The sequence below is a fragment of the Pyxicephalus adspersus genome, chromosome 11, assembly GCF_032062135.1.
Source record: "Pyxicephalus adspersus chromosome 11, UCB_Pads_2.0, whole genome shotgun sequence".
Lineage (NCBI taxonomy): Eukaryota > Metazoa > Chordata > Amphibia > Anura > Pyxicephalidae > Pyxicephalus > Pyxicephalus adspersus.
The window spans coordinates 42,051,163-42,302,177 of NC_092868.1; the positions used below are offsets into that span (position 1 = coordinate 42,051,163).

General features: G+C 38.4%; 8 protein-coding genes across 25 annotated transcripts in view; 4 read left to right on the top strand and 4 right to left on the bottom strand.

Annotated features, from left to right (window-relative positions):
* MIB2 (MIB E3 ubiquitin protein ligase 2) overlaps positions 1-47,040 on the top strand; it is a 69,627-nt gene extending 22,587 nt beyond the window's left edge. For 3 of the 7 annotated variants that reach the window (XM_072427145.1, XM_072427146.1, XM_072427148.1), the window contains 18 exons: positions 14,505-14,850; positions 17,026-17,197; positions 21,230-21,336; positions 25,705-25,899; positions 27,064-27,206; positions 27,690-27,809; positions 28,922-29,026; positions 31,053-31,215; positions 31,544-31,677; positions 33,167-33,315; positions 33,948-34,104; positions 34,559-34,713; positions 38,651-38,777; positions 40,001-40,219; positions 41,541-41,719; positions 42,913-43,097; positions 44,632-44,697; positions 45,990-47,040. In XM_072427145.1, the coding sequence (XP_072283246.1) occupies positions 14,604-14,850; positions 17,026-17,197; positions 21,230-21,336; positions 25,705-25,899; positions 27,064-27,206; positions 27,690-27,809; positions 28,922-29,026; positions 31,053-31,215; positions 31,544-31,677; positions 33,167-33,315; positions 33,948-34,104; positions 34,559-34,713; positions 38,651-38,777; positions 40,001-40,219; positions 41,541-41,719; positions 42,913-43,097; positions 44,632-44,697; positions 45,990-46,231 (2,865 nt within the window). In that variant the 5' untranslated portion in view covers positions 14,505-14,603 and the 3' untranslated portion in view covers positions 46,232-47,040. Of the gene's footprint in view, positions 1-3,437; positions 3,893-14,504; positions 14,851-17,025; positions 17,198-21,229; positions 21,337-25,704; positions 25,900-27,063; positions 27,207-27,689; positions 27,810-28,921; positions 29,027-31,052; positions 31,216-31,543; positions 31,678-33,166; positions 33,316-33,947; positions 34,105-34,558; positions 34,714-38,650; positions 38,778-40,000; positions 40,220-41,540; positions 41,720-42,912; positions 43,098-44,631; positions 44,698-45,989 lie in introns of those variants that run through there. The other 4 variants (XM_072427147.1, XM_072427149.1, XM_072427150.1 and 1 more) reach the window with 4 other exon arrangements.
* A 24,572-nt stretch (positions 47,041-71,612) lies between these two features.
* On the top strand, positions 71,613-93,116 carry MMP23B (matrix metallopeptidase 23B). The gene is made up of 8 exons (XM_072426839.1): positions 71,613-72,120; positions 78,912-79,030; positions 80,211-80,350; positions 82,605-82,772; positions 85,093-85,257; positions 87,274-87,384; positions 88,159-88,285; positions 89,291-93,116. Exons 1-8 carry the CDS (start codon positions 71,986-71,988, stop codon positions 89,463-89,465), a joined length of 1,140 nt encoding a protein of 379 aa, XP_072282940.1. The 5' UTR covers positions 71,613-71,985; the 3' UTR covers positions 89,466-93,116.
* Positions 93,117-95,492: 2,376 nt separating this feature from the next.
* LOC140341254 (cyclin-dependent kinase 11B-like) lies at positions 95,493-118,127 on the bottom strand. 12 transcript variants are annotated; one of them, XM_072426830.1, is made up of 21 exons: positions 118,006-118,127; positions 114,873-114,995; positions 113,856-113,971; positions 113,251-113,369; positions 112,201-112,339; positions 111,274-111,410; positions 110,494-110,613; positions 108,082-108,201; positions 107,089-107,184; positions 105,311-105,481; positions 104,656-104,721; positions 102,020-102,213; positions 101,831-101,921; positions 101,473-101,594; positions 100,852-100,957; positions 99,516-99,637; positions 99,191-99,298; positions 98,369-98,485; positions 97,754-97,902; positions 97,147-97,336; positions 95,493-95,817 (listed from the first exon to the last, which is right to left on the bottom strand). In XM_072426830.1, the coding sequence occupies exons 2-21, from the start codon at positions 114,978-114,980 to the stop codon at positions 95,725-95,727; spliced, it is 2,484 nt and encodes an 827-aa protein (XP_072282931.1). In that variant the 5' UTR covers positions 114,981-114,995; positions 118,006-118,127; the 3' UTR covers positions 95,493-95,724. The 12 variants fall into 12 exon arrangements, with proteins under 12 accessions (XP_072282931.1, XP_072282928.1, XP_072282932.1 ...); XM_072426827.1 differs by having other exon boundaries at positions 111,274-111,428; XM_072426831.1 differs by having other exon boundaries at positions 111,274-111,380; positions 113,242-113,369.
* Positions 118,128-120,984: 2,857 nt separating this feature from the next.
* Positions 120,985-166,262, bottom strand: SLC35E2B (solute carrier family 35 member E2B). The gene is made up of 9 exons (XM_072425246.1): positions 166,001-166,262; positions 147,513-147,994; positions 145,221-145,356; positions 140,035-140,162; positions 138,954-139,074; positions 138,079-138,132; positions 136,444-136,516; positions 127,785-127,930; positions 120,985-127,520 (listed from the first exon to the last, which is right to left on the bottom strand). The coding sequence occupies exons 2-9, from the start codon at positions 147,844-147,846 to the stop codon at positions 127,286-127,288; spliced, it is 1,227 nt and encodes a 408-aa protein (XP_072281347.1). The 5' UTR covers positions 147,847-147,994; positions 166,001-166,262; the 3' UTR covers positions 120,985-127,285.
* Positions 166,263-172,757: 6,495 nt separating this feature from the next.
* Positions 172,758-188,164, bottom strand: UBE2J2 (ubiquitin conjugating enzyme E2 J2). The gene is made up of 7 exons (XM_072425695.1): positions 188,073-188,164; positions 182,658-182,788; positions 178,226-178,266; positions 177,142-177,244; positions 175,237-175,375; positions 174,103-174,183; positions 172,758-173,183 (listed from the first exon to the last, which is right to left on the bottom strand). The coding sequence occupies exons 2-7, from the start codon at positions 182,786-182,788 to the stop codon at positions 172,899-172,901; spliced, it is 780 nt and encodes a 259-aa protein (XP_072281796.1). The 5' UTR covers positions 188,073-188,164; the 3' UTR covers positions 172,758-172,898.
* An 11,939-nt stretch (positions 188,165-200,103) lies between these two features.
* On the top strand, positions 200,104-215,044 carry SCNN1D (sodium channel epithelial 1 subunit delta). Its single transcript, XM_072426578.1, has 12 exons — positions 200,104-200,420; positions 202,778-203,033; positions 203,595-203,782; positions 204,305-204,411; positions 205,651-205,814; positions 206,257-206,355; positions 207,001-207,118; positions 208,238-208,316; positions 210,372-210,429; positions 211,116-211,171; positions 211,717-211,792; positions 212,486-215,044. Exons 1-12 carry the CDS (start codon positions 200,104-200,106, stop codon positions 212,825-212,827), a joined length of 1,860 nt encoding a protein of 619 aa, XP_072282679.1. The 3' UTR covers positions 212,828-215,044.
* Positions 215,045-227,427: 12,383 nt separating this feature from the next.
* On the top strand, positions 227,428-232,242 carry LOC140341142 (phospholipase A2 homolog otoconin-22-like). Its single transcript, XM_072426697.1, has 4 exons — positions 227,428-227,505; positions 229,064-229,208; positions 229,503-229,612; positions 230,603-232,242. The coding sequence occupies exons 1-4, from the start codon at positions 227,466-227,468 to the stop codon at positions 230,749-230,751; spliced, it is 444 nt and encodes a 147-aa protein (XP_072282798.1). The 5' UTR covers positions 227,428-227,465; the 3' UTR covers positions 230,752-232,242.
* Positions 232,243-243,239: 10,997 nt separating this feature from the next.
* The window catches only part of ACAP3 (ArfGAP with coiled-coil, ankyrin repeat and PH domains 3), a 115,233-nt gene continuing 107,457 nt past the window's right edge, over positions 243,240-251,015 (bottom strand). Inside the window, exons 21-24 of the mRNA XM_072426642.1 lie at positions 250,209-250,426; positions 249,310-249,419; positions 248,475-248,585; positions 243,240-247,626 (exon numbers count right to left, since the gene is read on the bottom strand). Of these exons, the coding sequence (XP_072282743.1) occupies positions 247,479-247,626; positions 248,475-248,585; positions 249,310-249,419; positions 250,209-250,426 (587 nt within the window). The 3' untranslated portion in view covers positions 243,240-247,478. The remainder of the gene's footprint in view (positions 247,627-248,474; positions 248,586-249,309; positions 249,420-250,208; positions 250,427-251,015) is intronic.

The following is a 251,015-nucleotide window of genomic DNA, read 5'->3' on the forward strand; positions in this document are numbered from 1 at the left end:
GACGACACCGACTGTACACACGGCAGATTTTCGCCCGATAATTGGCCGATGCCGATTATCGGGCGATAAAAATCTGACATGTGTACGTAGCTTAAGACACAAATCATTGCAAGACTTTTTATATACACCTTAGAAGTGCTGTCTTGTTTTGTTACTAGCATGCATAATGCCTCTGCCAGTTTTTGCAATCTGTGATGGTGCCTCTTCTATCTGCAGACCTGGCAGGTGACAGAACCCAAAATGCTTCCTTTCTCCAGTTTAATGAAAACAGCCGCGCCATTGTTTAATATGTGCTGAGAAGCCAAGCACTGTATGGTGGCACATCAAGGATGTTTTTGACTGAAAGCAGTTTATGCACTGCTTATGATGTTAGCTTCCTTCTGGCACCACAAAGTGCTTTGCCAATATGTCCTGGAGGAAGAAGAGAGATGTTTTGGAAGCTGGTTCTGGCCTGCATATTTGGCATAGCATTGGGTAAGCTTATGCAACTTGGCATCAAGACATGGTATAAGGACTTAATTCGGACTCCAGTGTCGAGCACGGGTAACACTTTTGGTCAGGGACAGATTTGTACTTTTTTCTTCCCTAAGCCAGCCAGCTTGTTCTAGAAGGACAATTATGGTGGGGTGACCATGATGATCGTGGGAGGTCATTGGTGGGAGCCAATTGGCTTTGGCAGAACAGCCCATTGCTAAACAGTTTTATGTATTTAAATGCTATTATTACAGCTATAGTAGCACTAAAAATGCCACCCTCACTGGCCATGGCATCCATGGGTGGCCTTGTGAGAAATCTGGCCCTGCCTTTTGTACAGGGGCATCATTCAGACGCTGGTAATTGGCAGTGTGTTTGTATTCAAACATAGTAAGTCCTACATTTATTCTACTTCCTCCTTTAGGTGTCTGGATTTTTGGTCATGAAAAAAGGTGTGGGTTTCAGTTTTGTAGAATTATGTATAGTTTTGCAGCAAGTTTCAAGTGAACCTGGCTGATGTGGTAAGATTGAAGGCTCTAGAAAGAAATAGGTCCCATGTTGTAACCCGCGATACTCGCCTATCTCCATTCCCTTGCTGGATGCTGCTATCTGTCATTTTTTCTTCCTAGAGAGAATCTTTGGGCACCTTAATTGGCCATGCCGGGATGTCGTAACCCCTGCGCAGGCGTGCGGGTGTTCATTCATTCCTGAAATGTGCAAGGGAAGCCAAGATTGCCAGGTTTTGCTTGCAACCACAACTGGCAGTGCGCAGCTCAACAAAATATGACAGCTGGTCAGCAATCAGACCATAAGAGTAGTATGGTACCACCTCAGTTTTACATAACAGTAAGTAAAGATATATGAAGCTCTCTGAACGGAAACATGTACTGGGAGAATTGTATATGGTTGTCAATGCTGATTTCTCAAAAGTGCTAGTTTGCTTGCTGCCCCTGGTTTGGATTTCATGGTAGGTCAGTGACCAAAAGCATTGAAACCAGGAGCAATATGGCACAGGATTTACTGACATCTTTAAAAGAAGAGGTAAGCGGTGATGATATTTCCTCCAGTTCAGGATTTCTTTAAATTTGCAGATTAATGTGAGCCCTGCTGTCTGTGGGTTCACATGGAGCAGTTGCATTGACATATGGAGGCATTTTATATTCATCAGCACAGCCCGCCCACATCTTGATCTGAAATTAAAGTCCACAGTGTACCAGGGAAAGAGGTAAAGACGGGTTCCAACATAGTACAGAGCCCTAGGACAGTTAGCATTTAGTTTCCTGCATGGGGGGACAAATGCTGCTCCAGGATTCCAGGCAGACACAGGACATTGGATTTTTAATTCTTTAGTATGGTTGTTCATAGCTCAAAGTAGACTTAATCTGTTTTTTTTTTTTTGTGTCCAGGGGTTTCAAATTGCACCACGGGTAAATGGTGCTATTTAGGCCATTTTTAAAGCCGCAGTTGATGGCAGCATTCTCCCACAGGCTCAAACACTGTTCCAATTCATGTGAATGAATGAGTGATTGGTAACCATTTTGCACATGTGTTTTTCTTATAATGTGGAAGTATGCTTTAAATATTCAGACATTAAGTGCCCCCCTCCTCCAGCATTGCAATGTCTCCCATGATGCTCCATCACTCGCTGTATTCTTCCTGGGTCAGAAGTCTTCAACCACCTGGGCCAGGATGAAGTAAGAAAATTCTATAGGCAGCACAGTGGTTAGCACTCTGGCCTTTGCAGTGCTGGGTCCCAAGTTAGAATCTCAGCCAGAACACTATCTGCATGGAGTTTGCAGGTTCTCACCGTGTTTCCTCTCACATTACAAAAACATGCTGTTAGGTTAATCGGCGACAACCCTCTCCCCCCCCACCTCCCAAAAAAAAAAACAATTGACCTTAGACTGTATTAAAAAGACATATGACTATGATAGGGACATTAGATTGTGAGCTTCCTTGAGGGACAGCAAGTGACATGACTATGGGCTTTGTACAGCGCTGCGTAATATGATGGCTCTATAAAAAATACTGTGTAATAATATTATTATTAATTCCATGTATACAGGAGTTTATTCTTCACAGGACCCAGCACTCACTCCCAGCATCTTACAGATGTGCATGTGTGGCTGTCTGTGTGCTACCTGTCTGCTTTCTGCTACCTAATGATCCTGCCAGTAGTACACTTTCTGTGCAAGACAGAGCAAGAACATGTATTTTCTATACTTGCTTAAAATGTTCTTGGCTTTACAAATGAGAAGAGATACTATGAAAACTGCCACCTCCTACCTAGTTTTACAAAATACTGCATTTGTTGTATTATCTCACATAAAATGAGTATGCAGCTCAGGTGCCAGCTAATTGCCATACAGCCAAATGTTTGTTTCAGGTGTGTGACAATAAAGCAGCTTTACTGCAATACTCAACTGCTGTCAAGTGCTGCCACTTGCAGTAAATCTTTTCCATCACTAGATGTCCCCTTTCAGTTGACTTACTCCCAGAGTTGTTTAACCTGGAAAATAAAGATATATTGTAATTGCAGGATTTGATAGACTCGCCCCCGAGCATGCGTCACTATAGTGCTTTACACTCCAATACAGGACCTGTAAAGTGAGTGTATTAAAAAAAAAAAATCTGCTGAGGGGAAGGAAGGTAACTGGGGGTCCCCAAAATTGGGCTACAAGTAAATCCTAAAGTGGAAATTGTAGTACGTATTTCTCAGATGAATATATCACTCAGTTTGTGCTGCACCATATTCGTTTAGGTCCATTTAGAGAAGATTAATAAATGTCTCTTATCACATTAGTTGGGACTTGCAGCTTCCGTCTGTCTCTCACACACACACACACACACACACACACGTCTGTTAATGCTGCAGATTTGCATTGACAATTAGAGGAGGCGTCAGTGTGTGTCAAATGAACGTCCCTTCCTACTGTGACATCTGTGTTGTACAAGCCTTATGTACCGTGCCCGGATCTCTCACCGGGGGTAGCCAAGTCTACCACAGTCTAGTGCGCCTTCTTGATGTTCCCAGCTACAGGACAAAAGCATGAAATGCCCTGGGGTTATGTCACTTCTGTGCACAATATCTGCCCATTCACAGCCTGATTAAGGACCCTGCTAGCTTCACTGAGGCTCACATTTTGCTTGCCCAGTTTTTTTGGGGGGCTTTCCCAGGGTGACCCACAACAATCAGCTAATGGTAGTTCACCATGGTAGAATTATAGGAATTAATCTGGCCAAGGGGATCATATCTCTCTGCTGTGTCCTGATCCGTTCTCTAGGAAGTCCAATGACAGCGCAAAAGCCTATCCTCGTCATGACACCTTAGGAAATCCTCAGCAACAGCACAGCAATATTGCTTTGCTTTTTTCCTATTCGCCCGTGCAGTTCCAGGGAGACGTTAATGGAAGATAAGGTAAGAACAGGAAACAGCAGACCGCCGTAGCTGACGGTGACACTCGTACCAGCTGTTTTTTTTAGGAACATTATTGCATACATGTATCTGTCAGTTTTTATGTTGTTGTTTCTGTAGGTGATAGACTTAAAATGCAAAAATATCTCATCAGAAACGGGGAGGATTAAGAAACGTTCTCTCCAGCATCACTACATAAGGATTCTTTCCTTTCTGAATTTGGGAAAGGAAGCAAAGCTTAAATATAATTGCAGAAATTGTATGACCAGCAGGACCATCTCTACAAGACAGAAAAGCAATATATGCATGATGGCTATCTGCTCTAATTTCACAGTACTTCTCAATGCCGAGATCAAATTTATTCTACATGCCAGGTTATCCATCAGTTTATTTACTAGTTAGACCCCTTTAAAGAATGCAGGAAGTGTGTGTGATATACAGGACAGCTGTGACATCTGACATGATATAACAACAAATAATTTCATTTTGCACATACTGATCAGTGTTAACAAAACTATGAACACAAGGTTAAAGTATTTGCTTCAAACATTTACCTATTAAACCAGGAAACTTTGTCCCACATAATTATTGTAGTTACTAAATGTTTGTATAAGAAAACGATCATTTTAGTCATTTGACTATTTTTTTCTCTCTTCACTATTTTCTGTTTCACCTTCTTCATTTTTGCAACTCCTTGTTCCTTGCACATGACATTGTCAGGTATTCTTCTTTCCTCACCTAAACCAAAAAAGCATTCTTTTCTTATGTGTTTGATGGTCTCATGACTTCATGGCTCCCCCATTATTTATTGCTTACGTCCTTCAATAAGCTCAAGAATGGTGACTGATTCTGGTAGCTGTATATCCTTCTGTCCTCTTCCCTGATTGTGCTGCTAAATCAATACTGTCCTCGTGACTTCACTACATCTACATGGCACACTTCCTCACCCACTTTGCATCCTCTAGGCCAGTGTTCCTCAACCTTTTTTTTTTTGTTTCAATCATTTTTATTTCAAACATAAATAACAAATACAATAACAAATGTTTACAATACACGTACGTATGAATAACAAAAACAATCCAAATGAGTACATCCGAAATCTATGAGCAAACAGCATTACTTGTACAGATTTATACCCTTAAGCTAACCTGCCCTTAGCATCTTGTTAGCTGCCTGTATACCTTGTCATGTATCACAAAAAACCACCGTACACTGCATGCACATGGTGTACCAGTAACCTAAGAAAATATTATACCCTTTGGATAAAAACATTTTTATATAAAAGGGGTAACAGACAAGTTTCTCGGCCTTTTTAACGTGGAGGAGCCCTTGAAATAACTTTCAGGTCCTCTGGGAATTCCTGCTATAATTACAATATCCACAGCTCCTAGTACATTTGCAGTGCTCAAAGAATTTGTAGCCAGGTGGTGGCCCCTGTATTGTGACCCAACTCATCAGTAACCACCCAAAGACACCCGTGTGGTTACTGAAAAGTGCCAGGTGGTGCGCCCAGCTAAAAGGGGCCGGGGAGAACACTGATTAGTGTAGTGGTCATTAGGAAGAATGCCTCTTGCATTTCTGGAATGTCACCCTTACAGATAACCAAAATTATAAATGTTAGCTCCTCATCCCCCACTTCTTGTGGTTTTTCTTCTGAAGCTTTTAATATTATGATCTACTCCATCAAAGCCAAAAACAGTGACAATATAAGGTTTTTCTTCCATGATTCCTAAAAACAATACTTACATTAGTTTACATTTTTAATACTTACAATACTTACATTAGTCAAACACATGCGCATAAAAGATCCACAAACTGAAGTTACACCTGCTACCTAAATTATTCCAGTAATGGATAGGCACAAAATTACTAGTCTGAATGCCAAACACTTCTAAAATCTTTCCACGTTTTCATTTATAAGTAGATCCCAGACTCGATATCTTGTGTGTCCCCAGTGCTTGTTGTACATGGTGTTTGGGGATTACAGGCCTGCACATGGACACAAGTATTTAGATGTTACATCACATAAAACATAACAAGTCAGCACATGGCAGAAGCTTAAGCATCACAGTCCATTACTGGAATTCATCAGCCTAATCCTAATGGTCATCGCCTTATTGTGGTTTCCAGTGATTTTATGGGTTTCTCTGCAGCAATCGGTAGCTGATGTCTTTAAATCTGGTAAGATATGCTCTCTCAGCATCTTGTTGTCTGTTCCTCCTATTAAGTCCAATGTAAACCTTGCTGTCAGATTTTCAAATGATGTTTAAACATTAATGAGGAAACATTAGTAATGTTATACTTTATTGTATTACGGTATCATTTCTAGTAGGTCTGAAAGTTGGAGTGGCAACAGACAATGATATACCTTACCGGCCTTTCCCAACCTTTCTAACATCGGGGAACCCTTGAAATAATTGTCAGATTTTGGGGAACCCCAGCTTTAAATACTATATCGGCTAACAGTACATTAGTGTGGTGGTCAGTAGGAAGAATGTCGCTGATACTGGCAGCCAAAAAAGTCATTGGTGTCAATGGTAACTGACTTAAGAGGTTTGCTCATGGCACAGGGAACCCCCAAGCAACCTTTGGAAGAACCCTAGGATTCTATGGAACCCTGGTTAAGAAACACTACTATAAAGTAGAAGTTTGGTGGATATATAGGAGTATAGAATGTAAGGCACATTACATGCAAAATGGAAAAGTATGTAGCAAGGAGTACGCAACAGTGCCAAATCCAGAAACAACATATCATGGTAGGATAGTGCTGTTCTACACTAGTTTTGTATATTTTCCGATGGCAGTTTACGCAATGTCAATGGGAAATCTTTATATAAATTAATAGTGCCATTCTGAAATTACTATTATAGGTTTGCATTGTTACAGTAGAAACAGAATGCATGTTATTAAAAAATAAAGGTGGTATGCATGAAAAAAGATAATGAAAAGAAAAGGAAAAAAACACTGGAGGTAAAAGATAAGAAGGGTGTTGAGGGGAAAAGGAGAGTGGATGTAATTTGAGTTCTTCAGAGGGTCAGAAAGCAGAGGTCAAAATCTGGGCATGTGCTTTTTATAGACTGGATATTAATGAAACCCCTTGCTGGTCGTTATTGATGGCTATGTTCCTATTGGAATTATTCCCCCCCTGTCCTATTGACCATATTTAGCCACTACATAAAACTATAAGAAACTGTAATCCTTCACCTCTTTATATAAAGCTAGTCATTAAGATTTGGTTGTAAACACATTTTACTATGTCTGATTTCAATATGATTAATAATTTATTTTTAAAGCTTATTTACAGAAGGTTGTGTCTCTAGGCAAAGCCTAAGGAGTACTGTGAGAGAGTATTATAAGAATTAAATGTTTAAGTTGCAAGGGATATTTACATAGATTAAAAAAAAAAAAGAAAAAGCAAATGTTCTTAATGCTGCTTCTGAATAGGTGTTTTGTTCGTCTAACGTTAACCTACTTGTGATTTATTAGATTTAATATTAAATGACTGTATAGTTCAGTGTTTCTCCACCTTTTTAACATGAGGTCTTCTGAACATTGTAATATGATCACAATGTCCAGGTTATGATTGGGCTGTAGTTATAATAAATGGTTGTGTCATACTGAGGGATTTGTATTCTGCATCTATATTGGCTTCCATTTCACCTTGGAATCAAATTCAAGCTCCTGTGCTTTGCCTTCAAATCCCTCCACAGTTCTTTTCCCACTTACCTTTCTGAACTGATAGAAAAATACTCCCCTAGCGGCTCTCTCCGTTCCTCCAATGACCTACTACTGACTTCTTCACTCATAACCTCATCACACGCACGGCTCCAAGACTTTTCTAGAACTTCCCCAACTCTCTGGAATGGTCTTCCTCGACCTGTTTGGCTTGCTCCTACTTTCTGCTCATTTAAAAGAGAACTCAAAACCCATTTTTTCAATCAACCCATTTTTGCCTACCCGTCTTCTTCTGTCTTTTGAAACGGTCATTACTTCCCATCACTACATATCTCCCCTTCTATAGTGTGTTACTTCCCCCACCTACTAGATTGTAAGCTCCTCTGGGCAGGGTCCTCTCCTCCTGTGTCACTGTCTGTATTTGTCTGTCATTTGCAACCCCTATTTAATGTACAGCGCTGCATATTATGTTGGCGCTATATGAATCCTGGATTAAAAATAATAATTATAATAATAATATTATAGAAAATACAACAATTGTATTATGTTCATGTTCTGTAGTCAGATGACATTAGTCTGATGGCCAACCTACTACCTTTTGGTTCTTGTTGTGTGCTTCTTAGACTCTAAAAGACATTAGTTAAAGTGGGACCATTGATTTGTAAAGGACTAACAACAATATCTACTACTGTGACATGTCTCATGCTGTGCCTTCTTAGAAGATATCCAGAGAGAAGGATGAAACACATTAGGTAAGGGATGGTAAGACAAATCCCTGGCAGTATAATACAACCATAACTATTGCCATTTTCTCCTGGACTTTGCACATTTGCTGGAACCTCTAGCACTATATTTACACTTTGTTATGGCTGACCTGACCTGATGGTATTGCTGTAACTTTCGTAAACTTTATCTTTGACGTCAATGTTCATTCAATATTGTGACAGTATCCATATTAAGCCAGATTAGTAAGAACATTCTGTATTCATGCTGAAATGATGGTTTCTTCACCAGAGAGCTTGTTGTACAACAGATCCAACAGCAAACATTTGTAGATTTAGTGTAAGAAACCTGCCATCTAACAGAACTATTGGACAGGAGGTATTCATTTAAACGGGTATTTGCATTAACACCGAGTAGAGAATAGTATGGAAACTCCCAAACCCCATGCAGGTAGTTTGCAAAGGTCAGAGTGCTAACCACTGAGCCACCGTGCTGCCCATAATTAAGCGTGATTGTACTCGAGATCCATTAATAATGCATGGGGAATGTAAACAAGGCAGATTTGACTGTGGGAAATTGGCAGGAAAGCTGAAATATATATTAAACATAGACATACACACATAAGGCCTGATTTTTTTAAAGTTCTCCAAGACAGACAAAGTATTGAATGATGTGTAGTGCTAACTTTAAGTTATGTCTATGAATTTTACAAGCGGCTCCAGGTTTTGTCCAGTCTTCTCTCCTGGGCCAGACGGTAGCTGAGATTTCCAGTTTTTGTTGAAATAAAAATACACTTCCATGTCCCTGGCTGGGGGAAATTTCCTTGTATTGTTGTTTATTGATTGCAAGATTAGAAGCCGCTTTAAGTTGTACATTTTTCTTGTAATCCTGTAGGCGTTGTTTGGCTCTTGCTAAAGTTTTCTTTTAGCTGCAAATCTTTGTTTTCAATAGATAAATGCAATGTGTACGAGAAACAGATTTCTCAATTCATTCCACAAACAAGTAGGTCAGCAATCTTTCTTTCCAGTGAAATTCTAAAATTGTTTCCTTCTTCAAATAAATGCAGCTGTAAACTACAATTTACCAGTAACCTTAAAACGTCATAGTGATTCATGAAAGGTGCTATACAATAATATCCTGACATTTGTCCCTCACACCACAACACTAGACATACAAGGATTTTAGTTTCCCCTAAAAGTGGAAAATATTGGAAAGCAATCTAGTACGAGGAAAAACTAAAAAAATTTTAGAAAGGTGGCCGAGTTTCCATTTCATATCTTAGTAAATTGGGTCACAATGATATTCTAATTCTGAATTCTGTCCACTGTCATAGTACCAGTATAAAGAAATGAGTGGAACTGGTGGGTATTCCATCCTAGGTAGCTATTCCAAATCATCACAGGGGTTCCGTCTACATACAGACAGCACTCTACAATCTGGGATTAGGCAGGTTTTGATGTTGCGGAAGTGACATACAATATCTCTCAGTGTTAATGCGCAGCTTGGTGCACAATTTTCGCAAATGCCAAAAAAGATGGCTGAATATCCCTAACCCAGAAGTCCAAGTGAAGATGCCAGTAAGCTTGCAGATGTGACAAATGACTATAGTATTGTGGCATACACTAGGTCCTTGTACTACAAAGTTTTAATAACCCAGTACTTTATTTTTTCTTTTGATGAAATGCAAAAATTTATGTGAAAGATGTCAAGGCTTTTGGAGGATATACAACTATCCAACTTCCCCCTTCAGAAGGGGCTATCTTTTCTAGCTGTGTGGAATCTGGACTCGAGAAAAGTTTTATTTAGCAATAGCAGGTAACAAAGGAGACCCCCTTCAATCACTGGATCAGCAGGAACCAGAGCCTATTTCTGAAAATAGTGGTTACCTGGCTATTAAAAGTTTGTCATTCAGACATTTATCATGTTCAGTTAGACAAAGCAAGTCCGTAAGAAGATGATATTTTAGTATATAGTTCATGATTTGAGGCACCACAGCACTAGGGGTTTAGTTCCATTATTTTATGAAACGTGTGTGTTTTTTTTTTTTTTTTTACAGGTTATCCCAATGACTGGATGATTCTCACGGCTGTAATCATGACATGAGCACAGCCATGGGACTCCTCCCGACAGTGAGGGATCCCCGGGCACTAGGGGTTAAATGAGGACAAGGCTCTCCATTCACCACTAGTGCTCTGTGATTGGCTAAGAAATAGGAAATACTAGTGACAGCTCAAACATCATCAGGATTACTCTTTCCCCAGCCAATCAGGGAGCAGAGCAATCAGCTCTGCTATGCTGACAGCTCCGCTCCCCTGATTACTCCCGCAGCCCTAGAGGAGCTATGACATGTGTTCTGTATCTGTAGCACATACTACAGCTCCTCTAGGGCTGCAGGTCCAGTATCGTCCCGGTATATGTCTTCGGCCCGGCGCAGAGGGAGAATCAGGCGCCGCCATCTTCTCCTCTCTTCTTCCTACATCACCCAATCTCTTACTGTGCAGGCGTGAGATTGGGTGACGTAGATTGGGGGAAAAATCTTGCTGATCACACTGTGCATGCGTGAGATCTGCAATTTTTTTCCCTATTGATGAAAGGGCTTTTTCTGCAAAAAAAGTCAGTAATAGGTCAGAGTGCTGTCTGGGGTTATGTTAATCTCAAAACAGGTTTAACAAAATGACATATCCTTTAGCAAGTAAAGCTGCTCCCATATATATTTTATCTATATATGTAGCCGTTTACCTGAAGTTGAGTTCTGTATATAATATACAATATTATAATAAATGAGTCTCCAGCTGTATTAATTGTGTCTGATAATATTGATGCTGGTAGCTGTATAACAGAGTTATAACACCCCATTGCATTTGTCATAAAAATTCACAAATAGGAAAATGTTTTTTCTTTTTTATTTCCTTATACCCCTTAACCACACATAGGATTTATATGATAGTCTGCTGTACTGCAGATTATAAACAGGAAATCACACTGAAATGACATTGCTGGTATGGTCCTGCCTGTGTGTATTTAAGCCTTATTGCTTCAGTGAAATGTACACTGTTTAATCTATCTCTGTCTATCAGTCTGGTATTTGACTTTTGTGTTTGCAGGGATTTTGATGTCATGCGAAGTGTTGCAGTATTTCCAGGGTGGAATACAAGAGTAAAACCTTGGCATTTTCTGTATGCCGTATAGTTCATCAGAGATTTCTTTAAGGATTTAAAGGGAACCTCTGTGCCTTAACCAGACCAGTTTGTTATTTGCAGGCTAGGCTTTTCTTTTCCATGTTCATTTGTTACCCTGACCTGCTTCTGCAACACATGAAAACTACTGCACTAGTTTTGACATTGAGAAACCTGAAACTCAGTCAAAGCTCAGCGCAGTGGCATATGGCAGTGCAAAGGCCTGGCAATTGGCCCGTTGGGCACCAAGAGGCATCATATCCTGCCCTGTGGGAAGCGGGGTGGAGCAGCCTTGTGTACTCTCAAATCTAGAAGTGTCCTGTTTTTACCAGACTGTGGAGGGGAAGAACAATATAGATGATAAGTGGTGCTTGTTCAAGTAGTAGTGCCCACTTCCATGTGAACCAATTTCTTTTACTTAGTAAAAGCTAAAGTACAGACTTATTTTTGGCAAACTCTTCACCTATTCATGCCCTACTATTTTTTATATGTAGTAGTGGTGGCACAGCATTATCATCAGTATTTCTGCCACAATTATTTAGTTCAGTCTTTCTCAAACTTTTTATTCCTGAGAAACCCTTGATATAATTTTCAGGTCTTGCATACTGAAACCATTGTTTTGAGGATCTCATTGAATACATTGTTAAAATCAAATATTTGAGTATCTTTAGGGGGAATAGAAAGCTTCTAAAGTTGGTGGGCATCAGAAGGAATGGTTACCTTTATGATGTGGGCTAGAAAACCCCCCTTATTCACAAATAAAATAAGCATTAGGCTACGTACACACGTGCAATATTTATCGTTGCAAGCGACCGAACATTCGGTAATCGTTAAAAGAACTGCACAACGACAGGCCACCGACACTGATGAACTAGGAATGTCCCTGTAAACAAACAACCGTCCTGGTGGATCTGTTTGGGTGACAATCATTCATTATCTATTGTGTGTACGGTCGTTCAGTGAACGTGGATTGTTCTGCGGTACCCTTTCTCCAGTACACGTCACTTGCTGCATCGTTCAAACGAACGTATCTAGTGTGTGTACATTATTGGTTGATTATATTTAAACAATCGTATCGTTAAAGCATGTACAGAATCCTGCACTATACAATCGTTCAAATTAATTGTGAATAATCATTGATATTTCGTTAGTCATTAGTTTTCTTACGGCAACTATTGCACGTGTATTTAGCCTTAGTGTCATGCAGCTGGCTCTACCAAGTGACATCAGCTCCAGATCTATGCAGGCATCATCAAATGGGATATCAATCGATGACACTTCAAGGAACCCTTGGGAATCTGTTGTGTAACTCTGGGTTTCTATGAAACACTGGTTGAGAATGGCTGATTTAGGTGGTGGACTAAAAGTGGAACCCTTTGGAACTACTTCTTCTCGCTCTCCTGCCTAAAGAGGCTGATTGACAGCAAACTCATATTAATAATAATTTGTAGAGCAAATCCCCCAGTGTCTTACAATACATCACATTTTACAAAGGTAATCAGTTGCAACATTCTCTCCTTCTACAATGCATCACTTGAAATGCGACCAAATTTTAGTAGACTGTTTAATGGTCCTGTCACTTGGGGTTTCTTTACTGATTTGTACCTTCCTGTGTGGTCACTAACCAATTCCCCCACCAACATCTCTCCCCCCCCCCTCTACAGACCCAGAATTTTCACCACTGTTTGCAGAATATCATTCACCCCCACCTTGAAAGTTTTGTTTTTTTTTTTTGTTTTTTTTTTTAATGAGGGCATACCTGACACCCTGCATTCCAAGTGTAGTATCTAACCACTGTACAAACTACAGATAGTGTATTAAAATACTAATGAGTCTTAAATGCTTTATATACCCATTCTACATAACTCATGGACTGAGACAGGGAATACCTAGAACCCACCCCACCATTTTTGGATACTACACTGGAGCAGAAAGTGGTCCAAGAATCTGGTAGGTAAGTCACTTTCTGTTTCACTGGTTTCATCTTGTTTCCCCAGAGCATCCGGAAGGAGCAGCTGTATATCCTGGTGTACAGGGAAGCCTGGCAAAAGACAAAGCTGACATGCTAGAAAATTAGAACCAAGAAAGTTTTGATAAGATCAGTTCTTTCTCTGTATGGCACCTGCCAACTAATTCAAAATATCCTTAGTAATTGCAATCTCCAGATTACTTTCCTAATTTACTAGGTTATAATTACTTGGCCCAAATCAAATTTCCTCCTGAGGTTCTGGAAAGGGTATCCAAGAGCTCAAAACTCTCAGCTTTGCTAATCATCCAGAAAGCTTCCACTTGTTGAACCTAGAATACCTCCTTGATCCTCCGCAAACTGTCAAATCTCTGAGACTACCACCTCTGTCCTAGAGATAATCACTGATACAGCATCGGAATAGATGACTACTCTCAGCAATGTCCAAAGTTGCCCCAATCTCCAGCCTCTCCCATGGTTTTTCTAGTATTGTAGAAATATTACACACACATATACATACACTGTATAAATGACAATATAATATGTAATTCCTGTTGGTGCTGCCACGACGAAGGAGCCTATTTCTACAGAGTAGTTCCACACATGTATACTAATTACATTGATTTTTCTTTTGCTTTGTCGATAAATCTTGCAACCACTGATGGCAAACACAGCCCAGGCGTAATGCATTTAAATTAATGAATTATCTGTACCACCAGTAGTACAGATAGGAACAAGATATCAGCTTTATTTTAGTCTTCAGGCTTGTTGATGTCTAATCGGATGAAAACAGCACAAGTGACTCCTCTTCCACATTCGGGAAGCAGGTGGAAGACTTTCTGCAAATGCATTTAGCATCCACTGTTCTGTTTGTGCAATGTTCCATTTTGTATTCAGTGTAATAATGGGAACCTATAGGGGCAAACAGTGGGGCCACATGAAGTGTAATAACATCTTATCCCTGTGAATTATCTCTCTCCATGGGTCAATGTCTCATTGTCAGTATATTGGCTTACATAGCTTTAAATGTGTTGTATGTATTTCTCTATTTTAAAATTGTTTTCTTTTATTCTAGGACTAAATAGGCATTCCAACACTGGAATTTTGTCCTGGTCTTCAGTTCGAGTGACAAAATATTTCCTAATGAAATCTACACTTACCCTGGAAGGATAACATGGACTGGGACTGTACAGCAGCCATGCAGGTGGGAATGCGTGTCGTTCGAGGTGTCGACTGGAAGTGGATAAACCAGGACAATGGCGAGGGCAGCGTAGGAACCGTGGTTGAAATTGGACGCCAAGGCAGCCCTACAACACCTGATAAAACTGTAGTGGTCCAGTGGGATCATGGCACAAGGACAAATTACCGCACTGGTTTCCAAGGAGCCTATGATTTGTTGCTGTATGATAATGCCCAGACAGGTATGTCATTACTCCAGTGCCTCAGAAGAGGCATTGCCTGCAAAGATTAAAGAGGATCTGTCAGTAAAATATTTGCTCATACTGATAGTTTTAAAAAGGTCTCGGATTTAAAGGAGGCAGATTTTGGGGTATTGTGGTTGTACAGACCAGATCATGTGGCCCGAATCCATAGTAGCAAGAAGCTTAATCAGGAGATGCTGCCGATGTTACTTCCAACCATGCAGAGCTGCTGCAGGTTTATGTAACCGTTCATGACCGCTTTAGGTCACCTGACCTAGATCCTTGTGCCATCTGTGTTGTGCAGCTCACATGCATGTTTCTACTAACTTACACAGCAATACCCTCCCTGACGTCTGTCTGAATATACCAGGGCAAATTCATCAGTTTAGATCCACTTTAGGAGCAACAACATCAGGTAATAATTATTTTGATAACTGGGAACATGGCAACTATGTTGCTGGAATGTTTACATCATTGGGAACCTGGGTTTAGTTTCCACAAAGCACACGATTTGTATGGATTTTGAATTAACTTTTGCATGGGCTACCGTAAAAAACTTAAGCTAGGGTTATTGGCAGTTAAACTTGCATCTAATGCACTTTGCTTGCAAAATTGTGATAGGAACCCTAGATTACAAGCTCCTGGATTGGTGTGTACCCCACTAGTGCCTCTGCAGATAAAAAAAATCAATATGGTGTTTAATGAAGATCTTGAAGTTAATTATATCAATTACAGGGTGTCCCCAGCTTAATGTATACCTGTGGTAAGAAAAATGTATAAATCTGGCAAAAGATCAGATCTGGCATGCAGACAACTGGTGGCAGAGAATCCTGGCATCCCAGAAGACCAATTCATGTGAATAGCAACTCTGTATCCCCTCTATCCCAACACCACAGTATAACCTGGTGTTCTTTCACCTATATCAGTAATTCAATAATGAAGTTTAATAGGGCCAGCTCCAACAGCCAGCTCCTACAGGTTTTCTGGGGTCCTATGTGTTCTGCATAAAATCAGATATAATGTGCATTGTGAATATGTAATATGTTGATTTTTTTTTTCTGTGTCATTTGTCAGGGAATGACAGAAAAGATAATTTGCACTATGAAGATGCTCTCCTATTATGACTGGTGCACAATCTTTATTTCCACCCAAGCGGTTCCAATAATTAGGGAAATAGGTAGCAGATCTGTGCCTTAGAGCAATGGTCCCAACCTTTTGGAGTTTGCGGACCTCTAAATCTATGGATTCCAAAATCAGGCATGCACCGTGTGTCACTCAAAGGGGAAGAAACTTCCCCCAGAGTGACCTCATGATGCCAGAACCCACCTAGAGACACAACCCGCCCACCGCCCTGAGCCTGCGATGTGTAAGGAAGACATGGTCCGTGGCTCTTGCCAGTGCGCCCCCCCCCTCCAAGCGGGGTCCTTATCCTGACCCCACTGGGGGTTGCACCGGCCAGAGCCGCGGACAATACTGGTGTCCGTGCTGTCCTGGCACAGCTATCAGACGTGTGGCAAGATCTAGATGTGGTGGCAGACAGTTTTGTTCCAAAAAATGCCTTTGGTAGCTTTTCTACATCTAGGCTACTCAAGTGTTATTGCAGTGGAGGCCTCTGGAGAATCCTTCTCTGTTAGTCAGCCCAGAGTATTGGCAATGACTATGTAAGAGAATTCTTGGGTTATTGCCCCATGCGCTTGCCCCACATCAAGGTCTACCCTCTAATAATGACTGCAGCATGCACAGCACCTGTAGGTCCAAATCATTTAGTAGCAGAAGTGACCTGCCTCTGCTGTCATATCTCAACAACTTGTCTGATGTGATGCAAAACTTTATACCATCTCTTTCAAAATGTACCAGCATTTTGGGAAACCTCTCTATGGAGTAATGAAAAAAATAAATAAATATTTGTTGGTTCTGATGTAAGTCTTAGAATCGTACCAAAATAGAAGATCTGTAGAATGAAAAAGGTTTAGCAGGGGTAATGCTCTTTAATGTATATCTGACATCCTGCCTAATAATCCCATCCAAGATTTCTGCCATCTGTCACTGTTCAGCCACTTTTAGGATAAAGGGTCACTGGCCTATAGAATACAAAGATTGTTATGTTGTTCACTGTTTTGTATTATGTCACCAGTAACTATGACCTGAGTAGTAAGAGGTTTTTCTGTTACACAGGTGTCCGCCATCCAAATATCATCTGTGACTGTTGCAAAAAACACGGAATTCGCGGCATGCGCTGGAAATGCAAAGTCTGCTTTGATTACGATCTGTGCACGCAGTGTTACATGAACAACAAACATGACCTTTCCCATGCCTTCGAGAGATATGAAACTGCCCATTCTAGACCGTAAGTACCACGCCAAGAAAACTGTCTCAAAGAAGACCTCCAACTGCCAAATAAAATAATCCATTCAGTCCATCTGTATAATCACCAAAAAAATTGCACAATTTGGTTTTAAAAATCTCAACCTACCGAAAAGTTTAAGCTTGCTGCTCTGCTCAAAATCAAAATAGCTACAAGGGGACTATAATAAAATCTCTCCTTTCCTGCATCCCCAGCTCTGCTCACCAGTCATTGCCATCAATAAAAGTGATGCAGGTTTGATTTTGGATCACATTTAGAATGAACCCGTCCTTACAAAAATATAAACCATCAGCAAAGAAGCAGGCTCTATAAGGTGACCATGCATTCCTTGTTTGCCATACCAGCTCTCCAGAATTCAATAAACGCCCCTTAAACATTCATTGATGTCCAGTCATCCCACATGGAAGTTTGGGGCCTCACAGAAGGTCACTATGTAACTAAATATTGTTGGATACAGCAGAGGCCATATGTGATGTCTTTTAATTAGTTAAGTGTCTGACTTCTAATATAATAGGGCTCCAAGGATGATCTGTTTTTAAAATCCTTACATCATAGGCAGTGCTCAACCCAGAAATGTTTTTAAGCCGGGTGGAAAGAAATTGTAGGCAGGTGGCAGCAGCTTTATTGTGACCCAACCAGTAACAGTAACCACCCAAAAACAGCCCGGTGGCTGCTCAAAAGTCTTGGGTGGTGCGCCCAGCTAAAGGGGGCTGGGGAGAACAGTGATAAGTTTGTATTTAGATTTTTTGTATTTTATTGAAACTACATATGGTTGTTTATAAACAAGGTGTGGGTCGTAAGTAAGGGCGGGTGATTAGCCTTTTGACTCAATTACTGTATAGTACTTTTAGCTTCATCTATTGAGCCATGTGAACAGTATTTTTTTTTCCATTATAGCAGCTTAGAATAGATGTGTTATCATATGAAAATGAATATCCGAAGGCAACATTTCTTATTTGACTGCCTAATGTTATTGAAAAGCATGCTTAGTCCTTACTGATTAAAGAATTGACATACAAAACAAAGCACATCCCTTTAGAGGGTGAATCCTGTTTGCTTGGAGTTCAACTTTATTTTTAGCCCCAAAAATGAGGCCTGTGGGTTATCCAGTTTTAGTAATATTCATTCATAGCTAAGTGTCATTTTGTAGTAGGCTGACGCTTGAAATTGCAAGAATGAAGTTGGCCTGGTTACTATAAAACACAGCTTCTCTGAATTACAGATTATTTCCTGAGCTCGGCCGATGATCCTCTGTATTTGGTCACACTAGAAAGAACAGGTGATTAGTGTGACAGCAGAGTCTGGCTACCACCCACATAGAGCATTATTGCTGCCTCCACAGACAGCCGATCAATTCAAAGATATCACTGTGGGAAGGAGAGAATCTTGGCTGCACATCAGATCCTTCTGCTGGGATTCACAGCATTAAAGGAGCTAATGGAACAATGACACTCTCTCAAGCAGAAGTTAGTTAATTGCATTAATGTAGCGTGATCATTCTTCCTGGAAGGGGCATCATTTACAGATGACAGGCTGGCTGGACTCTATTTCTCTTCTCCATATTTTCATTTCAGATACCAAAGAAAGGAAATCCTTATAGCAGTACTCTGCAGAAATTGCCTTAAAACTGAATATTTTTAAATACTAAATGCCAATGCAGACTGCAAGTTCTAGATCTGTGAACTCTTTTATTACATAGCAAGTCAAAGACCAGGTGCAGGCATACAGCCCACAAGACGTCCAATATACTTATGCTTGTTTGATTTAGTTATTTGGGAGGTAGTGAAGAGAAAATTGGCATATCAGAACTTGAGTTTGCTGTGTCGACAATGACAGATTTATTATTTTTTTAATTGAACATAACATAAGTATATCTTTTGGTTGTCTAAGTATAAAGAAATAAACAACAGATGAAGACCCAAGCATCAGAATGTTAGTTGATTAGTAAGTTTTATCTTTATGTGATCTTTAGTGGCAGATAAAAGCTGGTGAGGTCCAGGCCCTTCCTAATCTGCCTGGAAAAAGTGCTGTTCCAATGGAAAAAAAAAAACATTATTTTAAAAGTTTAACTCTGGAGGCCCTGTGTGTGAAATGCCGATTAAGTAACACAAAAGTAACAAAAAGGAGTAATCTGGGAAAAGGCAACATTTGCCTTTACTTTGGAAGAACCTTCGATTCCTCTGCAATCTGATTTTAGTCGGTCCTGTACCATCCTGGATTTCTTTCTCCTTTCTAGTGCAGACAGGACAGCAGGCACCGCCATCTTCTTGCTAGTTCTTCCTACGTTATATGATCTTTCACTGCACAGGCGTGAGATTGGGTAACATTTCCTCCCTAAAATGTAAAAGGAAAAAAAAAAAAAGTTACAATTTCCCTTCATATACACAGCAGGCATACGCAGGGAACAACCCAAAGCCTGCTGGTAATAATACATCACGTGCAGCTTTCCCGCACAGTCTTTACCAATGGGTCCTCCCAAAAAAAAACTAATAAAAAAAATTGGCCTCCCTTTTACATAATGTTTAAAAGGTCATGATAGGTAATCTGCTATAAACTGTGTCTAATATAGTGTGATTAAAAGTTACAGTATGCTCTTTTCACTTCTCCATTACCTACTGATCTCTCGCACTCCACTCCTTCCCAAAAAACTTTTCTGACCTTTGACAAGTCAGTCTGTGATCATTTGACCTATGTTTCTTCATGAAAACCATAATTTGAAGATAAAATATAGTGTAATGAAATTCCCTGAAAACTCAAACTTTGAAAACAGTGGCTTCAGATTCTCGTCAATCTGTAAAGTCAGTGGTCATACGTACCAGTTTGTAAATTAAAAGAATAAATAAAGAATATATGAGATGTTACTTCTCTAATTTACAAAACTGCATCTACATATTTTACCTGTAGGGGGAGCCACGCTACCATATAATTAAACTAAGACATTGCCAAACTTCCCTTAAGACTTTATAACTGCAGGTAGTTTACAATATAATTGTAACACTGCAACCAATGATTTAATGTATTTCTCTGGAGCCTCATACTTAGACACCTGAAGAATGAGATTCCTAGATGTCCCAGTTTTGGACAATGGAGTGGATGTGAAATTACTGAAACAAAGCAGACCTTTTATTATATAAAAGTAATTTTTTTTTGAAATGCTCTCTGCAGAGGAATAATTGTTGTATTTAGCGAATGATAAATTTTGTCCTTCGCTAATTGGCATGCTGTAAAAAGAGCAGCAAAGTCAATCTCAGGTAATTACCACTGCTTGGAGAACTATAATCAACTCTAATAATTGGGAGTGAGAATGACACAAAATGCATTTGATGTTTAGTGTAAAGAAAAAAAAGTCCACAGCACCAGTCCCAGGTATATTTAACACATCTCAGGGATAGCTGCAGTGTAGATAAGGCAAGAGTTTAGGCTTTATGAGGACAAAGAGAAGGATGCAGTGGCAGGGGGTCGGCCATACCAGACTCAATATTAAAACGGACAGATAAGCTGAACCTTCCATACAAGAACTTGTATCCAACTCTATTCTTAATAATTTTATTTATACACCTACAATGTGGCCATATATATGGGGGTTTTGTGTTGTAGTTGTGCCTGTTCCCACCTACCATTGGGTGTTCCAATTCCCCTTAATTTACATTATAATAAGTAAATTCCAAATCTTTCATGGAGATCTGGTGCCCCCATAGTAATGTTCCCAGGAACACAGAGCTCTTTCTACCAGAACTCACAAGTTATATTAACGGTTCAGTGGTTTACCTCTCTAGTAGGAAACACTTATCCTTTAACTGTAAGGCTTTAATGGTCTGGGTCTTTGTTGAGTACAACCATTTATTATCATGCACAGGTATGTTTCTTCCTCAGAACTAGCACTGATTTAAGATGTGGGTCATTGGAGAACTTCAAACTGAAAGACCTCCTCAGCTCAGAGGCAGGTAACATCCATCCTGACAATAGCCTCCTTAAAAGTATTAATAGCCAAATGTTTTATTTTTGCCTCTGCAGGGTCTCCCTGATGCCCCGCCAAGGCCTTCCCCGTGTAGTGCTAAAAGGAATCTTCCAGGGTGCCAAAGTGGTGCGAGGACCTGACTGGGAATGGGGGAACCAAGATGGTAAGTGGTCAGACCTAGTGGCCAACAGGGTCATCACTAAACCAGAGAAAGGGCAATAAGGTGCATTTGCTACTATGTTCAAATAATGTTCTTGCACTTGTTAACAAGTGTTTGTAAGCGTTGGTACAATGAAATGTGTACACAGTGATTTTTACACTTGCCTTGCAGTGTTAGAGCCCTGGGTTAGGGACACTGTCTCCTGGAGATTGAATGTTCTTATCCTTGCTGTAAGACATAGGAGAACATAAAGCAGTGTTCAAAGGACATATATTACATTCAGACTTCCAGGAATTGGTCACCACTGATCACCCCCACATTTCTTTCATGATCGTTGTCTTTCTGTGTGTATGGCCCATGTAGGCAGTCTGTTTCCCCCACGTTCCATTAAAAAACACAATCTGACTGGTTGATGTTTGAAACCCAGGCAGTTTTTTGATCTGAGATTGCATGTTTTATTTGGTCGGAGCCTTTTTCATAGCTTTACCAGATTTCCACTGTGGCATAGGATTAGCTGTATGCCTTTTTTCCACTAACCAAATTCTTACTTGCCTCAATAATAATAATAATACTGTGCACTTTAATTGTTGCAAGTGGTGTGTATATCATTTGAGCTACAGCTTAAAGAAGACAGAGCCCAGCACATTCAATCTTTTCTGCAGGACATTATATCCTTGTGAACAGATTTACAATCTAATGATAAATGAAATCCATTGCTTGTAGTGTTGAATATTCAAGCTGTAAAGATCCAAAGAATAGTGATTAATCAGTAATGTGTCCTTTCATTTATAGGCAAGCCTCTTCGCTTCTCCAATGACATACTAATGACTTCCTAACTTATATATAAAATATCTATACACAACTTCAGAACTTCACTATAGCTGCCCTACTCTCTGAAATGCCTTTCCTCGCCCTGTTATGCTTGTTCTACTTTCCACATGTTTAAAAAAGTCCTTAAAATGCATCTTTTCAAACTTGCCTACCCGTCTTCATCTGCCTTTTAACCCATAACGAACACTGGGTAAAAATTTTGAACAAATTTTTTGTTTACTTCAATTTTTAAGCGTATTTACACTAAAATAGGTATGCTGATTTTGAAAGTGCAGTTAGTTTTCTTCTATCACGTCGGGTTTTTTCTCTACCTCTTACATTAATGCGATTACTGCAGCGTGGATTTTTATAGGCTATTCATTTCACGTATTTCCTTTCTTTCAGATCATGTCTGGTTCTGCTGTTTCTCGTCGTAAGTGCCTAAACAACCCTGATTCATTTATATAGTTATATCTGTGGCAGTTTTACTATTCCCAGTCAAAGTGCGAACATCAGCATATTTGTAGAGCAAGCCTATTTGGCATATTTCAAAGTTAAACTTGGTGAACAAGATAAGTCTTGGGCCCCTCATGAGGTGTGCAAACAGTGTGTTGAGGGTTTACAGATGTGGACAAAGGGCACACGTGATAAGATGCCGGGTTTTGTTACACTACTCTCTCTTGAAGAACATGATTATGGTGATGAACTAAGTGACAACAATGATGAAGAGTTTGAAATTGAATAAAACTCTGTAAGAGATTGGATCAGCATGAGTTGAGTGATTTGGCACGTGATTTGGGACTTTTGAAGAAGGCTTCAGAACTCCTAGCATCAAGACTGCGTGAGAAAAACTTACCGTATTTTTCGGACCATAAGACGCACTTTTTTTCCTCCTAAAGTGGGGGGAAAATCAGGGTGCGTCTTATGGTCCGAATGCAGAGGTACAGGGGCATATATCATTTATGAAGATAGTGAAGAAAGTGATACTAGTGATAGTAAGGAAGTGATCACCCTAAGTTCTGACTCCAGTGATGAGTGCTAGTGCTAGGCAAAGTGCTAGTCCTCATTTGTTATTGGTAGTTGATGATAGTTCTTAACCACCACTGAGTTTATGCCATTATGTTAATTTATTACAGTATTTTGTACTGTACTTTTCTTTGTACTGTACAAACAGTTATAATAAATATTTTACTACACTGGTACAATTTGGTTCAGAATATTTTTTTCTTGTTTTCCCTTCTCTGAAAACCTGGTGCGTCTTATAGTCCGGTGCGTCTTATGGTCCGAAAAATACGGTACTTGAAAAAGGAACAAAGGTATTGTACTTCCGAACCAGAGAATTTGCATTTCTGCAGTACTTTAGAACTGACAGTGTCTTTGTGTTCTGCCATAACATACCTGGTTTAATGGAGGAATTGGGAATTCCAATCTATAACTCAACTGAATAGTGACTATTCATAGATCGCTCAAAGCGGAGATTAAAGTGTGCCCTACTTCACAATCGCAATATATTTGGGTCGGTCTCAATTGGTCATTCAGTTTGTCTTTGTGAAGAATATGCAGACATAAAGAGAGTTATTGAGTTGTTGCGATATCACCAACACAATTGTGTCATCTGTGTTGACCTTAAAATGATAAGCTTCCTTCTTGGTCAGCGATGCGGATACACCAAGTATCCCTGTTATCTGTGCAAGTGGGACAGCAGAGCTCGTCAGAGGCATTGGGTGGAAAGGTATTGGCCTCCAAGATCTGCCATAAAACCAGATGATCCAAACATTCTACATGAGCCACTTGTTGATAGAATATTATATTCCCGCCTCTGCACATGAAACTGGGTCTGATGAAGCAGTTTGTTAAAGCTTTGCCAACTGAAGGAGATGTTTCAAGTACCTCATTTTGGCATTTCCTAGCCTGTCATTTGAAAAAAATAAAAGGTCGGTGTATTTGATGGTCCACAGATTCGACAGCTCATCAAAGTTGAACATTTCATCAGGACAATGTCAGAAGTCGAAAAGAATGCTTGGATATCATTCAAAGCCAATGTCAAGGACTTTCTTGGAAACACACAAGCAATTTATTACACAGAAATTGTCCAGAAACTCTTGGAGAGCTACAAAATGCTTGGTTGCAATATGAGCATTAAGGTGCATTTTCTGCATGGCCATCTTTCTAACTTCCTGGAAAACCTTGGTGCAGTCAGTGATGAGCAAGGTGAACGATTCCACCAAGATTTGAAGGTCATGGAAGGACGGTATCGGGGTAGATGGGATGTACATATGATGGCTGACTATTGTTGGAGCATCCGGTGGGATTTTCCTAACACTGAACACTCCAGGAAAAGCTATAAGCGTAAATTTTTACTTTAAGCGCTTACCCGGTTATATTTCAAATGTTTTACTGTAAAAAATATGTAAAAATGTCAGAGCAGGGGTGTCAAACTCAAACACACAGAGGGCCGAAATTCAAAACTTAGACTAAGTCGCAGGCCAAACTTGAAATTTATTAAACAAAAAAAAAAGAAACAAGAACACATGAGAAGAGTGTGCAGTAATATGCAGTGGATTAATGTAAATTATTTAGATCAATCCACTGCATATTACTGCATGCTCTTCTCATGTGTTCTTGTTTCTTCTTTTTGAGAATAATTGTTTTACTTTGCCAGAGAATGCAATGTGAAACCAAATTAATTGCTGTATTCATTTGGTTTCACATTGCATTCTCTGGCACAGTACAACAATTAATATAACAATAGCTCTATGATAATTCCTGATAATTGAGCTTATCTGTCAGTATAAACTCTGCCACGCATAGGCTGCTGTTCAATAAACACGAGTGATGCCGCTACTACAATTCCCGCCATCACTTGGGTCTATAAAATATGAGGCCACGCATAGGCAGAGAGGCCGCTGGTCTAAAGACGCAAGTGATACCGGGAGTTGTAGTAGCAGCATTGTACTCGCATCTATAAAACAGCAGCTTAATATCAGTTGCAGCTGGCTCGCTGTTACTATGGATTGCAGTAGTGGCGGGCCAGCCAGATTTGTTGACACACACAGTTTAACAGCCCATAGAGTAACAATAAATCCTTTGTATGAACAAAAGACATTTAAATAAACAGTACATTCAAGTTATTATTTTTTTATTTTTTCATTGTATGTAAAATTTGTATGTTTTTTGACAAAAATGGAGGGTACCCTGTATCGTAAAAACTGGATGTGCTAGCAAAAAACTGGGGTCATTTCTGGATTCACCACCCAAAAACTAGTAAAAAAACAAGTGTAAGATCTAACTCAACAAAAATGCTTTCCCCAGTGTATAATTAACCACTATTCATACCTTCCTCCTTTTGTACATTACTCTCCCCTTACCTCTTAGATTGTAAGCTGTATTCAGTATGGTCTTCTCCTCTCCTGTGTCATTGTTTGTACTTGTCATTTGCAAACCCTATATAATGAACAATTTTGCATACAATGTTTGCGCTTTATAAATAAAGTTTAGTAATAATATTATTAAGCTCACTTTTTATTAATCACAATGCTTTCTGTCTTCTGTGTTGTCTAGGTGGAGAATCTAAAGTTGGCCGGGTTGTAGACATCCGCGGTTGGGATGTAGAGACTGGACGCAGCGTGGCAAGTGTAACTTGGGCTGACGGCACCACTAATGTGTACAGAGTTGGGCACAAGGGCAAAGTAGATCTAAAGTGTATTGCGGATGCTCAAGGAGGGCACTATTACAAAGACCATTTACCTAAGCTCGGTAAGACAGACAGAAAGGTTTTCTCTAACATTATTATGTTAGTTTTATTTATTTTTAGATTTTAATATTTCCCAGACTTGATTAGTTTACACTTCCAGCCAAGTATAGTTTTTTGGAATACAGTGAGAAATGGTTATAACCTATTTGTTTTATGGATCACTGGGTGCTCACTTCCTGTTGGATTGCACTTTGTCAAGCCTTGATGATCAGTCACCCAGAAATATGTACAGACCTGCTTTCCATTGAGTAATCATATAAGCCAGAGGTCGTCAAACTCCAGCCTTTAGGCTAGATATGGCCTAGCTGGTAGTTTGTTCCTGCCTAACGACCCCTGGACAATCAAGCTTAATGCCAGCCGGCAACCCGGAGCCACCGGAACCGCATGCGGCTCTTGAGCCTCCTCTTGCTGTGGCTCCCTGAAGGGAATTCCCTCTCCTCTGCAATGCATACGGAGGAGAGGGAATGTTCCCTATTTACTCCGGCAGCCCAACCTTCACTTTATTAGTGCCTCACGCCAAACCCTATCCACAGCAAGAATACAAGCAAGCCAGGTCCCATGGCTTCTCTGAGATAAGTTTTAAAGTGTTACATAAATGTTCAGAGGGCCATTCCATACCCTGCTGCTGTGGACATATCCACCGCATCTTGCACCAATAGGCACATGTTGCTTAAATCATGCAACTATCCTATACTAATATATATATATATATATATATATATATATATATATATATATATATATATATATATATAAACTCAACCTCTTGAGGATATCTTCACACTGTATCTGTTGTGTTGCAGCTACAATATTCTTTATTGGATAAAACTTATTGACCACAAGTATAAAAAGTTTATGAATCCTGGATTTTAGAGGCACAATTATGTGGTGTGTGTATATATATATATATATATATATATATATATATATATATATATATATATATATATATATAGTATATATATATATATATATATATATATATATATATATATATATATATATATATATATAGGAAATTGATAGTGCTATCCCTTGTTTATCAACTGTATATTCCTCATGTCTGACTTTAAGTACTGACATAAGAAAGAATCCCCTGGCATATTGGCCAGCATATTTGATATATTACAGCCAGCTTTATTGACATGCCTTTGTCCTTTTTTAAGGAAAACCAGCAGAGATTCAGAGGAAGGAAAGTTCAGAACGGCATCCGTTCCAGCATGGTGATAAAGTTAAGTGTCTTTTGGATATTGAAATTTTACGGGAAATGCAAGAAGGGCATGGAGGATGGAACCCAAAAATGGCAGAGGTAATTGCATAGTTACTGTAATATTTCAGTCATCAATTCACAAACTGTCCTGTTTTGTAACTTTGCATTCACTTGATCTATGTTTTTCTGATTCAGAGAAGGTGAGATCTGCCCACTTTTGACCTTTTAGCCAATTTTTTTTCTAGTGTCTCCCCCAAAATAATTATCTCTTGTTTAATAGCCAACTAATTAAAAAGCTTGTGTGGGAGTTTGTGAAAACATATGTGTGTCTGACCCTGCTGATGACAACTCTGCAACAGCATCAATGCCCCTGTGCTTGTCTTACTGTATATTTATTGTATATTTGGCAAGAAACCAAACCATATTTTCACTGTATTTCAATCATCTACTGCTGTATATTGCAATGTGACAAAATGCATTTAGGACTAAACAATGGGTTTACTTTATTAGGATGAAAATTGTTTGACATCATTGAATTGCATACTTCCTAATTCATTGCCTAAGCTTGTTTTTGCCATACAGTTTATAGGTCAAACAGGAACTGTTCACAGAATTACTGAGAGGGGGGATGTCAGAGTGCAGTACAACAGTGAAACACGCTGGACATTCCACCCTGGTGCTCTGACAAAGGTACCGCAAGATGTATGTAAATCAACAAAATACACAGACATGAAATTACATTTAAAAGAATGGACATTTTATTTTTTTTATTTATTGATTTCAGAGCTAGGTCTGTTTTTACCTATATATTGTAGCATTTTCAAAGAAAAAGTGCGTCCCTGGATTAATCATTATACCAAGCTCCCAGCACACCCTAGTAATATGTTACCTTGACTTTCCTATGCATCTTGATCAGACTTCCTAACTCTAATCTGTTCAGTCAAACCAGACTTATAAGAGAGAAAGTTCAGTAACTGATAGCTGTAGACTTTCTCTCCCCATTTATTCTATGTCATGGAAGGCCTAGGAATCTGATTTTTAAATATTTATCGTCACAGTGTTAAATCTCATTTGCAATTTCTGTTGCATTTTGATGTCGTTTGCATGGTCTTTAGGTCCTTATTGAGGTGTAGTAGGAGTGGTATAGGAGAGGTCTTTTTAATGGAGAAAATGGGCTGTTGAAAATGGCATAATGACAAAGGTGCAAATACTTTACTTGCGCCAGTTGTCAGAGGCCCCCTTTACACTGCTGTCAAATACCCTGTACATGTAGTTGCTGCAGAAGTATAGTTACGTGGTCCTGATCAGGTGGTAAACCATCTGGGGACTTCACCATATTCAGTAACTGTAGGGTAGCAGGGGTAGGTTAGCAAATAGATTGCTTGATGGAATTTTTTGTGTCCTGACCATAACCAAGACATATTGGAACAGCTCTTACTTTCACAAGCCTTATCCTCAACAAAGAGTGTAAATTCGGAAATTAAAAAATCTGAAGTCTTCAGTCTTTATGTAGAAGATGATGCAGAAATTATTCCTCAGTTTTAATGGTGACTCCTTGACTTATCCATGGGTGTACCTGGTGGTTGGAGAGTATGCGTGTCACATGATCACGTCAATGCCGCTACATCCCTTTAGCGTTGTGATATGGTGCGTATTTATTTGCGTAGTGCTGCCACTTAGTGTCAGATTGTGCAGTTGCGCTTTATAGTATTGTTATTGCAATTTGTGCTTTTATTAGTTGCTCCCTTTTTTCCTTTTTGCATACAGTGAAAAAGCTTTTTTTTTTTCTTTTATTTTGTTTCTTTCCTTTTTAGCACAGCAGCATTTGGGTTGGTGATGTTGTGCGTGTGATGGATGACATGGATACAGTCAAGAAGCTACAAGTTGGTCACGGAGAGTGGACAGATGATATGGCTCCTGTGAGTGCCTGAAATCATGAGTGCCACTTGTTAGCACTGGAAAACTTTCTGCTTTTGGAACTTTTCCAATTTTTCATCTGTCTGCTCATTTCTCTGTGTTAACTCCCATTTTGAACAAATAACCAGGGTATACAGTAACAGAATTGCCCCATGGTGCTAAGTACCATGAATGAGAGTTGAAGCTAGGACACCTAAAATACTTCTGAATTTTTAACACTATTTTGTTTATAGTGACTGTAGCTACAGAGGGCAGTGGGAACTTGTTTAAAGGGCACAGGGTAAAGCGCCAATGTTTTGCTATCGTATGCATACCGTGACAGGATGCCTTTAGTACAGTGGAGGTTAGTATTACTGTCTGCCCCAACGGAGTTGATACTTTTTAGGTCCTTCTATTCACCCAAAGATAACATGCCTTGTGGTTCCCCATGTGTCATTTCATATACCAATTCTTCCTACGCCATAGAATCCATGGTTTCTATACACTGCATTGATAGTATAGGTTCAACAAGTCTGAAATGGTTGTGTGTAGCTTGGACAGGCAGGCAGTGTCGTTACTATAAACCAACAGTTTTGGCTGCCTGCAGAGGCTAAAAGTAATGATTTGCACTGCTCATCTCTCCACTCTTTTTATATTTTGGAACATGTGATTAAAGAAATTTTTCAAAGCTTTTTGAAATTATCAGAAACCACTCTGCCTGTAATCACACAAGATTGATCCTCTGTTTGTGCAGTTTCTGAACACATTTCTACGCTTCATCCAGTGCAGGGCTGACCAAGGTGACCGTCCTTTAGGTATTCTGTATGCAGCAAATGTATTAATCTGTAATCGGGTCTAGTGTGACAATTAATGGATAGACGAGGCTTTGGTACTGAAATGATCACAAAGTCAAATTTGTTCAAAATGCTTGGAGTGATGATGTAAATTCTTCCTCTTGTTTTCTGTAAATGTCTTCATACGTTTTACTACCGTCATTGGCCATGAACCCTTTCCTTCACACCCACTAACTTTCTGTCAAGGTTATTATGTGATTTGTATTCAGAATTTGCGGAAATTTTCTTCCCACTTCACCAAACATTCTGTTCTTTACACATGAGTTTTCTTAGCTGGACTTGTATTTAATACAAGTCAGTGTTTTTGATGTAAGGAGCCCCAGTTCTTGTAGATTTTCTATAACAATATCTAAATAATGTTTTGTATCTTCAGAGCTGTCATAATATAGCTAATCAAATTATAGCTAGTTCTCCTTCTTTGATAAATTAGGTCACCATATTGGTTTATCAATACTAATTTACAGTCTACATGACAATATGATGAGCATAAGAACTGGCCATAAGTATGCAAGTATTTTAATGTAAACAGGTGCAGGCTTACCTTACTTACTTACCTTACTCCAGGATCAGACACAGCCTAAAGTTTCACAGTTACTATCCTGATGAAAGCCTTACTTTACACCCATACTACCCACACCTAAGAAGTGTGTAAGTGTGAAATACTGGAGCCCTGTAGTCTAGAGGAAAAAAAAAGAATATATTTTGTCCCTAGCATGCACTCTCCTGGTTTGGTAGACACCATGTGATTTTAGGCAGTTAAACAGGGCTGCAATTGATAAACTTTAGGTGACAAAGCTGAAATGTCAAACTCAAAGTTAGGACAGTGTCCCATGCAGTTTTTGTTGGTGGCAACATTCATGCTGGACTTCCCATGTGGCAGTTTAGATAATCCAAAATTAAGTAGTCTTGGTCCAAGCCTTTCAGACAGCCGAGACCACAATTCCTTCTGCAGAGGTCTAAGTTTAGGATTCTGATTTTGCAGGGGTCGAAATGCTTGAAAAATGTGTGAACTATATCTCTGTAAGCCAATGAACATTATGACATGTATTTTTAAGAAGCCCTTTGCTTATTCACAATGTATTATATGCTTAGCTTCAAGTTCCTCAGTTATTTGACACAATAACCAGCAACACTTTTATAGTTGCTTCTTTAATCTGAAATTAATCCTTTTACATTTCTCCACTTTGCCTGTTAGGCTTTGGGACAGATCGGCAAGGTTATTAAAGTGTTCGGAGATGGAGACATGAGAGTGTCTGTTGGTGGCCAGTCGTGGACATTTAACCCTGCTTGCCTCACCTCTTATCAGAGAGACAATGATGCCAACCTCATGACAACTGAAAATGCCAAGGAGTCCAAAAGTAAGTTATTAGCAGAGTTATGATAACAGAAGAACCCGCCCCCCTTTAGCTTCCGTCATATTCTTGGATTTTGCAGAGTGTGGCTACCCCTGGGTTGAGTTGGTTGTAAGAACATAAAAGAGATGTGTGGATGGCTTGCCAGCTCACTGTACTAGCCAGGTGTAATGCTCAGCATTGGTCCCTCCTTCTACTAAATAGTTATTTAATTACAAATTTGCATTTAGCAGGCATGAACTCATTTGTATCAAAGAAGAAATGCCATGTGCATAGAACCTAATTTATTTATGCTTGTTAATGTTTTTTTAATCAGTTAAGTTTTCCTTGGCAGGTGCACTGGTCTCCATTTTAGAAAAGATTCTGGCTCAGAAGACAGATTGTGAAAGTCCCAATTCCCTGGTGATAGAAGCAGCTCAAGGAAACACTGGCAAAGTGAGGGAGATGCTTCAGAAGCACCCAGACAAGGTACCATTTACAAAAATTGTCCCTGTTCCTAACAAATTCACATTCATTCATCACCACCTTTGTATATTTGTCCTACCAGCAGCAAGATTCTTGTGCCTTGATCCCATGTCTGCCTATCCACCTCAGCCCTTTTAAAAACTGCCTAAAACAGAAATAAGTACACTTACCTTTAATCCCGCAGAGCAGTCGATCGGTTCGGAGGTTTCTTCCGTCGGGTCCCACGTCGTCCCGGTATCCATCTTCGGGCTGATGCGCTAGGCGCCGCCATCTTCTCCCCCTCTTCCAGGTTCTGATTTCTACATCACCTGACACAGGCGTGAGATCGGGTTAATGTAGACTGGGAAAACAACTTGCCAATCTCACTGCGCATTAATGAGATTGGCAATTTTTTTCCTTTTTGATGAAAGGGCTCCCGGGATGCGTGACGTAGGTATCCCAGGAGGCTCTGCGCTCCCTTTCATTCTCGATCGTCTACAGAATTTTTACCTTACATAAAAGGGTTGTTTACTCTTTTATGTAAAGTAAAAATCCTGAGTTTAGGTACACTTTAAGTTAATGCCTCTTCCTGATTGTATTTATTTTACGAAATAAAAACATCTAAAATAGAACTTTTACAGTGAGAGAAAGAAGTAATTGATCCCCTGCTGATTTTGTACGTTTGCCCTCTGACAAAGAAATGACCAGTCTATATTTGTAATGGTAGGTTTATTGTAGCTGTGAGAGACAGAATAACAATAGAACCCTCATTTTTTTTTTACCTGAATGTGTGCATGCATCCATTGTACTGGAAATTACTTTACAAATTCCAATACTCCAGGTTCATAAATTTCAAGGCTTACTAAAAATACAACTAATAACCATATTCTCTGTGTCAAAATTTTTTTAAATAAAAAGCATGAACTAGATTTCTAATCGAAACACAAAGACCTCTGACACTGGAAGTACGAGATGTCATGGTGTTCTAAAGATTTCGAACTCCATATGTATTAAAAAGAAAAGAGAGGTTCACTTCATCATTATCTACCAATTATTCAGATTCCAGGTTTAAAAGGGTTAGTCTTAAACGTTCTATAGCCCATAATGCTTTGCACCAAGCAGATTTCTAGTTTATCCTTTTTTGCTTGATTATCTGAAGTTTAGCTTAGTGGAGTTTGGCTGACATCCAAGCAGGATTCCTCCTTTTAAAATGAGTCAAACCAGAACATGGACTGCTTTGCATCACCATCAGTCTAGCTAATTAAAAACCTTGTAACCTTCCAGCCTATAACGCCTTGACCGGTATTATAGAATAAATGACTGCGTCAGCACTGGCGGGTGTTCCCACCAGCTGCAGAATATGCACAGTGATGAACAAAATACAGATAAAATAAAAGTGGCCCCAGTGAGGGTTAATATAGGCCATGTGTCACACTCAAAGGCTTCATTTTCTCCTTCCAGTACAAGGCCTCTGCTTGTGTGTTGACGGTTGCTGCTGTTTTTTCCATGCTAGGTGGATATAAGGAACCAGGGCAGGACGGCTCTACAGGTGGCTTCCCACTTGGGACACATAGAGGTGGTGAAGGTTTTAATTCAAGCCAATGCAAACATCGACCTAAAGGATGATGAAGGGGATTCTGCATTACATTATGCTGCTTATGGGTAAGATTTGTACAGGCTATGAAAATACAGAAAGAGCCTAGTGCACTAAGTTTTAGACTGTGCACACTTACCTACCTTCTAGAAAGGCCCAGAAGACTTTTAAAAGTAGAGGTGCTTTTATGCAAATATTAACTAATTGGCTTAAGAAGAGGAAATATAAGAATTATGCACTAGTGCATAGAACCTGGTTGAAAGCTGATTGAGCTTCCAAACAAGATGCTGTGTCAATAGCTAGGAATTTATACTATAAGGTTTTTGCTTTTAGTAGCCATTCCTGATTTAGTGTGTTAAAGTGACCACAGACATGCTTTCAACTGACAATTTTACATCAGTCAATAGACTACACATTGCCCATCAGTCACACTACATAAGTATAGGAAGCAGTACTCTGGAGTATGTATTATAGGAAACTACTAGAAAGTACATTTCATGGTGGATTACTGCAGGGACTGGCAAAAGTTACCTAAAGGGTACCAAGTTTCAAAAAAGGATACTCATGGTCCTTGTATTTGGACAGTATTTAGTCTTGATTTCAGCTTCTAAAATAACCCAAATGCATAAACATTGCCCAGCTTATTCTGTATTTTTCTGGCTTTCTCTGAACTTCCCTTTAATATTTGTTTTGTTCTCAGTAACCAGCCTGCTATCATCCGCTTCTTGCTGACAAAAGGAGCCAATGCTGAGCTACTCAATAATGCCAAGTGCACTGCTTTGTACATTGCTGTCAATAAAGGCTTCACAGAGGTGGTGCAAGTACTCTGTATTCCCAATTGTGCCATCAATGTCCAGGTGAGTTGTTTATTACAAATATAGGTTGCAAGTTTCCCACCCTGTTCTGTCCCACTATGAGAATATTCTGTGTTGAAGCTGGATGAGTCAGAGATGTAAAAAGTCCTCTGCCTTTGCTAACTTATAAAGATCTATATGGTTTTTCAGTTAGGTTGGACAAATTGAGGAGTTAGTGTGATTCATTGCTAAAAAGACTTGAATGCTGTGTTTTTTAAATATCCCAGAACGTCTTGTATTTCATTTTTATTTATAAGTTAAAGATTTCACAAAAGTACTGATATTATACAAATGATAGGTTTAAGCATGTTAAGAAGTTTTAAAAGAATGCTATGACCGATTGTTGCTATACATATATTATGGGCTTCTTGGTAAAAAGGGTTACTAATTACTATTTTCTCACTAGCCAAGCAAAAAAGATGACCAATGACACTCACCTTTGTATGTCTTCTCTTAGGACTTACATGGAGACACACCCCTGCATTATGCCATCACAGCAGACTACAGAAGTATTATAGAGATCCTCACTGAAGTACCAAATATTGATTTCACTGTGCAGAATCAGCAAGGCTTCAACCTGCTCCACCATTCTGCTCTAAAAGGGAATGTCTTGTAAGTATGCTTCTAACTCTTCTTATTAAGTAGTCATCAGCCATCTTACAAGCCACAGAACATTCCTAAAGGGCATGCATGTACCCCCATGTATGTTCCATTGAAATAGGCTAGGAAACATTAGCGGAAGACCTTTTTTCTGGGTTGTGGTGACCAGGGAATAACCACTCGAAGGTCCTGTTTTTTTTTCTGCTCATCTAATATTGGAAGTTTGTGTAAGGGTTTTTTTCTTGCCTTCCTCTGAACCAACTATGTCCATAGGGTTTTATATCTGGGATATTTACTTCCCTAGTGGTTGAACTTGATGGACTTGTGTCTTTTTTCAACCTGACCTACTGTGTAACACCACTTGGCACTTAAATGGAAGCTCCTGCCTCCATTCCCATACCAGGCCCATGTAATGTCCTAAATTACTAGGGTTTGACTTCCCCACTCCCTTAGGTCAGTAACCCAGCCACATTTAGTATGAGCTGCAGGGGGCTGGGAGGGAGTGTAGGTAATATAACATCCTTTAGTAAAGTGTTGGTGTAACATTTTTTTCTTAAATAAGTTTTATTAAATTTTAATAAGAAAGATTACAACATCATAGCAAACTAAAAAAATAGAAATTTTACAATAGTGTAAGCAGCACGGTTCAAATTATTCTTAAGAAAATTAGTAATTTACAGCTTTGATAATAGTAAGGCACTGAAAGTATGCTATATTTAAATATAAACATTGAGGGGGGGAAAACAAAACTTATTGCCCAAATCTTGTATAATTTCCAAACATGCAATATCCTTTATCCATGACTGTTAAATAGAACATTTCAACTAGTAATAGATCCTATCATACCAAGACAAACCATTTGTAACGCCCCAAGTTGAATATTTAAATCGGTCATAAATTGGTGCAACATTTTTAATGTGTCAGAGATAAGCTTCTGCACTACAAGGTACTTTGACATGTATGAAGTGTTGCCTCTGTAATGAAAATAGGAAGAACCAACCCTCTTGCATACCTGCTTTACTGATATTTAGCTGCAGCAGCATGGACATAAAATGAAACATTAAGAGCTTTCAGATGTGGTCAGTTTTCTGTTGGTCAGAGCCTTTTGTTCAGTATGTAATGACAGAGCAATCCAGATCCACAAACAGGTGTGATTACTGCCCGATGTAGCTGTTGGTGTACTTGGCTGCTAAAAGCTGTTGGTCCTCTTTCAAGAATTTAGTGAACCTTAACAAAAATCAGGCCAGCTCTTTTGACCCTGCCAGAGCTGTTGAGCACGATAGAAATAAAATAATGCGTGTGTTCTAAATTTTCTTAGCATGTGCTAAATAAACCCACATTATCAATTCCACATTCTCATATGTTATCACTAATAAAGTAAGGAGATACAGAAAACTGAATTTTAAAAGGTGCCCTGCACATTTGTATTTAAACATTAAAAAGGTATCTTAACATAGAATAAAAACCTATTTGTCACACTTCATTCTCTTTATGTAGGAACCTAAACTAACTACCAAAGGCCCTATTGGTTTTAGTCCATCCAGTATTCATTAGGTCCTACTGTTCCTTGGAGGCCTAATTGTAGTCCAAGAGAGGAAACAATAATGGAACACCTCTCAGTAACCAATATTACACTGGTTCCTAATTGGGCAATAGGTGCCCCTGAACAAACTGATAGGTGAAACCTATGGAATTAGTTGGGAATGTCACACCCAGGAAATAGACAACTCTTTATTCCTAGCTTTCACCCAGTCACCAAAGCCCACTATATATAGATCGGGTGGGAAAATAGAGGCTGTCAATAATAGATCTTCATTTTCTGTCTTATCTGTGCCCAGGCATCATGTAGATTAAAAACATGCTGCTTTTGTTTAATAATACTGCATGACCACAACCCAGCCAACCTCACCATCACAGCAATTTCCAAGTTCCTGAAACAACTCTTTCTGGTACCATTAACTATTGCATGGTCGAAGGTACTTGTGTCATGCATCTTCCCCATTCCTTCCACTCAAGATCAGGAAAATATATTGTCATACAGCTTCATCATTCAGATTTCTGTGCCTTCTGGAAACTCATTCTTTCCAGCAACAGACTGGAATTCAGCTGAGGTTATAAATACCTTGTGCATTTGCCTTTTTAATCCTTATCCAAATAAGAAAATCCTGCAATAATCACTGTGTAAAGCTGAATTATTGGGACTAATGTCAGAGTTACAAGACAGTGCAGTGTTACCTAACGTAGAATGTTGGGGTGTGACGGACAGGAATTATATTTTTAAGTTTTGCATTTGCAGCAGAAACAGTGACTGTTTCTCTGTTTTCAGACTGGCAGAGGATTGGAGGAAAAACCGACTAAAATCTCCTGCCGAACCTGTAAAGCAAATTTTATTTCTAACTTTAAATATTTTACAATAATATCACATACGGAGTAAATAACATTATGTGAAATATAATTAAGTACATAGTAAGTAAAGTTCATACATGCATGTTTTTTTTTTTCAATACAGTCAGTTTAAGTGCCTGAATCTGACCTTATATCAGCTTCCTAGAATACCCCGCACAGCAAACCAGAATGCTGCAAGCCAGTCTGTGTATACAATGGACAACTCTGTCAGTTTCCATGGCAAGTTACATACTTGTCCGGTTATTCTGAGAGACATTAGGACGTCACGCAGCCCTTTTCCTTCTGAGGGATTTGTGACTCACAAGGATTTCCTAATGATCAAAGGTGACATCCCTGTCACACAGATTAAGACAAACCAGGCGAATGGACCAATGACCTGATGTGTCCCTCTGAAAAATAGCTGGGTTGTGAAATCTTATCAACGTTTCCGCCTCATATTTTGGAATGTAGATCAAAAGATGCAGCAGCTGCCCTTAATCACCAAGTGAATAGCAGAGATTGTGAAAGTTCTCTCCTGTTATTGGAAAAAAATCTAAATAGAATCTATATTCAAATGTTAACCTAAAAGTGTTTTAGCAGGCTTAGTGGGGTGGTGAAATAAATTGTATTAAATAGGCTAAAATTCATAACATTTGAGAAAATGCAGCTCCAGCCTTCTTACATTAACAAAAAGCTTAGGCTCTTGGCGTAATGGGCAGGAAAAGCCAATCTGAACCTCAGTTCCTACCTTTGGTATACTGAAGATGACTGGATGCTAAGTGTTTGGGACATGTGGCTTTAAATATTTTGAGACACTGCTGTAGAAAATGCATTCTGGTCAGTGGCACAGGCTACAAGCTTCATCTGGGTATTAGAAATACGAGTGCCTATCATGCAGACACTTTACAGACCATGTCCTACTTTCAATTCTATCCATGAAATAAACTTGCCAGTGTCAAGATTCATGAATGGCCAGAGATGTCCCCATGGTGGTTGGATGAAAATGACATTCTGCAGTGTTTCAGTAAGTGAGGAAGCTCCTTATTCATCCAACCAGCAAGGGAGCAGCAACATTAAGATTGGTATTTGTGCAATATCAATATGGTTAGTCACAGGACAACTATGCAGGTCTTGGGCTTCTTTGAACCAGTTGATCTTCACATTAGTTTTGAGTCATTACCAGAAAGTAATAAAGTCAGTGGGTAAAACATTACAGCCATGTACTTCGTATTTTTAGAAAGAGGTCAGACATAACAGCCCAGTGTTCCCAGATCATCACATGCACAGTAGCTGATATGAGATGCTACTAGGCCCTCCGTTGTATTTTTTACTTACTTTGGACTATGGAAAAGAAGAAATGTGAGACTGCAGACACAGTGAGAAGTAAACACAGACCAGAACCAAGGTAGGTTAAATCACACCACTGGAGAGAAAAGTCCAAGGGTGACTAAGTTTCTATACTTCACCTCTAACTAAAATATGACTTTGGACCATAACATCTTTGTTCTGTTTAAAGGAAGAATGGTTTTAGCAGAGTCTAGTAATCTTGTATTATTTCCCTCAGAGCTGTCAGAAAGATCCTGGAAAGAGCACGGCAGTTGGTAGACTCCAAAAAAGAAGATGGATTCACTGCTCTGCACCTGGCTACACTCAACAACCATCAGGAGGTGGTGGAGATCTTAGTCAAAGAGGTAAATATCAGCATAGATATCCTGACAGCAGTTTGTATGATTGGGGGGGACTTGTTACTACTGCAGGCCTTATGCAAACATGGAAAAAGAAAGTATAAAGGCTGCCACCTCTGAAGGCTCCCTTTGCAAATGCTTGTTCCCCGTTTGTCTTTCTAATCCAACAACTTCAATACTACCCTTCAACAAGTATGCTGAATAAGAGTTCTGACTTTCTAATCTACATGCTTTCTAGTGGTCAGTGCCACAAAGATATGGGGCAAAGGCAACCATAAAGTAGCATTCTCCAAGATCAGCAATGGCAAGGCATATATTTCTCAGTACAGGTTTCTTAAAAAATATTATAACTGGTCAGGATTCCTGTCTACATTTGCTCCTATATTTGCTTTGCTTTTAAAGTCAGGGATCAGCAGGAATACAGTATCACCTAACTAGGCCTGCATTTCTAATATTATCCAGTATTTCTCTGCATATGACTAATATACCTAAAGTAACCACAGACTTATTGTTTACCTGTGCTACACAAGTAATATCATATTCTAGGGGTAATTTGTTTTTTCTAATTCATGTAATTTGACACACACACAAAAAGTATTTTACAGTTTAAGGACATATAGAACTTCTCTGGGCATTATGTAAAAACAGTCACTAATGTACCAGCATAGTTAGTAGTAGTCACATTCATGCGGACTTGTTCTGTACTGTTGGAGACATTCCACAGCTTATCCAAGCAGCTTCATCGGTTCTAATGACATTCAGAATTCTATTAGCTTCCAGGACAAGCAATGAAACTTCTTAACTGTTAAAAAACATGTCAGTGTGTTCACTCCCTTTGTCATTTTTCTGCGGCTGAACACAAGGCTTTTTATATTTGTTTTTGGTTTTACTGCAGCTTCTCTCCATATAATTCCTTGCTTTCTTTCCAAGGATTTAGGGGGTGCGCTCCAGTCACCAGTTCATTTGCAGAGACTGCCTACCACACTAAGAAAAGTGCATGCGCTAATATTTGTAATGCAGCACACCGCAACACACAATAGTGCCTTACTATGCATTGAGATCCTATTAGAAATGGCATTGCACCCATCTTTGTGGGGTGGAGATGATGTTAGAGTTATTTTTTTAGCACTTTGTTCTTGATTTTGTGTTGTGTCTTTTGTTTTTCTGAACAACCACCCCTAAACCCCAAACCCATATTTACATGTTTTACATTTGATATATCTTTGTAGGGACGGTGTGATGTCAATCTCAGGAACAACAGAAACCAAACTCCTCTACACTTGGCAGTGACCCATGGTCATATCAGCCTTGTGCAGCTTCTGGTGACGGAGGGAGCGGATGTAAATGCAGAAGATGAGGATGGGGATACTCCTATGCACATAGTGCTGGTACAGCAACACCTCACCTCTCTGGAGCCTGAAGGCATTGGGTCAGCTATGCTGAACAAGGTAATGCCGGATACTGCATGTACTGTGAGGCTGTGGTATAACAATATGTATGATGGGGTATAAGGCAAACATGACATCTTGGTCTGACTAATTGTCACATGATGCTGTGAGGTGGGTTTAGGATGGATATAAGCAGAACTGACAGGTTGGAACCTCTCCAGTCACAACTGTATTTTCATACTCGTAAGAATAGCTCAATCTTTGTCTTAGGATCTTCAAGTATTATGTGTTCACCATGCTAGGTAATTTGTCATTGTGTCCTGAATTCTTTATCAAAAGACACCTTTAAGTTAATTACATAGGTAATGTCATTTTTAGAACCGGCACCATTATCACAAAAGCTAAAATATAAACTGAATTAATTAACTTAATTAACTAATTTTCTTTTCCAATATAGTGATGTACAAAACAAAATTAAATTTGGCCCAGTAGACTGAAAACTAATGAGCTGTACAGAGCAAAATAAATGGTCTTTCCTAACCCAGTAGTCTTAGTTTTAGCAAATAAGATTGTCTTATTCAAACCTTCCATTTAATTGCTTTTAGTAGGCAGTAAGGCAGATAATTCTCGTCCGATTATCACTTCAGGGCTCGTATCAGAAGAGAATCTGACGTGTGTACATCACTCGTCAGACATTGTTCATGGATCTTTCCTGGCAGATCCATTAAAGAGGAACTACTGCAATACAAGTGAAGGGGAGAGAATGCAGTGGAGTGCTGCTCGCTTGTTCTCCCCCACTCAATAGAGAACAATGGCGCTGTATGTACAGCGCTCGTTTATGCATCTTTTAGTCTTTGGAAAAGATTGTGAAACATCCTTTCCAACTACAAAAATCTAACATGTGTACATTGCCTAAACACTGCATATCGGGAATACCTATAAGGCCGGCCATTTTGGAGATGCTCTGATTTCATCTAGCTATTACAATTTGGCTCAAGTCAAAGTCGCTCCTTGCTGATTTTTCCTGACTGCGCACTCAAACACTGACTGCTCATATGCTGGCTAATATATCCCAACCCTTTTACAAGAGCCCCTCTACCAAGATAATCAACATTACCCCATCTGTTAGTGGTTTTGAATGTTTTGGCTGATTGGTGTAGAGTTGTATCCTATTCAATGTATTTACTGTATGATAGCCTCACAACCCTATCAACCTCTACTTCTCAATGAATTATCCAGCCTCTAATATGATTTCCCTAGAGCTGAATTATTTATAAGGACGAGCTTTGTGTGTCTGAAAAATGCAATCATGACCTCATGTGAAGTATCAGATTGTAGAATGTATATTATTACTTCATACTTTATGTATAATCTTTTCCAGCTGCAAGCTACTGGATTGCTTGGAAATGCAGAATTAAATGTTGGAACAGCAATCACTTGTTTCTTGGCTCTATCAGGGGCGGACATTAACTACGCCAATCATCGCGGAAAATCCCCTGTAGACCTGATAATCGATGGAAGGATAGCACACCTTGTGAAAAACTTTGCTCAGAGATTCAGGTACAAATGTTCTCAGGTGATCAAAGGGACTCTAACTATTCATATACCTAATCAGGTGCTTTCTAGGTTGATACATAAATATCTCAGCGATGGGGGAGCAGTTCACCAGCATAAGAAAAAAGTCTGCACTGTCTTGAAAAAAAGAGGTTGTCATTGCTGACCCATCGCCCTTCAGCCAGGCTGGCCATCTTGATTCATTTCTTCGAGTCAGTGGCCTTCTACAAAGATGTAAGGGCTTCTAATTGTTCCCAGATATAGCTATGCTGCATGGTTTTTCCAGCTAAAAGACTTAAGGTACTGAAGGTACTGGAGCCAGTGGGTTGGAAAAACAGTTAAGCAAGGCCCCAAGCCAAAGGATAGGCAAAAGAGGCAGCCATCCTTGGATTGACAGGGTAACACAAAAGGCTAGGAGCTGAAACATATGACACTAAAGTAATTCGTAACTTAGGGCAGGAGCACATGGGTCTTTTCACCTTGTGCCCCTTTAGATCATTGTACCTCACTTTTTGGTAACAGTGCTTTCTGGCAATAAATAGGATATTTATTTTTTTGTCCATTAGACAGAAAATCAGGACATGTACAAATAATTTATGAAATGCAATTTTAATAAAGTCCACATCTACTACAGGGAATTAGTTGACATGCAAAATTCAGGCTTCAGCAAGTCCCACAACTTCCCTATATGATACAGTATTATAATATTTTTATTTTTCTATGTATTCGATTTGAGAAAATTTCCAGTTTCTTCAAAATGGAGGTGGAGGGGACATAATTCTATTTAATGTACAGCACTGTGTAATATGTTGGTGCCGTATAAATCCTGTTTATTAATAATAATAAAAATATTAATAATAAAAGTCCAATCATGAAAAAAAAGTTGTAACCTATAGTCAAGAAAACTTTCCTATGGCTAGGAGTGCATTCAACAGGGACAGGAAATAAAACCTGACCTTCCCGGAATCCAAATCATAGGAAAAATGGTTTGAATGGAATACATTGAGAGGAATTCTTTGTTAAATCTGCACTCTAAACCCTTTCCTCCCCATTTCCTGTATTTATACCTTTGTATAATTTTGTTTCGCTGTTGTATGCCTTTTTATATTACATTCTTGCTTGTCTTTTAAAGGTTGTGCTGGTAAGAATACTTTGAAATAGTATTTTAAAGTTGCCTCTTTCTGTTCTTTTACTTACAGGGAACAACAAGCTGAAGCAGATTCCTCTACCATAAGCTGCACCCTTCGCAGGGTCCACACCACCCCAAACACCATGACCAACCTGAGCCTTCCCACTTCTATTAGTCCTGCTGAGTGCCTGGTGTGCTCAGAACTTGCAGTGCTTGTCAACTTCTTTCCATGCCATCACAGCATAGTGTGTGAAGGTAAGCGCACCTGTCATATAAACAAATACCCATTTACATTTTTCATTTACACTTAAACTCACTATGTAATCTCTGTAATCTCTCTGCCATTCAATAAACACACATTTGTTACAAATGAAATGTACTACAAATGTAATATTGCCTTGATAGGGGCAAAGGTATGGCAATAGTTAAAAATGAGGTGGATGAACCACCAAAATACTTGGGGTAGGATGTTGCAATAGCTAAAAGCTGACCTCAATCTTACTTTCAGCCCTGCGCAGTATCCTTTCTTGTATGAAAATTGCTTCTACTGATTTTACAGCACAGTATGAGATTCTTACAGTGTGCATTAGAATCTTTAGCATGTCAAGTTGAGCCTGGCTGTGAAGGACATCTAGAATGATTTCTCTCATTTCATGTTCCCCCTAGAGGGTGCTATAATAATCCCTAATATGTAAAGAATGAAACCCTAGTGAATACATTTGCAGATGACACCAAACTATGTAATGGAATTAAGTCCATACAGGATGTCTATAATCTACAAGCAGACCTGATGTACAAATGACATTTAATATAGATACATGTAAAGTTATGCACTTGGGGGCTAACAAAACATGAATGCTTCATACTGTCTAGGGGGAATAGATCTGGGGGAGTCAGAAATGGAAAAGGATCTGGGGGTTCTGGTAGACCATAGACTTAATAACAGCATGCAATGCCAAGTTGCAATATCTAAAGCTAGCAAAGTACTTTCTTGTAATAAAAGAGGAATAAACTGCAGAGATGGAGACATAATCCCGCCCCTGTACAAGGCATTGGTCAGACCACATCTGGAATATGCAGTCCAGTTTTGGGCACCATTTCACAAAAAGGACATTGTGGAATTGGAGAGAGTGCAGAGTATAACAACTAAACTAATAAAAGGAATGTAGGAGCTCAGCTATAAGGAGAGATTAGCTGAACTGAATCTATTCTCCCTTGAGAAGAGACGTATAAGGGGGGGATATGATCACCCTGTATACCGGTCCATATAGAGAACTCTCTTCTCCATTATTCACTTTGAGATCGTTACAAAGAACAAGGGGGCACTCTGCGTCTGGAGGAAAAAAAGTTTAAGCTCCGGATAAAGAAGTGATTCTTCACTGTAAGGTCCGTGAAAATGTGAAATCGGCTCCCTCAGGAAGTAGTTTCAGCAACTACTATAGATTGCTTTAAAAAAAAGCTGGATGATTTCTAGAAGCACAGAATATAACTGGGTATAAGGGCTTTAAAGTAAAAATAACAGTGACTGTTGATCCAGGGAACATCTGATTGCCTCATGGAATCAGGAAGGATTTTTTCCCCCTGTTGAAGCAAATTGTACCAGGGATTTTTTTTGCCTTCCTCTGGACCAACTATGTCCATAGGGTTTTATATCTGGGATATGTTTATTCAGTGGTTGAACCTAGTGGTTTACCTAGTGGTTGAACTTGATGGACGTATGTCTTTTTTCAACCTAACATACTATGTAACATATTTGTATTTGCCAGTAAATACATTTTTCCCCCCCCAGAATGTTCCAGAAGAATGAAGAAATGTATAAAATGTCAGGTATCAATCACCAAGAAAATTAGACAAGGTGAGTACATAGTTCTTTTTTGTGTCCTACTTAAAGTAGAACTTTTGTACCCTGAATATGTAAATAGACCTTACTACCTAAAATATACCTTTCACTAATAGACCATATAAGCTGCCCTTCTGACCTGGCTCTAATAAATACAGATTCCCAGGTTGGTGTGCTGATCCTCTGTCACCCACCAGAAACTTATGGGCAAACTACTGAAACAGAAAGATCAGACTTACATTCATTCAATCAGCATTCTTTAGAACTAGTAAAGTACTAGTAGCCTATACAATCTCTCCATGACAGGTCCATATGAACCGGACGCAAATGTTTTTGGTAGGTAAAGTGCAATCATTTGGGGGGCTACAAGTACCATGCAAGTCCCCATTGCTACACCTGAATCCCATAGGTTTGTCAAAGCTTCCTTGCCCTTAACCTGCTGAGGCAGAACATCACAGTAAATAGCAAGAGGAAGGTGTGGAAGGAAGCATAAAACCTAGACACTACCTGAAAGTGTTGAATCTTTGATAATGGGAACAAACTAGGATTAAGATGTAGTGACGGGGAATTTGCCCATACAGTAAGTACTTTATATGTTTAACTTATACGTTACCACAATACAATGGGTCTAAATTATTAAAGCTCTCCAATACTGGAGAAGATAGACTATCATGGGAGAACCTAGGTGATCCAGTAGACCTAGAATGGATGTTTTAAAAATCATTTACCATTAGTTGTCAAATATTTTCTGTCTTGGACCAGATGCTTTCCAGCCCAGTGTGTAACCCTTTTCCATAACCCCAATATTGAATTTAAATCTCCTAATATGTAACCTCCCTTTAAACTTAAACATGCAATAACGTGCAAACACAGCCAAATCAACCTAAACACAGATCAAAATCAGACTACACCATGCAGCACTTATGGCTTGGAGGTCCCAGTGAAAATAATTCACAACTTGATTGTAGAATTGGCCCTAGGGCTGACCTGACTGGCAATACATCTTCCCAAACTACAAAACCAGCATGTGGTCTCAAAAGATCTGCTCTTCATAACTATGACACTAACTGCTGGTTGCATAGAACTTCCTGGGAGCTCTAAAATTTGGGTGGTTATTATGCTATTTTCAATAATTAGAGTGAACCTTGGCTGGACCCTGCTTTCCTATAGAAATGCTACCACAGTAGGCACACAAGCTAGGAAATTGTAATGGAAACGACTTTTATGTTCGTAGAAATGCTTTGGAATTCATAGAGCTCAGATCCACAATTGAAGGGAGTGACCCTGTTATTGGAAATGTTTTTCAGATAGCACAGAGGTGGATGGCATTCCCAGCCAAGAGGCATCAGATACACGAAAGATGATGGAAGAGCTACAAAACCGGTATCGTCAGATGGAGGAACGGATCACCTGCCCGATCTGCATTGATAGTCACATTAAGCTTGTATTTCAGTGTGGCCACGGCTCCTGCACAGATTGCAGTACATCCCTTACTTCTTGCCCCATCTGCAGGCAAGCTATCCGGGAACGAATACAGATATTTGTCTGAGACGGGCTGCTGGTGTGACTGCAGGGCCGGGCGCCACTGTAGGCCCCAAGGACACAATATATGCCTGAGCAAAGCATGATAGGGTTGACCCCTCCCCAAGGCAAGGCGTAAGTAAGGAGACAAGAGGGAGGTCCAACTCTGCTCAAGATGAAAACGTGGCTGCTGTGTGTGTGTGTTTTGAACACTTCAAACCAATATCTATCAAATTTCACACTGGAAGGGCTAATATAATGCAGTCTTCCTGAACCCACATTTTTCAAAGGGATTGATGAAGCCACCATCACTCATCCAAATATGCCATGGCTACCCAATCCTAACATGGTTTCCATCTATTCCATTCTTCCTATGTTTTACTACAATGAACCAAAATCCTGGCCTTCCAACAGAAAACTTTGCTTCAATTAAATTTTCAGCATACTTGACCATAAGATGTAGCATCACAGCAATACATTAGGTAGACGCACATCATTGGCCAAGGAACATCACACTGTACAATTGATGTGCCACTCTATTCAAGAAATGATAACCCATAACATGGTTGGTTCCAGTTTACAGATATTATTTGTGATAAAAAATGTATGGAGGTCAATTATACCTAGGTGTCATACCAGTAGGGTGGTATAGAGACATTTTTTAAAAATTAAATTTATTTATTTCATTCTCTATAGGATTCTTCATTGTGAAAACCACACCACAAATTGTCAGGGCACAGGGATTAGTAGCAAATTCAAGGATGGCTCATTTTTATGTGTACAATATAGGAAACATGTATAATACCAAAATAAAATCTGGCTTGTTAATATTACAAACTTTGGAGAGTTTTGTATTAAATGTACAGTTATCATCCTTAAAATTAAATGTATAAAAGGTGTAGCAAAAATGGAGTTATATAGTATATGCAAAATACATTGCTGGAATCTAAAAGAATGAGCAGTTTGGTATGCAGTTTCTTTTAAATTAATGTTCAGTTTTATGATCCAGATATCATGTATATATTAAGGGATAATGCAAGTATTTGTACATATTCTCTTCCTTTTATAGCCAAATTATTCTATAACCTGTTCACCATGGGAATGTTGGGGGGGGTACAACTTCATGGGTAAATGTAACAACAGTTTGGAGTGGGACTTTAAATATAATAAATACATGTTGTCTAGGATTAGTAAGGAATGAATCTGGAAAAGCCTTACCAACCCTGAACGGAGCTGCAACTACAAGATGCCCATTAGCCCAACTTTGGTACACTGCCAACGGAGAACATTCCAGCAAACCAATCCAGAAACCAACATACCCTGAGAGAAGACTTATTAACAACTTCTAACCAAACAGTTCATGGATTGCTGGCCTGGTCTTGTGAAAACTCCATAGATTAGATTATTTCCTCATTAAACAGTCTTCTGAAAGTGTCACTACTTCCCACAACTCCATATCTCCCCTCCTATTGTGTGTTACTTCCCCACCACCTTAATTGTAAGCTCTTCGGGCAGGGTCCTCTCCTCCTGTGTCACTGTCTGTCATTTGCAACCCCTATTTAATGTACAGCGCTGCATAATATGTTGGCACTATATAAATCCTGTTTATTAATAATATAGACAGAGTTCACATGATCCACATCTATAATATATAAAAGACCATAATGCAGACTCAATTCAAACTATGTACCTTTAGGAGTAGAGAAATTCCTTAGCACTGAAGAATCCAGGATCTGTAAATATTTTTAAATATTCCTTACAAGAAAAACATACTAATTGGTAACTCAAAGTCCTGACCCTCTAACCCTGTGAAATAATAAATGTCACTTTTCAGGCATTCCTGTTGCCTACTGTTAAAGATATTAAAACTACCAAAACAAAACATTACCAAATCTGTAGCCACAGATTTTTACAACTAGTGAAATTCCAGTGAAATCATTTTTTACTGTACAAAGTGTTAAAGCCTTACAGATTCTGCTCAGATACTGTGAATATTACAATCTCTAGCAATAACACATTTCTTTACCTCATATCACAGGGGTAATCGCCAAATTACTTTCCAAGACTCTCAACAGTGCAACCCACTTTAAGCAATGTTACCAGACACATATATATAATATATATTCCATCCCAACACTAAAGGCCACCAAAATTCAACAGGCCAAAATAGTAAATTTATACCTAAACAATAAGTCAGAGATTCCTTGCTTAGCTCCAGGGAAGAACATTAACATCTACTCCATTGTGTGGAGGGATCAGGGGATTGCCTGGTCCAGATATCTTTTATCCCCTGTAATTCAAACCTCTTTTTTACAAGCACATAAGTCTATTCTTGATGACAATTAATTTCCTACAAACTCTCTAAGCCTGTGCCTGTATTGCAGTGTTCTCCATAGAATGGAAATATTTAACACAATTTTCCAATTTCTTTTAAACATAGATCACAATATTTTTTCTAACATAACTGGCTAACTGAACATTGGCCACTATATAATGTGAATTTTCAATTTCAGGCCGGGCAACAGTATAAACTTTTCAATTTTCCTGTCAGTGAGCAACCCCTACTTTTCAGACTATATCATGTGTATTATACCTTAGAGAGTTTGTACCTAATACAGAGACCAAACTACCTCGCTCATCTAAGAAAAGCCTCCTTAGCTTCTCATATTTAGGTTTAGATCTCATTGGGGTCGATTTTTAAAGCAGTGAATCTGCTATTCACCAAAACATTTGCCTCAATCACGGCCATGGAAACACGGGATGCTTAAAAATACCCCACTGATTGGTTATTCATGAAATGTACCCATCTAATACTTAGGCATCAGGACAAATACATGGAAATAGATGGATTGCATTTACTCACTCCAAAGCAAGGGTCAAAGTTAATGATGCATTCCAATAGGGGAAGTCCTGTCCAGTCCATTTTTGTTTTATCCTTTTTCTTGAGTTGCTTCCTTACCACATGAGAACCAACCCCAGCATAGACAATGGCTCTTCAGAGCATGAAGTTTTGAGCTATGCATGTAACCTATTCTCCTTTGTTACCAGACCAAACATTTCCCTCCAACTTATATCAGAATTTACAGGGCCGTATAAAACGTTACCTTAAACGGCCAAGTCCTGAACTTCCTAAAGCGCTATCTCTTCAGAAAGCCTCTGCCCAATATAAAAAATTTGCCTTGGTCTCAGTTGGCCACTACTCACAAGAAATATCTCGAAATCAACAAAACCCCCCATATAAATATAATGTTATAATATAATATATACCCCCCATATAAATATAATATAAATATAACCCCCCAAATAAATCATAATGTTTGCTAACTTCCCCCTTTACTCAGAGACAAGACAAACAAAAGGGCTCGGTTACTTTTGCATTGGATGGGACAGCTTCGCTTAGAGGAATCTAATTTAAGTCATAGCTTGTCCAAATCCCACATCACCACCAACTTCAGAATCAAGAAAGGGACTTTAAACCAGGTTTACCCCTAAACAGAAAGAATATGTTGTTTATTTCTAAAATCAACAACAATATCCAAGAATTGGCTTACAAGTTGCTACATCAAATGTATCTGCACTGCAGGGATTTGGTCAACAACAGGGACAATGTTCTATATCTTCCAAATGTTTGGAATGTTGTCAATGGCATCACTGATATAAAAACTTAAAAGTGGACCTTTTCCATAAACGTAAGGTCCACTGGCCAGGCCCCCTCCCTAAATCACCAACCTTTTTGTAGATGAATAATGTACCTATAAAGCAGAATTTTACAATTATACTTTACTTTCCTGAGTCTCCAGCCTACAGCTCATAGGCAAGGATGACATCCCAAGGATGACACACAGCATGCAACATAAGATGAACTTCTTGTAATGGACTAAATTGACTTTTCATGTAATTCCATAAAGTACAAAGTTCAGGCCAGTGCAAAGCAGCTGTTGACCTCCCATAGGTGTGCACCAAACATTGCACATAGAGAACGACTGTACTGTTTGCATAACATTTATGCAGGCAGAATGATGTTTTAATGGTTTGCCTCTCAGCAAAGCACTGGGTACAACCCTTACCCTCAGCCTGGCATTGTGCCAGGGCACATAACCATGCATGCCATACCCCCCACAGGAAACCTCAAAATGTACTTGACGGGATAGCAAAATATTAGAAGACATTAAAAACATTTCACATTGACAGATGTAGGAAAATCCAGGCAACATCTTTTCATCAGACCAACCAATAACTCTTTGTAAAACAAAATTGGCAATAAAATCTTTTTATTTAGACATTTATATTTGTGTAGTTGAAGGATCTGTCACTTTAGAAACCACTGAATTTTTGTATAAATATTTTTAGCTAGCAGAATTTGTCATTGGTACCAGGTTTTTTTTTTTTTTGGCCTTACTAGTATTTGGCTGATTAGAGAGAATAATTTCTGTGATTACTTTTAGATTTACATTTAAAAGAGGAGTGTGATATTATTAATGTATACTCTGTAAGGTCAGGATCAGATAGGAAGTTGACGATGGAGAAGTTAACCTCTCCTGATCAGCCACCATATATCCCAGAAAAGTGAACAGGAGCTATTGCTAATAGATTGATTGATAAATGCAGTTTAGGTTTCCTTGCCAAATGTTATAAAGAATCAAGGGTCATTATGATGTCCTTGGTCCTGGCCACAAGAATCGGGGGTCATTGTGCATTCCTTGGTCCTGGCCACAAAGGATCAGGGAACATTGTGCGTTCCCTGGTCCTGTCCACAAGGATCGGAGGTCGTTGTGCGTTCCCTGGTCCTGTCCACAAGGATCGGAGGTCATTGTGCGTTCCCTGGTCCTGGACACAAGGATCGGAGGTCATTGTGCGTTCCCTGGTCCTGTCCACAAGGATCGGGGGTCATTGTGCGTTCCCTGGTCCTGTCCACAAGGATCGGAGGTCATTGTGCGTTCCTTGGTCCTGGCCACAAAGGTTCGGGGAACATTGTGCGTTCCCTGGTCCTGTCCACAAGGATCGGAGGTCATTGTGCGTTCCTTGGTCCTGGACACAAGGATCGGGGGTCATTGTGCGGTCCTTCAGAACACTTTGAACTGCTTTTGCAAATGTGGTAGGACTGTGCTACTATTTAAGTCTGTAGAAGTGGTTCAACAGATCACTGAGAGACAGCATGAAGTGTCTAAAAAGCAATACAATGGCTCCTATTCCTTTCAATGGTGATCAGGGACAGCTATGGGGAGCGATGAATAGCAGTGATAATGCTAAAAACAAAAACAAAAAAAAAAAAAAACACATCTGCCCTAGCAAGCAGGACCATTTCAGAATTGTGGTGAACTGCAACTGCCCCCCATGGAATCTCTACCATTTAAGTGAATATAAACAGTTGGGCTCCTTTCCTTTCCTTTTTTTTTTTTTTCGCAGATTGTAGTGTGGTTTGCAAAAGCAGCATATTTTTGGACACGTGGTTGTCGCCTGAAGATCTGAACGGTGGTCGCAGCCAGTTGCAGATCTTGTTACTCGCAGAGCAGTTTGCTATTCCCGGCTGCACAGTAGCAGTTTGCAGCTTTAAGTCACACGATTTGAAAGCCCTAAAGTTTTGCATTACTGTTTATATGTAGAATTTGTATATACAATGCCTGTTCAAAAAAAAAAAAATTAAAACCTCCCCAAGCCTGAAGGGGCAGTATTATGATCTGGGGTTTCTTGGTCAGGTCTAGGATCAGCAATTTTATGTGCTCAAACAATTTAGCTGAGCTAACTACCTGAACATACTAACTGACCAGGTTTTTCCCATCAATGGATTTTTTCTTCCCCAATTGCACAGGCATTTTGCAAGATGACAATGCCAGGATTCATCGGGATCAAACTGTGATTGAGTGTGAAATGAGACATCATTCACACTCATGGATGGCCACCAAAGGGCCCAGACCTTAACCCCATTGAGAATCTGAGATTTGCCAGAAAGGACTTTACACAGCGGTTCAACTCTCCCATCATGGTGCTGCCATCTTGGATGTTAAGTCAGCAGATCCAGCAGAGTCAGAACCTTCACTAAGGTATCTATGGTATAATAAAAGTTTATGTAGAGAGATGAAGGAGGGGTAGAAATAATAAGTAAGACACTCCAAAAACAGAGGAGGGCTATGGTGTACAAAGAGGGAGGGGGACAGGACTAGGGAATAAACTGGTGAATTTTTCTATCAAGTTCAACAATGCCTTCAGTTTTTATAAATAATTTGCATCAATTTCTTTGGTAAGCAGTGCAAAAATACCCTAAAACATATGCACCTGGAAAAGTCAAAATAAATTGTATTTTCAAAGACAATTTCAAACACAATGCCAGTGACCACACACATTGTCTATATTATGACTGTCTATATATCAGACACATCATATAAAATGAAGCCACTATGAATGCTACGTCCCCACATACCAGAAACATGAGCAACATATGTATCACTTATTAGACGGGCTGCCCACTGCTCCAAACTAAAATATTAATTTTCAATTGAATTTTTTTTGCATAAATCTATAAACTGGGCTCACTATTATTTTATTGTTTATGAAAGGGGCAATATAACTCATAGCAACAATTCTGTATCCCTCACAATTATCCGGACCCACAAATATCTAATAAACTGAAATATGACTGGTTGGGGTTGGAGCTGCATTTGTTCTTTGTCCTGCCCCATTAAATAAGTTCATATGATGTCCAATGGATTCAGCACCTGTGTGGGGTCACTTCCCAGTAAAATATTAACCACTGAAAGAGTTTACTCCATAGCCACAATTAATTGTGTTATTGTACACAATCTGTAGCCAACATTAACAAAATTCTAAATTAAACATCTGTTTATTAATGTATTGGTGCCATCAAGCATCAGGGGACACTTCACATTTCAGCAATGTTTACCAATATGATGAATGGACCTTCTGTTCTGTAGGGAATAAAAGTCACTAACCCGTGGACTCTCATTATTGCAGAGTGCAACTCAAATCATCATTTGGTTTGGAAATGTTCACTGTAATAACGCATGAGTAAATTGGCATATTTATTGGACACAAACACTAGAATTGCTTTTATTAGCAGGGTGAAAAAGTCTTGCAAGGTTAAATAAATCAAAAGTAGGAATTTAAGGGGCCCAAAAACCCATTTCATGCAGAGTTGCTGAAGACCACAAAGCCTCAGCCACATATTGATGTCCAATTCAGCAGCCCATACATAGCAAAGATATTACTATGCATTATACCCATCTAGGATATTCCACACAGCGGCTTGCATTTCACAGCTCACTTTTAACATTATACCATGGTGTGGATCCCTGTGGACCACAAATGGAAAGACTGCTTACTTTACACCTAAACATTTACAAATATTGGCTTTGAGGTTGGCATGGGCTGTCTGCTCTGTACAGTTACCCTAAAGTAATTTGATATTCTGAAAGTTTGCCCCAATCTGGCCAAATGGACTTTGCAAATCGGAGTTACACAACCCATTTGTGTCAGTGCCATTATAAAGTAATATTTACCTTCCATTTCAATTTCCTTTGTTTTTGAAGATGGATATATGTGAATGTGATGGAACAAATGGAGACAGGCCGATATCCCTGTCAGGTTTTTACTTCCATTTCCTGATTGAGGGGTCTTTTTCCACTTGTAAGGGATCACCCCTGACAATCCAGGATGATTCTATACAAGTATGGACAGTCATGCACAGTGTCAAGGAGGATTCCTGGCTAGATGACATCAATGTCCTGCAGAATTCTGCTCTGCTATGGTAGTAAGCAAGGAACTCAGTTGGGGAGCTTTAGTGCTGGGTTAGTTGGGGGGTGGTCAGATAACCAGAAATTCTACATGTACAAGCCTCTTCCACCTTAAAGTGGTTATCAATTTAGGATATATAACCCCCGATATCACCAAAAGGCTGCTCTTTATATGCAGTTCTACAGAAGGCTATATGTGGATAGATGGTCAGCCACTGCAAATATGATGCAGGACACAGAGACCAAAAGAATGTTAGAGACATCTGCCACTGTGACCCCTTTACAAATCAGTTTTCCCATTACTGATTGCTGGAAATTGAGGGCCACACAACAAATATCAAAGGGCCAAAGTATAATTCTGTTATTCTCCTAGTAAGTAATTAGGTATTAGCTGTTTCACAACACCAAAATAGTCCACAGGAACAACATTTTTGATTTTTGGAAAAATCATCACAATGGTATTAGGGATCATTTAATGGTCATTGATGTTATTCTTGAAAATGTGCTTTAACTAAAGATTTCTTTTGTACAGTTTATTTTAACATTAACATTTGTTAGCCCTCTTTGCTTGTGTTTAAGCAGATGTTTTACATGTGTATGTTTTGGGGTTTTCTGCTTGTCTTCTCTCTTTTATAACAAAACCTCTTGACACTGGAAAGAGGAGACCCAGCCAGTATCAGCAAACCAGAACTACAGAAAGCACAGCTGCTAAACCCAAACCCAACACAATTACAGACCATACAGTCTGTTTTTTAGTGATAAAAATAAAGCAGGAAACATAGGTTTGTACTTCTGGGAAAACCTCAGAATTTTTTTTAACACTAAACTGTCCATTTTCTTAAACCTTCAAATAAGAATCATTGTAATGCTTTCAGGTTATCTTGTGCCCTAGGAAAAAAGGTAAAGCGTAGTTCACCGATGTAGAACACTGGGACGGGGGTCTTTGGAAAAGGACTGCTAAACCTTTAATACTAATTACATTGCTTAGGTCTCCCAACCAAATCAAGAGGACTGAGAGTAATATCAGAACCCAACTAACAGTAAATATTTTAATGCCAGCTTCTTTAGAGGAAGTAGAATGAGAGGGGTTCTGGCTAGGCACAATACACTAGATGCCAGATGATACAGCCAGACTGCTATTGTAGTCCACAATTTAAATAAATACATATTGAAATTCCTGGTGTACCATTGTTTGTTGATGCTGTTCAGCTATTCTGGATAAATCATATAGTCCTGCAGTGTTGTTACTCCCTCCTCCATCCCACTATGTCTCTCCACACCAATAACCCAATGCCTAGAATAGGTTGGCATTCCATTGTGCAATATAACAGATCCTGATTTGTTAACAGTATATATACATAACTGGCCAACATTATTTATGATGTCCAACCAAATGGTAGAACAGAAAGCTAAAATGCCAAAAGGGTTTTACAGAAAGTACCTGAACTGTAGGCAAGTCAAACAAGATATTCCAAAGATACAGTAATAACCAATAATATCAACAAAACTCTTCCTATTGCATTCCATGTGCATTTAACATATTTTATGCATGTTAGTATAGTACTCCGCCGAGTATGGAGGGCTAGATTTCCAGGGTATACCTTCATGGGGCAGATGTGTCACATAGGCTTACACATTCTTCAGTTTAGGGGTAGTTTATTGAATACTCATCAGAAGGAGGTGAGGTTTGGGTAAGAGTATCTGGTAGTTACAGTTCAGATACAGAAAGCAAATGATCCAAGTTATATGTTAGCATCTATTACATGAACTCCAGCTCAAACTCAATCAGTAATCTCAGTATCCATAAGAGAAGTATCTCTCCCCTAAAGTGGGTGGTTTTTCCCCATTGCAGTGACAGTCCCAAGTTAAGTGCAAACAGGCATCCGTCCTATAACACCTTCCTACATACAGGTCCCTTCTCCAACGGCTTCAACCTGATCAGGGTTATTCTCTAATGACTGGTAATCAGTCTTGTTTCCCCCCTCCCAGGATGGTTCTGCCCTGTGCTCCTAACCTCTAATATTCTATAATAAGTGTCTCTCCTCTATTCAAGCCTATGTTCTAAGTGTCTGCCTAAAAAGGCACCAAAGTATCTATGGAACAAATAGATAAGTGTACCCAAGTAGTGATTGTCTTCTAGTTCACCAAGGCCGACCTTCTCCCCTGCAACGGGAGGTACCCAACCAACGCTCACAAGAGAGAATCAGAGTCTTGAACGTTCTATCATATTCTAGAACTTTAACCTCTTCTGTCTTAAAGAGCCCTGTCTTAAAAGACTTGGGGCGGTATATTATTTACCTGTAAAAGCAGTGGTCTCCAACCTTTCGGACCTCATGGTCCACTAAATTTATAATTCTGAATCCAACGCATGTGCAGAGAGCCGTGTGTCACTCAAAGGGAAGAAACTTCTCCCAGAGCGATGTCATGATGCCAGAACTCAATAACTCAGTTCTGCTTGCTAAATTCCAGGGTAATAGTAGCGAGGGCTGTGGACACAAGAAAAGTTGTGTCTATACGGGGTAGAAGGATCCCGCTTGGGGGCCAAAGCCATTGCTCCTGTCCCCCGCAAATCCGACTTAATGAATGAGTAAGCAGAATGTAGGCGAGTGTGCCAGGGAAGAGAGTTGTGTGAGGGTAATTGCGTGTGTAATGGTAATTTTTCTGCGGATCACGGTTGGCGACCACTGCTCTATAGCAGACTTTCTCAAGAATTTTACCCCAGAGAAACCTCTGCTATAAACTTCATGTTCCAGGGAACCCCTGATAAAATGAATTAACCTAAAACTATACTGAAAAGTAGAAAAAAACATTTACTTTTACTTCCGTTTTATTGTCAAAGTATGATATTATTGTATGGAAATTATTATTGCCACATGTACTATTTCACTGCTCCTCAGCTTTATGTCATGGATATATGCAAATGACTATTTGTTTATTGTTATTTTTGTTTTAAAAAAATTAATAAAAATCATTGAACGCAAAATCGTGTATCTTTGTAACATCTAAGATTTACAAAGTGCTGGGAAAATCTCTGTCCCAACCCCTGGTGACTGGCTGCTCACATACTAAGCCCGGAACCATGGGCATAGGAACCTCCTACCTTATACCCAAAGGTACAGGACAGTTTTTGGAGTAAATAAATTAACCATAAGCATTTGCAGTATGGTTTAAAAACCCATTAATTCATCGTAATATAAAGGGTAGACACTGAGCCATTTTCTTTTTTTTATTGGATTTTAACTTTAAGAACAGCTAACCCACTAGACCAGGCATGTCCAAAGTCAGGCCCGGGGGCCAATTGCGGCCCTTGTTCAGATTTCCACCGGCCCGCAGCCTCTGTCATAAAATCAATAATATGCAGCCCGCCAGCACTGTTGACCACAGTAAAAAAAAAACACGCGTACAAAAAAACTCATTGGAGGTTGAGTCCCCTAGGTCATTATAGCGGGCGTGTGCTGTGCGGGACCTGTGCAGACCACGTCTACACTAACCCTGGTTAGTGGTCGGCCCCCACACATTTTCACCTTACCAAATCCGGCCCTCTTTGCAAAAAGTTTGGACACCCCTGCACTAGACCATCATGTCAAATAATCAGCTGTGCAGACTGTAGGAGAAGAGATTGTATTTCCCACATCCCAGCCTTCTTCCTTCCCCCCGAACATTGCAAGAACGTTGGATCCGTTATAAAAAAAAGCTGAAGAATTTCTAGAGAAACCTCACAATATCACAACTTTCTGTCCATGCCAAAACAGTTTTTATTCCTCAAAAAAAATTACAGACCACTTATCCTGGACCGTGAAACTGGCTTTTGGGCAGGATGAAGTGTTTGTAGCTGAGCCATTGCACATTGTCTGTTGCTCAGTCATCCAACACATTTTAAAGGGCAAAGTGTCCCCTCTCCCTTTTATCAAGGATAGAAGAACATTAAATATAAAATATTATTTAGATACCAGCCACTTTAAGTACATCTTAACAGCCAACAACAATTTTCAATGTCTTTCTCTCCTCCATTCACAAAGCTCTCTCTGCCTAAAAGATAAAATAAATCTGCATAGCTGAAGGAGAAAATAGTCCATCGATCGTAAATGGATGTGATTATAAATTTACCTTTTTTATTGAAAGCAGCAATGCAGCCATATCTCTGTTTTTAAACAAACCTCTCAGTTTAAAGAGTAGAGGAAATGTAGAAGCAACACAGTTCAGCCACCTAACAACCGACCAAAATGGCCAATAACAGTAAATTTATCCTAAATCCTATAGTTATTATAGTGCATCAATACCCAAAGTCAAATGTTTGGTAGATCAAGCATTGCTGTATACATTGATGCCAAATAAATACCTTTTTGTAAAAATTTAGCAACAGTTAAAAAAAAAAAAAAATGAGATATTGACAGTTACACACACAGCCACTGCCTTGAAAATTAGCAGTAGCATTGTCAACTAAATCCCTCTGTCCCTCATTCCTCCTCCATCGTCATTTCTCTTTTTGGTGCGATATAGGCCAATACATACATATGTGTGTGTGTATAGGCCGCTATTACCAATGTACTAATTACCAGACCTGGTATAGCAGCAGTCGCAAACTGGGGGTCAGTGGACCCCACTAGGGGTGCACACCGGCCAGAGCCGCGGTCTGTCTCCCGTATGGATCGCAGGTTCAGGGCGGTGGGCGGGTTGTGTCCCTGGACAGAACCCATCCACTCCCCCATTGCAGACTCAGACCTGGGATGGGACAGTGGATGGGTTCTGGCATCATGACGTCCCTCTGGGGGAAGTTTCTTCCCTTTAGAGTGACACCCGGTACCTTGCGCACGCACTGTCCGGAGCTGATAAATTTAGTGGTCCGTGGGCCGGAAAAGGTTGGCAACCACTGCGTTAGTACACTAAAGCTGTTATCCACCCTTTATAACTCTTTCTCAATCAGGGTTCCTCCAGAAGTTGCTTGGGGTTTCCTGAGCAATGAGCAGTTTGTGCATTGCAGGTCAGTTCAAGTGACACCAAGGATCCTTTTGACTATCTTTAAGGATTAGCTGTGAATTATATAGCAAGGGTTCCCTGAATACCTAAAAAATTATTTTAAGGGTTCTATAAAAAAAAAAAAAAAGTCAAGAAAGGATGCACTATAACATTGGATCTGTATTTTGAAAAATAGAGAATTTTGGACACAAGTAGTCCCCCCGTCACAGTTAATTAGGAGTAAAAAAAGGAATGGTATACTACTTTAATGTCAGCAAAAGGCAAAAACAGCTACATGGATATAAAAACATATTTACAGATATTGCAATATGTTTCATAATGGGTGGCAAGAGGATACTTAAAAGGAAAAATCTTACTAAAAATTCCAAAACACACCAATACATCATGAATGTACCCACAGAGCTGATGTCACAGCACCTGCCAAGGCCTATAGGAGTTATAGCGAAGCAGGCACAGGTCATTAATATAAAAATATACATCTCACATCAATGTTTCTCCATGCTCACAAGGAGTGTTAAAAGAGGTGATTTGTACAGGAGAAGCAGGCAGCGGCATGAGTCAATGGAAATTCACCCTCAGTTATTCTCTGACCTACTTCTGAGACTGCAGCCCTCCCCTTCTCTGGCACACGACCACCAAATGCTGGATTTGTCTTATTTTGGAACGACTTGTGTAAAATATTCCACATTCCCCGCCAGCTGGAAAACCTTCTGTTTATAGAGTGCTCCTCATTAAAAGTTGAATTTCTGTTTAAAGAAGAGGTGTGTGGGGTACTTGATTGAATGACAGAATGACATTATATCTAGATGTCAGAATGAAACATCAGTTTAAAGGGGAAGAGTCCGACTTGCAGAAAAGATCTGTGGTCAAAAGTAAAAAATATTGCCCCATACCCAACCCCTGCTTTATATTGGTTAAAGTAACAGGTTTACTTTACAGAAGGGTCTTTTAAAAATGGAACATGCGATAATTCCTAAACTCCTCAATACATGTACTGTGTCTGATTGACCCCTGCAGGGCCATACTTGATTCTTCTAATGGTTGTTGCAGCCCGGCCAGCAAATATATAGTACTGTGCTGCCCAAACCTGTACTAACACCCCATAGACATTAATAGGACATTGCTCCTGCAGTAGAGGAAGGTTCTGTTCATGTTTATCAGAAGGCAGCTCAGCTCTAGTATTTTTTTTGGACAGCAAAGGATGTACATCTGTTGGGGGGACAATTTAGAACCTAGGGGGTGGGGTCAGCTGTATGTATTGAAGAGGCTGGGGCATTCTAGGTAAAATATATCATTTATACTTTATTCATAAATAACACTTTAGGCAGCTGGAACTTCCCTTTATTGCATTTCCCACCAAAGGGTAAATTTGCATTCGCAAAGCAAGGTAAAATTTTCACTGTACGCACATCTTCTTCATATAAGGCCCTTAGCGCTGCATTGTGGCAAAGAATGCTATGTGTTTCTCTATACCAGAAGAACTAGGAAAATTTTGGGCAGCCAAAAGCTGCAGTGCCTTCCAAGATCTAGTACTTTGGGAAACTAAAAACACACACCAGGAACCATTTTCCTGGCCAGGCCTACCAAGGCTCCAGTATTAATCGTAACCAAACATTTTGAGAACTCACCTTCATCAAAGTAACCAAGACAATAAAGAGGACCTGCATATGCCTGAAATGTCTTCTATGCTCCATGAACACAAACTCCGTGCTGGCATTTTCTACTATAGGTACCACCAATGCCTGTGCATGCGGCACATGTACCTTTTAATGTTCTGCCGTTAAAAGGTACATTTGTAGAATGGCTTTAAAAAGCAGCACACCCTTTGAGCCTTGTCAGAAAGATCAATGCCTGCCATCAAACCAAGGTATTTTATTATTCTCTGTAATACCAGCAGATATTATTGCAAAAAAGTTTATTTTTTTTTTACCTTTAATTTTTTTCCTGCATCCGGTATTTTTGTCCTTTGCGGCATCCCGCTGCACTCTCTCCCCTTCACTCGTATTACGATCATTCGTGGACAACGTCGTATGAACGCTGTACACACTCCAGATTCTCGTCTGATACTGGCCATTATCGGATGAGAATCATCTGACGTGTGTACGCAGCCTTATTCTGAAGTTGAGAATAGAACTTTCTTTTTTGTATATATTATCCAGATTTTTTTTGTTTATGTTGTTACTAAATCAAACATCAATATACACCAAGTGGGAAAAAAATCTATTAAAGTGGCTGTATGAAGAGACTATAACCACAATTCCTTGGAAACTTGCTAAAAGTTCATATTGCGGCCATGAATTTGTAGGTGATATTTTACTCCTCATACTTGTTGATCGTTAGGCTTTGATCCTTGCCACAGGTAAATATAGACTGGGCAGACCAGTATTGACACTGCACTAACTTGCACTTTGTATATAGTAATTCGAGCTTAACCTGGCAAGGTCAATGGCAGCCACTATGAACTGTAAAACCAAACTCAATTTTTACAATTTTCCTAATACAGGGATTTTTGAAGTATAATTGCCCTTTGTTTTAAAGCATTGAAATTGTATACAATACATCTCTCTATCATGTTATTCATAAAATCATCAATTTTGGATTGTATTTTTTATTGTTTATGCTGGTGTCATTCTGTGCTTGCCCATATATCCCCACATCTTTCTACCAGCATTTTACCCACAAGCAGACCCAGAGGGGTAAACATTTCCAGTGTGCAGAAAGTTCTGCCAAGCAACAAATGGCATTACAACCATCTGCAAGCCATCCGCACCTATTTCATGTAAGTTGGACTGTTTTGGCTGATCAGAAAACCAGTAAAACTCATTCTGACCAATCCTTTGTCCTGAGGATCAGGACCACTATCAGAAATTTCTGGGCCCCATACTAGGCAAGCTTATTGGGTCCCCCTCCACCATTTTTAAACTTCGGGCATTGCAAAAATGATGCTCTTTTGATGGCTGTCCGGTACAAAAAGATTTCTTGTTCCCCTGGATGGCAGCCCTGCTGATGAGGTCTCATGAACTCTCACTGGCTGCAACCCACAAAGCAAGGCTGTTCCTTTTCATCTATAATCTGGGATTTTTGTATCTACACTACTACATTTAGTACAGCACTCAGTATATAGTTTATGTTGAATACCACTATAAAAGGTACCATCATCTTCATTAAGTATTTTAGGTAGCACCTGTCTTTACATACTGAGTTTGTCCTGGTTAGTCCAAATAGGCACTGTCCCTCTCCCACATACACATCTTTCCTTTCTTCCTAAATCCATTCACTAGTACTTAAATACTGCAGCAGAGGAAAACTATGCCATGCAAAATATCAGAGCCATCTGAGATATTGGACCCATTCAGGAGCTCCTCTTGGATAGGAGTTAAAAAAAACTAAAGGCAGTCAAGGTGTCCTGTTCTGTACAATCTGAATAGCAGGGAAGGAACTATGCTAATAGGTGAGAGAGAAAGGTCGAGGAGATGCTTATCAGTCTGCTGCTTCTCCCTTCACTGTCTAGTCACAGCATATCTATTGTAAGTAGTTAATTGCCAGCAGTTTTAAGTAGAGGGATTCCCAACAGACAAGTACCATTAGGGGGATTGTGATATGCAAAAGTGAAAAAAGGTTAAATATTTAGCACCATTAGGTCTATTTAATATTATCTGCATAATGCCTTGAAAGAAAGAGGCATTTTTACACACACATGCTGTGGATCAGGTCAACAGGAAGCAGAAGGCCCTAACAAAAGAGATTGTGAGAACGCCGGTAACGTTAGCCCAGACCGAGATAATATTAAAACAGAGAGCTTCATTCACTGTAAACTCCGTACAGTATGGGCTGTGGCAGGAGAATTCCTCACACACAGGAAAGACATCTAACACAGTATTCCTTTATACTGACTACACCGGACAGGTCAGTCTGCCAAATGTACCATTCCACTTCCACATTTTAACCTCATTGGCTTTGTTACTCTCCTTTGCAGACGTTGCAGCGGCAGACCAAAGTCACCGAATATCAGTCTGTCTGAACCAGCAGTGAATAACGTCACTGTATTCATCTCTAAAGATATTGGGAATTTAAAGGAACTTAAAACTATGTAAGCCCCAAAAAATAAAAGTGTAATATATTGTATCCTACCAGTAATTAGATGTCATGGTTGTAATTGTTTACTGTCCCCCCACACCTTTGTTTTCAAGGGGCAATACCCCCAGTAACACTTCCAGTCCTGGAATCACTACCAGAGGTCATTCTAAACTTTTTTGACACACAACTTTAACACCTTTTTGGGCAGCACGGTGGCTCAGTGGTTAGCACTCCGGCCTTTGCAGCGCTGAGTCCTAGGTTCGAATCCCAGCCAGGACACTATTTGGATGGAGTTTGGATGGTTCTCCCCATGTCTGCGTGGGTTTCCTCTCACATCCCAAAAAACATGCAGTTAGGTTAATTGGCTTCCCCCTAAAATTGACCTTAGACTACATTAATGACAATGACTATCGTAGGGAGATTAGATTGTGAGCTTCTTTGAGGGACAGTTAGTGACACGACTATGGACTTTGTACAGCACTGCGTAATATGACGGTGCTATATAAATATTGTGTAATAATATTAACTCCCCTTCCCCACAGCCTTTAAAAAGCCACTGGCCCCTGATAATTATCACCCTTTTATTTGAAGCAGTGTAATGTTACAACACAATGGGCCAAATTTATTAAAGCTCTCCAAGGCTGGAGAAGATACACTTTCATCAGTGAAGCTGAGTGATCCAACAAACCTGGAAAGGATTTCTGAGTTAATTTGGTAGTTAGCAATTGTTTTCAATCCTGGCCCAAATCTATTCCAGGTTTGCTGGATAAACCAGGTTCACTGAGGAAAGCGTATTGGGGGCCGGCTGGGAGGTGGACCTTATTAGAAAGGGGCTGTTTAAAATTAAAAATATTACAGATATCAGCACTACCTAAATTTAATTCAAAGTTGCCACCTAAGGCGGAATCTTTTGTTTGCCTCACAGTCAGGCCGACCCTGATTACAACACTCATACATGTTTGTATCAGGGCAACAAGAAGCAAAGATTCTGGGTAAAATGCTCCTATCTAGTAAACTAAGGTGACATGCAAAAAATATATTTCCTTCTCTGTTTTTACCAAGAAAATGGCACAGAGTCAAATCCTGATAGCACCATCCAACAAGAAAGGTCATCAGCTGGGGGACATTGTCATGACCTATCATGCTCTTCAGGTGTAGCGGTTACCAACAAGCTGGTCATAGCCTTATATAGATCACAAGCATAATTCTCATCTTTTGGGACTACTTTGTTGGCTAACTTTTAAATGTTCTTACTTTTGCTCACTACTTGTAGCTTAAATGACCCAAAACTAGCAAGCAGTGAGGTAACCTGACTCTTAACTACATACTTGTTCCAGGTCACTAACTAAGTACTAAAGGGTAAGAATGATAGCTCCAGAGGTTGAACTGTTAAAGTATAACAAAAATGTAAAATATTGCAGCTTACCAGTTCTTGGGTGGCAGTATTAGGTTCTACCTTCAGGTCAAGAATATTTTCAGCAACCACAGAAAGTACCTGTTGAACTTTCCAGAAATGTTAGGCCCTTGTCACTTCCTGTGAGCTGAACAGATGACAAGAATAATCCTACTAATTTGACCACCATCACATTAATGGAGCAAGCAGAAAGGTATGTAAGCAGCCTAAACCCAAAAACACCTTTTTTGCTCTTGGTATTCATTCAGTCAACTTAAACTAATAGTTAGTGTACAGCACTGTGTAATATGTTGGCGCTATATAAATCCTGTTTAATAATAATAATAAAAAGTTCTGTTAGGCTTTAGGTCTGCAGCAGGAGTGTTGCTAGGTCTGGCACCTGGGGTACAGGGTCCATTTCTCTAGCCAAATGCCCCAGGTTAGGACTGCACATCCTCAAGAGGGCCAAAGGGTGTCCATGGCTTGTGTTCTTTTGCTAAACAGACATCTTTGTGTGTTGTTTAGCCTCTAGTGTGGGTAGGAAAGCGTTTTAGAGGCTTCTAGTCTGTTACTGTAGGACAAACATTCTAGGTATAAGCTTTAGGAGAATAGAATGGACACTGGACAAAAGCATCAAGGTGGTATAGAAAAGACGGAGAGGAGGATAGAAAAACAGAACAGAAAAGATAGTGATGTTACACAAATTTTGCTCTGCAGAAGGGATAATGGGGCTTATGTATAGTTTACCAAAAGCATCTGTGTCTACTCCATAGAACAATTATAATATTAGTGGCACACATGTACCTTTAAAGCTAGAGTAATCTGGATAAAGTGGCTAAATGTATTACTGTAGCCAGGACATGCCGGAAAAATGTGATGTTTTAGAACCATTTAAGAGTCCTTTTTTCTAGGTGACTTGTCGAAGGATTGCCGGCTATTCTGATCAATTCACTTTGTGCAAAGTGAAGTTCAAACTAAGAACTAAAAAAAACCTGCCAGAAAACATTTCTTCCAGAGTCCACAGATGAATTTTTAATAAGCACTGAACGTCTGGCTTGAATATTACTTGGGAATCTCTATATATACACAACACAGAAAGCTGTATGGAGGCCCAGATTCCACCTCTCCATTCCACACATGAACAATGCTAAGCAAATGTTTTCCTCCTGGCTTTATTATCAGACCGTCAGTCTGTTTCAAATGATTATGGAGTTAAGGATCCCGTTAGTCTGCCCACTGTATGGCGACGCTGGCAAACCACTTATACCGAACATTAGACAAGGGAAAATACGGGTTTGGTTCACCACTCCTTAAACAGTTATTTTCTGGACTGACATTAAAATATTTTCAGAATCAGCCCAACTAAAACCATTGTTTAGGATTTGGGTACTTGCCGGGTCTCCTTTGTCTGATGTCCTGGTAACAAGACTATCTAGATCTCTGTGTTTATCTGCTTGTTAATCTTTTAAAATAAAAATTAGAGTTGGGAAGAGTTAAAACTTCTGTAAGGTTTTAATTCTGTCAGTAACTCCAGGGGAACTCTACTTTTTAGAAATGCAGACCAGTTCAGCAATGGCATGATACATGATCTGCTCATCCTATGTCACCGTCTGTATTTGTCTGTCATTTGCAACCCCTATTTAATGTACAGCGCTGCGTAATATGTTGGTGCTATATAAATCTTGTTTATTATTAATAATAATCCAAATTATGTCTTGTTGCCCAATGGTCTTACCACGGACATTACCTCCTTCAGTACATGGATGAGTGATTGACCCTTGCAACCCTCAACTTACTTCAAGGATTACACTTTTGCCCATAATTCAGTTTTATCCACTGAAACCAAATTAAAAAAATGTGTCCAGTGTTGAGTTGTATTTTACAATACATGCAGATAGAAAAGGAAACTTGCTTTGTGCAAGACATTTCAGCAGTAATCCAAATGCCACTTTAAGGGAAGATAATTGAGAAGGACAAAATAATCTCTTTTGCAATAAACAAACTTACCTGCCTGTCTCCTTCTTTAGAATATATTTCAAGTTGGACATGTAGACGTTGAGTGTACATTCTTGGCATGCCTTGGAGTTACATCATTGTGGCATAGCCAAATAAAATAGCTTAAAATCTCAAAGATAGAAGACCAGAAAAAGATGCCAATGTTGTAGTAGAGAGGGGTCTGGGGGTAGGTATGTTTAATTCCACCTAAAACATGATGGAGGTTCTAACCCTTTCCCATTGACCACAAAACAGAACAGATTGTCTGATGAAGATCAGTGTGGGAAAAGCAGCATGTTCTTTCAGCCTGAGATTGCTTAGGCCTACTATACAGACAAGGTTTTTCTATTTAGCGCTTAAATCTCAAGTAGCATTATCCTTTAGAGAAGTCAGGCAGCTTTGGTTGGTAAATATGGGGATTTTTAATGTTTGGAAGCTGCTGACCTAACTGTCTGGGTCAATGCCATTACTGTTTGGCCTCAGTTGCCCTCTTTACTTCTGTGCAAACGTTCAGTTTAGAAGAAGTTCCACTCTGTCTTTGCCAGGGCTGTGCCCAGTTACATAAGGACTTGGGTTTATGACTCTGAACAAATATTAATCCAGCAGAGAGAAAAACTTAAATGTAACATTTCCAGTAATTTGGCATTCAAAGGATTGGTTTTGGTGTGGAGTTAAGAGGGGACGTGTAATGCTTTTTTATTTTTAAATTGTATCTGTTCTTTGTGCCTCATATCTTACTGCAGAACTAGAAATACTTTAAACAACAGGCTCATTAGTTCTTACATTTTTCTTTTTAACCAAGTGGGATAAGTAAATTGCTATGCTGCTTCTGATGCTCACCATCATAAATCCCTTTGCAATGATCCTGGTGCTTTGGATTATTACTCCCATGGGCTTTTTGCTGGACAAACATTCCATGCTCCTCTGCTGATCCAGTGGCTATCACTCTTACAGTGTAATCATGTACAAAGCAGGACCGGCCATTCCCATGCACACTTAACTTTATGAAACAAAAGATAGAAAAACAATATTTTCATCAAACAAGTCTGTCAAGAAAATATGTGGTCTGCACGGCAGCCAGTCAACTAATATCAGGAGATCAGTAACAACCACCAAAATTTATCATATGACAGTTTTCCATTGCAAAACAAAATCAAAGTTTCTCAACACCCTTTCAAGCTGCCCAAAAAAAAAAAAAAAAAAAACTAAATGTTTTTCTTTACAGAGAGGCCCTTGCTGCACTGCGGGATCTCTGCTAGTTTGGGCTAAAGTTCTGACTTCTGAGCTCAAATTGAAAAAAAAAAAAAAAAAAAGGCCCTGGGTTAAGAATCTGAGAAAATGTTTGCAAATAATGGTTCAGGTAGAAAGAGTCAATTTTGTTTTTTTTGTAAGTAAATATTTTGCTGTATTTTGTTAGAATCATGTTTAATTTGGACAAAGCAACAGGTTTAATTTATTGCTGGCTCCTACAGCAGGGTACACCAATTCACTCTTTGCTGCATGATGCTCCGGTTGGAGTAAAAATGCTTGGTGCATTCAGGTAAGGTGGAGCATGTGATTCACGTGCCTTCATTCCTTGACAATGCTGGAGATTGGCAATTAGACACCCAAGGATGAAAAAATGTCACGTGGGGGCAAGAAGAAAGTAATCAGCACTGTTTAAACTTTGACTGGGACCAATTTAGAGCTTGCATAGTGTCAGGGGAACTGGAGAAAGGCAAGTATGTACTGCATAGAGGGATGGATTTAAAGTAAACCATTGTCATGCAAACAGAATCATTTACAGGGTTAATGAAAGTTAAAGCAAACAGGATCTCAATATTAATTTGCCAAACCATTCTCCTTGATCTGTAACAAGTTGGACAATAGCAGAATATAAAAATACACAAAGACACTGCAGCACGATGCCTGAAGAAATCAGTCAAAATCCTTTCTTCATCAAATAAATTAAGAAAGGTCAATGTCCTTTTTTTTAAATGCCATATTTTTCCATGTACAATTTCCACTTAGAAAACATAATCACTTATTTCACAAGAGATTACATATCATGGAGTAGGTATACCAACCACAAAGCATCAGGCACATTAGGTGAGCAGAACTGTTCATGATGAGGCAGCACAGGCCTTATTGGTGCACTTTGTCAGTATGACACCATATTTATACATCATAATATTATTGGGTTTGTAACCCATCAATACAAAGCTGGAATGCAACACCCAAATTTATATATTACGATTTAATGGGTTTGTACACCATCAACACAAAACTTGATTGTTTACTGGTTCATGCCCACTGAGAAAGGGAAGCATGTATAGGTGTGAATATGGAAAATTAAACAGCATGAAGTCACGAGCTCCCCTTTAATAGGTAACAATCAAATTCCCCTGATCCTATTGTTTGGATTGTCCACAGAAATGGTTACCCATCCCCAATCACTTCCAATATAAACCTCCCCTACAGATACCTAGAACCTATTCTCAAATCACTAGCTTTGATTATCTACAATCCTTAAATATATATTACAAAACATAGATATGACTTACCCAGAATGCCCTAAAGTGCTGCCTGAAGCTTATTTTTTGAAAAACAATACTATCCACTAGTTCAGAGACTTCCTTAGTCCTTTCTTCAGCAGTGAATATTCTGTGGATCTGCAGTATTAACACAGGTGGAATTAATATTGCCTAATCAAAGTGGAACATTCAGTTGTGCTTCTAATTAGAAACTTGCCACACACCATACAATTCTCGGTATATCATCTCCCTGGATCCACCAGCAGCTATGTAGTGCCCCCACAATGTGTTGTTGCTCAAATCGGGATCATGTCCTCTTATTAAAGGGTTTGTGCTGCGGAAAGTTAAAACGTTTATTGTGCATTTTTTAATTGAAACTCAAATTAGTATAGCAAAGCTATAAATGTGTGTTTTTTTTTTTAACTTTATAAATAATGATTATATTTATGTTTTCCATCTTAAAATAGACTTACATGAATGTTCAAATAAGCATATGCAAACCTTAACAATAAACACTTAACAGTTCCCACTGAACAGAAAGCCCGTTCACACTTATGTACTGTTTGGAAAAAGCATTTATTCTTAATGGCACCCCAAACACAGCGAGGTACTGCTGGGCAACACACAGTGTGTTTCCATGCACTATGTTTTTTAAAGGATGATATGCATTTTTTGTGTAATATGTTGCATTGCAAGACACACCAACATGATTTTCAAGAATAGTAGGAACAGTGGGAACAAGCTCTAGGATGGAACCTATAACTTCCTGCACTCTCTGCATGAGCTGCAATCTTATCAGTTTGGCCCCTTTCAGCTGTCTCTCTTTAATAGTGTGTGGCCTAACCCTGCAGTTGTTGTGTCAATCACAGCTCAACAATGCTCAATCTGTGTCATGCAGTTCAGTGCACTTGGGTCTTGCTGCCGTTCAATGTTTTAGGAAGTTGATGAATGTTTTTTAGTCTTCCGGCAGCAACTGCTTTCAACCCCTGTGAACTGCAGTTGAAGGCGGTTGCACATACGTTGTGCTCAGCAACAGTGGCTGCAATCCATTGCAACCGCCTGCACGAAGTGGTTCCCAACCGCTTTTATTCAGGTAAATGGGAGTTGTTGTAAGAGCAGTTTAGCCTGCAGTCAACTGTTGTGGTCACACACTGGTCTGAATTTAGCCCTAGAATCTACCCATAGTGTGTCACACCCTATATAAATGTGGGGGTTACCCTTGAATGAATGAGAGCAACCCAAAATGCAAAATTAATGTGGGTAAACCTATACATTGTTCCCAGTTATCTTTATGGGCTACCAAGATTTACTGTTACAGAGACGAGATGAGAAGGGGGAGAGTTCTGTAGTTTTAACACACCTATTGATCAGAAAGGGAGTTACTGGCACAATTACTAGTTTAAAAAAAAGCCTGAAAATAGAAAACAAATGCAGTTACCGCAAAGGACAAGTAAGCTTTAATACAATACATTTTTCTACTGTGTTTAATAAACTTTGAAATACAAGCAACATCATCTCAGAATAAACAGACCACATACCATTATGCAGTCTGCCCCTTTTCTTACATGACACGGTATCACTCTCTTAGAAGTGGTTTGACAAGTGGAAGAAGCTGTATAAAGTGTGCATTAAAAGCTGCACAGGGACATAACTTGTGTTTGATCCCTGCAGGTAACTTGGACTTTACAGTCATCAGGGCTGTTTTGGGGCATAGGTGGTATAGAATATGGCTAGGACTCTCCTGTAATGGGGGTAACTCAGGTCTCATTGAACACCTGGTAAACCTGGAGGACACTGTAGATTCCCATGTCGACCCTTGGAAGTCACCAGAACCCCATAATGGAGTGTTTTTGTTTTATTATAAAAGCACTGTCACCACATGTAAAAAAAACAACATTAAGGAAACTTAGTGGCCCTCTCCATCTTGTTTATCCCCTATATCCTCAATGATCAATCCTTTTTGACTGTCCCACCTCTATCTTGGTTGACCCCTCCATGTGGCTATTCCCACCATACTATTTCACCCTTTCCATCACACATGTGGGGTGAAGGGCACTGTAGGTGTCTTGATCGGTGCGCCAAAATGGCTAGAAACAATCCTGACATTTGCACATGATTTTGCTGAATCTGCTCTCCACTCATGCAAAGAAAATGCCTTTAACTTTCAGTCTAACTCTTGTCTTCTAACTTCCAAGCTAAATTCCCATAACTGATGGTAACTATTGGTTATGCATGACATTTAACACTTGCATAACTGTCAAGTGTTTTACGGCACATTATGCAACCTCACCCATAGACTATGGGGTTTAAAAACAGACTGTGCACCATGCAATTGTAAAAGAAGCCATAAAGAAGCATTGCATTTCATTGTATTAGATCATGACTGGAACACAGTTAGTGTTTTCTGCATATGCAGGTCAGCGTTTGTTAGTGGTTTACTTCCAATTCTGTACACCATGCAACTAAATTGCTGCCGAAACCATCTGTCTTTAAAGATTATATCGTCATTAGATTGAATTAGGCTTTTGAATGTTTTTTTTTAATGATGATTTTTTTGGTCTCCTTACAACAAGCTGTCAAGATCAGATGTATCCCTGCTGTTGCTGAGCCAGTCAGCTGGAAGTAGACTGCATACACTGATCCCCCCACACTCGCCCCTACACAGTCCTAGACCAAACCCTTTTTGCCTGTGAAAGATGAGAACATTTGGCTTCAATTGGAAGGATAGTTGGCAGCCTTGAACACTCAGCCTAGGTTTTTAACGAAAGTGAGAGAAACAGAAAAGTTAGAACAACTTAGAAAGAGCAGTGATGGTGAAGCAGTGAGCTAAACTCAGGCAATCTTACATACAGGACTATTATCACCAGACCTTGTAGTCATCTGCAGTCTCATACAAAGAAGACATAACTTTGTAGATCAGGAATTTAGATGAAATACATGGAAATATAAGCAAAACAAAAATACACATTTCAGAGTAGAAGTGGGAATTATGCAAAGTATTTTCTGTTAACCAGCAGCTGATAGAGAGGAATCACAATCACCATAGTCAGGTTCCAGCAGAAGAGTGTAGTCAGACAGCATGGACTGCCAAAGAGAAGAAGATGCTGGGAATGGACACAGAAGACTCACCTGGATAATCCTTGGACCATTCACGCTGGCAGCACTGGTCGCTGGCATTTTCACTGCCTCCATCATAGCAGAAAAGAAGACACAGGTAAGAGTTAGCCCTAAAATGGGTACCTCTTAAAACAGATCAAAAACTAAATTTAACCTAACATTTTATGTATGCTTTACCATGTTAACATTTTCAACAATTTCATTTATAATTTACAATATTATTAAATAAACAGCCTTTATTAAACTATTAAAACTCAAGAATCATCTTTTTTTTTTTTTTGCATTATTCACAATTGTCACCATTAAGAAACCAGACCACAGCAGCTGGAGTCTGGAGAGCTGATGTAGACAGGACTGAAAAGTCTGGAGGAGCTCAGGAGCACTAAATGCTCTTTAATTAATTAAATATAATAAAAAGCTGCCATACTGCTTTATTTTGCATGTCTTATACTTACTAGGTATGTGTTAAAGGCAGCGGTTCTTCACAGGAAGTGAAGACAAATGCACCAAGTAACCAACCAAAAACTCAGCTTTTGGATTTTAAGTTGGCAAACAAATGAATAATAACATTTGATTTGTCAGCATGAGCTATTGCACTCTATTATTCTCTGCACTTGAGCAGACATATTTGCTAGCCAGTTCAGGGACACAATGCAAGTGCATTGAAAGTTACTAAATGGAAAACTGTTAAGCATTTGAAATACTTACTTGTTTGTGCTTTTAGCTGCATGTTTTGGGTTGGTTACAGGGTCTCTAAACAAAAATGACAGTTTACAAAAAACAGCAAACATGCTGTTGGGAAAATACAAGTAGTTTGTTTACAAAACTTGGTTTGAGACAGATTTCTAATTTCCATAGGAAAAATAAAGGGTCTGGGTGAATGTTAGAAGTACATATCTCTGCCTACAATTTATGATATAATCCACGGCTGGGGCTTGTAGTCAGCTTGACCATACCTAGATGCAGGTGAATTCTCCAGACATAATGGGGTTAAAATATAGACTTCTATGCATACTGAAAGTGTAGAAAAATACACCAATATGTTCAGACTGGCAGTGGAGTTGCAGTGCGGTTACCGCTTCCTCATCCCAGTGAACTGCTACCCTGAAAGGCCAAAAGTAGCTTCTCGACATGGCAACACCATTAAGGGGAACAGTAGTGACCGGTATTAGTACCGCTCACTGCAACCAGTTGTCAAATGTGCAGATGCTGCTTTCTAAGAAACCAGCGCTATGGGGCAAATGACTAAGCACCTGGCAAAGTGCCAGCTTCTGAAAGCCACACAAGATCACTTGATCCATGGCAGTTCTGAACCTGCCTTATGGTGGACAGGATTGGAGCCATTTAGGTAAGCACTTATTGAAGAAGGCTGCCCACCAGGAGTGGTCACTAAAACAAGTGAGCACTATAACATCCAAACAGATCAAAGTTGCATCTCCCTGGTATTTCATGTAATACCCTAAGGAGTGTCACTTATATTTGTAACCTTTAGGCTCAATACAAATTTTATACACTGGAATACAACCAAACTTTCCTCAGAGTAAGGCCTAATATGCTAATTATATGGTTCACTTTGCAGCATGTTAATTATTACCACATAAAAAAAAGTATCCCTGCTTGAAAACTATCATTATGATAGTTTTGAATGAACCTTTTTTCTGCTTGTAATTTTTCTGCTCCTACAAAGCCACAATAAGTGTTGTCTTCTCCCAGATAGTTTCCCTAATCCTGTGTTTAGTATACATATAGGAAGAATACAGAGGAATGCACAAAACCCTTATAAATCACTGTCTGAGTTGATGTAACAGGGAAGAAGTTTATTCTCTTCTCCCAATGGCAATGAGACAAACCCCCTTCATATCTGTGATAGCAGCCATGACATTATATGGGATAAGCACTTGCATGTCTGCTTCAATTCCAAATAAAATGATTAAAAGAGTACCTATAAGCAGTAGGGATGAGTGAACACCTGGAAGTTTGGGTTCGCTGGGTTCAGGTACCCAAAATTGTAAAGTTTGGTACGGACCCAAACTTTACAGTTCGGGTTCGCTCAGCACTTATGAGCAGGTATATCCAAATACAACCTGATGTCAAGGCTGATAATATTTAGGCAACGTTTAAAGTTGATTAAACTGATTTGGGCATCAGTAAAACTCTTAGCCATTACAGCTTGAGATCCCACAGATTGCAATGGATAACATGACAAAGGGACAAGGATATGGACAGGAAACTAGGGAAACTGGCTTTACCAGTACAAGAAGCCACAGACAGCAATGAAAACCTCACAGAGACTCAAGAAGGTTCTGGGTGCCTGTGTTCCCATTGGAGAGTTTACACAATATTTCTGTCCATGTGACAGACAGGAATTGGAAATAGAAGTTAGAGGCTAAATTTAAATCTCCTTGAGAATAAACTTTTTAGGTGGGTTTTGGCTGTCTTTGTTCCCATTGGCGAGTTTTCCTGTTGTTTTCTGTCTCTGCGATAAGCAGTAATTAGAATAGAAGTGAGAGTCTACCACCTTTCCCTGCATACCTCAAAGAAAGGTGCGCTGAGATGAACTGTTGGGGCCCATTCAATATGAATGACACAGAATGCTACAATTCACGTCAGGAAAATTTATTACTGCATGGTAATATGATGCATACAGTCCATAATTATTAAAATAATCAAAATCAAATCAAAAATAATCAAAAGTAATCAAAAACTAAGACAGACTAAGAAGAAAAAAAAATTGGCTATTTGATAAATTACTCATCAGCATAGTCAGCAAGTGTGACCTCTTCACAAAACTTTTTCGAAACAGTCTCACAGATGTTCAGCATATGATGTGAATCATAAATGTCTGATTTGCTTTACAATCTCCAGAAGACCATAGAACAATGAGAAATGTGTGCGCAGCAATAAAACTGTCTCTGTAATGTGTGATACTGCCCAAATATACCTTCTGTTTTTGCCCTTTATGATCCTATAAAATCATAAAAAAGCCACATATACATGAAAATACGGTAACTGCAAGGGTATTTACTAAATGTACTGAGCTGTACAACTTGCAATAAACTCTAACAATGTACTTTGCTTTTTCTGCAAAAACATGAATTAGGGCTAATGTGTTCTTTAAGACAAGTGGAAGCTTACCTACGGTATGTGATGGCATCCAAGCTCCATGAGGGAGAGATCAAAAATGTAGTATATACAGAGTAAGTTGTAGTTGGGCTTGTAATCCATGATGATCTTCCAGCAACCTGTGGTAAACAGAAGCAACTGTTTAATGAACAAAGCCAGATAGGCAATTTCAGTTGCCTGCAGTTTTCAATGTTGTATTTCAATAACCAGGCTGTATTCACCATGATATCCTGTCCAGGGATATTCCTTTTTAAGGGACCGGCAACATTCTCACCTTGCTGCAGTGTCAAAATTCTAAAACAAACACTTGGGAGCTTTGCGTACAAAGTAAAACATTAGGGTTACCTTCACTCCTATGTCCATAAACCGTAGGGTATTGATATATAAAAACACAATATACTTTTTTTATAATTGATCTGGTTCCCATAATGCATTGCCATGCTGCAAAAAACCTAAAAAAAATTCTGTACACTAGTATGCAAGAAGAGACCCATAGAACTCCTGGGAGCACTTAAAAATGTTTCACGTGTGGACAATGTATGGATAGAAAATCTCAACCATGAAAACAGGTCTTTTGTTCCTGGTCCAACTGCATTTGAAATTTGGCAGGCTCTTCAATATATGATGGGCACATAATTGTAGAAAATGCATAAGTGTGAAGCCAGCCTGGAAAAAGGAACTTGTAAGATTTAAAATAGGATCTTCCATTGTTGTGCAGGCACAGCTCCCAACCTACTTTCGTTTACAGACCTTGAAACAAGCATTGACACATCAGGTATACTCATATGCATGTTATTTTTAAACGTCAAGCAAAATTGGTTTCTCTGAAAAATCTTACCAGTGTCTTAAAGAGATCTGAATGAGATTTTATGAGAAAAGATCTGAATGAGATTTTATGTAACTGTAGTACTAACACAAGGAGTGCTATCTGGTGTGGCACAGAAAAAAATAATGTGCCCAGTAATGATCTAATTACAGTAAGAAAGTTTGTTTCGGAAATGGTTATGAAAGTATGACATGCAGCTCACCTAAAATGCAAGCTATTCAGGTGAGAACTCTTTTCTGCTTGGTGTATGCACCCGAAACTATAGTACAAAAATGAATGCCAACATGGAGGTTAAAAATATATCATAGGTAAGTACACGTTCTCACTACAGCTGTGCACTGTGTTTATGAAAACATGCTTTGCCATTAGTTTCATTTGACAAACCATTGACTTGAATAGGCTGCTCAACACTCAACAATGCACAAAAAAGTAGGGCAAGCTGTTATTTTATGTTGCTCCGCAGTGCATTGACAAGTTGAGTCACGTATTTCCTAAATAAAAATGTTGGGTAAAGAAGGGGTTAGTTTTAGCGTTCATTACTTGGAATGTGAAGTCTGTTTTCACATTACGTAGTTGTGCAGGACAGAAGTATCCATGATATGTTTATATTAGAATTGCAACTGTTGGCCAGTTGTATAAATAGCTGATCAATGTCAGAGTCACTGTTTCAGCTAAATGGAGAGCAATTATTGAACCTATTAGGAAAAAAGGCAAATTTTACCACAGCTGCAGTCATATTCACACACAATAATAAAGAAAATAGTGTAGGGTGTGGACAAGATATTCCAGACAGGAATGAAACTTAGGGCCTCATGAATGAAAATGTTAAAAGAATGGTCCTTCCCTTGCAGATGTTCCCTTAAAACCCCATGTAATGGAAAATCAGAAAAAAAAATGGTTGCATTGGCCAACAGAAACAATTCTCACTCAGGAACTTTGATAAGTAAGGCATTCTTTGTACTTGTGTATGTAGTAGTTAATATGGAAGAGGGCCATAAATATGGATTTCTGCCAGTAAGTTAATATAGACAGAAAAAAACATTACTGTCATTTTAAATGCATGATGTCATGGAATTGTGTCTGGTTTTGTAATTTAAACAAAGAAAAGAATAGCAACTGAGCAGACCTAGCAAAAAAGGAGGAAAGGTGCAAAAAGGCAGGGCAATGCACTAAGCACTAAAAAAATCCCTAGTAAACTTTCATTAAAAAATAAACTAAACATTCTCAGTATCTAAGGATACAACAGAGGTCATATTCAAAATATATATTATATATAAGAAAAAAAAAGTTGCCAACTTCCTGACCACCACTAGCCCACAATTCTGCTAGATGCAAGGCCAAAAGCCAAGCAAGCAAGTTCAAGGCCTGTAGACCCACATTGTTCGGTGCTGAAATGATGTATTATGCAGCACTGCATAATATTCAGCAGTACAGGAGGAAATTCTCCTACACTCTTCTTCACCATGGTTGTCCCATTTATTCCCCCCACCCGTTTGCTATTTCATTACAGCCCAACCAGTATGTCCAGCTGTGTTGCTTGGATCAGTAGTTTTTTCAAGCAACCCTACTCAGCCTTGTGATTATGAAAATAATAAACTAAAGACACAGGTCTAACAGCTGGATTTACTGGTGTTTTCCCAGCTGTATTAAATCTCCATCTCTGTAATTTGGAACTGCTGATAAGTACACCCACAGCTTGCAAATGATATTGAGAATATCAATGCATGTAAAATACATGAGCTTGCATTAATCAAAAGCATACATCATCTGTAGCCCCTTTCCTTTGTGCAGTGCAAGCGTGGCTCCAGACTTTTTGCTGAGTCACGCATTCCCTTAATAAAACTCTAGGCTCCAACATCACCACTTTAGCAAGCATGGAATAATTCCCTAGGCTGGAATAAACATGAGGCTGCCAGGATAAATCACAAGCAAATCCCAGTAAAACAAAGACCTTCCTGTACGCCCACAATGAGATGTTAAATGTTAGTTGTTCTTTGCAGAAGACATTCAAATATCAGTTTCAAATCAAATATCATATTTGACTTCGTCCATGGACTTTGGTGGATTTAGGTGAGATGGGATATGTATGCAAAATGCAATTGTCCTTAGGACCATGTTAGATGTCCACATTTGTTCTGCTTTTCACATGTTCCAACACCATCTTCTCTTCATGTAGTGAACAGTACCAGGAGCCGTGTATAGCAGCGGTGCCCAACAGGTGGATCGCGCTCTACCGTTAGATTGCAAAGGCAATGCGAGTAGATAGCAGTGCCCTGCCTTTCAAAATAAACTTTAAAGCACACAGGAGTTAATAAGCGTATTATTTTATTGTTGGTAGATCATTTTGACTTGGTCATTTTAAAAGTAGCTCACAAACCAAAAAAGTGTGGGCACCCCTGATCTATAGTATAGTTGTTAGGATATCTGGAGATGAGATGTCTCGGGACAATAGTAAACTCTGGATTTCCATAACTGAAATTCCATTTGTAGCTCATGTACTGTGATTATAATCCAGGGGCCTCCAGTCATCAGCTAGAGACTGGAAAAATATTTCTGATAGCACTCATTATAATAAGCCCAAAATTGCATAGCAAGTTCAAGTTTAAGACAGGAGTTCTCCAAGCCATAGATTCTTTGGTGGGCCCCAGAAGTGTTGCCATCTACAAATTACACAAAATGCACTTTAAAATTATATAAAACATTCTAAACTTTTTTATGGAAAGAGAATTCACAATATGAGTGAATGTACTCCATAAGCGGAGTTACATTTAGGGTCTTTTTGTTTTTTTTTTCCTATGCAATTTCTGTGCTCTCCACTGCCATTCTGAGAATATCAGGGCAATAACAGAGCCAACTTGGGTGCGTGTACCTGTGCTCAGTACTAGTTCAATGTTCAGATTAAAGTAGTTGCTTCTGTAACACTTTCTGCTCTCTCCAAGGTAGACTCTGTGGTGGCTCAAGTCCCAGTTTTTCGTAGCTTGCCGTATCATCTGAGGACCAAGCGGTATACTCTGACTCCGGGTCTGCATAAATGGGATCATTTTAATCTGACATACAGGTACATAACAGTCATTTGAGCATACAAATATGTATTTTGTATTCAAATCAAAATAACACAAGGAGTCTCTGAATGTTGTTGATTAAAGTGAATCTAATCCAAAACCAGTCTATAAGTATGGTGGCTGCATTCTTTTCCCCTGGCAATCCTGGCATTACAAGGTGGTGTTACCAGTGCCCACTCTTTTGAGTACAGATTGTCTGCAAGTGGTAACACATACATTATGTGCCATATTTTTTATTTACCTGTATATTATATATATATATATATATATATATAATATTTTGGTGACCTGGCTCTTCCATTGGGTTTTTGTTTACAGCTTCTTTTAGCCAGAGGAACAATAGGCACATTTTCACAGCACATACCACATCTTAAAAAAAAAATCAACCTATACATGATAAATATTAAAAATGGGCTTAGTTAATAAAATGTGACCACATATAACAAAGTGAAGGAGACACTCATTCAGAATGGCAAATCAGATTTTAGTTTATAGCTGTCATATAAGTATATGACTAATGATTGACTGCTATGGTAAATCTATGGTAAATATTGTTCAAAATTGCTGTCTATTGCAGCAAGCACCAATGTTCAGCAAAGCAAAAAGTCTAAAAAGCTGTAACAGTCAAAAGCCAATACGTAATCAATGTTAATTTGATAAAATGACATTATTACCTACTATGAACACATCAGAATATATTTGTATGCAGACAATTTTTTTATGTTATGACAAGGCATCCAGCACAAAACATTCTCCTTGTTTGAGGTATTTGGAACATACTGTACATCTGTGGAATGATAACAGCTGTAGTGAATCACAACAAATGCATCCAGATAATCTTAACATCTAATGCAAATAGTCCACAATAGAAATTCCATTTATGGTAACATATGTGCTATTGCCAGAATGGCAATAAAAGTAGATTACAACTGCTTCTTGCAATAATCTCATTTCTGCCTGGTAAGATTAGACTGATAAATGATTTTATTTAACAACCCTGCCACACTTCATAGCCTGAAGCTGGCAACGCTATATTTTAAATACTCATCAGCGTGATACCTACCTGCCCCCCATGTAACAGTGTTTAGGCCAGCCAATTGGTTCACAAGTCCTTGCACAGCACTGATTCAGCCAATTCTTTATTCAGTAACATTGTGTAACAATTGTTCCTTGCAGAATTGTCTCATTCCCAAGAAACCTAATTAATGAGAGTGAAACGAGGAGAGGTATAGCAGCAGCCTTCCGTATGTGGAGTGATGTGACTCCCTTTCACTTTAAAGAAGTCCCTGCATACTATGAAAGCGATCTGAGGATTGGTGAGTTGACGTTGTGGATGGCTCAAAGTGATGTTGGAGAACACCAGGCCTTTAGTTTCATAGGCCACTAAGCTGTTTGTAAACACATGAATGATTGGGACTTTAGTGGTTTACCTAACAGGCAAACAATCTGCACAAGATGGCAGCTGCAGCCCATCATTTTTTGTACAGAAGCCTCGGAAAGACGGAGAGTGAGGAACATCTCCCCAATGGTGTTATAGACAGAATACAAAGCCTGACTAACTTTTTACTACTATTTTAAAAGCTGAAAAGTATATGCATTGCATAGCAAGAATACACTGCTGGTAATAAATATCAGTAACAAGGCAGATTGCGGTCTTTCTTATCACAGAAGTGGGCCCAGTAAATATTACAGCATTTGTGCACTGCATGGAGACTAAAATCCAATCATAGGGATCAATCATTGCTGAGTGTGATGACATCTCTCAGCTATACCTCATTTAAACCCACATCAAATTTGTTTTATTGCACAAAAGCTTTTATTCAATCTTTAAGTGAAATTATTCAAATTTGTTTTGTTGAAAAGTCAAACTAAATGAGAAGTAGAGATGAAAATAGGCAATTGTGGGTACAAGTCAAGCCAGACTGTAGCATCTTTAAAGCATATCTAACAAAACACAGAATATACATACAGGTAGTCCCTGAGTTAGGACATGCAACACGGACGTCTCCTAGACACGATCGTGTCTTCTCTGCTCACTTGTGTGCAGGACGGAGGCTTGATGGGGGGAGGGGCGATTTGCATGACTTTTGCTAAACACAGCTGATCTGTAACATCTTATAACTCTTAAATGACCAAGACAAACTCTGCAGTTGTTTCTTTTTGCATATCAAAGCACAGCTTGCTCCAGAAGTTAATGAATGTCTAGACTCCATAAAGTTTTTTTTTTTGCTTTGTTTTGATTAACTCACAGTGAGGATTTTTTACAGTAACTGACACCACACTGCCTAATAATATGTTGAGACAAACATCTGTCCTAATTGCATTTGTTAAAATAATGTACCTGTTTCAACTTACATACAAATTCAACTTAAGAACAAACCTACAGTCCTTATCTCGTATGTACCCGGGGACTACCTTTATATGTAAAAAGATGAGTAATGAGGCATGTAAATTTGGAGGCATCCCAGATAAAATAAAGTGTTAAAGAGTGAGACTGGAGTTCAGCTTCAAGCATTGTTTCATAGAATAAATTACTAGTACTGCTACTAGAAAATATTACAATTAGCCCCTAGGCACATTTTCTATTGTTAAAATTGCAAGAAGCAATGACAGCTTACTTTGTCCTTTTTAGTAGCCAAACCTTCATTAATCACTCCTGTTTATCTTTCTGATGCCACTGATATCGAAATCTAGCAGATCTTGTAATTTGTATTGATAGTGCCAGCCTGATGCCCTCAGCATGAGAAGGTTTTATATCCTTAAGGTTCTTTTTCCTTAAGACTGTGAAGCTTACCGGTACTCAATCATTTATTAAGCTAACCAATTCAGTAGAAATTGTCGATTTTAACATCCTGTTTTTGAAAGAAAAAAAAATGACATGTTCATTCCAAGACAGTAAACCATTAATTCAGCTTCACTATGAGACTATCACTATGAATAGGAAGCTTGGGAACTAGAATGTAGCTGTTAGTCAGAGTTATGATACCCTAATAACAGGTAAACTAATTAGTGGTTACAATTTTATAAATTCTGTCTTGCTAAAAAATGTACAATTCACCCAAAATGTATGATGACAGTGAGTTTTTTTCAATGAAAACAGCATGTTAAAATAATCAATAGATTAATATGGGCAACTAAAAGTATGCACCATACCTTGAAAGGTTGAACTTGGCCCTGACCTTTTTTTTCCCACTGAAGTCTTCCTTTTGGTCAGTTTAGCTATTCATCACTAAGATAACATATACACAGTCTTGGGAGCTGTCAGTTATGATTTTCATGCTCCTATGAATACTCTGGATCGACTGATTACCTAATATACAGTTTTTACTAAAGGTCATTTCTATAAATTTGCTGAATTGCATACATGTGTGACATGTTCTCTTCAAAAAGATAATGTGGTCAGCTAATAACTTTTTATATTGTAAAGACAGACTGCCAATAAGTTTTTTAAATCTTATATAAACCCTTACTGCATGGTACTAAGGAAGGATAGATTCTAACATAGATTATAACAACAGAGACAGTTCTTAAGTGAGACATGATGAGGCCAAATTAAATTTCTCTTACCAGGTTTCTACGGTATAAATCACACGGACTGCCTGGAATCAAGAATCCACTACTGCTTTGATGGAACAACTGGGGAATTAGCGCATGCCTACTTTCCGAAGACTGGGGAGATTCACTTTGATGACAGTGAATACTGGATTGTGGGGAACACCAGGTTCAGCTGGAAAAAAGGTATGAAATCAGCGTGAGAACTTCACTTTATCCATTTCTGTAAAAAAGATAATTTTCTAAGTATAATTATTTTACCTGGACAAAGAATATCAGTACCGTTTAAAAAATTATTTTGTCTATGGCTATTTTTCAACTTAACTCTTCAAAGGAAAGATTCCAGACTGATGGTCTACCGAAGGAGTTCCACCAAATTAGCAGAGAAAAAAAACTATAACCATGCCCCGGATGCCCTAAATTGAGGGGATACATACCTACAATATTAACCCCATGGCAGACAACCTGGAAGGATTTTTCCTTCTCTCTTTCTTTTGTAATTCATGTGACATGTCAAAGAGTTTTTTGAGACTAGCAATATTAACTAAGTACAGGTAGTCCCCGAGTTAGGGACATCTGACATATTACGCATGACTTGCAGAAGTCTTTTGCTGTGCTGCAACCTCTTGTAACTCTTTAAAGACCAAGACAAACGCTGCAGTTGTTTCGTTTTGCATATCAAAGCACAGCTTGCACCAGAAGTTAGTGAATATCTAGGCTCCATAAAGTTTTTTTTTTTTTGCTTTGTTTGCGATTAACTCACAGTGAGGATTTTATACAGTAACTGAACCCACACTGCATAATAAAATGTTGAGACCAACATCTTTCCTAATTGCATTTGTCAAAATATTGTACCTGTTCCAACTTACATACAAATTCAACTTAAAGTATACCTAAACTATACCTAAAGGGCAGACAACCCTTTTATGTACAGTAAAAATTCAGTTTTTTTTTTTTTTTAGGTGCAACACCCTTTTTTTTTTGGCAGCACCACCCCCTAATTCACAATCGCTTAGGTGATCAAGAAGCAATGGGAGGCTCTTGGGTGCTCCTTCTGCACATGCCCGAGCATCTCCAGCATGTGCAGAAGGAGCCTTTTCGTGCAAATAGAAAAATTTGCCGATATCACGCATGTGCAGTGATTTTTTTCATCCAAAGTCATTTGATCTCCCATCTGGGTCGGATGACGTAGGATAAAGAACCAGGAAAAAGGGAAGATGGCGGCGCCGGGACGACGGGAGACCACATGCAAGACACCCCTGGATGGATCGGACTGCCGGATTTAAGGTAAGAGTTTTCTTTTCTTTTTTGGCAGTTTTGAGTTTAGTTTCTCTTTAGGTTCAAACAATCCCTAACTTGTATGTAACCCAGAGACTACCTGTATATGCAAAAAGTAAGAAAACAGAGACTCTTACAGTATAAATCTTTTAGGATTTTTAGTTGTTATGCCTTAAAATCTAGTACTAGAACCAGGTGGAGCACAGTCACACTCACACAAAATGAAAAGTAGGTCAGATATGCGCAGGATGTTTACAAGAGACAAAGTTTTAGTCATCACCATTCCTTGTGGTTTTATTTGCTAGAATACAGGTCATATCCTTTCCTATTGTGAAATCTGGACTGTGTGAGTGTCACAAATCCAGATGTCATCTTAGGCAATTTTCTCCAAATGTCCTGGATGCTTGCATGGCTTGTTGGCATTGATATGCTTTGTTTTGCTGAATAGATTGGTAGAGGGATATCCAGAAATTCAAGCCACATTGACAATCTTAATTGTAGAAAAAATATCCAGTTATATCCAACGTGTAAACATTTTAATGATGCCAGGCCAATGTTATAGTAGAACTGCAGCCAATACATATATAAATAGTATGCTGATAAAATATCTAAATGGCACCCATTACCTGGACTTTGGTCTTCTCAAACAAAGATACAAGTCAGCAATAAAAAGCTAACAGAGGTCTTAATTTGTAACATCTTCACTTAAAATGACTTGGAGCGTGTAGCTGACGATAGATGTCTGGGATATATGCTATTAAGGTGGCTAGTATTGCTAAAATTTCTATAGGCCCCATAAACTTGCATGGTTTTGCCAATGGAAAGGGAAGTGGTAAGTGGCCAGCACCAGGTATATCAGGGCTAGGTAAACAGAAATTTTTTAACTTGCCACATTTCCAATCATGGAGATTAGCTCCAAATCAACCATCTTTTGAACGCAAACAGACTGACATTTCATGTCTATAAGCTGATTAAAGTAAAAGTGTTTCTTTACCACTTATACTCACCTTTTAAGTACTCCTTCTATCATCAAAGTAATTCCCTGTGAAAAGAGGTACAGGTAAGTATTAAACAACTTCTTTTCCAGGCAGAATTACTTTAATGTTTGTGTGTCAATGTGACAGGATCATGTTAATCCTAAACATTTCACTATTAGCTAGAATTAATTATAATTATATTTTTCAATGTAGTAATTAAGAAGTGGAGTAACTATGGTTTGTCTTTGTAGGAGTGTGGCTGACAGATCTGGTACATGTAGCAGCACATGAGATTGGACATGCTCTGGGACTAATGCACTCTCTGAATAGAGAAGCTCTGATGCATATTAATGCCACACTGACTGGGAAGAAGACCATCTCCCAGGATGACATTTGGGGGATCTACAGCTTATATGGTGGGTACAAAGCAAAATATGTAAACTATTATTATTTTCTTTTATACATTATAAAATAAAGCTATGAATGTAACATATCTGTTTACCCCTTATGGACCAGAGACATTTTTACATTTCCACTGTTAGCCTGTGTTTAGGGAGGTTTACTTTTGGGAGTAGCGTTTTGTATAAAATGCTTGTTAACTATAGACAAAAAGATATTAAATCTAACACAATGTTTTTTTTTTTCCTTTTAAATTGGTGTTAATTATTAGAATACGTTTTAGAGAGATAAAGTATACATTTCATTCTATACTTTGCCCAATTTCAGTTTAAAACTACACTAAAATTATGTTTTTTTGATAAATCATGACATTTTTTAAACTATTTTCTAGCAAACTTCTTGCTGTGCAAAAAAAAGCTACACATAAAATGAATAAAAACAAAAAAAGAAACAAATTAAAAAAAGGAATAAAGGTCTGCAGAAAAATAATAGCTAAGTATAAAGGAAAGTGGTAATTAGGGCCGAACGTTACCTAGAAATACACTAAAATAAAACATCATGCAACAATATTTCTTGCAGTGCTGCATGTGTAATCTCATCCACTGTGCCCCACAACTGTCTCATATGCATGCTGCTAATGCTTAGTGAAGTCTCAAATGGGAAAAACATACTGTAACACAATTGCTATTAATGCTTGGTGAATGTCAATTTCACTGGTTGATACATTTTTGCCTTAATGTTACTGTATTTAAACATCAGCACTGCCATTCAACAGATCCTAATTTGTTTTTTATTTATATGATTTAATTTTTTTTCCATTCAAATCACTTTTGAACCAATAAATTGATCATGAATAAAGTAAAGCCAAAGGGGAATCAGCAGCCAATTGAGAGTAAATGGCCGATTGTTGGGATTCCAATCAATTGTGAATACATTAAACGTTTTGGTATATATAAAATGTACATTCAAGTCATGTTGTGTTTTGAATTTTATTTTCTAACTAAAAAACACAGTTGTGCAGTGTTTTGGGACTTGTGAGCAACCAATTACTGATATGTAAATTGGTTGGATCAGACAGTCAAGCTAAAAATTGGCAATGGATCTGCTCATGTTTATTAGGCTTAATAGTGGTATCATTCCAACAGATAGCAGAGTGATCCCCTCATCAATGCCTTGATCCCTGGATCATTATCCAATCAGCAGGTTAAAGGAATCTCCATGACCACACTGAATTTTATCTTTAAGTTTTGACAAATAAGGTCACTAACTTGGCTATCCTCTCTAGAACAGTGGTCACCAACTTTTTCAGACCTATGGACCACTAAATACACAGACTCCGGAACGCACATGAGCAGGGAGCCGTGTGTCACTCAACGTAGAAGAAACTTCCTCCAGAGTGATGTCATGATGCCAAAACCTTCCCACTCTCCATTACAGGTCAGAGACACAACCTGCCCACCGTCCTGAGCCTGCGATCTATACGGGGGACATGGTCCGCAGCTCTGGCTGGTGCTCTCCAGACCACTGGTTGGCCACTACTGCTCTAGAAGACATACCTGCCACTAAAACTAGTATTCTAACATTTACTGTCTTTTAACATATTTGTCTTTACTTGAAGTCAATCCCTAATATAAACCTCACATTATAAAAACCTGGATGCTACTACGTGCAACCTCCCCTACTAAGAGGTCCATTTAAATCTGACCTTTATTGCTTTGATTCACTAACCGAGGAAATGTATTGAGATCGGCATTACTGACTTTCATTCACCTTTCCCAATCTGCATTTTTGTTCTGGGTCTGAATGAAAGCTAATGACAGACAGCTGCCATTTTAAGACGTCAACAATGGCATGCACCACACCTTTCTCATAATAGGTGAATTTAAAACGTGAATAACCACATGATAGCATATGCTAACTTTATCTTTTTACATGGTCAAAATAGTGAAATTGCTGTTTTGGGACAGACAGAAATGAACAAACTATTATAATCTGCTTTCTTTCTCCAACACATATTTCTCCTTCTATTGCAGGCTGCAGAGACAGATATCTAGTATGTGCCAGCTGGGCACAGAAAGGGTATTGTGAGTCCAGAAGGAAACCTATGAAGAAGTATTGCCCATACAGCTGTGATTTCTGTTATGGTAACTATTCCCTCTGCATAAATAGATATATATCAGAGGAGAGGGGGAGATGGCAAGATCCACGTTAGCTAGGTGGTGTTGTTTTAGCATATTAGTATGGAAACTGTTTATGGCTATATTTAATTATATATATATATATATATATATATATATATATATATATATATATTTATAGTTACCTTCTGCTGTCAAAACAGCTTTCACCTGTTGAGCCTACGGTTGCAATTCTGTGGGGATGGCTAACTTTCACCACCTCATGTAAATCATATTGACCCATGACCCTGTTGCTTGTTCACCATTTGCCCTTCCTTGGACTACTTATAGTTGGTACTAACCACTGCACTTTATGAATACCCTACAAGACCTATCATTTTGATCATCTAATAAATTTTAGTCCTTGTCTAAGTAGTTCAGTTCCTCACACTTATCTGTTTTTCCTGCTTCCAACAAATCACCTTTAAGAACTGACCATTTACTTTTTGCCTAATATACCCTACTCCTTTGCAAATGCCATTAAACAATTTTATTTCCTTTGCCTGTTAGTTGTTTTATAGTTTTTGCTGATCAGATCATGTGATATTCTTATAATATAACTGCAACCAATATATTGGTAATTCAATATGATAAATCTTTATTTTTGGAGGAGTTGGAGGAAAAAAAAGTGCCAAAAAAGGGGCACGAGAAAAAGATTGAAAATCACTGCACATGTAGTTTCAGCATCTGGAACAAAATAGTTTTCTTAGGATGCATCTAATATTTTTTTATCAAATGTAGATTTTCCATTTCCTACCCGAGTGCCAACTCCAATACCCCCCAGAACCAAAGTTCGCCTGGTTCCAGAAGGAAGGAACATGACCTTTCGATGTGGAAAAAAAATTATCCACAAAAAAGGAAAAGTTTAGTAAGTATATTTTAAAAACTAAATAGAAAAGCCAATGAAATGACTGGGTTATTTTTGTCTATAGTTACAGTAAGTTGCTAATCTTTTGTACTGGCTGAAAAAGGGGGAAGAGCATGCTCTCCATAGCCATTGATGAGTGCAGTAACATCAGATGCCATGGATTGCATTTCGGTCCTCAGTGAGGCAAGTTGTTATGTGTTAACCCATTTAGATTCCAGGAAACTAGAGTGAATTAGGTTAGGGAACAATGTACAGAGCACAATGTGCAGAGGTTTTGGGTTCAGTTCCCACCACTGCCTTATCCCAAGAAGGGTGTTCAACAGTCTGTGGCCACAACAACAGATGCACAGTTGGCCCAGAGGCTTAAGGAAAAAAATTGTAGTACTCCAAGTACTATCCTTTAAAAATATTCCTAGTTTAGCGAGGGGCTTTATGGTTCCTTTTAGCCTACTTCACTAAAAACCTTTGAGGTTAAACCTGTGTTACTCCAAAGCCTTACAACATAAAAGCCATAATTTCCATTGCTTATGTCGATTGTGACCAACAAGCCTGAAACAGTGGTATTCACTATGGACTAAATGACTACATTGTATCTGCAATATCTAAGGGCAACTTTTTAAGGAGGGAAGCCAATTAACTTACCAGGAAGGAAACTAGAGCATTCAAACGAAACCCATGCCAAAACGTAGAGAACTTATAAATATCATATATGTGTCCTGGCAACATAAAGGGTTGATTTACGTGGTTTCATTCACTGTTTTAAAATTAGATTTAAATCTGTATTTTAGGGATTTTTTACCTGTATTTTATTCTGGTTTGGTTAAGGGCTGTTTTAGGGATACTGTCAAGTTCTTTGGATATTGGATAGACTATGAATTGCTAAAAGTCAGCTATAAAAAGTACTGCACAATACCTTGTAGTTCATGATGCAATCAGTTGCTATGGGCATTTTCAATCACTACATTTTCACAAATGATGTTCACTGTAGTTCTTCTATTCCTGCAGTTGGTACAAAGATAATGAGCTCCTGGAATACTCTTATCCTGGATACCTGTCCCTAAACGATGACCACATGAGTATAATTGCCAATGCAATCAATGAAGGGCTCTATACCTGCATCGTGAGGAAGAGGGAGCGAGTGCTGACAACTTATTCCTGGAATATAAGAGTACAATTGTGAGAAATCTTATATGTATATACAGATTTGAACTACATGGGACCAACAGTTCCACTGATTAAAGGAGGCACCACCATTTCTTTGCAGCTTGCCACATGCCATATCTAATTACAACTGGTTCACCTAGACTCTGAACTTGGTTGCGAAGGGTGGCGAAAGAATGGAAAAATGTCTACTGAGGAATCATTGTATTATTGAGCTTTGCACATTTTACCCCTTCCAAACATTTTTAATTGCTAGGGAGGTACAAAACCCCTTATTGGGGTGGATTTAGTAGTGTTTTTTTTAGAGCAACATGATCAATATTTTAATACAAGAACTCCACAATGCTTATTCAGCATGGCAGTGCAAAAAGCAGGGAGAATACAGTCACTCATAGCTACTGGACTGCAGTGTACAGAAATCAAAATTACTTCTGATTGGTTGCTTGAGTTACCATTTTTTGCCTTCATGAATATGTTCAAAAATTGGTATGTCATTGGACTTCAAGTGTTAAACCCCAAGATGTAGTTCTCAAAAAAAATATCTTAGCAACCCTGGAATTTAGTAGGAAAATGGGTTCAGATCTCTAAAGTTTAATTTTCCTTCTCATGTTTGACAGATTTAACAAGTGAATGAAGGGAAGTGATAAACTTGCGTATTCTTTACCAATATTTTCATTATGCCTGTGGAGCAGGCATGTTAAAATAATAGGATTCAGGTTTGCGTGCAGCCTTCTCCGCCATTGTGGAAACAGAAGGAGCACAACAGGGATTTCACTCCTGATTCTGGGTGCTCCGGAACTCTACCAGCTGCTTCACATTTCAATTTTTATCAATAGTACTGAGCAGAGAGAGCTGCACACAGTGACACTTTAGTGTTGCAAAGCAGTGCAGCACTGTTGTGTGTTTGCAGCAGCTCCCTATGCGTTTAAGATATTGTACATATCTGGCTTTAGTTTGTATACTAAGAATAGTGTAATCAGGAAGCCTGCAAAAACGTTCAGGTCACTTCAAGCAGCTTTGCTAAAGTCTCTAAAATAGTGTTCAACTCCTGTTTGGTGGTAAAAGAGGGGAGGGGGGTTAAACACAGATCCTAATGGGAGTGCTGTCACATTAAAAAAAGGTTTTAATAAGCATTAGCACTTCCTAAATTTTGTAAACTTTTGTAAAAACTACTGAAACCTGTATGTACAAGCCCTAGAAGATCCAGAGGATGGCCACAAAAGAAGGGGGAGGGAGGTAAATGAGGAATTCTACAAATCTGCAGCATAGCTACTACCTCTTAATAACGTTTTACTTTTAATCTGCATAAGAACGTCAACTGCATAATACATTCTATTGCAAGAATTTGATTAAAGTACATATAAAAAGGAAGGATGTACATGGCCTATTTGTGCATTGTTGCGTGCATGTTACCACAATACATGGAGGCTGACAATGTTTTTACATCCTGTGGGATGCGTTGACAGGCCATTCATAATTATCTTATCATGAAAAGTGCTTAATCTATCAATGTTTTTTATGCTGCAATGTATATATAAAAAAAAAAAACTTTTGGCTTGAAGAAACCCAATGCAACATTTAGCAGTTGTGTAAAATTTCAGTGCAATATTACATTTACATAAAATGTTACAACAGAGGGGGAATAAGGGAAACAGAGATTGCATCCTGATAGTCAGGGAGCAACTAGGAACTGGTTGATATGATGAGCGTTGATACAGGTGTCAGTTACTTTACATTAAACATAAGCGAAAAAAACATACATATATTTTAGGAAAGCTTCAAGTACAAATACATTTCTGATTTGTGCATTATAAATCATACATCACCAGCTTTCTTCCTGTCAAGCTATGCATAATATACATTGTTTGTGCACAACTCACATGGTTCCCTTTGACCACAATTGGAATAATAAAGTTGACATAACAAGCAATGAACACATTTTTCTCACTGTTCAGACATACAACTCCCCCCTTACAAAATAAGATCCATTATGTATTAATTAAAAAAAATAATAATCTGATACTCTGCACAGCAGCACCATGACAATGCAATCCATAAAAGAATGTGAGCATGGGTTCTGAAGGGGAGAGAGCACAGGGAACTCATCTGTGTTCTGCTGCCCTACCATTGCCCAAACAGCAGGTTGGGGACTAGACCTTGACCAAGCTTTATTACTTTGCTAGAGTGGAACAAAATAAAGTCACTGCTTGGCTGTGCCGTCCGTATCACAAAAATGGTTGAACATTACAAATACCGTGGTGGTACAATAGCTCACAAATATATATTGTATCTGTGTATTCCGTGTCTTGAGTTCAGTTTTATTTTGAGCACGAGATACTAGAGTATATCAATGTTAGTTGACAAGGTGTATATTTTACAAATCTGTAGAAATCCTTAAGGGAACAATTCTGTGCAGGCACATAGGTAACGACTATTGAAAAACTGGAGAGGAACAGTGCATTTAAATATGGATTTTGTATACTGCTGAATAAATTCAGTGTAATTGCTGCTTGAAAATGTAGCTTGGTTTCGGACACGTTGTCTCTAAATTCTTACAATTGGCCTTTCTTTGACAGCTATCTTGAGTCATGACTTCACAGACAATTAAATTCGTTGGCTACTGAGAGATTAAAAGTGGATGTAAACCTTAAATAACCAGCATTTAATTTGCTAAAGCACTGTTTATCATAAACTACACTTTTTTAACATATTCCTATATCCTTTACATATATATTATGGCCTGAATAATGTGTGTTCAAATTAAAAATTGTGGTTTCCCCTCAGGAGCCCATGAATTAGGGTGACAAGTCAAATATTTAGGAGACAGGAAAAAGTGTTGCCATAATATAATAAGAGGAAAGAACATCCATAGCAGGACTACCAGTTATTTTAATAAAAACTGTAGATTCCAAACAACTGAAATCAATTTTCAAATTACATTAATATGGAGATTTAAATTAGATTTTAGTTACTGAGCCTATAAAATACTTGGACAACTTCTTGACAATAACCTAAGTTGCAACACACTGCAATCAATATGATTCTTATGCAACTGTCAACAAGCACTTTTCTTTGTAGTAGAGAAAGTTGGCCATAAGACCAACGCCACGTTTGCTCAAAGTGAAGAGGAACTCAGAGGCAGTTTTGATGGGCAACTGTCAACTTCCTTACACAGGCACCCTAAATCCTGCATTGACAAGCATATGTTAGTCACCTTAAGTAGACAAAGCTAATGGCACAACAATGAAGAGGTATAGCAATGTCTACTCTTTTCAGGGACTTCAACTTAGTTGAAAGCAAGAAAAAATTAAAAGGTGGCAGACATATCAAAGATTCGGAGCTTGACAACACTTGATATTTATTGGTGCTATCACACATTACCAACCTCCAGAAGCAGTATGGCAAAAAGAGCAGTTAAATGTGGTGTTTTGCACCTGAATGTTCTCTGCACTTCAGTTATGCAAACTTTCACCCCGGAATACTGTTCATACAGAAAGGTCTTAAGGTCTGCAGAGACTGCTAACTTTCAACTCCTTTTATCTATTTGGTGCTACAATGTTTTAGAAAACAAAATAAATAAAGAGTATTTTTAGCTTTGCTTTATGAAATGTTGTATCTGGTAGACCTATGTAAACTGGATATTAAAAAAAAATAAAGAATACATATTTAATACAGTGGACCATAGAGATTTTTTTCCATTCTGAAATATTTCTTTGGTTTAGCATGTCTTGCTCATAATAAAAAAAACTACTGTTCAAACTATACATGATAGCTTGGACCCATTCAGTGTGTATATACATGTGTACTTTAAATCATTTTAATTTTTTTACATGCAAAGTTATAAGATTACTGTTACACAACACCAACAAAAATTCTACAGCCGGCAATCGCCCAGTATATCTGGTTAAAAAAAACTAGAAAATATTTTCCCAGCTACTTGCTAACCTCAGTGTTACAACCACTGCCTTAGTCGGGTGCAACTCATTTCAGATGCGCCTAAACTGGACTAAGCTTAGAAAATGTCCCTATTCAAGTTTAGCACAGCCATTGCTAACAAATTCAAAGCTCAGAGGGGTAAAAAACCAAGAAGATAGGTAAGAGATTGAATGAGGGGAGGCTCTAAGTTAGTCCAAGTTAGGAGAGTGGGCTAATTAAGCCAGTAAGCTTATTACAAAACCTCTGGACCTCTCTTTTACCAGCAAATGCTGCAATGAGATGCAAGATACAAAACTCAGCATTGATCTATTAGTTATTGCTTTTAAGAATGCCTGGTTCAGCCTCAATTGGACTGTCAGTACTGAGAAATTATACATTCTAAACTAACAAAAAGACACTTTTCATTAGAGTACTGTAGTTAGTCCCTCAAATACCAATAAAAAAAAGCAACAGACAAGAAGAGGGTGGTATACATTCAATTGTTTTTCATCTATCACATCATCTAAACATAAAAATAAATCAATAAAAGAACCACAACCAACACGCCTTATGCAAATGTGTAATAAAGGAGGTCCACTGTATACTGTATTGTATATTTCAGCTTTTTACAATTGTTGCTATGTGCCATTACTTCTGAGAAAGGTATACCCTTTAGGGACAACACATATATGCATTAACACTCAAAGAAATAGAAAAGAATGAAAAAGAGGGGTCTTATGCTGCTTGTATTCAAGATATGTTACAGTGAAAACAAAATATTAGGTAAAAACGATGTAAAAATGTAACAATATTCAGAGAAATATCCCCAAGTTATTGCGACCTGCGGGGGTCACTGCAGGAACATCCTCACAATGGGATCAATAGAACCTATATACATTACAGACTACATGATTCAGGACTAGATAACCAGCTTGAAACCCTTCTGGAAACTCATAGGAACATAATAATCGCACCTATTTTGACGGTATAGTTTTCAAATTAATTTCTTCCGATTCCTTTGGCAACCCTCCAATTATCTTCACTACAGGTTCATCTTAATATTTCTCCAGCCTACAATGGTTTGTATATGTCTAAAGCTCCCCTGAGGAAGCCAATATGACAAAAAGCGTCGGTTTGTCCATAGGATTCACCAGGTTTCACCTTGCTTTTCTCTCTCATTACGATGTAGTATCTGTATATATTTAACAAGAAATCAACCTAAACTCCCGCCTCCTTGCATGCTTCTAATGCAAGAAAGAAAGGGATATTTCTCAGAATATTGCTACATTGTTACTTATTTTTTACCTATTATTTTGTTTTCACTGTAACATATCCTGAATGCAAACAGCAAAAAAGACCCCTCTGTTTTGTTCTTTTCTATCTCTTTGAGTGTTATTAAATTATAGGGGATAGCTGCAACATCATTTCCAGATTTAATCCATACCATACAGTACACTCCTCCATACCATACACTACACTCAATATTATATGCATTAGCGTGACTGACATAGTTTGTGTGTATTCATTATACTGCTTTTATGTAGGCCATTGTCCAGCAATTAGAGGCCTGTGAGAGCTTAAAGACCTGTAGTTAGAAGTACAAAAATAATGGCCGTTTTTTTATGACACTCACCAGAGAGTGAGGCTGCGTAAGTAAATTTTGTGCAGTGATCGATTTAAAAGCAAACTGAATCAAAAGTTTGGCAGACAGGTAAATTTCTCAAAACTTGGTTACACATTGCCATAGCACATTGAAAATCACCTACTATCAATCTCTAGAAGCAGTACAGCAAAATGTGCAATTAAATGTTTAGAACTTGAATGCGCTAGATTCAAGTGCAAAACACCTATGTCATGGAAGAGTTCACCTGAATCTTCAGAGACTCCTAACATGACCATAGTGCAGGCGGAGGAAGATACAAATGTTTAATGGTGTTTTTTATTCATCTTCGCCACAATAATTATTAATGTGAACTGAGCTATGATAATTGACATAGCAGAAGAAGTAAAACAAAAAAACAAAGTGTGCAGAAAGACAAAGGCATGACCAGAGCTGGGGTCACACACATGAAAACATCCAAAATTAAAACCTAAAAAAAAAAATTGAACATAAGTAGAAAAACACAAATGATACCATTAACAATTGCATTTTAATTCTACAAATATACAAGTATGAAAAATAAATAAGTCAAAGACTCCAAGTCCTTGCTTAAGTCTCATATTTCTGCTTTAAAAAGCAACAGTCTGCTTTGTGGTGGGTTGGGTGCAGTGTGTAAATTGTTCAAATTACGTAAATTGTTCAGTTTTACAACTGCTCGGAACGCATTTATAAAAAAAAGCCAGTCCTGTTCATGTTGCCAGATTCAAAATTTAAGGCTAAAGCCAGGCCCAGCAGCCGATGCTCCCTGGTTGGTAGTGGTCAAGTGAAAGCCTGTGTCCTTTAGATCATCATCTCCCTAGAAAGAGAAAATAAATAGTAAGTAGAGAAAGGGAAAAGCGGATACTGAATTAAGTGAGGATTTTTCATAAAGATGAAGACCGATAAGCTTTGAATATGATGGGCACCTGCTAAATAATGTTTTGGGTACATATTAAACATAGCCCATGAATGCAGTGCTGCCTAATCCTTTTACTGCCACAAGTACTAACAGACAGTAAAAGGATATAAACAAGGTGGTGCAGCAGCCGTAGGATTTTTATATAAGGAGCCAGCTCTGCATAATATAATAATTACAATTACATAATAATTACATTAATAAAAAGCCAAGGATGAACATTAAGATATCCATCAATGACTATACTCTGTGACCTGTCTGTGAACTTATAGTTAAGTTGTAATGAGAAGGCCGAACACTATTGTAACAAGGGAATAAAGCTGCAAGAAATTTTTACTTGCAGATCCTAATTATATTTTTTTTTCCTGGAGAAAATGAATGTCTGGATTAAACATCTGGATTTGATTGCCCAAGGGTCCAAATTTCTAGTGTGCACACGTATGCTTACATTATAGCAGGAAAAAGGCTTCATTTTATTATGACTAACAAAAGTAGAGTTATTTGTTCAAAATAAATGAATGAGGCCCACCAAACATTTGTATTTATACTTATTACTATTTTATTCTCCTTAGAAAGTCAGATAACCAAAAAAAAAAAAAACACATTTTGCTTGCTTACCACAGACTGCAGAAGACTAAGTGGTCCTCCAGCTTTGCCCCCTTTTTCCCCCCAATATTATTATATCACTTATAATGAACATGAAAAGGTTTTTTTTTACTTCTGACCTAATATGTAGCCTAGAAGTTCAAAACAAGAAGGAATGTTACTTGATGTCTAAGTTTCGGAGTACTAACCTAGGTCCTTTTTTTCTATCTAATGCAGCTTCATTATGGTCCTAGAAAACCTGCAACACTTATGGGAAAAATATGCAGTTGGAGTCCCTATGTTCTGTTTCTGCATGCACTGCGCTGATACAGCACAAAGGGGTAGCTAGGCAGAGGGCAAATGGCTTATGACACACAAAGGGGAGGAATCTTTGCATTACATCTGTATCTTATAGTAAGGGGATTGTGTAAAGTATTGGTAAAATATTATTAATGTTTTTTTCAAAATTATAAAACTTTCATCAGTGCAAAGTGCAATTACTACAGGCAAAAGGCATATCAAATGGCCAATTTAACTTCACAATAGTAACTTGAGAAAATGATAGAAACAGATAGATAGAGAGCATAAGCCCCATACTCAAGTTTCATAATGACTCCACGTTTTCATAAAATTAGCTGAACTTACCAATTGACTGTATCCCAGACCACCCTCTGGTGGTCGGGGACTTGTTCCACGTTTCACCCTCTGCTGTTCACTCTTTGCTGGCCATGTTGGGAACATTGAAGGGTCGATTGGCAGGGGGGTTTCTCGGAAATATTCATGCTTTAAACCATCTTCTGCAGTAATTCTCCTAGCTGGGCAGTAAGTCAGGAACCTGTAAGAAACATAAAATATTCAAGTAGAAGAACAGCTCACAAAACCGGCAAACTTCAGTGTGGAAGCCTAAACAAAATATCATTCACAAGCACATAAAAAAAACGTATAGCACTATGGGAAATGCTGGAGAACAACTAAATACAATATTATATATATTTAAAAAAGTGCATAAAAGGCTATTGCCATAGTTTTGACAGAAGTACTTAGAAGAGAAACATGGAGGCTACCATTACTAAGAGCTCCGCCTGAAAACTAAAGTTGTCTAACTAAAGTTGAATTTAGTTGGTCAGCTGAACAACTAGTTAACTAGCATTTCCAAAAGGGGATCAGCAATTACAGGGCAAATATATTCCTTATGACACAATTAGGTTAACTAAACATTTGATTATAGTTAAACATTACAATTTTCTCATACTTGTTCATGAGGTCAAATCCTTGGTCAGAGAGGAGAGCTCCAAATCTTTTTCGTAAGTTGTTGTAGGGGTAATCTGTAAATGTCATTTTCTTGACTGCAGGCAGTTCATTGTAACCTGGCCAGATCTTCTCACTTGGAGTTCCCAAATCCTAAAGCAAAAGAGAGTAGTTGCAATTTATCAGTTCACACTGGAAGACAAGGCATATGAATGCACAATGCAACTAGACCATGATGGTAAAGCAATACCCACTTAACTAAATGTAATTCCTGGATGACTATCACATTAAAAGTTAAAAAAAAACAGGTCCCTAAAAAAATGATAATTAACTTTTTTTTATTAATTATTAAAGATTTTGCTTTTTTGCTTTTGCAACATACAATTATTTCATTTAACATTAAAACCTAAACATTTAACATTAAAAACTAAATGAATCTAACATTATTCAAATTTGGAAAAATAATATATATATATATATATATATATATTTTTTATTTAACATTTTTATATAAATATATATATATATATATATATATATATATATATATATATATATATATAAAATTACTTCTATTGAAATTAATACCAGTAACCAAGATTCAGTTTAAACCTCATACCTTAAATATTTTATTGATCTGGTCAATCTCAGATTTTCCCGGGAAGAGAGGTTTTTGGGTTAGCAGCTCTCCAAAAATACATCCCACTGACCACATGTCTATGGCTGTAGAGTATTCCTGCGGAATTAGAAATTGATATTAAAACAGTGAAGTTGAAGTGTATAATATTTTTATTTTTTTAAAAAATTTTTAAAATCCTAATATTTTAGGAAATATAACTCTAGGAAGAGGGGCACTGAGAGGGCAGACTATTTTTCTATTTTTTTACTGCAGTGAAATATCTAATGGATTAGTCACATTTAACCCCTTTATCACTAGAGGTTATTCCTTCTAGATTCCCAGCAACACCTCAACACAAGTTCCTTGTAGCGGAGCTCTCTGCATTAAAAGCAATGCCTCACTCCCCTAAACTCTAACCCTCACTAACCTCACACCATTATTCATTTTTCTAATGTAATCTTATTTTTACATACTTTTCTTTTACAGGAATTTTCTATAGTAAATATATACCCATCTAGGATAGCACGATTTCAGTGACAGAATCAGCAGTTTTGGTTTTTTTTTGATCACACAAAGGCTAGTTATCAAAGGCTCCAAATTAAAATCAAACCACTATGTAAATAGACCTCTCTATACTAGCCATATATTAGGGCTATAATATAATAAAGGCAAGGATGAACAATAAGGTGTAAAGCCTTATTATTAAGCTCATGAGAAGGAACTTAATATGGTCAGTAAAACCTAAAAGTTTAACATGTAAAACAAATACAAAGAGGCATGTTGTGTAGTAAATTGTCAATAACTTGTCAAAAATGTTCTTGCCTTAGCTCCAAGTAAAAGCTCTGGGGCTCGATACCACAGGGTCACTACGATCGGGGTGTAGGGTTTAAGTGGAGAACCATACTCCCGGGCCAACCCAAAGTCGCCAACCTGTAAAAACATCCATTATTCATAATTTTCACTGGATTTCTACATATATATATATATATATATATATATATATATATATATATATATATGTAAGTTGATAATATGAACCCCCTGCCCCAGTAATATCTATTATTTAGCACTGTATAAAATGTCAAAAAAGCAATCTAGTAAAAGATCATGGTATGTGTATAGGAGCCTTTACTAACTATGTATTTACCTTTAATATACCGGCATGACTAAGCAGTAAATTGGAGGTCTTCAGATCCCTGTGAAGAATCCAGTTATCATGTAGATGGCGGACTCCCCGTAATAGCTGGATCATAAGAGTTTTAACTTCACCTGTTGAGAGAATAAAAGAATAAGAACTGGTTCTTTTTACAGTTCATTGTATGCTTGGTGTGCAAGCTAAACACGCAAATGGTTAAAAACTTTTTTTACCTGAATTAATCAGCAACAGATGTCAGAGAAAAAAATAATGTAAATCTAACTTACAATGAACTGTAAAAAAACAAAAAAAACAAAAAAAACAAAAAAAAAAAACTGGATGTAAGTACTATTTTTCAGTTCTGAGATTTATCCATGTCCAAAACCTCCAAGGGATGGTCTTGAAGTGACTCCAGTGCCAACATACTGACCCCTGAAGTTTGAGTTGGAGAAAAAAAAAGCCAAACTAGTTCCATAACAATTCTCAAGAATGACTGGCAGACGTGATATTCATTTCATGTACAAATTTACAACCTGTGCTGTAATACCTTAAACAGTTACAGCAGACTGAACAATCTCCTTTAAATTTACCATCAACAATATATTGCACTGGTCAGGATAAAAAATCTATCCAAAGGGTCATTATCATGAAAGAATATTGGAGGCTGTCATTTGTGAACTCTGCAAATTGCAATGCTCCCCTAGTTTCCGATCTAGGACAAGTATAGTGATAAGTATCTATAAAACATGTTAATGGCATGCTTGTTCTGGAACAATGACTGAAAATCTGAAGTCAAATTCTTTTAAAAGGAGGCTTGTCGTTGCAGCCCACAACTTTTTTCATGAAATAGTTCTATTTATTTATATCCATAAGGATCACATAATACAATACATTACAATACATGATAAAGTGGCCAAGGGTTGGAGCAATTTGGTAATGTTCAGGTCAAGCGTCTATAAGGTGTGTATTTCAGATGTCTTTTTTGCAAATAAATGTATTTAAATTTTCTTCCCAAAAGCATGACTAATTATATAATTTATTTTGTCTTAGACCCATATCTCCGATATTCACACCTTCTCGTGGACTTGATGTCCGTGAATAGACAGGAACTGTGAATATCGGGGGAAAGGGACATCACATTAAAGGTATGAAGTTAAAATGCTTCAGAGGAGTGCATGCAAATACATTTACCTCCTCCTGTGTCATTGTTTGTATTGGTCTGTCATTTGCTAACCTTATTTAATAAATACAGCTCTGCCTAATATGTTGGTCCCAAATAAATCGTGTTTTTTAATAAAAAAAAAGTGAAAACCTCCTAACCTACTGTTACTGACAACACTGAATTTACCTGGTAGAAAAGGCTGTTTCATGGTCTCCATGAGGCTCTTCAAGTCATGTTCCACATAGTTCATTACGATATAGATTTTGTCCATGTTACTTCCCACAACAATTTCCTGAGAGGATACGGAAAGAGAAGTATGAGTACCAACACAACAAGGTAGTAGACTCAGACTGTGAAAAGTAGGAAATCACTTGTACTTACACATACCCATAGTGCAAGTATGGCTAGCTTCATGTGCATGTATAAGTAACAGAAGTTTAAAAATAATATACTGGAGGATACTTAAAAAATTTAAAAAAAACAAAAAAAAAACACACTACATATACACAATATCTATATATTTAGGCCCCTAAATATCACTGACGTTGCAAACACACAATCTTTTCAACAGGGAATGCAACTCATACACAAAAGAAACGTGTGACCAAATGATCACCAGAATACATATATAGGCAGAACACTGCATTAATTCTCTATTTTGTAATATGTTGTTGGTCAGATTTCAGCATTACAATAGTAAAGGAAATACAAAAAAGCCAAATACTAGACATGAGGAAAGTAAAGTCAAACTGTACCTAGCACCCTCTAATGGTCACATTCATACTGCAGTGATGCTCCAATGCTTACCCTAACCCGAACAATGTTCTCATGCTGGGCTTTCAATATAGTGTTGATTTCACGAAGTGAAGTTATAGGGAACCCTTCTTTCTCTTTTTCCATTTTCAGTCGCTTGAGAGCCACAATTTCATCTACAAAGAGAGGAGGAACATTGATCAATGCTGTAATTTGTATCAATTGGCATGTGCATCTGATATGCAGCTGAACTCTTACTGTCCTGCATTTCCCCGGGTTCATGCATTTCCAAAAATTATCAATGTATGCTTTAAGGTTGCAAATTGTGGTGTGCCAGTGTTTGATAATAAAGACCCGAAAGCAAATACAAACATACATGTCACATTACAAATATCTTTCAGGTAAAACCTACCTGTTTTCTTGTCCTTTGCTCTGTACACAACACCATATGTTCCCTCCTCGATCCGATTCAAGCAATGGAACTCCTCAACACTGCGGCAGCCCTGCCAATTAGAGGAAGGTGGAGGTAGTTACATCACCACACATCAATAGTATGAGCAACACAAGTCTTTATTCCATTCAGGGCTATTGTGCCAGATACCTGTAGAGCTGGAAGGTATTTGGGAAGCTCTTGCTTCAGTTCCACAGGAGACATAACTGGAGAGTCAGGAACATATTCACCATCTGTCTGAGCATTGGAATGGGGACTCACATCCCTGATATCTTCCTCCTCCTCCTCTTCCTCCTCTTCCTCCTCACTCCCGGCAGAATCATGGTCAAACCTGGATTCTGCAACTGCAGATGACAATAACAATTTATACAAAATGACCAGCAGTAACCAACTCAAACTAAAAGAACAAAATCTTAAAACTACGAAGAAAAGCCAAAAGTTACTTACTGTTAGGTCCATAAATATTTGGACAGAGACAACATTTTTCTAATTTTGGTTCTGTTCAATACCACAGTGAATTTTAAATGAAACAACTCAGATGCAGTTGAACTGCAGACTTTCAGCTTTAATTCAGTGGGTTGAACAAAAAGATTGCATTAAAATGTGAGGAACTAAAGCCTTTTTTACACAATCACTTCATTTCAGGGGCTCAAAAGTAATTGGACAATTGACTCAAAGGCTATTTCATGGGCTGGTGTGGGCAATTCCTTTGTTATGTCATTATAAATTAAGCAGATAAAAGGCCTGGTGTTGATGTGCATGGGGGGGGGGGTGTGTATGTAGAAGATTTTGCTGTGAACAGACAACAAGTGGTCAAAGGAGCTCTCCATGCAGGTGAAACAGACCATACTTAAGCTGCAAAAACAGAATAAACGCATCCGAGAAATTGCTACAATATTAGGAATGGCAAAATCTACAGTTTGGTACATCATGAGAAAGAAACAAAGCACTGGTGAACTCAGCAACGCTAAAAGACCTGGACGTCAACGGAAGACAACAGTGGTTGGATGATGGCAGAATCATTTCCATGGTGAAGAGAAACCCCTTCACAACAGCCAACCAAGTGAACAACACTCTCCAGGAAGTAGGCGTATCGATATCCAAGTCTACCATAAAGAGAAGACTGCATGAAAGTAAATACAGAGGGAGCAAGGTGCAAGCCACTCATAAGCCTCAAGAATAGAAAGGCTAGATTGGACTTTGCTCAAAAACATCTAAAAAAAGCCAGCACAGTTCTGGAAAAACATTCTTTGGACAGATGAAACCAAGATCAACCTTTACCAGAATGATGGCAAGAAAAACGTATGGGGAAGGCGTGGAACAGCTCATGATCTAAAGCATAGCACGTCATCTGTAAAATATGGCGGAGGCAGTGTGATGGCTTGGGCGTGCATGGCTGCCATGGCACTGGGACACTAGTGTTTATCCATGATGTGACACAGGACAGAAGCAGCCGAATGAATTCTGAGGTGTTCAGAGACATACTGTCTGCTCAGATCCAGCTAAATGCAGTCACATTGATTGGGAGGTGTTTCATATTACAGATGGAGAATGACCCAAAACATACAGCCAAAGCAACCCAGGAGTTTCTTAAAGCAAAGAAGTGGAATATTCTTGAATGGCCAAGTCAGTCACCTGATCTGAACCCAAATGAGCATGCATTTCACTTGTTGAAGACTAAACTTTGCACAGAAAGGCCCACAAACAAACAGCAACTGAAAGCCGCTGTAAAGTAAAGTAAAGTAAAGGCCTGGCAGAGCATTATAAAAGGAGGAAACCCAGCATCTGGTGATGTCCATGAGTTCAAGATTACAGGCTGTCATTGCCAGCAAAGGGTTTTCAATCAAGTATTAGAAATGAACATTTTATTTTCAGCTTTTTAATTTGTCCAATTACTTTTGAGCCCCTAAAATGAAGTGAAAAAATAATTGTGGTAATGTACAGAACCAAAATTGGAAAAAAGTTGTCTCTGTATATTTTTATGGTCCTAAATAAAATATAGACCTAACTGTAGATATCTGAACTTTTGTTCCCGTGTTGCTGCTTCTCCACAAAACGTGGCAGTGGAGCAAATCTAAACTGGTAGGAAGTCGAGTTTTCTGGAAGCTATGGCTACTTTGCTTATGCTACCCTTGCATAAAGTGTACATAGTGACAAGCTGCACCACTTCATGTTTCTTTTATTTCAGAGTGCGGGGGAAGTGCAAGGTATGGACATTATGCCTACAATCATGATTTGACTGGTCATTCAATTTGTAACATGGTACAATCATAAAAAAAAACTCAATTTTAATTTGCTTATAATTATTTACCATTTTAGTGTAATATACTCCTAAGTGACCTTATAAACACAAAAAGCATTGTCATCCCATTCCCACACCCCTCTTACCCTAAATCCTCCTTTTCACTTTCCTTACCCCCTTTTCCAACTCCTCCTTTTCCCTTTTTATTATTTTACTTCTATTTTTTTTTACTCCTTTTATTTTTTTACTTTCATGACGTTATAGCATCTACACACATAAAAATGAAAGTCTATGACTTGTGTTATCTATATGATGACAACCATTTTTCATTACAACAGATTGCTTTATTTTTTGATTTAGTATACAGGCTATTTGTGCCAACCTCCTGGCGGCCAATAGGTCACCAGAAATGTCAAGAAAAAGTCAAAAACAGGGGAGTAGTGATAGACTTTTTACTCAACTTATGACAGACTCATCTGAAGGAAAATTAGTCACGTATACCAAGCCTCCATTAACATGATTGTTAGAAAACATTTTCTCTTACCATGAGGCACATGATTTCCATTTTCTCTCTCATCATCATCACTCATCTCCTCTTCACTGACTTCTTCTGCAAAGAAATACACCAAAAAACATGCTTTAGGTGTTTTTACCTTAGACCTAAATAGGACCTTGGCTTAGAGCAATACATAGGTTTGCACTGGCGAGTGCTGCACTATCATAGTGTAGGCTGTTGGTGTACCAACAATCACAATTTCTGATGGCAGTCCTTACTAACAACAAATGGAGATTGTATACATGCTTTTTCCATTAGCAGTCCCAGCATCCACCTGGGTCTCTCCCTGTGCCACTCAGCTCATTTGACAACAAACAGAGCACAGGGAGTAACCCAGACAGATGGTGAGGACAGAGATGTAATGAAAAGTACATGAGCAATGGAAACACAGTTTATAGCCTCAATTTGTTTTTTTGTTTTTTTTAGTGAGCAGTGTGTGACTGTGACCACATTCAGCAAAAGATGAAGGAGCCTAAGGTGGAGTACATTTAGTAAACATAAAATTTCTAGCAAGACAGTGAAGATGAAGACCACAAAATAAACACGCCACGCTCCACCTATTCTCATTGAAGAAAGCAGCATGACACAATCACTCTGACATAAATATGTTTCTACATGATTGCCAAAGGTCACTAGACATTACCTGCACTATGCTCGGAAGCTGCTTCTGAGTTACTTGCAGTTTCCTCCTCTTCTTCCTCCTCTTCCTCTTCTTCTTCTTCCTCTTCTTCCACTTCCTCCTCCTCCTCTTCTCCTTCTTCTGACTCCTCAGAGCTGGTTTCTTCTTCTTCTTCAGACCCTGAACCTGAGCCTCCTGAAAATAAAGGGCATTTTAATTATGAGGACTGCATGTACAGGGCCACTTTAAATTAAGAGTTCATCAAAAATAAGCATCAGTACAAAGACATGAGTGTGGAGTATATAGGAGCACAACTATTCTTAGCAACCTTTCTTTCCTGCTGTAAACCGATCATATCACAAAATGGCGTTGGTATATATAACGTGATCCAGTAGTTCAGACATTTTGGCTCCCCCCTTTATTATTCACTTTTCTAGACAGACCATGATCTCACTTTTTTTCTTTATGTCTAGGTTCCATTGCATTGATGCCACTGATAAGTCCGGTATCAGCTGAAATAGCTTTGTAACATATTAGTTTTTTTTTTGTGATTAATCTAATGCAGCAATTTGGGGTTTTCACTATAAATATCAGACACATTGGACCTCATGTTTCACATTTCTTCCTTTCATAAACTAAACCACAGTGTAACAATAGCTGCTGGAGTCTGATAGATCATTACAACAATGAAATCCTTTAACCGCATTGGCGGTATTCCCGAGTTTGGCTCAGGCGGAATTTTATATAACAAAAGCAATTTTTTTACCTGCTCCCCTCGATCCAGTGGCGTGCTCAGAAATCCCCGGCCGGCTTCTGCATCACATCCTGGGTGTGATGTGTAAAGCATCAGTACGCCAGGGAGGCATGGCTTAGCGGGAAATTTAAAAGCAGATTACATTGTAATCTGCTTTTAAAACATTGATCACAGTGGTAAAGTTAATAAAAAAAAAATCCAAATAAATAATAAATCCAAAAGTTTATTTTAGACAAATTTAATTTTTTTTTTTTTTTTTTTTAATAAAGTTTATTTTATTTAAAACTTCATTTATAAAATTATTTATAAATATTATATTATAATTTATTGTGTTTCAAACTTTATCATATCTGGGAGTTATTCCTAAGAATTACAGGCCTAAAATATTAAACAACAAATTTCCACGCAAAACAATGTACCGCTTTTGACATAAGAAATAGGACATAATTAGACATGCGGGTTAAAATAAATACCAGATAAATTTCAGCCCTGCTCAGCAACATGTACAAGAAGCTTGATGAATTGAGTTACACTGGAAATTATAACACCTTAACTCATGACCACTGTAAGTACAGTGGAATTTTGGCTCAGTTACGGTATTAGAGTCTAAATCAAAGCCTAGACTGTGTTTTTTTGCTAGTTTTCCCTAACTTCAAAACTTGAATACCACCACCTAATTAAGGCAAATTTCAGGTAAGACAAACGCATTATCTAAAACTAAATCAAACTTGTAGCTATGAATGAATACCAATAGTTTCCCTTTAAAATGTGCAGAGAAAACTTGAACAAAAAGCACATTCAAGATTTGGTTTGATGCTTTTAGCATACAATCCTAGAGTTATGCTATTCATGGAACCTCAGGGCCTACAGCACCACATGTATCTAAGTTCCTGTGCAAAGATTCCATGCCCATTCCCACGAAGTTTCTTTTGCCAAAACTGGTGCACAAGCTGCCAGACTTCAAAATCCAGTATATGAAAGGAAAGCTTAGAAGATATCTAGCAAAATTAGTCAATGTCTTAAGTGGATAAATTAGGAGCTTTTATACCTGTAGAAGATTCGCCAGAACTAGTCTTCCTCTCACTGTCACTAATGTCTTGCAAGTCTGAAAGAAGATCCCTCACATCTGGTCTTTCCTCTTTCACTGAGGGAAGAAAAAGTGAAATTTTAGTTATAAGCAAAGTAACAGAAAATCAACTAACCAACAGGCACCTGTAGAGATACCAAAGTAAACAAACACAGTTTTTTTTCTCTTTTACAAAGAGTGCTAAGATAATGTACTTCAAATTGTAATTGATGGGATGGGGTATCTTTCAAAGCTGATTTAAGTACATAGAGTAACTTTATATTCATCATGTCATAGACAGAAGTACATATTCACTGAAAACCATTGTACGGATTGTGCATGAGTGTAAAGGAAGTTTCATGAAAACACAGGTTTAATGGAGGTATATATATATATATATATATATATATATTACTAGAATTTCCCCAGCCTGGCCAAAGTTCAACTCAGTTTCCTCTTTGGCTACTGCCTGACTCCAATCACTGCACCTTTGGAAACTAAAAAACAGTATGTGGGATAAAATAAAGCTTTTGACAAAAAAAGAGACATTAGCTTCCGACTAATTCTGAAGATGTGGCAAATAAAACATATTTCATTTTGTTATCCCTGAAGGAAGAATATAGGTTGTTACATAAACCTAATAGCAATTCGTTATGCTCTAATACAACAAACCTTCATATAAAAATGTCCTGGCCATGAAAAAAATAAAAATAATTCTAAACACACTGGAACTTCACATTAAGGTTTCAATATCAGAAAAAGGTTTAAAGTACATTCTTAGAAGGTAAAGCATCCTTTGTGTGTGAAATTCCCCCACCTACTAGATTGTAAGCTCTTCGGGGCAGGGTCCTCTCCTCCTGTATCACTGTCTGTATTAGTCTGTCATTTGCAATCCCTATTTAATGTACAGCGCTGCGTAATATGTTGGTGCTATATAAATCCTGTTTAATAATAATAATAATAAAGGACATTTACCTTGCTTTCTTCCATCTACTTCAAGTTTTTCACGTGCCTGCCTCATGGGGCTGCGACTGCGGTAGTTGCCTTTTGATTTGTCTCCATGCTCCTCTCTGGCAGTTCTATGATGAGCTGCTGCTGTAGAATGAAGAGCCATCAGAAAATAAGTATATATTTAAAGCACTAAAGTACAGTCAAGAAGATCAATCAAAATTGTTCTGTGTTTTGTAGACTCAGTCTACCTAATTACATAGTTCCATGATACACTACCACTTCTTTCCAGCAGGTTAAGGTAGAGATGTCCTGTAAAAGCTGCCAAAAAATAATAGGCAGCTTAGCATTTGTTTTTTTTGATCAGCCAGTTGATCTCTTGGCAATTTAGTACCCACCAACCAATCTGATCAAAATAAATTGAATGTTCAGCAGCCTTAAAATACAGCAAACTTGTGTTTCATATTTTGCTATTCCAATCGTTTTTCCTGTTTAGAAAGTGATCAGAATTCCATACACACGACTTGACTTGCAATCTTTTTATCAATATATAACAGCATGTTCAATTGCTTAACATCTTATTGAAAACCAAAATATTGGTTGGATATTATCAGTTAGCTGTCAGATTCAGTTCAGATCTGGTATTAGATCCTTGATGATTACTGGCCAGGATACTAGGCCAAAGGCCCTGGCAACCAAGTGAAAGAGAACCTATAAAATAGCCTCTGATTTCTCTGACTACGTAGCACCCCCCCTCACTTTCTTTGACTTTTTAAGTTGGCATTCATATTGCTGAATAATGCTTTTCCCTGTTTTGCCCCAGTTAGGGGAAAAAGTAGAAAACCGTGTGCCTTTAGTAAAAAAAAAAGTGTTCTTGGCATTGTCAATATACATCTTGCAGCTGTCTGCAAAGGTAATGTCCATACAGGACAATAGGGAAAACATGCTGGTAGCACCTTGCTCATAAAGCCAGCAGTGCTATAAAATGAAAGCTGAACTCCAGGCAAACAGATGAATACACCAGTTGAACTACAGATTTATGTACACTGTTTTCACCTCCTAAAGGATTAGATGCCTCAACATTCTGTCTTGTGACGCAGGTATGCTGCCTTAAACTATCACCAAATTATAGATCTTTCACAGACTATACTACATCTTAGCAATACAGACAGGTCAAGAACGCCACAGCTATTAAGTTGTTGAAGAAGATGAAGAAGGAGAACACCATCCACAAAAATTTTTCCCTATAAATAACAGGATCCCCCTCTCCCCCATCTTAGTCTCGCTGTCCAAGGGTATTGATATTGAAGGAGAGCATAATCAGACACATTGACATACTTTGCAATGCATATCTAAAACATGTTTTGTTTTTTTTAACGCACAGACTTGTGAAAGGAAATGAAGGCTCACTGCTCTACATCAGTGGTCCCCAACCCCTGGGCTGTGCATCTCCTATCTTTTCTATGAGATCGAGCTTCAGTGTGAGCTCCCACAGAGTGAGCGTGTTCTATAGACCTCGGAGCTGTGCTGCTCCCTGCCCACCTTGTACTGTTAGATGATCCCCCCTCGTACAGCAGCATGAGAACTGTGTCTGTCCATGCAGTTGTCATTAGCCCCATGTATAAACCTTCATATCTCCTATACTAACTGTTGTAGAAACTTGAAAATTTAAGGGTACACAGGAGACCCTTAGAACTTATACTAAACCTAATAAACCTACTAAACCCCTAAACATAAGTTGCCAGATACAGGGTCCCAAACAATAAATCCTAATAAGAATCAGGGATCTTTTCTCATTAAAGTGGACCTAAAGTAAAAATTAAAAAGATGACACCTTGCACAGATCAGTAATGTATGCCGCTGTAATTGTAAAAAAAAAAAAAAATTCTGGACACTTACCTTTTCTGAAGCCCAATTTCTCTTTACCAGTAGAGAAAAGGGAAATGTAAGACAAGTGGGGATTTTTGTGGCTATTGCTTTAGGCCTGCTATTGCTGCATTGTGGAACTTTGGAAGCATTCAAAAGGGTGTAAACAAGCCTTTATACAAAAAAAATCCCAGCCCCTTTTAGCCAGGCGCACCACCCAGCACTTTTCAGTAACCACCTGGCTGATTTTGGGTGGTTACTAAAGAGTTGGGTCACAATAAAGGGGCCACCACCTGCCTACTATTTCTTACCACCTGGCTTTTTTTTTTTAATTTCCTATCATAAAACAATTTTATATAAAAAATAAAGTTCTGCATTTTAAATTCTTTTACAATGTATTGTTCAAGAAGCAGAACTGGATCGATGTGAAAATACTTTGCAAAGGCTCAGCCTTCAAACCAAATGGTGTTTAATTTATTTGCCTGGAGGCGCTCTTGTATATAGGTACAATACATTGCAGGAGTGGTTTAAAGTTATTATTGTATAAAATATTTTTAGAAAGCCAGAACTTACTTTGAGCGTTAAACTCTACAGTTATTCTTGAATCTGTATAGTGTACATCGTACTGCATTTTTTCAGCCTCTTGCAAGAGCCCTGGCTTCCTGCGCTGAGGAAGCGCAGATCCTTCAGGCCCTGGAAGGCATTTGTACAGATTGATATAACTAAACTGACAGATGCAAGACTAGGAAGTTACATGCTATAAAGAATGTAGAAAAGGAGTTTACCTTGCAACAAACCAAGCTGTATACAAGCCATAAAAACTCTCCTTTGGATGAAGAATAACAAGTCTGAGCTTACTTAAATATTTTATATTGCAACTAGTAAACATTTACTACAGTTTTAGGGTTTAGAGGTTGTCTCCTTCAATTCCACCACCTAAAATGCTAGTTGTCAAGTTAAAATATGTAATGAGTAAGAATAAAAGCTGTAACTTGCATGTGTCCAGTCACACTGCCAATCTATGGGAAAAAGCGTCAGAGCATAGTAAAGCCTATGTGGCCTATGGCCACACTGATGCTTATATCATCCGAATGAAATTTGTTTACACAGTTTCTATTGGTTCATATAGTAGGTAAAGTTTGAGTTTTAGTTCACTTAGAGGAAAATGTCCCCTCTTTCAACATAACATATATTGCTTGGTCCTGAGGCAGAGCACTGCATAGGAGCATTTGAGAGGTGAGTATATTATGGTTGGAGGGTAGCTTTACATAGACATAGTCATTATGCACTAAATAGGCAAGAGGACAATGCCTCTCATATTAAGCAAGGGTTTAATTTTGTGGACACAAGTACCTTCTCTTCTTGCCTCTCGCTCTTTGCGTCTCTCTTCTTCTCTTCTCTCTCTTTCCTTTGCCTCTCTCTGCTCCTTCTGCTGTTCTCTCTTCTTCCGCTCACGCACTCTGTTACGTTCAAGTTGTTCCAATCGATCCCTGCAAATTAAAGACCAACTTAAAAAAAAAAAAAACGTGACATTCAAAATTAGACAAAAAGAAAAAAAAATGCACTACAATGACTGGTGCCAGAATACACCCTATGCAGAATAAGCAAAATATACTTGGACTAAACAGAGGAGACTCTTGTATGTAATTAGGTTGAACTAAGATGTTTTAACAGATAAATGATTTACAGTAATTGAAATAATTAAATAAGTTTCCAAGCTGAAAATAAGTTCTCCATTTCAATTACTTGCAGTGAAAATAATAAATACAAATAAGCTAAAATATATTTGTACATTTCATAAAAATTGCTAAAAAAATCTTATGTGTATGTAGTACAGAGATATACTGTCTATATTTTTTTAACCCTTTAATACAGTGGTCGCCAACCTTTTCGCACCACTAAATTTACTGGCTCCGGACCGTGCATGCGCCAGGAGCCAGGTATGACTCAAAGGGGAAGCAACTTCCTCTTTAGTGACGTCATGATGCCAGAACATGCCCACTCTCCCATCGCAGGTCTTGGTCTGCAATGGGAGAGTGGGCTGGTTGTGTCCAAAGACACAACCTGCCCACCTACCTGAGCCTGCGATGTCTTCGGGAGACATGGTCCTCAGCTCTGGCCACTGCGTCCCCCCAGCGGGGTCCTTCTCCTGACCTCGCTCGGGGGTGCATTGGCCAGAGCCGCGGACCACTAAAATTTTCTCTCGGATAACTGGTTGGCGACCGCTGATCTGGTACTCTTTTATATAATCTGTCATGCCCCACCTAAAGTCACCTTTACCTTTCTCTTCTGGAATGCTCTCTGGCCAGTTCCCTCCTTTTCTGTCTCTCCCGTTCGCGACGTACTTTATCTTGCTCCTCTCTGTGTCTTTTCCTTCTCTCATGCTCCCTGTCCTTCTCTTTCACTCGAGTGTATTTAACTGTCCAATGACAAATGACAATTAACCTTTTTAAAATGCCAGTTACATTAAAGCACAATATATATTTGTTACGTTTTGTTCAAGTGTCCCTACTTGGGACATTTTCTCCTTTTCTGTAATGTCACTAGGTGAGTGAGAAGAAAAAAAATGCTAACAGGGGCTCACATATAAAATGCTTTAGATACATTGGAAATTTTTAGAAAGTGGGGGGGTCTTTCTATTCTTCCTGTCAATAATCTCCCCCCTATCATAAACTTAACCTGTCATAAAAATACCAATAATTCTTTAAAGAAAAACAACTTTTAATTTTGACAAATTAAAGACACCAAAAGTGTATGTTTTAGAGTTGGAAATAAGAACAAAAATCAAGGTTGAATTGCAGCTTGTTTCCTCACTGGGTAGATGCAACTTCTAAAGTTTGTTTAGCTGACTGCAGTTTTATGCACAGAAAGTTCTGGGACGTGCAAAATAATTGTCACCGCAAAAAGAGCCAAGAGGCAATCTTGCAATAAAACCATGACCCTTTTTTACTCTATCAAAAAATAAAGCAAAAAAAGGTTTTGACTATAGACACACTTTAAAGTGGAACTAAACTAGTAATTCTCATCTATCCCTGTTCCATCGCAGGGTATGACCATCTTTCTTTTACCTTTCTTCCGGAACATGGTCTTTGACCATCCTGATTGGTTAAACCAGTATGATGCAGGAGTTCATTTATTCCCAAGTCATGCAAGCGAGTCCAAGATTAACACAATTTTGACAGCTGGGTGGCGATTAGTCAGGTATTTCTGTAATAACCACCTTGCCTGAATAAATATTTTTTTCTTTTAGTTCCACACATTCAAGTACATTTAACCCCACTACAGTACAGAAAATCAAAAAGTTATTAAACTAAAATGTACCTCCAGCACCTTCAGCAGAGTGACTGCGATGTCGGCGCTTCCTCTTCTCGTCCTTTCTGTGGTGAGATTTTTCCTTCCGAGAAATTTGTTGTGGGGGTTTAATAGCAAGTGAATCATCCTCCTCACCTCTGAAAGAATATATTGAACATATTACACTTACTTATGAAAATTTTGACCAATAATTGCCTACCAACTGGGTCAGGAAACAGAGTTGTAAGTACCTGGAGCTTGGACATACAGCAACAAAAAAGAAAGATGCCAAAGCCAATACAGAGTTCACTTGCTAACGACAAGGATAACCAGCCCTTGAAATAATTACAGACTAAACTCTCAATTTTTGTAGAAGTGGTAAGATACATATATGCTGCACAACATAAAGGTGCCTGTATGGGAACTGAACTACCAACATTTGTAGGGTAGGCACTGGGACCCCTAGAAGCCAGGGCGCTGGCTTAATCTCCCTGGAACCTTTTACTAAGTGATCACTGCAAAAATAAATGCATTAGCCTCAGCTCACAGCCTAGGGGCAAACTGCTTTTCACTTTATGCGGCTAGTATCAAATTTTTGTTTGGTCTAGGGTTCTCATTTAATCAACACAATGTAGAAGACATACCTGTCTTCCATTGAATCTTCTCGTCTGTAAGGTGAATTTCGAATAGTGATTTCCATCTTTTGATCTCTCAGCTCTCCTTCCTCCAAAGAATCTCTTTTGGAATCTCGATCATCAGCCTACAAATGTAGGATAAAAAAACAACCTATGAGAAAGTTTGGATGTAAAAAAAGACCTTTCCTCACACTAAGCTTCAGAAAAATCAAGACTATTGATAGCACATGCCTTGATAAAAAATAGCACCCCTTCTACAGGCCTGCTTTCACTTTCACCTGGAACTGCAGCCCTGTTTTTCACATGCCTAGACAACTGCACTTTAGAAGTACCATTAGCACTTTTGCATTAATGATATAGTAGCCCTCTTGTTACCATAAAAAAAGCAGAAATAAGTATGGAGGCGTCATGTTTATGAAGCAAGGAGGGTGCCCCTCTTTTTCAACAATAAGTGGTCACCAGCAGGTAACCACTTTAAGGTTGAGACATACAACTTGTCTAAAATGCCCTGTGGGCTTTTTACAGTTTGAAACCTGGCCTAGTGGTTTCTTAGGCAGACTCTCATTGCATACACTCTTATTTTGTTTACAAAATGCCCTGTTTCTCTAAGTACGCAGTGTTTATTAATGCAAAGACCCATCCAGCTGTGGGTCACAGCCCACACATCCCCTCACACAATGAGTTTGTAATACAGCCCTCAACTCAGCAGGAAGCTCTGAGGCAGTGTTCAACAGAGAGGGTGGCTGAATTATGGCATGAGATAAATTCTTACCAAGGATGTGGGCTACTGTATCATCCTTATAAACATTATGAATGCTAACTTATTATACTGTAAAAGGAAGCCATGGGTAGAATTTAGCTGGTCTTAAATTTCAGAAGAGATATGGCGGAAAAGGATTTCTACTTAAATGCCAGCTGCAGTTTGAAACAAGCTAAATAATTTGTGGTACATGCCCAGCCCTGATAGGTTGTTGTCATATACTGACATAATTTATTTCTTTTTATGAAGCTGGGCAAAAGGCTTACATTTCTATGTTTAGAATCTGCCTTTTCTTCTTGTTCTTTCCGCCTCTTTTTTTCTTGCAAAATCTCATCCAGTGTTTTTACCTTCCAGTTGTCTTTTTCATCCCCCATTTGGAGTAGATCAGTCTGAAAAACAAATGAATTATGTTAGCTTTTGATCCTCATATATATATTTATTCAATTTAATAGAATAAATCATGAATTGAATTACAGAAAAAACATGCAAGTCAGCAAAGTTAAAAAGGAAGTGGTACACTTCTTACAATCACTTTAGATTGTTTCCAGTGTGCAGGACAGAAGCTTGATGGGGAAAGGGGCGGTTCACATGACTTGCAGAAGAAGACTTTTTGTAATTCTTTTGTAATTCTTTAATGACCAAAACAAACTCTGCAACCGTTACCTTTTGCATATCAAAGCACAGCTTGCTCCAGAAGTTAATAAATGTCTAGACTCCAAAAAGTTTTTTTTTTTTTTTTTTTTACGATTAGCTCACAGTGAGGATTTTAAACAGTAACTGACACAACGCTGCCTAATATGTTGAGACTACTACTACTACTTGTACTTTTCCTTTATCTGGTATCTAGAATACAACAGCAGTGTGCACTGCTAGATTTTTAGCAAGGATTTCAGTAGGGATTGCTACAGTTTTACCAAGAACCAAGCCTTCTCTAACTACAGTCACATGAACCCTTTTTTATTGTTTTTTTTAATATATATATAAAAGTGCTACTCATTCAGCTCCCTCTGACATTTCCTTCTTACAAAATTACTGCCCTGCAAAATCACCTTACGGATTCCCTAATGTTCCCCAACATCACTGCACGCCATCACTGGGACAGGCAGCCAGACGAGTATACATCTTGTACAGTTTTTAGGCTCATAGATAAAAGCTAATCTTATTCTGCACCCAAAAATATATATCTGAGTATAGCTAGGCATTTTATCTTAACCCACTGGCTTCAGGACTATCTAACTTGTGTGTACTTTTGGGCCACTGAAAAAAGAGGGAAATTTGGATTTTTTTTAACACCACAGGTGTTATTATTAGTTAAATTCAGCTTTATAGTACAGAAACTGAGGCAACACTAAAAAAAAACAGCCAGTGCCCTGACCTGCCCTCCACTTCAGGTAATTGGTGGAGCCCCAAGTGTCCTCCCTTATAATGGAGGACTGCTGGTCCTGTAAATATGGGGTACATCGGAGTGCCTGTGACTGACTGAGGGGTGAATGGAAGAGGTTTTGGTGTTTTTTAGTTCAGCTTTGTGTAAACCTAGCCTAGAAGTGAATTGTGCTTAGACCAATCGTTTTTTCTTGTTGTAGATAACATTAGGAAACAGGTAAAAAAAAAAAAAGGTAATGTTTGATATTTGCTTCTTGTGTCCAGTCTGGAGAACCTAGTTTTCTTCTTCCAAAATACACATGAAATTTGTAAAGAATGGTATTAATCTCTCTCCTATATTATTATTCTTAAATAGTATTTATATAGAGCCATCATATTACGCAGCGCTGTACATTAAATAGGGGTCGCAAATAACAGACAGTGACAAAGGAGGAGGAGAGGGCCCTGCCCAGAAGAGCTTACAAACTAGGGGGTGGGGAAAACTTTGACAGTTGTCAGTGGAACAATCAGTACCACTGGTAATTTTCTATTTTTTGGAGACATCTCAAAAGTTTAGATTTTAGTGGGCAGTCACCAGAACATATACAAAGGGATGTGGACCCTCCCAATCCCAAAAAGTCTTTTCCTATGGAGCTCTGTGGAAAGACTCTCTGCACATCAAAGCTAGGGAGGAGCAGCAATGAGTGTCAAAAGGTGCTGTATGAAGGGCGACTACGTTCTAATGAACTTTGTGTTAGGATTTTGCATTGTAGTACAGGTAGTCCCTGGGTTAGGGACTTCTGACATACGGACGACTCCTAGATATGAACAGGTTTTCCTGCTCGCTCTGTGCAGGAGGGAGGCTTAATGAGGGGGGGCAGTTTGTATCACTTGCAGAAGAAATCTTTTGCTAAACACCACTGTGGGTGATCTTAGGGGTGTGAGCTCTTCTGCAGCCTGTTGTAACTCTTTATTAACCAAGACAAACTGTGCAGTTGTTTCTTTTTGCATATCAAAGCACAGCTTGCTCCAGAAGTTAATGGATGTCTAGGCTCCATGGAGATTTTTTTTTTGCTTTGTGATTAACTCACAGTGAGGATATTGTACAGTAACTGACACCACACAGCCTAATATGTTTAGACAAACATCTGTCCTAATTGCATTTATTAAAATAATGTACCTGTTCCGACTTACATACAAATTCAACTCAAGAACAAACCTACAGTTGCTGTCTGGTATGTAACCCGGGGACTACCTGTAATATTAATAAACATTATATAAAAATTTATATAGCACCAACATATTACGCAGCACTGTACATTAAATAGGGGTTGCAAATGACAGATATATACAGTGACACAGGAGGAGGAGAGGACCCTGACCTCAAGAGCTTACAATCTAAGAGGTGGGGGAAGTATGACACAATAGGAGGGGAGATATGGAGCGGTGGGAGGTAGTGAGGGTTTCGGACAGGGAGACAAAACGAGGGAGACAAACGACAGGTAGGCAAGTTTGAAAAACTGGGTAATCCTGACTTAATGGGCAAATATTTGTATTTATTTTGTAAGGATTATCAAGTTGTTTGCTGTCAGAACCCACTTGGGAGATTTCCCTTCACTTCCTATCCTCAAGAAGCAACAGGAAAAAGTTATCATTCCAGAGTGAACAAGGCTTTACTCCAATAGAGATGTCCCTTCTGAAGGATTGTCCTCACCTATAGCTCACAATGTTGGCTTCCCCTCATGTTGTCTATTAGTCTCTGCTCCAGGAAATAAAAACAACATCTACTTCCGGTCTGTGCCAGTCAGAATCCCCCTGGCACAATTTCAGCTATACAAAGCATGTTGTGATATTACGATAGTATTTTGGTTACTAGGGACCGAGCAGCGAATGAAAGGGGCTGACTGAGGACTCCCTTCATGGAGCTCTTCCTCTAACATTCCAATCACGTGGCGATACAAACCCGCCTTCCCCCAGCTATATATATACAGCCAATGTAAAACCCGTTATAAATATAGCGTCTAAAACTCCACTTACCCTCTTATAAAAAAGGCTTCCTACCAGCCCGCCTAGCTCTCTTCACAGCGTACCACTCGCGTACAGCGAAGCCTCCCGGCTCACAATCTGTACGTCACTTCCTGTACGGCGCGCCTTGTAGTCTGTAGTGTTCTTGAAAACAATAAAGTTTATTCTAAGAGTCTGCAGAAGGAGTCTCATCGCAATTTTTATGGTGGGAAATAAAGAAGTTATTGATATGAACTGCGGTAATGGCAGCCTGGTTTCACCCTATACAGACTTGCTATAATAAGATGTTCAAAAAAACACATAAAAAAAGGAGTTTAGAAGTTTTCGTGTAACCAGTGTTTGCATTAGTTTTGGGTTTGGTTATCATTTCTTTTGCTGCCTGTGTGGGAAATTTAAATTGATTTTCTGTTCAGAGACACAACAGGAAGTTAGTCTATTTGTAATCAACTCCCTGTTTGATTTGGAGGTGGGGTGGCCTTTTTTTCTATCCATGGCATCGTTTCTCATCCTTTTCAACATGGAGAAACCCTTTAAATAACTTTCTGGTCTTTAGGGACCCCATCTCTAATTAATATATCCACAGCTCACTGGATATTAGTAAGGTGGTCAGTGGGAAGAATGTCACCCTTACTGATAGAAGATCATAGATGTTGGTGGTAACTGACCCAACAAGCAAAAGGGCTGCTTAAGGAACCCCTAACAACCTTAGGAGGAACCCTGGTCATGAAACACTGACCTACTCGGTAGATTTAAATTCACTTCCTGTCCTAGAAAGTGTAGAAATCTCCACAGTGTGAAACAGGTGTCTCCAATGAAAGAACACTAACCTTTTATTTCAGTGTCACATATAATCTCTTGGACAATGCTCATTGACTGTGACAGGGAGGAGAAGCACTGAATGCCAAAAGGTGCTGTATGAAGGGTGACAACGGTGGGAAGTTCTTTGCACCTTGTGTTAGGATTTTGCATTGTAGTACATGTAGGAACCAACCAGAAGGGTGACAACTCTAAGGGAATTACCTTTCATGTTTACCTTTGTTGTCCTACAACCAAGGAATGTGTTGCTGGTAAAGACAGGGGAATATGGCATAGTAGGGGGTATGTGAATTGCTATGCTTATACTCTTAATGGTGAGGACTTTGCGTGCATTATATTCCATTATAAAAAAACTGTAAATGGGGTTTTACCTTAAAGTTGAACTAATATGCATTCAATATAATTAGGGAAAATCTATACTGTATTGTAAAGACATCGCCACCGCCAGAGCTTTAGGATGGAGACATGCAGGAGAAAAGTATTTCTCACTACTCTCCTATTTCCTGTAGTTCCCTAGAAGTAACACAAGAATGACATACTAAAAAGATAACGGGCCCAATTTAATAAAGCTCTCCAAGGCTGGAGAGGATATATTTTCATCAGTGAAGCTGGATGATCCAGCAAACCTGGAATGGATTCTGTCTAGCATCAAAAACATTTGCTAACAAATAGCAAATTACTTTTAAGAAATCCATTCCAGGTTCGCTGGATCACCCAACCTCACTGATAAAAGTGTATCCTCTCCAGGCTTGGAAAACTTTAATAAATCAGGCCCAATGGTTGTATATAATAGTGTGAAAAAAACCTACGGGTCATGTCCTTCAGGGTAAAAGCCAATCATAGCATCATACAATACCTGCTGAGAATTGTATTGAAGCTGTTGCATTACCATTCATTCTTTTACTGCCCAAGTATGTATTGCAATAAAACAAAAAAGATAGCAAGGCACAGTCAGCATTGGTCTAATCCTAAGACTGCATACACACGTGCAATAATTGTCGTTGGAAAGGATCTTTCATGATCCTTTCCAATGACAAACGACTGCATGATGCATGAACGAGTGCTGTAAATACAGAGCCATTCTGCTCTATTAAGAGGGGAGAGGCAGAACCACGGAGCAGCACCATGCTGCGCACTCTCCCCCTTCATTTCCATTGCTATCGTTCGTCGTCCATCGCCCGTGGATCCGTCACGATGGTCGTTCAGACGATGGGTACATGGCAGATTCTCGTCTAATATCGGCTTTGAGATGATTATTGTACGAGAACCATTGCAAGTCTGTACATAGTGTAAGCCCAGTATAGACGTCAGATGGTTGTTTCTGGAAATTATCTTTTACAATCATTTCTAGTAACAGATAAGGGACAAGCACAGTATGTAGAGCACCATGCTGTACAATGGGGAGGGTGGGGGGTAGGATGAGCTCTTATCCATTGAAAAGCACAATGGTTGTTCCTGATCATCAACCCAATGTGGTGGATTGATGAACGACATTGGGGGGACTGCTGTACATTTTTGCCTAGTACAACCGTTTGTCTCAGGTAACGGTCTGATGTGTGTATGTAGCTTAAGAGGAACTGATGGTAGCAGCCCCATTGCTTCCAATGCTATTGCGAAACAAAAAATCTTGACAACGTTAGGCAGAAAGTGGTTCATGTACATGGTTTTCAGGCCTTGTGTACAGTGCCATTTAAGTGGTAATGAGAAGCAATTTAGGCACGAACAAATCAATGTGCACAAACAAATCAACCTAAAACTAAAACCATCAATCATACTAAAACCATAACCACAAGGCATCTTTAGGGTATTTGGAAATACCATTTGAATGTTTTATATAGCCCATGTATAGGTGCATATTTATGAAGCAGGAATAGTCAATTTCCTAGCCCCTCCCTTTTGCCTTACAGGTAAACAAAAGGAAAAAATACATTAAATGGCTATATAAGACAATGAAAGATATTCTAATGACGTGGACATTCCCAGTGACAGGGATAAGGTTCTTTATTTCAGCCATGTGGCTGTAATTATCAAGTCATGTTCAGCTCAGTTGAAAATACCAGTCGCCCTTTAAAAAAAAATAATAATAATGTAAGCTTGTCTTAATGTGTAAGCTTTGAGAATGCAGTATGCATGCTTGTTCCAATTTGCAAAAACAAAACAAAACAACAAAATGCATTAAATATAACAATGGTCACATTTATTTTTACAAGGCAACTTAAACCACAGTGAGGCCGGCAAACCTCAACAAACAGATGTAAAACAGTAGATAAGTAACATAAAACTATGTTAAGACAACTGTCCACACATTTGTACATCTTCTCCGATTTAATACATAAATGAAATACGTTTAAACCAAATATCAATAAACTGTACACAGGGATACAGAAAAATAAAATCCAAATTCATCCAAAAATAGATTTCAGTTTAAAAATCACAAAAGCAAGTTAGATAACCCATCAGTTTCTGATATTGTTAAAATAGCAATACATGAAAAATAGCTATACAATGGGTATACACAATGACACAGGGTGATGTGACCAATCTGTCTGTTCTCTTATGACCCCCAAACCAGCTATCAGATTTCTGTTGCTGGAAACTATTTTTCATGAGTGACAGTAAAACAAACGAGTGCTGGACACATAGCTGTGTCTGTTATTTGGAAAGGGCAGGAAGGACAAGCGAATGGAACCCTGCTGTGCTCTCCTTCATATTAACAGACAATGGTTGTTCCCGATCAGCCATTCATTAGTTTACTGTGGTGGATTGATAACGGATGTTGGGGGGCCACTGTACGCATGTTGAATTTTCGCTTGAGACAAGCATGACTTGTGTGACAATAACCTAGTCTGTGTACATACCTTAAGGGGCACACATATTTACTCTGATCTTCGAGACAAACCCAATATGAAGTAGACTTAAAATGTGTTGCACCCTTCTTGTTCTATTCAAATAAATTAGTAAACATCTATGACAAAACAAGTTGCATCCCCTTCAATTCAACAACCAAAGGATGAACATTTAAAACTACAGTGGACATCACTTTTTAGTGGCACCAATGAGAGGAATTTGATGATGGGTCATGCAACTTACTGGATTGATTTTGAATGGACTTGCAAATTAAAGGACGGTAACTGTGAAAAGCAAAAAAGGTAAATTTATTGGCAAAAATTTGATTTGTAAAATTAATTTTATTTCATATTATTTAACAAGAGTGATTTAGACTGCAATAATAACCACACACTGTTAAATCTGTGAATGTTTCTATCATAAAACCCTCCATAAACATTGTACATTTTTTCTTATTTAAGTTTTTAACTATCCTTAAAATCTCTACGTTACAACTAAATTATACTATACTTGGTCCACAACTTTTCTACTCATTTCTGATGTACCTGATCACCATTTTGACAACATTAGTTGTCAAAGCTTGAAAATAGTGATTAAAAAATGTCAAAAACAACTAAAAATGAGAATTCAAGCCTAAATCATTTCATTTTCAAACAAAAATGTAAAAACAAAACATTTTGTAGGTCATTAATGGCCAGCAAGTCATAATCATTATAAGTTCCTTTTGCTAATTTGCCAGGATTGAACACCTTAAATACAAATAAATAAAAATAACACACACACAGGAAAGGGACTGTGACAACATGAGTCCAGAGCAATGCAGGACTTAGCTCATTTTATTGTTTCGGAGGATGAATATTTGTTTCCACAGTTCCACTGAGAAATAGAAAACCCCTTTCAGGAATGGTATGTATCCCATTTCCAAAGTTGGATAAAAACAAGAGAATGCTGTAAAATGCTAAATAACTGCAAAAGTTCTTTGAGTCTTTAAAAGGAACCATGACATTATGTTTTTAGAAAACAACTCATTGTGCTTTTATGAAATCTGTACAGAACCAAGTTCAGGACAATGCAATGTTAATGTCAATGATAAATGAAAGACTCAACACTGGTTTTAAACACGTGGCAGAAAAGAAATACTAAATAATTAAATACCAAAGCATGCTTCATTTACAATTTGTAATAACTACTTCCGAAATAGCTGTAAATATCAACAGCAGCTCAACTCTGGCCCTCAAGGCTCCCTAAGGGCAGTGCCCTGGAAGCAAACCTGCTTTTATTTGACATATGGAATTAACTTTTTGTGTTTTACCTTTGTTGCCTAAACAAACATTGTGTTGCTGAGCTGCTATTCTTTCACCAGTTGTTCAGTTTTAGTGTTACACGCAGTGACTACCCATTCCACCAATATTGTTAATGAAAGGTAATTTGCTGATAAGGTGTTGCCAGCAACATGTTGCCCATGAATAATAACTAGTGATGTGTACTGAGGACTATGTCACACTCCTTGGCAGCAACAGGATCACAACAAAAAAAACCTAATTTGTTCTATGGTGTTGTTCTCTTGCTGGTTAGTGTGATATGGAATTTAGGCTGATGTCACCCTGACTATTCTGCAGTAGGTGAAAAAGGATGAGTGATTTTTTAGAGATTCTGTCACTGATAATTAGTTGCCAGTGACAGAACTGCTGCCATTTGGCCTTTTGTAGGTCAATAGTGTAAAAGTACCTGGCAGTAGATTCAGTGGGCATAGGGTAGCACTGCAATGATCTGAGTCTTCCCAAGTGGGGTGCCTTGTTTATCACAATAGGTAGGTACCTGGTATTAATTCTAGGCTGCTTACCTTTCTGAACACAGTGGGTGAGACAATTTTTTAGGTAAGGATTGTCTGGTTCCTTACCATGATCAAAAAAAAATTTAAACCGCTTTGTACCAGGCAATGCAATCTCAATTGCATCTAAAACCCTACCTGCTAATAGGGGAACATATAGTCACAGCCGGGGAGCCTTGAGAACCTGAGATGAGCAATACTGGACTTCAATACTGACAAAACACACAAATGCTTTTTTTAAAGTAATGGCTGCTTCTCTGTTACAGGGAGGGGGAAAATTAACAGTTGCAGATGTTTGCAAAAAATGTACAGAAAATGTGCTTAATAAAGTAACACAAAGAAAATAGATTTCAATCTGTTTCAGCGAAACACAAATTCTGCTTTAAAACACAACAGACCTGCTTGGTATTCAATATATCCACACAAGACAATGACAACTAGCTGACAATATCCAATATGGCTGATCTTTAGTTAATCGTTCCACTGTGTTTTTGTGGGTTATCAATAGATGTAGCAGAAATTAGGCAATGAAAGACAAAAGCAAAAAAGAAAGAAAGCATGCAATTCCTACAATTCCCTTAATTCTTCTCTCACAAATTCAGCCCATGTAGGAAACCTACTGAGAAGTAATTAGAGCACATAACAGTATATTATGTACATTTACTAATAAATTAATATCTCAGCTGGAGTTCCCCTACAGGTTCTGGGCTTTGTGGAGCAATAGGCAAAAAGACAACGATTAATTAATGTGATTCAAGTAATTACTTTCTCACAAGGCAAAATCTCTCTCTCTCATATTTAAATGCAACATGACAGTAAACTATACCACAGATTAGGAATGTATATGCAGTATAAAAGGCTTTAACCACAGTTCATAAAAATATATAGATTTCTGTACAATCCACAGGAGAAAATTACACTGCTATCAATATTACTTATTATAAAGTTACATTTGGACTACAGTCTGTGTTCAAACACAAAGAGAGAATTTCCAAAGGTCGTCTTCTACATAATTTTGCAGCTACCAGAACCATGCTAAACTAGCAGCAGTCATAAATTGTAAATAATGGCATCCTAGGAAGTAAAAAATTAATGGTGAAAAGTTTGGGGAAATGTATTTTAAATAAAGACAACTAAATGTCATGATTTTAAGGCAATTATTAGATTTGATACTGAGGCTCTGGTATCGTAAGTGCCATAGAGTCATATACCATTTGCATGATTTCTGCCTTCTAGAAGTGCACATTTTTACATGAAGGACCAGTATTTATCCCCCACTACTGTATAAACATAAATATGCACATGTAATTACCTAATGACTTCATACTTTTAAACCTGAACAACCAGGGATTTCAGTTGTCCAAAAAAGAGTCACATTGTGTGTGCGTTATATATATATATATATATATATATATATCTATCTACCTCTGTGTGATATATATATATAAAACTTATGGATGTAATTATAGTGGATATTGTTACCTTCTCTCTAATACTCTGTAATGAACTATTAGTCAGAGCAGAGGGAGCTCTGTAATTGTAGGACAGCTTTGTATGTGGGTAAAAGTAAATCACTGTTCCTAATTCTGTCCTGGTGGGAGGCTGCAAATTGCCAGACATGGGTATGATGGCTGAGAAGATTGATGAGAAGACTGCAATCAGCAATGTTAATCCAATAAATCAGACCTACCACTGAAAGATTATAGAAGCTGCCATTGCTGAACTCATTCTGAATATTGCTTATTGCCTGGATGTAAACATGAATTTTGGTTTTAGTAGTTTGTCACACACTTAGAACAAGCATGTGACAATTATTTGAACACTTGAGCTACATACTCATACTCTGGGTCATTGATTCAGAAAGTATTAAAGGCAGGGGATCAACAAGGCAAGATCATTTTTTTAAGGAACAGATCAGAAATAGCAGCCTTCACAATACCTTTTGTTCAAAGGTCTGCTTTACAGCACCAGAACTAGCACAATTCTGCTTCTTCTGCAGTTGGACATTTTCATACAAGTGGCAGGAAAAACAGGAGATGAAGGCAGATCAGCAACAAGTCATATTTTAACATGCCTCTCAAGAACCTCTTCCCCTTATATAAATTCACTGCTAAACAACAGAACGTCCAGTGTTTGTAAGTTTGACATAAGGATCATAAATATTTTTGCCCAAACAATAAAAGTATGTCACATGATTTTTTACAAAAGTCCTGTCACATTGCTCATGAGTTAATTAATCCATAGTAAATTGCTGGATATATCTATTCTATATCTAAACAACATCCCATGTTAGACAGGGGGCTCTCTAAGTATATTACTTGGTAGACCTAATCAGCCTAGTCAGTGAAATAATGTACTCCGATTATCAAGTAGACTCAATCTATACCAGTGTTTCTCAACCAGAGTTTTGTGAAAGCCCAGGGTTCCTCCAGAAGTTGCTAGGAGTTCCTTGAGCATTGAGCAATTGGTGCCACTCTGGTTCGTTAAAGTGACACCAATTATTTTTTTGACTATTTCTAAGGGTGACATTCTTCCCACTGATCACCACACTAATATACTGTGAGCTGTGGATATAGTAATTATTGCAGGGGTTTCCTGATAATCTGAAAGTTATTCCAAGGATTCCTTCATGTTAAAAAGGTTGAGAAAGGCTGATCTATGCCATTAGATGTATTGGTCTCTTAGTGCTCCACCTTCCATTAGGTTGCATTTGGACGGATCCCTACTTATTTTAACTGTTTCTGTAGTGGCATTTGCCTCTGTGACGCAAGCTTAATAAGCTGTATAAATACCGTTATGCGAGGGAAGTATATATGGCCATAATAAATCAAAAAAGTTAAAAGCAGACATCCTTGCTGCTTACAGAAAGCAGCATTTTTTTTACCCTGCAAGTAAAACATTTGAAAGAATCTGAATTCCAAGAGAACCTAAATATCTCTATTGCATTTGTAGCCTTTTTTTAGGAAACGTATGTTCAATATTTTATGAAAGCAAACCTGAGCTTTGCGCATGCCAGGTGAAGTTCACTCCTTGTTCAATTGCTCCACTTCCTCCCTCAACTGCTTGTATTTATGGGTTAAATAAAAAAGCACTAGGTAAGCATCAAATTAGTCTGGTCTGATCTTAAACCAAAAGCATTGCTCAAGGGTGGCAAGTAGGCTCTCAAGACATCGGATTGTGGGAGGTGAGGGTTAGAGGTAATTAAGCAGGTAAACCTTTATTAAAATGATATCCTGAATGAAAAAGCCTTTGCCTCACTCTAACAGTGGTACTGTACTCCTTTATAATACTCCTAATACTACCATACTATAGCTGGTATGGCTTTTATTACCTTTACAAAATCCACTAAAAACAGAAACTTTAATGACACAGTGGGAGCGTTTACCTTCTCTATCTACCTCCTTGTTTATTTCTCTACTGCAGAGGAGGTTAATGGAGAATCAACAGACTGCATATAATCTAAATCCAATGGGCCTCATTCCTGCTTTTTACAAGCTATGTCTTTCATTGTGTCTGTGTAAAGCAGCCTAGACCTAGTAACAGACAGATATGGAGAGAGGTGTGAAGAGTGCAAAAATGGCTACTAAAGAGTCTGGCTTTTGAAGTACAAGTGCACTTTATGCTGACCATTCCTTCTTCAATTTACGATATTATGGTCCCATATTCACCAGTTTTAAAACAAAAATACTTCACTTATGAATTTTTGATGAATGTGGTCATGTTAGGAAAACCCTTCTGGTAACCCAATAAGATAAGGAGAGCAGTTGGTCTCCATTTAAGGAGAGACAATGATCCATTCTACTTTCCATGCGATTTCTGTTCCTGTCCCTTGAGTAGCTCAGCATCCTCCAATATGTTTGCTGGCACAGTCATCATGCGGAACTTTTCTCGCTGGTGCTGCCTGGCTTTGTTGTACAGCATGACCCCAATTATCACCAGAACAGTCCCAATGGCTGAAAGGCTGGTAATTTTATTACCAAAGACAATAATACTGAGCCATATTGAAAGTGCGTGTTTCACAGTGCTGGCGACACTGAAATGACAAAAAAAAATATATATATATATATGAATAAAACAAACAATACAATTCCTCAACTCCAGGTAAAATACCAAAAATGTATCTGAATAAAATGTAAAGTCATGCACAGCATTTCCCATCTGCTCCTTCTATGAAAGTGTTAAATGTTTTTTATTCTTCAATGGGAAAAAACAGGCAACTTCCACCTTTTTTAAGGGGATTTTTAGAAGAGATTTAGAAGAAACCACATTTATATGCAAGTCCATATTAGGAAAGTACCTGAAGGTTACTGGAGAGATTTTCCCCATAAGAGCATATGCTGTGACACTTTGTAGGTGGAATAAGACACCATCAATGAGTAGTAATACAATAATGTCCCAGCTATAGCTGAATTTCCTTCCACTTTTTCCCATCAGTGGTGCATCCTGTAGAGAGACCAGAGATATGAGAACATTTAGTATACAAATGTATAGAATTTTTAGTATACATTTTTCTGTAAACTTATAAAAATATATTTATATATATTTTTTCCTATGCAGAACATATATGTTTATCTTCCAATTTACTTTAAACAGTGATGGCGAACCTTTTAGAGACCGAGTACCCAAAACGGCAACCCAAAACCCACTTATTTATCGCCAACACAGCAATTTAACCTGAAAACTGAGCTTTTAGTTTAGAAAAAACAACTCATACATTAACATCTTTTGTCTTCAAAGAAAAACACAATGACAGAGCTTTAAATGATACAAACAACTTTTTAATTGAAAGGTAAAGGTTTGCATTTGGTGTGCTTTTGAACTATGAATCAAAGTTTTTGCCCTTTGTATACATGCTGATAATTTTTCTAACCTTGGCTCACACTAAGTTTGAAAACAACACATGCAGAACTCAGGTCACCTGTTTCTGGCGTCAGATTTTATATCATTCAATGCTGAAAACAGCTGCTCACAATCATAAAATGATCCAAACAAAGTAAGGAAAGCAATTCAAGTGCTTCCATTGACATAAAATGATATGACTGAGATTTCCACACTTTAAGGTTTTCATTTTCAGAACTAACTGTGCTGTCATTTGTCATCCCATCTTCTCTAGTGTTTCACACAGGGTTGTCTCCATCTTATGGAGCTGCAAAAATCGTTTACTAAAATTCACCTTTGCAGATGCTACAATGCTAGAAAATTCCTTGTAGATTCAAATCCCGGTGGCTTGTAGGATTTTCTGCAAATGTAGAATTTTCTAAATTCATTTTTAAATTTGGAAAATATTTCCGCAGCCCACTTTCATGGTCTCTTTTAAAAGCCAGCAGTTTTTTCTTGAATGTTTTGATATCACAAAACATCCTTTTTGCTGTTTTTCCTACATCTTGTATTTGCTTGTTTAGTACATTGAAGTGTAGTGTAAAATATGTAAAAAACAAGAGGTTGGTAAGCCTGGCCGTATCAGTGAGCTGTGGATATTCCATCCCTTTTTCATTCATAAACAGCCTAATTTCATCCAAGCAGGCTGCAAATCTCTCCAGGACCCGTCCTCTGCCCAGCCGCCAGACATCCTCCTCAAGAAGTGCTTGAAACTGGAAAATTCAGAGCATGTAATTCACCATTTTTGTGACATCTATAAAGACAAATGTTTTGCTGCTTTCCCTGGCACAAAGAGCTTCTTGATGTGTAATACAATGGAACTGAATGACTTGATGTTTTGTTTCTTTAACAAAGAACTGTATGAAACCAGATGTTGCCCCAGCATAGAAGGTGCCCCATCACTAGTACTTGAAACCACTTTTTCTGATCTGATGTCTTTTGACAAAAAAAAGCCTCCATCACAGCATTGAAGATATCTATTCCTGGTGTTCTTTCGGACAAAAACACCAGTTTCACCAGCTCTTCTGGTCACCAACAGCATAGCGCACAATTACTGCTAGCCTTGCATGATTATTCATATCTGTGCTTTCATCCAAGCACATGGATAGTTGCAAAAACTAAGATACTGGGAATGATATTTCACTTCAAGAAACTCTTTCAGTTTCACTAAGTTTGACAACATTTTTGTGGTTGGTGTCAAAGTGAGTGCACTAAGTGCAACACACAACACTTTTATTACAGAGAATCATTCAATCACTCCAAATGACTCTGTCCAGGCCTCTTGGAATGATCTTCCTCTGTTTTTGCTTTTTTTGCTCTACTAATTTTTGGGTGTTCAACACTTGGAGTCTACAAAAACACAAAATAATAAAGCAGCCAATACAAATCTATCCCTAAATCAAAAATAACACTATTAGTTAACACTAAAGAAATGGATATTCCCTGAATCAACAGTGATTCTTAGCTGGGGTTCCTTTTGAATTTGCTGACCACCAGCACAAGGGAGCAATGTTCCACTGACCACCAGCTACTGACCTGCTCTGAAAAGGGCATCTGAGTGCATTTTCTACCTCTGATTCCCCTCCGCTATAAATGCATTGGACCTACTTCTTGGGGAATTTGCATAAATAGGATGAAGTGGAGGTATAGCACATATTTTCTATACACAGGACCTCGATCATTCATACAAGCTCCCATTTTCCCATTAGCAGGAGCCCAGGCTGGTTCCTATGGACAGCAGCCAGAAAAAAGTTCCCCCTTACAATTCCAGTGACATGAGTGCCATGTCTGTCCTCTCATATAGCGCACACACAGGCCATTGAGAGCTGAACCCTGCACACCAACCAAGCCCAGCACTCCGAGCATTACACAGGTCATGTGATGTCAGGTAAACACAACCTGTTGCAATGCAATGACTTTGTAACCTTTTGTGTACTGGATGCATAGAACAGATGTCAATAAGTGTGGATGTCATTCATGCAATGTACTGCAATCGCTCTCTATGATAAATCTAATTCATAAACCGACACCAGCAATGAGCACTAACCTGATAAGACTGATAACCTGATAAAAACATAAGAGCCCACTGGATCAGGCCAATGGCCCATATTGTCCAGCTCCTGTATCTCACAGTGGCCCACATCTATAAAAAGGAGGTAGCACATAGCCATCAGGGCTAGTAACCCGTGATGGACTTCTCCTCCAGAAACTTGTCCTTTCCCCTCCTATAAGCATCTAGGCTAGATGCTATCACCACAGTGCAGAATTACCGCCTTTGTTTATTTCAGTAACTAAGACATTGACACTAACACAGAAAATGATCAACATCTTCCTAGAAGGGTGCAGACAGCAAAAAATATTAATATTAAATATTATTTATATCTCACATTTCAGGAAAGCAGGGTGTTTTACTAAACACATGCCAATTGTATAGCAATGCAGCACATTGCACACAACTTTTACAGTTACAGGGTTCCCATTACATTCAACAGGCACTTACCTTCTACCACAAGCTTTGTGTTCACCTGGTCCTGACTAGGTATAGCAGACTGGCACTCCTGTCCCTGGGCTGTTTAGCACTGTTCTGTGTCTTCAGCTTTCATACTGTATTTTCCATAACTAGGACAGACTAATACAAGATCCCCCTCCCCCTTGTCATGTCTGCCTACCCCTTCCTCTCCCTCTCTGTACTTCCACCCTATCAATTTTGGACTAAGACACATCAGCTTCAATACATTAGCTGCCTCTCCTCCCCACAGCCTGGTATTCTGAGGGTTAACTGATAACTCCAAAGAAGGGAAATTCTGCAGCTAGCACAGGCTGACAGAGGGACAGCCAATAGGAGGCCAGCCAGGTGGGCAGTGCCCACAGAGAGGCCTCTGAGTGCCCCCTCTGGCACTCATGCCATAGGTTCGCCATCACTGCTTTAAAGACACACCTCAACCAAAGAAGAACAATCCTTGAAATGCATACAAAAATCCACTTTCTCTGGGCTGTGTGTTTTTTTCTGCCCTATTTTACTAATAATCCATCATACTCCCTAGTTCAGTTTTTCTCAACCAGGGTTGCTAGGGGTTCCTTGAGCAATGAGATTCTCACGTCAGTTTATCTGAGCCCATTAATCTTTTTGGCTATCTGTAAAGGTTACATTCTATCCATGGACCAGTAATGTGAGAGGCAATCTTCTCATTGGCCACCATGCTATTAAACTGGGAGCCGTGAATATAGCAGAGGTCACCTAAAGATTTGAAAGTTACTTCATGGGTTCCCCTATTTTAAAAAGGTCGGGAAAACTGCTCAAGTCAGTAATATCAATTTGGGAACCTCTTTAGGGCCTAGAGGACAGGAACACTAAATTGCAAGGTAGATTGAAGGTGCAGAATGTTTTGGGTTTCTGCAATTATTTTAAACAGCCACAAGGGGTCAGTGTTTTCCATGCAGCCAACCATTGCACAAATCCTGCTTGTTTAGCTGAGCCCAGAGGTCAAATAAACAAAAGTTTTCATTCCTTTCCAAGGGGTAAAGCTGCGTACACACGGCAAATTTTTCTCGCCCGATAATCGGTATCGGCCAATTATCGGGCGAAAATCTGCCGTGTGTACAGTCGGTCGTCGCGCTCTCCCCCTCCCCTCTCCATAGAGCATGAACGGTGCTGTATGTACAGCATCGTTCATGCATCGTGCAGTCTTTTCTCGTTGGAAAGGATCGTAAAAGATCCTTTCCAACGAGAAAAATTGCAGGTGTGTATGCAGCTTAAGTTTACCTCTGAGGCTGCGTACAAACGATAGGTCAGGAACAGTAAATCACACAAACACACCACAGCAGGTGATGTAATGCAGGCAGGTAATGTAATGTCATAAACCTACAGCTATACACAAGTGTATCTTTCAGTCTGAAGGCTCTTATGGAATGGATTTCCTAAAAATCAGATGGCAAATGTTTTTAATCCTAGACCAGATCCATTCCAGGTTTCCGCAATCTGGGCCTGCGTCGTCCTGGAACTCCTCTTCGCCCAAAAGCGCCACCATATTTTTTTTCACTTCCTCCTTCCTTGGTCTTCTTGGCACATCCGTCAATCCCGTACTGCGCAGATGCGAGATCGGATGATGTAGCCCGCTATAAAGGGTGGAAAAAAAGAGCCAATCTCACTGCGCTTCTCTTTTCGGCATCTTTCCCTTAATAAAATAGAAAAAATGCCCCTTCTGCACATTTCTGAGATCAGGGCATGTGCAGAAGGAGCACCCAGAGCCTCCCGGGATGCATGACGTAGGACTTAAAGGGGAAGTGATGTCACCTTTTTTTTCCTTGCACTTAAAAAAATAAAAAATGAATAACATTTTCCCTTTACATATAAGGATTGTCTACCCCCTAATAAAGGTGTTGTCTGACGTCCTATTACAAAACAAGTGTCCTCTTTCTACACATGGATTAGGCAACAACATAGTTAAACCTGCCCTGTCAGATTACTAACAATACAAGAAACATATCCTGATACAAGGGTTCTTTGTTTTTAATTAAACTTCACAATCAGCAATCGCAGGACTGTAGCCAAGTGTCAAAGTCTACTGCAAATATGCTGCATAAACATGTACAGCATAAAAATGCCTAACTTCTTCATTCAAGTACCTAATAAAATAATCTGATAAAATAATCTCAATGAAAAGGTTCACATAACACAACCCTGCTGGAATATGCAACACAAACTGCCCCATTTATAATCTCTAATGCTGATAGCACAGCTTGGTCTGTTTTATCTTTCATTCAACATCAGGCTGGTTTTAATAAGATGTAAAGTGATGCAATTTGATGTAAACTCTGCAGTACCGATTACATTTTTTTCTAAAATCCCCAAATTGCTTTGATTTCTGAGTAACAAGCTAAGCCTGTCCCAGTTCCCCCAGCCTATCTACTGACACTGCCAAGTCAAGCAGACTTTAAATGTGACGACTCCACAAACAAAACAAAAATGTACTGCGAAACAATAACATATTGTGGTTACCTTTTGAACCATCACAATGTTTAGCTTTGTGTACAATTACTGGAGGACTGACCTACGTAATGGTGCTTGTCACAGCAGAAAATACATTCATCTCCCTGTGTATAGAGCCACTAGCAGCTTACATCCGGGCCAATCCCAGTATACATGGGGTGCCTGTACAAGGGAAAACATATAAACTCTCATTATATGCAGATGATATTATGTTGACTCTCTCCCAACCGACTGTCTCTCTCCCCAACTTGTGGAAGGTCCTGGAGGACTACGGGGCAGTCTCGGGATTTAAGGTTAATTTTTCAAAATCGGAGGCTCTGCCTCTCTATATTGCCCCCACAGAACTACGGGCCCTGCAGGACTCTTTCTCCTTCACCTGGAGAGAGGGCTCTCTCAGTTATCTCGGGACCCGAATTACCTCCACTTACCCTCAACTGTATTCGCAAAATTTCCCTCCATTATTAAAGGAAATTAACAACTTTCTCTCTAAATGGAAAACACACCCTCTTTCGCTGCTGGGTAGGATAGCTTCAATAAAGATGTTATACTTATTCGAGACACTACCGATCAGAGTCCCGTCCCACGTACTGAAAAAAATTCAAACTGATTTTCTGCGCTTTATCTGGGCATACAAAAGACATAGGGTACCTAAACAAATTGTTTGTGCACCTAGGGAGGTAGGAGGTCTGGGAGCCCCGGACATTCACAAATACTATCAAGCAGTCCACTTGCGGCATACTTTGCAGTGGACATCCCCTCTTCCTCCCAGTATTAGTGTAGAATTAGAGGGGAGATGGATAGCTCCCGCTCACCCCAATGTCATGCTATGGAGCTCTTCTTTAAGGTTAGCCGACTCAGATTTAACAGCTCCAATGGTATTTACGAGAAACATTTGGAGGTCCTGCAAGGACAAGTTTGGTTTGGCCTCCCCGGCCTCGAGGCTGACCTCTATTATCCTCAATCCACAGATCCCAGATAGTCTGACGGGATCGATGTCGGGGCCCTGGAGGGATAGAGGACTATTCCAAATTAGACACATTATACACCCAATTGAACGAAGGTTGCTTTCTTTTACTGAATTGAGGGACAATGTGGAGCTCCCCCATACCTCTTTCTACGCATATCTTCAAATACGACATTATATCTACTCTATTCAACCGACAGGTGTTTTCCAATCCCTTACTATTTTTGAAAGATTGTGCATGGACGGCCCCCTATCTAAGGGAACGATCTCAGCCATCTACCGTATTCTTCACGCCTCCACACGGGGGTCCTCAACCAAATTGGGTTATATGCTCAAATGGGAGGAGGTGCTGGGCCGACCATTGTCCCCAGAGGAGTGGCAGGATATTTGGGAAGCTGCTCACAAAAGCTCGATTTGTACTTTATATAAAGAAAACCAATATAAAATCCTCCTCCGGTGGTATCATACACCGGCGGTTCTTCACCGCCTGTTCCCAGATGTGGACCCCTTGTGTTGGAGGTGTGGAAAACAAAGAGGTACGATTGAACATATTTTCTGGTCTTGTCCTCTTATCCAACCCTACTGGGCACGAGTTAACGAGTTACTCTCTGCGATAGTACAGGATCAGATCCCATTGGACCCCCTTTCTCACCTCCTGGGTCAACCTCTCCCCACCGAAAGTGTCTCGCAAGCTGGCAACTCATGTTCTCGTTGCGGCTCGAACACTGATTCCTGTTAAATGGAAGACGACTATGCCTCCTTCTATGAGCGATCTTCATGCACGGATCGAGGAGATCCGCCTAATGGAGTATCTCACAGCACTTATTAGGAATACAGTGGAAAAATTTGAGGTGATCTGGGAGGCCTGGGACTGGTACTATGATCATCTGGCCAAATGATTCACGTGTATGCTCTCCATGTTGGTGAATGTCACATTCCTTTTATTGTTAATACCTCCTTATTATTTTCAATTTGTTAATATTATACATGTTGTCAGTGATATGGTTATTGCATTTGTCTTTGAACTTTCAGCTGTGGTATGTATTGCTGGTAATTGTTGATTCCCCCTTGTGTAACTCCGCCTCTCTTTTGTACCCCCTTATAAAATTATTCAATAAACATACAATTTCAAAAAAAAAAGAAAATACATTCATCTTTTTCTGGCAGTTATCTGGCCAGGTATACAGAAAAAATTACTTCCACGGCAAACAAGGAATGCTTGAAAAGGCAGGAGGGTTGAATTAGAAACAGACATAAAATGTCTACATTTGCAGGCACTATCAGTGTTTGTTTGATCTTTGCAACTCTTCCCTGTGTGATCTGAACGTTTGGCCCAGCCAGTCAAAGCAGGTGACTGTGTAGTAGTTCTTGTTGCAGACAGTTCTTGATGCAGGGCTTTCAAGCTAAAATCCTTACCTATGTAGCACAAATTCACTACTTTTTCCTTTGTAGGTTTTTCTCATTACCTGTCCCCATCTCTGAATTGCAGTGTTGACATCGATACAGGGAAGCAACTTCCTGTACAGATTAGTCAGAAATGACTTGTTTTCTATATCCTTTGTTATTTTAAGAATATATATAGTTTAATTTCCATAGTCTGGGCACAGGTGTCTGGTATTGACTACATTATTTTTCTTTCTCTTTGCAATGTTGAATTGGCAAAGTTAGAGGCACATAGGACATAATAGAAGTTCTTATTTAAAGAAGAAAGGCACTGATCTTAGAAGATCATGTGCGGTGTTCAGTGGTGTCCCTTTCAGTGCTGAACTCAATGAAAGCAGCTCAATGAATACACTATCAGAATAACTTAGGAAATGTTTTACCCACAAAAGGATTTTCAAAGGTGTACAGCTGGTTTTGTGACCTAGATACTTATGCCAGGAAAAAATAACATCCAGAGCATCAATACAGCTTGGTCAAAAACATACCCTGTTCCTACCCCAAACTGTGGAATGGACACTGAAGGAATGGCAGAAATTAAACGGCTCCTTTCAGCATATTCATTTTCTGCACATGTCCACTGCAGCAAAATCTAACTGGCTTGTTGTACTGGCTTTCTATCTCTTGCTGTGTTGATAAAATGCATTTTTTCACATCATGTCTATATATACCACAAATAATTACCATTAGAAAAATCCATGTTGGGATTAACATAATTACAGCAGCAGCACTGGTGTAAAACTGAAGTTCGGGGGGTCTGTAAATAGAAAAGAAGATTACTTATGTACAAAAATCTGATAAACATATATGCTACATATAAAATTTAGAGCCTTGTTTTTTTTGTTGTTTTTGTTGTTTGTTTGAAATGGTAGAAATAGGTACAACAGGCACTTTCCTCCACTGTCTTTACATGAGACCTCTTTAGTAGATTAGGGAATTCATAAAGGCAAGATACAATAGTATAAATCTGTTCAAAAAAATTTAGTGAACAGGATGCATAACTCAATTATAATACATAGAAGCCAATTTACAGATAAAGTCTATTGAGATACCAGGCAACGTGGCTGTGCAGCCCACATAAAGTATTTAAATAGAAGAACAAAATTGTAATTTTTCAGCTTACAGTCTTTAGATGTGGTTGCAATTTCAGAAAAACAGTGGTTTGTTCCTGCCAGAAAAGCAGCATGAACTTCTGTGTGCTGTACTACAATCTAAAAATATTTTCACCTATGATAAATGCCACTACAAAAAACTACAAATAAAGAAATGCTTAGATCCTTCCTTGATGTCATTTGTAAATTAAAGAACCCCCACTCCGTCATGCAGTGGAAATTAGAGGGCGGGTGGAGAGGTGGATACAGCAGACTTTATTGTTCTGCTAATACGGAGTGTTGTCATCCAATACCAGGAAGCGCCCGACTTTCATGTAAGACTTTTATAATAGCATCAATTATCATTAACTTAATGAAAGCTACACATTTAACAACATATAAAAGTTCTTAAATGGCATTCATGCATTGATATCTGATTAGGTTTACACATTAAGAGTAGTACATAGGTTTACATAGTAGGAGAGCCAGCAATGAACACATGCCATTCGTAAATGGTGAGCCGACTGATTATACACCAACTTTAGCAAGTTACATTAGGAGTCTACATTTAAAATCATCATGGCTTTTTGGTATGATAATTTTGGCCCATAATTTCCAACGTGCAGTTTAAGTACATAAAAAGAAAATTATTGGGAAGGCATGATTCATAATGACTGCAGATCATAACAGTATATATTTATTTGGAATCAAACTATGTAAGCACAGTGCCCTTAAAAAGAAAAAAAATTATATATATAAAAAAATGTTCCCCTCCCTTAGACAACAGAGCGGCATGTATTGAAAATAAGCAAACCTGTAAAGAGCAAAGGTACAATTAAACTTACCTTACACCTATCTTCCGCGTTGCTGAGCATGATCTCACTATTCTTCTAAATACAGTCTTGTGGAACAGAGAGCAGGTGAAATCTCACAAGAAGACACTAAAGTCCATTGCAAGAGTGTCATCTCCTGAGGTCTTGCCTGCTTGCATTCCGCAGAAGGTGATGTGATCCTTGCCTGGGGGTGGCAGGTGTAAAGAAAACATAGTTCTAACTTTACCCCTAACCCCTACATTTTCTACTTTAAGAAGTGTGCTGTAACCCCTTTACCAGATAGATCTTTGAAATAAAAATAAAATACTCCCTGCTAGTGCCTGCTATATTTAAAATACCTTTTAAAGGAAATTACCCTTTTATACATTATTCAAAAAGTTTTTTTAAATACTTACGAAAATTTGTACTTATCTCCACTGAGAAGTTTCTTTGAAAATACATTCTGCAAGCTGAAACAAAACACATTCATTTTTTTTTTATTTAGGGAGCAAATCGTAGTAGCCTACCTCTGACATTATAAAACAACAGCTTAGTTTTAAATTAGTTCACTTTTAGATCAAAACCAGCAGGGCAGACGTGGGAATTACCTCTGTTGTTTTTGAATGAGTATAAAAGGTGTTATCATCCTCATACTTGGTTTACTACTTAAATTACTGTCTCATACCAATCAAAGCAGGCAAACATAAATTTGCAGAAAACATGCACTAAACGTGCAGTTACACTATTGTTGCCCCTATTAGGTGCAGTTACACTTATTCATTAGTCCCCTAACATTATACAGAGCTCTTCTATATATTAGCTGTACAAAATTAATTAAGCATTACATTGCCGCTTGTCAGAACTCTACCTGGCCCAGCCCAAGCATGCATTCTGCACTCTCATTTAACCATATGGAACTCCTGGATGATGGGTTTGTATTCCAGATATGCCTTCCATATAATTGAATGAGAGTGCAAGGTGCATGAGCAGGCCTAGACAGGAAGATTTCGGCAAGCAGCTGTGGTCGCACAAGCAATCTATTGCTGGATCTGGGGAAAGCTAGTTTAAACTGTCAGGCCCATGCAGTGAGTGTGGAAAAAAGTATTTTAGAGGAAAGAAAGAGGTATATTAAAGGATACCTTTACTTTCTTACTTAATGATAAGTAGTCCTTTTAGCAACCAAAATATTTTTAATGGGATAATATGCTATCTTATATTTACTAGCAACCTAAACAAATGGCATTTCCTCCACAAATAATTAACTCTGACAAGGGTACCACAATGATCTTACCAGTCCATGATGTTTGTTGATAGGGCTGCAGAAAAACCAAGAACATTAAAACTGATTTCAGTTGCAGTGCAGAGTGCAAGACCGCCCATCACTGGCAGAAGGGACAGATTCACCATCATTCCTGCAAAATAGGAGTATTAAAGGTAAAGGGAACTGAAGTTAAAAAAATTATGTCAAAGCTTTGCATGTACAGTGACTTAGGGGACACAAACCAGGGCTGTAGCTTTCATGCTGTTTTTTTTTTATTATTATTATCCTAATCATTGCTGGGTTTCTGTTCTTTAGAAAGACCTAAATCTGGCTCTGCAAATATAAAAAACAAAGAATATCCTGGCAGAACCTGCCACCGATGTCTTACCTACACATATTGAAGCATTAAAAAACCTTCCACAACATAAACCTACACGGCAAGAGCCTGCAATGGCATCCAAATGCACCAAAATTCTAAAAAAAAAGGTTTATTGAATCTCAGATAGTGAAAATACAGGACCTTCCAAAACCTTAAGTAATAATGCCACAGCATTTTCATGAAAGATGGCAAGCTGTTAGCAATGGCAGCTTCCATACATCCCTCAAGGAGGTCTCCTTTAAAAAAAAAAACTGTACTTTTATGGAAAAAAACTGCTGTCATCTTACAACCTTCCCCTTCTGGACCTAAACCTACAACTCCTTGCTCACCTTGGATACTTGTCTGTATCATATGACTGTCCTGCAAGTATCTTCAGCAACTCTAACTCAAAATATTTTTTCAGTCTGACTGTGTAGGGTTCAACAAAAGAACCCTAAGTATTCCAAAGGGGCAATTATAAAAACAGTTCAGATTTCATAGGATTTAAACGTCTATAGGGCGAAAATGTGCAGGTGTGGACAGGGTAAAGAAGAATTTGGTTACATTGCTGTGCTTGTCCAATGTAGGTCAGTATGCATCTGAGATGCGCCAAGGGTTGTTAATTTAGGTCAGAGGCAAAATAATAATTGTGCTTTGTATAAACTTGTTATTATCTTTTACAATCTTTAGAGATGACAGAGTTTTTCACAGTGCTAAAGTGAACTTTGTGGTATACAGTAATCATGGACTCACCTGTGTACTCTCCTAGTATCAGTCTGGACATTATAACTGTAAAAATAGGTGCTGAGCTTTTAACAGTTTCTGCAAAAGACACTGCCACATTCTTCAAGCTGACAAGACCTAGGACCACGGTGGAAAATCTGGAAAAGCGTGAAGTATGATGGCAAATGTTAGAAAAATCAGATTAGGAACAGTCATGGTATACAGTCTGTTATACAAATTTGCTATAGGAGAAATCAGCAGAATGTGATCAGCATTTTCCATAAGCAAGAGTACAAGTGGACAAAAAAGGGAGGTTGTGGCTTCTGAATGTCATTAATGCTGGGTCTACAAGGACGTTTTTAAAAACGCATGTAAACGGTCCTACTGCGTTTATATGCACTTTAGCTAGCGTTTTTTTTAAAGCTTGCCTTTGAAACACAGGAAAACGTCTTTGCTGCATTTTCCCGCATTTACGTTTTTAATGCTTATAAATGCAAGAAAAACGCACCATTTAAATCAATGGAAGGGTTTACCCCCGTTTTGGGGTGTTTTCCAGCGTTAACCCTGCATTTAAATTTTTTCAACATTGCAAGCATCGTTATAGGTAACGTCCATAAATGTACCTCAAAGGAAAGACCTGGTGTAGAACAAATCATTGGAATGCATGGGAATTTCAAACATGGGCTTTAAAGCCTCAGATTAAGTGCTGAAGAAAACGTCAGTGTGGACTAAAGCTAGGTACACACTTGCAATAATTATCATTAGAAAACGAACGACTAACGATCGTATTGTGCACAATTCTGTACATGTTGTAACAATACGATCATTCAAATATAACCCACCAATAGTGTACACACGCTAGATACGATTGTTTGAGTGATGCAGGAAGTGACATGTAAAGGGGAAAGTATACTGCAGAACCATCCACGATCACTGAATGACTGCACACACAATAGATAGTGAACAATCGTCGCTCAAACAGATCCGCCAGGACGGTTGTTTGTTTCCAGCGACAATCCTCTCTCGTCGGTGTTGCTGTGCACTTTTTTGTTAACGAATATTAAGTGTGTACGCAGCTTAAGCCTGAGGGCTAGTGGGGCGCTACACTTTTTTTTTCTTAAAAGCAAGCTTTGGCATATCTCTCTGTCCACAAACTTGATGGATAGCACCACACAACTATATGTCACATGAACGTTCAGTCACTTCAATATAAACATTTGAATCTGATACATTTACCTTTTGTGCTACGTTTATTGAATAGCAGTACCCTTCTTTAAATGTATTTAAATATATATTAAAGATTTTCTATTTCTGTGGTGCAACTTTTTACTGATCTAGGAGAAAAGAACATTTTGTATGTTACTGAAGCAGTGGGAGGAAACAGAGCTGTCTTCAGTTACCTACAGTTGCTTAAGCTGTGTGTACATAAAATGCTCTGCTTAATAAGTAAACCTGTCTCATGGACAGTAAAATATTTACCAGAATAAAAAGCCAATATGTTCAATGGCTTTTAAGTCCGCCCCAAAAGCCCTAAAAGCTATAAAATTTCCAAATGACCCATCACTTGAAGCTTTACTAGCAAATAAACAGTATGGAGCAGGCGGAAGTGCAGGAAAGAGAATTGTTGTGCTGCTTAGAATTTAAGGCTTCCAGAAAGCTCCTAAATTAATAGATAGGTAAACCTATAGAATCCAGGCAAAAAAGTAAATCCTTTATTTATGCAATGATAAATGCAATACAGGAACAAGGTCATTTAAAAGAATGGCTTGAGTTTGATGCATTAGATTTTAGCGTCAATGAGGACTCATGCACAAGTATTGAGACCTTTGTTGGATCCGATTTGTACAGCCCTCCAAAGTCTACCCGATTCCCTGATTTAAAGCAGAATGCCAACCTGTACACCTTTGTCCAACAGGTATCAAGGGCAGTGATGGATTGGAATCCCTGTAAGGGCAAACCAAGTAATGTTACTAAAAGTCAATCACAGACTATTTCCAATTTGGAGAAAAATTCAGCAATTATAACTAAACCATCGGACAAAGGTAGCAACGTAGTAGTAATGGAGAAGGGGCAGTATAAAAAAATGTGTTACAACATTTTAAATACCAAGGATTGGTACTAGGGTATACCAGATAGTACTGTAGATACATTTTATACTGAATTTGTTACATGAGGCACTACTATCTGGCGCCACTGATAAGGGTACATATGATTTTTGGAATGTTAAGTTCCCGATTCTACCTACTTTTTATGCCCTTCCCAAAATACTTAAGAACTCCACCAACCCGCCTGGACGTCCTATTGTGGCTGGCATTGGAAGCATAGCTTCCAACGCCAGCCAACTAGTGGACAAAAATCTACGCCCCTTTGTACTTGGTCTGCCCCCATATTTGAAGGATACTCCTCAGTTGCTCAAAATTATTGATGATCTCAGTGTTCCAGAGGAGGCAATTCTTGTGGCCATTGATATAGGGGCGCTTTATTCAAGCATCCCCCATGAAAAAAGACCTTAATGTAATTAAAAAGTTCTTAGGAGGATTAGGTCAGGATACAGTCCTGCAAAATCATTTTATATTGTCTTTGTTGAAGTATATCCTCCACAGAAACATCTTTATATATGATGGACACACCTACCTCCAGGTACAGAGAGTTCCTATGGGGACACGCTGTGCTCCCACTTACGCAAACCTGTACCTGGGGGGATGGGAGAAAGACCTACTTTCAGATAAGACCTTGTCGATATACCTTCCCCACATCCTATTGCGGAGAAGGTATTACGATGATGTATTTCTCATCTCATCTCCATCCATGATGGATATAAATGAATTCTTTTTGAAGTTTCAAAATAACTCTAATATACTCAAAAACGCAAAATAACTAATATCTTTGTTCGATTCCTTTCTTAGATGTATTGATAATTAAGAATAACGCAAATACCCTGACCTCCAACTTATATCGCATAGCCACCGCAGGAAATACAATTTTATCTGCGAAAAGTGCACACCCATGTAATCTTAAGAATAGCATTCCCTACACACAATACGTGAGACAGCGTAGAATATCACTCAATATAGTGACTTTCAAGTGGCAGCCCAGAACTTACAAAATAGACTTCTAGTAAGATGATACAGTCATAGAACACTTAAGAAAGCTTATAAAAAAAGCCAACAGGCTATCTCGTGCACAGTTCTTGTTTGGTAACAAGGATCAGAGGGTAGAATACACAACAAACATCATAACTAGATATTCTCAAAATCACCAGGGGATGAAAAATATAATTAAACAGTTCTGGCCTCTTCTTAAGGCGAACCCATAGATAAGTAGGCATATTACAAAAGTTCCATCTATTCCCTACAGAAATTTGCCTAAAGGATAAATTAATTAAAAGTCATCTCAAAGCTGATATCTGTATCTCATCTTTGCCCTATACGAATATGGGTACATACCCATGTAAAAAATGTAATCAATGCCAGTGGATCCATTCTAATAAGGATAACTTTAGGATTCCTATCAAGTATACTCCTTGTCACTACTTTGATTGTGAATCAAAGGGAGTTGTATATTTGATGTTTTGTAATTGTGGGAGGTACTATGTAGGAAAAACTACAAGAAACTTAGGAAAAAGAATTTACGAACACTTTTTATAATGTAGGAAGTGGTAAAATTATCACCCCATTAGGTTATCATATGAGTACATGACACAATTACAACGCCAGTGAAATGAAATTCATCATTTTGGATCAAGTAATTCTTAATGAAAGAGGTGGTAATTTGGATAAACTACGGTATTACTAAAAAGAGAAACCAAATTCATCTTTGCTCTAAAGGCAATAGAAAAACCAGATCTTAACGAGATCATAAGCTAAAAGCCATTTTTAGAATAGGTTTATTCATAATACCAAATTAAAATATATATTGTGGCTATCTCTGCTTATGTATATATTCATATGCATTTCCTTATATGTGCATCACTATTGATCTGCATATATAGGCCATTTTATATGTGCACATATGGGTTCTTTATTCTTCATTTTCATTACCTTTTCCTTCTTTGTTATCTTTTTCACATTGAATTAGGTTTTTTAACTTGCGGTTATATTAACCATAATCTGTATTTATAAATGCTACATGTACCTTATTACTATTTACTTCGTTTCATGTATATCACATGTTTAGAGGAAGCACGCTTGGTTGTGGACGCTTCTAACAGGGCAGCTCCAAGTAACCATCTTCTATGAAGGAATATATTATTCTTCCTAGGCACACTCCTACCACAATTGGTTTTGGGTAAGCATTGCTTTAGGTTTTTAGAAAACATTGATTGGCACCCTAAGGCGTACTTTCTGTTGAGAATATATATATATATATATATATATATATATATATATATATATATATATATATATATATATATATATATATATATATATATGGTCCTCGAATGATTAGTATACATCTCAATGTATGTCTTTATAAGATGCCTTCATGCTGAGGTTTTATATTAAATTGTATAATGTCCAATAAGTTCTGCTTTATGGGATTGCTGCTGTCTGTTTGTTAGCGGTCACTGTCCTCTTATGCTCCTTTCCTGTATGAACCTGCATTTGCGTTTGGAAAGTGATACTTGAAGTGAGTATCATCTATGTAAGTATGCAAGTAAAAATTTGATTTTGAGTACATTTTGCAAGATCTTTATACTATACACTATAATGTTTGTTGAATTTCATGTCTCCCAATAAGCCTCATCCTGAAGAAGCAGTGTTATACCGCAAAACGCGTCCATGATATACTGCCCTTTTTTGTGAAACTTGTTACCAGTATACCAACTATGTTATATATGATATTTAAAACAAATCTTCATGTGAGTCTGTAAATTTGAAATAGAGGATTGCAGTGCCTCTTTTGTAGAACACTGCTTAATAACCTTCCAATCTTGATTTTAATATGATGTATCAATTAAAATGTTTTAATACTTTTTTATATATGCCTTCAAAGTCCTGTCTATATCCATTCCTTAATTTATGCAGCACATTACAGGTGTTTCTTAAAGTCTCCAAAATCATAAGCTCTGTCTTTATACAGGATTGGTCTGGACATAAATGACCTCTATGGTCAGCTGCATCTTTCACAATAGGAGATAAACTTCTGCACATTTACCTTGTAACATAATGACAATACAGAATGCAGTATGCTCAATTACCACAATGTGGAATTACCTCATAAGCCCAACAAACAGCATGATCATTAGGAAGTTTGGAGGATAGCTGAGACGTGTTTTGTGCTGGTACAGGCAGCAGGGAATAAACATCTTGATGCAGCCAATAAAAGTGGTCATTAGCATTTGTACAGCACCTGAAACAGAGACAAATTAAAAAAAGATACACCATACAATAAGCAAGTATCCAGGCACAACTGATAGTCCCAGTTCCCCTTTTATTTGCCTCTTTTTCACAGTCATATGAAAACAAAAGTACAGCCACTTTCAATTCTAAGGTTTTGTGTATATGGACATTAAAAAAAAATCAGGTTCTAAAATTAATAAAATATAACATCAAGTGCGGAAAAAGACACACAAAAGATTGCAATGTGTCTTTTAATTAACAAAAATAGGGAGTACTTTCTTTTTCACGTGGCTGTAACAGGAAAGTCACAGAATGAAATGCATAGAGAAATTGATATTCTATTTCCTAGCAGTGGATGACTAGTAATGGGCTACTAAGGTCACTGGCCAACATTTTGTTTTGGTGCTGTTGAACTCACCTTGGGAAAACAAAAGATTTGTTGACAGGGCCCTGAGCTGAGAAAGGAATTTGGCTCTCCTACATATTGCCAGCCTACTGAAAAATACATCAACATGTTTTCTAGGGAAAGCCTTCTTTGTCTAGCAGTGCTGGCCGAGACCTGATTGAAAAACCTTTTACACAAGTACAATATTTTGTTTCAAACATTTCCCATCTATAAACAGTTTATTACATGTTTTATTGTATCACAAGTTTATTTTTGTAACATTAGATATATACTAGAATGTGTTTGCATTACAGTTTACTACAGTTTCTACTCTACTGACTATTTCTGTGTAAATAAAATACATCCAATCCATGCAGATCATCAGAAGAACTCTGGATGTACATATTATCATAATTTTTTAAGTAATTGCAGAGGATGCAGAGCTGCTGTATAGACCAGTATTAGATCCAATCTGGAAGAACACCTGGTAAAATGAGATCACTATAGTGAGAAAATACATGTACTGAAGCTTCTTACCTGCAAAGGATTTGTATTACTGCACAACCAGTCCTGAGACTTATGCAACCATGCCACCCAACAAATCCCTGTCTTTAATATCTCCTGCAGTTGAGTAACACTTAAAAGTCTTGTCCCCAAGTATGTTATCGGAAAGGCAATTTGGAGTGGCATCTCCCTGCTCTTTCCTCATGACAACATCTCCCTTGTTAGATTATAAGTACTGCAGCTATAAGTATGCATTATATCTTTCTATCAATTCTCACCTACATTTTTACTCTGTCACACTCTTTTCCAATGAAGACTTTAGGCAGATATGCAAACACATTGCATAGCCTAGATTGACTGTTGCTGTCATCACTAGGTAACTAACCTTAAGAAATAACTTGCAGCAGCCACATTACATGTTTAAGGACAAGAGGAAGCTACAAAGGGGGTGCAGGAGATTGTGCAAAGGAAAGATGCAAAAAAGAATAACATAACTGATTACGATTTGCAATGCTTTAGCTAATGTTTAGTGAAAGTAAATATACATTATGCTTTAATGTGATCTCTATTTCCAACCCAAAGATGGAAAGCTTTGAGCAGTTAGCCGCATAAAATATGTGTATAAGCAGACATCTGAGCTCACTGATCTAGACTCAACTAGCAATTGGCAATGCCAGATTTTTTTGAGGGGCTATGGCTCCTTTTTCCCCCAGGATCAGTTGGTCCATTAACGTGGATTTTTGGCTGCTTTCACTTAACAAACAAATGTGTAGTGTGTAACTCTTTTTCTAAGAAAGTATTGGGGTGTACATGCAATTTGTTTCTTAATTCAATTCAATAAAATATGCCCTCACATGTACTGAATTTTTTTTTAGGCTGTGAACCTATTCGGGAATTTTAGAAAACCTCCTTCTATGACTATAAAAGAAATAAAAAGCACAACCATATATTTCTTTTTTTAAATTACAAATCTTATCTGTTCATGTGATAATGAAGAACAAAGGCAGACATGCTTGAAGTCCAGCCTGGGAAGCAATCAGATACAGTGGAGTAAATGATGTAGCCATGCAGGGATATAAATGTGTTTTTTACAAGATCACTGGGTAAAAATAAGTAGAAAAACTCTGATTAAAACGATTAATGTAGCAATTTATCTAGGGATTGGATAACTTCAGAACAGACCATTTTTGTTTTGGGGATTTGAAATAGATGTTACTAAAATGAAAGTACACTTATTATTTCAAGTGATATGAAATTAGCAATGCACAAAAGCTTACCCAACATGCTTGGCTCCCCCTCCAATAAGGTGAGGATGTATTTATTAAGGAAGAGTGTACAGAAGCTAAAGAAAAACCATAACGTGAGGTAGATGAGGGCTCTAGAGTTGAACACTCCCAGGTCAGACTCGATAATGGTTGTTTCTGTAATAGTGATTTGCAGTACATTCTCTTCTGGAACACTGTCACTTCGTGTGATGACAATCCTCTCAGCCCGATGCGGGAAAAGAGGTCCCATATGAAAAGGACCTTTACTCTTCGATTTCTCCTGGGAAAGGAGAGCTTTGGAGTCCTCCGGGGATTGCAGGTTCCCAGACGGCATCTTGACAGTCATAGACCTGAGAAATGGGTCATCTGTTCAACACATTCCATCAGGCACGAAAGGGCACCGGCACGCAGTGACATAGCTTGACTCAGCACAGCCCAAACATATTTCCATTTACTCCTATCCTCTGTGTACCTTAAGGGTTTTGCTTTGTGACCTGAAGGAAAAAAAAATAAGAAAAAAAGTGATGATGTAAACCAGATCATAAAAAGAAATACATGCTTAAGATTTATTAAACCAATAAAAAAGGATAAATAATTCATTCGCCTATGATCGCCTACATGTCTCCACCGTGCTTCAACACAATCAAAGAATGCTCCCTGTAAAAATTACCTGCTGAAATCGACCCTATTAGTAAAAATGTTACATTTTATACTTACCTTTACCTCACCACTGTGGCACCTAGGAAAAACTTATTTTAAAATCCTGGAAAGTTCTTGGTTAACACAGAGCAGCCCAAATCTTGTGAAAAGGTGCTATAGTAAATATATTGTTTTTCTTTTTCAAGAATCTTTTGAAAGCGATGTTGCAGGGAGAGAGGTCTGAACATTATACTTGGATCTCTAATTGTACCGCATGTTCTTTATAACATAGTTAATCTTCACTTTTTGAATTCAGATCCACTTTAAATACCATTATAATTTATGCAATGTCTCTACAGACCAGGAAGGGCAGACTCTTTTCTGGTTTCAGTGCATGCTTGTTTTGAGTCAGTTATTCAAAGTATTGGGTCCACAGGCAACCAGATTTTTTCAATATTTATGTAAAAGTCAGCAATGGCATCCTTTATATTTCTTTCCATTCAGGTTTTCTTTAGTATTCTGGAATGAGTACATTACACAGTAAGGTGTCAGTATACCCTCAGCTATCTATTATTCATACCTATCTTGACAACTAGATCCAATATGTCTTATTCATGCTTTTAGTCCTTGCGGAGTTAGAGTGAAGCCACTACAAATTTCACAAGTTCTTCCTCTGCTTACATCTTAGGGCAGTGTTTCTCAAAAGAATTCCGTGGAACCCCTAGGGTTATTTTGGAGATTGCCAGGGGTTCCTTAAGCAATGAGCAATTTGTGTATCTCAGGTCAGTATAACTATCTGTAAGGGTGGCATTGTTCTCACTGGCCAGCAATGTAAGGGGCATTCTTCCCCCTTACCAAAATGCTTAAGTTCTGTGAGCTGACTGTGAGTGACTTTAGCAAATATAGAAGGGGTTCCCTGAAAACTTTAAAATATTTAAAGGATTTCCCATGTTAAAAAGATTGAGAAAGTCTCCCTTATACCAAATCAAGACTATACTCACTAATATGTATGTAGTAAAGCTAACTAGGCAACTGTTTTGGTTTGTTTGGTTTAATTACATGTATGCTGGAACACAACTGACCAAAACAATGCACATTTTTGACATGTATTTAAATCTATAAGCCCTAAAGCTATAGGTATGGGTTGATCTGTGCATACAGGGTGTTTTGAAACCTTGACTGTATGCTTGTTCTTGTTTCAGTATGTTGCTAACCTAGTAAAAGGATATCAGGCCTTCACTTATAAAATCAAGTCAGCAAAGAAATGAAAGCCAACAATATTCTATCCTGAAAGGCAGCATCTGGGATGACTTCAAGTCTATAAGTCTTCAGCACACAGGCACAACGTATGCCAAAGATTTTAACCGAGTATATGTAAACAGTGCTGCAAGACACAGCCCTGTTATAAGAATAAGTAAAATGCTGAGGTGGGTGTGTTAGTAATGCTAGCTTAGGAGTGATGAATAGGGATTAGAAGAGTTTATTGTAAAAGTCCATTAAATATCCACTGAATGTGACTAACACAAACAATTGGAAAAAAAATGTACAACTAGATCATGTCCACTGTCTACCCCCAGCAAGCCTCCAACAGTAACCTGCATTCTGCCCTTTTCCCAGTGATCTCCCCAGTGCCTTTTAGCTGGGCACACCACCCGGCACTTTTCAGTAACCAACCGGCTGTTTTTGGGTGGTTACTGAAGAGTTGGGTCACAATACTGGGGCTGCCACCAACCTACAATTTCTTCCCACACAGCTCAAAAAACTTTCTGGGTTGAATACTGTTTTCCCTATGACCTTACCTAATCCACAGCATCAGATCGGGACCTGGCTGGGTCACCATTACTCTACAAATCATATTACAATTCAACATACCACCATGGCAGAGTAAAAGAACAGATTCCAGTTGACATTAATATTTCCCTGAACTCCAACTCAGACTTTTGTACTCACATTTACACTAGGGGACTCTGTAGCAACAAACAAGAAGCCCATGATCACTCGAGTGGGAGGATCACGAAAAAACGTTTCTGTACTTTTCTTCCTCAGGCACTTGTAATGGATATGGGATCTTCAAATAAATGGGGTTGATGTCCTTATGGGTTGACATTTATAGGCGTGTTGTTCTATATATATATATTAGTCACAGATATCATGTGGAACATGAAAGATTAAGTGCATAAAAAGAGACCCTGTGTGTGAAGCATAAAAATCTCTCCAGGCAGTAAAGACTTACTATTAAATCTGTTATGATTATTAAATTGCTATTAAATAATTAATAAATAAATAATGCACTATTAAACCCCTTCAATTCTCACATTTTTTTGCTGGCCTTAAAGACATGTCCCTGTGTAGCAGATGATCAAGGGTCCTTTCAGTTCAAACTTTCTCCCTGCAAATGTCATCCCCATAAATTGGGTTCACTACATATAGGTACAGCTGAGAAAATCCTCCATTCCTTTAGAAAAGCATGTTGTCTAGCAGAGATACACATGTAAAAGGAAAGCCAAGGACCATGTCTTTGTATACCACAACACAATCAATCTCTGTTCCTACTTAATTGCAGACACTTCACTGTAGCCATGTTATACAGAAAAGATTATTAGGACTGCTGGCTCAGTCATTCAGATATCAGAACAGCATAACAAATATTTTTTTTATCCGAAGTGATCACTTCTTAACACAACCCTGTTGCCAAACTTTTTATTTCAACAGAAATCTCTATAAAAATTTGTTTAACACATTTTAAGTACGTTTTTTCTCCTAGACTGTAAGCTCTTCGGGGCAGAGTCCTCTCCTCCTCCTGTGTCACTGTCTGTTATTTGCAACCCCTATTTAATGTACAACGCTGGGAATTATGTTGGCACTAGATAAATCCTGTTTATTAATAATGATAATACTTGTAAAAACCTCTTGTGTAAACATGCAAAAGTCCAAACTTTTGTTGGGCACCTTCAAACTGAATAATGTGTCAGCAGCTCCGGTAGACTTGGTGATGTAAGTCAAGTAAAATTCTATAGCATTCCCTTCATTCCTACCCCAATAGCTACATAAAAGATTATGAAGGTGTGTGGGGGGGGTGGGGGTGGCAGAGGAGCTGGGCCAGCACAGAGCCCAATTAGGCACGCCTAGAAAAAGAGTTATGACATGCAAGGGGGCTATGCTACGAAACCTTCCAGTAGTAGTCAAATTTTCCAACAAGTTCAAAGGCACATTGTTTACACATTACTCTATTCTATATATCTATATAGAAATATATTTTTCTTACTTTAATTATTTATTAAAAGTATTTATAATTATTAATGGTAAAATTAAATTTTTAAAGATATTTGTTAGGAGCATACAATAAATTCATAGGGGATCTACCCCTATGACCTGCGGCTGTTATGCAGCTGTAAGATCTGTAAAAAAAAAAAATCCCTGTTCTAAAACGTGGCAGTGCAGTGCTCAGAAATCACTGCCAAGCCTTATATATATCCAAGAGATGCTGGCTTCAGCCAATAGAACACAACAGACCACAAAACATTTATCTTTTCCTGGAAACCAGACCAAGCTCACACACGTAGCCTTATATGCCCTGGGCACTTTTTTGTCACTATCCAAAAAGTTCTCATATAGTTTGAGAAAGCACAATGTTAGTTTCTCCAGCTTTGTTATCCAGCCTGCTACAACTATTTCTAGAACATATGCTACAAAAGTGCACGTCATCAATTTTTCATCACAAATACTATTCCAGTACGGCATATCAGCGCCAAATATTTGTGCGTTGGGTGAAGAACTGGGCTGTGCTGTAAAACACTTGACTGTTGGAATTCTTGTAATTTATATTCCGCCATCTGTTATCCTTACACTTGGTATGGTTTCCTTCAGGAATTCTTTTACATAAATACAAATCTGTCCCTACAGTATACATTTGTGCTTGCATGAGACTAAGTGCTGTGAGCTCTTAAAAGCCTTCTGTAAATACTATAAACAAATGTAAATACTACAGCTAGTATAGTCATAATAAAATTATTAATTATTAATTTTAAAAAAACTAATACTTTGCCTAATGCTCTAGAACATATTCTGCAACATTTAACATCTGGACAAAATGTCATGATCAGAACAAACTGCTTAGAACAATCTCTCACCTGCTGGTGATCTCCCCACTGACCTGTGAACTGCAATCCGGGTTGTGGTGAAATGCTTTAGCTGTAACAGATAACCAGTACTATCTGCAGAGTTTGTTGTCAGGCAAGCTTCTATCAGCACTTACATTGCAGGACACTCCTACTGCACCACGCTGCAACAATGCCAATATCACACAAACTTTTCTCTTTTTAACTTCTCGTGACCTGGTGTTTGAAGATTAAGGCTAGGTACACCCGTGCAATGGCTCTCGTCTGGTAATCGGCTCAGAGCTGATACGGACAAGAATCTTACGCGTGTACAGTGCTCATTGTCCGAACAACCATCCTGGTGGATCCACAGACGATCTTAATGGGAGAGAGCAGGATGCCGCTCCGTCGTTCTTCCCCTTCCCTCTCCATAGAGCAGAATGGGGCTGTATGTACAGTGCTCGTTCATGCATCATGCAGATCGTGAGAGATCCTTTCCAACGACAAATATTCCATGTGTGTACATAGCCTTAAACATATACTGTCAAGTGAAACAATATGAAAAATGTTTAACCAAAAGTATTTAGTTTATAACTAAGGCTGTGAATATACAAGACTTTTGTTGTTGGAAAGGATCTTTCACAATCCTTTCCAATGACGAAAGACTGGAAGATCCATAATTGAGCGCTGTACATACAACGCTGTTCTGCACAATGGAGAGGAGAGGGGGAGAACAAGCGAGCGGCACCCCGTTGTGCTCTCTTTGCTTTAATTTGCATTGCGCTTCTTTTATTGTTCATGGATCTGCCAGGACCGACGAACACAGTACACATTTTATACTAACCCCGAAGCGATAATTGGACAAGAATCATCTGACTTGTGTACGTAGCCTAAGCTATCATCAACACTACCACCTGCGATTGCAACTGTTAGTTAGCTTTGTTGAGATATTAATAAATATTACAAAAGCAAAGTAATATACCTAGAAATATAAAATACATCTGGATTATTTAATCGCACATATTATAATTATTACCAAAAGACTGTAAAGACAGGTTTATGAATACAGCAATCCCACACAGCTTCCCTCCCTGTCATCTGCTCACACTGCAGCATTGATTCCTAAATATTAAGCATCTGCACAATCGACAGCTGGCGTCAGCAAGTGGTAACATATTTTTATTTTGTGAAAAAAACAATTGCTATTCCATCTAAAGTCTTTCAAGACGTTCAACCGTTCTTTTTATGGTGCAGATATTATTGATTTCCAGTATTCAGGGATGTGGCCCCAGGCATAATTAAGTTTAGTATTAATACATTTGGCTTGTGGTAAGACTGCAAAAGAAAATGTATATTTATTATTTAAAGAGTTTCTTTTAAGTTTTAATTGAATGGGGGAGGATTTGAGCCTCCAGACTTTTACAACCATCCTAGGCCTCATTATAGAACTTTACCTTTACTTCAATCTGAACTCAACAATCATGAACACCCTTGCAATAGGGCTGCAAAAATACTGCAAAAATTAAATGATTGTTTTTGAGTAGGGCAGGGCTGTCCAATCCTGGGGGCCAGATTCTGCACATAATTTTAATATTTATCTAAATAAATTTTAACAGGGTGTGATTTAGAAGGAGTAAGAAGCTGGCTGGTATATATGTGGCTTTTAGGGACTAGATTTGGGGGAAACATACAAAACAGTTTACCTTACCTCTCGCTCTCAAAGGCTTCTTCCAGCTGCTAACAGGTCCCTCAAAGCTCCTTCTCTTCACCTATTCACCTGTCACAGGTACTCTAATGTCATGACATAAAATGCAGGGCGAGGAGTAAATCGTAAGGTCAGCAAGGGCCCACCTACAATCCTGAATTTGTTTTAGGCTGGGTGGGAAGAACCTGTAGGTAGGTGGTAGCCCCTGTATTGTGACCCAACTCCTTAGAACCACCCAAAACCAGCGTTTTTACTGAAACGTGCCTGGGGAGATCACTGGAATTGGGGAGGACCGTGCTCACAGAGCAAAGGATAAATTAAATCAACGGCTGTGTGACCAAATGGAGCATTAAACTATTAAGGTCCACAGCAGTCCCACTGCAAGGGTAACCTTTTTACTTACTAACCTGGTTTAGATTTAAGTTCACAATTAGAATGGTTTCACAAGACAGTAAGTGTGGGAAATCCTGCAAATTTACAGGTAGCAATAAAAAGCTGACGAGGGTTCTAGGCAGTACATACATTACTTTTCTCCATTGCTGCTGAAAGTTTGCCTACACTTCAGACGGGTTCTTCCCTACTCTATCCAAAACCTAAGAAGGGTTTAGATGAACATAACCTGGTCATTTCAACAGCAATGTTCCAAAATTTTAAATCTGTTTTTTTTTTAAATAATACCTTGCGATCTTGTTCAAATATTTAATGATACAGGGTGACAATTCTCAGTTTTTTATTTTGAATTCAGAGCCACCACTAGAAATGTCTGGGCCCCCTTGTCTAAATTCCAGCATTGCAAAAGTAAAGCTCTAAAGATCTAGATTGTCCCCCCGGCCCAAATATGCTCTTCTCATACAGTGCCTGTTTCGCAGGCATGGACCACTGTTGTCTTCATCAGAAAACCCATCCTTATAAATGCCAAAAGCAGCCATCGTGACGAAAATGTAGCAAGTAAGTTTCTAGGTTTAATGCATTCAGGCAATGGACCACTCATGCATACATATCGAGATAAAGTAGAACCCTGGTTATCTGGAACTCGGATAACCGAAAAATTCAGATAACCGGTACCCCACAGCTCCGCTTTCTTGATTGCTCCTGCAGCCCTAGCGGAGCTGTGGCATGTGTTCTCTATCCAAGGACACATAAAACAGCTCCGCTAGGGCTGCAGGAAAGTGGAACTGTCAGCAGAGCTTCGCCGATTGCTCTGCTCTGTGATTGGCTGATAAAAGGGAAATCCTGATGACGAGCTGTCATCAGGGTTTACCTTTTATCAGCCATTTAGCACTAGAGGTGAATGGGGACAAGTCTCCCCATTCAAGTCCAGTGCTGATTGGCGGAGAAAAAGAAAAAAGGAATTAACCTCCGAAGACGAGAAACTACACTTATCCGGAATCGGCCATTCCCATTGGGTGCTGGATAACCGAGGTTCTACTGTATTGTGCATCAAGGTGCCCTGCATCAGAAAAAATGCTGCATTTCCTTAATATTTTGCATTACAGTCAGACATGTTAGTTTACAAGTAGACTTTAAAGATTCATTTCTTGGTACTGCAGCCTGCAAAAATGTTAACACATGTCACATGATTGTTGGCAAGGTGAATGGTCGTGCCCATCTGAAATATGCACAGTGGTTCCATGACATTGTTTTTCAATCCACCCTAGCCAATGACTGCTGTGCCTAACCCTGTAGGAGAGAACATCGGAGTGCTCCTTGCATTTCCTCCCATGGAGCACAATGATGCTGTGTATGCAGCATTCATTTGTTCATCTGTCACTGGAATCAATAATGAAAAATGATTTTAAACAACAATCATCTGACATCTGTACAAGGTTTAGACCCATAGACCACCAAATCCCCCCTGAACAGCACAGGAGGTGTGAATGGATCAAAAGTACATTGACCCACAAATGTTTTGGAAGCCAAGTCGGGTGTAATGGTGGCTTAGTGGTTAGCACTCTGGCCTTTGCAGCGCTCTGTCCCAGGTTCAAACCACGGCCGGGACATTACCTGCATGTATTAAAGACTTATGACCGAGATAGGGTTGTTAGATTGGGAGCCCCTTTGAGGGACAGCCAGTGACATGAATATGGACTTTGTAGAGCGCTGCGTAAAATGTTGGCACTATATAAATACTATGTAAAAATAATAAGCCTATTTCTGTGTGTGCTTCAAATGTGCATTCAACCATTTCGCTGAACTAGCCTATAAACCTTAGTGAATATATTATAGTACTAAATGGCATTTAGGTTCCCACACATCAGATTGTGTGCAAATTTAGATATGGATAAATCTCTAAAAAAAACGCCAGAGTCTAATAAACATTTAGGCTTGGAAATTAAACAAAACCACATAACTGCTAGCTGTGGCTATAAATACCAATAAAACAGGATAAGTGTGTTTACAGCCTTCTTTAATTTCATCATAGGAATCAGGAACACAGATTATTTCCCTGTCACCTAGAACTGGTTTAGCAGTCTCCGAGCCCAACTATGTACGTGAGAATCATGACGAAATGCCAACAAAAACTCAAAAATTATTATATATTCTGATATTATATATTTCACACATTTTTGGAAATTTTGGTATAATAAACAAAGTGCAAGAATTTGAAGTAAAGGTTAGCTTACATTGGTATTTTTTTAATTATTTGCTCAGTAATAGATTCTCTTGCTATCTGCAAGAGTAGTGTAAGCTTTGTATGTAGTAAGCATTGCCCCTCGAACAGAAAGTGATGGTAAAATTTTACCCTTTGTCACCAGAACCAAAGGTCATAATAAATTGGGACTTTTGTCTTAGTAATACTATTCTCAGTGGAGATATGCTCCTCTCACTCCAAGGTTGTCCTTGACCCCCCTCTAGCCTGCAAGTGGACAGCGATATGAGAAGCAGCACAGTTAGGCTGCATACAAATGTTAGATTTTTGACAAATGAACAAAGAAGTGAGGTGCACACAGCACCCATTCTGTTCTATGGAGAGGGGAGGAGGGAGAATGAGCAAGCAGGTTCTTCTTACTTGTCTTGCATAGCAGTTAATTGCTGTTCATAGATCTGCTGTGGGGTATCAATGAACGATGTCAAGTGGCCTCTGTAAGCATCACTTTCTCGCCCAAGGCGAGCATGATTGTTCCTCTTTACCTCAACGCCACATAGAATGCAAGAGGCTAGTGCAGGGTTCTCCCCAGGCACTTTTAGCTGGGCGCACCACCTGGCACTTTTCAGCACCCACTCGGCTGTTTTTGGGTGGCACCCACCTAAAATTTCTTCCCACCCGGCTTAAAAAATTTTCTGGGTTGAGCACTGTAGTGCCTGGTCAAATGTAAGTACTTCCATTCCAAGAATATACAAATATATAACTATTAATGTATTAGGGACTACAAATCTGAATTGGTATATTTTATATCTGCTTAAAGCTTAGCTTTAAGTTTTAGTGGAGCATAAAAAAATAATGTCCAAAAGAGATGTCTAGCAGAAGCTCCGACAAAGCCAAAAGCAGGAGCTAAAGAAAACAGAACTTATTAAAACTCTTGGTATGCACAAAACCCTGCTCTGCTATTTTTATAAAGAGCAAGCTTAGCTTTATAATTCAATTACCCATCGGGTTGACGAGAGGTTCTTAATACGCAAGGGCAATTAAACTTGGAACTGTTAGGAAAACTTCTTAACCTTTATTCCTCACACACTATTATAAATATTATTACACAGTATTTATATAGTGCTGACATATAATTTACAAAGTCCCTAGTCACGTCATGATTATATGTCATGATACATGATTAAGGAAGTTGGCATCTCTGTGGCATATATTTAATTATACCTGCACTGAACCCCTTTATGTTCCCTTACCCTTTATTGTATGGTTGTTAACATTCTGAAATTCATCTTTACTTGATATACTTGTCATCCCCATTTTATCCCTTTATATAAAACCAATATAAATATTGGAATCAAAAGGCCTAATTATAATAATATTTTAAAAAAAAATTCTTATCTGCTTCATTCCCACTGTCATATTTGCCTCTGTCCCCACTATTTACATTGCTTTCTCTCAAGTCCTCCCCCTCCATTTCTGCTTTCTTTGCTTGATTCTATATTCTTTTATACTTCCATCATTTTTGCTGCCACTTTGCTTTCTCCATGTTTAGTCTATTTGCATTTTTACATCCACATGTCCAATTCTTCTGTCTAAAAGTACCCTGTCACTACTACATATATGCCCCTAATCCTTCTCCTGTGTGCTTCCTATAGAAGATTTTGCCCCATCCTGATCAAACACAGATGCATCTTTCTTTCCTGTTCTCTTTTTCCAGCTGATTTTCTATGCCCCTGCCAGCTCTACAATTATCCTTACCAGGTATAGGCTCATGGCCTGTTCTTGTGAATTAATTCCAGTGGCATTACCCTTCACCTCCATGGACAAATTCTTTATCCTGGGGTGTAAACCAGCCCCAGTTGGTCCACATACCCACTGATCACAGTCATCTCATCATCACAAAGGCATATCAGCCGTTAGTTTATTTATCGTTCCTTTTACTGCCTGCAAGACCGCTTCCCTATTTTGCCTACAAAACTTGCCTAAATCTCATTTATTGCTGCAACCAATTTAATGACCGGTCTATACCTCATTGCTCCTCTGATCATGCTGCCTGGATTGCTTTTTTAGTCCACAGACAATGTTCAGCACCATACTGTGCACACGCACCAATTTTTACCATCTTTCCCTCTGCTAGTCTTTCTTTGCATGCCCTGCTTTCCTGCAGCCATCCACAATTGCCTTCCCGTCCTCCTGTGCGTCTCATAATTCGCTCTTTTCAAATGAATGCACATTGCTAGGCTCACTTCAATTTACTACATATACACTACTGGGTTGCTCACTCTTTGTTTGGAGGTCAGGCAAGGAACAAAAGTAAGGAAATTAGCTGCAATATTTAACTTCCTCAGCACTACATGCCATGCAAACACCAGACAGTCATGGACACACTTCCTTGGGATGATTTTCCACGTCAAACGGAGCTAACAGCTAACTATGTAATATCAGAGCAGCATTGAAGACCACCTGCTAATCTGAACCTGAAAAAAGAAGACCCAAGGATGTGAAGTGACTGAATGTTTGATGAGAGGTGCATGGAGCATTTTTTTTTCTTACACTAAAGATCTGTTAAGCGATATTGGGTAATTAACCAATTTTGAATACATTTTCTTGTTTACAAGATTTCCTCCATTCCACATGGACAATACCCTGCTTATAAACAGGAACTTAATAGCTCCTGTGCAAGGATGTGAAGTGTCCAACTTGTAACAATAAAATACAGAGATATACAAAGATGTGTCAAAGGGTAAATACAGCCTGATTATTGTCAGTTTTAAAACAAGAGATAAACTGGAACAGGATTCTCAAACGGAAAATATAAAAGAACATGCTGATCTAATGTAGTGCAGTATGGTATCAATTAGTGTTGGTCGAATAGCTCACTATTCCATTCGGCAGCTGTTCGACCGAATATAGCACAAAAATTCGGGTGGTCGAACATCGCATACGAATTCCATTAAAGTCAATGGGAGAAAAAATTGGGATTGTTTCAGCACTGTGTAGAGCTTCTACAGCCTCCAAACAGATGTAAAAAGATACATTATAAAAGGATATATAAAAAGATACATTGTAAAAGGATACATGAAAAGATACATTGTAAAAGGATACATAAAAAGATACATTGTAAAAGGATACATAAAAAGATACATTATAAAAAGATACATTGTAAAAGGATACATAAAAAGATACATTATAAAAAGATACATAACACTATTCCATACCCCTGTGCTTCACATGAATATCAAAGAGCACCTGTCAAATCAATATTAGGCTAAAGCTAGGTACACACTTCCAATAATTATTGTTAGAAAATGGACGATTACGACCGATCAACGATTATGCACGATTATACTTGAACAATCATATTGTGCACAATTCTGTACATGCTGTAACAATATGATCGTTCATATATAATCCACCAACAGTGTCCACACACTAGTTACAATCGTTTGAACGATGCAGGGAGGGACATGTAAAGGAGAAAGTGTACCGCAGACACATGCACGATCACTGAACGACCGTACACGATAGATAGTGAAAGATCGTCGGCCAATCAGATCCACCGTGGCGGTCGTTCATTTCCAACGACAATCCTCGTTCGTTGGTGTCCTTGGTCCCTTTTTTTGGCCAATTGGTTGTTCATCAGTCGTTTCTAACGATAATTATTGGACGTGTGTATGCAGCTTTAGTCTACACGGACTGCATTCCCATGGGCTAATCTACACCAGGACGTTTCCTTCAGGCACATCTTTGAGCGTTATCTTAAACGTTGCTTGCAACATTTAAAAATTAAAAAACGCGGGAAAACGCTTCCATTGAACTCAATGGAGGCTTTTTCAAGCGTTTTTAAGCTTTTATGAAAGCTTTCATTGAAAACAATGGGGGCTTTTATAAACATTTTTAGCAGGTCTTTGGAATCTGGAAGCCCCCTTTAATAAGGAGACTCCCAGATCTCCACCGCCGCACCCTGGGGAATGAGTACAGGGGTACATAAATCCCCTTACTCATTCCCTGAAAGGGTTAAAATATAAGTAAAAAATCGGACAAGGCTTTAATTTAAAATTATTTTATGAATGTGTGTGTTTGTGTAATTTAACTTTTTTTTTTCTTAAATTATTTATTTTGTATGTGTTTTTTATTTTAAACTTGTTTTTTTTTATTTTTTACAGGTTATCCCACAATGACATTATGAATCATAATGTCATTGTGGGATTCCTGGACCGTGGGAACTGTGCGGTCACAGTTAATTGAAAGCAGGTGCCTTCAATTAGCTGTAACCGCAGGCAATAGGAGGGCAATGAATGGACATAGTATCTCCATTTTTTTTTTCCTCCCGAATTTTTGCTGTCGAATGCAGCAAAATTCGGTTCGGGTATACCCGAATTCGAACAGCCATATTCGGATCGAATATAGGGACAACCCGAATTCGAACATCAACACTAGTATTAATACAATGAAAAGGGGAACTCGTTGCAGCAAACCACAGCTAGGTGGAAGAAAAAAATCATTCACTGACCTGGGCTCATTCAAATTTCTCTTAAAGGTCTATTTTTAAAGTAGTGAATCTGAAACATTCCCTGGTGGAGAATCAATTACTGCCTTTGAAACATGTGGACCCGGAAGACTGTCAAGTAGGGAATGTTGCAGTGAATGTCAAATTCACTGCTTTAATGATAAAGCTCTAAATGTTCTTTTTGCAGGTGCAAAATTGATTGGGATACAATTGATAATATATGTATCTGAGAAATTTTCAAAACTTTTTGATCAGTTGTAGTTAGATTAAATTATGAGGCACACGGTTAAATGCATCGACTGTAATGAGTGTGGTAGTATATCCCACCAGCCATGAACTACCTCCATAAGTATTGAACATGTCAACGTTTTTCTCAGTGAATATATTTCTAATGGGGCTATTTATATGAAATTTACACCTGATGTCGGTAACAACTCAAGTAATCCACACAAAGAAATCAAAACAAATATGTTCATAAATAACTCTATTATGTTATGTGGAATGGCACAGGGAAAAAGTATTGAACACGCTTAATGAAATGTAATACTTAGTAGAAAAGCCTTTGTTCGTAATGACATCTTCAAGATGTTTTCGGTACTAGTCGCATGCATTGCACAAGTGTGATTTCTGGCCCATTCTTCCACACAAACTGTCTTCAGTTGTCATGTGCTCCTGTGCTTCAAATCCTTCCACAGTTTTTGTCCCACTTACCTTTCTGACCTGGTAAAAAAAATACTCCCCTAGCCGCTCTCTTCACTCCTTTATTGGCCTACTAATGACTTCCTCACTCATAAACTCATCACACACACGGCTCCAAGACTTTTCTAGAGTTGCCCCAACTTTCTGGAATTGTCTTGCTCCTACTTTCTGCTCATTTAAAAGAGTACTCAAAACCCATTTTTTTCAAACTTGCTCATCTGTCTTTTGAAACCCTCACTACTTTCCATCACTCCATTGTCCCCCTGTCATTTGCAACCCCTATTTAATATACAGCGCTGCGTAATATGTTGGCGCTATATAAATCCTGTTTATTAATAATAATAATAAAAAATGGCCTCTTCTATGAACTCTCACATTCAGTTCTTTTCATAGATTTGCAATTAAATTCCAGATGGGTAATTGACTGGACCATTCCAGCAGCTTTATTTTCCTTCTCTGAACCCAGAGAAAACGTTTCCTTGGCTGTGTGCTTGGGATCATTATTTTACTGAAATGTCCACTCTCGTTTCATCTTCAGCATCCTGGTACATTTCTCCATTCATCCTTACTTTATTTTTTTGAGGTCTGCCTGTACTAAATGCTGAAAATCAGCCCCACAACATGATGTTCCCCCCTTACAAAAACTTCAATGTTGGTATGGTGTTTTCTGGGTGATGTGCAGAGCCATTTCTCCTCCAAACATGGTGCATGGTGTAAATGTCATGTCAATAGCCCCTTTAGAAATATATTTACTGAGACAAACATTGACATGTTCAATACTTATTTCCCGGCTGTCTAAACAGAATACACTTCAGCAATATTATCCTGGGGGCGAGGTGGGAGAAAGAATATATAACCAGGTAAAGCAAAACAATTATTTTTTTCCAATATTTGCTCTATTTACTAGGTGACTGGCATAGGAAGATGACAATCTACATGGCTGACAATGTGAAATCTAACAGACCAAAGTACAGTTGGCTTAAGTGACCCAGAGAACAAATGGCATGCGTAAAGTTACTGGGTGCCAATAGCCGATAAAAATATATCATCTCTGTGAAAACTGTTGGAGCTCATTTCACAAATTACATGACTAATCAAATCTGAGCAAATTCCAAATTTACAAATTGAAACACTAAAGTTTTTGATAAAAAAGGAAGAGTGGAAGAGTGCTTTTTGTTGTGTCCTTTGCAACCGGTTTTTTATTTGAGTTGATGGCGGTGAAATAAAACATGCACTAAAGGATTTCCTGTTCACCGCAGAAGAACATTCCCTTCTTCTAACATATCACAGACAACAGAGAAGTCAGACATGATAGTAACTTGTAATACTTAAAGATGACAGATTTTCCAGCAAAAGATCTTTTCATAACACAGGCCTTAATCAACAGTGTGCAAAGTTAGCTCACCTTGGGGGGAGGAAACAACAGTGAAAAGCTAAATGCCAAGTGCAAATAGCCTGGAGGAAAAAAAACAAATGTTTAAGGAGCTGAGTCGCAAACATGCCAACTGTTCTTGAAAGAACTTACAGGTTAGGCTATGTACACATGTGCAATAATTGTCATTGGAAAGGATCTTTTATGATGCTTGCACGATGCATGAACAAGTGCTGTACATACATCACCGTTCTGTTCTATGGGGGGGGGGGGGGGGTAGAACGACGGAGTGCCCCCCCCCCTGCGCTCTCTCCACTTCACTTCCATTACAATCGTTCGTCATCCATCATCTGTGGATCCGCCAGGACGGTCATTTGGACGACCAGCCCTTTACACACACAAGATTTTCATCCGATATCAGGCCTGAGCCGATTATCGGATGAGAACCATTACACGTGTGTACCTAGCCTTAGGGAATCCCTAATAATTACCACAGAACATTAGTGTGGCGGTCAGTGGGAAGAATACCACTTACATTGCCTGTCAGTTGGAAGAATGTCACAAAAAGAAAATAATTGGTGTCAGTGGTAACTGGCCTGAGAGTCACAACTTGCTCATTGCTCAAGGAACCCTGGTGTACATAGTATATTAGTGTACATTATAGGTTTGCTCTGGTTACATAACGATCTGTCGTTCTCAAACTTTAAATGATTTAAAATGATGAATTTAGTGCTCCGTGAGGTCAGAAAGGTTGGCGACCTCTGGTGTAAAGCACTATCATGGATGCATCACAGACTGTCGTGGATTATAATTGTGCAATAAAAATGGTAACCATATGAATGGTACTCACCTTTCAAGGAATATCAAAGCACAGATGTAGGGCCAGAGTGGGTCATAAGAACTTTTTGAACTCTTACACTCTTCAAGTTTTTATTATAGCAAATACAACATGGTGCAATGGTATGATTGAAGATGGCAGGAGGCATTGAGTAATGATAAATACGGAAGGTTTTTGGGTGCATATTTAGTATAAGAATATTACAGATACATTTTCATAGAATAGTCTGTTGGTGTGTTTAACAGAACCCACCCACTGTTCACTAATTCTGATATTAAACAAGAGGGGAACCCAAATGTTAAGCTAGGCCAAACATTCTCCACCAGGGTTCCTCTAGCTTTCACTGACTGCCTATCTGATGGTGCCAGCATAGTTCTGGATTCAGTACTATAAGGCAGAACCGGTGGGATGGTACCAGTGATTTTTATTTAGCTGTTTGAATGGCTGACACTGTAAAAGGACATTAAAGTGTACCTAACCTCAGAATTTTCACTTTACATAAAATGGTAGAGAACCTTTTAACCTCCCTGGTAGTCTGATTATGACGGTATTTTTATGTCAAAAGCGGTACATTGTTTTGCATGGGAATTTTTTGTTTAATATTTTAGGCCTGTAATTCTTAGGTATGATAAGTTTAAAACACAAATCATAAATTAAAATATAACAAATAATTATAAATAATAATTATAAAAAATAATGAATTTAATAATTTTATTAAAAAATTGTTAAAATTTGTCCAAACAAAGGTACAATAATAGAATAAACTTTTGGATTTATTATTTGGATTGTAACAGGGGGGTTAATGAATGGAAGCGCAGAGCCTACCTGGATACCTAAGTCACACTTGGCTGCTCCTTCTGCGCATGCCAGAGCATCTCAGGCATGTGCAGAACGAGTCCTTTTGCCAAAAGGGAAATAAATTGCTGATCTCACGCATGCGGAGTGAGATTGTCAAGTTTTTTTCCCATCTACATCACCAGATCTCACACCTGTGTCGGTGGGGTTGGCGGAGGCTAGCGCGCCGGCCCGAAAATGGATGTCGGAATGACGCGGGACCTGATGGAAGCCTCCCGACGGATCGACTGCTCTGTGGAATTGAAGGTAAGTGTTTTTTTTTTGTTTTTTTGTTTTGGGTTGTTTCTGGGTTTACTTTGTCTTTATATTATATGTATCACCAGGCATTCTTCCCACCAATCCTCACTGATTTCTGGGGGATCCCTGAGACCCAAAATTGAAAAATGATTCTAATGAGGGGTGTAAGGCTATATTTTTAGACTGGCGGTGGGAACAGACCTCATTCTGCTCATTTAAAAGAGCACTCAAAACCCATTTTTTCAAACTTGCCTACCCATCTTCTGTCTTTTGAAACCATCACTACTTCCCACCACTACATATCTCCCATCCTATTGTGTGTAAATTCCCCCACCTACCAGATTGTAAGCTCTTCGGGGCAGGGTCCTCTCCTCCTGTATCACTGTCTGTATTAGTCTGTCATTTGCAACCCCTATTTAATGTACAGCACTGCATAATATGTTGGTGCTATACAAATCTTGTTTTTTTTTTTTATTAATAATAATAACAGAAGCTCCTGGATAGATCAATGCAGTTGGCACCTTCCCAGCTCGCACCAATTGCTGTGCTGGTTCCTAAGGTACCAGAGTTTCAAGAATTGCCAGCAGCTGGTACCGAACCCCTCACTATCAGCACCATTTATGCCCTATGGACATTACTTAAGCCTCCAGTGCACCACAACTTCACTGTCATAAAGTTCCTCAAGTTTTTTGGTGTGGTTGGTGCTGATTTCTGGTTCTGCCCATTATTGGCACCCACACCACCCGGTCCCAGCACCCAATACAAACAGCGACAAGTTCTCAGAATGATGGGCTTGCATTGCTGAATTTACAGAACCATGCAATAATAATACAAGCTGGGGAGCTGGTAATACACAAGCATTATGTACACATGTGCATGCTGTATACAAGACCTTCTATACCCAATATACACAGAGTGCATGGTAAATAATATTATAAATACTTTAAGAAGAAGTCATTACCTGTGTGAAGACAATGCCAGGGCTGCCTGCTTCATGCTACGTCCTGGACCTGAATGAGCTGGCAGAGGCCTATGCCTTAGCAACAAGCCGGGGACTTTCCTAGCAGCTGCACACACTCAGCTGGGCTCCTGTAGCGGCCTTGTTGCTAGCAATAATCCGGTCCTCGGATAGCCGATAGAAGAAGAGCAGAGGGTGTTCAGCATGGACTCACCACCTAACCCCTGCTACCCCGCCTGGCCCTATCCTCCATGGTGACGTGACAACCCACACCAATGGGAAACACCGACCAAACAGGAACCCACCTGCTGCCATAGACTCGCACTACACGCCTGACACCTAGTGGCGAAACTGCGAAACTTCCAAACCCCCTTAAAAGAAACCCTGTCGCAAAACTGCAAGTAAAGGCAGAAAAAATTTACATATAGGTATTTGCCTTTTTATTTATGATATTTAATTTACTTGAAATGTGCTTTAATGCATGTCTTAGCCCTTTCCTTTTATAATGTCTAATTTCTTTGCTTGTCCTGATTCTCCATCACAATTAGACCCCCCCCCACGCCACAGGTCCTTCTAATTACTGTCTATGCTGCCTCAGCTCCTGAAACCCTAGTATAGTCCTCATCTGCTCTAGGAATGTCTAATTATTCACTTCCCTGACCCAGCAATTCCATCACATTTCTTTAGCAATGCCCCCTCTCAAACACCATACCTTTCACCATAAGTTTTTTATAAGCTAAAGTAAGGATAAAAGATCCACCAAAATCAATTAAAAACAGATAAAGGATCCACCAAAATCTATCAAGTAAGGATAAAAGATCCACCAAAAAGATCAAATTAAAAAAACAGTAAAGCTGACCAAGCATACCTAGCCCTCTTGAGAAATAAGATCCTTATGTTGAACATCTTTGGGTTAATTACAATTACACAAGAATTTTATGTAACTTGAAGAATCTTATGTAACTTATGTATTCAAGAATCGTATGACAGCGAATAACCCCCCCCAATGAACCAAATTCACCATTCATGAGGACAGGAAGTATCCAGATTCCAACCATGCACCAAAAACTTTCCAAAAAGTAATGGTACTTGTAATGGTAATGGTCCCCCCGACATGTTTATATTCAAGTGGAAGTCAGCTCCTCCATAAATAGGAATCAGTTTATCTCATGCCGAGGTTACTTATTGTGTTTTATGAGGTTCTACCATCAGCAGACACCAAGTCTCCCAATCCCCTGAGGAAGCCCCAATCGGGCAAAACACATCGGGACCAGGACTTTGCTGATATCATATAACATACTCTTGACATGCGATGTAACCTATGAATATACCTATGAATATACCTAAGTATAGAATCACTGTGTTAGTAGATACCTAGCGCAGTAGAACTTTGTCTAGTTTTAGAGGAATATTACAATTAATAAAGTTTACTTTAATATCAACATATACGTTGCCTATAAAAGCCTGTCTTTTTTCTCTTCCTCTCAAATCATATCTACTTTTTTAAACTAAAATTAGGAGCAGATTTTTGTAGAATGGTCTTTTAACAAGGTCTCTTGAAAGGACACTTCCATCCTTACAAAAGTACTACTTTAAGTACCCCCTTCCTCCATTTCCACCAGTTGGTGTAGCTTGCTTGGTAACAACAAACAATCTTTGCAAAGAAAGGTCCAGTTCCAGAAAATCTAGTTCATCTTCCGGCTGCTCAGAGGCCCAAGGCTCAATGCATGGACCATGGTACACGTATTCAGTAAGAGGAGGCAGCAAGGACAGGTCAAGTTCTTAAACAGGATGTGTTACATTTATCCTTTGCAAAAAAAAAAATTATTTTCTTGCACTCTGCAGTCTTATATATTTATGTCGGTGAGCAATAACCACACACAAAGGTGGTGGGATTTTAAGAGATCATTTCCACCTTTGCATTTTTTTTTCCTGCTTCACTCACTGAGATAATTGGAAAGACATAATAATGTTCATCAAGGTTGCTGTATGTTTGAACTTGCCATGCCTTTAATTTTCTCATATCACCCAACTTTTTTTACAAAGTATAAAGGCAAAGGGCACTCCCTTGCAACACCTCCCAGAATGAGGACCACGAAAAATAAGTAAAATGAATATTGGTTACACCTAAAAAATGTTTATAGTTTTCCTATTATGTTCTCCATATACCAAGGTTTCAAAACATGTAATGTAATAATTTAGTGGTTGGAAGAAAGGTTTAGCATCATATAAAACTTTTGGTAGTTAAATACTTTTATGTCTATTATTTATTGCAGGGATTACCATTGAAGCAAAAATAGGGACAAGTGGGGAGGAAAAGAGGACAAAGATTTTGTTCTAAATGGGGACAGTTTGGATCAATGTTTTCCTGCTTATACAAGTCTGTAATATGGAAGCATATGGGTAGCTAAACTCACTAAATTGTGTTACAGAAAACACCCATGGATTGGTAGTAAAAGGAGAATTTACCATTATCTTGTAATCCTTCTAACTCTAAAACTACAGTGCTGATCACACGCTTTCTAAAGAAGATTTGGAAGTAACTGTTTAGCAGAACACTCATGAACTTCCAGATATCACCAAACATATGGTTTAGTGAGAAGTTACAGGGGAAGGATTAATATCTGCCAACTGCATGATTACGCAGTCAAGGGATACTACTGAAGGTATTGAAAGATCCTCATTAACTCAGCCAATGTCTGGAGACATTCCAGGGATCACCACCTCTATTCACTCAGCATGGAGCTGACCTGTTATGCACTAGTTAAACAGAATCATTGCCTTAGCTAAAAGCCTATCAGATAACTGCTGAAGAAACAATCGTTTCTAGTGACAGATGAATGAATGACCAACGTACACAAAGTGAATTCTGTTCTATGTTGATGGAAGGAGGAAAGATGAGCGAGCAGCACCCTGCTGTGTTCTCCCCCATTGAAATGCATAGAGGTTCCCAATTGGTCATTCGTTAATCCACCATGGCAGATTGATCAATGATTTTAGTAGACCACTGTACAAATTTTCACCCTGCTATTCTCAGCAGCTTGGCCTCCTGTACTCTAGCTGAGAATAGCAGAGTAGTGTAACAGAGCTGTCAGGTGGAAGAGCGGCTGGGAATGGCAGAGAAGTGTAAGCCTTACATACATTGCTCTGCCATTATTGAGTTATTATTAAACAGGATTTATATAGCGCCAACATATTACGCAGCGCTGTACATTAAATAGGGATTGCAAATGACAGACTAATACAGACAGTGATACAGGAGGAGAGGACCCTGCCCCGAAGAGCTTACAATCTAGTAGGTGGGGGAATTTCACACACAATAGGATGGGAGATATGTAGTGGGTTTTGAGCGCTCTTTTAAATGAGCAGAAAGTAGGAGCAAGCCAAATAGGATGAGGAAGATCATTCCAGAGAGTTGGGGCAGCTCTAGAGAAGTCTTGTATCTGTGCATGTGATGAGGTTATGAGTTAGGAAGTCATTAGTAGGTCATTGGAAGAGCGGAGAGAGCGTCAGGGGGAGTATTTTTTTTACCATTCTGCCATTCTCACCAGCTCCTGTGTAAGCAGTGTGAGGGAAGCTACCTGCGTTCAAGCTGGTTGCGCTCCTGCTGTCACAGTCACTAGCTTTACTGCAGTGTAAGGAGGGCCGCCGGCACTTCTACCTCCTGTCATTTGCGGGCTCCAACTCACCTGCCACAGACTGGCACCAGACCGCAGGCTGAAGTTGGGTACCCCTGCCCTAAACCATTACAGGGTACTATCATCTTGAACTAAGAAAGTTACAGCAGACCTAAAAAAATGACCTTGCATATGCGCTACCATCCATTTCTAAAGTCATAACACAGCTCCTTACTGTAGGTGAAGCATGCAGCAATAAAACGTGTAGCTAAGATGTGATTGTAAATAGAAGTGCAGTCACTGTGCAAGGTTAGTACTAATAAGGTCTGTCCAACATGGGTGCTCCCAGAACTATACTTCAACACTGTCATATAATTGCTTAGGCTGCATACACAAGGAAAATATTCGTTGCTGGAAACAACCTTTCGTGATCGCCTCAAATGACAGATGAGGGAACAAGTGATGTACACACAGTGTCTGTTCTGTAATATGGAAAGGTGGGAGGACAAACGAGAGGCACCCTGCTGTGCTCTCCTCTCTTGACTTGTATAGCAGTCGTTCACAAATCCGTCCTGACGATCCATTACCAACATCAAAAACCGCTGTACAGATGTGGTGATGGGGATAGACAGCTGCATGGGGCAAGCAGAAATAAGCCACACAATCTCAGAAATGTTGGATTCCCATAACTGTTTAAAGATTAGCAGTAAACCATGTAAAATGATTTTATTGAAGTGGGAAAACAGTACACAAGTATCTTTGATTTTGTGGGAGAAAAGGATAAAATTTGGAAACTGAGATGGTGACAGGGTCTCTAAATGAAGAAATATATCAGACACACACATACATACATACATAAAGCACACATGTGGTACTTTAAGTGCTAGTAGAAAAATACAATTACGAATGACAACAGCCTTTATTTCAGTCAGGTGATTGCATATTCTGAATTTCATTGGAATCACCCGAGATTAACTTTTGCTACCAGAAATAGGTAACTATTCCTTGCTGAGCATTTGGTAATTGTTTATGTGACAGTAAATACTGTGTCAACAGGCTTTGGACGGTTGTGGAATCAGTGCGAGGCATCATTCACAATTCACTGATAAGTGCATTTGACATGTTTCAAGCAAGTTTATGGCAACGCACAACCCGTCGCAAACAAGACTCTCAACAGGCTCAGATAATGTTTTTCCTTGTAGAAAAAATTTGAAAATCTGAATACAGCTTCTACTGTGTGAATTACAGATAAACCAGCAGAGGGCGCTCAATTATGTACAAAAAATTATATAAATACAATCTATGTAAGCTTACAATTACAATATAATAAAGTAATGATTGCATCCATTTACTTGCTTTAAGAAGTAATCAACTTGCTAGAATCGACATTTACAAAAAGAAATTTCACTAACACAATCTGTTAAGGAGTACTTGAAAATTGCAATCAGGAGAAACTGCCTAAGAAACGGACTCTATAGGCCTTTACTGATGGGATATACAAAAAAAGAACATTTCTAATAAATAATCAGCTTTTCGAAATGGTGTTAAATCCAGCCAAGTATAAGGTTAGGTTCACACTGGTGGTGAGATTGCGGTGTGCTTACCGATTCCCCATGCCAGGTGAGAATAATTCGGGGTGGGAGACAGCGGTACTAGTATCAGCACCACTAGTGCCACTCATTGCCGCCAGCTGTCAAATCTGCTGACACTGGATCCCTAAGAATCAGCACTCTGGTGCGAGTGATGAAACAGAAGGCACGGTGCCAGCCGCAGGGTGCCATGCAGGATTGCTTGATTCTGAAGACATTCTGAATAAAAATTATAGTCATATAGCTCAAAGAAATACCCTTATAAATGCAGTAAATTGACTATGCCAAACAAAACTGCTCATTGACCAGTTTGTTACAATTTTACTTTGTAGCAAAGCTCTTGGCACTGATCCAATTCAGCTCCTGGAACTGGACAGACAGCAGGTACCACTGCTTGCAACTGAATTTCTTTCAGGCTTTTTGCCCTTTGATTTTCACATGCTAAAAGCACACTTTCCATTGCTGTAATGCTATGGTCACTCATTTCACCGTAACCAGAGAAGCAGCCATTATGGCCACCAAGGCTGCATTTCAATACTGCCTACCTTTGTGTTAACAGAAGAGAGATACGTTTGATTCAAGCTTCCAGTTCAGCTTATAGTAGGGCTTGGTACACACCAGCAAATCTGTTAAGTTTGCACCCAACCCAGTTAATATTCTGATTAGTAGGTGGTCACGAAACATAGGTGTTTATCACACAGGTGTACAAGATTTTGCCCTTCTCATTTTTTCCCAGAAAAAAAATGATTGAAATTTCAACAGGATGTACTTGATAGTTTGTACAATACAACTTGTGTACTTATGATTGATAATTGCCAGCAAGTCCAATACAATCGATCAGATAAAGAAAAAAAAAAAAAAAACTGATGCAGCCACATCACAGGGCTGGAAAGCTGCAACAGATTGCATTTTTCTCTTGGATTTAGTTATCCTTTGGTTACCTCTTAACTGGATGGACCATGCAGGTACAATATCAATCAAATACAAAGCATACCAAACTCAATCTCACTGAATGAACCTTTTTAATAATCACTCCTAACAGGATATAAATTAAGTGATACAAACATTTCATAGTTGATCTTAAAATATCACCTCACTGTCAGAGCTAAAATTTACAAACAGGAAAAAAAATTAAATTAAAAAAAAAAAAAGACGTGGAAATCTCAACAATAAACTTTCAGATTTTATCACCGAATAACTGATGTAAAAAACTGGGCCAATTATTATTGTGACCTCTATGCTGAAATTGGGCAGATGACAAACCCACAACTCATCACGAATTCAGTAAGGAGAACAAAGCCCTCTCCCTAACAGCTTTTAAAGAAGAGCTTAAGGAAATTTATTGGATTAAAGCAGATGTTGGAAATGAAGACATCCGGCTGATTCAAGCACCAGTGGCTGCAGTGGACAGAGTACAGGGTCTCTTACTTTACTTTGCTGTCATGGAAAAACACACAACCACTCATCTCATGTTCTAAAAAAAAAAAAAAAAAAAGAGAGGAAAAAAAAAAAAAAAAATATGAGGGTAATAAACCCATGCACTGTGACATATCACTTTGCACAACGGTAGCACAAATAGAAATGACCCCGAGCGTGGTGCTGAGTAAGTCCGTCTGTTCCTAGCAGTTCATTTGCTCTTTCCCGACTATTGCTAGTTTGGTCTCAGATTCTTCTTGGTGCTCCTGGTGAATCTCATCATTCCTGGGCTATGCTTCTCAGTACATACTTGACTGTGTAGGCAAAGGCTGCAAATCCCACTATGACAAAGACATTGGCCAGGGCACCTCCTAAAAGTCCATGGTTGCGGTTTGGCTGCTGTAGACCAGGATGATTTGCTGCTGCCAGGGGAGCGTGACCATTCAAGAGTGGCGCTCCATTCTGTCCAAAGTGGGCTTCTGTGTCTGGCACAACATCTGGGAGAGGAAGGGTCTGTGGCCGGTTGTTAAGCTCTTCTTGTGCTCGCTGTTTGTTCTTGATTTCCTGACAAAATACAGAGTACAGTCAGATAAGTAAAACATTGGGAGGTGTTGCCCCAAAGTGCAGGAAAAGTAAACAACATATTAGGTTATAAGAAGGTAATATTAAGTTAAGAAGTTCTGTTATGGCCACTGCACAGAACTTTTTGTAGTAATGGGCAGAACTGTTGATTTCTAATAGTGCTGCATGGGACTCAGGATAACGTAGGCAGGGTGATGTACAAGTTAATCAAGATTATGTAAGCAGTTCAGTTAGAATTAGGGTGTCAAGTGGACTTATGCAGGATATGGTCATTAAGTGGTTTAAGCTCTTTTTACGGTTTGTTAGGAAAATGTAAAACAAGCTCAGCCTCTCTAAGGGTTTTCTTAAAATCCTTAAAAATCACAAAAGACTTTAGAAGTGGTTTTGTTCAGCTTCTACATTTTGAATCACTTGTTGTTTACATTAGATGACTGGCATCCTAAGATTCTGCTCTCATATGAAAAAAAAAGCTAAGCCTGAGTGAGACCTTCAAAGATTTCTTGTCAATGCTTATAGATAGAAATGCTTTTAGTGCCTGTTCAGAATATGCGATAACTTTCCTGTCCTGGGCACAGGTTTACATTTTAATTTAACCTTTGGGAAGGTGGTGGGATAAAAGTGTTGTTTGGTAAGGTTTTAGTTAGGGACATGATGAGAAAGGGTTTATAACGGTTGAAGGCTGCCTTGTTGAGATAGAGAGAGACTGGGAGCAAAATCAATGTCCCCAACAGGAGTGTTGTAAAAAAATGGCTTCTTTATTAAAGCCGGTTTATACAGGAATAAATCACAGATCTGGTCTGCAATCAACAGCTAGATGTTTATCACTTACTTATAAAGGAGAAAAGACTTAAAATGTGCAAATTATAAACATATGAGATCACTGATTTAACATGGTACCTACCTCAACTACTTCTGGAAACAGCTCACAGAAAACTTTATCCTTTAAGTTATATGCTAAGCTTTGTGATGCAAGTTGTCGTTTCTGTTAAAATAAGCAGAAAAAAAAAAGATCCTTTTGGTAATCCAAACATTTTATATGCCCAAATCAAACTATTGATAACATTTTATTAGCAATTCTCATTCATCAGGGACATGTGAAAAAACCCCTACACAGTATAACTATCACCAACCAATTCTTATGCAATATGCAGTATGGGATGCTAACCTCAACCCTTTGACATCATACCATTGTGATTCCACCTAAAAAGTTGAGTTTATTTCTTTCACTTGTATATGCTTTACAATTTTAGGAAACTATAAATTATAGATTTATTAATTTTTTAGACTCACATATTTCATAGCTGATGGTAAATCAAAAGTAGATTGCACAATTTGATAAAATATTTGTGACCAACTAAAAAACATTTTCCCCATAACAACCAGCATGAAGCCCTTGAATTTTGTTATTGGGGAAAAATAGTTTTTAGTATCTGTTGATATACTAAGTGTAATTGGGCTCTTTGAGGTCACAGTAAAGCATAACCCTTCCAGGAGCCAAAGCCTTCATTCAGTTATTCACTATGATTATCAAAACCCTAGTAGAAGTGCCCAAACAATGCCAAGCACTATGGATAGTATTCAAGACGTATTTAACATTGTTAAATATTATCTGGTGGCAGAGAATGACGGAAAGTCCATCTGAAGCCTCTTGCATGAAAAATCTTTTAAACCGTAAATGCAACTGATTAACTGTATTCATTCATGCACAATGATTGAAGGGATGAAACCCACAGAGCAGCAACAGAATTTAATTTTCTTAGGATGTTTAAGTTCCAACTGAAAGTGTGGATATTAACCAATAGAGCCATCGGGGGTGACAGAAATACAAAAAAAAAAAACCATAACCTTGTCTCCATCCTCTAATTGTCTGTCAACCAGCTGAGACAACCTGCTCTTCAGAATACAATGCAGCCAAACAACTTTTTTGAGCTGGTAGTGGAACTTTCCTTATTATTCCCCAAACCTTAGCAATACAATTACATATTTTTGACTTAAAATTTTGTTTTAGTATACCACTTGAATTAGTCATGCTTACAGTAAAGTCTGAAGTCTCTATGCTGCCCAGGGTGGGTCCTTTCTCCACCATGAAGCTGAGTAGACCTGTGAGAATTGTTGATACCGACCAAGCTGGATTCCATGTGTCTGGATGGAAGTCTGTGATTGAAAGGCAGAGCCTGCAGAAGAGAAAGGAACATTTCAGAAAGAATGACAATGTGGTAAATAAATAATAAAGCAATGTTTCTTTCTTTCTAAAATAGGCAAAACAATATATTTACTTGGTTTGGCCTGGCAGAGAAATACTAAAGGATACCGAAATCTGAAAATCACAGGCAATAAACCTGAATCCCGATCCTTTGCTAAACCAAAAGCCGATTATTCTATAATAACCAAACAAAAACCTAATATTTAGCCATGTGTAAAATTCCTAACTACATGTAGAAACATTTGAATCTTAGTTCTGAAGAGCAACCACTCTCCCTCAATATTTGATTGTTAAAAAGCCTAAACCAGTGAGCAGACTTCCTGGTATGTCACCAGGCTATTGGACAATGATCCACCTGTGGTCCTGTAATACGTTTCACGCAGAATTATGATGGTTTTCTAATGAATCCTCTATTGTAAGATTTTGTGAATGTATCACCTGAATGTATTTGCACGATAATTGTTAAGTAATGTTAAGGTAATGTCTGTATCTCAGTATTGTTCATTTGTAGGTATATGGTCTGCCGATTCACCTGTGTTGATATTTTCTGTTATGTTGTAATTGATGGTTTACAAATTCTTCTGGTATTTGTTTGAAAAATAAATAAAATTAAAAAAAAAAAAGCCTAAACCAAGACTGTCTAATTCTAGTGTTCAAAGCGGCAGGATCTAATCACATTTTTGTGTGTTTTACAAACTGGTGCTGTTTATATGGAAATCCTGGCCTGTTTGTGGCCCTTGAGGACTAGACATAGGAAGGTATGATCATCCATTTATGCACAAGAGAATTTTGTTCTGCTCCATTTAGGATGTGTTGTTGCTGTTGATAAGTGTCTCAGTTGTTTCTCTATCCAATACCAACATTATCAACATTTTCAGCAAAGCATTGTTTTATTTCGGGGATAATTATATATCGGTGTATACTTCAAGTTCTAAACTTTACTTAATATAGAGGTGCTGCTTCTTTCATTGGGAAAAAATGCATTTTTCGGATGATAGCCTGGTTGTCATTAGTTCCTTTCGGTTGGTATGACCCCTGAACAATGCATTGTAGAGCTTACTGGAGCAAAGACTACCCGCCAGCTAGGTTGGTTAACCCATTTGTAATTATTGGTCAAATAATAAAGCTAACAAATGCACCAACTGCCCAGTCACAGATGTATAGCTTCCAGGCAAGCAACGTGCTTTGACTGGATGACACACTGTATGTTGTAGTATTCTAGGAACTGAAACCAAATGGCTCAGAGATTTGCACTGCAGTATGCACATTGCATGCTTTCAGCCTCAGATATTTAACAGTTCATGCCATGGGCATGTCTGACTGGCAGTTTTGTGAACAGGGGCATAATAAAACACAAGTTTCTCCATAATAAGCAGAGCATCAGTCTATCCGTGTCATATCATTGGATCTTCTCTACCTCCCTATGTTTAGAAGAGTCGTTGTCTGGAGAACTACTTTAAATGGATACATTTAGGATTTTTTTTTTAAACTAGTCAGTTTTTTGCTGTCTGTTTTCCTTTGGAGAGATTTATTTTAACTTTCAGGAAGTGAGAAAAAAATCTGTATGAAATTAGCTATGGGAGAAAAAAATCCACCATAAAAAGGCACCAATAAAAAAACTGACCAGGGTTGTAATCCTTCCCCACTATATTTAAATAAAAAAATTAAAAAAAAAACATCTTTAACTCTGAGCTTATCTACTAACTGCATGATGTGGAAAATGAAGAGGATTCCTACCGTGTGTTACATTTAAACCGTCCATTAGGAGTGATCATATAAATACTAGGTGGTTTAAAGGGGAATTCTCTTGGAAATATTAGTTTCCCATGATAGTAACCACCTGCAGAGGAGAGAAATAAACACTATTAATAGAAGACAATAACATCCCAGCTGAAAAATAAATTAGCTGAACAATGACAAAGCAATCAGAAAACATCAAAGCGCTCCTGTCCTAGATCAGATCTCGGACCCCTGACCAGTGTTTACTCTGTAGCTGACGCTCAGCACATTTTATAATGTTTACATCCTATATTTATTTAATATGTAGTAGCCAGCATCTTTTTTAATGGTATATAAGCATAAGCATGCTTTTTTTTCCCCAACATACAACAGTAATTAGGAGAACCTGTCATAACAGAACATGAAGGTTGCTAATAATTTCCTCTCCACTGAGAAATGCTATCTGACTTTCTCTTACGCTGATTCTATGGAGTCTATGGCCCTGATTTATTAAAGTTCTCCAAGGCTGGAGAGGATGCACTTTCTTCAGTGAAGCTGGGTGATCCAGCAAACCTGGAATGGATTTGGTACAGGATTTAAAACATTTGCTAGCAGATAGCAAATGACTTTGAAAAAATCCATTCCAGGTTTCATGGATCACCCAGCTTCATTGACAAAACTGTATTCTCTCCAGCCTTGGATATCATTATTAAATCAGGCCCAATGTATTAAAAACAGAAGAAAAGAAATAATGACTATTCTCTGACTTGCTGTTGTTGCTTTGGGTCTTTCGATAAAAAAAAATATTCAAACCAAATGCATCCAAGCAAAAAAGCATTTTTAGAAGGAGACCAGAATTTGTTTTTACACATATATACCTTGGCTAAACCAAGACATTCTTACCAAACCTATTGCTGGACACCATTACCTAATTTCAAAAACTGAGGACCAGATCTAACTAAGATCAACTAATCAAGGAAAGAACCAAACAACAATTTTACTGTTATGATACAAAATGAAAGCTAACTAAATGACTATCAACCACCAACATGTCTTTTTCACACTTTAAAATAAACATAAAACAATACAATCCTAATCTTACCTTCATAAGGGGTCATCTCAGGTCCTCGAACTACATAGTGCCTAAGGAAAAAGAGTAAACATCTTAAACCATACAAAAAAACACTAGTAACTTCAAGCAAAAATGTGACATTTTGAGAAAAGGCTACAAATAATATTCATATAAACACTAGAAAATGAAGCATAAATCTTTGTAACAAGAACACAGATTACAAATAAAACCTGATGAATCAACTAATCCTTCCCCAGTCTATCCATAAAAAGATTCCTCATCAAATAACTTCAGGTTTATGTGATCAATGCCATTTGTCTTTATTAGTATTATTAATATTAAAAAAAAGGTTTTTCAACGGTTTCCCAATGTAAAAAAGGTTAAGAAAAGCTGCTCTAGATAACAGCTGTGAAAACTCTGTATAAAATCTACTTTCAGAATTCTGATTTGCGGTCTGTGGTCAGTCTATGACAATAAAATAAATTACAAATTCTCCTCTTTCACAAGTGGCTGAGGTAAGCAAATAGGAAAAAACAAAAAAAAACTATGACACACAGACATATACTCGGAGAATAAATTTTAATGATTAGTGCCAAGAGTATTCAGGTTCATGTTACACCAGGGATCTCTTCGCTGACACGATTGCTAAGAAATCATTCACCTATTAGTTGGAAGATATATATATATATATTTATATATATATATATATATTTATATATATATATATATATATATACACACACACACACACACACACACACACACACACACACACACATATCCTATTATTTTGCTCCGGGATCCTACCAAGGCACAAAGTACCCGATTTGAAGACAATTAGTTGTTGGCATCAATAAAAACCTGAATTTTCAGTTTTGGTTAACAACAAATTGATACAAATTATTCCCTCAAGCCAGATCTCATTATTAAAACCTTGATTCCTTGTTTTGTGAGCATCGTGCACCTCTTTGTGAAACACTAACAAACTAAAAAGGCCAAACAAATCCACTCAGTTTATTACAAAATGTTTCTAAAAGATATCAAGACCAGAAATTATAGCACCTAAACTTCGGACAGGAGAGCTGCATAACCGGAAAGAGCTCATGCTGACCCGACAAAAACCTACAAAGACAACTGTCAGAAAAGCCAACAGAGACAACTATTTACATAAGGTAAACAAGCCTTACACACACATGGCCTTTGGGATTGTTTGTGCCACGTGTGAGTTTATGTTCATGCAACTGTTCTCTAACCTGCACGCTGCTATAAGACGGCTGACCTGCTGCATAAACTAATCTGTGTGTTTGTAATGCAACAGGCTCTCTAATGACATATAACATATGCTACTTGACCCCTTAAGCTAAACTCCAGACAGATATAAAAGACACACAATCAAGCAGCTCTATCAAAAATACAACACTAAACTCGTTTTTAAATGCAAGCAGTAAATACTTGAATATGACCTGGTATGAACCTCTGCACAAGTTGTTTACAGCAATGGTCGCCAACCAGTGGTCTGTGAGAAAATGTTGGTGGTCCACAGAAAAATCTGGACATTAATTGCAACTTTTATGTTTTATTAGTAATAAAACAAAAATATTCTAATAAATTCCTATACTCTGAATGACAATTTTTCGCCTTTATATTGCACTAAATTCAAGAACTGTACTAGAGATGGAAAAACAAAAGAAGTGCAGCGTGATGTCAGTGTAGTCTTAAATTGGATGAGACAAACGTTGCCCAGCCGTACGCTTCAGAATTGTTTCCACCATTTCAACAGTCACCCGGCTCCGCAAATACTGATTCTCATCCGATTGTTTTATTTTATTTCTCAGATACTCTTTTAGGTAAGTATGACCTTAATTGTGTATTTTCTTTAACTGTTATATTTAATAGCATCAAATAGTTGGACTTTGATAACGATCATTTCTTGCTTGGTCTTAGATTTGAAAGAAATAAACCCATAATGAGTGAGAAAAAGCAAACAAATATTTAGCATATCTTTAGTAATACCAAAGATAATGCAACTAATGATAATAGTAACAATAGTAATACTTCACTTACCCGTGAGCTGATCAATGAATCAGAACCTCCACAGTCCTTGTCAAGCACCATTAAGAAGATCATTATTTTACAAATGTATTTATCTTTTTTTAAAAATTCATATAAATGGTCTGTGGAATTTAAAATTATGAATTTAGTGGTCAGTGAGGTCTGAAAGGTTGGCAACCGCTGGTGTACAATAGGCATGAATCTAAAAGGAGGTGGCAGTACAAGCACCCAATCAGTTCATGTACTGACAATACAACCCTATGCGAATAGGAGGTTAAACAGTCATAATAAGCTCATCACTGTGCTGCTTTTCTTTCACTATCCAATAACAATTTAAAATGTCACGATCTCAAAGCAAGCTAATGATACTAACTAAACGACTGAGGACAGAAAAATGTACTGTGAAGAAAACCTGTAGATTAAAGCTAAAAATTTATATAAATAAGTTCTGGTTTTAGTAGGACTTAAAGGCTCAGAGTCAAAATTTTTCACTCCTGTGATGATGACTGCATAGGACAAAATCATTGCATGCTATAGAAACATGAAGAAGAAAGTGGTACATCTGTGTCTTGGCCTCATCATCACTTGAATTAAGTAATATTTTAACTAACCCTATTCTTAATATTTATTCAGTAGAAGATGAAAACATTTATACTAATTAACGCTGATGTCTGCAAACACAAATATAGAACATAATGTTATGTCAACATCTTCCCCACTATACATTGCTTCTACAAATGTTAAAGAGCAATCAAAAAAATCTCCTGTAATCTTGTATGCCAGATATTCCTAGACATAGATGTCACTGTGGGCCAGAAACTAATGTAAGGTAAGGTTTCAATGCTCTTTATAAGGTTTATGGCTATGTGTACATGAGCAATCATGTAATTATGATTTTAGCCTGAATCTCATACAAATCAGAAATTGCCATAATTACTTTCAACACCTTTTGTATAGCACGGTGACCTCCCCGGCTTCTTTTAGCTGGATACACGACCCAGCACTTTCAGCAGTCACCCCGCTGCTTTTGGGTGGTTACTAATGAGTTGGGTCACAATACAAGGGCCATCCCCTGCCTACAATTTCTTCCCACCCATCTTAAAAAATTTCTGGGCTGAGCACTGTAGCAATATAAATATATAGCAGGTACATTGAGGACCCAGACCAATTCACCCTGAGCATTAAAGTAAGCGTTGCATAAAAAATGAAGGTCAATTTAAAATGGCAGTCCCCCTTCTCAAACACTTATTATAAGTATAAAATTCACCTGTAAGGAGTAGTTAGAATTATATTAAGTTTACCTCTATTCGTGGCCAGTGGTGCGTAGGCATCACCATCCTTCTGAGACCTTGTGGAACACAGATCATTCAAAATATTGCAATATATTATCTGCACTGCTTTCCACGGGAATCTTTCCATGGATGACGATGTCATGCCCCAGCAATGCAGCAGACAGGGTTAAGTGTACGTTGAACTTTCCCTCATACAGGTATTTTTTTCACATACTTATAGTAAGATGGAAAGGAAGAAGGGGGGCAGATTGCATGTCTTGCAGAAGAAATCTTTTGCTAAACACAACTGAGGTTGTGGGTGATCTTAAGGACAGAGCTCTACTGAAAGCTCTAGTAACTCTTTAGTGACAAGACAAACTCTGTAGTTGTTTCTTTTTGCATATCAAGGACAGTTTGCTCCAGAAGTTAATGAATGGCTAGGCTCCATAAAGTTTTTTTTTTTTTATTTGCTTTGTTTGCGATTAACTCACAGTGAGGATTTCACACAGTAACTGACAGCATGCTGCTTATTAATATGTTGAGACAAACATCTGTCCTAATTGCATTTATTAAAATAATGTACCTGTTCCAACTTACATACAAATTCAACTTAAGAACACAACTACAGTCCCCATCACATATGTAATTTGTTCCACAACTGTTGTGGCAGATTTAGAAAACGCAGCAGGTTTTAAATGTGTAGATGACAAATGCTTTGCAATGCTTGCTTATGGGGCAGTATACATGAATAAACTGACATTCAGTCTTAGAGGACCATGAACATGGCTTATTCACTAAAAAAAGGACATGAGAAATGTAGGACAATACACAAACTGAAGAGAACAGAGCAAAAATCACAAATACAGAAAACAATGTGCCCAGAATGATAACATGCAGTGACCGAGGGTCTCTCCATCACATTGGGCAGGGCCAGGAACATCCACGCATTCATAAAATTCCAGCAACATGTGGTATTCTCAGTACACCATACAAACCAGCACATGGTTTTTAAAAGCACACTACATAAAAAAGTCTTAGGCTGGTATGCCCACTCTGTTATGTAAAATGTATGTGTACCTTTACCCAGTGGCAAAACAGCAAATCTAGGCTGAAAAAGCAAACTATTACTGAAAACTTACCATTCCAAAATATTTGAAGGGAGGGGTTCAGCACAGATGTAAGGCACTGGATCTTTTTTGATGCGCAGGTAGTCTTGCTTTAATCGTTGTGTTGCAGTTGTTGGTGCTCTTTTATTACTGTTGCTGCTCATCTATTAACAATAAAAATAGAGTTATTAGTTGATCACATTAAGCCAGTGCCTTTCATGCTCATTAACAAAGAAACACTTCATAAAAAGCAAATTTCTATTGTTTCTCTTTAATAAACTAAAAGCAAGCGTTACCTGGAGCAGCCTTTTACAACAATTTAACATGGGGGAGCCCTTGAAATAACTTTCAGGTTTTCAGGGAACCCCTGCAATAATTACCGTATTCACAGATCAGAGCAAATTATCAAGGTGGTCAGTGGGAAGAATGTCACGCTGTATAAATATATAAATGGTGCATATAGAGAACTCTCTTCTTAACTATTCACTTTAAGATCGTTACAAAGGGCACACTTTGCGTCTGGAGGAAAAGAAGTTTAAGCTCCGGATGAGGAAGGGATTCTTCACTGTAAGGTCTGTGAAAATGTGGAACCGGCTCCCAGGAAGTAGCTCTCAGGACGTAGTTTCAGCAACTGCTATACATTGCTTTAAGAAAAAGCTGGATGATTTCTAGAAGCACAGAATAAAACTTTTTATTAAAGCTTTTAAAGAAAGATAATAGAGACTGTTGATCCAGGGAACATCCGATTGCCTCATGGTATCAGGAAGGAATTTTTGTTGAAGCAAATTGTACCAGGGGTTTCTTTTTAGCCTTCCTCTGAATTTACTATGTCCATAGGGTCTTATATCTGGGATATGTTTATTTCTCTAGTGGTTGAACTTAATGGACTTTTTTTCAACCTGGCTTACTATGTAAATCCTTACATAACCAAAAAGTCACTGGTACCACTTAAACTGAGAGGCACAAATTTCTCATTGTTAAAGGAACCCCTAGCAACCTCTGGGGAACCCTGGTTGAGAAACACTGACTTGGATATTACTGCACCCAACTTTCTTCAGCTTTTTAGAATGATCTTGTAAGTCTGATTAAATATGCTAATATGGCACATTTATATTCTTGCTTGTTGCTATGGTTTGATTGTCGTTATTTCGCTTTTTTTTTTTTTATTGTCCATGATATATTACACTGGCTGACCCAGTAAACAAACTCCCTATATTATTGAATGTACAGCGCTGCGTAATATGTTGGTGCTATATAAATCCTGTTTATTAATAATAATAATTTTATGTCTTGGTTTTTCTCTACAGGAATGTATATCGGGGGTCCAGCCTATCTACCACATTGAGTTGACACATCCATATTACTTCTATTGATTGCTTTTCTGGGTGTTGGTGGTGATTAGTTACTTTATGACCAGAACTGAGAGTACTGGAGTTTGTTCACAGTTTGGCCACTGAGAATATTGATGGCACTGGTGTCACAGAGGGTTCCTGGTCATACCAATCGGCTCCTAGACGTTTCCTCTTTTCAAATGCAGAAGTTACACTAAAGTAATAATAACCATTTTCAATGTTAACAGTACTGACAAAAGCAGAATAAAAAGCAGTACCTATAGTAACCAGACAAGCAAAATCAGAAAAAAAACTAAAAAGCATGTGAGAGAATACATCACAAATTATTGCAAAACGCTATCAGATGTCAGGTCATTACAGCATTTAATTCACACAAAAGCTGCAGAGCCACAAAGTGCAGAACTTTCTCATTCAGCAATGTCTGACAAACAAGATAGTGGATTTTTTTTAGGCATTCTCTAAACAAGCACGAACTTCCTAAACTAATTGTGAGGTTTTTAACTTTAGAAGCAAGCAGTGAGGAAGTATGTAGGTTGCCATCACTGACCTCCTCTTTAAAACTATTAGGGGGCTTTTTAAAAAGCAGTGAATATGACATTACCTGTGGAGAATTCATAGACTGGAAGACTCTCCACCAGGAAGTGTTTCAGTGAATATCAGATTCACTGCTTTATCAATAAACTTCTTATTTGCCTGGCTGTCAGGCTCCATAATTGGCTTTCACCTTTTTGGAAGCACTGTTCTGAAATAAGTATGCAGATCTGAGTCCTACCCTTGTGCTCTCCTAGATTGTAAGCTCTTCGGAACAGGGTCCTCTCCCCCTCCTGTGTCACTGTCTGTATCTGTCTGTCATTTGCAACCCTTGCACGGTGGCTCAGAGGTTACTGCTCTGGCCTTTGCAGTGCTAGGTCCCAGGTTCGAATCTCAGCCATGACACTATCTGCATGGAGTTTGCAGGTTCTCTCGTGTTTGCATGGGTTTCCTCTGGGTACTCGGGTTTCCTCCCACATCCCAAAAACATGCAGGTAGGTTATTTGGCTTTCCCCCAGAATTGACCTGTATTAAAGACATATGACTATGGTAGGGACATTAGATTGTGAGCACCTTTAAGGGAAAGCTAGTGACATGACTATGGACTTTGCCTTGCAGAATCTTTAGAAGCCACAGAAGTCAGGCAGGTAGCATTTTCACATAGCAGCAATGGACACACCACAGGGCTTCCCTATGCAATGCAGGCAGAATACAGCTGATAGCAAAAAGGTGCTGTACACAGTTTCCTTAAAGCATCACAGCATCCTACCTCAGTACTCCTTTCAAGATTAACTAGACTATGTTTGTTTTGAAGGATTTTTACAGCCTGCAAATGATTAAATGAAAACGAATTGGTCTTAGGAGTTTACAAATGGTTGTTCAGAAGCTCCATGCAGCTTCTTGGGTAGGCGTTTTTCGGCATTTCCAAGCCACCAAGAAATCAATCAATCGTCCCTACTGACAAGAAGTGACTTTCTTACTTTAATTTTACCAAAAGTGCCTGTAGCTCCCCTACATTGCTGGCCTTGTTAACCTAATGGAGAACCAGCCACACTGTGGGATACCCGCCATCCCGATTATATGAATGCAACGGCTGTGGACCAACTGGCTGAATATTTGTTTACAGGATCCCAGCAAGACACACAAACCTGGCACCTAGAAAACGATAAGTGAGAAAATGTTTGGTGTGTTCTGTGATGTAGCTAGTTTGGCAAGTTGCCAAAGGTTGGCATTTTCATGGGCAGTCCGGTGATAGGCATTGTTCAAAAGCTGAACAGCTGAAAGTAAGCCACTCAATAAACCCAAAATGTAAAGCAGGGCTGGATAAATTTTGAGCAGTCTGGGTCCCTTAAAACACACAAATATGAATTACTGTCCCCTGTAATTAAACATGGAGCTACTGAATACACCCAGACAGGCCAGCATGGGGTCACTGAGTGGTTTGCACTTTTTCAGTTCTGGGGTTCTGGAATCAATGCCCTTCAAAGTCTCCTGTGAAACAGATGTGAATGGCTCAGTGTTCTCTGGAAAGCTTGGTGTAAACAACGTGAACAAGGACCTGATTTACTAGTGCAATACTGTGACATATTTCATGTCATATATGTGTCATGTGCAGCCTAAAAGACTGAGTCTTCTGGACTGTAATTATTTAATATTTGTATACAGTGACAAGACACAGAAACAGGAAATATAATTAGGGGATTTGTGATAAAGTGAACATCTGTGACAAAGCCATAAACAACTGACTGAGGTCACATGTAAACACCAAATAAATGGGGTTAGGCTTACAATGTTTATAATAAACAAATGCCTGGTATTCCTTTCCAATATCTGTATTACATCCCAGTGCTGCTAATCTGCTGTCACCTCTTTCTTGGCATTTCCTGTCTACATGCAATCAGCTCAGGGTGACTGCATACCATTGCTATGGAACAGAATCCTTGTGCATGCATGAATGTTTTCTTGTGATATGTGACTGCACAGCCAGTTGTTTTCTCCACCAGGGATGCAGGGGATAATGACAACACAACCAGGTGACAGCTGCTCCCCCACAACAGGAACCTGTTTGCAGCTTAGAGACTGGAAAGTGAATGGTCCATCAGATTCTCGTACCCACTGGAGGTACACATGACAAGCCATGGGCACAACAAGAAGACAAGGACTAAGTGTTGTCACCACATAGCAGGAAGTCCCCTGGGAACATAAGATTCTAATACCCACTGACAACACAAAACGTAAAGCACTGTGTGTTGTCATCCCAGTCTCCACTAGAGGAACATATGGCACAAAAATGAGTGTTGGTTAACCCAAAGTATTAAGTGCCTGAACAAGGATCACAGTTGTTGAATCACTAGATATTATAATACCCCCCCCCCACCCCCCAGCGTTCCAATTCTGTCCGTATTTCCATGCAAAAAGCGTTACATTTACATAAAAACTCACAATTTTCGCTTTACATAAAAGGGTAGACAACCCTTTTATGTAAAGTAAAAATTCTGTAAGTTTGTTTTTTTTTCTTTAAGTGCAGCACCGCCCCCTAATTCTCGATGGAGAATGAATGGGAGTGCAAAGCCTCCCGAGATACCTACGTCTTGCATCCCGGGAGGCTCTTGGCTGCTCCTTTTGCACATGTCCGAGCATCTCAGGCATGCGCAGTGAGATTGGCAGTTTTTTTTCCAATGTCCTGTCTGGGTTGGGTGACGTAGGTAGAAGAACCAGGAAGAAGAGAAGATGGTGGCGTACGGAGATGCCGGGGGCGACACAGGACGATGGAAGAGACCTCCGGATAGATCGACTGTGTTGCGGGATTAAAGGTGAGTGTATTTTTTGTTGTTTTGGGAGACTTTTGAGTTTAGCTCCTCTTTAAAGCTCAATTCCATGATCAATAAAAACTGACAATTATTTATAAGACTTATTTTTGTCTAGGTAGGCGAGAGAAAGCTTCCTGGTAGCCAGCACTGTCCCCTCCATAACTTTCGGCTGTGCATGGGAAATCTGTATTCTAGGCGATGACCTGGGAGTGACATCACATGACTGATGTGCAGCTTGGAGGGGTAAGATAAGTCCCCACCAGATGGCACCCCCATAAAGGGTGATTATTTCTTCCAATATAATGCAAGCTACAATAATAAATGGTATTCCTGATGAGTATGTTAAAGCATATGTAAGATCCCAATCTGCTTTAATGTAACATTTGTATCCTAGGTAGCCTAGAATAATTTTTGGAAACCATCATTAGAAAATACTAATATGAGATTGGTGAGAAAAGCCAGAAATGTAAACAGGATGTGAATGTGCAAACATGGGGGCACCGAGCAGGAACAATAAACATGGCAAGAATGCCAGCTGCACCCAAACCAAGAGAAAGTCCCAGCATGCACGTTGGGTGTTGTGGTTCCCCTGAGGCCCCGGGGTGAATAATAAATATCACAAACACAGAGTCCCTCCCCTACCTCCAGGCCTGGGGAGAACCAGCGGGCCCGCCACATTCTCCTCAGCCCCAATCTCACTCAGCGCTTCCCACCCCTTCCCTACTAGCACACAGAATTTCCCTGTCACCCCTCACCTCTCTGCCCGGATCACCTAGCCCCGTCTTCCCTTTTCTCCTCCTCGCCGACCTGTTTCCTCCCCCGCTTCCAATATGGCCGAGACGGGCACTTGGACTTCCGCTTCCGATTACGTGATGTGGAAGGCGTCATCCGGGAAGCTCCTGTAGCCATGGAAACAGCCTACGTTGCCAGCGATATTACTTCTTTTATTTCTTTCCTGCACCCCTGCAGGTCATGCTTAGTATTGCTTTTTTCTGCCCTTCCTGCTCCCTCTCCAGATTGTTTTTCAGTTCTCATTCTAGTATTGCCCTCTGCTGGTCATTTTAAGTAATGCATTTTAATTATTTTCATGCTCCCACCGCTAGTTATTCTCACTAATGCATTTTATTTTATTTAATTCTCCATCTGCTGGTCTTTCTCAGTAGTGCACCCTAATCCACTTCACGCTTTGGTTGCTGGTTATTCTCAGTAATGCATTTTATTTTATTTCATACTCCCCCTGCTGGTCATTTTCATTATTACATTCAAATCAAATGTTTGCGCCCTCTGTTGGTCATTTATAGTAATGTATTCTAACCCAATTTACGCTCCTATCTGCTGGACATTTCAGTAATAAATTCAAATCTATTTCATGCTCTCTGCTAGTCTTTTTTTAGAAATATTTTTTTAATCAATTTCATGCTCCATCTGCTGGTTACTCTTAGTAATGCATGCTAATCTTTTTCATGCTACTGGATTGTAAGCTCTTCGGGGCAGGGTCCTCTCCTCCTGTATCACTGTCTATATTAGTCTGTCATTTGCAACCCCTATTTAATGTACAGCGCTGCATAATATGTTGGCGCTATATAAATCCTGTTTCATAATAATAATAATAATAATAATAATAATAATAATAATGCATCGTCTGCTGGTCTTTCTTCAGAAGTGCATTCTAAGCTATTTATTACTCCCTCTGCTGGTCATTTTTAGTAATGCATGCTAATCTTTTTTCATTCTCCTTCTGCTGGTCATTCTCAGTAGTGCATTCTAAGCTATTTCATACTCCCTCTGGTGGTCACTCTCAGTAATGCATTCTAATCATTTTCATGCTTCATATACTGGACTTTCTCAGTAGTGCATTCTAATCCATTTCATACCACCTCTTCTGGTCATTTTCAGTAATGCATTCTAATCAGTGTCATGCTCTCTGCTGGTCAATCTCAGTAATGCAAGGTAATATTTTTCATGCTCCATCTACTGACCTTTCTCGGTAGTGCATTCTAGTCAATATCATGCTCTCTCTGCTGGTCATTTTCAGTAATTCAGTCTAATTCAAAATTTTCAGTAATAAATTTAAATCCATTTTATTCTCCCCTTTCTAGGCATTCTCAGCTATGAATTGTAATCTATTTCATGCTCCCTCTGCTAGTCATTCTCAGTAATGCATTCCAAACCATTTCATGCTCTTTCTGCTGGTCATTAGTGATGCATTCTAATCAATTTCATGCCCCTCTGCTGACTATTCACAGTAATGCATCCTAATCTATATCGTGCTCCATCTTTTAATTATTCTCAGTAATGCATTATAATCTTTCTCATGCTCTCTCTGCTTGTTATTCTCAGTAATTAATTCTAATCCATTTTATACTCCCTCTACTGGTCATTTTCAGTAAGGCAGTCTAATCAATTGCATGCTCCCACTGCTGGTTATTCTTAGTAATGTATTTTATTCTATTTCATGCTCCCAATGCTAGTATTCTCAGTTCTAACTGGCCATTCTCGGTAATACAGTCAAATCCATTTTAAACTCCTGTTAGTCATTCTCAGCTTTGCATTCTAATCCATTTCATGCTCCCAATGAAAGTGTTACAGCATCACTGCTTGCCGACTGTCTGCATCTCTTCAACACACTTCAACAGCAACCTTTTTGAGATATTTATCTGCTTTGCAAATTGACAATGCCTGTAGGCACTTAATAAATCATCAACTAAAACTATACATCACGTCTCGCAGATCCCCTGAGGAAGCCCGTTCGGAGAAACGCGTAGGAACGAGACGTTTCCACTATTACTACCCTTAATTACCTGGTCATGGAATACTTTGTCATTGATCCAGTGTCCCACATTTACCTATGTGGGATGGATCCACACTACATATTTCTTGAACTTTATGTGTGTTGTATGCTGTTTATTATAACCCACCTATTACAATGTCTTGAATTTGCCAAAAACACCCCAGCTGTTCTTTCCTTTTTTATTTTGCTTCTTAATAAAAATCATTTTACCATTGTTTTGAAATCAAGTTGGTGTTTTTCTACCTATCACATACCTTGTGGATGCTTGAAGAGATAAGCCTCTCCTGCTGCTCAGGCCCCAACAATTCTGAAGTTGTTGACAGAGGTACGGGGGTCCAGGGGCATGAGTGCTGGTAGAATATGGTTAGGTCTTCAACATGCCGGCGGCAGAAATACACTAAGAGGAATTGGATGCAGCTCAGGTGGCAGGCTGAGGTTGGCAATGTGCAAGCAGGTGCAATTCAAACAATTGACACAGGTTTTATAACAAGCCAGAAATCAAAACCGGTGGTCAAAGTCAAGATGGATGAAACAACATTTTAATTAAAGAACTGAGGTCAAAAGTAATATAAATGAGTATGTAAGTGTTACTACAGATATACAGTGTATGGGCCAACGCAGCTATGAGACGTAGCAAGCAAAAAAGAGAGGTAATAAAATATATTACTCCTGAGAGCTGATACTGCTGAAAAAATATTTAATTTTTTATTTCTTCAAGGCTGACTGTAATACAGAGGAACCAAATCTGTGTCTGAGATGACATTCAATTTATAATGTCTAATGAAAGTATTGGGTGACTTCCAGCTGGTTGCTTTTGAAATTGCCTCTGTTGAAACTTTTACTTGGAAGCCCATGATGATGACATGCTCCTCATTGAGTGAGCTCTGATTTCTTGCTGTGGAGTCAAGCCCATAAGAGAATAGGAATATTTAATAGTTTACAAAATCAAGAAAGAGATGGTTCTTGCAGGAGCCGCCCAGCCTCTTCCTGGCCCGCTGGGATATACGAACCCACTGGGATTTACGAACACGTTATCCACCTTTCTGAAACGTTTTGTTCTTTGTAAGTAGGTGGATATTATGTGAAACATATCTATTTTTTATTAGGTTTTGTTGTTAATTTATTAAAAAGGCAGTGTTTGCCCCAGTAATATAGAAACTTGTCAGCAGGTACTTTTGATGTGTTTAGTCCAACGTTGCCCACAGGTGACACTTGGACCTCACATTAATATTTTATGCATCTCCATAAAGCCAAAGTGAAAGGTGGTTTGCAATATAACTGATATGTGTGTTTACCTTTGTAATATTTACTAAAAATGAGATGGCATTAAATGAAACAGGGAAGTGTTGGCAAGCAAAGCTGCTCTACATTGCCTTGAAAGAACTAATATTCTTGCAGTGTCCCATTTACCATTCCCATCAATAAACAGAAGTACTGACTGGGTAGATGAGCGTTTCTCAACCAGGGTTCCTCCAGAGGTTACAATGAGTTCCTTGAGCAAAGAGCAAATTTGTAAACCTCAAGGGTGGCATTCCTCCCACTGGGCAGCAATGTAAGAGACATTCTTTCTACTAACCATCAATAAATTATATCCACAGCTTGCAGTATAAGGTCTCTGGGGGGTCCAATGGGAAAAAAGCCTCTAAAATTCGTGGCCAGTGAAAAGAAAGCCGCCTACATTGGTGGCTTGAATACCACCTTTAAAGAAACTTAAAGACATCATTGGAATCTTTTAGCTGGCCCTACCAAGTAGTGTCGGCCCCAGAACTATGCAGGCATCATCCAATGGGTGGTAAATCTGCTACGGGTTAAGGAACCCCTAAGGGAACCCTGGTTTAAAATGGCTGATCTAGAGGAATAATGGTAAGGAAATGTATCTGTAACCTTTATAATATATATGGTGGCAGTGTGAACACCAGCAAACACCTTCTTGTTCAAAGTGATCCTAATTGACCAAATTCTGTTGAATGTACACTGAGCTTGCAAGGGAGCCAGAACATGGAAGAAGGCCAAGTAAAGATATTTGTGCTGGTGGTGGAGCCAGGAGAAGTGAGTTTGTGTCAAATGCAAAAGTAGGCAAAAACCAAACCAATATTCCCTGGTATTGCTAGGCGTCTCATCACAGCTGGTCTCTCCCAGTTACTGGCTTCTGGTGGAAGGTGGCCATCTTGGTTTAGGTATTGCTTTGACAAGTCTCATAAAACTAGCTATCGGAGGCAGCAAGGTACAAATAATGCTAGGAGGCTCACAGTAGTGCCTGGACGTGCTCACTTTCCAATTCCTTTTAAATAAGAAATTCAAGACAAAAAGTACATTTTCCATGGACCTGCTTTGGCAAAATATCAATTCTCAAGCAATACCAAATAAAAAAATTTAATTTAAAAGCAAATCTTTACTTTTTAAACTTTAAAGAGGTGAGCGTTTGAAACATGAAATAGTTTTGAAAATATTGTACATAATGTAACAAAGAAAAACAAAAAGATTCAGCCATTAATACATATTTATCACATCTATTCTCAGTGAATAAAAGCTGTATTGATGAAAATATTCTGAAAGCAATATTATAGTTGGTGGGAAAGTTGGTATAGTAGGATATCTCAATCACAATAGACCCAAGCTATATATAGAATTCAGAGATATTTAAGATGGTATGACACCACATCATGCTTACTTTGCTTCCATACCTCCAGATCACCTTACAAGCAGTTCCTCTTATTATTTCTATAGCATACTTCCACCTAGTCATTCCGCTATACAAAAACATTGCATGGAAAATCTGAACAATGGCTTGCTAAAAGCATTGTTGTTGTAAATTCCTATTGAAGTATTTTAGCAATTATCTTGTCAAGCAATTAAAGTTTCATTCTAGTCAAACAAGTAAACATTTGCATTGAAGTGATTCAGAAGACACAACCATACTATATATACTGACAACCATACACCAAAATGGTTTCAGTTTTATCCTGGTATATTTATGCATTTGGCTGACGTTACTAATGTATTCCAAATAGTCTGAAGGTCATGAGGGTTTTTATAGAAATCAAAATTGTATTTAATACACATGATATCTTAGCCAAGGAACATTTTTTGTTGATATTTTGTGCCTATATTACAAAATCGGGGGCAAACTGTTAATTTAATTTTTAATTTAACCTGAGCCCATGATCATGCCAAATTGTATGGTGACCTCCCATTTGTTGAATATAACTGATTTGCTCTGCCAGACATACTGTCATGTCTTACCTAAACAACTGTCAAGGACACAGGACATCTCTGAATTTACGGTATGTCAAGATGAATGCACCGTGGCATTACATGAAGGAGTCCAAAGTGATACTGGGGTCTATGGCCTATGTCTAGTATGCTTGGACCTGGAGACCTGCTAAAACCTGCCGTGAACTCTGCCATTGGAGTCTGCTGGAATGAATGAACCCAGTCACTTCAAATTCTCATAGCTGTCTGTGCCCATGTTCCATTGGTGGTTAAAGAATCATATTAAGGCTGGGTTCACACTGGCTGGACCAGGCAGTTCTGTGATGCTACTGGCAGCTGGCACCTTGCTAGCCACTTGGCCACCGGCACCACTGAGCTGGATCTTAAAGCACTTTGCCAGCAACTTGGCCACCTGCACCACTGTGCTGATTCTTAAACAAACGAAATGTGAATATAATACAATGAGCATCAGTGGATGGTACTGGACTGCTCACCGTTGTCTTGGTTCATTCTTCATGGGCTGCCGTGGGTGAGACTCTAAATGTAACGTCTTACCAGAGAAAAAGGTTCAAGGGCGTGAAGAAGCAGTAACCAGTTTTAGTAAGCCTAAAACTAAACTACAGTCTTTCAGAGACTGTTCACTTTGGAATCTACAGAAATCTAAACAGGCTTCAATGATATAAAAAGGGTCAGGGAATTCCTAATTTCAGGACGTTGACTCATTTTTTTGTTAAGTCAAACCTGAAGCTATCAGCAAACTTATTACATTGATGACTAATACTATCCTCAGTCAAACATATGTGGAAATGGGATTCCTTATTAGTTCATGTGACTAAAATATCTTCTTCTTCCTGGGCTATTTCTGTTTGTAGAGCTAAAATCAAACTTTGTCATGTTGTACCTCAGATTTACTCAAGCTGCTGGCATCTTCTGATGTCGTCAATGCATCTTCCTAGCAAAATCTGTTAATGAGTCATCTTCAAAAACTACAATTAGGTTATGGTAACTAATTCCACAGAACTCGTACACTGTATAATGAAGGCTTGTATTCCATGTTAGTGTTAGCAAACAGCAAATTGATAGCTGTGTGTTCCAAAATGTAACAGTCCTAGAAATTAATCAAGATTGACACTATTCAGAATAAGAGGTATAACAAGTGAGGTTGAAAACTACACAACAGGGTCACAGACAGCAATAAAGATTTGACATAAGGATTTTCTTCTTGCATGCCTAATCAAAACTAACAAAATAGTGCTTTAATATAAGTGGGGATTGTGGGTTCTCTGCCATATTGTAACCGACCCGCAATCCCACAATACTGCTCGGATGCAAAGATTTCACATTCACTGTACCTTTCTAAATTACATCTTTTATTTGAACGCCAATTATATACAGAGTATCCACCTTCATCCAATCTAGTTTACATGAAGCTGTATGTGGTCTGGAGATTCTATGGTATTGAATAAAGAATGGACCTATTGGTTAATAATAAAGAATAGTAAGGCAGAGAACACAAGAAGGAGCAAATCAGCTCTTGATATTTCCACAAAGTGTAAACAGTTGTATACTAGGGTGGTATTGGGATTTGGGCAAAAAAGTCTATGGAGGAAATCCTTGATGACTGTCCTGAATCTGATTGATAATTACAGTGCTGTCCCTAACTTCCTCTTTCACTTTGGGCAGAATTTTATTTCCTCATTTTGCCCACTTACTTTGAACCCAGCTTGTCATCGTTATGTAGACTAGATTAATGAAGAACTCTTTCACAATGCTGGATAAAAACCTCCCAGTTGGCAGCTTCCAAATGTATAATATGCTGCCGTTGAGTACCTAAGAGTGTTAATCTGCTCCATGGGTAACCACCTTGCACAGTCATGGCAGGAACTGAGTTGCCAACTTGTCCAAGCGACTTGTCCCTTAGGGAACCAGACAGAGATCTTACACAGATTCATGCAAAAAATGTTCCCAACTGATTTCATTAACTTGAATGGGAGAGGTTGCGACCACTGTTGAGCCCATGGCAGAAAGTTACAGCTCAGGGTGGGTCTGAAATGGCCCTTATAGGCCATGAGCCTTGCAATTTGCTGGGGTACAATAAACTGTCTTATTTATTTAACAGAACTGAAAAGGACTCTATCATTTTGGGTTCCATTAAAAAACTACAAAAATGACACTAATACTTGAGTATTTCAGGGAAACTAACCAGAATCTCCTAATTAAATGGATCAGGACAGAACCCGGTACTATGGGTATTAGGAAATGCTCATCGGTCTGTGATGTGCGGCTTTTCAGTATAAAAAACTGTTTATTCTGTCCAGCGATGTCATTTGCAGCAGCCAGGAGAACTAAGATAGCAGCAGCCCCTGCTTCCCGTTAGCCATGCAGCCTGATGTATTTTTTGGCATCCCCAGCATCCATTGTTAGGCTGTGCACAGCTGAAGGGGATTCTAGAGGCTGATCAGCTCCTGACTCAGTCCTGCATTGCCATTGGCTGCTGGGACTTTATAGGCTCTCTGCTCCCAGTCACCAGTGCCTGTTGTAGCGTTAAGCTAGGCTGATTTGCTGCTGGTGTGTGTTCATGTGATTTACTGTTCCGTGACCTATCGTTTGTACGCAGCCTGGACCGACTTTTTGCCTGTGACCCTGACTCTGCTTGTGTTTTGCCCTTGTGTACTTCGTTTAGTGGACTGAGCTCCTGTGTATTAAAATAATAAACAGGATTTATATAGCGCCAACATATTACGCAGCGCTGGACATTAAATAGGGGTTGCAAATGACAGACGAATACAGACAGTGACACAGGAGGAGAGGACCCTGCCCCGAAGAGCTTACAATCTAGGAGGTGGGGGAAGTAACACACAATAGGAAGGGAGATATGTAGTGGTGGGAAGTAGTGATGGTTTCAAAAGACAGAAGAAGATGGGTAGTCAAGTTTGAAAAAATGGGTTTTGAGTCCTATTTTAAATGAGTAGAAAGTAGGAGCAAGCCGAATAGGACGAGGAAGACCATTCCAGAGAGTTGGGGCAGCTCTAGAAAAGTCTTGGAGCCGTGCGTGTGATGAGGTTATGAGTAAGGAAGTCATTAGTAGGTCATTGGAGGAGCGAAGAGAACGGTTAGGGGAGTATTTTCTATTAGGTCTGAAAGGTAAGTGGGACAAGAACTGTGGAGGGATTTGAAGACAAAGCACAGGAACTTGAATTTGATTCTAAGGTGAAATGGAAGCCAAGAAAGAGATGCAGCAGAAGAAGAGCAGTGGGAAGGACGGATGAGTTTGGCTGCAACATTAATAATAGATTGGAGAGGAGAGAGTCGGGTTAGTGGAATACCAGAGAGGAGGAGGTTACAGTAGTCCAAACCTCTGCTCGGTATTCTAGATTTGTCTCCGTTGGAATCTTGGTACTGCTTTATCTGTGGGCTCCTGGCTTGCTGCCAGCCCATCCCCAGACACCATCTCTTGTGCAGTCCGGGGGCAATGGAATGCTGGGAGATGCAACCAGTCTCCCCAGGCTGAGTGGGGGCCGCTATAGGTGAAGACTGTAGTGTTAGATTGGGGGACTGGTGTTTGGTGAGGACTTGTGCTGACCAGGGCTTTACAATGGGGTTGTAGAACATTTATTTGTAAAGGTCACACAGTAGCTGCAAGCAGACATGTTACACTGGAGACTGATACAATCACAATATTCCACAGTCATACATACTTGGAACATAGATTTATTCTAGGTTGTGCAATAAAAAAATTACGTATTCCAGGCCTTTATCTGCTCATTAAGCTAAAACCGAACTCTGATTTATTTATTACCTTGACTGCCAAGACTCTACCAATGAGTCAGCGTCAGGAAAATGACAATGATATGATAATTATGCCACATAACTGGTACAGTGTATACAATGAAAGCTTCATTTCCATTTTAACAAAGAGCTAATTATTAGCTGGGTGTTCTAAAAGTGTCTGGAATAAATCATAGTTGACATAATCCAGTATCAGAGTGATAACAAGAAAGGTGAAATATCAAACAGCAAATATACAGCAAGAAATATTTGATTATTTTGTATTATTGAGTATTGAATATTTTGCACGACTATCCAAAACTAACAAAAAGTGTCACAGTAAAGTAGGAGAATATTGGTTCTTTACCCACCTTTGCTTCTCCTGCTGCCTCTACAATATCAACAGGAAAGGGAGAAATTAGTTCCAAACTTCTGGGTGGTGTAGGATGGCGGGGGGTCCCCTGTTTCTTTTAGCAGCGCTGTTCTGCTCCATGGAGAAGGGAGGGGGATAACAATGGAGCAGCACCTTGCTGCGCTCTCTCCCTTTCACTTTCATTAGGATCATTTGTGGATCCGCCATGACGGATCCATGAACGACGAGCACTGTACACATGCCAGATTCTTGTCCAATATCAGCCATGAGGCAATTAGACAAGAATCATATGATGTGTGTATGTAGCCTGTGTAATGGGGATATTATTTTTTTATGCTGATTACACGTCATATAACTATATGAGTAATAAGGAGAATGATATGTTATGCCATACTGTAAATCCACTTTATAAACGTCAAGAAAGTAACAACACCAATATTCAGAAAAAAATAGGTGTCCAATAAATTGATTTATTGGCCTTGAAGTTAACCTAAAACCAAACCCATCTCATAGACAGTTGAAAACTGATTGGTATGCAATGAGTCATTGTAAAAGTGTTCCAGTAATAAATAATAATATGTCAATGTAGGACCTCAGTATTAGAAAGGTAAACATGCTGCAGATATTGATGTGTCTACAACCAGTAGCCTATTCTACCCTGTGTAAGAAGCCTTGATATTGGCAAATCTTCTAACCTTTCTTCAGTGCTGTATCACAGATTATATGCCATGTTGGAAATGTTAAAATCTGAAATATAACACAGAGAATAATAATAATAAACTATAAGTATCCACAAACGTCACATCAGAATGGGTGACCACAAACAGTCTGTTTATTTTAGGCAACTCTGCTACAGAGTCTGGCCATTGTCTGAGAACATTGGGACATTTCTGACCTCCCAGAAGACAATAATACTCGCCTGTGGCCCATTGGATCTCTGAAAATGTGGGGTTGATTCATCACTCCCTTATGGAAAATTACAAAAAAAAAAGAATGGTGGAGAATGTATTTTCAATGACTTGTATATATAACAAACTTGGGGAGCTTAACAAAAAATCATACTAGACCTGACTATCCGGGGGTTACATGGGGTTTGTAAGCTTTTTGTAGACTATGTATGCCACAGTTCCCAACTGAAGGAAGAAAAGCAACAAGATTAAAAAAAGGACAGCATTTAGAAAAACAGGCTGGCGAATACTTTATTTTTTTAGGTGCATTTTTTTATTTGAATGTGCAAATTATATTATGTGGTCATTATAAATGCTTGAATATGATAATCAGTAAGATAAGATGCATCAGCCCAGTAAAACAGGAGCCTATCCAATTTCCTCTATGAAACATTCTTCCTCCAACCTTTATAAAGCAGATCAGATCAGCAATGCTTGGCATTCTCCCTGAGCTTCACAGAGTCAGCTACTAAAGGAAGCACAGCTGCAGGTAAGAGGTCACATGGATCTATATATTTTGTTTTTGTTTTTTTCTAATATTTAGTTGGTTTACATTAGTTCCTTTAAAAATTAAAATGAGAAGTTATTAAATCACATAATTAGTAACATTTTTTTAAAAACACAAAAATATAATTCTGTATTCATCTTAAAGCATCTGCATTATTTAAATCCTAATAAACATCACCAAAATATTTAATGTTTTCAGAACATAAAGTGAATTGGGCCTCAGGAGCAAATTACAATAGAATTAAACTTATTTGTTATATAAGAATTATTATATATGTGTAATTGAAAGGTGTGTAACTGGTATTAAAAAAATTTAGCTTTGAGTATATCTGATGGATTAGTTAGATAAGAAAACTAAATAAACTAACGCAATTAAAAGGGAATGTGAAGAATGAAAATATCATATCAAAATGGAACATCTTTATATAAGTCCTTTTCCTAAAAACTGTTCTAAATCCATGCAACATGGAAATACACATGTGCCCTGATACAAGTTTTGCTAGGGACCTTTCTTTTCATGTCAATAATTTAAAATACTGTATGTTAGTGACCCAGTTTTTGTTATATTATGGCACAGATTTGGTATATTGAATTGTCAGTGACATAGTATAAGTGGCGATCGTAAGACTCAAAAGCATATTTATTAATATATGAATATCTCCATTGGAAAAGCAAAGCATTGGCAAAACATGAGGGTTGGGGCCATTTAGGGTTAAGAGTGTTGGGTTGAGAATAAAGATTCCTATGTACATTAAAAATGTACAAAGCATTGGTTGCATGGATGGATGACTCCATAGATGAAAGTCCATTTGCTGGTATCAATAAATTAATTGACTAGAATGGATTTTTGCTACCCTCCAAGAAAGTCATTGTCCACGCCACTGCAAAGGGACAAATATGCAAACTCATCTCAGTAGAAAGATATCCAATTATATGGTCAAATAAATCGGTCAGACTTGGCCCTCTTCCGCTTCTCAAAGGAGTAGTACCCATATGAATTTTAGGAGGTTTTTTAACAATGACAGACCTAGTTTCTGGCTTTCTTTTTAAAAAGTTCACCATGTTCCAAAAATTGAATATCATAGAAAAACATGTTTTAATGTGCATATGTAAAATGAATGCAGTATACATGAATATAACACGTGCAGTGAATTTTAATACTTTCCATTTGGCAAACAGAATCATTTATGAAAATGGACCCAGCAGAACCAGAAAAGACAGAGGAAGGATGGATTGAGTTTTATGAATCATTCACAGAGCTGTTTGAATTTTTTTGTGACAATACCACAATTCATGGCACCATCAGGCTGAATTGCTCCAGAAGGAATAAAATGAAAACAGGTTTTTGGGCTGTTCTTTTTGTTTGCTCTTTTGCAACAATGTATTTTCAGTTTGGAGACACCTTCACCCAGTATTGGTCCTACCCTACCAATCTAGCCATCAATTTACAGACCATGAAAGGCAATTTTCCTGCTGTGACCATCTGCAATATGAACCCCTACAGGTATTTTGTCTTGAAAAACTATGAAAAACAAAATTAGCCATGCATGGTAAATCTGCTGGGGAACAGCGGGGAGGGTGGTCATTAAATGAGAATTCTGTACTACTGTGTGAATTTATACCTAACAGATTAGAGATTACCTATTATTCCTCCAAGCTTCTATTGCTGCCACCACAAGTAGACCATGTTCCATCTATGGTGGACATGACCCTGAGCACAACACATTTGGTATAGAATCTATAGACTCAATTGTTCAATGTTTGCCATTAACCTAGGAAAGGACTCCATAGAAGCCTTCGCTCAGTATGCAAATACAAGGATTCCTCCATAACCCTAATAAAATAATCTCCCCAGTCTATTAAACTTACTTATGTCCCCAGTAACCATACAATCCTGGTAAACCCTGTCTCTATCTATTTTTTTCTGCCTTATACTTTCCCCTCCAGATCTTTTTTTTACCCACCCACCCACTCACACTCTTCACTTTCCACTTATCTCTTCTCCTTGCTTCCTCCTCCTACTGTGTGGGGGTAAGAAGGTAAATCAGTAGATTTACTATCATCAATTAACACCACAAGCACCATTACTTCTCTGATTTACTTTTCGTTGGCTGAAGTCAGCATAGACATATACTGAGGCAGTGCCACTGAACAAAACTTTTGCAGCTTGAGGTACACTCAATATATTTTTATTATTATTTATCTTTCATGTAAACCTCTATTCCTATTTAATTAGTTATTTTGAAGATTAAGGTCTTTTTCAAACTTATGGTTAAAAATTGCATGGTCCCAGTTGTATAGCAAACAGCCGTTGTGCCTTCAGGAGAGGCAAACTGCACCTCAGTTCAACGTGTTTGCACATTACATTATTGCGTTTTGTACTGGTGTTGAGGTTCTTCCTTCAGAGGAGGAAAACACTTGGCCAAAAACAACTTCTAGGAACTATTACACAATCCCTTCCTTAACAAGTGGTTAATTGGATAACCATCTTATTGCAAATAAAACTACTCTTAGCATTTCTTATAAACCAATGAATATAGTTTACAGCAAATTTTGACTGCGGTTGTTTTTAATGACTGCAATCAGCAGTAAATCCTTGGTGAAAGTCACATTCATTGCTTTGTAGATACACCTATTTGGTTATATTTAATACTTTGAATAGATACAATGCTAAAAACGATTACAATGAATACCTGCAGTTGATCACAAAGATTGATTCATCATTATATCAATTGAAAGTCAAGTCATATTTTAGAAGAAAACAAAACAATTTATTAGAGCAATGGGGTTGATTCACTAAGTGAATATAGGCTGTTCACATAGCAACGTGAGTTCTCTCTTTGCAATGAATATTTCACCTAAATGGAATGAAGCTCTGCTGAATTCATCTATTAAATCATGAAAAATTGTTGGGTAGTCTTTGCAAAATGAACTATCACCACATTCACTAAGCTAAATAAATTATCCCTTGAATAGTAATAATTCACCTTGCTAAGTATACAGCCTAAATTTCTTTAGTAAATCCCTCCTAATGGACTGCTCTCAAAAGTTGAAACTTGTAAGTTGCCTTATCCTGATTTACAATAGTCTAACTACAGCTATTAATTAGTGTCTTTATTTAAAAAGTGTCCAAATCTGTGTACACTTTGTGCCTTGCCTATTTTGCCAAACATTCTCCAAGCATTTTGAAATTTTAATTTGCCAGTGCTTACTTTCTATTACTGGTTTTAACTTGATTGGTTGCAAGAGGAATTTTAAGAGAAATCTTGTTAAAGGTCATATCTTGTGGTAGCTGGGCTTGATTCTTAGGCTACAAACAGGTCAGATGATTCACGTCCGATAATCGCCTCAGGGCTGATATCAGACAAGAATCTGGCGTTTGTACAGCGCTCGTCATTCCGTTGTCCATCTTGACGGATCCACAGACAATGAACGTTGAACGATCACAATGAAGGTGAAGGGAAGAGGGCACAGTGGGGTACTGATCTGTCGTTCACCCCTCTCCATAGAGCAGAATGGCGCTGTATGTACAGCACTGGTTCATGCATCGTGCAGTCGTTTGTCGTTGGAAAGGATTGTGAAAAATCCTTTCCAATGACAATTATTGCATGTGTGTACGTTGTTCCCTTTATTCTTAATGATCCTGCCAGTAAATCACCTCCTTCCTAATGCCAAACTTTGTACTGCGTTTATGAAGGAATCAGGTGCATGTCCTCACCAAAAAGGCCAAAAGATTTTCCACCCATTATACATGTATTATCCATCAATCTATGTATCTTTACATGTCTGTCTAGTTCATACTGGAATGGTTACTTTATCAGAAATGAATATTGCTAAATTCTCATCTACGTCTACCCTCAGGTTCGACCAGGTTGATGAATATCTTAACCAGTTGGATCAGATGGCCAAGGAAACTCTGCGTACTTTGTATGGCTATAATGCATCCCTATCAGTAAGCAAGAACAAGGATGTTGTGAATCTGCAAGATATCATGGACAATATGTCAAGCCAAGTCAATGAAAGTTTTCGATTAGACACCTCCATAAAGTTAGTAATACTGGAAGCTGATCCAAATCCAGCAGGCAACAGGAAGAGGAATAAATTGGGATTTAGGCTGGTAAGAATCGGCTCTGTGATTTGTTATAAGAATTTTCTGAATATATTTATGAAGAAATGCATGTGATATTCACCAAACAATTGTGCAGCTGAATCAATCTTTATATTGAAAGCACATAAAACAGGAACATTAACTTACAGTTAAAACTTGGTAAATTTCACAATAACTGCTTTATGAATGATGAAGTCAGTCTCAATCAGGGTTCCTCCAAAGGCTGCCAGTGGTTCCTCAAACTGCGGCTGATTTATCTCCCATTTGATGATGACTGCATAATTCCCGTGTCCTATGCTATGTGGAAGCACCATCTACATGACCCTAATGATATTTTTTATAAGGTGGTATTCTAGCTACCACTTTATGGGGGCATTCTTTTTTTTCCAACTGATTTTCAATAAATTAGTTTTAATAGAGGTTCCCTGGGACCTAAAAATTATTTTAAGTGTTCCTCAGAGAAAAAAGGGTTGAGAAATGCTGCTTTAGAATCACTATAAAGATCCTTCATTATACCAATGCCATACCAACACCAGAGCAAACAAATAATTATGTTTTCTTCTACTTTAGTGTGATTCTTCCGGTGGAAATTGCACTTACCAATCCTTCTGGTCAGGAGTGGACGCATTGCACGAGTGGTACAAGTTCCATTTTATTAATATCATGTCCAAAATTCCATCGGTACTGGAAATTTCTGATCAAGCCTACTTGGATACATTTATTTTGAGGTGTGATTTCAACGGCCAAGTTTGTGACAGGTTTGTTTCTTAAAAGTGAATGTAATATAATGCAAATGACCAGTCCTTATAAGTTGTGACTGCATTCTTTTTTTGGCGATTCTGCCAGTAATACACTATCCGTGGTGCAAAAGTGTTGTCGCCCTAAAGCCCTGCACAGATGTCAAATTAGTGTAGCTAGAAATGATCTTTTGTGATCGTTTCCAGTGGTAGGAGAAACCCCAGTGCCATTCTGTTCTATGGAGAGGGGAAGGAATGAGCCAGTAGCTGCATCTTCCTAATCGGAAAATACAGAGGTCATTCCCACCTGGTCATTCATTGATCTGCTCCTTGATAGGTTGAAGAGTTTTTGTGTAGATGAATATGTGTACCTGCCTGTAAAATCTTATGGTTCTTTAAATACCAACCTCCCCCTCCCCCCAAAAAAAATCATCACTATTTTACTAAGTTTGCAAAAGTCCTTGGAGTGCTGTATATGTCTGTATGATTTTTGCTGTATGTGGTATTGATTTTTTTACATTTATCTCTACATCTCCCCACCAGAAATTTTACACATTTCCACCATCCAACGTATGGCACCTGTTATACTATTAAAGCCAATGAAAATAATAGCACGCAGTGGGATGCAGTGAGACCGGAAAAAAAATATGGTAAATATAAATTGGATGTAATTACAACTGTGTGAGAGAAAATAAGTAGTGGGGTTACCCGTGGCTCCTTTATTACTTCCCAATCAGCACACTAAAGCTGGGTACACACTTGCAATAATTATTGTTGGAAACGAACAACCAATCGTTAACAAAAAACGCGCACAACGACGCTGACGAACGAGGATTGTCGCTGGAAACGAACGACCGCCCTGGCGGATCTGATTGAGCGACGATCGTTCACTACCTATTGTGTGTACAGTCGTTCAGAGATCGTGGATGGTTCTGCAGTATACTTTACACTTTACATGTCACTTCGTGCATCGTTCGAACGATTGAATCTAGCGTGTGTACACTATTGGTGGATTTTATTTGAACGATCGTATTGTTACAGCATGTACAGAATTGTGCAAAATACAATCGTTCAAAATAATCGCGCATAATCGTAACTCTTTCGTTTTCCAACGATAATTATTGCAAGGGTGTACCTAGGGGCTCAAGGCAGTAATGTGGATATAGAGGGGTGATGTGATTCTATCCAAACAGTAAAAGTAGGAAGAAAATAAACGCATAAAGAAAAAATTACCAGAAGTACATTTAAGTTTGGTCAAACTTGCTGTATATATGATGTAACTTCAGCTGCAAGTGGGCCAAGTTCTAACCTCTAACCTACTCCATACAGGTAGTCCCTGAGCTAAGGACATCCGACATACGGACGATTCCTACATACAAACGGGCTTCCCTGCTCCTTTGTGTGCAAGATGGAGGCTTGATAGGGGGGAGGGGGTGGTTCGCATGACTTGCAGAAGAGATCTTTTGCTAAACACTTTTGCAACATCTTGTAACTCTTTAATGACCAATACAAACTCTGCAGTTGTTTCTTTTTGCATATCAAAGCACAGCTTGCTCCCAAAGGTAATGAATGTCTAGACTCCATAAAGTATTTTTTTTTATTTTTTTTATTTGATTGTGATAAACTCACAGTGAGGATTTTATACAGTAACTGACACCACTCTGCCTAACAAGATGTTGAGACAAACATCTGTCCTAATTGCATCTAATAAAAAAATGTACATGTTCTGACTTACATACAAATTCAACTTAAGAACAAACCTACAGTCCCCATCACGTATGTAACCTGGGGACTACCTGTACTTCTTCTTTTGTCTGGTGTTAGGTATAGGTGAAGCATTCATTAGAAAACACTATTTATTAATATTGTTTAATTGAACTGTCTTTTAGGAATCAGCCTCACAGTAAAGGTGGATCAGAATGATAACATGCCCCTTTTGTCAACGGCAGCCGGAACCACACTGATGATTCACAATCCTAACCAGTCCCCTCTAGTGGAGCACCAAGGATTCGACATATGGCCGGGCACTGAGACCTCAATAAGTGTAAGCCAGGTCAGTGATTACCATAAAAAAATGTGATCTTTTTTTACTTGATTTTGTGATTGGCAAATCCAAATATTGTATACCACTAGTTATCAGACTGTAGTATGTATGAACACAACACAATAAGCTTTTATTGAAAGCCTACCTTTCTTTTTTCTTAATAGTCTTTTAATGTAATTGTATCAATGGGAAATAAACTTTACAATTTTTTTATAGATTTGATTATATCTGTGTTTGAGTGATTATTAGCCTAATTGTTTAAAGCAGCTGTGATTAGAGGCAGCAAGCTGCAGGATTTATGAAAATACCTTCCAGTTTAGGAAACAGAAATATACCAACCGATGTGTATTACCTGAAATGCATAAAGTCGTGTGGTTTATCTGCAGCTTTTCTTAAGTGGATTTTTGTATACTGTGAAACCAAAACAGAAACTTTTTTTTTTTAATTCAAGGACCAAGTGAATCGCCTGGGGAAGCCATACAGTGACTGTACAATTGATGGGAGTGAGTTAGATTTCCAGCTTCTATACAATTCATCTTATACATTACAGGTGAGTTCTAAATTCAGAACATTAATTCTGCATATTTAAATAACTATTCTACAGGTGAATTTATAAAGTGGTAAAGTTTTTTTTCTGTGGAAGAAGAGAGAAAATGGACAGTGAGCAGGCCAAAGGAAGGCAAGAAGGGTAAAACACAAGGGAAAGGAACTTTAGGAGGATCACATTGAAGGAGGACAGAGGAACAAGTGGTAAAAAGAATGTGGAGAGAAAGAATGAAGAATGGAAAACAAAAAGGGTAAAATGGAAAAACAGATGGGAGATTGAAACAAAGTGAAATTTTAAAAAGGAAGGAAAGAGGGCTAACGTGTAAAAATGGAAAAATGTGAAAAAAGAATGGGCGGGGACATGGACCTAAGTATGGGAGAAGCGGGGGTTATGAAAGAATGATCAAGGTTAGTCAAAGTAAGCAGGGAAGGGAGGGCAATAGGAAGTGGTAAAGAAAAGATCAGAAAAAAAGGAAAATTAGGAAGGGTTAGAGGAATTATAGAGGAAAGGGAAGGAGGATAAAGTTAAGGAGGGTCACAAGTAGGAGATATAGTAATAACCTTCTAAAACCCTCTAATAACATTCTAAATAAATACTTAAGCATACTTTTGGTTTGTTAACTTTTTGATTCACTTTTTGTTTTCTTAGGCCTGTCTTCAGTCTTGCTTTCAGCACAAATTGATAGAACAGTGTGGATGTGGTTACTATTTTTACCCTTTGCCTTCTGGGAGTGAATATTGCAACTACAACAAGCATCCAGGATGGGGTATGCTCTTTGTAATGGCTTAAACTAACATACATATTTACCAACAATGTCTCTGGGTCTTCAGTAAATGTATAATATTAATGTCTTGGTAAATTTATCATAGGTAGAGAAAATGAGCTAGCTACCCATGTAGGGAAGGGCTAATAAAAAACATCTAGTGATGTCATGCAGTACACATTTGATTCATTAGTTTTAGTTGACACTTTCATTCAATTTGTCAACTAATGTGTGGAATGCAGCCTTTAAATTATGACAAAATGTGTTTTTCATTGGAGTTGGACCACCTAATAATGATGTTTGATATAGTGAGTGTCATATATTTAGATAATGAAGGTAAGATGAACGCCTCTTTATACATTACTTTTTGGCCACCATGAGTAACCATCTGTTTCAACGATCCAGACTGAAATTTTGGTACTCGTCCATTTTGTATATCATATGCCAGATTAGTAGGGGAAAGGTTAGTGGTCTCCAAACAATAGATGTTCTATTGAGTTCTATTTTGAAGTATTTATTATGGCTTTCAGAAATGTAAAGACATTTATGTGTGGCTGACCAAACAAAGAGTCATTTCATATTGTGTTCATGCCTGCACAGAGCAGATCCTCATTTTAGGGGTTTTATTGTACAATCCAACACACACAGGAGAGAGAGGGCAGTGGAGTGTTCTCAGAACGCAGCAACTTCCAAGCAGTACATCAAAGTTCTAATCAAATTGGCGTACCAACATAGTTCGAAGAGGGAAGCAATTTCTTTGGGATAAGTGACCCTGTCCCCAAAGTCCCAGTCCCAAATTTAGGCACCTGCGGGATCCCATACCCAGGGTTGAAGCCTCATGCCCCAGTCTAGCCAGTCCCCAGGGCCACCTGCCCCATATTCCTATTCTGCCAGCACTCCATGGGCAAAGGGTCCCCAAATTTTCTCCCATTATTTAAATATCTAATAACCACTCACCCAAATGGGTCCAAAATATGCCATGGCCCATAAAGGTGGTGCATCAGGGCAGTAATTGACTATCTGAACATGAACAAGCAGGATTGCACACCATAGAAGGTACACTTCTGAGATGATCTGTATTACAGGAAAACTTCTTCTCACAGAATATATTTTGTGTTGCAGGACATTGCTTCTTTAGCCTCTATGAAAAACTGTTGACCCATCAACATACATGTGTCCAGAAGTGTCCTAAGCAGTGCACGTAAGTAAACTTTTTCTTTATCTCCTCATCTAATACAAAACCTTTGTGGGCCAAACGTCAATGTCAACAATCACAATACCTGTGCAGAAGTCCTGTACATTGGAGTTCTGTGCTTTAAGAGGCCATGTATTTCATTCAGTGCAGGTCTCCTGAAAACATAGGCTTCAGACATTCAGCTACATGCACAGATTAAATAGATACTTCTAAGCTGTTTAATTTGCCAAAAAAAATATGATTCTGTCCATAAAAGTACATAGTAGTAAGGTTATATGTAGGGCATGGGTCTAGAGCAAGGGTGTCAAACTCAAACACACAGTGGGCCAAAATAAAAAACTTACACAAAGTCGCGGGCCAATCTTGAAACTGAAATAGCACCACTACTACAATTCCCTGGGTCTATAAAACAGTCCAATGCGGGGCCACGCATAGGCAGGAAGGCCGCTGGTCTATAGATGCGAGTAATGCTGCTACTACTTTTCCCTGCATTACTTGCGTCTATAAAACAGTCCAATGTGGGGCCACGCATAGACAGAGAGACCGCAGGTATATAGACGTGAGTGATGCCGGGAATTGTAGTAGCGACGCTATTAAAATGCAGCGGCGGGCCAGCTGCAATTCATATTTAGGATTCTATTGGGGGCCAAAAAAAGAATGTAGCGGGCCAAATTTGGCCCCCAGGCTAGAGTTTGACACCCCTGGTCCAGAGCAACAGACTCAGACTCATCCTCTACCCTACACAGATACTACCTGCTAGGGCACATATATTATATCTATATATATATATATAAACCTGGATGTATTTGTGTGTGTATTTTCCACCACCATTTGAAAACGCATGGAGACATTTCAACCAAACTTGCTATACATATGACTGAGACTCATGTGAGTGCACCAGTCATCTTTGTACAGCGCTGAGCTATATGTCAGAGCTATATTTGGATGTATGTATGTATGTGTGTATGTCATCACTAGGAAACACATCGAAGCATTTCAACCAAACTTTCTATGACTCAAATATATGACTCAGACTCATGTGAGTGCACCGCTGATTATTGTACAGCGCTGTGCTATATGTCAAAGCTATATTTGGATGTATGTATGTGTTATTTATATACTGTAGATGTGTGTATGCGATCACTTGGAAACGCATGGACACATTTAAAACAAACTTGCTGGACAAATGACTCAAACTCATGTGAGTGCACCGCTTATCTTTGTACAGCGCTGTGGTATATGTCAGAGGTATATTTGCATGTACCGTGTTTCCCCGAAAATAAGACACTGTGTTATATTTTTTTTTGGCTCCCAAAAACACACTAGGTCTTAAAAATAAAAAAAAAAACTTACCTTTCGGAAGACGCGAGCCCGAGTTCTGGCTTCTGACAGGCGGAGTGCATGTAGTATCACTCCGCCTGTGACAGGAGCCGGAACTAGAAAGAAAGCATCGGCTTGTGCGGCTCCGGAGTGTGCACTGCCGCATGCTTTCTTTCAGTGTCCCGCTGCCTTCACAGGGAAAGAACACGACTCGGTTCTCGAGTACTGTCCTCCGGTTTTTAATTTATTCATGGTTTTCTTTTCTTTTTCTCCTCTGACCTGCTGTATGTAGTTAAGGGGGCTTGCGTGCGGATTATTAAGCTTTATATTAGGATTTTAAATTTTAGATGGGGGTATTAAGCTTTAGATTTTTTAGGCTGAATTACAGTTTTGGGTGGGTTTTTTTTCTGAACTGGACAGATTTACACTAGGTCTTATTTTCGGGGTAGGTCTTATATTAGGGCAGGTTTAGAAAATAGTGCTAGGTCTTACTTTTGGGGTAGGTCTTATTTTCGGGGAAACACGGTATGTATGTATTGCTCAGTGACAGTGTGCCTTTTGCTTAACACTATAGCTTTATTTGATTCCTTTTCCTGTATAATATAAGATTGCATAAAATAAATACCTGGGTAATGACGGGTAATCAGCTAGTATTAGTATATAATATGTAGAGTCTCAAACATTTTCATCAGTTATGATACAATATTCTTAATAATGACATTAATTGCCTTATTTTAACAGGGAGACTATGTACTATCTGTCCGCAGGGTTTGCTAGATGGCCAACACCTGAGTCGAAGGTAAGCAACACTAATCTTATTAATTGTTAATCATCACATGTGCTCTGTAACTCGGATGTTCCAATTTGGAGAATCAGTATTATACTGGAAATATCCCATTCTGTTTTCATGTCCGGTCATTTTATGGGTATAAACTTTTAACGTAGAGATGACACAATCTTTTATTGTAAACAGATTGCCCCTGATTCATCATTGAAATCCGCGATCGCTGGAAGCGCGAGATCGCCAGTAAAAAGCTGTAGGATAAGCGCGGCTCCGTGCGCAAGCTTTTTCAGTTGTTGAATAGCGCGATCGCGCACGATTCCGGATCGCTAATACGAATGCGCGACCGATAATCCGATTTTGCTTGATGAATCAGGGGCATTGTCTGTATTGCTCTGTTTGGGTTTGGGTCTCATGTACACCATCATTTGATAAACTAAAGGAGTCACTTCTGGTAGCAAGAGAAATCATCTAGTAAACTGAAATTCAAATGTTGTTGTTGCTGAATGCAGCAGTAAAGTGTTTTTCTACTATTCCATTTATTGCTATATACTGAATTATTATTATTAATATTATTATTAAACAGTATTTATATAGTGCCAACATATTACGCAGCGCTGTACATTAAATACTGAATCTTAAAAGAACCATAAGCAACTTATTACAATTTACATATGATTTGTTTTTCTTGTTCACTTTCACAGAAATGGATCCTACCACGATTATACTCTGACTATGGATACAACAGCACTAGTAACAGGTAGGACAGGTTCTATCATTAGAGGTTGGTGGGAGACCTTAGCAAAACAAAGCCCTGATTTTCCTTGAGGCCACCATAGACTTGTAATATCAACAATGCAATCAGATATCACCAAGGGGGTTCCTCATAAATTTTTTTGTTCTTTGGCTTGGCTGTGATTCACCCTTTTTTATTTGGTTTAATTTATTTACATGAATAAAACTAAATGTAAAGGGGCAAAATATGCTTAAATCAATGTAGCCCCTTAGGAGTCATGTAACTCTACCAGTCTTGCTGTTGGTGAAATCCTCCATTGCATGTGAGTGTTGATCTATCACTGCTTCCTGATGGAGATCCTAAATTCTGCCAGCAAGAGTTAAGTAAATGACATTTAAATTTCAATAATTGCTATTTGGATACAGCTCATGTTTTCCATACCTCCTAATACAATCTCAATCAGTAAAAAATCTATCATCAATGGTTGGTTTATTATTTTACTGGTTCAGTTATAACTGAAGTATTGTACATGTATGTATTATAAGTTTCTTGAATATGTCTCATTGCAGGAGTGAAATTTCAAAGATTAATGTGTACTTCCAAGAGTTAAATCTTCGTACTATTGATGAAACTCCAGCAATCAATGTAAGTGCACCAAATATTGGTTATTCTGACGTATTTAGCTAAATACAAACAGCTTCACCTTTTAAAACTTTTTCAAATATCAGCAGTTTAAACTTTTTAAAATGTACTATTTAACTTGGTAGAAGATGCTATTATTTGAAATGTTCAAAACAAGATTAAAATCTCACTTATGTAACTAAGTGAGTACCTAGAGCACAAAAAATTTAACAGTTTAAATGTTTGATTGCAGCATTTTTCACTACATTCATAATGTTGTATTCAACACTTGGACGCTAAAAAGTGTAACTTTTCAGGGAAGAGTCAGTTCCTTGCACAACACAACCCACACCTCTTCTGGTAGTGTTTTACAGCTTGTGCCAATCCAGCTCCTCTGCCACCTTTCTAGATAATCTATAATGTTACATGTTGGGGAGAAGAGAAGGGGAAATATAGAATACAACTTGAGTGATAACTTGAGTTTCCTGGAAACTGATATATTCTAGATGAAAGCACCAATATGATAACCATGGAACCATGCATGGTCTGTTATTTGCATTCAATGTGATAATACCAGGTACAGCATACAATTATGAAAAGAAAATGTTTGAATGTCTTGCCCATATATAGCCAACCTTAGAACAGTATACTTAACTTCCATGATTTGTTCCTTTTATCACAACCTATTAAACCCCATACCCTGGTATCTCTTTACAGATTCATGATTTGTTGTCTACTATGGGAAACCAGTGGAGCTTCTGGTTTGGCTCATCAGTGCTTTCAGTGGCAGAGATAGCAGAGCTGGTCTTTGATGTTATGGCCATGGTGATCATCATCATGTATGCCAAACATAAAAAGGAACGGTTGTCAAATAATAACAACAACGAAAGACCATATGTCATCAGCATGGATGGATTGCCAGATTTTGATGGAAGAACTTTACCTAACTCACCACTTGATGATCAAAATCTACCTAGCTACCCGGATATCAACTGTGACACCAAACCAGAAGGATGTGAGCATATGAACCATATGAAAGATAGTGACTCACATTTCTAGGGATAGTAAGTTTAATTGCCATTATAATGATAGTTATATTTTATGGTGAAACAAAAACAAAGATTTTGGAGCAGTTAAGAGCTCAATGCACATATGTGTAAAATAACGCACAGTGGCTTGCAATCTGCTCACTCTTACTGTCCTATATAACTATTTTGAACAAGAAGGTTGACAGGACTTTTCATAGTCTACAGTCCAGAAGGTTTGGTGCCACTATTTCATCTCTACATGTTTGAACTATGGGGGAATGTCACCACACTGTTGCCTACTCTAAACTGTCACCCTTCCGTCAGCAAAGTCTTGGTTTACCTAACAATTTTCAAGCAGATCTACCTAATGATTATTTTTAGGGTGCAAGCTGCAGCAAATCATATTAAATTGCACAATTTGCAACGGATTAGACTAGTACATTTGTAAAAATTTAGGCTTCACATGGTAGTCAAGTTGCTTATCCCTACCACAAAACATAGGTTTAGAAACCTTTTTTACAGGGTAGTGTGATGTCTAAATACAACCTGATCTGAATATTAGGAGGCCCTTATGACTCCTACCACTTAAGGTTAAAAAAGGTATCAGAGTCAAATGGAATTCAGGGGAACCCTTTATATCTTATAATAGACAACACACTCTGTAAGAAGCTATTGTAGCATTAAAAGTCTGTGGCCCTCAACAACCTTTTATCAGGTGATGGAGGTCATGCGGTCATGGTATATCTCTTTGTTGTTTTAGGCCACCACTGCTAAGACAAGCTTTTTCTGAGCTGATCTTCACTCATTGCAGCATTAATAAACCATTTTACATTGGAGCTGGGTAAACATGTCCATTTGTATAGTTGAACTTCTACATACATAGCACTATCACAATATCTTTTTCAGAAGGTACTCTTTGTCTTTTTTGTCCTTGGCACTGTTCTTGTGCCATAAAATAATTATAACCCTGACTACTCCCTTAGCGATTTCGTTCCCATCAGGAACCAGAACAAGCTAGTCACTAGATATATTTTCGGGTGAATTTTACCAAGTTAAAAGTTAACTGACTCTTTGTTCTAGATCATTTTCCAGGCAATAACGAACACGCACTCCAAAGAAACCCATCAACAATGTGCACTCTGATTTTATTGGTCTCAGAAATGAGATTGTATCTTATCTGAAAAATGTGATTTAAATACTAGACTGATCCCTATATACAACCTTGTTTGTTATCTGTGAAGGCATACTGATCATTAATATTTTAAGAGAGAAAAAGATGATGAATTTTACTGCCTAATATTTACACTTTAGATTAGTCTATGGATTGCACAGTTTATCATGTGTACATTTGGTGTATATCAGTAAAATATAAATACGAAAAATAATCAAGTTTTGTATGCATGGAAACAATAATATTTTGTTTTTACAAAAATCTCTCCTGATAACTGTAGTAGACAGTATATGAAAATAGTTACCTATATACTGTACTTCTTATAATTTCAGTTACTGAATGAAGAATGTACTTCATCAGCTGTATATATATATATATATATATATATATATATATACTATTTACTTCTGTTTTTAGAAGATAACATAACGTTTTTGTATCAGAAATCATATACTTGGCTTACTCCATAAACCTATTTAAGGGGTCAGTCTGTATAAACAAATATATATATGGAAAGGCAGAAATAGGTGTATGACCCAAATCATGATCATAAATTATTGTTGTGCAAGCCCTTTTAGCTGCCTTTGACTTACGTAAGTTTTAAAACCTGCAATTTTCCAGCAAGACTAAGAATGGCAGAGGTTTTGCTGGCAAATAACTCAAAAATAAATATGTAAGAAATATGACATTTGGGCAGGCTGATCCTTTAAAAAACGAGGATGAGTATCCGTGTCTGTTGTGTCCAGTGCAACTAATTTGGTGTTTACAGTCATTTTCCAAATTAGCTATAAACTTAATCTAGTTTAAAGTCATTATCTAACCTAGAATAAGATTTGTCATTACTGAAAACATATTTATGAATGCATTTTTTTGACAGCTAACAGATATTTTTTAGACATAACTAAAGCATGGCAGAATGGCACATAACTAGCCATGATCTGACTGTATGAAGCATATAATCATATTGATTGTAACTGTAATGTTCTTCTTTGTATAAATATGCCAATATCAAACTGTACTTACCTTATGATGGATATTGTTAATATTGGTTACATTAGTAAATAATTTAAAATCTGATCTGTTTTGTTTTTTTTGTTTTTCCTATAAGTGAAAAATAATAGAAAAATTTGCACTGCTTTGATTTCTCACACGTTGCACCCTTTACATGTAACATCTTTCCTCATTCTGCACTCACCAACCCCCAAACTAGTAATGCATGTTAATGGGAATATATGAGCGTGTTTTTTTTTTTTATTTTAGCTTTTAAGGTACTGCTCCAGAAAAGTGTGAGCCCACCAAATATGGCCTCTTTCAGACTTGTGGTCTGCAAACCATGTTTCAGCAAATACTATAGATTTCTATAGGAAAAAGCTGGATGCTTTTCTGGAAGCACAGAAAATAACTGGGTATTAAGGAAAGATTACAGACTGTTGATCCAGGGAACATCCGATTGCCTTATGAAATTAGGAAGGATTTTTTTTCTCTGTTGGAGCAAATTGTACCAGGGTTTGTTTTGTCTTCCTCTGGACCGACTATGTCCATAGGGTTTTATATCTGGGATATGTTTATTTCAACCTGACTTACTATGTAACTATGTTATGAGCCTCTACTGGGCGCCCCTATATGCAGTTTTTACATTCAGTGTTGACTAACGGTTTGTCATGTGGTTGAGGTTCACTGTGCTAATGGTCATCTCCAGTCCTCTAGCAACATCTGCAAGGCAACTGTGTTCAACTAACTCCTACACATAAGCCTAAAATTGTTTTCAGTTTCTAAAACCATCATCTGCATATTTATTAAGCCTGGAAGAGATGTGAGCTCAAATGCTTTGGGAGGTTGTTAGTTTGTTTTACAACAAAAGATATCTTTAAAACTGAACTCCAAAAACTCCTCCATTGTCCAATCAGCAGGCAGTAAATTGGAAAATAACACTACCATATACCTTAAAGCAAGCCAGTGTTATTTTTTTGCATTCGGCTTGCACATGGTTTATCTTTTGCGCCCTGGCTGAACAGTTTGAAGGAAGAATAAAAGGATTGTAGGTGAGGTAAGGTTTAGGGGGGTCGGCATTGTTACTGTCCTGCATAGGCAAAGTATCAAGCTATAGTTTACTTTCAATACAGACACATTTGAATTCTTTTTTTTATTACATATCTCTAGCTAAGCTATATAAAAATACACTAAGAGGACTGGAATATGAAGAATGAAAAAAGGGTAAATCAGAAACAATAAAACAAGTGAGGAAGGGGCAAGGATCAGCTAGGAAATGACCCTCCTAATATGCTGCAGCTTCTCATGCACATTGTGGGAAACTTACAATGACATTAAAGTGAGCAGTTCAGCAAAGATTATATTAATCTTCACAGTATCATACATGAAAGGATGAAAACCCTTACTGCAAAAGAGATTCAGAACCCCTAGCAGAAGACACTGGGCATCTGGCTACCTGGATATTGCCAGGCTGTGGACCCAGGCCCTCAGAATAATATGAATCAATCACATCAATAATAGCTATGCACATTGTAATAAATCTAGGAAAACACATGCATATGACTGAAAATCAGAGTGGTGATCTTTACCTCAAAGCAGAGACAGTGACAATAACTCACCATTTAGCAATCATTATCCTTAGATGTATGTAATACACAAAATGAAGGAATCACAGGGTGCAAGGGTCAGCGATATGTGATAAACAGGGTACCATGGTCAGGAGTGTTTTAATGTTTACGATGCATGCTTAATTAACAGGTAACACACATGTTAATGTGCAAACGAAAATATTTTCCACAAAGCAAATCTGCCCCACCCCAAAAATACAGTTTTATCCCCTCAAATATATATATACCTGCCCCGTCACCATTACACAGCTCTGCTCCCTTCAGTCTACTGTTATTAGAACAGATGTAACTGTAAGGTGGTATGGAAAGGTTTTCCTTGAAGGTAAATTCCTGCATAGCCTCAGGGGCAGTTTTTTTTTCCATGAGCAACAAAAAGTTCCAAGATTACTATCCTGCCCACCTGTGCCACCCAGTACTTAGTGTTTCTCCCCCTGGCAACTGTTCATGGCCACAAACCATGCCTCATAAGTTTTGGAGATAGGGAAGAGGAATACTTTTTTAGAATGTAGGCAAATGACACCCCCGACACACTCTTATCTTGAGGACCATCATTTTTTTTAAATATTTCTTTATTGGCAGAAATAAAGATACAAATATACATACAAAACAGGCAGCATTATATCAAATATAACATATTCTGCCACTTCACCATTTTCTATTTTTCCAAACAGAAGAGTCAGATCAACAAAATCAACGAATCATAACCAATAACAAAACATAACCAATATTTTTTTATGCATAAAAAATATTTGGGTAAACCCACAAGAGCTTTTTTCACAACTACATTTCATTTAAAACTTCAGACTAACAAATAGAATAATTTAGAGGCTGGACAGAGAGATGTATATATCTCCTAGATCAGCGGTCGCCAATCGTGGTCCACAAGAAACTTTTGGTGGTCTGGGGCACTGGCCATTGCTTCCCCAAGCGGAGTCAGGAGAAGGACCACAGTAGCCCGGAGACATTGCAGGCTCAAAGCGGTAGGCGGGCTGTGTCTCTGGACAGGCTCAGACCTGCGATGGGGGAGTGGTCAGGTTCTGGCATCATGACGTCACTCAGGGGGAAGTTTCTTGCCCTTTGAGTGACACACAGCTCCCCGTGCATGCATGGTCCCGAGCCCATGAATTTAGTGGTCGAAGTCCAAAAAGGCTGGCGACCTCTGTCCTAGATTGTAAGCTCTTTGGGGCAGGGTCCTCCCCTCCTCCTGTAACATTGTCTGTATCTGTCTGTCAATTGCAACCCCTATTTATTGTACAGTGCTAATAATAAAAATAATAATAATATTAATAATATTCCAAACTAATGAACAACTGAGAAGAAAGAAGAACACAGGACTTGGTTCTTAAGGGTGGAAGGTCCCTTCGATTCAGGGGCATTTTGGAAGTATGCACTCTGATTTTGTAATTCTAAAAAAACTATCTAAAAAAAATGGTATTTAGTAGTTTTCCCTTCGAGTCATCATTTGTAGGTATACTTAGCAGAATGGACAACATGTCTGTTGTGAAAATGTCAACTGATCTTGTTAGTGTGATACTAAGGCTAGTTGGTCTCCTAAGGTAGGTGAAAGCCAGCAAACAACAGTGGACGTGGGTAAGGAGGAAATATAAACCCATTCCTGGTTTTTGTACAGGTAAAATCAAGACACACATGATGTGTTGAAACCAGTACATCCAACGGCATCCAGTTCTGTCTTGAACATGTCTGGAGTGGAGTGGTACCTCATAAACCTATGTACTTGTTATTGCAGCACCTACTCGTTGTATTTACTCTCACTTTCACCTCTGTGTAAATATTTAGTCAGTGTATTCTATGTAGCTTGTAAAAAAGGTCAATAACACTTGTTATGGGTTAACTAGACAGTTTGACCAAGAAAATCATTATACTGAGGCTGAGTTCTGAGTTAAAATAAATTGCACGAAAGCTTTTTATTGCAAGGACATCTTTAGACCTACAGTAGTTTACACACTGTCATAAAAATAACCTAGCAAAGAAAAGTTACTATAAAAGTTATGTGGACTGGATGATGTTTAAAACAAAGCTTTTTCTAAACTAAATGGTTGTCAACACCATCAGAACTGGCTGTAAGCCTACATATTCCGGAAGACAAAGGAAGAGGTCAACAGCTGGCATGCCTACATCTAAATACAAATGACCTTGGCAGTGCTGGGCATTGTGCCTTTCACCCTAGGTAAAAAGGACAAAGTGGGCCCCTCCAAATACCTATAAACTACTTTTTTGTCTGTCCTTTTTTTTTTCAGTGCCTGGCCTGGCACCTGGGTACTTATCCCTGCTTCCTTTATTCCAGTAACATTTATTCCTACTCTTATGTGTAAGAATATATGTATATTTTTTCCGTCAAACAAAAAGCAATGTTCTCATTTGTGGCCTGGCCTGGCACCTGGGTACCTATCTCTGCTTCTCTTCTTCCAGTCACTTTTATCCTTTATGTTCTTTACATGTAAGCTCTTGCAATGCTCTTCCAAGTCCAGTATAACAATGCTAGAGAAAAACATTTAGGATTTCATTCGTTAGGAGTCTAAATACATTTTAACTTCTACCTGTGCCACCTGCTCTGATTATGGCTTTTACTATGAATTTTGCCTTTGCCCAGCTTGGACAAGCCAATCTCAATGCTTCTGTTAGGAGACACTTATCTAGCCGGCGATCCCATGCTGTGCACCACCGCAGCGTCACACCCTTTATATTCTGTTCAGTGATGTGACTTGCAGCAGCAAGGAGAACAAGGAAACAGCAGCATCTCCTGCTTCCCTTTAGCCGTGCAGCCTGAGATGTAATTTCTAGGCATCTCTAGCACACACTCTCAGGCTGTGCACAGTTGCAGGGTATTTTAGAAGCAGATTAGTCCCTGGCTTCATTCTGCCCTGCCTCAAGGACTTTATAGTTGTCTGTTGTAGTGTTAAGCCGTGCTGATGTGCTGCTGTAATATTTGTGTATGTATTATTTGTTAAAGTTATTGTTGCTGACCCTGCCTGTTTCTGACCCTGAGACTGTATCCTGTCTGGACCAACCATGTGCCTTTGACCCTGACTACGCTTTGTCTTTATGCTTGGATACCTTGTCTGGTGGACTCACTACCTGTATATCACATCTGGCCCTATATTCTGGACATGTCTATGCTGGAATCCTTTAAATCAGTGGTCGCCAACCGGTGGTCTCCGGGGTCAGAAGAAAGACTCCGCTGAGGGGGCGCACCGGCTAGAGCGGCGGACCAAGGCCCGTACAGATCACAGGCCCAGGGAAGTGGGTGGGTTGTTTCTCTGACATTATAGCGTCACTCTGGGGGATGTTTCTTCCCCTTTAAGTGACACACAGCTCCCTGCGCACTGGCGGGCAGGAGCCGGTAAATTTAGTGGTGAATGGGACCGAAAAGGTTGGCGACCACTGCTTTATTTTGCTTTATCTGTGGACCCTGATATTCTGTCAGTCTTTCTCGAGACTGAAGAGTACTGATGCTGGACCAGGGCCTTACTTACAACTTCCATCTAGAAAGACTACATAGCCAACTGTGTACCTCATTTCTGATGTTACCATATGCTTCTACACCTGTGCCCAACAAATTTTTATTATTGTCAATACAGAAGATTCGTCCAATAATGTGCCATTAATTAGCTAAATTCTTCTTTACCTTTATGCAATAAGTAAACCATTCTGACTCTTCTCTGTATATGCTATTATTAGTTCATAGGGCCCTGTTTTATTAGATATCACGTAGGTATTTTTATAAACATTCTCCTGTACTATACATAACCAGTCAGAAAACAAGTCCAACGTTAATGATCCTTCACTAGATGAACAGATATGAGTTATTACAGTCAGTAAAATATCTCTTAGATATGACCGTGTACCAGATATAACTAGACACAACTGACATGGACAATCCAATGAAAATATGCACCAGACACTGACAGCCAGTGGATGGCAAAGATTTCTGGAGCCTTAAAGTGGAACTAAAGTGAAAATAAAAACATGACACTTACCTTTGCTTACACAGATCCTTCGATCCCTCCGGAGCTGTCTTCCATGTGGTCATGTGTCGTCCTGGTTTCTTGCTTCGCTCTGGCGTTGAGGAAGCGCCGGGCACCACCATTTTCTTCCTTCTTCCTGTGTCTTCTGCCTACATCATCTAATCTCGCACTGCGCACCCTGGAGATCGGGTGACATATGCAGCTGTATTGGAGAAAAAAAAAATCTCACTGCACATGCATAAGATTGGTACCTTTCATTTTTATTGACTGAAAAGTCCCTTCTACTGCCACAGCGGTAAAGACAGGATGGGAGGGGCTTTGCTTTTTTTTTTAGAATGAGGCATTCAATGAGAACAAAAAACATTTTTACTTGATCCACCCTTCTATTTAACCTCCCTAGCAGTAACCCCGAAAAAAAAGAAAAAAGTTGGTAAAAGCGGTAACCCCGAGTCACACTCATGGTAGGTAATCCTATGGGAGGTATTAGTAAATATAGCGCTTACCTGATCCGCTGGGGTCCCGGGTCGTCCATCGCCGTCACCAGGAAGTTCCCGATGACGTTGATGCCTGTGTACGTTGCTGGCGGGGCGGGGCAAGAAATTCAAAATCCATTTGTATTGCATTCAATACAAGATAACTGTATTAAATGCAATACATTTGATTTATATGTGTAAAAGCAATACATTTTTTTAAAGAACATTTATTTTACAGTATATATAATAGTATGAGTATAATGTGTATATATATATTTTTTTTTTTAATTAAAAAAAAATAATTTTTTTTTAATTTATAGATTTTTTAATTTATTCAATTTATTATTTTTACATGATTTTGTGTTTCAATTTTTATTATACTCATACTATTATACTGTAAAATAAATTTTCATGAAAAACAAAAAACTGATTATTTTAATTGCATTGTATTTGTCCCCAAACATAGCTGCTGTAGTTAGCTTTACATTTTTTAAATGCGTTATTGCTATATTTTGTATTACTGTATTAAACTAGAGACTTGGAGAATAGCCACTAGACGAAGTGCATATTTGTTATTACAAGCCTCACTGCTAAAAATTCGATATCCCATGCTTACTAACCGCACAGAGAGTGTATTGTTTTCCATGAGTCAGCTCACCTATGGGCTTGCATTGTGAGAAGGAGCAAGTCAAGCACTCCAACACAAGAAGCATTATGTTTGATCATTTTTATCTACTCCAGCCTCTTTACGTTACATTCTATGTGCATTATATAGCCATGCATTATATAGCTCAGACCTGCGACGTGAGAGTGGGCAGGTTCTGACATTATGACACCACTCTAGGGGAAGTTACTTCTCTTTGAGTGACACACGGCTCCCTGCACATGCGCGGTCTAGAGTCCGTGCACTTAGTGGTCCGTAGATCCGAAAAGGTTGGGGACCACTGCCCTAGAGAAGCTCAGAAGTGAAAAATATCTCCAGAGATAAAAAGCTCAGCCAGCAGAAGCTCCATAGAAGGCAAAACTTCTTGAGTCTCAGTCAACTCCTCCTCAAAAACCATGTTGAGTTAAAGTGTTGCTTTCCCCCAAGTAAATTAGTACAGCGTGAAAGGAAAAAAAAAACAAAACTTTACAACATGCAGCTAACACCTCCAAGACACTAGGCTTTTTGTTTAATGAAAGCCATACATTTTTAGAAATAGTTCCATGGTAAAGCATATATGAGATTTTAGTGATTGAGTTTGGATCTATTGTATACACAGACTCATAGAATTGGTTTCCTTATTTCTGCATGTTTTAGTAAAAAATATTAAAATCTATTCATTACCATATTTCAATTTAGGGTTCTAGTTAAATCTCTGAAAACCTTTGCAAAAATTGCAAATTATACTAAAGCCTAATACACCTCATAGTGATTGTTTCCAACTACAGCAAGAATGAAGATGCTCTGCAGACAGTTCTGTTCAGTGAACAGAAGAAGGGGGTGGTTGAATGGAAGGTGCCCCTATGCATTGTTACCAATAGAAAAAATCGAGCTGTCCTTAGCATCTGCCATTTAAAGACCAATTAGGCAATGTGGAACACTAAATGAGGACATGGGACATGGGACAGCTGAAGTTTTCACTAGACTTTTACTTCAGATGATCATGAACGAAAACTAACTTTATTAGGAGGGAACAATGTATGATCATTACTTGATTTGTTCAGTGCCTCGCTGAGCAAATAAAAGGCCAGAGAAACGAAAACACTCTTATCAATCTTATCAACCTTGTGTGGCAATAAGGAGGTATTTATATTGTTTTTTTCCTAGAAAAGCTCATAACCTTCCAGGAGATCATACAAAAGTCCAGTGATTATAGGCAGAAATGGAGTGATGGACAAGATACTGTATTACTTTGTGCACAGGCAGACAATAATGACCACACTATTGCCTCACGGAAAGGCCAAGGGACAAATGCAGCCAGCAAGTGGTTTCCAATAACCTGCTAGCTAGAAGTAATATAATTTGGAATTATTAGGTCTTCCTATTATGCAAAAACAATTTTTTTTAATTTGAATGTAAGTAGATCTGAACAAAAAAACTCTGAAAATAACTCAACATCTGGGGCTTTAGAGGCCAACCATAATCAAATTGAACATGTAGCTTATCAAAACTTTAAATCTTTATTAGAACAACATTAAAAAGATAAATGTTAAAACCATATAAAATGTGCGATAGATATAACTAAATACTCGTGTCTAGGTTGCCCACATATATGGGGGAAAACCTTGCTGATTTCAACTCGTTTTACGGAATAAATCCGCTTCTTCAGGAAAAGACAGAAGACAGAGACAGAAATATCTGGTTTCTATGGCAGTAGTGTAGCAACTATAATTTAAAACCCCCATATATTTATAAATTAATTTTATAATTTAAAATTAATAGTGATACTGTGATTCACCTCACTATACATGATTCTCAATCAATTTTCAATCCCCTCTTGTAATGTTCATAGCAATGAGCTTGTGTTGTACTCTGTTTTCTGATTCTGAATGGATCGTGTTACTGCTCTGGCATGCCTGCATCTAGCCTCCCCAGATGCTGAAAGCGGTAACCCCCAGTCACACTTGGGGTAACTAAAACAGTGAAAACCAATAGTAAATAGAACGTTACCTGATCCGCCGGCGTCCTTCCCATCTCCTTGCTTCCTACAGCCGGTGTCCTCTGCATCTGATGAGTTACCCAGGAGTTCCCGGTGACGTCGGTGTGTGCAGCCGTTGCATCGGTGTCGCGGCGGGAATTTCACGTTATTTTGTATTACATTCAATACAAAATAACTGTATTGAATGCAATACAGTGGATTTATATGTCTAAAAGCTGTACATTGTCTTTCATGAAAATTTATTTTACAGTATAATAGTATGAGTATAATATTTATTTGAAATGTTTTTTTTTTTTTTATTTAATTTATTTAATTTTTTATTTTGACATGATTTTGTGTTTCAAACTTTATTATAATCATTCCATTATAATATACTGTAAAATAAATTTTCATGAAAAACAATGTACAGAAATGAACTATCCTGGAGGTTAAAGATAAAACCATTTTCAGAAATTGCCACAGCTATCACCAGAATGGTGTAAAAAATCCCCCTCAACCTTTTATTCCAGTGTAAATTTTAAAATCTTGGATGGAAGATGGTCAGAGGCACAAATGTAGATGGTTACTCCACATCTAAAAGGTATTTCAACAACCCTACACAACATACACACTCTGTCCAAAACAAATACGTTTTGGCTTTACATACACCTTAATTTACCAATTCAATTCAAGTTTTTTTATTAGTAAAAAAAATAAAAAATTTAAATTATTAAATACCTAGGTCAGATCCACACAGGAGTTTTTGGTGCCAGTCTTTGGCAATCCTTATTGGGAAGGGTGAAGGTAACCAATGAAGAAAGTACAGCAGGAAAGAAAAGTTGACTAAGGTCTTGTTTGGACTAGTGGGAAGAATGTGTGTAGCTCATGATGCCTGGCACCTTACCAGCCATCACCACTGCCCTGGTTTGAGTGAATTGTACTGAGCTGTTCTTTGTGGCCCTATTTATTTCTATGGGCAACCACGGGTAAGGTGGTACATATAGCGCCTTAACCGGGGGCACAGTTCAGGGGTGTGAGGCAGCAATGGCTGCACCACAACCTGAATGCCAGTTTGAAGTGTCCCACCAAGATGGTGATTCGTGATCTACAACAGTCCCACAACACTGTGGGACACAGCAATTCTCTGCAACAGTCTACTATGCGCCATTATTGTTGGAAGGGTGCAATGTGGCGCTCATTCTCCCCCCCCCCCCCCCCCCACATAGAACTGCGCTCTGGCGCTTGAAACGATCTCTAACACTAATTTCCATTGACAAATATTAAGAATTTGTACTAGGTTTACAGGGATGTGAGGCAAAAATAAAAAGGAGAGAATAATATTTTGGAGGGACAAACCCACTTTTTGCCATGCTGTATCTCAAGCCTTTTAGGAATCCTGTAATATCCTTGAGCTAGGTTATCTTTTCTTTCTGTAGTCAGATAGCTAGCAATAATTTAGCAGTGTGCTCTATCACAGACTTATGTCTTTAATGTCAGTGCAGGACAGTTCGTTCATTGTTCATGCAGGAGTCATGAAAGTTCTATGAACTCAGTGAAATGAGCTATAACCACAGGGGGCAGGAAGGATTTCTAAAGGCAACAATTAGCAACTCAAAGAGAGTAATCATAGAAAGATAGATACAGAGAGACAAAGGAATATTGTTTCTTTACTATTTTACATTTTTTTGTAAACATTTTTTTAGCAAATAAATGCTAAATAAACTAAAAATATATTAAATTCTCAATAGTAAAGAAAATACTCCATACATAGGAATAATGATCATAAATTCTGGGGATGTAGAAAACAAAAAATGGAAAGTGTCATCTTCACAGAGACAGTTGTGACTTTTGTGTCTTAAGTATCCTAAAGTGAAAATTCTGCTTGCAAAATTTGTGAGCAGGCAGAAATTGCAGGTATTTATTGCAGAAAGGGATAGGCCATGTCTCTTCTGTAACAAAACATACTTACCTGCCTGATCACTGCCTTCCTTATGATACCAGGATATGGTATTATACATCCCTTGGCGCAGGTGGGACTGAATGAACTCCCACAAGCATGCCCATGAGTTACGTCACCCCAGACTGGCCGATCAAGATGGCTGTAGATCAAGTATCCCAGATACAAGTCACAATTTTTTGTGTACCTTAAAGACAGAATGGAATTGTTTTACAAAATAAATATAGTCCGTTCACCTAGTACCTTCCAGGAATATTTCACTTTGCTTAGTAAATAGGATGAAGCGCTAATGATCTCAACTATTCAATCACATGCAAGGAAAAAAATGGCACAAGATTTCAAGCACATAATTGAGTATTTTTAGTAAAGTGAATTTTGACCACATTTATTGTGCTAAGTGAATTATTTTTTGCTGGATGAAAATTCACCTTGACAAGTGTACAGGCTAAGTTTCTTCAGCCTCAATGTATCTGCAAGGAAGTTTGGTCCTGATGGTGGCACCCTGAAAGGAAGTGCTAGGACAAAGATGAAAACAATGTGTACTACACATCTGCAATACATGTACAATTCAACGTAAATTCCAGTTTGCAAAGGTGCATCTTTTTTTTCTAGCTAGTGTATTGTAGGAGTTAAAACCCTCTATCAGTTTTTTGCTTTCTGTGTCCCATTGGGTAGATTTCCCTTTATTTTCTGTCTTGGAAATGCAAAAGGAAAATATAAAGAAATTTCTCCAGTGAACAGAATTCCCTTCTTAATAGTCGGCCAAAAAAATGCATGCATGCAAACTGCATGTTCAGAAAAATTGTACGCTTTGTACTGCATGATTGCATAGTGTTGCTTGGCCTCTGGCCTTTCTGATTATGTGAACAGAGACTTTCTTCTGGTTGCTGTTTGCATGGCATTAAACTTCTACATATATGGCCTGTGGATAGGCTGCTGAAGTGCCAAATAATGCTCTATGACCATGGCTATTCCCCAAATACAGATCGTGGATCAGATCATGCGGGTAAATATATGGTATGAGCTGAGTGCTGAATGTGTCATTTCAAAATGTTACCTATTGCCAGAGACATGAAAACCAGTACTGTGTCTCCTTAGGAAGAAGTAACAAGCTAACAAAAAAGAGCCCCCTCTCTGCTGCTGTTACTTCCATCACCAGAGATGATTTGGGGCAACATGGGACTCTAGGAAAGGTAGCAGATTTCACCTATCTTGTCAAATGACAATAATGTTTGAAAGAACCACAAAGCAGATGCCCCATTGTATCATCTATAAGGATGTGGCCCTTCAAACATCACCCAAAAGCAAAAATCCAATTTAGTCATCTTCCTGATGTACAGAAAGAATGTAAAGGTTGTAGCTGGACCCCTGGATAATCCCTGGGCCCTAGGCTGCTGTTTAAGTTTTCTTGTGGTTGACTCACCAGGTTACTTTTGTTCTGAAACAATATTCATGCCCAAAATATTTGCTCTTGCCATTAAAGTACAGGAAATATATTGCTGTCCATTGCAGCTATTCCTACGGCTTGTGGCTTTTCTTCTTACTCAGAGGTCCTCCTTAATACCGCTTCTTGCTTCAATATTGGGGCTTCAGACAATTTAATTTCCGTAGCTGTGTCCTGTGTTATTACAGGTGTATTACGCAGTTTCACCGCTGATGTCCTTTATTTCTCAGGCAGTAATATTAGCAAACACAGTGTTTTTCTGTTCTTACCTACTAATTTTCCACAAGGCTGAAGGGTGTCATTACAGTGATTGGAAGGAGGGCTTTATAGGGGTTGCAAATATAAGGAACACGCAGGCTGCAGAGAGTCAGTTCCTGAGACCAACACAGAGAACCCAAGATGGCCAGGTGTCTTGTTGTAGGACTGGCGGTAACATGCAGTAAGAACAATTCTCTACTTATTTTACCAAAATTTTTTGTGTATAAGATACATAGAGAGGGGTAATTTTGATTCTATTTTTGACAATTGCTTAAAAGCTCATACAAGCATACCACCTGATCATAAGATTATTGAGTGCTGTGAAATCTCAGAGAAGATCCAGTACCTTTTGCCACCAATACATCAGCTACACAACCTGGTGGGCATGATCTTTTACATTGTAATTTAGTGTTAGGGATAAGGGTTTCTCCTATTTTTTTTCTGTCTCTAATTTCCCATGATCTCTGTGTTTTGTTTTTACTTATCGTCCTCCATGTGCCTCTTTGTTGCCCCTGTAAACTTATCACAGGTCAGCTGTATTGGTTTTCAGAATGTGGCACCCAAGGTGCTGTACAAGGGTCTGGTGGTAGTATTGCAAAGAGTCATCAGGAATCCTACCTCCTAGCCCTTGTGTCTAAATATTCTTTTTATGACTCACAATGGAAAAGTATTTAGGTAGGGAAAACCCTGACCTTCATCCCCCAAACACCCACACAAACTTTTTGGTTGCTCGAACATTGCTGTGCAAGCAAAATAGTGTTATTAACAGGGGTCAGGGTCACCAGGTATTTAAAAGGTAAAATTTCACATTTTTTAAAATTTTATCTACCTTAATATCCATTGTTTTTAAATTATGTTTAACTTTACTTTGGAGGGAATAATTGTACTTTAATGTTGCGGTAAGGGTTGTCATTAAATTTAATAGTTAGGTGGATAAGGAGACACAAATACAAAGGAAACCTGTTCCTTTGGGGACTTTTAAGGCAGCAAAAACAATTATAATAAAAACAAATTTATTGGATCATTTTTAAAAAAAAATAAAAAGACACATAAAAACACAGCATGATATAACAGTTACAACCTCCTGGTGGAGTGGATTTTTACCTGTTAGATGTGTTGAAACACCCTTTACCTATACTCCACACTTATTGTGCACTTACTCCACACTTAGAATGTACAATATATGGATATACCAGGAGGTTGTAACTGTGATATCATGCTGTGTTTTTACGTGTCTTCTATTTTAAAAAATATGATCCAATAAACTTGTTTTTATTAATATAATTGTTTTGCTGCCTTAAAAGTCAGAGTTTCTTTGTTTTTGTGTCTCCTAGAATATATTACGGTAGATGTGGTAGCTTTTTAACATATGAAGGATTGAAACCTTTTGCCTTGTTGTTTTAGTTAAGTGGATAAGATACAGGGTGTACAGGGTGTTAGGTGATAAGTTAGGGTTGGTTAATTGTTTATCTTAAAGGTTACAGTAGGGATTTAAGTTGGGAAAATGTTACAAGTTAAAATGAACCTGTTGCTTGCTCTACATGCTTGCCGAGAGAAGAAATAACTGCTAATGACTTACTGATGCCAGATATTGGTGGATGGTATCTGGTATCCAGTGGCCAGAATTATCCCAAATGTGGAGAACTGGCAAAATTTAGGGACTATCCACGAGACACTAGGCAACTCTGGTACCATTTATAATGAGCATGTATGGTTTAATGTCTCTTCTTGTCTTGCAGTCATTGCCCTGGTCACCAGCACCCCAGCACAATTTGATGAAATGATTAAAGTGACCACCATCATTTATGGCCTAGCTAACTTCTCTGATTATGGCTGCCACTGTGGAGACAACAACGGAGGAAGACCAGTGGATGCTATTGATTGGTAATATTTCTGTTTCTGGATCAAATAATGTATTGGGCTTTTTTATAAAAACTCCTGCATGTTATAGTCAGCCTGTTGTTGAGGTATAAGGTACTACAGTGGTGCCGTTAGCATATCTATTGTATAATAGATCAATCCCCAGTATTTTTGGTAAGTCAAGTGGGCATTTTGCTACTGATAGGGCATTTTGACACTGACCCGTCCTGACCTAAATGTAAGTGTGAACATAGCTCATGTTCCTCACATTTGTAATAAACATAAATAAACTTGTATCTTGTAACTTGTATCCTCTAGGTGCTGCCATGAACAGGCGTGCTGCCACAACGAGGCTGAATTGAGAGGCTGCAACCCTGTGATCCAGGCCTATCGCTTCTATACCGAAGAGGAGCAGAGGGTTAAATGCCGTAAGTGTCCTGGAGATACCATTACATCATACTATCATGTTGGTGGTGCTTTTGGGCAACTTTATAGCAAACACATTCATTATGTTTTCAATTCTAACTACTATCACATCCTTTTATAGGACTTACCTTGCTTTGTAAATGTAGATTCAATATTCTAATATATTCAAAAGCAAGTGCTTGGCAAATGTTTATGCCCAGTATCATGCACCCACTAAATGAAAGGTCGGATCTATTGTACAACAATTGCCACTGACAAGACAAGCAGCTGGAATTGGTCTGAGAAAGGGTTACATTGCTTAAAGTGGAACTGAACTCAAAAAGTTAATATTTGCTATGGTATAGGTAACATATACAAATGTTTATTGTGCCTTTGTGGTTCCATAAGAAATGTTCAGTTTGTATGCAAGTGTACCCAGGTTTTCCCATCTACAGCCCCATAAGCAGTAAATCCGCTGTGTAAGTTCTCACACACTGTTCCCTCTAAATGTGAATCTTTGTGAGCTGGTTTGGAGTGAGGTTTGGTAATGTCAGTGTTGTACTGCTCAATGTTCTCCTTGCTGGAGGCTCCAACATGAGGACACAAAGCCCTGCCTCTAAAAAGATGGCCACCTCTATACAGACACATAGTGCAGAACAAAACATTGTAAGTCAATGAGGAGAAGATTAAATGCAGAGAGACCACCACCAGTACTAGTCCCTTGCCTGCCTTTGGGGTACAGCTTCCATAATTCAGTTTCTCTTTAACTGCAGTCAGGGTGCAATCTCATTCTGCATATTGTCTAAAATAAATAAACATTTTGGCAGCAGAACCAGTTCCAAAATATGGCTTTATATTTAGCTATTTGCTCGTACTTTGGTAGGACAGTTTCAATCACACAATATGGTAACTGATCACAGATTGAAAGTTCCGTATTCTGTACTCTTTTTCACCATTCTATGATCAGCAGTTGATGATAATTTTATATGACACCTCTATATTTTTGTCTCCAGTGAAAGCTCGTGATCGCTGTGAGAAGATGGTCTGTGAGTGTGATGAAAAGGCTGCAAACTGTTTCGCAAAGGAGCTGGAGGATTACAATGTATATTTCCGAAACATCACATCCCTTGGAGTGTGCAGAGGGCCAAGGCCTTTCTGTTAGAGAACACCCCACTGGCTCATGACTTATATTGCTTGCTTCGTAGACTTAGCTATTGTGTTAGTGCAAGTGCAGAAAGGAAACAAAATTGGGTATTTCCCCCATAGGCTTTATGTTATATCGTGTGGCAAAGAGCACTCAGATTTTGGTTAGGATTCTTTGCACATAAATACTATTATGCAGCTTCAAAACGTCACTGTTGTATAAATATATTTGTTCTGTTGAGTTTGTGGCAATAGCTACAGTTGTAGGTACAATTTCAACAGATAAATACATAGGATACCATCTTTGGCACCCTGAAAATGCTAGTTGGCCATCTCTGCTAATACTTTATGTTCAAGTAGACGTGGAACAAGTTTGCATTACATGAAGCATGAGCTCCTAATCTGCAAGTTTTCTTAGGATCAGCATGGCAAATAATATTTATCATCAGCAATAGTATCCCACATATCTTTCTTTTGGTAGGTGTCCTTTAAGTGCCACAGAAATATTGTTCACATCCCATAACCTGGGGTGCAATAGAGTGAGTTTAATTAGGTTTATGACAGTTGCATTTGTGATAGAAAGACCTTAGTTGGGGCTAAAAAAAAACCCATGTGCACATTCAGTTTAAATTAGCTAAATCTATTCTAGGTGTATTCTTTGGAAAGCAGTTACAGCCTGAGCAGAAAATCATGTTGCCTGCCAGCATGCTGCTCTCTAAGGGGAAGCAGTGGTCTCTCTGTAAGGCTCAGTCAAAGCTAGATCTCTCCAATCATTAGAAAGTGTGAACTTTGCTGGATGCATATCAGGGTTGCTCAGAGTTTGGATTCAGGATTACTGGAGGAAGCAAACCCATTGCTACCTAAATATCCCATTTACAGTTCAGATTAGGCTTAGCAAAATGTGAAATTCAAAGACCTCCATTGCTGCCCTATAGATCTGGCAAAGCATGGGGCACATGAGACTTCTACAATGAGACCAGTGCTTTCATTTGTTTCATGATTGTGTTAATAAAGGCTACTGAAAGGGGAACCTATCTGTGGGCACTGAGGCTTTTACGCTGAACTGGGCATTACTATTAGAGATTTGGGTGGCTTGAATATATAGTTTTTTTTTTTCCTTAGATTTGTTAACATATGTATCAGGATCATGATATATCAGAAAGCTGTAGAGTATCTTGTGGTATATTAAGATGTATTCTGCAAAAAAAAAATGAATCTTTTTATTCGTAACCTCATACAAAGAAGAAAGACGTTTCCCTCTAGACCTATAACCTTAGTCCCAATCATTGACATCAAGAAGTAACAATGTACAAATAAACGTCTTGGTAATGGTTAAGGTCACAAAATGTCCCTCTTTGTCTCGGTAATTACCATAAACTCTGCAAAATATAGATATAACATTAAATAAACTGCTCTGTTCATATTTGTCTTTTGTGCATTCAAACTTGTCTGGAATGTCCAGCATTGTTAAATGTTTCCAGGTTGCAAATAATAAAAAACTGGCCCAGTTTCTGTACTTGTTTTTATTGGAATAATAAATATGCCTAAATAAAACATGCATGTGTGTCTAGATGATATGTCTGAGGTTAAAAACACAGTTTATTTGTGGGTAATTTTGATGGAGTATACTACTTGCTGCAATTAACCTCTTAGTGGAGATTTACTAGCCCTTTCTGTCTTGTCATAATTTTCTAATTGGAGCTGCATACATCAGTTTAGTGTTAAAACTTAAGGTTAGAACTTCTCTTCAGATTTTTATTTTTGCGTGTGTCTCCATTGGGAAGCACAGTTAGCTTAGTGGCTAGCAATCCTAGCAAAATCCTGGCCAGGACACTATTTGCATAGAGCTTGTGTTTTCTCCAAGTTAGTGTAAGTTTCCACCCATAACGAAAAAAAAGGGCTTTAGACATATTAATGACATATTACTAGCGATAAGATTTGATAGTAAGCCATCCAGACCCATACACTAACATGTTTATGACTCTGTACAGTGCTGCATAATATGTTAGTGCAATATAAACACACGTTAATATTTGGAAAAAATTGGACTGTGATAAGTGGGGGGCAAGGACAGAGTAAGCGAAAACACTTGACAAAGTTTCAAAACTTTCCCTGTAGTAAAATAAATCGCACAAAGTTTTATTTCAAGTATATCTGGTGATCCTGCCATGAATGACCTTGTTTGGGGGTGACAAAATAACAGGACCTATATGGTGACCTGAATTTATTAAAGCTCTCCAAGACTGTAAAGGTAGACCTGTAAAGGTATCACCTGGGTGAACCTGGGTGACCCAGCAAACCTGAAATGGATCTGGTCTAGGATTGAAAACATTTAACAACTAAAGACAAATGATTTTAAGATGTTCATTCCATGTTTGCTAGATCATCCAGGTTCATCCATGTCTCCAGTCTTGGAGAGCTTAAAAAAATCAGGCCAATTGTGTGGGCATTGTCAAGAATGGCGAGAGGTTCAAGAAATTCAGTAGCATTAAGATGCAGAAAAGGGTAGCAAAAAAGGCAATTGTTTATGATTCACATTGATTTAGAAAATGAATGATCAACCCTTAAGTGTTGGGATCCGCTTTAAAGTATGTAGTTTTGAAATTTTTTTATATTTTTAATACATTCTCCATATTTGTTAGCTGATAAAAGTTGACCCCATTAGGATAGGGTTAGGGTAAACCCAGACCCTGGATTTTCTCTCCATTTTAAAACCCCAGTCGATGTCCATTCCTCTAATATTTACCTGTAACAAATACCAGTGTTGGGATGTAGTAACCTTTCTTTGGAACACTGAAAAAAAAATTTGCAAGAATAAGACAAAAACATTTTTCACTGAATCCAATATATTGCTTTATTCTTTTCATTTACTTTAAGCGTCATTAAATAAAACATTTTGCCAAAAGATATATTACTCAGCAGTTTAAAGGTTTCTTTACATGATCTTCAACCTATAGTGGTGTCCCACCAGCTGCTACCTTCAGTAACAGCAAGCAGGGGAAGTACAAAAAGGGATATACCAGTATACCCCTTGCAATGCTTTATTCTATGGCCAGGAGAAAGTAAACAATATAGAGCTGGTGTATGATACATAGCGAGCCATGCTGTAGAGAAAATGGCATAATACATATCTATATACTGGAGGGACTTCAACTTCAATGAGAGAGAAAGTCTTCAACCTAAAGCTGTGAATACAGATTATCCAGCTATACTTGTAGCTGAACAATGGATATGTGGAAGGGACTTTAAAATATGTCATATGAGCCAGAAATATTTTAGTAACGTAGATTTACAAACCAAATGATTGTGAACATGTAATCATCACACCAGTTTTAGCTTGCTGGACATATTTTAAAACTTTTAATTTGGAATCAAATATTTGCACCTAAAACGACCTCTACTCTACTATAAAGGCTTTCCTTGGAATTTTGGAGTATATTTTAGGGAGCTTGTGTCCATTCAGCCAAAGGAGCATTTTTAGGTAAAGTAATGAGATTAGATGGGAAGACCTGGCCCACAATTGGTGTTTCTATTCATTTCAAAGTTGTTAAAGAGACTTAAGATGAGGGGCCAGTTGTTGGCACCAAACCGTTCTTAGCAAACCACATCTTTATGGACATAAAAACTAATTATAAAGGACAATGCCTAAACCATTCCAACATAATTGGAAAGGTAAATCTAAACATCTTTCTATGCCGAAGATGCAATTATGTTAGGGTTGATCACATACTTCTGGCCATATAATGCATAAAAGGCATCAACCTTTTTAAAGACTGGAAGGCTTGGTTTGCTTTGGAATTTATTTTTGTAGACATAGAAAATGTTGTTTGAATTTTAAATGGGATCTTATGAAGTAGTGTACATGCATCTGACTTCTACCTAATAAGTAACTGATAGATAAAGTGCACCAACCCGTCCTAACTTTTCTACTAATAAATCCAACTGAACTAACATCACTGGCTGTTGGGTTACTACAATTTCAGTGCACCATCACTTTTCTCGGTATGTCCATACTGATAAAACCAGAACGTGTTATATCACATTACATTTTTGCAGATTATTTTGATGTATGATTGCATACTGCTGTATTTTTTAAGATTAGAAAAAAAATGATCACGAGGGCTAATGATTTGCTTTTTAATAACAAAACTGGTCACTGTAAAACTTGAAAAGGCACTTAAGTCTGAAACAGCTGGTAGAGAACACAGGCCACACTTCCATATGAAGAAATGTAAGTCTAAGCTGCTTCGTGGAAGCCTTCCACTTAATCAAAGTGCATGGACATTTATAAAAGGTCATGAACAGGGGATTTCTTATATATTATACAAATAATTTTAAAGGGAATCTAGATGCCAACAGTCACATAATTGGAATAGTTTAATAAAACAATACCCCAATTATAGGCAGTTCATGCTTCTTACCATTCATTAGATTGCCTCAAACTTCACAGCATTACGGTGTATCAATGGTAGTGGTAGTTCAATCAAGAAAAATCTGTCCAACTCCTTTATTTGGTATAAGTCACTTACTTAGACTCACCCCATGATTATTCTTTATTACAAACCGGCTTTTTTTCTGATATATTTTATCCCATAGTTCTTCTCTAGACCAGCTAGGGAATTAATGGAATGTAAGTTCATAAAAGTCCAATATAGTGATAACAATCCAATAAACACATCTCTAGCTTTTTAAGGTGGGTACAATGTAGGAACCAATTTGGGAGACATAAAACATAAGTGAATGAAAGGTCTGTAAATGCAACTTCCTCATTGTGGAGTAGACTAGGGCAACCCATGAGTCACTTATACACATTTAAAGCAAACACTTGCACTGAAGGTTTACAACTAGTCAGACATTTCCAGACAAATGATATAGCAGCTGACTGTTGCTTTACCTTCATTGTTAATGTTACAATTGAATTGAGAGCTTAAAGACCTGTATTAGGAAAATAAGGAGGCAATCATTGGTGACATCTTTCAGGCCATGCCAATTCTTTTCAGTACTTTCTGAGCCTATGATTTGGAATATGCATGCAGCCAGAAAACCTGATGTCCTTATGTGTATTCTAGATTCAGGAAAGGGAAAGTGCTGCAGCCCTTAGATGGGCATGAGAGCCAGACAACTAGCATTTTCAAAAGATAGCATCAATAGATTTTTCTCAGCACAGACTTCCCATTAAGGAGACTTTTTGAAGAACACCTACTGCTTACTTGTTTGTGCCTAGTAACACAGAAGTCACCAAACTTTACTGTTCCTTGGAAAAACAGGAGACATATTTGCCCAAATAAAATATGCTGTACGACGAATACTCTGCATGCTAGTTATAATGGTACTGAATAATATTGTCTTTCTGCTTGGCTGGAGTCCTGCCCATTATTAGGGTCTCCCTGTCATCAAGAGAGATGATGAAGGCTCCAATTGTGTTAATACACATAACGCTCCAGGTCACTGTAGTGTTGTTTTTTTCAGACATCTGCAAAATTTAGACTGGTGCCATTTATTCTTCTTTATGTATTGTTTGTAATCATAATTTATGACAAGAAAATGATTCCCACAATGTGGATGAATCTAATTGCACAAATAATAGAAGCCACTGCTGAAAGTATTCAAGTTCCACCATTCTGAGGGCTTCATGTTGCCAAACCACAGTTTAAGAACTCCTCTACTTCATCTAGTGGTTTATCATGTCAATTCCAGGTCTTGTAGAATATTCCAACCTCTATAGAAAAAGGCAACAAGTTCGTTCCAAAAAAGTCGTTCCTGGATCCATTATCGACAAGACTGGCTGAAGTGAACACTTCGCCGGCTCAGCTTTTCAGGGTTGTTTGATGCCATGTGTGAAAACTCACGGAAAATATCCAAATAAGTGGTGTCACCTGCAACGTAATGAGTGAAAATAAAAAAAATGTAAAGTAATATAAAATGAGGCTAGAACTATCTTACTGAGAATGGCTCTATTGTTACCTTCATACTGCTATTTGCAACTGAAAATGTTTGAAGGTTGAAAGCTCAGCTTAGAAGAAAGCATTATATATCCATGCAGCTTATTTTTCAGAGCAAAGATGAGTGTTAACATTGTAAGCAAACCAGCAAAGACGAACAGGACACACAAATACATATCCTTTTTGTCAGGATGTTCTGGATCTGCAGTAGGGCCTCACAAAGCTGGAATTGAAACATCTACCGGGCAAGCATCCTGGAATGTTTCCATACAAAATGCCCAACCTCTTTCAGCTGGTCCCTGGTCTGCAATGCTCCATATTAAATCATTAATAATTAGCCCAGTACTTCTATCCCTTGTATTCTTGACTTCTTTTTGTACTTTTCTAGAACTCAAGAACCTAGTTGGAAGTTGGAACACAGAATAAATAGTCAACTATAAACCTTTTCAAAAACTCAGCCATGGGTACAGAACATTAGCCAACTTTCATTCTCACTTTTTCCATTACTGAATTAGTTATAAGTGTAAACCCTACGTGAATGACATCACTGCCAAGTGGGTTTTCCAAAGGTGACAACACAAGTATCTTCATGGCTGGATCACCAGGTAAATATTTTAACCTGAACAGCTGGACCCTTGGCTAATGATAAATTGTGGAACACTTCCCTTGATGGACCATGTCTTAATAGAATAATTAAGACAATGAAGATTACAAAAAAGTCATCCTTGAATCCATTATTGACAAGATTGTCTCAGCTTTTCAGAGTTGTTAAATGCCACACATACATTACTACTCATTACCCCAATGGAAACATTGAAATGGACCCTAAATGTTTTCTTTAAACTAGAATTTTAACACAAAATATTGCCATAAAGCACAGATTTGTGGTTGAAACAAGCAAGCATATGTTTACTGTGTGCAGCGTTAAATGGAAATACTGAAAATATTTATGATCACAGCCCCTTCTTAAAATTAAGTGACTAATCTACTGAATTAATTTTTACTTCTATAGATCGGCAATTGCAGTATGCTTTCAGGTGCATCCTGCTAAAATCATAATCCTTGCAGAAACTTCAAAAGGCCTTTAAAAGTGCTTCAGACTATCCTATAGCTTGCATCAAGCTGCTTTGGAGCTAAATGTATGGGAACACAGGTAGTTCTGATGTTGACCATTACCCATTTGCACAAGCCTTTGACTGTTTAACTCCGCTGAACTGAAGCTACATGCTATCTTTCATGGTTTTCTATTAGGTGGTTGTCTGCGGTGCTGTAAAGAACCTTGACCCTACACATTTATTTATTTTTTTTGTTGAGAAATCGGCTAAAGATTATGACAGACAATACAGTCAAGCAGAAGGATTTTATAAGAAGAGAAATAACAGATTGTGCTGAGGACGTGTTAAAAAAGCAAGAAAAGACAAGGCAATAAGGAGGCAAGCAGATCAGTAGAAGAGCTGGAGTATAATTTTATTAACAGTGCTTATAAGAAGGAGTAAAAACATCAGGGTTGAGTGAATGTGCGTGTTTTATAGCATCTATATCAACACACACCAAACAACTTTGCATTAAATTCTAAACTCATTGTTCCCAAGGGCCCATGAACCTTAACCGTTTTGCCAAGGTTCATTCACTGAGTCTCAATGAGCCCTTACTTGGAGCAATGAGTTGAATGAGAAATAAATACAGAGATTATGACATATAATATTCACAGGAAACATTGAAAACCTGAACAAGCAAAAAATAAAGAGCACCGTCCAAGGTGCAAGCAAGTAAAGGTATATTATGCATTAGCCTATATACAGCAAGAGGGGTCCCCATTGTGCAGTAATCTATAATCATCATGCGTATTTAATTCCCTGACATCAATCTGGGGGCTCTGTCTTGGAACGGGGTACCATTTTCTCATGGATCAATGTCATTTGGATTTACAGGATATGTACACTTTACAGAATCATACAAGGGATGGATGCACAAAAAGATCTCAAGAAGGTTTTTTCTACTTTTACAGCATATGTGCTTCAGAACCAAAGCATCATAACCAGATGGACAAATAAAGAACTTTAGAGATCATCTTCAATAGAAGAAACCAGTTTCTGTGCATCATTTTGCTTTACCTACAAACGCAGCTCTTGTGCTACTGGTAGGGCTTAAGCATATGTGTCTATAGGAGAGAAAAGGTTTGGCTATCACGGGCCGTAAACAAGCTTTACAAGTGGTTGTAATGCATGCTAAGTATAAACCCTTAGCAAGACAATTCCTGGTAATAAAGTATTCCACATTATTTTAATTATCAAAAGGGCATAGAAAATAAATTAAAAAGATATTCTAAGTTTCACTAGGTTAAGAGGCCAGATTCAACTGAAAAACAATTTGATATTTTGCAGAGTACCGGACTAACTATGCATGGGTATATCACAAAGAAACCCAAACCCAACAAACAGTGGGCAATAGTATCTCAAAAATGTTAAAATGAAAACTGAATTGGTGTCATTTGAACTTTAGGCTTAAATCAGATGTGTCGTTGTGGACTCAACTAGGTGTGTTGGACCAGGAGGAGACTACTGCTTTGAATCCAGGCAAGTGATGATTTGCAACTTAGGCTGTGGCTGCTTTCTAGAGAAATCAAACAGTGAGACTTTGGCCACCTTATGCCTTTGGACTGTTTTTAGTGGAGTCAGACCGAAAACTAAATTAGGTGTTCAAAGGAAGCTGCAAATAGGGTCAACTAACAGTACCCAGCACCTTATCATTCTCTACCCCAAGGGCAGAAAAGGCCATCTGTGTAAATCAAAAAAAAGTTTGTATAACCCACAGCAACTGTTCTACTTCAGTGTGGGTTTAAAAATGGAAGACAAAATGTTCGAGTCAACACATCTTCCTAACCATCATTTTATAAAGGTAAGTCTAATAGACACTTGGAATTCCATGATCCATTTGAAACTGAATACACTAATTGGATTAAAACACTGAAATAAAATTTTGGATGAAGACACTTAGAGAACAAAGAAAGCGTACTTGATACTGCTGGCTTCTGCTTTCTTTTGCCTAACTTATATATACTTTGGGTCACACTGACTTCACACAAGTCTTCACACTGACAACCTGCCATAAAAGGTGATTTCTGATTGGTTGTTTCAATTCTAGGCCTGTGAAATGCATTTATTTCAAATTGGTATATAAACAGGACATTGCTGTAGCAGTCAGGAATGATTTATTCATTATACACAATACAAAACTTAAAGCTGAGCTCCAGGCACACAAAACCATTGTACATGTAGATATGTGTAAATAAAAATCATTTAGTGTATTATTTTAAACTAGTGTTGGTACCCGATTTTGTGATGCAGTCCTCACACTACCAGAGAAAGGGTGGATATGAGAACCAAACAATGTGACAGATCAGTCTGCTGCTTCTCATTTAATGTCCAATCACAGGCTGGGGACAGTAACAAGACCTAATTGTATTACTGAATTGTAGCAGAAAAAAATTAGGTCTTCAGGCTTGCTGCTTTGTGTATTAGGACTGTGTACAACTTCACACTGGAAGAGCAGAACTATAAATCCATATACTGTATATATATCTTATACATCTGTTTTGTCTGTAAATTTTTTTGTTTGTCTGGAGTTCAGCTTTAAAAAGTTCTGCATTACACATCCTTTTTTGTTTTTATTAAAATGTCTCAGGTTACAAACCTGCAATATTAAAATTTCCATGTTGTGCCTTCAGACACTTTAATAAACAAGGATCAAATTGTTTTATGTGCCTTTAGGTGTAATTTTATGTACAGAAAATGTAAACAAAATTATAGCAAACATAGAACATATGAAAAAATTGCAGTAAAACATTGATTTCTGATAGAATTTCCTTTAAAAGTCCACATTACATTTGTAATACATGGAAAATACAAATTTCCTAGTGAAAGCTAAAAAAAGAAAAAAAGAAAAAAAAGAAAAGGAATACACTAATTGCAAATCCATTCCTATGAGAAAGAAACTGTAAGTAATATAAAGACAGTCCATATGTTAGATATAATATGTATTTTGTTTCTTATGCCTAAAAACTAGCAAAGCAGTCCAGAGTTCTGATTGGCTCTGACTAAATGGAGGCTCAGAGCTTGATACAAAAAAAAAAATACAAAGTTTACCAGTAGATTCACAACATCCAACACAAACTAACAGTGTTTTCATAAAAATAATTATATCCTAAAATTAAAACAAAAAAAAGCAGCTCAAACTTTTTAAGCAGCAGTATGCGACTTAAAGATTTAAAATCATCTCTTACATATAGCATATAAGAAGGTGACAAACTGCTGCGTGGTAAAATCCATAATAAATTATCATAATAAAAATAACACCTTCACTGAAGTAAAACAGAAGTGAAAAGCATTACAAAACAATTTTTTTTTATCACTTACAAAATTACATTTACACAAACGAAACATATACATATATATGTAATCTCCAATACTGCTAGGAGGAAAAAGTGCACAAGTATATAGGAATTTTTTTGTTGTTTTTCCTTTACATAAAATGTACAACTTTTACCAGAAAATATTTTGAGCACGGCATCGAAAAAGGGTTATTTGTGTAGTTCTTAGTAAAGGGTAGACTGTAAACGCCTTCTAATAAATCCTGAGGCGGACTGATAGTAATAAAATGGCCATGTAAGAGGACCTCCTATAAAGTTAGCACCTTTTTATTAAATCTTTGTAAGATTGAGTCCTTCTGGTTAATAGTCAGTCATGTGTCTGACTGACAGTGCATTCTGGTGGTCTTATCAGGACCATCCTGCTCGACACCAAATGTCATAAAACTTTGATCCCTAATTGTATTAAATCCATATGTTCTAAGTCAGGGGTGTCAAACTCAAATACACAGAGGGCCGAAATTAAAAACTTAAACCAAGTCGGGGGCCAAACTTGAAACTTATTGAAACAATTGAGGAAGTTTAGTACTTCATCCATAACTAACAAGAACAAACCCCTCTACACACACTTTAGGGTTGAAAACACTAATTTCTATCTATCTATGCAGCCTGTGTGTTGTTCATCCTCTCACATCACAAGTTTGTCTGACACCAAAAATATCACACTCTGCATTCTCTAAAAGATTGAAACAAACACAATAGCCCTGGTAGTCAGGCACCATGTGATCATTGCCTAGGCTTTGTCTCACATGATGGGTGCACAGAAATAATGTCTATGTATTGCATGTATTGAAAATGATGATGTGCGGTAGTAACATAGAGATTCATGTGGATCCTGCCATGTGTAAGGAAATGAATAGAGATTCTCTGTGCATGTTCCAGCACATTATAATAGATCCTCAGCCTAATACTGACTGTAAGTCCTCCCAGCTATGTACTACAATCATTGAAATACAGTTGGGATGATTTAACCCATTGTTTTCCTGCTGCTGGTACTGCCTGATATAGAAGATTCAAATTAACCGCTGTGCCGCTTCTATCATTTTACAGTCATTAGAACAGAACACCAATGCAAGGCCACACATAGGCCGCTAGTCTATAGATGCGAATGATGCCCGGAATTGTAGTAGCGGCATCACTCGCTGCAATATGTAGTGGGGGGGGGGGGGGGACGGCTGGGGCAGATGTAATTCATTTTCAGAATTCTTTGGGGGGTCAAAAAAAAGGGCCAGAGTTTGACACCCCTGTTCTAAGGTTTAACCACCCCCTTCTTGCCAGGTAAATTCTAAACCTCTTTCTTAATGCTTTTTTTACAATGACATAATATTATGGAACTTCTTATTAGGAATGTTTTGGAGACTAATAACAAATATGGCTCCCATTTCCGCTTATTTTATTTATCTGGTGATTGTATGACTAGGTATTTATGGCATGTTCTCTAATGAGCAATACAATGATTTTAGCAATAATTCTTAAAGTTGGAGATTTCTTTTCTGTGCTTTTCTAGGAGAGTACCATCACCCCAAAAGACAGCATTCTGGTGGACCTAAGGTACATAGTATTTATACCTTGAGCTTAATCAAACCCTTAATAGGTTTTGTAGAAGATAAAAAGTTATTCCAGTTGATATGCAGACATTTTCAAACGTAAAAAGAACAAATGCCTTGGAATGCAATGGAAAACAAAAAAAAAAAAAAGTTTCACTTGCAAGCCCCCAGGACTGGTACACAAGGGCAGATTTTTTCTTTTACTACAGATCAATTTATGATGCAATAAATAGATTAGATCTGGAATAAATACGAAGTAAACACTACTTCTGATTACCCTAACTACCAATAGTAAAGGCAGAATGTTGAACATAAATGTGCAGTATTCTGGGGCATCTGGACAATTGATTATCAGTTGGAAATCTTTTTAAGTACAGTTGGTTGAGCATCAAATTAGCAGGAAACTTGTTTCTGTGTACCAGGCCTAGGGAGTTGCACATGAAAGGATTAAAAAAAAGTGTAGCTTCATGTTTTTGGATCTTTTTGGCAGATTGGATGACCTAAGGCAAAACAATAAGCTTTTTAAGTCAGTGGTCCCCAAATTGTGGTCCGTGGCTCTGGCCGTTGCACCCCCCAATGGGGTCAGCAGAAGGACCCCGGGGGGGGGGGGGGGGCGCACTGACCAGAGCCACAGACCATGTCTCCCATATGCATTGCAAGCTCAGGGCAGTGGGCAGGTTGTGTCTCTGGACACAACCCACTCTCCCATTGCAGGCTCAGACCAGCAATGGGAGAGAGTGCGGGTTCTGGCATCATGTCATCCCTACAGGAGTGACACACAGCTCCCCGTGCATGTGTGGTCCGGAATCTGTAAATTAGGTGGTCCGAGACGTCCAAATGGTTGGGGACCACTGTTTTAAATAATGTCATATTCCAATAATGCTGTGCACGCTCTTGCAGAAATACTTTTCTAGCTGCCATGGATAAAATATGGATACATCGCCATCTTGTGCCTGTTCACAAAAAAGCATGAATTACTGAATCCAAAAATCCTATTTCATCAAGCCCCACATAGGACCATAAGATTTAGTTCATGGAAGGGCTTGTAGCCAAGGCCTACTATACAGCTCTCAGATAGACTCCCTATAGCAACAAGAAAAAAACATTTCAACTTGCTACAGCAAATGCTTTAAAACCTGTGCATAAAGCTGACTACTTTACTGTTCATTTTAAAATATAAAATTTGTTGAACCATGTCTTGTTAGAGATTAAAATCAATATATTACATAACAGTCTTCTCTATGTCCCCGACTCTCTGATCTCTTCATACATGGAATTGCATAGCACTGGAGGACACATAGAGATGCCCTTAGGAAGCCTTATGGTAGGTAATGCTCAAGTGGGACCCAACTGATAGAGACTCCACAGGCTATAAATTAACCCAATAACCCCTTACCCAGAATGAAGGCTGAAACACCTAAAGTCTGGTAACCCAACAAAGCAAAGACATGCTATGGATTCTTGTAGTGTACTTTTTTTTAGATGGAGAGTGTGCAAACCGGTGTACAAGAGTCAGATTTTTAAAACTGTAATTAAATACGCCAATAGGAACCAATTTATGAGATGAGACTTGGAATCTGGTTGGTTGCTATAGGCAATAACTTTGCTTCTATTAGTTGACTCTGGTTTTGAAAACACATTTTACCTATACTGACTGATGTGGGTAACAGAAAAAGCTCTCCCTTCAGTATCTTTCAGTCGCATGGACCAAGAGAGAATGATGGAAAGACATGGCATAAGTCATAGTCAGACACTAAAATAAAAAAGAGGAACTCAAGATAGGGTCTCTGCCTTAAAGTATAATTATTTTTGAAGACCATACCCACCAGATCTTCCCCTTCAGATTTCTAGTGCAAAGTAGGTGAATCAAATGTTGTCAAAAAAGTTTGTTGGCTGGACCTGGAGAGATAAAGAGCACATCTGCCAGACTGCATCCTGTTTTATTAGGTGCCATGTGAAGGGAGGTGGGTTGGTACTCCATAGACAGTTCACTGGACCCTATAGACAAAGTATATGCCAGAGTACATGGGTGGGTAAAATAAGCATAAATCGCTAGTAAAATGTAAAGGTACTTGTCCATAAATGCTTTCACTTGTTGGAAAAAGAATGTCAATACTATTGTGGCAGCAGTGGCCACTGTCTGACTCTCAGCGGTATTCAGTTTTTTTTACCATATATTCACCTGTACGACCATGTGCCCTGCTATTGTCTGTATGTGCAAGTGTGCAAGGTGATATACATTCAATACAGAATTAGTTTAGAAGTGTCCCAAACATACAGGAAAAAAACAAAACTTTGCATACAATCTAAGAAAAAGCAAAAGTTTGCTGGGCACCTACTACAAGGTGACATGGTGGCCAGTAAAAGCATTTTTTATCGGAGTGGCAAGTAGAGCTTAAAGAGGGTATTTTGTTCCCATGAGTAATTAGATACTAAATAGTCAAGACATTCTATGTAGGCCATTGTCTAACATGATTGCATCTATTACAGTCCAACTTACCACCTTCAAATATTTGGGTAGCCTTGACACTGTGAGACAAGCACCCAGTATGTGAATTTACTATTTTGTCTTTTTACATTATGGAGGCAGAAGAGACTGCAAGGAGTGGAAACCATTTGGTCCTGCATTAGCACGCAGGAGTAAATCAATTTACAAAAGGTTTTTAAAAAGTGCTGGCGGTGAGAGTAACTGCAGCTTCCAAAACATAGGATAGTGGCAGTCTGGGTGAAAATCATCTATGCAAAAAGTCTGATTTTACAGTAAAACAATAAAAGCCTATCATGTGTCTAAAACAATCTTCAGCCATTCATCATGGAACGATTTGGTGGCACCAGGGATGCCAAGCAAAAGCTTTCACAGTCAGAGGCGGACATCTGCAACACAGGCATTGCCTTAAGTGCGATTAGTTTCATATCCTTTGCTAACAGGGTTTTATTACTATTACTCCTTTATGTAACAATACAATTTTTTGGAGGGACGTATGTAAAAAATGGTCTTAACAGCTACAAACTAAATTATTTTTCCTATGCTCTTTGTTTTTTAAATACATTGTCACATGATTTACATGAAGGTGGAATCATTTTAAATTTACTGAGGTACTGGAGGCTGTTTTTTTGTTATGCAGCATAAGTTCCTACTATATGTTTAAATTCAAAATAGTGCTTTACTTTCATAGGCTTGCATGCCCATGTCTATGCATTTCTGGCAACCCTGGACCATACTGACATCAATCATAAAATCAGAGTGCCTACGTATTTAGAAGTTTCTCTATTATTGTCAGATATCAAACAGCAATAAAGACTTTGCACAGGTTCATTTGGAAGGTCAAAACAAAAAAAATATTGTTCAAATGCAGCATTCATATCAAACTATCAACAATCCTTTGTTCTCCAACAGGTCTATAATATTCTCAAATCTGAATGATAGCCAAGGTTTATTCAGTCTTCATGTGAATATTATGTATTTTTATGGGTTTTGTAATGATCCTCTAAAAAAATAATGTACCCAAATATCCAAAAGGACAGCAGGCTTATTTAACAATGCTGTACAAACAGCAAAGACAGTATGCAAAGCTGGAAAATCCCCATATTCTGACTTCACTTTGCTTGCCCTGTGGCTCACTGTGTGTCAACCGGCTTTTGTATGCCTCATGCAGGTTTTGCATTACTATATACACTTTCACATGGCCTCAGAAGTGTCAAACTGATGCCATCAGAATAAGCCTAAAACTTGCTTGTGTTTTTAGAAATGTTACAAAAAAGCACCAGGAAAATACGAAATATGCTGGATGAATAAGGAATCTACAGACTCCTATTCTATCTGCACAGAATTACAGCAAAGCATCTGACAGCCCAAATCTCCATAACACAGAGTTCCACCATCACTTTGCAATCATTTTATCCAAACTTGCTACAGAAGGGCAGGATCTGTTAAAACGTTCATACATTCATACTAATGTGAATCATGGTGGGTTGTATCAGTTCTTGCTAAGGCATACAAAGGTTTTTTTAGATAATTGTGCACTTCCAAACTTTCAGCAACAATTTGGGGAAGGCTATTCTCCACTCCAGCATGAATGGGCCGAGCCCCTTGTACCCTTTGTGATGGGTCAAATCTTGTCTGAAACTAAAAACCTCTGAAATGTTCTTTTGGCTGAATGGGCACATACTTCCACAGACACACTCCAAATTTTGACCATACACTATACATTGCCTGCGCCCTTCAGCAGCAAGGTAATTCTGTAAGGATTCACCCACTCACGTAGAACCTGCTAATTAAAATATCCATTTTTGGGTAAACTGAGCCTTTATTTGAATAAGACAAGAACCCTAAGATAAGCTAGTCATTGACACATGCCCCTAAATGTATGAGTACCTTTAACTGGCTCAACTGGGTCACTTTAAAATTTTCCTCTAAATAAATATAGTCAGGCACTATACAGACAGCAGAGTTAAGGCATAACCTGCTGACTTGTAGTAATCTCAGTGTCTGCTCTGATCGAAAAACATAAAAGCCTAAAAGAATCACAGCTTGTAAAAAGTGCTGAACAGTACATAAATTATGATAACATCATCATCTTTCATTTTGCTCTCAGCAGTGATGAGGACAACATGGGAAAATGAAGTAATAATATTGGTCCAAACCCTTGCAAAAATTTTGGTTTTGATGTGCCCCCTTGGTCCACAGGTTTATTTTTCCCACCCTTGGTGCCAGAAGAAATTCCCCATGCAGGTTTCTTTTTTTAAACAAAAAAAAAGGATGTCAAGAGCAGCTAGTGGTGAAAAAAAGTTCAAAAGTAGGGATCAACTGTACCCCCTTGTGGGGCTTTGTCTAACACTCATCTATATTAAGGCAGATGAATTCCTGGATGCACTTCCTGTACTGCTGCTCTGTAGGACTGTTGCTGGGATATTGACCTGGTTGTCCGAATGGTCCTTCTGCTTCTCTCATCTCCTCGTTCATCCGAGCAAGTCTCAGCCTGTGGTAAAAGAAGTTTTGATGAGCTTGTGTTTTGCTAACAGAAGATTTTAGAAAAATAAATAAAACACTACTCAGTACAAAAAGAGGTCTTGTCACAAAAAAGTTATGTCACTATGTTGTGACAGGGACCCTGCACAGCCCTAAAATGTTGGATTTGCAACATGTTGTGACAGTGCAATTAGGTAAATCAAGAATCCTGTACTTTGGAGAGCTGGTGTCCTTTTTCATGAATTCTACGCAACACCATCAGTGGTTGTCACTTCAATCACCCTTCCTCTAGTACAAGGTCTCTTTGCTGTAAGGGGTGATTCCTATCACATACATACATTATTCACTTGTTATACATATGTGTGGAAGCACACCACTGGAGGAATAGTATAGCTCCTGAATGGTAATCTATCTAGATATCTGGTTAAAACATGTATAAATACACTCAATGCCGAAAGAAAAGATTTAGAAACTGAATGCTTTATTCTAGGAAATGTACAAAGGATGAAGGTAAAATAAAAAAAAACATTTACCACCAGTTAAGGAATTGTATTGGTAATATGCATTGCTTGACACTTGCTAAAGCATAATAGATCTTGTTAAAAGATACAGCAAGCACCCCCAATAAGATCTCTTTTCAGTATTCTTAGACTGAATCTGAAAGGGCCTTCAACACCTTCAAAAATGGATTGACATTTTTGAGGTTCTTTATCATTTCTACTTTAATCTAGTAATTATGCTGGAAATTGTAAGCCATCATCAATCAATTCTAGTGTGTATGAGGCCTTGTTTTCTGTGTGTTATGATGAATAACAGATAACACTCATAAAAAGCAAAATTATAAACAAAAAAACTCACAAAGTGACAATATCTGCATTAGCTGCCTGCACAGATATACTGAGTGGATCTTGTCCATCTTCATCCACAGCATGTTGATTGGCTCCACGTTTTAAGAACAAACACACTTGGCTGAATAAGAAATTAACAAAAAGCAAGGTATTAGCTCCGAACAGACATACCAACAGCAAATTTTGTACTGTTACAGACTCTGCAAACCAGTGACAAGACAGTTACTAAGCTGACCAGAAGATAATAACCTTAATAAGGAATAATTTACATGTGGAGGTACATCAAACATTTAGAAGCTATATGTAACGTCATTTCTTCCTCAGCATATTATAGCTAAGCAGGTTTCAGTTATCTACAATAAAAAAAAAAATATATATATATATATATATATATATATATATATATATATATATATATAAAACAAAGAGATCAGCTAGTCCAACGGTCGCAAGGAGGACCCCCCTAGCGGGGCACACCTGCTGAAGCCGCAGACCATGTTCCCCATACGGAATGCAGTCTCGATGAAGTGGGCTGGTTGTGTCTCTGGACACAACCAGCCCACTCTCCCATTGCATTCTCAGATCTGGGGTGGGAGATTGGGCGGGGTTCTGGCACCATAACGTCACTATGGGGGAAGTTTCTTCCTCTTTTAGTGATACCCGGCTACCCGTGCATGCGCGCTCTGAGACGGTAATTTTAGTGGTTTGTGGGACCGAAAAGGTTGGCAACCACTGACCTAGTCTACATACTAGTATGAATTTCAGTTTTATGATAATTTAGTTTAATTTTCAGAGTTCTACACAATTATGAGATCTATATTCTGGCTCCATAGTCCAGTACCTACCCAGTATGCCCCAGATACGTGGCGTGATGTATAGGTGCTCGCCCTCTAAGGTCCGTCTGATTCACATCTGCACCATTCTGTAGGAGGAACTCGCAGGCTATCAATGATCCCTGTAAAAATATAATACATATATTTCATATACTGAGATCAGGTTAGAGCACAGTAACACAAAGGCCATCTAGCCATCTTTGAGTGGGCATGGCAATTACTGACCTCTTCTTCTGAAAATACTAACTGCAGAACTGTGATGACTGACAGGTAACTCCAACAAGTTTCTGATTTTTGGCAGTTTTCTGATCTGGTTCTACAAAGCAACCTAAAATACTACTGCTAGTGAGTTCATACATCAGTCAGGCAAATAGTTAGAAGTTGTAAGAGGTCAGCAAAGGTTTGAGGTGTATATCAAACTTTACTAAAAGAACATTGTCCTACACATATATAAATTATAATTATGCACATATATACCATTCCTGAAATTTCCAGTCTGCTTCCTAGAACAATAGCACCTATCAGCTGTCATCTTATACTTTGGCACTACTTCTCCAGGAGTCAAATACTGTGCAGGATGCTGTCACTGCTTATATAGGGTAATTGGCCTGGCTGTTCAGGTCCAAGCACTGCATGCTGGAAGGAGGTAACATGGTCTTTTGTATTTGGAAGAAGCTTGTATTTGTGAGGGCTCCAAAAGAATGGTGGAGGAACACAGGAAAGGCAAATAAGGAGATGCACCTGTAAGAGACTTTGTCACATTGCCCAAAAGAACAAAATTACATGTTCTCCAAACATATGACAGACGTTATATTTATACTATGGTGGGTGAAGAGCTAGAAGGCTCTACTCCAAAACCTCATGACATGGGGTAATGCCCTTTTCTGTGGAGATAGGCCATAAATGCTTACCCCTATCACAGCCTGGATTAGAGGGGTCTTGCTCTCATCCTCATCATTAACCCAGTTCACATTAGCCCCATTAGCAAATGCTTCAGCCATGACAGGCAGGTTTCTGGCACGAGATGCCTTGTACATCAACAAGCCAGGGTGCAATTCCCTCAGGTCTTCAGGGTCTGATGGGTCTTGTTCAGTCTCTCCTCCGCTAGAATCTTCAGATACTTCACACTCTAAATATATAAAGAAAAAAAAATGTCTGAATCAAAAACACAATTCTATCCTTCTGTCCTTGACAATCTAATATCCATTCCAGTATATAACCATTTAAAAAATATTTAAAACATCTACAAAGTATCTGAGATTCTCAGGTAAACAAACCCTTCACAAATTTTAATCTCCATCTGTCCAAGAGAAAAACTGCCCCCACAGCAAAACTAGAATATTTTTTTCATAGTAGACTACAGAAGACCACAAATATATAATTGGAACTGATATTAATTTGTAGTATCTATTGTATCCTATCATGTGTCAAGCACTTAGACATTCACTTACAGAAAGCTTACTAACCAAAAGTCTGGAGGAAAAAAAGTCCAGTATAGGAGACTGTGCTTCAAATGCTGGGAATTCAGTACATGTATGAAAAGATTGAAGTATAGTGATATTATTACTTTTGTCCCTAATGTTGCCGCTGTGTTGGTGAAGCAAGTTAAGTGTATACCCTGTTTCCCCTATGATAAGGCACTGTCTTATATTTTTTGAAATGCCAAAATATGCCCTAGGTCTTATTTTCAGGGGGATGTCTTATTTTTCCATGAAGAA

What these genes read in the sequence shown, in the direction of transcription:
- LOC140341254 (XM_072426825.1), bottom strand. Translation starts at nt 114,980, where the DNA reads ATGGGGGATGAAAAAGACAACTGGAAGGTAAAAACACTGGATGAGATT. An exon ending in AGAACATTGTTCGGGTTAGG is followed by an intron (nt 100,958 to 101,472) that starts GTAAGCATTGGA and finishes GTATCCTCTCAG; the next exon opens with GAAATTGTTGTGGGAAGTAA. An exon ending in GGATTTGACCTCATGAACAA is followed by an intron (nt 97,337 to 97,753) that starts GTATGAGAAAAT and finishes TGTTTCTTACAG; the next exon opens with GTTCCTGACTTACTGCCCAG.
- SCNN1D (XM_072426578.1), top strand. Translation starts at nt 200,104, where the DNA reads ATGAAAATGGACCCAGCAGAACCAGAAAAGACAGAGGAAGGATGGATT. An exon ending in CCTCAATAAGTGTAAGCCAG is followed by an intron (nt 205,815 to 206,256) that starts GTCAGTGATTAC and finishes TTTTAATTCAAG; the next exon opens with GACCAAGTGAATCGCCTGGG. An exon ending in TACAACAGCACTAGTAACAG is followed by an intron (nt 211,172 to 211,716) that starts GTAGGACAGGTT and finishes GTCTCATTGCAG; the next exon opens with GAGTGAAATTTCAAAGATTA.
- UBE2J2 (XM_072425695.1), bottom strand. Translation starts at nt 182,788, where the DNA reads ATGAGCAGCAACAGTAATAAAAGAGCACCAACAACTGCAACACAACGA. An exon ending in TGAGATGACCCCTTATGAAG is followed by an intron (nt 177,245 to 178,225) that starts GTAAGATTAGGA and finishes TCTCCTCTGCAG; the next exon opens with GTGGTTACTATCATGGGAAA. An exon ending in TAGAGACTTCAGACTTTACT is followed by an intron (nt 174,184 to 175,236) that starts GTAAGCATGACT and finishes TTATTTTAACAG; the next exon opens with AAACGACAACTTGCATCACA.
- MMP23B (XM_072426839.1), top strand. Translation starts at nt 71,986, where the DNA reads ATGGACTGCCAAAGAGAAGAAGATGCTGGGAATGGACACAGAAGACTC. An exon ending in TAGCAGAAAAGAAGACACAG is followed by an intron (nt 72,121 to 78,911) that starts GTAAGAGTTAGC and finishes GCTCTCTCCAAG; the next exon opens with GTAGACTCTGTGGTGGCTCA. An exon ending in CACAAAAAAGGAAAAGTTTA is followed by an intron (nt 88,286 to 89,290) that starts GTAAGTATATTT and finishes CTATTCCTGCAG; the next exon opens with TTGGTACAAAGATAATGAGC.
- SLC35E2B (XM_072425246.1), bottom strand. Translation starts at nt 147,846, where the DNA reads ATGACTGTCAAGATGCCGTCTGGGAACCTGCAATCCCCGGAGGACTCC. An exon ending in GATACTAGGAGAGTACACAG is followed by an intron (nt 139,075 to 140,034) that starts GTGAGTCCATGA and finishes CCTATTTTGCAG; the next exon opens with GAATGATGGTGAATCTGTCC. An exon ending in CAACATGGATTTTTCTAATG is followed by an intron (nt 127,931 to 136,443) that starts GTAATTATTTGT and finishes GTCTCTCTACAG; the next exon opens with GATGCACCACTGATGGGAAA.
- LOC140341142 (XM_072426697.1), top strand. Translation starts at nt 227,466, where the DNA reads ATGGCCAGGTGTCTTGTTGTAGGACTGGCGGTAACATGCA. An exon ending in CCAGTGGATGCTATTGATTG is followed by an intron (nt 229,209 to 229,502) that starts GTAATATTTCTG and finishes TGTATCCTCTAG; the next exon opens with GTGCTGCCATGAACAGGCGT. An exon ending in GGAGCAGAGGGTTAAATGCC is followed by an intron (nt 229,613 to 230,602) that starts GTAAGTGTCCTG and finishes TTTTGTCTCCAG; the next exon opens with TGAAAGCTCGTGATCGCTGT.